This window comes from Sphaerodactylus townsendi, linkage group LG10, assembly GCF_021028975.2.
Source record: "Sphaerodactylus townsendi isolate TG3544 linkage group LG10, MPM_Stown_v2.3, whole genome shotgun sequence".
NCBI classification, from domain to species: domain Eukaryota; kingdom Metazoa; phylum Chordata; class Lepidosauria; order Squamata; family Sphaerodactylidae; genus Sphaerodactylus; species Sphaerodactylus townsendi.
In genome coordinates, this window is record NC_059434.1 from 2630825 (window position 1) to 2901587 (window position 270763).

At 46.2% G+C, this 270763-nt stretch overlaps 4 protein-coding genes across 22 annotated transcripts; 1 reads left to right on the forward strand and 3 right to left on the reverse strand.

The window, feature by feature from the left end:
- Positions 1 to 554: 554 nt before the first annotated feature.
- ADD1 (adducin 1) lies at positions 555 to 69374 on the reverse strand. Of its 10 annotated transcripts, XM_048509877.1 has the most exons (18): positions 69218 to 69374; positions 58044 to 58253; positions 56756 to 56918; positions 39464 to 39615; positions 35627 to 35707; positions 33900 to 34049; positions 32742 to 32885; positions 32236 to 32334; positions 31920 to 32096; positions 29709 to 30053; positions 19397 to 19498; positions 18110 to 18199; positions 17991 to 18008; positions 17045 to 17137; positions 11694 to 11850; positions 9459 to 9554; positions 7819 to 7852; positions 2563 to 2696 (listed from the first exon to the last, which is right to left on the reverse strand). In XM_048509877.1, coding segments are annotated over exons 2-18 (2094 nt in total). In that variant the 5' UTR covers positions 58236 to 58253; positions 69218 to 69374; the 3' UTR covers positions 2563 to 2695. The 10 variants fall into 10 exon arrangements, with proteins under 10 accessions (XP_048365831.1, XP_048365833.1, XP_048365830.1 ...); XM_048509874.1 differs by lacking the exon at positions 7819 to 7852 and having other exon boundaries at positions 555 to 2696; positions 29802 to 30053; XM_048509876.1 differs by lacking the exons at positions 7819 to 7852; positions 17991 to 18008 and having other exon boundaries at positions 555 to 2696; positions 29802 to 30053.
- Positions 69375 to 73602: 4228 nt separating this feature from the next.
- SH3BP2 (SH3 domain binding protein 2) lies at positions 73603 to 129403 on the reverse strand. 6 transcript variants are annotated; one of them, XM_048509433.1, is made up of 13 exons: positions 129220 to 129403; positions 103948 to 104087; positions 102806 to 102908; positions 99856 to 99973; positions 95844 to 95914; positions 93027 to 93115; positions 91110 to 91175; positions 89228 to 89825; positions 85404 to 85530; positions 84823 to 84878; positions 84111 to 84192; positions 77552 to 77611; positions 73603 to 74775 (listed from the first exon to the last, which is right to left on the reverse strand). In XM_048509433.1, exons 2-13 carry the CDS (start codon positions 104081 to 104083, stop codon positions 74638 to 74640), a joined length of 1644 nt encoding a protein of 547 aa, XP_048365390.1. In that variant the 5' UTR covers positions 104084 to 104087; positions 129220 to 129403; the 3' UTR covers positions 73603 to 74637. The 6 variants fall into 6 exon arrangements, with proteins under 6 accessions (XP_048365390.1, XP_048365388.1, XP_048365389.1 ...); XM_048509431.1 differs by having other exon boundaries at positions 73603 to 74778; XM_048509432.1 differs by lacking the exon at positions 129220 to 129403 and adding an exon at positions 104366 to 104737 and having other exon boundaries at positions 73603 to 74778.
- A 16094-nt stretch (positions 129404 to 145497) lies between these two features.
- PPP2R2C (protein phosphatase 2 regulatory subunit Bgamma) lies at positions 145498 to 217242 on the forward strand. Of its 4 annotated transcripts, none has more exons than XM_048510112.1 (10): positions 145607 to 145729; positions 163115 to 163221; positions 180010 to 180107; positions 182966 to 183131; positions 189364 to 189476; positions 193862 to 194039; positions 199937 to 200101; positions 205976 to 206145; positions 212764 to 212855; positions 214534 to 217242. In XM_048510112.1, the coding sequence occupies exons 2-10, from the start codon at positions 163143 to 163145 to the stop codon at positions 214823 to 214825; spliced, it is 1353 nt and encodes a 450-aa protein (XP_048366069.1). In that variant the 5' UTR covers positions 145607 to 145729; positions 163115 to 163142; the 3' UTR covers positions 214826 to 217242. The 4 variants fall into 4 exon arrangements, with proteins under 4 accessions (XP_048366070.1, XP_048366069.1, XP_048366071.1 ...); XM_048510114.1 differs by having other exon boundaries at positions 163115 to 163209; XM_048510115.1 differs by lacking the exon at positions 145607 to 145729 and adding an exon at positions 146760 to 146776 and having other exon boundaries at positions 163115 to 163209.
- Positions 217243 to 219886: 2644 nt separating this feature from the next.
- On the reverse strand, positions 219887 to 243791 carry WFS1 (wolframin ER transmembrane glycoprotein). Of its 2 annotated transcripts, none has more exons than XM_048510111.1 (8): positions 243348 to 243791; positions 242059 to 242148; positions 234217 to 234299; positions 231946 to 232090; positions 228466 to 228636; positions 227397 to 227477; positions 223470 to 223615; positions 219887 to 222369 (listed from the first exon to the last, which is right to left on the reverse strand). In XM_048510111.1, the coding sequence occupies exons 2-8, from the start codon at positions 242144 to 242146 to the stop codon at positions 220558 to 220560; spliced, it is 2526 nt and encodes an 841-aa protein (XP_048366068.1). In that variant the 5' UTR covers positions 242147 to 242148; positions 243348 to 243791; the 3' UTR covers positions 219887 to 220557. The 2 variants fall into 2 exon arrangements, with proteins under 2 accessions (XP_048366068.1, XP_048366067.1); XM_048510110.1 differs by lacking the exon at positions 243348 to 243791 and adding an exon at positions 242388 to 243306.
- Positions 243792 to 270763: the final 26972 nt, after the last annotated feature.

Below are 270763 nucleotides of genomic sequence, written 5' to 3' on the forward strand. Positions count from 1 at the left end.
CCAATGTCGCACCAGAAAGCTGTCCAAAGAGGTCTGTTTCTGACGCCTCTTTAAGATTTGTCTGAAATGGGGCAAGACATTGTCATTAAACAAGTTGCAGATATGGCCTGCAACAGCTTTGTCTGGGTGATTTTTCTCCACAAACCCCTGCACCTTACTGCAAATCGATGAAAACCGAGGCAGACTGATGAAAACTGAGACAAATTTTTCACTGAAAAAATTGATGAAAACCGAAATTGATGAAAACCGAGGTTCCACTGTATTTAAGACTGAGAAAGTTCCATCTTGTAAGGTCAAATTGGATCAACCTGTTAAGAGTTCTAGCAAGCTTGGGAGTCCTTTGAAAAATTCTAGAAAATGCTCATTGTTCAGCAGCTGTAAAAACTATATGGTTGTGTTAATCTGAATAGGTATAATTAAGTGCTGATAAATACGAATTGTTATGAACTGTATGAAATGGCCATCTTTACAATGATTCTCCCTAACTGAAAATTCCTCAGAAGCATTAAGGGATCAAGAGTACTTGAATAAAACATGCAGAAAAAGCACACAGATCCTTTGAATAGTTTTATTTGTGTGTACAACTGAATGATACAACAAAGGAAGAAAAAATACAGAACTCTTCCACTTCCCTCCCACCCACCCTGTGTGTACCACACACCAGACACAACTAGGCCTCAAATTGTAATACAAAGAATCAAGAACTACAAAATTAGAACTTCAAAATCATTGCATATGTGGTCAAAAAGATAAAAGTCCCTACGTTTTCTAACAGAAACGTGAAGCAGTGGCTTTTGTGATGCAATTTCAACCCAGGTCATGAGACACAGCGGAGCAAAATCAGGATCGGTGGCTGCTTAGTGTTCACAGGACATACAAAGTTAGAAAACAAGCTGAAAGCTGTTACTGCCATGCAGAGTCCACAGGAAACATTCCAGTTCCGGTCGCTACTCTCTTCCTGCAGTGATGCTGCCTGCCAATTTTCCTGCAGCGGTGGCATTATGACCATCGACCCTGACCTTCCTCTAAATCTTCGGAATCAGTCTTACCAAGGTAAATGTGCATTGTTCTATCCAATGGCTCCAAGATACCAATGTGGAGCTTAATTCAGGCGTTCTGTTTCTAATGAAGTCACTGAACTCATCCCCCCAGGTAAGGCATTCAAATACGCCAAGCTCTAATTTTTTTCATTACACAGCCTTTACACTGAGTTTTAATTCATTCGTTAAAGAAATCTCTTAGGTCCTGCTGACCTCAAGTCACATGTGAATGCTTCTGTTACAATCCGATGCAAATCAGATTTTAAGATCTGAAGGAATCCCAGTTATTAGAGTAAGATGTTCACTGTTTCTATAACATTCACTCCCGCAACCCTGCTTAAATAAGAGGCTGCAGGGAAGCAGAAGCGAACAGGGCGAGTTCTGTCAAGACCTGCCACTTGCTGCCAGCATACGGCAAACCTTGGCAGGGCTCTCCTGGCCTGGCTCTAATCACAACTGGACGTGGCTGCAGACACTCTAGAACCAGCAGCTGCTGCGGCAGCCATTAATCATGTCTGAGCTTATTAAAGCATGTGAGCAGGAGGCCACAACTTGGACCAAGGTCCACGTTGGCTACCAGGGTATTTTCTTACCCATCTCTCAAGACTAATCTTCGGATTTCTAGGAGGAGTTGGAATACTATTTGCTAGGGAAAAAGTCAGTGAAAAAGATCATCTTTCTGTGGAATAGATTACATGAAACTTCATTAAAAACAGGCAGAGGGCTCAGCAGGAAAGAAGAGCCGCCTCGTTCTTCTTAGAGAACACAAGCAGGTTTAGTGTCTCAGCTATGCTACCACTGAGGAAGGCGGCATTCTTTAACGCCTCAGGACAGCATTGATGCAGCGTAGAAGCAGATCTATTCAGTCCAATAATATAAATCCTCAAAAATATAAACACAGAATCACCCACTGGTCAGTGTTTCCGAAGCCACTGGAAACCAAAGGAGGCTCTGGAACAAGAATAATTTTTAGAGTGAGCAGATAGCAGCGCACTTTAAGCAGGACACTGTGGGAAGAGCTTCCTTCATATATAAAGCAACGTGGGTTTGAAAAGTTACACACAGTAGTTCAGTGTCTTCTTCTGCTGTTTACATACAGGAATAAACCAATTCAGCTGCTGCAACATACACGGGGTTAGCACCTTCTGCTTGTTAATTTTCCATTATAATCTGAAGCAATCAAGCTATAACTTGAGGGTGTTACTTGTTCAGCTTTTTACATAAGACAAAAAACACTCAGTACAATCTGATACATTCTAGTGGTTAATGAACTTAAAATTCTAACACATGACAGCATTTCTGGAGGTGTTTAGGAGTCAGTCTTCTTTTTGTTTTTCTTCAGGAAGGAAGGCGTACGGAACTTCTTCTTCTTCTTGGACGGAGACTTCCCAGGAGACTCATCACTGCCCACATCCACTGTTGCCCCTTCCTCAGCCTGCGGGGGCAACACATCTTCACCAGGCTGAACTTGGGGGTCTTGGTTTTCAGCAGGATGCTCAGCCTGGCCTGGGGCCAGATCTTTATCGTCTTTACCTTCCTCTTCTTTTCCAAAGGCCGGGAAGCTGAGGGCTTCAGAAGGCTCATCAGGGGTGAGGTCTGGGAGGCTTTGCTTTAAAGTTGCAGCGTCACTGTCATCTTTGTAAGCCTGACCAGGCTCTATTGGGACAATCAGAAGGAGAAGGTCTATGAGTGTGTGCTGCATTCAGAAACCTGCTTTGTGCAAAGAATTACATGCAGAGCCAGGCACCGGAGTCCCTACGGAAGTGGATGCTGGCCCACCTGGAACTCCTTTCCCTGATGTTGGCAGAGTCAAAACTCAATCATGCAGATCTAGGCCATAAATGGAGTGGCCAATGTTTGAAAAGTCTGTGGTTCCTGTGTAAAAAAAAATCCTGCTTTGCCAGGTCCCGATATTCTTTAGAGACTAGCCTGTCTACTACAAGCACTCAGGGATACATATAAAATTGTACTGCTCCTGGTCAGACATATGAAATGTTACCATATTCCAACCTGGTGGATTACTTTGGTTACATAAACTGAACACATGGGAAACCTCACTTGTTTCCCTTCACTTTGCCAAAGCCGCTCCAAGCTTTGGCTCTCAGAGTAAGCAGCACAGACCATTTAACACCTTGTAGAAGGTGCGATTTCACAGACGTTCCCAAGAGAATCCTGTCTGTCTGTAGCCCAGAAGACTGGCTTGTGCCAGAAGGACAGTGTGAAAACTGCACTGTTTTGTATATACCCAGCACTCTGCAGAGCGGCTGCAAGACCTTCTGTGGACGGCTCTCAAGGAAGAGGCCAAATGAACCTGCTTCTTGCTCATCCACAAGAGAAATGGAGCAACTGACACAATCCCTCCTTCGTGAACTACAAAACACAGACTTTAAGATTCCAAACTCACACAGGCCCCTCAGAGCTGGTTCAATGTGTTTAAAAAGGCAAGGCCTGCATCAGCTCCTTGCTTACGTTGTTATGGAAGGGGGCTTATGGATTCCTGGAGCTCACACGTCTAAATTTACAACAGATCACCGAAATGGAAAAGGTCAAAACCAATTATTCTTTTTTTTAATGCTTTTTTCATAATGCATGAACTGGATCTCAGGTTGATTTTTATTTAAACAGGAAAAAGATGTTTCACTTAGCTATCTCACATCTACAGACTTTCCTTCTCAAGATGGAAAGAGTATGAGAGCAGAAAATGACCTTAGAGGGAAAAGGAGGCACGGTTGAAAGAGAAAGGAGATTCGTCTGAAGGGAATCTCAGGCATAGGAAACAGGAGACAGGTTGAGCAAATCCAGCGTCATCCACTTTTTAACCTTCACATTTTGAACACAGGAGGATATAGAACAAAGCCCAGGCCCAGCCGTGGGCAGCCACCCAAGAGAGCAGCAGCAGCAGCAGCTGCAGCCATTCCCAAGGCTTGGTCATTTGGCTGTTCATAAAACGGTGGTTCTCCATGGCAGAGCAGTGCTTTATTAGCAGTACTATCCAGAAAATCTACATTTTGCATTCTTTAGGGTCATTATTTCAATGTCTAGTTCCTTTTTCTTTCTGGCATTTATATTTCACAACTGTGTCCATGGTGCATTTCTATTTGTAGCTTAGAATCTGAACAATTTGGGGTTTGTTAGCTCAGCAGTAACAACCACTCCAAACTCAGCAAATCAAAGGTGTTAGAAGTTTTAAACTAGGTTAAGGTGATTTAAAAGCGGGGCGGAAAGGAGAAAGCCATTTGGAAGGTTATAAGCTGCTTAACAGAGCTGTAGTATAATTAACTTGACTGAAATACGTCACAGCATAGAACTGTTCTTCGTACATCTAGCATGAGAGATAATTATATCATGCCAATGTGAAATTTTGTCCCAGGTTTATAATTAGAAGAATAAGTGTATTGTTTTATCAATAATACAAAATAACCCTGACTTTCAAGAGAGTGGGAAATACTACTGGCATTTGAGGTATTTTCACTCTGCTACTCAGTCATCCATGGGGGGAAAAGTTATACAAAGAGGCTGGAATTTTTAAAGTTTTCCTCAGATATTAAAACACATCAAATTATTACATTTCACTTGAAAGAATCTTCAAGTCATAAACTGAGAATGCTGCAAAATCTGAACTCTAACAGGTCTACAGGAGTCAGTCTTATAAATGCTATACAAAAATAACATTCTTGCTATAGAATCACCCCACTAAAAATCAATAATATTTGGTTCTATTCAGGCAGTTGCCCAACAGGACTGTCGTTTAATCAGTTCTGCTGAAAGCATTCCATAAGTTCAGTAGCAAGGGGGAAAGGGAGAGAGGCAGAAGTTTATCTGTCACTGATGTTTTACTAATGTATTTATTTTACTAAATTTTTATTTCTAAACCCCTCTGGGGCTCGTTGTTGTGATCGTTTATATAGTCACTCCACTGGGACTCCAGCTTGCACAAAGCCTCTTTTGGAACTTGCAACACCTCACCGTGCACAGACCTTTGGCAGCTGATTCCATCATCTACTCCAGAGAAGAGGATACCGAGAGCACATGCCAAGAGCATTACAGCCTTACTACTTCTCTCATTTCTTTCTTGAAGCATCACAGCAGGTCAAGCACACAACCTTTCTGATGGAAGTAACAGTGGAGGGTGAGTTGTTTGACTCTACAGCTGACCCACTTGAAGTCAATCACTACAGATAAGCACCTCCTCCTCCTCCTCCTCCTCCTCCTCCTCCTCCTTCTTCTTCTTCTTCTTCTTCATCATCAGAGTCTTCGGGCAGGCAACTGATGGAGTAATAGCAAACTGGCCTATATACTAGTAGGGCAAGTTTCATCTATAGAACACAGGGTTGAGCACAGATCTTGCGAAAACAATATCTGTTCCAGCCCAGACACATCTAGGGTATAGCAGTCCACAAAGATGTACAGCTCAAACAACGTTGCTGCTCTAAACTCTAGAAGAAGCTGTAGATGTAATGGCTACACTAACAGAGTATGCACACATGACAAGCAGTACATAATGACCAATGGGTCGCCTGGTCTAAAGAACCAATGGCTGAAGTAGAGATACCTGGTGAATGTTTTGGGTTCCACGTGAAGAGGCTGGGGTGTTTTTCAGAAAAAAGCTGCTCTGTCAATATAAAGGGCTAATGTCCTGCTTACATTTTAAGGATTCATCTGAGGATATGTTTTGGAAAAAGACAGGATAAACCAGGTTCTGGTTCAAGTCGTTTGTTTCAGTGCAAGCACAGGCGCACATAAACTTCCACTGACTGTTTCACAGAGGTTACAGCAAACAGAAAGTCCATCTTTAGGGAAAACAGGTGAAACTCTTGCTAGCAGAGTTCAAATGGGGTCTTTATGAACTGCGAAAGAACAGCCTGAAGGCTTTTAGAAAGAAAGGAGAGTTGGAGAATCGCCTGATGTCCTCTGACAAAAGTTATGCCCTTGGGTGTGTGTGAAACGGTCCCAAGGCTAATGAGGAGAAATGATGATGATGATGATGATGGTGATGGTGATGATGATGATGATGATGTCGAGCCACAGCTGACTAATGACAACCTCCAGGACAATGAGGTTTTCGAGACAAGAGGCCTCAAAGAGGCTGCACAGCAGCTCCAGTTTCCCTTGATGGTCTCCCATCCTAGAACTAACCATGGCCAACCCTACTTGGCTTCCAAGCTCTGACAAGAGAGGGCTCATCAGGCTGCTCCTGAGATCTAACAAAGATGAGAAGGACAGTTTCTTCACATTTAAAATGACCCCTGGCGCCAGAAGGCTCCTGAGAGAGCTATCCACCGGGGTGTTGGGTTCAATCTGTTGATGACTGTCTGGAGTATTCTTCTTCAGTACTATGATGGAAAATCCTTGACAGGGAAAAGATGGGAAGAAGATGCTTTGGCCCAGTGCAGGAGCTAAAGCATCTTCTTCTCACCTTCTCCCTGTGCAGGAGTCGAGGGTGCATGACAAGATTGAGAGGCATTTCAACCCAATAAGCCAGGAATACTTTTCTGGGAGATCAAGAATCCTAATTTGCTCTCCTAGAGAATCCAAGACATTTGATATGTCTACCGGTGTGGGCAAGCATTGTTAGGGGACAAACAAAAACTAGCTTCAACTAAGTTAACTTAAAGGGGCAGTCAGGGATTCTACCAGATGATTCTCTCTCTCTGCTCCTCAGGTGGCGGCCCAGCGCCATCCAGCCATCCAAGCAAGAGCTTGTGCGTTTTGCTGAGCATTTAGGGATCACCAACATTGTGTTTTTCACAACTGGCTCCCTATCTGTTAGGATGCACTGAGCGTGTCAGAGGACAAAAAGAAATCCTTAGAAGAGATTAGGAGGTTTTGTCCACCACAACGGAGGGAGAAGAGGTAAGCAGAATTCACAAAAAGAGGAAGGAAAGCTGGAAAACAACACAGAATGATGCAGCTGCTGGAGCAGTCCAAGAAAAATGGAGCTTGGCAGTTTGTTTCTCCAGGCATCTCCTTTGGAGAAGGCAGAGCTGATGGTCACGGCTGTTTCAAGCTTAGCTGTAGAAGGTTCCAAACAAGCATCTGCGAACATGTAGCAACCCACCGGTGTGGCTGCACAGAGACTGTTTCCCAACCCAAAATCCAGGCAACTGAGACACATCAGAGTATGTAAGAGAAAGGATGGTCAACAGGTCGATAGGCTTTGTCTTCCTGGAGTCTCTGGGCAACAAGCACTTTAGAAGACTGTTTGTTCCATACAAAGAGGCGGCGGAGGAGGGCTCAGGTTCCCTTCCCACAACAATCAGGAAGGACACTGAAAACACACAGGAAAAGCTGTGTGGTGCAGCCCCGCACATTTTAGATGTATATGAAAGGTAAAGAATGGGGCCATGGGGAGACCTCAACCACACAGTTCCCTAGGCAGACTGTTTAATTTAAATTAAGGATTAAAAACAACAACAACAACAGGGCATACTGTCATTATTAGAGAAATTAACACTTAGGGCTAATAATCAGGTTGAATGTCTCAAGAGGAAGGAATCTGCTAATTTGTATGGTTTTGTGATTTTTTCATTTAGAGGCATGTTCAAATTCAACAACCAGCACAAGCACAAACTCAACTCTAATTTGATCTGTTCTGGTACAGCAACTGACATAGTTAAGCATACTTTAAACTGTAAAGGCCTGACTGATTAAACCAAACATCGACCCAACACACGCACACGCACACATTACAAAAGATGCCAGAGAATGAAGCAAAGCACAGAAGAGTCAGAGAAGCAGGAAAAACAGGGGGGGGGGGGGGGGGGGGGGTGGTACTTACTATGGCAACAGGTACTCTTTAGCAAATCCACCTCCTGTTTGTAACGCAGCCACAAGAAGAAAAAAGCACAAGTAGAGAATCGATGCATCCATCACAGCCATTATGTTATATTAAAAGAATGGTCAGCACCATTCTTATCGATTACAGAATGAGGTGGAATGAACAGACAGCTTTGTAACAGACAAGTGATAATTCCCAGGGTAAAAGGAAGACACACAACACACCTTAGATTACACCGGTTTCTACATTCAATTTATGTTTACCCAAATCATTGAAATGCGGGTTAACAGAGGTCTCAAGCATCACTCTTGCAACCCAGAGACCTTAATGGAAACATATGTTTAACTCCGCATCTAAAAGAAACAGAACACGACCCCCAGAGGTGTAATCCAGTTACAATAATGCTTAAGAAATGTGCATCCACCAAGCAGAACCAACTTTTGCCAGCACACACTGGGCAGCCCTCCTCCATCTCCAGGGGAGCCAGCTCCACACCTGCACCCAGCTGCAAGTGAAGACCTGCCTGCCTCTGCTGGAGCGAGCGAATGCCTGGGCCCACGGGCACAGCAGCCACAAGGGGCGGCAGAATCCCAGCAATGGTTTTTGTTTCAACCTCAGTATGCTGAGTGTTCAGATGCACACCAAGCCAACTATATGGTTTTTACACAGTGGCTATTCTGTGTTTTAAAATAATGCCAGACTAGATCTTCCAAAATATCTCTTCATGGACGATGGACTGATGGATGATGAGTTTCAGTGAAGTGCAAAATGATGCACTTTAGGACAAAACTGCTAATTTTTGATCCATACTAAAAGGGCATGTATTGGCTGTCATTATCCAAAAAAAAGGAGAGCTCATGAAAAGGCTCAGTGAAAACTCACTACTGTACGCTGCAGCAATAAAAAGGGCCCAGCACACTGAGTATTATTGAACATTTGTTTAAATCAGTGAGCAAGTAGATTATGGCAACTCTACCACAGCTACATTTCAAACAACGCGTGTCATTGTGAACGCCTCCATCTCAAAAAATATGATACATTTGGGAGAGGCCCAAAAAGTGATCATGTGTTTACGGCACTTTCCCCTTGGCGTGGGGCTTACAAAAGGGACAACAGACATAAGTGCACAATGCTGGCCCTGGAATTGGGAGCGGGAGAAGATGCCTCCCTTCGACTGACTCTGCGGTCCATTCACAATCTGTCAGTTCCCTGGCACAAGAGGTGGCCCTGGTCACAAGCGTGTCTTTTTGAAAGATTAGACCAATTTAGACAAGAAAAGGTTGTCAGCAGCTGCTATCCTCTGGAACGTCAACTGAATAGAGCCTCCCTTGAGCAGGTGCTCTGGGCCTCCCTTCCCCAACCTGGCTTGCAAGCGCTCAGGGGCAGCTGGCAGGTTGAAGGTGGAGATGGAACACAGTGCGATGCAGACTTTGATCTGATCCAGCAAGACTGTTCTCACGTTCTTCATGCACATTTCTTTATTATTGTGAGCACAGCCACTAACACATTTAGCTACAGAGCTCCACACAGTAAAATACAAAAATAATTTTTCCCCATGAGTCCTAGCTGATGTTTCAACTGAAGCATGGAAAGAGAAGTGCTCTGACAGGAACAAATCTCTTCAGCTCAACGGGTCATACCTTCCTGGAGCTTGGCTGGAGTGCTGGGGGGGATACAAGCAGCAGTGTAGTCAACAGCATTCTTGTCTCTCTGCTGGCTGGCATCTTCTGAGTCTTCTGCAAAAGGTACCAATACGCAGAAGTTAAACAGACCTCTTCCCAATCAATGGTGCTTGGCAACAAGTTATCCCATAGGCATAAAATATCTTCCCTAAAAAAGAATTCCACCCAGAAGCCGGTTTCTAATATTAATAAAAATGTGAATGTCATGGAATTAAAATGGCAGTATCCTCCTTGGCAAATATGTCTCAACAGTACCCTTGATCAATGAGGAATTCAACTGATGATTCAACTTTGAATTTTATCTGAGGACAAAGGTGCTCTGGACACATCCATAGGAAGCAATTTCTGAAGACAGCTCATCCATTAGGAAAAGAAATTGAATGATTTCAAAATGCTTCCTGATTTGTCCAACTTTGGCTCTCATAATTACATAATAGGGGGAAACCATAAAATATAAACCACAACAATAATGCAATCTGCTCAGTGCATGTCCACTTAGCCAAGAACAAATTCAATTACAGGCAGGCTCATGGAAAAAATCCTACTTTTACAAATAGAAAACAAACTGCAAATTCAGAAACGAAACAATCCTTGACAGCTCAGGTATCCCAGGAGCAGCAACTGGCATCAGATACCTCCAGAGGAAATTGAGGGGGGGACACGGTTCTTCTTTTTATGCATCTGAAATACTCTCACATAGAGGTAGGCAGAGAGCTGTTCCTATTGGCAGCAAAGGATAACGCTCACAATGATGGGTTTTAAATTACAGGTGGAAAGATACCAGAAGGACATTAGGGGGAAAAATGATAGTAAGAGTAGTCCAGAAGTGGAATCAGCTGCTGAGGGAAGTGTTGACCTCCCCTTTACTCACAGTCTTCAAATAGTGGCCTGTCATGACTGCTTTAGGATGATTCTGCATTGAGCATGGGGCTCAACTATAAGGGCCTATATGGCCCCTTCCAACTCTATGATCCTGTAATTGGTGGGACAGTTAGGAGGGTCTCTCTCTGCAATTCTTGGGGAGCAAATATAAGAGAAGACTCCTTCAGACATCCCAGTCCCAAGCCACATAGGGCTTTGAAGGACAAAACCAACATCTTGAATTGGGCTCCAGTTGCTCAGTAGCCAGTCTAATTACTGCAGAGACAGATGCTTCCAGTAGCTAGTCCTAAACAGCAGTCTAATTGCAGAATTCTGCACGATTTGTTGCTTCTAAATACTCATCAAGGATAACCCCTAGTACAGCTCATGGCATTAGCCCAGTCTAGACGTACCTAAGACATAGATATCACTGTGGGTAGACTGGACTGACCCAGGAATGAGTGCAGCTGAGGCACCAGGGAAAGCTGGCCAAAGGCACGCCAAGCCACAGCAGCCCTTTGATCTTCTCAGGTGACTGCTGTGTCAAGCAGTACTCTCAAGCTGCGCCCTGACTTACAACAGGGAGTATAACCCCATCCAAGACAGGAGAGATCTCAAGTCTCTGCTTCGGTCTGTCTTTCTAGTCTACATTAAAGTGCCAGACTGAGATCAGGGAGAACCGGGTCTCCATCCTTACCCAGAGAACTTCTGTCTTGCCAGGATTAAGATTCAGCCTATTCACCTTCATCCAGATCATTAGTTTTGATTTCTTGCATTAGGAAGCCTCCTGGAATGTGCAGAGGAATGTGCAGTGTTTTCTCTTCCCAGCACCCTCCCTAGAGAGCCCTCAGAGCTGTGCTCTGTGTCCACACTTAAAACAATGCAGGGGAGGGGGGCTCTGGGCCCAGGCACAATATTGCTTTCATTTTGAGCTGCCACGGATGACACCCTGAGCCCACATGGGAAAGGGTGTCTTATAAGTAGAACAAATGAAATACATAAATGAAGGAGATAAGAGGAAAAATTATGTTTGATACACACTGCATCCAAACATTACCCATTACGTGTGTCTGTCCTTTGAGGTGGAGAACTGCAGCTCTCAGGAGCTGATCAGGAAAACTGCAGCCCAACGGAATGTTCTCGTTTGGGCCCTGCCACTTCAGCACTCTAGCGCACACTTTGCAAACTGAGCAAGCATCACCCCACAAGATTATGAAGGCCGAATGAGCATCAGCCCACAGGTACACAAGAGCCAATCAGGTATGCTAAGCTGTGCATCCCTACAATCTTTATTTCACATTTAGTCCAAATGGACATTTGGCGAATGCAAACCTTCCAACTGCCTCTGCTTTCTTTCCACTTCTTTGCGATATTCTTCCAGTTCCTTGTCTGTGAGCTTGTTGAAGGGGTTTGGTCCTGTTGTGCTCACAATGACTCTGGGCTGGTATTCCTTCTCAATTATTGCTTTGGATGCTGTCACCAGTTCTCCCTGGTAGAAAGTAAAGACAGGTCTTTCACCAATTAACCTAGAGAATACGGACAATGCCTCAGAGCTAAAACAACAGAAGAAAATGGTGTAAGTCCGACTGGAAACAAAATTCAGAAGATTTCCGTTCCGTTTAAAGAAGGCAAGATTTTTCCATTTTACCAACGAGAGGTAAACGATCCACACATATTCACAGCCAGGGTGCACGAACAAACCCCACTCGTGACACACTCAGCTGACTGCACAGAGTAAGTCTTACAGGAAGACTATCATCTATACATCCAGTTTCAGCCATGTTGGTCTGCGGCAGAAGAGCTCGATTTGAGTCCAGTAAACGCCTTAAAAGACCAACAAGACTTTCAGAGTGTGAGCTCTTGACTGTCCAGACCACCCTGGGAATCTCGTTGGTCTTCATGGGCTACGGGACTCAAATCGAGTTCTAGTGTTTCCCTCAAGCAATATCCACTCAGAAGCAACAGCATCAGGTCTGAGACTGGACATATACTGGAAGCTTAAAAGCATTCCCTAGGAAGCAAAAGGGACATAGTTCTCAAATCACCTAGCTGACTGAGCAAAATAACCTAGCAAAAAAGGTTAGGAGGTTAAGAGCTCGTGTATCTAATCTGGAGGAACCGGGTTTGATTCCCAGCTCTGCCGCTTGAGCTGTGGGGGCTTATCTGGGGAACTAGATTAGCCTGTACATGCCAGCTGGGTGACCTTGGGCTAGTCACAGCTTCTCAGAGCTCTCTCAGCCCCACCCACCTCGCAGGGTGTTTGTTGTGAGGGGGGAAGGGCAAGGAGATTGTCAGCCCCTTTGAGTCTCCCGCAGGAGAGAAAGGGGGGATATAAATCCAAACTCCTCTTCTTCTTCTAAAACCATCCAGAAAGGAAGCACTCTTCAGACAACACCTTCACATGGAAGAGGGAATATAATTTATTTATTTTATTTACTTCACTTGTACCCCACGACTCTCCCCAATGGGTATCCAAACCATTTTACACTGTTCTCCTCTCTTCCATTTTATCCTCAAAACCTGTGAGGTAGGCTAGTCTGAGATAACATGACTGGTACAAGGTCTTCATCAAGCGAGCTCTCATGCCAGCATTTGAATGTCGGTCCCCGAGCTCCTAGTCTGGCTGGTCTGGAAACCACACCAACTTCTCTGAGCACAGCACATCAGTGCCCCAGCACAGGACAAGCAAGAGGACATTCATCCCAGAAAAAGATCGGCAATAAGTCATTTTGTGTCTGCTCCTCAAAAAAAAATATATATATATATATAGATTTAATATAACCCCATATATTTATTTTTATTTATTTATTTATTTATATATTTATTTATTAATTATTTAATATACCACCCCATCTCTGGAGGGCTTTGGGCGGTGTACAACATAAAATCATATAAAATCATCATAGGCATCCATAGTTACAATAAAAACAGCAGTTATTATATCCAAAATGGCGTCCCACCTGAACCTAATCCTAGAAGGAGGAGGAGGGAGGGGGTAGTGGGTCCTGATGGTATTAGGGACCCATAAATTCCAGTAATGGGTCCCACTGATGTTAAGGACCCCTAACCTGGGGGGGGGGGGGCACACTCAGCGGCTGGTTTCTCCAAAAGCCCGGTGGAACAACTCAGTCTTACAGGCCCTGCGGAAATCACCAAGGTCCCGCAGGGCCCGGACAGCTGGTGGTAGAGTGTTCCACCAGGCAGGGGCCAGAGCCGTAAAGGCCCTGGCCCGAGTGGAGGCCAGGGCGTCATTGAGGGGCCAGGGATCTCCAGTAAATTGGCCTCTGCCGAGCGCAGAGGCTGAGTTGGGACATATGGGGTAATACGGTCCCGAAGGTACGAGGGTCCCAGGCCGCGTAAGGCCTTGAAGGTCAAAACCCACACCTTGAAGATGAGGAACATCCTGTTCCTACCTCCAGTCCAGAAAGAGTTTACCTTGGATGAGGATTGTCAAATCAATACAAATATCTTTATTAGGCATAGTATGCTACATAAAGTTACAACAAGAACAGCTATAACGTTTGCTATTAATTCCCTCTTAGCGACATGACCTGCAACAAGTAGTAAGCTGTTTTCCCTAAAATCAGAGGATCATTACTATTAAATAGTTTTACCATGCAAACTTTGGGAGATGCTTTACCTATGATTGATGATAACAGAGCTTTCCTCTGTGAATTACATTTCGGACAGTAACATACAATATGCTCCAATGTTTCCACTACAGTAGGACAATGTGGGCATACTCTGTCCGATAGGGGGAGTTTCTCAATCCGACCTTGTAAAAGGGCAGGGGAGAAGACATTGCATCTGGCGCTAGTTAGAACCCAGCGTTGTTTGGGATCTGAAATTTGTGGTAAGATAATTAGCCACCTTGCCCATGTTGGGACTGATCCCTAGGTGTAATGGGGAGCAGACTGTCAAATCCTTTTCATTCATCTCCAGTTTTTAACCAAGCAATTTCCCCTCAAATTGTAGGTTGCAAAGGTTGCACTCTTCGCTCTTCAAAGGTACGGAACAAGCTGTCACAGCTTCGACTGGGTCAATCCAATTTTTTTCATAAAATTATGGGATTACTGAACGGTCCCCTACACAGACCTATGTTTGGAACTTGGGCAGAATTCTTTGGAACTTAAAGCCTGGTTTAGAGCCTTTAGATTTTGGCTGCATCTTCATATCTACAATCTGATCATTCCCTTGTTTCCTTAATACTTTCAGACACGCAGGTTAATCCCTGGTTTTCTCTGATCGAAAGGAAAATTGTAACTATTGGATTGTCTCTTGAATCACTCTACTCTCTCTCTTGTTCAGAAGCGTACAAATTATTAAAACATTGGCTCTTAGATTGGGAATTTGCACAATTATATCTAGCAGCTAAACGAACTTGCTCTCCTACACAATTTCTAATTCCATTTGATCAGGGTCACATGGTTCATTACTTATATTTTCTAACTAACCCCTGCTCAAAAAGAGCTTTCACAATTGCTAGATTTAATGTCATTCCGTCTGCCCTACTAAATGGTTTGCCAAAATTAGATCTAAACATGTCAATTTACATCCTCTCTTCCAACCTGAGTTAACAGATTTGATCAGATTATTTTTCTTGCTGAACAGCTCCGATTCTGTTTTTTGTGAAGAGGTTGCAAGCTTTGTTATGGAAATAATTCAGAGTCAGTAATAATCTGTATTTATCTGATGTTATTTTTTTTACCTTTAAAACCCTATTGTTTGCTGTGGTGTTGTTGTTGTTATGTTTATGCCAATAAAGGCTTTGCTTGATTGCTTTGACTTGGGTTACGAAATGATATTATTTTGCCACTAGTAAATAAAGATGTGATCCTAATTTTATAAAACAATATTCTACAGCATAAGTCTCCGACCGTTTTGAACCTGCAGGCACCCTTGGAATCCTGACATAGTGCAGTGGGTGCAGCCACAAAACGACTGCTGTAGCATACAGTGAAGGTCTTTGTGCTGCGGTTGCAGAGGCTGCCAAAGCAACATTTTAAAAAATCTGCACAGCCAATCAAATCTCAAGAAGCCTGGCTGGGCAAAATCCCCATGTAGCCCCACTTTCTAAAAACACTTTGTGGGCACCAGGAAAGGTATCAGAGGTGACATGGAGTCTATGGACACCATGTTGGAGTTCCTTGTTATATAGCATGACCAGACAGTTCCACATTATAAATCAAAGGAAAGAAGTCACATGGCCCTTGGAAAAATGTACTTTTGTCATTTATTAATTCGCACACTTCTATATATTCGACCAGACTAAAAGAGAGTACTCTAAAAGGAGGTATTTCATTTCAAGATCAGGAAAACAAGACACAACTGCATCCCATTAGGTGCTTAATTGCTGGCAATCTGTAGACTTTACTGTGCAGCACCTCTCTCCCACTTGTGACAAATTTCTCACATGGACCTGAACACTAAAGTTTAGCCATTTAAGTTCTTCTGAACAACATTCAGTGCCCCTCAGATGGTTGGGAGGCCTGTAGAAGGACCTCTGATAAAGATCTTAAAGGCAGTTTCTGGCACCGGATGAATCCTGGACCCAGATTGCTAGACCTCTATAGGTCAACACCAGCACCGTGAACTGGACTAAACCAGATGGAAGTCAAGCTCACTCCCAGCTTATTAACTGGGCATAGAAGTACCAGTCTGGCAGAAACATTTTAGATCAGCTGTAGTTTCTGACCATTTTGCCAATGCAGTCCCATGGAAAGGATGGTATAATTATCCTAACTCAGGTGTCACAAGCGCATGAGTTACCAAAATGATTTTATTTTTTTCCAGAGAAAAGGTGCCATTTGGCAAACAACAACAACACTTGACTGGTGCACTTGGATACAAGAACCACGGGATTAGACATATTCTGAACTCTCAGAAGAACTCCAACAAGGATGTACACTGACTGTTCTGCTATATGTGCAGAGCAAATACTAGGGCAGCTAAGGTGGTTGGGATCCCAAATCGCAGTTGAAAGCCAGATGGTAAAGAATCCAGACAATCAATAATACCCAACAACATGTCTCCATGTAAAATCTCATCAGTGTACATTGCAAAAGAAGACTTTAGCAAGCCACCCATGAGCCTGTCTTCAGAGGAAGTGTCTTTGAAGTCGAGCCATATACATGCATCTTCACAGGAAAGCAGCTATCACCAGGCTTACATCATTTGCATAACACCATAGCTGGTTTAACCTGGAGATATGTTGGGAATTACCCTCATCACGTAACTGGGACTGCACTCAGGCTAGTAGAAAATGGATCTCAAACGACAGCTACCTAGCACAGACCACTACGGCCGGAGCAAGGGGGAACTGCGCCTGGGGCATGCGTGCACCCTGCGTCCCTGCCATGCCCCTGCACCGGCGCGCACCCGGTGAATCGCGCGGACCCCCGCTCCCTTGGTGCTACGTCACTGCAGACCACACATGGAACAAAACTGCCCATGCACACAATCCCTTGCCATCTTCCAAGAGCAAAAAAATTAGCAAGACCAACCCTAATTTGTCCAAAATTTATTTTTAAGTGTATTTTATAATTTCTGTCAAACATACATTCACATGCATATCCACCTGCCCCTCTTCACATTTACAGACAAACCCTGAAAGTCCCAAATCAGGATAAGAGGGAAAAGAGCAAACAACAGCATTTAGAGCAGTATGACAGGGCAGTAAGTACCTTTCTAACAGACAGAGATTTAGCGGGACTAAAGGCCTGCTCTGTGGGATCGAGCCCTTCAATTGTTTCCGTGCAGTCTGAGAGGGGAGCATCCTGAAACAGGAAATTGAGTGAACAGAGCAAACTAAGCTTGGGCTTTCGTTTACTGGCTAAAAGCAAAATGATAATGGGACAAAGAGCATGCAGAAACACCATTACCAGTGGATAGAGGAGCTGCAAAAACAAAGCAACATGCATACATTTGTTAACCCTAACCCAAGATGCCTTGGCCATGATAACTAGTCAAACTTCATAATGATTTTTTTTCAAATTATATCACACAAATTTGCTTAGAAGTGTTGGATTTATACCCCATGTTCTCTCCTGTAAGGAGACTCAAAGGGGCTTACAAACTCCTTACCCTTCCCCCCTCACAACAAACACCCTGTGAGGTAGGTGGGGCTGAGAGAGCTCCGAAAAGCTGTGACTAGCTCAAGGTCACCCAGCTGGCGTGTGTGGGAGTGTACAGGCTAATCTGAATTCCCCAGATAAACCCCACAGCTCAAGCGGCAGAGCGGGGAATCAAACCCGGTTCCTCCAGATTAGAGTACACCTGCTCTTAATTACTACACCACTGCTGCTCCTTAGCTACCATTTTGATGAAATATAACATTATAATCTATCAAACAGAATAAATTTGAGATAGAACTTTCAAATTAATGCTTTTCATGAATCTATAGTTTGCAATGAAGATTCCATCTGTGGATAAGACTACACAATTAATAATAATGGTTATGCACTCTATTTTTCAAATACAATCCGTGACATGAAGCCTGACTAGTTCAGAGTGGGGTTTTAGTAGCTTGTGCGTCTCATGCACAGCAAATGCAGCACACTCATGCATCTGCTTCAGTTCTGACCCTAAGCAAGGATGCCAAGATAGCAAAACATTACCTCTAACACTTACCTTACAAACAGTTACTCTCTGCCAATTAAAGAATAATTTCATAGCAATGCATTAGGCAACAGCAGGAAAATACCTCAAATTCACTCTAAGTTGGTATTTTAAGCAGCCCGTTTCCTCACCTGCACAAGGTTTCTGTCCACAACAACCCCAGAAAGAACTTGTGACTGTGGACCAGCAGTTTTAATATCCTGCAAGTTTTGCTCCCGGATCTGTAAAAGACAAGTGGCATGAAATTCATATAAACTGCGGAAAGGAACATGCTCATGCATCTAATCTATGTATGAGCCACAGAACATGATTCCGTCCATCGTATATTTGACTGAGTTGGTCCGGATACATAAAGAATCAGTTCCATCAGCTAACACTGTAATTTACTATTTTGCATCTTATTGAACTTGATTGTACTCCCATGCAAACAAGAGTCAGTCCTACACTAAACTCCAGGTTTTGGGATTGTAAAGTGGCAGTTTTCATCCTTGCAAATACATTCTGCTTGAACGTGTCATTTTATGGCATTTGCTTCTGCAGAGCAAAGGCAGGAAGGAATGGGACTCCCAGGATTTTGTTAAGCACAGGACAGATCCTCACCATACCTATAAATATGGAAGACATGCACTGAAATTATAACATGTCATTACAAATAGCATCTGGGAAAGGATTCCCATGTCTTCTCATGTACCCAGTTGGAGTCCTGCTTTTAAAAAAGTATTTCAGGAATTACTAGACACTCTGTTAGATGTTCCATTTATAGCTTAATTCAATCTACGCTTCCTCTGCTGATGCTTTTCATACCTCAAGAAAACGTTTCATAAAACTGCAGTTTCAAATGCTTCTCTCTTTGAGCACAGACAAGAATAACCGACAACTGTTATAACTAGAGCTGTAAGCAGAATACATTAAAAAACTCTCAGAAAAGTTTATGTAAATTTACAGAAATTCAAAGAGGAATGCAGTATCAGGGTCTTAAATTTCATAACTACAGGAAGGAAGAAATTATTTGTGGACAGTGCTAACTTTGAAAAGGCAGAGAAACTGAGGATATAAAGGCTGGGGAAAGGGGAGAGATGAAAAATGATGATCTGCTACATTTTTTAAAAGTTGCTACCTCAGCAGCATAACTAAAGTCTTTTTAGGCAGTGTCCAGATGTTCTGTGTGATTCTTGCCAACTAGAGAAAGAAGATATGTTCAAACTCCACAAAGATAAGAAGGTACCGATAACTATACGTTTTTAACTTTTCCCCTATCTTGTTCATTAAGACAATCACCACCCTCTTTATGATGCCTGAATGATACCAACCAAGAGAAATTAAACATCTATAAATGTAAAAACTACCCCCAGATCCCTCAACATGCACAAATTTGTATTTCAAAAACTATCAAATCATTTAGAGATGTAAATACAAACCTTGTTCCTCATTTCTTGAACCTCCTTTGGATTAGTGTTCAATGGAACAAATAAATTTGGGACAGCAGAGGTGGCAGCTCTATGTCCATCCTCTTTAGTCCACTGTAATATCAAGAAAATTACATAAATTAAAATGGCTAAAAGGCCAGAACACCCACAGACACAAGTTCACAGCACACTAAATCATGCATATATACAACTGAGAACTGAATCAATGACTACAGCCCAGCACTTGTGAAAGAACAGCCACTTCTCTATTGTGAAATGGCTGACAAACTGCATTTTCTATATTCAGAACCATAAAAGTGAGCGAGCAGAGAACTGGCACAAGCAGCCTAAATGATCAGCAGATGCCGATTTGCAATCTGAAAGTGTACAGATGCAAAAGTCAGCAAAACCCCCCAAATTCTAAAACTGCATCATTGATTCACTTCCCTGAAACTGAAACACGAACCAAAGCCAACAGAAAGCACAAGATGACAGAAATATGAGAAGCAGGGTGATATCAGCAGATATCAGATCGAGTGAATGATTTCATGTGGAAAGAGTGGGCATCACCAAAGTTTTGAATTTAAAACAAAATTCAGAATGTACTGTTTTCAGAACTGTTTCTGCACAGGCAAACAGATGGTTCAGCCTAAGGAAAGAGTTTGGTGATGTCAAAATATTTTATATAAAAGCTTACAGCTTAAAAGATTACAACAAAAAAAAAACCCCATACACAAAGCACTTCATGATTTGTTTGCAGGAGGTTGTTTTATATGGCCAGTACATTTTGTCTGTTGGAATGGGGGCTTTGCGCCACAAGCGTGAACATTTGCCTTTCACAAGAATTTATTAAAATGCTCAGCCTCATTCTTACATTCTAATTGTTACTGCACAGAAAATGCACTGAACACTGAAACAAATCTGTTTTACACAGATACTAACCCCCACCCTGAATAATTCTGAGACAAAAAGATAGCCAGAAATAGAACTTGTCAAAAGCAACACAATATTAAAATGTTTTGCAAGAATGAAGTAAAAAAAAGGAATGAACATGGAGCTATGGATACTCACTGATTTTTATCTTTCATATAAAAATAACTCCAGGTTTTGATTAAAGATACTTAACAACAACATTAAGAACCTCAACACAACTGAAACTTTTTAAAAATCTACAGGCATTAAAAATTAAGTATACAAACCAGGAATACTGCATGACTGCTACAGGTTGCTCTAGCAAAGTATTAAAAACACAACGATGTTTTTAAGTGCTACTTCCATTATATGATGATTCCAAACAGTCACTTCTGTCAATGTTCAAGCAATAAAACAAGCACCTGTACATATTTTCAGGGCAGGGTTACTGCCCAGAGCAGAGGAAGCAGCTTCAGGATTTGGCAGTTACCCTGCGAGGAATGCTACTTAATCTACAACAAAAAGGGGAAAAAATCTCTCCATAGAGAACAACTCCTTTCTGGGCCTTCTTCATGGACGGTCCAATGATTCAATATTTCCCAAGAGCTACTATACTCCCTCCTTAATAAATTCTGAAAGGGAAAAGATAGCAATAAAAATGTAGGGGAATATTTACAAATGTCATGCACAGGAGGACTGGAACGCGGGAAACAGCATGGCATTGCATACTTGAAACTGGTATTATTTAGAATAGTTACAGACAGATATCTGGAGAACATCCAATACTCTAGGAGCATTCTGTGGCAACAGTTGTTAGCTTTTTCCTTGTGGATTTGTGAATGCTGATTTATTTTGTGGTTTGCCAAGTTATATTTATAATGCTTAACCTTTAAATATTAGGAAAACACAATGGCCACTAGAAAGGCAAAGTAGGTACCATATGTGTTATTTATATAAAGGCCTAAATGATGTCTGTCAAGTCCCTCTTATGTGTTGAACCCAACTTTCATTAATGTTGAATGATTAGAGAAGCTTACAACTATGTATAAATGGTGATAAACTGATTACTAAAATGTATAAGGTTACTAAAGTGGGATACGGAGGAAGAGTGGGAAAAATGGGTTAATAATGTAAGGAGAAACATACAAATGGAACAATGGGAAAAATTATGGAAAAAAGATCTGAAATTTACAGCTTGTTATAATCTGAAAGAAAGCTACTATAAAATGATTTATAGATGGTATTTAACACCAAAAAAGTTCTCTAAAATGTACAAAGGGTTATCAAACAAATGCTGGGAATGTCAACAACAGGATGGTTTTTTTCATATGTGGTGGACATGTAAAGAGGCAAAACTGTTTTGGGATATGATTTTAATAGAAGTGCAAAAGATTATGAAAATAACAATTGAGAAAAAAACTAAGACATTCTTGTTGGGATTGATAGGGGAGGATATCCCAGATCAATATACAGCACTTTTTATGTACATGACAACTGCAGCAAAGATTCTGTATGCATAAAAATAGAGGGACAATAAATTCCAACAAAACAAGACTGGATTTTAAAAATAACAAAATATGCAGAAATGGCAAGGCTGATGGTGTTTATAATAGACAAGAATATGGACAAAATAAAGACTGGAAACCTTTTGGGGACTACCTGCTGAAACCATGTACAAATAGAGAAATAATGGTAGGATTTGAGTTTTAAATGGAAATAGCAGATGGACTAAAATAATTTTATAAGAAGGACTAAAAGCAGAGGAAATGCTGATACCAGCTATAAGCACAAAATTGGACTTGAGTTTGTATCCATAATGAGGTAGATGGAAGTCATCATATATGTATGTAGTGATGTCTGGAAATGTGTTTTTTAAGTTGTTGTTGTTATAGTGGGGGAGGGGAGATTGGACTTGGGTTTTTCTTTTCTTTTTTCCCTGTATGTGTTGTTTCTGTGTAAAATAAATAAAAAGCCTTTCAAGGGAAGCTCACAATGGCAGAACAGAACAGAAAGAAACCTACAATCAAAATGGTGTTATCAGTGCTATTTCATAAAAGATGGCTATTCCGTGCAATTTGTCATTGAGGCAGAGGCCCTGAACTCTGGGACGAAGCAGAAAAGGACCAGGCAGAAAGCAAAAGGTGAGCTGTGCTTTTTATTTATTTTTATTTTTTTTGAGGGGGGGGTATTCTTAAGGTCAAAATTTTAACAGTGTGTATTTTTGGAGGGCTTGTGTGTTTGCTTTTTGATGGCTTGGGAAGACTTTTGTCTGTATGAGGGTTTTTCTTTGTCCTGACTGTTTGCTTGCCTCAGAGATGGGGCTTCTGGTGAGTAACCAGCTCTATTTAACCACCATTCAGTTGTCCTCAGCACTCTCACTGAGGTAGCGGCGCATGCAGTTGTTGATTTTTTTTGTCAGTAAGCAGCAATCTTGGGGGACACAATAGAAGGTTAGTTAGGAGTCTGGACACGGGGTAGAAGCTCCAGACACTAGGTCTCATTCCCTGGAGCTCAGTGAACAAGTCCTGGGTTAAACAAGCAAGACTTTTTGAAGGAGACACTATTGAAGACTACTAAATATGGATAGTCAGGGAGTTGCTGCAGTCACCTGCAATAGCTGTGGAACATTTGTTTGTTTCCTTGCTGGGCGGTGTGAGTATTTATACCTGCAGCAAGTGTAAGCAAGTTGCTCTTTTGGTAGGGAAGGTTCAGCAGCTAGAAGCGCAAGTATCTACACTTCAGAACAATAAGAAAAATGAAGATTTCCAGGACAGAATGGAGCAGACGGTAATAGGTGTGGAACCCACAGGGGATCTCTCTGGGGAGGATAGCAGCTCTCAAACTGCAAAGGAGGAATGTGACTCAAAGTAGTACAGGGGCTAGGCAGCATTCTGTGTGTTTGAATCGACAAAATAGATTTGAAGTGAATAGTTGAGGTGAACAACTGGCTTTGCAGGTGGTGCCACAGGAACGTTTTGGTTTTAGGATCATGGTCTGCAGTTTCATGAAGAGGGACTCCTGGCTAGAGATGGGCTGCACCTCACACCTGCAAGTAGGAACATTTTTGCTAGGAGGCTCACAAACCTCATCAGAAGGGCTTTAAACTGAGGGTGTGGGGGGGGGGGCAGTGACATAGGTATAGATTTTTATGGGGGGGTGTTTGGGGGCGAGGCCATGCCCCCACCTGCCTCTGGGGGCATGGCCACGCCTCTCCAAGCCCCACGCCCAGCCTAAGTGCTTATAAAAGCAGCTCTCTGAGGCAAGGGATGGCAGACTCCTGTGACCCGCCCGCCCTGCCTCCCCCACCGGCTGGGCTCCCAGCTGGCAGCCGGCAGTCCCTTCTCTCTCCCCTCCAGGCAGAGGGGTAACTAGGGAAAATGGACCTCAGTGCAAAATGTGAGGTTTGCACACACACACCCCCCACCACCCATGGGCGACTGCTGTGATGCTGGAATCCACCCCCAAACAGCATCACTTTCAATGGTGTATATATTAGGGAGACCAGATTCTCCTTTTAAATCCACCTTAAAGGGAGAATCTGAGGTCCCCAGATTAAACAATATTGATAGTGATGCTGTTTTGGGGTGGATTATCCCCCTTCCTGAAACAATATCACTTTCAATGTTTAAACTGGGGACCTCAGATTCTCCCTTTAAATCCATGCCGAAGGGGGTGGATTTAAAAAGAGAATCTGGGAAAATGGGGGGGGGGGGTGCCTGCTGTCAGGGGTGCAATTGTTAAGCTAGCAGCACCAAACTTTCAGGGTATCTTTGGGAGACTCTCCTGATGATACCACCCAGGTTTGGTGAAGTTTGCTTCAGGGGGTCCAAAATTATGGACTCTCAAAGGTGTAGCCCCCATCACCTATTAGCTTCCATTGGAAACAATGGGGGATGGAGCCACCCGCTTTGGGAGTCCATAACTTTGTACCCCCTGGACCAACCTTCACTAAACCGGGGTTATATCAGCAGCACCCACTTTGGGGATCCATAACTTTGGACCCCCTGAATCAAACATCACCAAACCTGGCTGGTATCAGCAAGAGATTATCCTGATGATACCACCCAGGTTTACTAAAGTTTAGTTCAAGGGATCCAAAGTTATGGACCCTCAAAAGGTAGCCCCCTCTACTATTAGCTTCCATTGGAAACAATGGGGGATGGAGCCACCCGCTTTGGGAGTCCATAACTTTGTACCCCCTGGACCAACCTTCACCAAACCGGGGTTGTATCAGCAGCAGACTATCCTGATGATACCACATAGGTTTAGCGAAGTTTGATTCAGGGGGTCCAAAGATATGGACCCTCAAATGGGCAGACCCATCTAGTATTAGCTCCCATTGGAAACAATGGGGGATGGGGCACCCCTTTTGGGGGTCCATAACTTTGGACCCCCTGAACCAAACTTCACCAAACCTGGCTGGTATCATCAGGAGTGTCACCTGACGATAGCCTGAAATTTTGGTGCCGCTAGCCTAAAAACTGCGACCCCTGAAGGCCAAAAACCGAAAAAAACACTTTAAAAATACAAAAACCCACAAATGGGGGGACGGAGCTTCGGACATGCAAGGGGGGGGTCTGAACCCGAGAACCCCCCCTTACCTACATCCTTGGTGTGGGGTGGGGGACGACAGTATCAAGTGGGCAGGAGTTCATCAAGGGCTGGAGATTACAGTCCGAAGATTATGCAGAGAACTGAATTAATAGTTCATGAACCCACCAGTATGAGGGATAAAACCTTAAATAAGCAGCCTGGGGGGATGAGCCTTGGTCTTCGATGTCTCTACACTAATGCACAGAGCATGGGAAATAAACAAGAGAAACTTGGACTCTTAACACGGCTAAGCAAATACGATATAATAGGCATCACTGAAACCTGGTGGGGTGAGTCTCATGATTGGAATATAATAATTGAAAGACATAACCTATTTCAGAGAAATAGGTAAAATAGCAGCATTATACATCAGGGATTATTACAGATGTGAGCAGGTCCATGACTTATTTATTATTTATTTATTATTAAACTTTTAGACCACCCTCCCCCGGAGGGCTCAGGGCAGTGAATAACCAACAATCATATACAATTAAATCCTGGAAGCCATGTTGAGAGCATCTGGGTAAAAATTAAGGGAGAGAAAAACAGCAGCGATCTCATTGTGGGGGTCTATTACAGACCCACAAACTAGACTGAAGAGCTGGATGAAGCTTTCCTGGAACAGATGACCAAACTTTCAGAAAGGAAAGTAGTAGTAATGGGAGATTTCAATTATCCTGATATTTGTTGGGAGTCAAACTTTGCCAAGTGTCACAGGGATTGAGTCTAGGTGACAGACATGCATTCCTACCTCATTGTAACTGCGTTACGCTACAAATCAAATACTACTAAGATACATGTAACCAGCCTGCTATATGTTACCACTGCCATCTGGAGCATTCTTTCCTTGATCTTTATGGATTCACACCCTCTGTAGATAACCAGGCTTTCTCCTGATGCCCTGATTCCATGAGAAACAGAGTCACCCACTGATACCCCCCAAAAGGCAATGCTGGGACTTGCGTGACCCCTGTCTGTGGACAACAAGCCATGCAACTGGGGAGGACGATGCCCTGAGGAGAGGTTAACATCATCCACCTTGCCAGCAGGGCTTCTGTTGGTGTAACTGACAGGAGAGGTGCAAGACAGGGAATCGCCTTCACTCACTTTCCCCTCCTCAGGACAGCTGCCGTGGGGTGCACGTGTTTTATTCATCTGGGCCAACCCTCAACATCACCTTTTCAGGATCTGAAGGAAGGGGAAGCAGCTACCACTAGAATTCTGTGCCTTCATGCGCTCCCATTCATTATTATTATTAAAATGTTGTTGGGGGCGGGAAGCTAGTGGGATATCATTTTAGCTTTATTGATTTGACAAAGTATTTACGGTGGCATCTGCTTAGATGTTGGTGCCAACATGATGAGATATTGTCCCTGATGTAAGAATGTCTGAGAGTTGAAACACAGAGGGGTGTAATGTAAAATTCTATTTGTTTGGAATTGCAAATCAAGAATATAATTTCAAAGGTTAAAAATACCAAAACAAAACACCTGACACTAATGTAAAAAGAAAGTAACAGCTTTTGAAGATGTTACAATCCCTAAAGAAGCCCTATTCAGAATTCCAGTTTTGGGCTGAACCTCCGTAAAAGGCAGTAAAGTCTATGTGGTTTGAAATAAAGACCCAGCAGACTGAACTCAAATGTTTAAAACAAAACAAAATTAGCTGGCAGAAGTAGAAGATGACAATTTCTGTTCCTCACTTAATCCTCAAGTGCTACATAGATATATGAAACCCTGGGGAAAACATGTTCTTCTTTACCTGAGATTTTTTTTCCCACTTAAAAAACCCCCAAGACATTTTGGAGAGTGCTGGGGAAAAAACTTCTATAATTCTCCTTTTAAGTGAGGAAAAAATGGTCTTAGAAAGCATTTCACTCATTCTAAATGTATAGCATGAAACAGTCTGGTGGCTTTCTCGGTATCTCCATCAGAAAATCTACAATACAGGGGGGAACATTAAAAAAAAAGACTCCAAAATATTTTCACTTTTGGAATGAGTGAAATGTTTAAGGCAACATTTTTCACACTCAGATCTTGCGGCTTTCTCAATATTTCTATTGGAACGTTTTGAAAATTGTAGGAGACATTGAAAAAAATCATGATTATTTTTTTCATTTTGGAATGAAGGAAATAAAAGACGTTTGAAACGAAACCTTTTCTCAATATGTGTAGCATGAATATTTTTATGTAAGGCAATGCACACCATTAAAGAATGATAAATCCTATGTAGAGTGCAGGCATGATCAAGAACATTGTTGTTTAAATGTTTAAATGGCAACAATTAATATGCTCTAAAAGTTACTATTAGGTTATTAAAGAGTGCAGTGTTTTCAATGTTATCAAGTTTAACTTAATATGCAAATATGCTGGTAGTTGCACCCATTATGACACTTTCAAATAATACAGTTAAATTTGCTTACTACAGAGCTTTTCTACTTCCAGGTGTCAAATTTTCTCTGGTGACAAACATGGCATCTATGGCAGAAAGGGTGCCAGAGTTTACTATTTTTTCTCATGTATTATGTCTGCTTGCAATTTATCTTACAGGAAATGAAGACACTGATAATTTCAAATTCCATAAATGTGCCAAATAGTACAGTTTTACATGCCAAGTGATGTATCTTATGTTGTTAAATCAATAAAGTAGTATGATGGGAAAATAAATATTGCATATGTTTGAATTTTCCCTGGGGGGATGACAGAATAAAACACACACACACAAACACACGATTATGGAAATCATTTGTTACTTTTTGAAAAAGGAAAATTCAATGCATGATGTTGTCATGACCGTCTAACGTCTTAGCCATGGTCCTGCCATATTTCTTCCTACAGAGAGCTTAATGCTGAAGCAGCCTTGAGAAATTGTTTTTGCTTTCCATTTGTCCCTGTATCAGTCTGCCCTTAACTAGGTTACTGCAGCTGCGGGAGGAGTTGGGACAGAGTATTTTTATCCCAAGTTTTCACCCTCTGAGGAATGTGTGTCCGTGTGAATGTGTGAGTGTGTGACAGTACTTTCCCACCACAGGGAAAGTGGGGGTGGGCGTCGTAGGCCTGATATATCTACGCTGGGAGACACAATGCTTTGCCTGTTCTACTCAGTTCTGACAATATAAGTCAACAGTTTTTCTATGCTTGCAATCAATGGCCGATTACCCACCGCAGTCAGTTTCCCACCCTCACCTCACTCTGGCGCAAAAAGTCGTGCCAGAAGTACTCTCGTTTTCCCAGGGGAAAGTGAGAAGCATGCGCAAGAGGAAGTGTGTTGGAACAAGAAATCTTGCCCCAATGCACCTTCTCTTGCAGCATATCATAAAAATAAATAATAATTCTGCTTTAAAAGTACCGATTCACTTATTGGACAAGTCTCGGGTTGTGACAGATGCTCACATGCAAATGTAAGCTTTGATAACTGACTATGAAGTAATGTGAAGTTATTTACTAAAAGGTTAAACTTTCTTCATTTTATGTTTTAAAGTTCAGGTTATAATTGTGAATAAAACTAACAAAGTCTACTAAATTTACAGATGCAAAGTGGTCTCCAGTTCATGAAAACTGATGTCACAACCTGTTTATCAGTCTTTAATAAACCACAACAATTTGTTATTTTGGCAACTGTACGCTAACATGGCTATCCATCTCGAATTGTTAATAAAATATTTTTAAAATTATGTGTTTTAACCTCAATAATGCCAGAACACATTTTTCTCAGCCACTTTGTTTTTCACTGGTAAAGGTTAAGCATTTTAGATACCACCTGGTAATGCCAAACAGGGGTTCTGCCTCCCAAAACTCTTCAGAAAAAATAATTCCCAACTTGAACTAAAAACACCTTAACCTATTTTTAGAGAGACACATTTTCCAGATTTCTGACTATATGACAAGGGTTCCAGTAAAGCCTACAAGTTACCATATCATCAGAAATATATTAATCAATCATTACAAAGGCCTGTATTCATGCATAAACTATGGGTTTTAGAAACAATATATGCCATGACAACCAAGAGTTCCAAACAGCTACCACAATCCATGTGACAGCATTGAAAAACCTTGAATCAGCACTGACATTTTAATTTCGTAAAACAGCATTCTTATAACTAAAAAGTCTCCTAAATGATTGCCCGAGCTGCACTTTAGTCATGCCACACCCAGCTGATACTGTAGGAAAGATTGTCATTTTATGGCCATCTACTTACATGCAACAATTCATGCAGAAGAGGCTGTGAGCACTGGGAGGCTTTAGGGTGATACAGGAGGAGCAAGAGAGGTCAAGTTATTCAGAGGGAGGAAAGCTCAAGAGGAAATACAGCTTTTAGAAACTTGCGCCTGTTCTGGTGGTCCACAGAGCAGCAGACATACACATTGAGACCATCCTGTTCAAACCCACTGACTGCATTCAAAGCAAATGCTCCAGATTATGATCCAGCCTTCCAGACTAAATGCTACATGGAACAGTGTGCATTTTTTTCAGACATCGCATTGCTTTAGCTGAACATACTGCTTAGCAGTTATTTTTTCTAGAATGTATTTCCAGAAAATCTCTTGTCCAATATAAAGTTATTCAACTAGCCAAAGTATTAATTTGCTGATCAGCCTGCAAAATACAGCTCTGGCCCCTTCCACTGAAAAAGTGGGATTCAATTTAAAAACAAAGCATTTACTACTACTGCTTCAGCTCTTTAAACGGATGTCTCCACAAAGCCATATGAGAATGCGAAGGGAACAGCTCTATCCGACTTAAACCTCAAAGCCTCACAGTGCCTGCGCCCAAAGTTGCTCTACATCATCTAACTATGAACAGTAAGGTAGGCACAGACCAAGCAGTTGGTAATACAGCTTGGCACGCAGACACCGGACGAGAGAGACTGCAGCAAGGGTTTCACGTGATCGTGTGTAATGTTCGTCCACACCTTAGTCTTCGACTTGGGGCTGCCGCCATTCTGCCCTTCTTCAGAAGCATCATCTCCTCGGCCAGAATTCAGCCACCTTGTCTTCTCTCGCTGCTGCTTCTGAAAACTATGCCGCAGAGGGGAACAAGTACCCGAGTCCCCATCACTAGCAAAAGAGTACCCTGTGACACTAGCAGGAATCTCCACGTCACTGAATTTTTTAGACTTCTCTCTCAGAGCAGGGCATCGGTAGGGGTAGCCAGTTCTGTAACCCTGAAACACACAGCAAAATACTTCATCATGTTGTATATCAGAACTTAGTACTGCTTTAAAAAAAACAACCTTAGTAATCTTTAAGGAAAGATACCCAATTTCTGCCCTGAGTATTCATGCTCTTAACACCACCAGAGTTTTGTCTCCCCTTCTGCTCCTCGCCAAGACTAATAGGCCAGGGACCTAATGGCCCTCTAAAGCTATCAGGGCTGGCCTCCCTACAAGGGCTTAGGGGCATGGGGCCTGCAAACCCATGGCTCCGGAGCCTCATGCGGCTCTTTCAGCCTTATACTGCAGCTCTGCATGGCCTGGAGGTCGGAGGGTAGCATGGGCGTGTCCCTCCAGAGCAGTGCTGGAAGGAAAGGTGAGTGGAGGACCCGAACCGTAGGTGGCTCCGTGTGGAGCCGTCTCTCCGGCTCGGTAGATCTTCGGGCCATGGAAAACGGGTCCAAATGGCTCTTTGGGTGGTAAAGGTTGCCGACCCCTGGGCTAGGGCTTTTACAGCCCTGGCCCCTACCTGGTGGAACAGGCTTCCAAGGGAGATCAGGGCCCTGCAGGACCTGCAGAGTTTCTGCAGGGCCTGTAAGACGGACCTGTTCCGCCAGGCATTTGGCCAGCGTGGCTAAAAACATCGCTGCCATTTCATCTGGCCTCCCGTGGGCATAAAGGTAGGGAGGGGGGAGGATGACGCCATTTGATGAGATATGGTTCAGTTTTTATTCTTATTATTGAGAATAAGTTTTTATGGTATGTTTTTAAGTTGTATTATCATTGTTGTTCACCGCCCTGAGCCCCTAGGGGGAGGGCGGTTTAGAAATTAAATAAATAAATAATGGGACAGTGCTGATCATTAGAATCGAGGCTGCCTAAGAGCCCTTTGGGTATCTATTTTAGTCGCCATCCTTATGAATTGTTTCATTTTACATTTTGCAATTATTCACGTATTATTTTTGGAATGTTTTATGATTGATAAATTAGAAATTATGTATGTAAGCCACCTGGAGCCTGGCTTAGGCTAGGGAAGCTGGGGTATTAAACATAATTTAATAAACATAAATAATAAAATAAATGGAAAAATCAGCACATTATATACGTTTTTACATAAAACTATGAGCAAAACTTGCCTGCAAGAGTAAAATCTATAAACTGGACTACAGGGAGGCAGTTCAAGGTTTCAGGAGCTCAGCTTTGCCCCAACCTCCAGTCCACTGGCGGGCCTTATCTTGTGCTGCTGCTCAAGCCGCAGCAGGGAGGAGCAGGCAGTGACGGCTGTGGAGGAGCATGGCGCCGAGGACAGGAGCCAGCAGTTGGGGTGGAGGGCAATGTTGGGTGGAATGCAATGCAGCGGCAGCCCGACAATGCGGCAGGGAGTTCCTCTCTCAATGGGAAGGAGAGGAAGGTCAGGCAGGCCAGAGTCCATCCTGCTTCCACTGATCAGGCCTCTGCACCCTCACTGGGGAGAGGGCAGAGAGAATCGGCAAGGGACAGTAGTCAATACGGCTAAGCTTGACCCCTAGGCCACAACTGGTGGAGGGAGCTGGGAAGGTGGGTGGATAGCTGTATAGGAAAGGGGGAGGCTCAAGCTGAGGAGGAAGCCTGATTGCTGATTCCCAAACCTGTGGAACTATGCAAGTCATGAGGGAGAGGCAGCAGGTGAGCCCTTTTCCCTCACTGATGAGGCAGAGTCAAAGACCCTGGCACTGGTGAGTCCTGCCAAAAGGGCAGGCACAGGAAGGTTTCAAAAACTGACCTTTTCTTCCAAGGCCCAGTGTCCTTCAGAAAAGTTTAACTGGAAACAAAAACTTTAATTGGAACACAGCAGATGGTAATAAGCAACTCTTGATATTGTAGTGATTTCTTTCTTACCAAGTTGTCAAGCATTCGCATGAGAGCTTCAAATTCCTGTTCTCCTGTCTGCCATTTTGGATGAGATGCTGACCCTTCCCCTTCTGGAGACTCATGACACCGAGGCTTCACTTTATACTTTCCAGGGTCCAGAAGCACTAAATTGTCTGGGCCCCCTGCGCTGGCCAAAGTGCGTACCTGAAAGTAATCAAAACAAACCAAGTTTCTATAATAACATATTTATTATTACACTGTCCACTGCTATGACCTCTATTAACCAGGATTCCCCCCCCCCCCCCCCGCCAACTATAGTGACAGAAACAAACAGCAAGCTTACTTGGATCTCACAAGCAACTACCAGATTATGAATGTAGTAGAATGCCTCTTCAACACTTTCTCCAACAGATACCAAACCATGATTTCTGAGGATGAGAACCTTGAGGAAGAAAAACAAGTTTAGGAGAGTTGCAGGTAAAATGAGTTCTGCCACAAAAGCCTTTTTACTTGCCATTGTCAGGCAGTTTAGCAGCAGTGGCGTAGTGGGTAAGATCAGGTGCATTCTAATCTGGAGGAACCAGGTTTGATTCCCCGCTCTGCCGCTTAAGTTGTGGAGAATTCAGATCTGGGGAATTCAGATTAGCCTGTGCACTCCAATACACACCAGCTGGGTGACCTTGGGCTAGTCACAGCTTTTCGGAGCTCTCTCAGCCCCACCCACATCACAGGGTGTTTGTTGTGAGGGGGGAAGGGCAAGGAGATTGTAAGCCCCTTTGAGTCTCCTGCAGGAGAGAAAGGGGGGACATAAATCCAAACTACTACTCCTCCTCTTCTTCTTCTACTGACCTTGCTTTTGGGCCCCAGATTCTTCTGAATCAACACTTTCTCCTCATCATCCACAAGAATCCCATGGTAATCATGATAAGCAACTTCTCCAAGGGATAATGCCTCAGGCGAGAGAGGCAAGAGACCACATTTCATTGCAGACACCTGGAGATGATATAATAAGTTTTATTATATAGGAAGAAAAGGAAGAATCAGCAGCGCATGTTTACATTACTTTAATTACTAAGATGCAACAGCCATTTAAACTATCAAAGGTGTTGGTCAACAGAATTGTTACCTTCCCAAAAAGAATTGTTACCTCCCCAAAAAGAAGGGATGCAGCTCCAGTAATAAATTAGAAATGCAAACGTCTAACAGTGCAATCCTAAGCAGAGTTACTCCACTGAAATACATGGGCTTCGACTGGAGCAACTCTCTTTAGATCATTGGGGGGAGAATCTTATTTTTACTCTGGTTATGATACATCTGTATAACTGATCATCAACTTACAGAGTAAAGTAAACAACTAAGAAGTAACTGTTTGATCTAAAAAGCTCCTCTCCTCTCAATTAACAAAAAAACCCAAAACCAAACAAAAACATTGTGTTATTTCCCACCTGAAGTTATTTCCCCACTGCAGAGAGTTTAAAGTTGTGGCCGGGTCTGGTCGAAGCCCTTGGCGATATATGTGAAGAGGCCACCAGAGGGCTGAGGACCAAATGCAGAGGCGGCTCGTCTTTGCTCACTTTCCCAGCCATCAATCACTATGCAGAAAAGTGCTCTTTACACAGGCCCAGAAATGTTCCACTGTTGTGGAAGTGGCCCCCAGGGCTGATCAAACGTAGGCTGGGAAGCTGGCTTAGCAGGGCAATCCTGTGCAGGTACTCCAGTCTAGGTCCACTACAATCAACAGGGTTACACTGGAGTAACTGAGCATAGGACTGTAGCATAAAAATAGGAGCTTTAAACATGGCTGAAACAGACTAATTTTTTTCTCACCTAATTTTTTTGTCTGTAGAGTGGGCTAAGGAGTTTTATCCTCTTTTATTAATTTTGTCAATACCACTCCCCTCCTGTCCACTATTTGAACATACAATCTTCTCTTTTCTACTGGAAGCTACACCACTGTACATGCAACTACCTGACACTTCATAGCTAGAGTAAGAAGGGATTTCTTACCGCTGCCCCAGCTGGTGTGTGAATATGAACAACGCACTTAATGTCAGGACGAGCTGCATAAATGGCAGAGTGCAAGGTAAAGCCAGCTTGATTCACTCCCAAATTAGTACTTCCACGGTCAACCACATCACCTTGGATATTTATTTTAACCTGACAACATAAAACTGAATCAGTCCTCAAAGTGATTTCATCTCTCCTTAAGCCACATTGTCCTGCTGAAGCACAGACACAGATTCACTCATTCTAAAGGCTCCTGAATGAAATCATGAAATAAAATGCAAACTGAAACTAATCCCACTATCAGCAGAGGTCCATACATTCCCTTACCTGCTTGTCAACAGCAAACAAAAGACAAATGCCTTCAAGCCCCCCAAAAACCAAAGGGACTGGAATAAAGCCAAGTTTTCTTTCCTTACCCAAGTGCATGATTAGACTAAAGACCTCTGGGAACAAGGATCATCCCCTCCTGATCCCGTATCTTCTGACTCAACCTGTCAACCTGAATGTTCTGCTACCTTTTTAAAGGCTGAGAGCGAAGTTTTGCTCTGGTGTGTTGGACGTCCTCCTGGCTAATGCCTCTGAGGTGACCTTGCCCATTAGTTTTAGAATATGCACAAGGAAACTCTGACGGCAAAGGCAATCTCTGGGCTGAACTATCAACTGCCAGCCTGACAGCCCTTCGGACTGCGGTTCATTAGCCTTGAGCCACCAGCTCCCACCCAGACAGACTGGTCTGTGTTTGGCACAGGAAAGTCTATTCACATTAACTTGTTTAAAGGCATTCATCTTAAAACAAATGGGAATCTATTAAGCTGGCTGTGCTGAGGCTCACAGTGATGTCAGATGCTCTCTGTAAGCGCCTGCTGTTCTTGAGGCTCTCACAAATCCACAGGTCATTATGTTAAAAGAACGATTAATACTACCTTCAACCACTGTTTATGCAATGGAACATTTGAAGGATTTCTGAGTGTTAATGGTTAATATTAGCTGTATCAGGCAACTTCTTGAACACCTCTTATACACAATTGAAAAGTTTGTATATAGAAGAAGAAAGGGCTGTACATTTAACTAAACTGAGTCACTGGAGTGTTGTGTGGTTTCTGAGCTGTATGGCCATGTTCTAGTAGCATTTTCTCCTGATGTTTCGCCTGCATCTTCAGAGGATCAGTTCTCATGACGCCACTCCAAACAATTCTCCTGAAGTCCAGTGGCATGCCCATGGTCCGGGCTTATATATATGGAAGGACCATTGGTGTGAAATGACTTAAAACAGCCACATTTTAACTATATGTGGTCCAGAACAGGTAAAAAAGTTTCTGAGCCATTCAATCAGCAAGCTGCACCAAGCAAAGGTTCATACTACGTTGGAGAATTGCAGAAGGTGTTCCTGGAACTCTTCCACAGAGATCTGTTCTAGCTATATGAAATCTAATAGGCTTGTACTAAAATGAAATTGTCCTGTAAATAATATGCTTGTGCTAAAATGAAAAAATCTAAACAATTCTCAAGAGCAAAGACAAATCCTTAGTACAAGTTCATGGCCTTGTACTTAAGACACAGAGGGTAAATGCTAGAGCCCTAAGCCCGGTACAACTTAGTTGTGACTAACTACCACTGAAAAAACTTGTTCTACTGGCTTCTACACGGTCTCATCAAACATAATTTCAGTTAGATTACGATTCAGATATTCAACAATTGAAGTTTGACTGAAAGAATTTTTAACTTACCAGGCTAGATGCTGTAACCTCACTATAGAGAAGCCCAAATGGCACAATGAGAAAGTGTTCCTGCTCTGAATTTACTCTGACCTACAAATTAAAGGAATTAAAATTAATTCTGCACAGAGACTTCTTTGAAAACAATCTTGTTGTACCAGTATGCACAGGAGACAAAAACAGTCTCTGCTTGACTTCTAGAAGTTGTTGGGAAGCACATAATTCTGGGGGGTGGGGTGAGGGGTCATAACACAAGTCCACAAAAGACCCATGAAAAGTAAACATTAAGTACTGAAGTACTAATTTAAACCTGACGATCAGACTACTCTTTGGAACACCTTGAAACTCCACTGATGACATTGATATCCTAGCAAAAGATTTTAACCAGATTAGAGTTTTACCAAACAACAGAAAATTCATTGTTTGGCAAACTTAAAAGCACTTTTATCGTGCCCCCCCCCCCTTCCCCATCTGTCTGTAGTAAAGAGAAAAGACAACTGGGGCAGGGGTGTGTGTGTGAGACCTGATAAACTCCTTCACCCTTCCTTGCAGGAAACATGTGCCAGTCCTCTGAGCACTGTGGTTGCTCTTTTCTGCACCTGTTCCAGCACTACAATATTCTTTTAAAGGCCAGAACTGTATACAGCATCCAAATCAGACACACTATGGATCTGTTCACAGTATGACCAACCATGTTGTTTTCAGTTCCTTTCCTAATCCACCTTAGAGCAGAATTTGTCCTTTTTTATGGCTGCCACACACCTAGTCAACGTTTACCTTGAGTCATATACCAAGACCGCAAGATCTCTTTCCTGGCCAGTTACTGGTCAGTTCAACCCCGATCAATGTCTATTTTCAGTTGTTATTTTTTGATCCAGTGTTCGTCACTTCACACTTACATTAAACCTCATTTTTCATGTTGTCCTTCACTCACCTAAACTGGAAAGATCCCGTTGGGGCTTCTCACAATCCGCTCTGGTTCTTGCATCCTGAACAATCTGCTGTCAACTGCAAAACTGGCCACTTGGCTGCTCATCCTTGATTCCAGATAATTTTGTGAACAAATTAAACAGCACTGTTCCCAAAACAATTATGGTGAAACCCCACTGCTTACTGCCCTTTAGTGCAAGAACTCCCCTGCTCTCTATTTAACCCATTTCTCATCAATAAAAGGATGTGTCTTTTGGCCATTGTATTGACAAAAGCTTTTTTGAAATTTCACGTGCATAACGTCTACTAGATCACGATCTTCTCAAACAACTTCAAGATGCTTGTGAGACAGGAACCATACTGATTCTTCCTCAGTAGTGCTTTTTTCCCTATGTGCCTATTTATTCTGTCTTTAAGAACAATTTCCACAATGCCTGGAAAAGGCCCTGAGATGGATCCAGCCACCATCTCTACTGGCAAAAAGCTCTCTGACTATCAAGAAAGACTGTACTGGGGATCATAGGGACAAAAGCCACATCGGACAGGGGCTATAGGAAGAAGCAGAATGGACAAGATGTCAAACTTTAGACGAACTCCTGTGATCTCCTAAGTCTTTTCCTAGGAAGGCCTATTATAATATAGATGGGCTATTATGCTTAGGAGACAATATCCCATGAGTTCTTTTCTTATGAATACTTGGGGGTCTATTATTCAGACTCAGTGACTGGTTACTGTTTTGTGTGTCATCAGCCCTAGAATTTCATTCACCTGCACCGGGTTAACCTTAGTGTTTTCCTTTACAACATCACAGGGGAGGCTTGCATTTGGTTGACTGCTCCATGCCTTAAGCTGCAAATTCAGTTTCTCCACCATCTCTCTCTCTCTCTCACTTTCCTTTCAGCAAACTTTGTTATCCAAGGACCTTTTCCCTTCCCTGGCCAGTCTTCTATTCCTGATATATCTAAGGAAATTCTAAGTGTATTGTCGAAGGCTTTCACAGCCGGAATCACTAAGATGTTGCAGGTTTTCCAGGTTGTATGGCCATGTTCCAGTAGTATTTACTCTGAGGATCCACTGAAGATGCCAGCAACAGATGCAGGCGAAACGTCAGGAGAAAATACTACTGGAACATGGCCATACAACCCAGAAACCCACAACATCCTAGAAATTCTTATTGTCTGCCTGAACAGCTTTGCAATTTGCTTCTGATGTTTTTCTTTCTTTTATCTGCCTGCTTGCTGTCCATTTACATTTGTTCAGCCACAACCTGAACTACTTTTTGTTCACTACATTGGGACAAATGTTCGTTTTTAAACGTAGTCTTCTTGCCTGTTGACGCAGCCTTGACATAAATATACACTGATATTGCCATTGGGTGAGAGTAAAGCTCTCCTAATTTGCAGGATACATTCTATTTGAGTTTCCATTACTAAGCATTGAGTTACTTTTCAAGCATTCTACAGGAACCTGAGCCCTTTTATCCTCCCCATTTCAGCTTCCTTTGACTAATCCCATCATTTCTGAGACCTTTCCACTCTTGAAATCAAGCGTCATGCTGGACTTTTGAGCCAACCTTCCTTCAATTAAATATTAAACTTAAAAGGATCAAGCCCGAGGGTTGCCTCCCCTAAGTCAGGTTCACAACTAGCTGATTCAAGGCAGACAGCTTGTTCTGACAAAAGCGACATATCTCTGAGCGGCTTTATATCCACAGTGTGCATCTAAAAATATATTCTGTGACGGAGACAGATCTGTGTTTGCCAACATCTGTGTCATAAAATGTAGGCCACTCACAGAAGATGAAGAACATATACTTCACTATGAGCTGCCGCCGCCATTCAGTGGCAAGCCTGAACTTGCTGCCATGTTCTGTACAGACCCTCCTTTGATTCTGCCCGGTCTCTTCTATTAGTGCAAGAAAACAACGTCTATTGATAGTCAGTTAGGCAACCAAAGCAGCTGAGTCGCTCAGAGAAATTACATACAAGATGGACTCAGGAGCCCAGAAACCTCTTCACAGTTAAGCTTTGTTATAAATAAAGACAACTTCATTTTTATACTACAGCTGCAGCTTAATGTTTCCGTGGCATTTAAAAAGCTCATTGTAATGCTGGTCATTCTCTCAAGCACTACTACTGTCTTTGCCAATAAATTAGTCACAGTACAGAAAACTGGCACAGGCTGATAGCTAACAATCCATTCTCACTGTTTTAAGATCTATGGTACCCAGGGCATCCAATCAAAGTGCTGCACTTACATTTTTAAAATATACTAAAACCAGATGGTCCACTGCACTAAGAAAAAGAATAACTCATCACCTCCAACAATGTAACAAGTATTGCTGTCTCTTAATGTAAGAAACCAAGCCTTTCCAAAATTCTGTTCCACTGCACCTTGAAGAATTTTCTGAGGGAACAAGTCACAGCTTATTGGTTGGCCTTTAAAGTGAGTCCCTAAGAATCTGTTTGTATTCTGCAAGACTTACTCTCCATATTCTGCAAGACTTATTATCCAGATATTAGTGCAGAGGCTGAAACAACCTGATCTTATCACAGACACTCAAGGCCTATAATAAAATTAGCAACACATTAACAACAGAAAGTCTGGCACAAAGACTTTGCTTCCAGAAAGCATGCCCCCCACACACCCCACCCCGAAAAGCAAACAGGAAGGAAATATTTTTTTGCCTTTCCAGGCAGCAGTGAGAGTAATATATACAAAATACACGAAAAGATCTCCTTTTCCTTGTACATAAACCGATGTGCTAGGAATTATGCCACATCTGACTAAGATTTGGCAAGGCACCAGGGACCAGACAAGTCTGCTTCTGGGACTGGATTCCTCCCTATTAGCTAACCTTGCTCTAAGTAAAGGTTTTTTAAAAATAAAGAACTATAGATGTGAAGACTTCGTACTCACTGTTATGTGATTGTAAATAAGCTGTGACCACCCAAACAGGTCGGCCAGCCTGTAGAAAGCTGCCAGTTTACACCGAAGTAATTTCTCTCCCTTCTCATACGCAATAGAATCAGACCCCCTGAGATCATTCACTGGCGTCACCATGCCCAGGCCTGGAGGAAGGAGAAAAAGACACATCCCACTCATCAGTCAAATGTCTGCAACACCAAAGCCTCTGAAACACTCAAACCAGCAGGAGTCACAGTCTAGAATCTGAATACATTCCACTCAATAAGCAAGCAGCTTATTGAGAATTTATAAATGTAACATTGTACACTTATTGAGAATTTATAAATGTATGGATTCTCCACAGACAGCCTTGAGGTCACAGGCAGCTTAACACATCCAGAACTGTAGAACAGACTTGTTCTTTTATTTGCCCTTTGGAACATAACAGAGAAGCACAATCCTTTCTCTAAATTCCTCCAAAGTCACTTGAATCATTTAGAGGTAAATTTTTTATTTTACATTGTTTCAGTAATAAACCAACTAATTTTACGGTAAACTGCTATCAGATTTTTTTTTAATCTAGCCACATGGCCATTTAGATATTTTGATCAAATATAAAAACATCTTTATTAGCTTTTAAAGATTCATTTATAATTGCCCCACAGACCCAACTACCTAATCGTCCCGCTACTCGGGAACTACTATCCCTTCCATGGGTATCCCCCCTCCCTTCTGCCCAAAATGGGTTAGAAAGAACTGGCTGCATTCCTGTTGGGAGAAGGGTCACCTAAGATAAATTCTGGCACAGATTCGACTGGTGAGAAAGGTCTGCAGCCTGGTTCCATGCCCATCTTGGGCCTTGAGGCAGCCCTTGTGTTTTCCCATGTGAGGAGAAAGAGGGAGGGTCAAGGAGAAGGGAAACCATAGGTTTATGCCACTGGCGCCCTCTTGAGGATGTCAGTCCTGTGCCTGCTAGGAACAATTTGCTCTCCATAGCCATGCAGTTACTGGCAGGTGATGAGAGCCACTGAGGTTCTGCAGAGTCCATAGACTCTCTCCCTTGGGCACTTCGGGGAGAAAGGCTGGGTTGATCTGCAGTAGATGCTGTTGGAGATTGGCTGTTATTTGCGCCCTCCTTTGTTGTGGGGATATTCATGCCAAAATGAATCCTCTTCCTCCCCATCTGGGCCAGCAGTTCGTGACACTTCCTCCCAGATCAGATCCAGAGTCTATGTTTTGAGTGCAGCACTCTGGCTCTCTGATGCTTCATGTGCTTTTGCAGGTCTCACTGGACCATGAGGAAACAGTCCCTGCCTCCCAATTTGGGGAGCAAGAGGGTCTCCCCATCTGCCATGGAAGTGACGCAGTCCATGGCTTCTTCAACATGTGTTGTACTTGCACTTCCTCAGCTACACTGTTCCTTGGAAGAGAAGGGAAGCATGATGGAAGATAGAATTGGAGAAAGAATGATGTAGAACAGGGGTCTGCAACCTGCGGCTGTCCAGATGTTCATGGACTACAATTCCCACCAGCCCCTGCCACCATGGCCAATCTGGAGAGCCGCAGGTTGCAGACCCCTGATGTAGAAGAATAAAGGAATAAACTAGGAGAGGCTAGCACAGGCACTCCCAGAAAAAACCTGGGCTCCTTGGCAAGACAGGGAATGAACAGCACTGGGGACTAGAAGTTTGAAACCAAGACCTGCCTTCTTAACTGACTGGTGGGAATCACCCACACAAAGATGCCTTTCCTCAGACTGGGAATGAGAGACTGACTCCCCAGATAAGAAACCAATAAGAACACTTTCCAATTAGAATTACACACAGATCTTGTCAATGTCTTTCCAAAACATTATTTTTATGAATGATGTTGCTGGTTCAGTGGATTGAGGAAGAATATGGCTTAATTCTGCAAGTGGTGGTTCCTATTTGGTTCCTCTTCTGTTTACCCTATACAGCTGTGCTTGTCAGACACAAAGGCAAATCTTTTGCTGGCACACACTGATCTATTCTTTCAGCCTGATGTGCACTGGAGTCAGGGTTGAACAACAACGCTTTAAGTGCTGAAGCATGCGGAGCAAGATATGAGAAAGGGCAGCATTTAACTCTTTCTTTTTTTTACAACAGACAACTCTCATACCCAATGGGAGATCTTCCCCATTTATGTTTAATTATTTATGAAAGCTTATAAGCCACCTAACCATCAGATCCCCATGGTAGGCTATGACTATTTAAGAAAACCAACCAACCCCCCCCCAACGAATAACACAGAAACAAATGCAATAGCAGCAGCCTCAGCTGAGAACCCAGGATACGTTCCTCTTCTCATTTGCTCAGCAGATACTAACTATACCTTTTTCAACATAAAGATGACAGTGCGTTGAGCACAGGAAGTGACAGGAGGCTGCTTCTGCCAAATAAATTAGTGCCAAATCTAACTAACCATTAAAGAATAATTTCTATGTGCAGCTTTGCTTAAAAATATCCTTTGGCACTATTGGTAGTGTAACATCTAACATCTTTCTCTGAAATTATATTAAAGCAAAGCAAAGCAAGGAAGCAAGGAAGCAAGGAAGCAAGGAAGCAAGCAAGCAAGCAAGCAAGCAAGCAAGCAAGCAAGCAAGGAAGCAAGGAAGCAAGCAAGGAAGCAAGGAAGCAAGGAAGCAAGCAAGGAAGCAAGGAAGCAAGCAAGCAAGCAAGCAAGCAAGCAAGCAAGCAAGCAAGGAAGGAAGCAAGGAAGGAAGGAAGGAAGGAAGGAAGGAAGGAAGGAAGGAAGGAAGGAAGGAAGGAAGGAAGGAAGGAAGGAGCATTTTTATCGCCTTAAATAAGCACTGGAGAAACTTGCCTCTTTTCACACGGAGACATTCCCCTCCACAGAGAAAATGGCGAATGGAGCAGCAGCAGGAGAAAAATTGGAGAAAATGGCCGATGGGGCAGGAGCGGGCATTTCAAATCCAGCCCCACAATTATTGTCTGACAAAGAACTTTATGAATAATGTTGTTTCTTTTAATTAATGAATTAACATTTTGTTAATTAACCTGTTACTGTTTTGAACAGAAATGTGTTATTTCTAAAATTTATTTATGTATCACTTTCTCCCCTATGGAGACCCAAAGTGGATCACATCATTCTCCTCTCCTCCATTTTAAACTGTGAATTAGGCTAGGGTGAGAGAATGCAACATTGCCTGTGAACACACTGTGACCACTGAGTCTTTCTACATTCACCTGCTTCAAACAACAACATATCAACATTGCAGCCTCTTGGAAAGTTGGTCTATCTCCCATTAAAAAGGATTGGGTAGATGTGCCCTCTGCGAAACTTTGCAAATGTCTCCTTAAAAAAAGAAGACAAATATGCAGGACTGCAAAGAGTGACAATCTTAATTCATCTGGTTCTCTTTTTTTACATTACAAAGGCAACCAGAAGAGCTGAAAGAAGAGGAAACTCCTGCAAACATAAGGGAAATGGCGACGGTAGCAGCTCAAAGCCTCTTTAAGCTTGCAGAAAATGGTGGGTGCTACATTATAGAGCTCTAAGGTGGGTATGGGGGAAGAAACTGAACCAAGTAGGCACTAGGACCACAAAAGAGCAGTCGACTAAGAAGAAGCTCCAGGAAGAAGTCAAGAACTGATCTACAATCAAGCTGTCATCTTTATCCTGAAAAGGGTATAGGAAAGTATCCACAGAGGCAGCACCACCCTATTTTGAGTACATGGGTGGTCAAGGACTGAAATGCTTCTCCCCTAAGGACACTATATGACTAACTCAGGTTGCACAGATGTTAATCCCAAGAATTAGAACAGAAGAGAGAAAAGCCATACAATCATAACAAATGTATTAATGAAGGTGGGGTGGGGCATGGAGGATATTTCCCAAATGGATCTAGATTCCCTTCACCTTCCATCAAAGAGTACCCTTCACATTAAGTGGTAATGGTCTATTCTCTGATGGTAGCCGTGGGAATCCATAGAGATGTTGACCAGAGATGTAAAATTTCTGCAAATTTTGAAGCCAAGGGTGTCATTTTTGTTTCCTGGGGGACTGTTTAACCCTATGCTAACAAAGAAAGGAATACTACAAGGATTCCTTTTAGCCCCTTTTCTTTTAAATATTTATATTAATTCCTTTATAACGTGTTTACAAAGTGAAGATGAGAGCCAGCATGGTGTAGTGGTTAAGAGCAGGTGGATTCTAATCTGGAGAACCAGGTTTGATTCCCCACTCCTCCACCTGAGTGGCAGAGGCTTATCTGGTGAACCAGATGTGTTTCTGCACTCCTACATTCCTGCTGGGTGACCTTGGCATCAACAAGTTTGTGCACAGTGGAAATGTTTGTGCACAGTGGAAGTGGTGGAATCTCTGTAACACATCTACGCTGAGATTAGAAGGTTTACGATTGATCCTTGGATACACCACTTCAGCTACTTAAAATACTTTTGCCAATGAATGTTTAATTAAAAAATTAATGTTGGAAGACCCACCATTTCTTATGTTGTGGCAAAATTCTATTTTATAGCATCAAAGAAAAGGAGTGCTTTGTTGAACAAGGGTCATGATAATAGCTACCGTATATACTCGTGTATAAGTTGACCTGCATTTAAGTCGAGGCACCTAATTTTACCACAAAAAACTGGGAAAACGTATTGACTCGTGTATAAGTCGAGGGTGGAAAATGCAGCAGCTACTGGTAAATTTCAAAAATAAAAATAGATACCAATAAAATTACATTAATTGAGAGATCTGTAGGTTAAATGTTTTTGAATATTTATTTCAAAAACAGTAAACTAGCTCTGTAAGCTCTGATTCTCCCTTTAAATCCACTCAGAAGGGGGGTTGATTTAAAGGGAGGACCTGGGGGAAATTTGAGGGTGCCTGTCAGGGGAGGAATGTTTATGTTAGCAGTGCCAACATTTCAGAGTATCTTTAAGAGACCCTCCTGATGATACCACCCAGGTTTGGTGAAGTTTGGTTCAGGGGGTCCAAAGTTATGGACCCTCAAAAGGGTCCCCATCTAATATTAGCTTCCATTGGAAACAATGGGGGATGGGAGCACCCACTTTGGGGATCCATAACTTTGGACCTCCTGAATCAAACATCACCAAACCTGGCTGGTATCAGCAAGAGATTATCCTGATGATACCACCCATGTTTACTAAAGTTTAGTTCAAGGGGTCCAAAGTTATGGACCCTCAAAAGGTAGCCCCATCTACTATTAGCTTCCATTGGAAACAATGGGGGATGGGGCACCCCCTTTGGGAGTCCATAACTTTGGACCCTCTGAACCAAGCTTCACCAAACCTGGCTGGTATGATCAGGAGTGTCACCAGACAATAGCCTGAAATTTTGGTGCTGCTAGCCTAAAAACTGCGCTCCCTGGCAGCCAATAAAGTAAAAAATCCTAAAATATTTTTTAAAATACACCTCAAAATGTGCTGAAAAAGTCAAAAGAACACAAGAACATAAGAAAGAGCCTGCTGGATCAGACCAGAGTCCATCTAGTCCAGCTCTCTGCTACTCGCAGTGGTCCACCAGGTGCCTTTAGGAGCTCACATGCAGGAGGTGAAAGCAATGGCCTTCTGCTGCTGCTGTTCCTGAGCACCTGGTCTGCTAAGGCATTTGCAACCTCAGATCAAGAAGGATCAAGATTGATAGCCAGAGATCGACTTCTCCTCCATAAATCTGTCCAAGCCCCTTTTAAAGCTATCCAGGTTAGTGGCCATCACCACCTCCTGTGGCAGCATATTCCAAACACCAATCACGCGTTGCGTGAAGAAGTGTTTCCTTTTATTAGTCCTAATTCTTCCCCCCAGCATTTTCAATGTATGCCCCCTGGTTCTAGTATTGTGAGAAAGAGAAAAATTTCTCTCTGTCAACATTTTCTATCCCATGCATAATGTTATAGACTTCAATCATATCCCCCCTCAGACGTCTCCTCTCCAAACTAAAGAGTCCCAAACGCTACAGTCGACTTATATGCGATTATATACAGTATGTATTTGATGGTGTATGAGGTTATGTAACATAACGGTATTTTCTTATTTTAAATATTGGGATGATGCTGCATGTATATTCCTTTTTATACTGTGTACACCTATGTTTGCATGGATTATTTTTTTATGCTGGCGAAAGGCCGTAACAAATGAAAGTAAAGTTTCCCCGGGGGTGGGGGGTGGGGAGATGAGGGTATGGATCTTGTGGAAGATGAGATATGCACTTTCCTGCCAAACCTAAACTTCCTTTACTTCTTTACCAACATAAAATGCATCGTTTATAATTTAGTTAGCATATAAAATAGTACTATTTGGTATATTTTTACTCTCAGTTTCAATCAGTTGTGATGTGTGAGTCTTCCTGTACTGTCCACAGCCCTTGAGCCACACAGTCTTTGAAATGGGCCCCCAACTGTGATCTGTTGAGGTCTGTGGTGAGAAGAGAAAGGACAGCTGTCTCGGGCAAAACACTCTCCAACAAACCAGGATGCTGACACCACCAGCAGATGGCACCGTTGAAGACAGCAACAACCATCTATCTGGTCCTGTAGGAGAGAAGACCCCAGCGGCCTCACTCAAGAGTCTGTCCCCATAAGAAGAGATAATGACAACTGGGCCATAGCCACGAGAACCACTGAGAACTTGGAGCAAAGTTCCACCAATGCAAGGAAAAGCAGAATATAAGCAATTAAAATTTGTGGGTTTCTGGAACTTGGCAATCCTCTTTGCTGGGTGTGAAGTTCTGTCAAACGGAGAGCTAAATGTAAGGAATTCCATAGAAGCAGAAGCCGCTAGTTCTTTTGGTGATAAAAGACCGCTTATTCCAGACATCTTAGAAAGCTTCCACACGAGAGTGGCAGGAATGACTCTTCCCTACCAGAAGCACAGATTATAACTCTATTCACCCATCCCCTTCCTAAGCTTCCGAGAACGAGACCATCTCCCGCCAAGAGAGATAAGGTCTCCTCACGATGAAGCTGGCCCATCAGCCTCGGCTGTGAATGCACTCGTTACTTTTCCATCAACACTATTGAAACCCTTACACTTGCCTCCCTTAAATAGCTATCCTCCCCAGGCTTCTATGGGGAAAGCGCTGTGGAAAGCAGAAATAGCGGGGTGGGGCCTAGCCATTTTCGAATAAACCCATTGATTGCTCCAGAGGAATATCCCACCCAAGAGACTAAATATTGCGTTGCTTACATTAAAGCGAGAGTCCAGGATACCAATTCGTAGAAGTTTGTGGGCCATCAATAATAATGGCCTCCGCTGGTTTTCATAATCGAAGCGGAGCCTCCTGAGCAAGTTTTTCGAAATGGAAGACAGGATGAATGAATACCAAGAAGAAGTAACCAATCGGCAGCGACATCATTAATCACTTCTAGTAATCTGAAAAGGTCCCACTAATCTTTTGCCAAGTTTGGGAAAATTTATGCACGCCTGAGATTTTTAGTAGACAACACACCTGCTTCTACATGAGGGAAATCCGAAATGTTTATCCGCCAGAGCTTTGGGAATCCTCTTAGCCTGTTGTATGGTCTGACCGGCTTCCACCCTCGCTAGGATGAAATCCATTGTTGAAAACTCTGAGGGTCCAAAGCTGTCGCAGTAGTTGTGGCAACGGGCGGAAGCGAGTTCTACCAGACAATTTCAAAGGGGTTTCTTTGTAATTGCTATGAACCGCGATTGTTATAGGCTTATTCGCAAAACGGAATGAGCCGCACCAATTGTCCTGCGGTTGGTGTAACAACGCAATACTGCCCCAGGGTTCTGTTCGCTCTTCCGTCTCACCGGCTACTTTGAACGCAGGGCGGCGACGTTACGCCCTAACAACCCCAAAAACGCTCTTCCAGAACTTTTGAAATGAATTAGTCAAAGGGTCGGAGCACTTCACCTTAACGGGCGAATGGACGCGTAAACATGTTGATAAACAGCCGCCAACTTAGGAGCGGAGGGGATGGAAGCACATGGAATGTCGGGCTTGTTTGGAAAATAAGTCCACCACCACCAATAAAACCGGTGCTGCCAGCGACTGTTAAGCAAATCTGTAATAAATCCATGGAGATGACTTCCCAAGGGCGGAGGTCACCGGAGAGGTTTCTAACAGCCCATGGGTTTTTTCCTGAATGGTTTTGGCTTCTGCTGAAACCGAAGCAACCTTTACCATACTTCATCGTCCTTTACATTGCCACCAGAACTGACGGGCGGGCTAAAATGCAGAGTTTTCAGAAAGCCAAAATGTCCAGCCGAAGCTGGCATCGTGGCAGGTTTATAAGAACCTGCTTTGGCGCGGGAGGGGAGGCACGCACTAACATTCCCTCCGCCAAACTCCATTCTCCAATTGGGAGTCACCTTCCCTCCGCTGGAGGTTCTCGCAGCCCCCGCCTCCTCGAATTCCCGCAGGAAAGAGAGACGACGAATGGGCGGTGAGAGGAGTGGACGTTGAGATCGGTGACAGCCAGCCGCCCCAACTGGAGGGGAGAGAACAGCGCGGAATGCCCGTAAGGCAGCTCCAAATCCTCGGTAGGGCGAGCCGCCAGCCAGTTTAGCTTGGTTTTCCGGGAAAAATGGACTTCGTAAAAGAGAAACGAAAGAAATCGCCCAACGGAGTTGTTTTTATGACATCTTGAGGGGGGTGGAAAGAGCGCCAGGTTTCTTGGTGATCCCATCAAAATCTGAAAGGGGTAAGTTAGCCCTCCAGCCAGGTGCGCCAAGTGGAGAGTGCTACTTTGATGGCCGCAGTCTCTTTATCCCCACAGTCCAGTTGAGTTCAGCACCAGAGAATTTTTTAGATAAATAAGCACACGGAACCAGCCTCTACCATCTTTATTTTTTCTGCAACAGGGCTGCCCTCTAAAGTGCTTTATTGTCCGGTGCATCCACGCGGAACCAATAAACGGAAGATCTGGGTCTGATGTTTTATAGGTTCGGGTGGTAAAGCAGACTTAAGAGTTGAAAGGCTGTTTGACACCTCGTAGACCAGCAAATCGCTTTGGCGACAGTGGATCTTTTCCCCTTAGTGCGAAGAGAGGTCTGTGAGGGAGGGTCACTAGCCAATTGGGGTATAAAGTCAGCCTATAGAAATTAGCAAACCAAGAAAAGATTGGAGTTCTTTGCGTTGATGGGGCAGGCCATTGAAGGACCGGCCAATTTTAGCAGGATCCATTTTCAAGCCCTCGGCGCAGATCCGTAACCCAAATAGCCGGAGGTCTGGTGAAAACAGCATTTGAGAGTTTGGCAAAGAGTTGTCGAGCAAGCTGCTTCTAACACTCCAACTACCGTTTCATGTTCTTCTATGGTTTGTGAACAACTAAAACGCCATCTAAGTATACCACAACTCCCTTTGGTATACAAATCATGGAGAACTTCTTCGCTGATAAGGGCTATAAAATTCTCGGGATTCTAATTTAACCCAATGGCATTATCAAGTATTCAAACTGTCCAAATTTTGTGTTAAACGCATCGTTCATACCTTCGTAGCAATTCTGACCCTGTAGTAAGCCTCAAGTCCAATTAGTAAAATGCCCTTGCTCCAGTGCATCTGGGTAAAAGGTCTTTGATCAAAGGCAAAGGATATTTATTGGACAGGAGACTGCATTGAGACTCGAGTAATCTGTGCAAAGCCGTGAAGACCTTTTCATCTTTTTTCTTCACAAACAAAACGGAGAAAGCGTGTGTTTAGACTGTCGTGATGAACCCGCTGAAATGGTTCTTATCCAAGAAGGCACGGTTCCTTCTCCTCATTGGGACTCATACCAGATTCACCTGGGCAGTTGTTCTGGTTGTATAACGACGGCAGTCAGTAAGCCGGCGGGTGGGTATAACTGTCTATTCTTGCTCCTGAAAACTCTTGGCTAGATCATGGTAATACCGTGGATGCCAATAGAATCGGAGCAATCGCTGATGAAGCCAGGGAGGGGGGTGTCAGGAGAAGTTGGGTTTTCCCCAATTCATGTGTTCACCGCGAGGGAGTGGTCAGGTGAATTCTAAGATCCGTTTCTTTCCAAATGAACTTTGGTTCATGTATCAATAACCACGGCATGCCCAAAACTATGGAGGTTTATTACCGGCCAAATAAAACCACTTCCTACTGGTCGGCGTAACGGAGGAGAACCGTTGTGTTTTGAACTGGGCCAATCTTTTCACTCCCGCAGGGGCTGCCGCCCATTTGGGTGAATGGTGAAGCGGCTTAGCCAGGGGAATTTGGTCCAGACTCCAGCCTTCTGCCACCCACGAGATTAAGCAATGGAGCAGCCAGAATCACAAGGGCCGTAGGCTATAATGCGAAAGTGTAAGCCGAAGCGGGCTGGCCAGAAACGCTTTGACAGTAATGGAGCCGCCGCCTTCACTCACCGCCAGAGTCGGGCCCATGTTCATGGGGCTGAAGAAGGCAAAACAGCTGCTTCCTCCTGGGTCGCTTCTTCGGCGACCGCTTAGACGAGCCCGTCGGAGCGCCCCGACGTTGGTGGTTGGCAGATGGAGTGCGCCAGAAGCTGAGCCGTGTTGGTTTTGCTTCTGGGACAGTTACGCTAGGGATGACCTGGCCCTCCGCATTATCAATCCTGCCACGCTCAGAGGGTTTCGTGAAGTGCTGGCTTGGTTTGCGGGCGAGTGGCAGGTTTAATGGGCTGCCTCCGCACGAAGCCGTGATTCCAAACGATTTTCGCCACCTGGGATCCCAACTGGATCCAATCTGCAATAGCACGCAGGTACCTCAATTAAAACACCGCTTTCACGCAGCCTCTGTCAGCCCGGCAGCATCCGGAAAGAAGTATTCGTGATTTCATGCGCCGAGGCCACCAGGAGGAAGTGTCGAGCCGCCGCATCGCAATTCACGGGCAAATTCTGCAAACGGGCGGTTCGTCTGTTGGATAGTTTTGAGGTGATATTTCATTCTCGGGCGCTTCTGATCTTGGAAGCCGCTTCTGGCTTGGAGGAATGCGGCAATCGCGGCGAAAGAGTCTTCTATCTTGCAAAATCCAAAAGAAACACGCCGAACCAGTCGGCTGCCGCTCCATCCAGGACTGGAGCCGATGTCCCGTGATTTTTTCGCCAGACCGGGTATAAATCAATGCTAGTCTTCCAAGTGGGCATTGAGTTGCAAAATGCAGCAGGGAAGTTTGGAAGCGTCCCATCAAAACGGCCGGGTATCGGGGCCTAAAGTAACCTCGCTGCCTACGCTCTGGCGCTTGCTAGCGGGCGGGTTGCGCTGGTTGAGCAGGTTGCGCCGCTGTAACGGGGGCCGAATCGGGCGCTGGCGGTACGCTTGGCGCTTAAAGTGGCAGGACTAGATACTTGGCCCCCCATACCGGTATCATCAGTAACAGCATAGACCTAAACTGGGGCTTCCTGGTCTGCTGCCTCCTTAGCTCCCTCTAACGCAGCCAGCTCCTCCTTATGGTCAATGCATCCTGGTAAGCAAGATGCAGCAGCTTTTCTCGCTCCAATTTGCCGCCCGTCCTTTCGCTTAAAAGCTGCAGTAAGCTTCCACGGCGTAAGGCGCGAAGGCCTGAACGCTGCTGCCGCTTGTAAATCCAATCTGGAGTGTTCCAGGACCTTTATCATGGACTTCGACAGATTCTGGCGATATTGCCATTGAGCCGTTATCTGGCACGGTCCAACCGAGTTGGACTTTCTTTTATGCTGCTGGTCCCGTCCTCTGCAGGTTTCGCCTCTTGTTGCAACTGTGCCTCGCTCCTCCTCCTAAGTAGCTGGCGCTCACGGTTCCATGCTACGGCATCTCGCAGTCGCTTCCACTTCTCATCCCAGTCCTCTCGATGGGAGAGGGAACAGATCCAGCTGGGAATGCAGGCTTCTCTTCGACTCTTCGCCTGGAAGCGAGACATCGGAGACACCGAGCTTCACCGGGTGGCTCCTCGGGCACCTTGCGCGGTCGCTGTCTGGATCAGGGTCCATTGAAGACGGTACGGATACCCTCCCCAATCCTGTTTAGTCCCAGTGTCCTTCCTCGGATCGGCCCCCCAGTGCTGTGCCACGGTGGTTCTTTGGGAGCATCACCAAAATACGGTGTCCAGGAATCGCTCAAATGGATTCCTGCCGTCGACATTTTGTGCTGCGGTCAGCCTTCGCTTCCTCCATGACAGGTTGCATCTGAGGTTTGTAATCCTTCAATGAAAACGGTAGAGATCCATCCACAGGCCGATCCATAGATTACCCCAAACGACCTATGTAAGTCCCATGGTCGTTGCCACGCCCCTCGCTCCAACGGAGTAAAGGAAGACTCGCGGAGCGATACGAGGACGGAAAGAGCCACCAGCGCAGGCCTCGCTTCTCCACGTTCCTCCAGATTCAGAAGGGAAAGGTCGGAGCTCCCTGGGGCTACCGCACTTTCCGCAACAACTAACCTCCAGTCGAGACACTCCGGGAGGACCACTGGCACTAGTAAGATAGATGGATTAAGATTCCTGCCACAATGTAAGGAATTCCATAGAAGCAGAAATAAAAGGCTCTTTGGTGATAAAAGACCGTTTTATTCAGACATCTTAGAAAGTCATAATACCTAGTGGCAGGGAATGACACTTCCCGCCAGAAGCACAGATTATAACTCTATTCATCCCATCCCCCTTCCTGCTTCCCATAGAACGTGGAGACCCCATCTCCGCCAAGATACAATCCCGATGAAGCTGGCCCATCGCCCGGGCTGTGGAATGCACTCAAGGTTACTTTTCCATCAACACCATTGAAACCCTTACACTAAATCAGATGCCAAGGTATATGAGATTGTGGGACAGAATTGTGAAGTGTCCAGATTTGCCAGGAAACGCCAACTGGTGAGACTTCTGATCATATCTCTAGTATGGCTCTCTCCACCCTTGAACAACCATTGGTACTTATCTGTGAAGGGTCCTTCTCCTTTGAGCCGAAGAGGACATCAGCAACCAATCAGGGAAGCAAGAGCAAATTAAATCTTGGATCTCCTAGGACTGCTGGGACATGCCCATTTCTCTTCCAGTTCTGGGACTCCGCCAAGCAGTTCACATTTCATCCTAGAGTCACCTCAGATATCTCCCCTGAAAACATTTCAGTCAAGGTAGGAGCAAGGAGGACGAACAACTTGGAAAGGCACCGGGTAACCCCCGAAAGGAACACCAACCGAAAGAACACATAACTAGGAAGCTCAAAACAACACAACGTACAAACCTAAACAGTTGCCTGGTATGCACGAGAGGAAAAATAATGGTTAGGAGGGCAGATGTCCTCTTCCGCTCAAAGGAGAAGGACCCTTCACAAGTAAGCACCAATTGTCATTCTCCATTTGAGCTCGAGGACACCTGGGTGATCTCCCCTAGCAGTTTTCTATCAGTGGGAGTCTCTTTCCTCATTGAGAATCTGATATAGCACCTTGCAACTGAATCTGGCATCCACTGAACTGAAGGCATTCAACTTGTAGTGGCTTATAAATGTCGAGATGGATGACCACATTGCCGCTCAGCATATCTCCTCTACTGACAAAATGTTATTAAAGGTTGCATTGGTGGAGGCGTTCCACACCGAGTGGGGCTAGCACCTCTATGCTTTGCTTCAGGAATACATTCCCTAAGGCACGTGCTAATGGATTGGGCCGACAATTTGGTGCCTCTGTTGTGGTTGGCTAAGGAGATGAATAGCACCTCTGATCTCCTGAAGCCCTGGGTTCTGATGAGGAAGGCCTTTGAAGTTGTGCTGGACGTCAAGCTTGTGCCAATATACTTTCTTGGGATGCCGCAAGTTCGGACAAAAGGAGGTCAAGAAGATTCTTGTTGCCTGTGCAAGGCCAAATTCACTTTGGGGATCAATGGAGGGTCGGTTCGGAAAACCACCTTGCCTTTGTGGAACACATGTAGCGACAGCTTAACCGACAGGGCTGCCAGCTCAGACACTTGCCTGGCTGAAGAGTCCACCACACAAAAAAAAAACGGTGTTCATCCTGAGATGTGTGAGACATATCCATAATTGACTCAAACGGAGGACTGGTTAGGGCATGCAGCACTGTATGTAGCTTCCAAGTTGGAAAGTGGTACCTGGTGGGCAATGACTTGAATGATGCTCCTCTGAGGAATTGTCTGATGTGGAGGTGATGAGAGGGATTTGTTCTATGTAGACTTGGAACTACAGAGGACAAGGCCGCCACCTGTCTGCGGAGAGTAGAAGAACAGAGAAGTGCATCCAGGACATCCTGTTGGAATCCTAAGACGCCCTTCACCTCGGGCGCCAGGGGATCCACGTTCTTCCTCCAACACCAGTGAACGAATGCCTTCCAGGTTTAGAGTGGGGGACTCTAAATTGGAGAACTGGATTTGATTTCCCCCTCCTCCACATGAATGGCGGACTCTTTATCTGTTGAACTAGATTTGTTTCCCTGCTCCCACACGTGAAGCTTGCTGGGTGACCCGATGCTAGTCACAATTCTCACAGAACTCTCTCAGCCCCACCTGCCTCACAAGGTGTCTGTTGTGGGAAAATGAACGGAAGGAGTTTGTGAGCCACTTTGAGACTCCTAACAGGAGAGAAAGGCAGGGTATAAATCCAAACTCTTCTTCCCATGTATTGTCGAAGGCTTTCACGGCCGGAATCACTTGGGTGCTGTGTAGCTTCAGATTGTATAGCGGTTGCATTTAGCAGCATTTTTCCTGATACTGCATCTGTGGCTGGCATCTTCAGAGGATCCTCTGAAGATGCCAGCCACAGATGCAGGCGAAACGTCAGGAGAGAATGCTGCTAGAACACGGCCATACAGCCCGGAAACCACACAGCACCCATCTTCTTCCCATGTTCCTCAATAGATGGAGTAAATGTTTCTGAGAACACAAGAAAACAGGTGATGCAGATTATCTTAGATAATCTTAGCTCACCATAACTCTGTAGGGAGAAGGTTGAGGCTTGGGTTCCATGCTGGACAGCCGGAATCCTGGTAATTAAGGGCACTGCATATGGGCTGGAGAAAAGCTGGTGAGAGGACCGTGTTCAGGAGAAGTAGCCTCAGGATCATCAGAAGAACAAATCATCTCACCAGGCCATGCTAAAAAAGTGACAGGGTGTGAAGAGTCTGGCTCTGGGAAAGACAGTTGAGCTATGGAATGTGTGCCCCATTCCTGCTTTGGGCCTTACTGGTGTGGAGTTGCAGCCTAATCACTATGAAACTTTGGAAGAAAAGTTGGAGACCTCTTATATCTGCCTTTTTCCCAGTTCCAGTCTAAATTAAAAGGATTTTAAAAAACATTCACCAAAGACTGGTCACAAAGAGAAAGCCTGAACTACTGAAGGAGAATAGGATAAGACTCAAGCCAGCTGAAAAGGGTCGGGGGGGGGGGGGGGGGGGAAACAGGCAAGCTGCTCTTCCCTGCCCATTCCATTTTTACTGTGAAAGCGGGGAGGGATAGAGACTTTGATCCTGCACAGATGCTACCTACACTGGGATGTAGACAGCTCAGCATGCTGTTAAGGAGAAAGGAAATGATACACATTGCTGCTCTCCTTGCAGTGTGGTGACTTGCACTTGCCCAATGAGCAGTGTCTTCAGTAGGCAAGTCCTGCCATCTAGGCTCTTGCAAGGCAGCCTCCACCCACAGCTTTATGCAGGAACCTTCTGTCTTTCTGGAGGCCACTGGGCTGGAGTTTCTTCAGAATAACAAGGCACTGATGCTTTTAGCAACTGAGTCCCGAAAACCTGCTCTTTTGTGCAATGGAATAGCCAAGCCTTACAGGCCATCATGGAAGTTTTACTTCCAAAGACTGGGTTTAGATCCAGACTGTTTTCAACTTCCAGTTCCTACTACAGACCCCCCAGCTTGCTCCCCATGCCATTCCTGAAGGTTTCCTGTCCTGTTTTTGGGAGCGTAATAGGCTGCAGGAGGGGAGAGAGGGAAGGCCTGTTCCACTGTGGCTCCCAAAGCCCATTTATAAAGAATCTCCAGTTTCTTGTTTCTTTTTTACAGAGTGGTCAGATGTCAGAACTCCCCGGCATAGACAACGAAGCACTGGAAAGTTCAAAGGTTTTAGTGCAGATGACAGGTAGAAGGCAAAAGCCTGTTCTGAGCTAATCCCTCAGAACAGTTGATAATATGCAACAGAGTTTCCACACCCACACACACCCACAAAGTGTGAAATAGTTCTTCCAACCCTCAAGGTTACAGTTCTTCCAACCCTCAAGGTTACAGATAAGACACCTGCGGGAGAGAAACATAGCAAAACAGCAGACAGAGCTTGGCACAGCGTAGCATCCCAGTGACCACCCATCCCCCATGACACACATCCTGACATCAGAGACCAAATAAAGGAAGGGAAGGAACAGAAGAAGACAGAAGAGAAAAAGATAAAAGAAATTTAAGAGACTGAAGAGGAAAGGAATCTGTGGAGCAGAGAGGACCAGAACAGTGATGCTTGCTGAAGGCTTTTCTAATTGGCATGAGCAAGGGAAAGGAACAACCCATTCCAGATTCCCTGTTTCACCAGAGGAAAAGGTCACAGGAAAAATTATGTTTTGTATTTTCTTATTTGAGCAGAGAAAGCTTATGACAGGAAATCAGCAGCGTGTCAAACCCTGAACCTGCGATCAGGTTCCGTAACTTGTTAAGAATCAGACTCCGTAACTTGTTAAGAAGACTTTATTGGTAGATACATGGGTGAGAGGGAAAAGGCTGGTTCTGCCTGACCCTTCAAACAACCCCAGTATATCAAACTCTGTTCCTCCTCCCCGCTCCCTAGCTCCTAATACTATCCTGCACTACAGAAGGCAAGAAGAGCTGGAATGTACGATGAACCCAAGGTCAGAAGTTGAGATAAAGTCTTTTAGATGTGAGAGTCTCTTCTCAGGAAAATGAAAGTACTTTAGCCAATTCTGTGGAGTTCACCTCCCCCCTGATGCTCCTCTACTGGTTGTCAGGCTCCAACCTGACATAGCGCTTCCTCAAAACCTATGCATAGCCACACTAATATATACAGAGAAGAAACGGTCAACTAAAGTGATTCTTGTTTTCAGGGGGGTTTCCCCCCCCAGGAGGTTAATGTGTCCACAGTTCAGGCAGAAAAACTAAGTCCAGATATTTCCTGAGTTTGACAGAGAATAGTTTCAGAAACAACATTTTTCATGGATAAAACTGAGGAATACGAGATGCATTAGAACCATCAATCTTGTTATTAATGTTGTTATCCAACATTATAATTTAGTAAATGTTGTAAAGATCTTAGTTAAAACAAGTTTTGAAAAGGTCTTGCTAGAACTATAACTTCACTTGCTGTTGACCAAATTATGGGACAGAGCTCCCTCCAAATATGCCAGCTGGAATTCATTCCTAAAAGAGGAGCTGTTACTTACTCATATTTAAGGCAGCCATTCCCCCTTGCGGTGCTGCTGGATAGACATTTGGCACGTTTGTTGTCATGAAGTCTGCAATCTGTTGCAAAGCCAATAATCCTGTTGGGTTCTTTCCTTTTTTGAACTGCTCCTGGATCATAGATTCCAATTCTTCACAAAATGCCTATCAGAATATTACAGTGAAATAAAACTTAGTGTCCCTTCGCCACCCTCAGAATCAGGCTGCGATCATTGTCAAGCCAGAGATGCCATCCTTTAGACGCACTGTTCAAATTAGCAACTTGACAGGGAGAAGACGGGCAGAAAAGTTCACTTCTCATTGATTTACATATGCAACTCATTGATTTGCATAAGTAATAATTGTCTGTTAGGCAATTATTTTGTAGGGACAAGAGTATATGAGTAAGACAGAAAAGGAAAGTAAACTCGGGAGTAGAAACAGTGTGATACCACTGAGGATTTCTTTTTTTACTTTATTTCAGATTTATACCCACCCTATCCCAGCAGCAAACATTATACAACAGCATACAAAACCAATAAAACCATCTGTTACAATACATTTTGGTATAAAAAATGATCTTCCTTCACAGATCATGTATATAAGCAAAATCAGGAATGGAAATTAGCCAGCATAAAACATGTTTTTCTATCTGACCAAGCATTTGTGTGACAAGAACCTGCCACTAATTCTGGTTTTCTATCACATAAAAGAAACTGTGCATTTGGCAAAGTCCACAGTTTAACCTGTAATTTCTTACATGACAATTATCTCTGCGTGGTAAAACAGCCTTGCATTACAATGCATCTGAAAATGAGACATCAGGAGGGCATCTGAACCAAATGATCTGGAAATTTTCCAAATCTTTTTTCATCATCAAAAAAAGACTTTCAGAGAACTACTCTCATGGTCAGGGTTATGGTTGGGATCCAGAAGACGGTGAAGGAGGCTTCTACAATAAATACGCATGGGGATACTAAACCACCAACACCAACCTGCTCCTGAAACTCAGAGGAACAGCTAAAGCATCAACCAATGGAGTACAAGGAGAGGCAATGGAAAAAATCAAATGTGGACTTGCTACTGAAGTGCTCATGCACTCCTTAATACTTTTGATCCTGCCATCCATTTTAAGGCATTGCCTGAATACTGGACATCGCAATAAGACGCAGTTACATGGATACAGGCTTATTGCCACCTTTGGAGAACGTGTAGGTCTTTCTCATAAAACACTTTGTTACTATGTAGTTTTTAATTCAGGCAACTCCACTGGCAAAATCGGACTCTTACTGGGCTCTGAAGAATCATGGAGACTCTCTTCTTCTGCTCCATCATATTGAAATCCTGGCGAAGGTCAGGAGCCATGTTCCTCTCACGCAAGTACTCTGGATTATTTTCATCAACTCGGTCAAAATACCTCTCTTTATGAGGAGCTGTGGGAGGCGGTGAAGTTACCACCTCTGCACCAGATTCACCATTCATAGCACTATTTCAGTGATCCTGTGGAAATAAGAAAACTAATAATGAGTATATTACTGATTTATGTGACAAACATAACTTTACTATACCGATCTCACTTTTCAAAGTAACATGGGTACTGTGAATTATTTGTATCAGCAACATTTTTATTTGATATAGCTGGACCACTCTCTCCACTTGAACCAGATTGGAGAAAATTAACTACTTTTATAAAACCAAGCAAAATGGCTCTCAAGTGCCATTCTCTACTGTCTCTGTAAACAATGTCCTTTTATTTAAACAATGTCCCATCTTTCTGCTGGAACTGACTTCAACATGCTGACAGTATACCTTTCCTTCCCACCTTTACAGCACTGTCCTCCACTACACAATGCATTGCTCAGGAGCGGAGCACTTTCTACTCATGAGAGACCAGCATCTCTTTTGCCTCTATCTTGAGATGCGCTAAGCTCTTCAAGCAATCTTCAGGCACAGTCACAGCACATCACAGACAATTATTTGAGCTTGCTGGTATCTTTTAAGTCCCACTCCTGAAAAAAGGCAGCAATTATAGGTAGACTTTTGAAGGCGCTGAAACTTTAGGTTGCTTTTTTTCAAGTCCTAGGAAAACCCAAGGATAGAGATTTCTTTCATTTACAATTCACATACTGTTCAATTGCTGGTTCAATTCTGTTAGAATACTTTTGGCAATATTTGACTTCACTCTTCTTCTTTTTTTCAGATGTACCCTGAACTTCTAAAGGGAAAGCTGCCACAAAAGCCCAGGGGCATTTAAAAAAGCATCAATCTATGACTAAGCTGTTCACACAAGAGGATGTGTCCCAATTAAATGAATGGAGCTGGCACCAGCTGAGTGGTTTGAAGGGATGAGAGCAGACAGCCCCATCCTCAGAGCCAATGTACTGGCAGGAAGCCAAGTAATATTATACAAAACAATAACTTCAATACTTCCTATGCAGCCCTACCAAGCTTCCTGCCTCCAAAGAAAACAAGGAAGAAAATAATATTTCTTACTATCCTTTGTTTTAGAGGACAGCAGTAGATGTTGGTCTGTAGTAAAAGAGCCCAGTAGCTCCTTGGAGACCAACAAAATTGCGTGGGAGGATCTGCCATAATCTTTCATCAGGTAGGGCATGTACAGTGCAATCCACAAGGAGGGGGTGTTAAAGAGGGAGGAATACGCCAGTAATACACTAGCAGAGGGGGTGCCATGCAACTCTGTGGTGCTCAAAACTGGAAGATGCTGCTGCACTGGCATTTCTCTGAAATTCCTGAGGGTGGAGCCAACAAAAGTCCAAAGGATTTTTAATCCAGAAACCCCACCAACAGCAGCCACAGACCTAAACCACCAAAAAGTGTGGTGTAACCCATTGGTCTGTAGGGTTTTTTGGGCAGTCGGGGATTGCTTTTTCCAGCTTCCTGCATTGCCTGAAACCCTTTTGGAAATGGAACATCTGGACATGGCAGCACAATCGCTGGCCACTGCAAATCTGTATCCACCCCCTTGTGGACTGCACTGCCCAACTCTTAGAGCTTATACCCAAAAAATCTTGTTGGTCTCCAAAGGACTACTGGATTCAAATCCAGCTGTTTTACTGTACTCAGTTTCCAGTTGACATTATAGCTGTTTGCCTCTATTCCCATTATTCTTTACCATTATTTTCCAAGTTTACTATGCATCACAACAAGTCATATCTTGCTCAAAGACCTCCAAGCATTAAATCATTTTCCTCCTTCACCCTGATCAACATGAATTAACAAATATAGCAGCATTTTTCAATTCCCAAAAGGCCAGCGGTAACCATCCAAGTGCTACAGAGCTGGCCAAAGGTCACAGAACATGTAAACCACTTTGCTAGAACGAGGGAGCAGGTGGAAGGCGGGAGTGAGTGAGGGGAGGGAAGTGACTGAGTGAGTGAGGGGTAGCATGCAAGGGAGGGGAGGAAGGGGGCCCGGCATCTGGACATGGCCCACCCACCCTAGCGGGGGGGGAGCGGTGGCATGCAAGAAAAGGGGAGTGAGGGGTGGCATGCAAGGGAGGGGAGGGCCCCAGGCATCTGGACATGGCCACCCACCCTAGTGGAGGGAGGGGAGGCATGCAAGGGAAGGGGAGGAAAAGAAGGGTGGCATGCAAGGGAGGGGAGGAAGGGGGTCCAGCATCTACACATGGCCTGCCCACCCTTGCGGAGGGAGGGGAGACATGCAGGGAAGGGGAGGGAGGGCCCCGGCATCTGGACATGGCCCACCCATCCTAGGGGAGGGGAGTGGCATGCAAGGGAGGGGAGGGGGATACTCTGCAACCAATCAGTTCTAGGACCAATCAGTTGCTCGACAATCTTGAGATTTAGCAACTTTAAATATTCAGCAACTCCTTGGCTATCTATATTAGAGAGTTTATATAATGGAAAATACGTGAGAAGAGGAAACTGATGCAGGTGTGAGAGTTAGTTCAGTGGCTAATGTTCAGAGGGTGCCAAAGTAAGAACCTGCAGACACAGCCCTTCTGATGTTCCAAGGCATGGAACACCCCCAAGCCTCACACTTTTCCATCTTGTACTTTTGGATTGAGTGAAATGTTCTGTAAGACAGGAGAAAATATTTAATAGGGCCTTTTTTCCAGTGCTCCCCCAAATTTCCCATTGGAAAAGCTGAAAAAGTCCTTTTGAGAACAAAAACCTTGCCTTAAGTAGTATTTTACGCATTCTAAAAGACAAAATATTTCATAAAACATTTTTCCTCCCACTGGGAATAAAATAAGTTCTTGGAGGGACCTCCACATCTGTAATAAACACACAATTTCATCACATCTGTGTTGTTAATTCATCCCATGGCTGGGAATGGTGTGTGCACTCTGACTGTGTCCTTCTCTGCTCTGCTCCATTAACACCCAGGACCATCTTCCCTCTTGTTGTCAAACTTATCTGTCCTATGTAGCTTTGACAACACAAAGTGTAAGTGGGTGTGCCTCACAAACACTTAGAACACATTACCACCCCCATTAGTCTTTAAGATTCAACAGACTCTATTATTACCTCTACAGAGAGCTGTCATTCTGGGCAATTTTTTTTTTAGTGGGAAGGAGCAGGACTTTCCTAATGTAATTGACAGAGTCCTCAAGGCAGGACAGCAGATTTCCCAGTGCTGTCTGAACCCAGCAGTCACCCTCTGTAGAGGCATCTTACTCTTGGGGGGCAATGTTGGTACTGATACTAGGCTATGAGGTTAGCGAAGCCTGGTGCATTGTAAAGGGAGAAAACAAGCTCCTCCTTCTTTAGTTGAAAGTGCCTAATTATGATCTGTTACAGATGTGCTGTTAATGGAGGCGGGGAGATATGTGGGAACAGTTTGTGCTCTGTTCAGTGGTTAATAGCTAAAGTAAATTTGCTGTAGTTTACCTGGATGGAAGTCAAGCTCACACTGACCAATCCCTAATGTATGTGAAACGTCCATGGGCTGTTTTATACTCTTTCAAAGGTATGGGGAAAGCATCTATGCTCAAAGTATGCTGAGAACTACTCTTACATACTAGGGTAAACACTTACCATGAAGATAATATCTGAAACCTCACCGCAGGATGTTATCTAAAAACTTACTAGATTGGGTGTCACTTTCAGGACTCACAGGAGCAAGAAGAAACAGACAAAAGAATTACTCGGTATGATAACAATCGCAGACTGCTAATGAAAAGAACTAGGCAAAACAGGAAGACCAATAAATGATATTGGAAAGAAAGCAGAGACCACACCCTGACTAGATTACAATGGCACATGTAAGCCCTTTTGTTGTTCTTGGTATGTGGTAGTTTTTATGGGTTTTAGTTATCCTTTTATTTATCCTTTTCAAGCCAGGTACGCATCAAGGTAAACTGAACCTCTGTTGTGGGGCTCTGAGCTGTGTTGGCAGGTGGTGGGGGAAATGACAGTGATGACTTAAAGCACAAAGACAAGCATTCTTTACCTAGAAAATTAATCCAACACTGTAAATTGTTTTAACTAAAAACTTTATTGTCTATATTTTGAGTGAGGAAAACTTTGTCTCAAAGTATTTGATTCCAAAAGAACACATTTCACAAGAGTTCTTTTTTGTGCTCCCTGCAGTTTCCAATTTCTATGTCTATACTAAAGATCCCCTGATCTGGTTGGCCCTGGCCAGCCTGATCTCATCAGATCCAATCTCAGAAGCTAAGGGTTGGTGTCATGATCGGCCCAGTTCTGACTTGATCCTGCCATGTCTCCTGGGCAAAAAATGGGATCCTCTCTCCTTTCCCCCTCCCTCCTGCCTGCTTATTGCTTCAGTTTCGTTTTCCAGGCAAAGCCTTATCTGCTCATCAGGCACCTGCTAGCTCTTGCTCTTCACAGCGCTGGGGAGTGTGGGTTGTTTTGACCTAAGTGAAGCCTGTGCTGCCTCTGGACTGTGGGACTGGAGGGGTACCAACTCCCTTGGGAACTGGTGTTAAGGGGGTGGTGTTACGTGATGTGTAGGGGCATGATGAGGAGTATAATAAATGTGTTTTGGCACTTAATATTTAGTTCTGGCAATAGAAGTCTAAATGTTTTTTTCCTGATGCTGTTTCATGGTAGAGAAATCATCTGAATACGCAGTCTCACTATTGAACAGTCTAGGGACATGAGAGTTGGGCCCAGTTAGTGTACGGGTGGGAGGCTACCAAGGAATTCCAGAGTTGTTATGCAGAGGCAAGCAATAGTGTTTATTTTAAGCATTTCTTTTTTCTATCTTTCAGATGGCAAAAACGAAGGGGCCTGTCCCAAGCAGGTACAGAGTGAGACAGTCTGAACTTCACTCTCGGAAGCATCGGGTTTGGTTGTTCAAAACTTAGCTTTTGTTCCAGAAATGTGTCATACAGCAGAAGTTCTGAATTATGCATTTTGTTAAAGGTCTGATAACAGCAGTAAATTTGAATTTTTCGCTATCTTCAATATTGACAGGAACTTTGTTTTTCCTTTTATTAGGGATCGCATCAAGCCTGGCCTTAATATTAACCACTTTTTATGAGCAACTGAACAGAAACAAGTTCTTGTTCTTAAACCTATTAAAAACAAAGGTGACCACATATGTTTTCACATATATTTCCCCTAGCCAATGAAAGCTGCAGCAAACACTACATGAACTTTGAGCTTCATTCAGTCTGCTGGTAGCATTTTGCTATTCTCTGATTTTTCTACCTGCTGCAATGATCAATCATCATCTTCGCCACACCATATTTAATGATTTTTTTCTGATCCAGCTGCATTTTGTTAAGCTGCATGTTTCATGCGTGTAAACAGTTACATCACACTGTTCTGTAATTTATTGTTTTCTCTTCCTTTTGTCCAGCTCAGTGTTCCCTTCCTAGCCTGAACATATAGGCCTATTTTTTTTCTCTTGGCCTTGATTCAGGGTGTGGCTTTTAGCTGTAAGCTACAATGACTATTTGAAAAGAAAAAGCAGAATGTTACAACAACCAAAGGCACTGTTCCCCATGTACAGAAATTAGATCTAAAATGTTGGCTGAATCGCTTGACATTTCTGGCAGGTTTCTTGGTCTCTGCTGCTTTTGTCCCTTCTTTCAGGCATGCGTTGTTTCTCCACAGCTCTCAGTAAGAACCAATATTCATCACATGACCTCCTGCTACCTAACATGCAGAATGAACCAGGTCACTTTCAGCCTATGGGGTGATTCAACACAGAAGCACAGGGTTACCCCATCTCTCACAATGCATCTTCATCCAAAGTTAAAACCAGCCACATCTGCTGCCAAATGGGTAACCATCCTTGGCTATCATGTCCAACCTGTCCAAGCTCTTCCATGTTTTAACACAGAGACCTTTCCAAACAACCGAACCACAGCCACAGCAACAATCATGTGAGCAGGAGTTCTTATGGCATAGTCCACAAGGTGCAGAAAGGGCCAGAAGTGCTATGGAAGTGATACCACTGGCGCATGTCATCTGCAGCGACACGAGTGGCATTAATGCTGTGGGGGAGTGCAGGAGTACCACAGGGGGCGCCACCACAGCCGTAGCGGGGACGCAAACCAATGCAAGAGCCTGCACTGGTGCCAAAGAGGGTGCACCCACGGGCAGGGGCGACGTTAGTGAAAGCTCTGGCAAAGCCCAGAGGCCTCTATAATAAGAATTCACAGTGCCCCCCAACAGAGCAGCTGCGCCCCTAAGGTGCCAAAGTGCTCAGAATACCAACCAGCCCCCTGGTAACGGCAAGCTCTCAGGCACTGGACAAGCCCCCTCCCCAGAAACCAATGAAAGAATCCCAGGGCATTTAAAAAACCCAGCCAAAACCTGCCAAACCCCATAAGGTAAGATGTGTTGCACAGGATGCTGTCGGTCAGCTCCCTGCTGTGGGGACTTAAGAGTGAGAGGGTGGCACTCAGGATGGTGGCAAGAGCAGAACTCAGCACAAAAACCAACCCAGCAGAGCAAAATCCACACTCTCTGTGGCTGCGCTCTCCCACTGAGGCTTCATTTCAGGAATAGCAGCTCCACAGTCAGGACCCGATTGGGTGGCTGCACCATCACAGGTAAGCTGGGCAATGCACATCTGATACCAACTTCCTGGTTCCACCTCCCCTTTTGCAGAGTTGGCAGCCCTAGTGGGTAAGGTGGCACTTAGCGCCCATCAGAGCCAGGTGGAACTAACAGCTGTGGCACCTACCAGTTGCACATAAGACACTGATCTCTTCAACAGCATAATCATTTTACTTGCAAGCAAATAATGGGTACTATTATGCTTTTAAACATGTTTTATGTCTGCAGCGTAAACAGGAATCTTATGTTAAGTATACCATGTATCTTACCGGTAGATAATATTTATCTTAAACACATTTTCATCCCTCCCAAAATAATTTATTGGATTTTTGTTCAGTACTTCTGAAGACTTCTAGTTTTGCCACTGGGAAATCTGAAAAAAAGTTCACAATCTTCCCAATTCCCCCCAACACACACACACCTCTAATTTTTCTATTCACAAGCATAGAATGTTTGAGCCCACAGGCTGTCGCAACTGATATACTCCAGTCACTGTTGAGGTTGGCTTTTTAAAAACTTCTTCTCGGCAGCCTTCCAACACAGGTTGAGGCAGCAATGGCCAGCTATCAGAATACCAAGCCAATCATCTGCTGAGCCTACAAGAGCAGCAACTACTGTGACCAGTGAGCAACAGGGTTACCAACTAGATACAATGCCATTGCAAGCAGCATAACAGTGACCTGACAAGCACAACCGTCTCACTCAGGGGCATGCCATAACAGGGGCTGTTCCACCTGCAGTCGGTGCAGCTTTCAAAGGCTGGAGCCTTTCCAGACTGAGAGCAGGAAGCCCCATTCATCGGATTTGCATTCAGAACTCCATATCTGAAGCTGTCGGATAAATGTTTTGTTTTACAACTGTGTATTCTAATGTGGTCTGATCCCCTTGTTCATTACTAACTCCACTTGTCTTCGGAATAGGACGTTTGTTTGGAAGGGGCTGAGAGCTCTTCCAAAGGCTGCGCTAGCCAAGTTCTAGTGAGGGGGTCACAAGCCTCCTGATTATGGCTGGGGAAGAGAGAAGGAGAAGTGGGGCTGCCGAGATGTTCAGCAGCAGCAATAAACCTCATCAGTGCAACAGCAGGAATGCCAATGAGTGAAGTACTAAGCACAGACTGGCTGCCCTGGATATCACCATCCAACAATTTTGTCAGATTTCTGTAAGTACTATCAGTACTATGTTCAGTTCTGGTTGCCACATCTCAAAAAGGATATCGAAGAGATAGAAAAAGTGCAGAGAAGGGCAACGAGGATGATTGAGGGATCGGAGCACCTTCCTTATGAGGAGAGGCTGCAGTGTTTGGGACTCTAGTTTGGAGAGGAGACATCTGAGGGGGGATATGATTGAAGTCTATAAAATTATGCATTTCAAGTTATATGTTTGGAATAAATGAAATCTTTTTCATAACAAGGGTTTTCTCACTCAAAAAAAAAATCCCATAGGAGCCCTTTCCAACACTTCTCAATATTTCCCAGTTTTTCCACCAAAAAAACCCAGAATCAAATCATGGGGAGAAAATGTGGGTTTTCCCCCCCAGATTTTTCTCATTTTCTTCCAGGATTCATTATTTTACCCAGGAAATCAGGCATACTAATCCTCTCTCCACAGCTTTTACCACGTCAGAATACAATGTTGGTTTTATCACCAGTGCCACCAGAAGATTTCACGTGCCTGATGATCTGTCCCACATACAGGAATATTTAAAGATCACCAAGATAATAGATGTGAAGCCCTTTAACACTGTCATAACATTGTATATATGCTTATGATAGACCCATAGCAAGGTAACATTTTGCCACCCCAAACCAAAAAGACTCATGTAATTCATGTCAATTAAAAAACCCAGAGAAATCATAGTATTAAAAGACTACAAGGCACTTGTTTATTCCTATACCGAAAATTAAAGACATGACAGTTTCACAGCCTACTTCAGCTTCTGCTCTAAACCTATTCTACAATACAATACTTCATATTTTGCTTGTTTACCTAAACAATCCCTTACTGGTCTGGTCTTAAAAAGGCTGGCACCCTTTCCATGACCAAGTTGTCTATCATGATGGAATGGACAAGTCAAATGGAAATGTAGTGCTACATTTGTGTCATAAATGTAACTTGAACTGGCTTTGCAATTGATTAATTTCTCTTAACAGTTCAGTTCACCTGCATCTGTTATGGTATTATAATACCCTAAAGAGTTAATTGGCTGTTTTTGCTTTTGGTTAAACATTGTTTTATTTGATTGTGGTGGGTTTTCCAGTGAGAAGGGAATGTTTTAGTGGGGTATAAATTGTCATGTCCCTGGTGGGGAAGCAATCAGTAAGTGTTTGGGTGAAACTTGCTATGCAAAGGTGTGGTTGATAGTATAGTATTGCAGGTGGGTTTTTTCAGTCCATTGATACACCTCTGAAGATGCCAGCCACAGATACAGGCAAAATGTTAGGAACAAGATCCACCAGACTACGGCCACACAGCCCAGAAAACCCACCACAACCAGTTGAATCCAGTTGTGAAAGCCTTCAGAAATACATTATTTTATTTATTTAGATAATTTAAACACTACCTCTTTTATTTGAGTGTACAGTACAATTCAGTACAATTTAGCCAGAGCATAAAATGTTTAGCAATCTTAACTGATCCTCATAAAAATAGCCCTGATGCTACAAGCAAACAAAATATAATTTAAAGTAATCAACCTACGCAGTTAAGAACTCAAGTAAAAAGATGCTTCAGCCTGGCACCTAAAAGACAACAGGTTAACAACCAGGCAAGCCTTAAGGAACAGGGCATTCCACAGGTAATTTTATTGCATAATTAAAAAACCCAACCACACCAGCAACTACAGAAATGAGAAAGCAGCAAACCATTAGAAGACCCAATCCGTGCTCAACTTGTCAAGGTTTGACAAAGGGGAAGGAAGGCAGTTCAGTGGAGTTCCAAAGCCCACAAGCTAAAACATCCCTCTCCTATCCATCACATTTCAGATGACCAAAGGGACATCCCTCACAACAGGAGCCCACTGAATGATGGATAAGGTAGGCACCTTCCTTTGAGATAACAACCAGGCCTTCACTCCTGCAAAAAATTATAAAGTCTACTAATATAGGCCACTCTCTCTCAAACCCCAATCGGAAAACAAGCAAAAAGGCAGGCTAAAGTCTCCACTCCGCCAAGGAAGCTTGCAGGGTTACCTTCAACCAGTCACAACCTAGCCAAACGACCTCACTGTGTTGTTGGGAAGATAAAATGGGGAAAAACTGAAGTTGATTTGGGCCCCACTGGGAGAAAGGCAGGGAATAAATAAAGCAAAAAAACCCTATGCCAACTGTAGCTGCCAAAGTGAGGAAAACACATTACAGCAACCAAAGTGAAAATTAACCAAGCCCTGGGGGACAGTTGACAGATCCGACTTTTCCAGGAGATGCACACCCAACTAATCTGGCACCATCACTTACATGAGTGAACTCCTAAATGCCTGAAGACTTCTTTTTAATCTGAATTTTTTTGTCTAATTCTAGAACATTTCAGCATTCATAGTTCAAAACGATTATCTGGAAGACAGCCTCACAGTCCACTAATAAGATGAGAAAGGAAAGATACTGTAACATCCTGAACAATTACAACCAACTGTGTCCCTCTGTTTTCAGCAAAACTTAATTTGAAGACCAAAATCTTAGTTATAACTTGAATTCTAACTAAAATGCAACTGAAGATCCCCATATCAGGTGATACAAAAAAAAACAACCCACACAAGACTTCAGGGTGATACAGCGGAGCATCTTTACTATGCATATTTACTATGCCCATTCACAAGGCAAGCCTTCAGTGCAGCCCTGGAGAGCCAACAACCCCAACACCAGGACTCCTTCTGGTCCCCCCCCCGCCACACACACCATCCCTTAAACTTCATGCACCCTGCCCAGAACAAGGAAAACACACGAGCCCCTTGCTGAGAACACACCGGGGGGGGGGGGCGGAGGGGGGGGGTCTTCGCCTGGGACCCGCCAGGATTTCTGATCCCCCCACCGGCACTATGGTGAGCCCAGAGTTTTTGCACAATGAGGAAAAGTCACCCCCTGTGGGAGGGGGGCAGTGGGAATCCTGGGAGGGGCAGAGCTGGGGGGGGGTGCTCTCCAGGGGCTTCAGCAGGCCGTGCTGGAGGGGGGAGAGGAAGGGTAGCTTCCCCCGGAGCGGCGGCCCTCCTCCCCCACTTCCCACCCCTCAGCCGCCTCAGGATGCCCCCTCCAGCTGGGCAAAGGGGAGCTGGGCGGCCTCCCTTCCCAGCGACACCCCCGCCCCGCTCGAGGACGGCCGGTCGGGAAGTGCTGCGCGGGGGGGGGGGGGAGTAGCTTCCCGCCCTCCCGAGCTGAGGGAAGGGGCCCCACCGGGAGTCCCACAGCCCCCCCGCCCTTTGCTGGCCCCTGGGGCCGGTGGGGGCCGCCTCACCGGCAGGGACGACGAAAACGAGGCGGCCGCTGTGGACGCCTCCGTGGCCGAATCAGTGGGCCCCTCCCGCCTGCTCCTCTCCCTCACTCCGCGGCGGCAGGGTGCGGCTTCGGGCTGTCCGCAGGCCAAAGAGCGGCGTCCCCATTGGACAGCGCCCGCGCCGCTACTAAGCCGGCCGCTCATTGGCTGTGCGGGCGAAGTGTGGGCGGGGAAACGCGCCATCGCGGCCCCGCCTACCGCGGGAGCCCCTGAGGGAAGGCTCTGCTGGGTTGGGGTTGCGAGCGGGCCGCTTCTCCCGTCCGTCCGTCCGGGGCTTCAGGCTGCCGCCCCAAAGGCGGGATAAAGAGTTTGCGGGACGGTCCAGAAATCCAGACGGGCCAGCCTTCGCTTTCCCGGGCACGAGGACCAGCGGGGCTCATTTCGTGACAGGACGAGGAGGAGGAGCAACACACGCGCCCCTCTTTCCCGCCCCCGAAGGGCCTCGGGATTCCTTGGGGATTGTTTCATTAATTGAGCGCCCTTTCCTCACAAACGCCTCACAATCCTTGCTAATCTCGTGGGAACGAGTGAGACCTAAGACGAGGGTCTGGTCTATCAAGGGAATGTTTACTGGAATTACGCCGCTAATACTTTCATTTGACAGTCCCAGTGCTCTGGGAGCTAACACCCAACTACTTGACAGTCAGGCGGCTTTTCTTGTTCTTTTCTAGGATGGGGTCAGTTTCCTCACTAGAAGAAGAAGAGCTGGATTTATACCCCCCCCCCCTTTCTCTCCTGCAGGAGACTCAAAGGGGCTGACAACCTCCTTGCCCTTCCCCCCTCACAACAAACACCCTGTGAGGTAGGTGGGGCTGAGAGAGCTCCAAGAAGCTGTGACTAGCCCAAGGTCACCCAGCTGGCGTGTGTGGGAGTGCACAGGCTAATCTGAATTCCCCAGATAAGCCTCTACAGCTCAGGCGGCAGAGCTGGGAATCAAAGCCGGTTCCTCCAGGTTAGAATGCACCTGCTGTTAGCCACTACTACTCCTAAAGAGAGTCCTAGCCTCAAAAGGAAGATCTTCTAGCCCTGGCCCTAGAGTCAGGGATAATGAGGAAGCCCTGAACCAAGCATGTCTCTTCAAACCTGTCAGCAGTAGGCCTTGCTGTATTTAAATGCTGCTTGCACAGTCTGGAACTTGCTCAGTCTGGAGCAAATAAGATCTGTCCTGGAATCTTTTTATCTTCTGGTAAGGATGGGTGGTGAAACAAGACTTCAGATCCCTTCTGCTTAATTTTATACACATTTCCACTTCTTGTGGATGCTTGACTAGAGGATGGTCTAACCTCCACCCCCTTGGTTCTTTGGATGCCCTTAATGAATGGCTATTGGGCCCATAGCAGCACTGTACAGGACACTCATGAACAGATCTGAGCATCCCAGATCTGACTGAATATAGTCAATGTCCAAGCCTTTTGCCGTTCAAATTAATTTCACTGAATAGGGCTTGAGGTTCTCTGCTGGAAAAACTGGAGATGGATCTCTCACATCTTCAGGAAACAGCATGGAAGTGTCCTCAGATTCTGCACTGGATCTGGAAGAGTAACTGTCAACAGAATCTTGACAGACATGCAGTGAAACAACAGAGTCATCGTGCTATGACATCAAAGACTGCTGGTTGTTGATCTTGGATAATACGAAGAGATGTGATATGGAGGAGGTGTGTCCCAGTGGGTGCGCAGAGGCATAAACATCCCCAAACAGCATGAATGGGAAGACTGGCAGAAACCTTGTGGTTGACAAGACAGATGAGCTACTGATGTTGACTGTCTTCCTCCATCTAAGGGAGGCAAAGATACTTCTAAAACATCATATTCCAAAAAGGGAGATGAATATCTGCTGAACATTAGGAAAGATGTCCTCAGAAGAAGGGGGAGTTGTGGACTGGCAGAGTCTGTGACAGGCGATAATGATTGACAGGGGAGTGGGAACCTCAACAAGAGATTCCTGAACTCCAATCACAATTCTGCTAGGGACTTGCAACGAGGAAGAGACTGCAACAGATGACATTGAGGTGACAGATGACTCAGAACCAGAGGATCTCAGCATCAAGACAACAATGGAGATGGATGCTGAGACTTCAAACTGATGAACCGAAATGACGAACTGGAAGCTAAGCAGGGTCAGTACTTGGAAGTGAGGCTACTGAGGAGGGCTCTACAGACAAAGTCAATGGCAAACCACGCTACTTCTCACTTGCCTTGAAAGACCATTGAAGTCAGCTGCAACTTAATGGCACTTTACCAAACACACTATTACCCCAATCCCTGAATGTGATTGTCCTTTCGTTTAGATTTGTACTCAGCTGGCCATACAACACACAACCCAGGGTTGTGCATGCTATGGTGACAATAATGCCTTAGCATAGCAAGAAGTGCAGATTCCAAGGAAGCCCAGTAATCACCATTACAGTAAGCAATATCTTGGCCAGCTGAGGATGACAAGATATTCTGCAGGAGAAGACTTCCCATTGGTCAAAAAGTAATGCAACTGCTAGGAATGCTAGGTTTTCAGGACACTTTGTATGAACTTCCATACCCTGCTGGAAGTGTGTGTATATGTAATCTTCCAGCTGAATGCAGCACGTCGTATATTGTATAAAGCAGGTTCTCATTTACAAAAGCTGGTTGGCTTTTCATGTACCGTGGGATTCATTCAGAATTAAAAATACCTCTGTTTCTAGCTCAAAGCTCAGTTTTTCTTTTGAAGCTCCCTTCTCTGAATCAAATAGTTTAAATAGAATTGCATATGATTAAGAAGCAATCACTAGTGTAGGGGTGAGCCCGCGAACCCGGCAGAACCGTAGAAGGAGCGCCAGGCATGCCGGTGCCGGCTACGGCCTTCCGGACGCACACGCTCCCCCAACCCCCGTTCCCCCATGAGTCACGGGTCATGAACTGCCCTGGCCCTTGGTCACCCAGGTGTGTCTCATACAAAGGGGACAAAGAAATCCTGCCCTCAAGGTGAGGAATTAGGCCCAGACCACGGATGCTTCCCTCCCGCGCCGCGTAGCAGCCAGGTAGGATCATGCATCGCATGATAGTCTCCAGCTCTCCCGACCTCCTGTTCTCCTGCCTGCCCGACCCCTTTACACGCCCCCGGTGAAACCCCAATAAAAGGTGTGAGGGCGAGTGCACGGCAGAGTTGCCAGGATCACGGGATCCCACACTTCCTGCTTACTGGCTCTGCAGGGTAGATCTCCGCAGGTGATCTCTTCCCTGGGACCTCGTGGGTACGACTACAAGCAGTATTTTCCTCGGTACACCAGGCCTTGGAAAATTACAGAATTAATACACAAGCAGTGCAATCCTTCGCAGCATTACTGAAATCTCTGTCCACTGAAATAAACAGTCTGAGACTGCAGGATTATACTGCAGGTCTTGTTTCACTAAGATAATTTCAAATGGTGGAACTCTCTCCCAAGGGAGATTTGTCTTTCTTCCCCATCACTGTCTTACACCAGCAGGTGAATGCTGTTTTTCTTTGTGTGTTCCCTTGACCTCTTTTTCCTACCTATATGAGGAAGTGAGCTGTGACTCACAAAAGCTCATATTGGAATAAATGTTATTAGTCTTACAGATATCACTGGATCTTTTATTTTGCCATGATGACAAACTCACATGTGCAGCCCTTCTCAACTCTTCTTTCTGCCCTCATGCCTGGGTCTGTATTTAAAACACTTGGTTTTAGTTGGTTCTTATTATGCATTTTATAATAATCCACTTTTAATTATTAACCAACTGGTTGGGCAGAAAGGATATAAATTTTGCCTTACAAATGTACCTAAGATGATTTCAAGTAATCATCTTTGCATTTAAGCATCAGACACTGAATTCAAGACCATTTAAACATTATCATTAGCTTTAGAAACAGCCATTTATAACCTCACAGGCAGTTCCTCTCCCCTTCAGTGCTCTAGTGCTGCATGTGGGCTGAAGTTTCACTAATCCCATCCCTAAGAGAGCTTTAAAGGGAAAGGAAAAAGGAAGGAAAGAGAAAAGTTTGCTAGGACACACCTTTCCCTTTAGGAGTGACAGAAAGGTCCTGCAACAGCTTGCACTTGGTAGCTTCATGGTTTTATAGCCTACTTTCCCCAGCAATGCTACTCCACAGTGGTCAATTGGAATACTGCAGGATGTCTCATGACTAGAGCTTTGGAAAGCATGAAGGTGACTGTATATGTCATTCAATAAACTAAATATATCCATAAAAAGATTATTTCTTAGGTGTATCATGATGTGCACTGTAATGTCCCATGTAACCATCACTACTTCAGAGGTGAAACTGAAGGTAAATGGTGAGATTTTCCCAACACTTCCCCACTGATTTCAGAGATGAAAAAGGTTCGCTATCTTTTAAAATCTGTAAAAATCAAGTTACATTTATTGGTAGAAGTTAACCATAAGTGTGTTTCTCTAACAAAAGAATATACGTCCATAGAATTGCAAAGAAAAATAGTAGTCCACATTGTACACAGTGCTAACATAGCTTTGCTCAGCTAGATTGCATTTCAAGATATCATCTTAAAAATACAAAATTTTCTTCAGCATTTTAAATGCAGATAGTTTGCAGAGGTATGTTTCATTGTCTCTAGACAGAATACAGTTTGATTAAAGTGTGTGTGCATGTGTAAAATAACTGTTTGGATCTTGGTCCAGGTAAAATACAGAATATACAACAAGTTTTAGTACAGGTCCTGAATTTTAAAACCTCTTCAAATGAAGTTATAAACCAAATAATGGAAAACATGAATGGATATAACACACCCTATTAGCTCATCTTAGAAAAGCACTGTAAAGGAAACATCAGAACCGGGTTGAAAATGTACTGATTGCAGCATGTTTTGGTAGCAAAAATTGGAAATAGCAAAAGTATCCAACATTACAAGGAGATCTAGCTTTTTTTTTCCAGTTTGTTTCTTCTTTTGTAATTCTGAACATAATAATAAAGAGCATTATCAACCACTTCAATACCAATTTGAGTCCTGCTGCAATACCTTGTCAAGCAATTGTGGCAAACAAGTCAGCAAAACATGTCTGGCTTTTGGGGGTTTTCCTCTGCTATTCAGCCTCATGACCACATACTGAGAGAAGGAAAATCAGTAGTTCTGCTGAACAGGCAAGTCTGCAAAAATTCCATTGCACCAACCTGTCTTAGCTTTCTTCTAGCAATGCAATCTTTTAATTATGTTATCCAGCAACCCAATCCAATCTGAAAATGGGTAGCAGGCAGTTCCTTCAATAAAACCATATAGTCTGTAAGAGAACCATAATCAGAAATTGTCCAGTACTGAAATCCATGACCAGTTTATGAGGCAGGAAAGCACTTCTCTTCTCTTCCGATCCCATATTCCTCTTCATTACAGTGTAGATGATGAAGGTGCATCACCTTGATCCAGAACAGCCATAAGGAAACTGGAGCCTCAGACTGTTGTGGCCAGGCAAGGTGTGGCAGAGGTAGTGTTCAACTAGACTTCCAAGACTTGGGAACTGCACATCTGACTCCAGGTAAAACTTTGAGTCCTGCTGCAAAATTGAAATGGATATCTGAGATTCCACCAGCTCAGGAACATGCCATGACACTGAAATGAGAAACACTGAGGCCAATCCCACCATCTCAGATTGGATAGACTGCTTCTGTAGAGCTAACTGGTTCTAACGATACATTAATATACCTAAGTTGATGTTACAGTCAAGATGCCACACTGCCCCTTTCAAATGTCCAGATTTAGACATTCAAACCAAGTTCTAGCTCACAGATGGGGAGGGGGGGAGGAGTAAAAAGGTAGGCTGCAACTCTTTCTGACATTTGATAAATGTTTTTTTAGAGGTAATAATAATTGGTAATGTTTGAAACAGGAAAATCATTTTTGGTAATATCGACACCTTTATTCTGGCAATTCTTCCTAATAAAGACAGTTGAATATTTCCATTTCTTTAAAGATCTTTGATTACTTTCCATATTTTTGATCATTATTTTCAAATAAAGAATAATTCCACTCCCCAATTTTGTTTAATTTTCACTCACAATTTAGATTCTAAATCTTCTAATTGTAGTCCAGACATGTATTAGTTTTTTGTTTATTTGTTTTAGAAGCTGACATTTTCCAAATTTGTATCATCTATTCAACAAGGAGAGAACTGAGTTTGGGGGATCTTCTACACATATTACTAAATCATCTGCAAAGGCATGAATGTTATATTTTTCTGATTTTACTCTCAGTCCACTACTTTCACTGTCAAATTTCATCTTCCTTATTCTCAGTACTCAATAGAAACAACAGTGGACAGGGGTAGAAATAAAAAGTAAAATTTCAAAATCTGCATGATACTAAAGAAAAAGGAAATTTAGGAACTCCAAATTTACTGTTGTTATTATGAAGCAGCAGCCTTTGTGTGATTGAGAGAATGGCTATCATTGAAAGACAAATATTACATTTAGAGTGTCATGACCTGTTTTAGATGGCATGCATATATAAGGTTAAGGACAATAGGGAATTTTGTAATCATTATATAAGAGAAGCTCTTTGTAAATTTTGGATGAAATATATAAAAAATATTTTTAAGAACATTCCAAAATGGTTCTTCCCCCATGAGGTTTTATTTAGTAAACAATCTATTGGCCATAAATATATATATAATTTATGGTAAGATTCTGGATTATAACTCCCAGCAAGTAAAATTAAAAAGAGGGGAAGAAATAACAGTGAGAACAGATGTATGTAGTTGATATATTTATATACAATTAACAAAAAGTTTGAAGGTGGATTTGAAGAATTATCAATTTGAATTGCAGGACTTTTGGGAGAAAAAAACTGCCAGAAAGAAGACTATTTGATTAAATTTATGTATAAATGGCTGGTAGAGTTTGAAACACATCCAGAAACAGTTAAAGAGGTGATGATTTATTGGGATAAAATGTTGGCCACACTATTAAGTCATAGGAACATAAGAACAAGCCAGCTGGATCAGACCAGAGTCCATCTAGTCCAGCACTCTGCTAGTTGCAGTGGCCCACCAGATGCGTTTGGGAGCTCACATGCAGGATGGGAAAGCAATGGCCTTCTGCTGCTGCTGCTCCTGAGCACCCGGTCTGCTAAGGCATTTGCAACCTAAGATCAAGAAGGATCAAGATTGGTAGCCATAGATCGACTTCTCCTCCATAAATCTGTCCAAGCCCTTTTTAAAGCTATCCAGGTTAGTGGCCATCACCACCTCCTGTGGCAGCATGTTCCAAACACCAATCACACATTGCGTGAAGAAGTGTTTCTTTTTATTAGTCCTAATTCTTCCCCCCAGCATTTTCAATGAATGCACCCTGGTTCTAATATTGTGAGAAAGAGAGAAAAATGGGAATAAATGTGGGCTACAGAAGTCAGATTTTCTATAACACAAGTTATTCAATAACACAATTCTCCACAGAGAATTTATGCAGAATGTACCTAATCCCTAAGAGATTATCACTTATGTATAAATCGGTCTCCCAAAAATGTTGAAAATGTAGTGGTATGGTGGGTTCTTTTTTCTAACTCCGTGGACATGTAATCAAGCAAAGAAATTTTGGGTAAATATTCATATGTTGATTAAGACTATAATTAGAGATTGGCTTTACACCAGAGATATATTTATTAAATTTAGTAAGAACAGGAAAACAGAAATATGATAAATTACTACTACATATAGTTACGGCTGCTAGGTTGCCTAAATCTGAAAAGACTGGAGAATCCTCATCAGAGGATTGGTTAGTTAAACTACTTGACTTAGGTAATGGGTAAACTATAATGGGTAAACTATAATCCTTGCTGAGAAACCAGAATTGGGATTTATATACAGAGACTTGGAAAACATTAATAATCTTCCTAAAAACAAGATTCCCGTGTGTATCAACTTCAGGTTTTGAATTGTAGGCGCTATGTGGGGAAAAAAACCAGTGAGAAATTATGTTTTGTATAGTTTGAATAGATAAGTTAAATAATCCTGCACTGAAAGTATATTTTTGTTTTTCTTTTTCTCTGTATTTAATGAGATTTGGGGGGAATGTTCAATGTATGAAGAGAATTAGAAAGGGATTTCATTTTCTCTCTGGTAATTTCTCAGTGGCTCTAGAATATTTACTGAACGAGCTATTTTTGGACAATGGTTAGGAGATCATGTTATTTAAGAACAAAAATGTACAATTGTGGATTCTAAATTGTTGGCGTATACTAGTATATTTAAAATGCAAACAAAAAAAGGCTGTATATCATATCATGCAACCAGTGCATACCGCTGTGTCTTTACATACTGCTCTTCTACTAACCTGTTGAAATATTCTATAGTTTCTCACTTTCTCAATGGAGTCATCCCACACAACTAACACCTTGAAAAGGGAAGAAAAGCACAATAATGTTACCCACAATGTCCCAACCATCTCCAAGCAGCACCTTGCAAACAGAATGAAAACTTTGGAGTGCCATTTAGATGAAAATGAGGATGCTTATCAATGCTTATCAATAAGCCAAATTCTGCCAAAGTAGTCCAGACCAACCCAATGAGGAAGCACAGGCAGCACGGCTCAAGTTCTGGGGGCTTTCCAACTCCACCATCAACACTGGTCTGTAACCTAAGATGGGCTTTTGTTGAACCCCTCCCCCTTTATTTGTTGAACTTGCTTCTCATGGGGTGTTAATATTACTCTTGTAGCAACAGGCCTTCAGTATTTTAAAGCCACTGCTTTTTGCTTCACTAACAGCTTTGAATTGGGATTCAGTAATATTTAACTACAAAAAACTGGAAGCCAGCTCAGCAGCCAGCTCAGCTGGAATCGTGTTGTGTGAACCCCAAATCTACTGTGCTTTCAAGTCCACTAATAATTAAGAGGACTCTGATACCAGAAAGAGGCCAAGTGGGGAGAATCTAATATTTATATAATGGTTCTGTGTGAAATGGACAAAGAATAAGGAGAGAAGAGAAAATGATGTGATTTCGCTTCTAGGATGGTGTGGCAAGGCGCAGTATCTCATGCCCCACTGTGTGTAGGAAGCCTGGAAGAGGGCAGAGGAAACAGGTTTAACTTTGCCTTTCCTGATTCACCATGCAGGGCCAAGGCCACCCAGCCCAGGTTACACAGCAGACTATCAAGAAGCCGCCACCCCCGCTCCCCCGCCAGCTGGCAGAACTTCTTTTCCAACCTCCAGGTTTCTCTCAAAATTCGGACTCAACCTATAAATACACCAACCCTGTAAACTGGGCTTTGTATCAATGCAAGTTGCGCGATACTGGGTTCTTACAAGATGGTAATCACTAGAGAGCCCAAACTGTTTCTTAAGATTTATTTTTCTTAGAGTAGAGTGCAACACAAGAACAGGAAGTACAGTCAATAAATCAAAACAAATCCAATTAGACCCTACTTGGGTGCTAACTGCACACTCTCCTCAGGCAAGCAATACATAAAATTTCCATGTAACTGGCTATCAACGTCAATCAGTTCTCTGGTCAAGACTTCTGGCTGTGCCTACAGGCCACCCTGGTCTGTACCATCCTGGCCTCCCATCTCCAAAAACCCAGAAGTTCACCCATTACTTTCTTATTAGAGCCCAAGCCAATCACAACCCTCCTTCACAGGTGTTTGGACTAAAGACTCAGTTCTAGGATACATGACTCAGCACTCCTAACAGCTGCCAAACAATTAACTCATTTTACTGACTGAATTACCTACAGCAGACTCTTGCCCTCTTGTTTCCAACGATTACCTCTCAACCCAAGGGTTGCACTTTCCAAGGAGGCCGATCATGAGAACCCTTGCTCCTCTGGCAGTGCCCCCCCCCCACCCAGTGGCATTGCATTAAGTGACTGCCTCCACACCTGGCCCTGCCCCATGGACCTTGTTCTTGCCTGGAGCCAGCCTGGTGTAAGGATCTCAGTCGTTCTTGTTTCCCTTACAGCCAAACCTGGCCTTGACGGAGATTCTTTTGGCCGGGTGTCCGGCCAGGACCTGTACCAACCTTGTGAGAATGCTTATCTCGCTTTCGCATAGTAGAATTCCGTTCTCATGAGAACGGAGCCGGGGGGATGGGCTAGTCAGCATTATAACCTGTTGTTTGAGCGGGATTGCTCATTCCTGCCATGTCGTGTGTGTGTGCTTTCCAGGATGTCTGAATAAACGGACTTATAATCAAAAGCCTTTTTATTTCTGCTCTTTGGAATTCCTTACACCTGGGCCATGATATATAAAACAATGACTCTGCTTTAACTCTGCTGATAGGTTATGTGCCCAGATTCCAGGTCTACTTGGGAGTAAGAGAGTAAACATAGTCCAAATTGTGAGCTGTGGTGAAGCAGTTTGGAACAAAGCTGAAGATGGCGTTTGCAGGAGCAAGTATGCTCTTCGAGCAACTCAATGCAAGCAACTACATGTCCTTGCAAGATGCAGAAGTACTTAATAAGAGAAGACTTATGGACTGTGGTGGAGACAACTCAATCAGCTGGTGATGCAGCTGGTAAGTAAGCAGATGAGAAAGCCCGAGCCTCAATAATCCTAGCTGTGGAGAATTCTCAGCTTCTGTATGTTAGAGATTCTGGTAGTGCAAAGGAGTCCTGGGAAGCACTCAAGAAAATTTATCAAAAGGAAAGTCAAGCCACAGAAAGAAAACCAGAGAGAGCCAATCCTGGTACAGACATCACTCTGATGTGAAACCTCCTGCAATTCCAGAGACAACGCATGTCAAAGCCTATGTGGTAAGAAGGTGTTTCTCCTATGGATCCATAAATCACCTAGCCCGGAATTGTCCAGATGCCAGAAGTAAGAAGGTGATACAAAGCCAGAAGGGGAAGAAGGAGAGATCTACAAACTATAAGAAACATGACCAGTATGAATCTGCTATGCTGGTGACCAAGGCTTCTGAATAGCAAAAGAGTTCCTGGTTGATGGACAGTGACTGTACTGCACACTGTGTCAACAAAAAAAGTCTACTTCATGATGAGACTGAAGCTACTGTTTCCCATGTGAGTCTTGCTGATGGTACAACTTCTGAGGTAACATTGCAAGGAAATTTGAAAACTGGGTTGCCATGATAGAAAGAAAATTTCCCTATAAGGTGGCAAGTCTACAGGCTGACTGTGGAGGGGAATCCATGAGTAACAAATTTCAGTCTTGATTAGAAACCAAAGGGATTGTGCACAGACTGACCAATCCTTATACCCTGTAGGAGAATGGAATCTCTGAGAGAAGGTTAGGGATTCTAAAAATAATGAGGGATTGTATGCTCCAGGATTCTAAACTTCCATTTCATTACTGGGGGGTACTGTCTGTACTGCAACACACGTGATAAATTGCTTATGGAGCTCAAGCATAAACAACGCTCCACATTTCATACTGTTTGGGAAGAAACCATCCCTAAAATGTTTAAGAAGGTTTGGAAGCTTTCCCAGTGCACAAAGGCTGATGGGAAAACAGAAATGGAAGAAACTAAGATTTGTGGGCTATACTCAAAATTGTAAAGCTTACAGATTTACTTTGGGTTATGGAAAAGTTGTGATCTCAAGAAGTGCGGCATTCAGGGTGGGAACATGTCCATGCCAACTCAGATGTATTCCTTAACTGAGCAGCCAGAAGGTGCTGAAGTTAGTGATCAGAACACACCAACTTTCTCAGATCAAGGTCACTCTAATATTCCCAAAGATATGAAGGAGAGTGAGGGAGAGAGCAGTTCAGATTCTGAAAAAGAGGAAGTGAAACAGTATAGTATGGATTTTCCCAGAAGGTCAAACAGGGAGAACAAAGGTATACCACCACAAAGGTATGGGTCTACACAAGTGGTCAGAATATGTCAGACCTGGATACAACCACAAAGTTTCCAGGAGATGCTAGAGAGAAATCCTGTTGAACAAGAGCATTGGAATACAGCCATGGATGCAGAGTTTGAATCTCTGGTGCAGCAAAAGGTTTTTGAGGTGGTAGATCAGCCAGACAATCAAAAAGTGATTGGGCCTTGGTGGGTATATAGAAAGAAACCTCTACCAGATGGAAAGTTCAAATACAAAGATTGATAGCACAAGGCTTTGGACAACAATATCTGGAAAACTTTGATCAAGCAGTATATTCTCAGTATATCCTCAGTATATGCTCAGTATATTCACCTATAGCTAAAGCTGAGTTCATGAGACTAATCATGACATTAGCTGTACAAAAAGGATGGAACATGTGCCTATTAACATGCTCCTTTATATGAAACCTGCACCAGGCTATGTTGTAGAAACAGGAAAGGTTTATAAGCTGAACAAGTCTTTGTATGGTCTTACACAAGCAGCTCGCAACTGGAATAATTGTTTACATGATGGTCTATGTAAATTAGGATGCAAAAGAAGTACTGCAGATTCTTGTGTATACACCAAAGGAACAGAAAAAGAGAAGATGATCATCATTATCTATGTAGATGACATGTATGTGGCAGCTCTAACAGATAAACAAATCACTAAGTTAAACATTTCAGGTGAAAGATTTGGGTTACATAAAAACATATCTAGGAATAGGGAATAGAGATACATAGAACAGCAGAAGGAAACCTTTTGCTAAGCCAGAAAGAGAAAATAAAAGAACTAATTCACAGAACAAGTTTAGAGAATGCCAAAATTGCTAAAACTCCTATGGCTACAGAGTTTACTAAAAATGACAACAATTCTGATGAAAAATTATTTGAAAAGGCGAACATATATCTCTCCATCATTGGAAGCTTATTACATATAGCCAATTGGACAAGAGCTGATATATGCTGTAAGCTATTTAAGCAGAAAAGTGTCTAAATCTACGCAACATGCTTGGCAAGATGTAAAAAGAATCATTAGATATCTCAAAGGTACACAGCAACATTGTCCAGTAATTGCACCTGACAAAACAAATGTGCTGACAGCCTTCGACAATACAGCAGATAGTTCATTTGCCAATGACACTGATAGAAAATCCTGTACCAGGTATATTGTGAAGTACACTAATACACTGATTATATGGAGATCAAGAAAGCAAATATCTATCGCTTTATCAAATTCCGAAGCAGAATATAGTGCTCTAAGTGAAACTTGTACAGAATTACAATGGGTAAAGCAATTGTTAAAAGATCTGAATGTGAAATGTATTGAACCTATAGTTGTTCAGGATGATTCACAAACTTGTATCAGTCTTGCAGAGACTGAACATTTGAAAACCAGAACCAAATACATTGGTGTGAGATACCAGAATGTGAAACAAATGGTACACAACAAAACTATTACTTTGTGGAAAGTGGAAATAATCAAGCTGACATGTTCACGAAAGCTGTACCTGAATTGAAATTTGAACGAATGTTACCATTGTTGGGAATTGTAAATATAACTGAGTGAATTGTATGTGTGTATCTGCTACCTAGAATATGAGAAGGGGTGTCATGATATATAAAACAATGGTTCAGAATGGTTCATCTTCTAGTCAGCAGAAAGCTTACTCAGCAACAAGAGCCGTAGCCAGCCACTCTGGGCGCAACCAGCAACAGTTAACCTTTAACATGATGCATGAATTCAACTGTGACTCTGGTCCAATGAAAGGCTGTTTCCGGGAAAAGTATTCTGCTTGAATGTTATAAGAAGCTAACCATTGTGTATGCTGTATTCCACTTTATTCAGAAGTATTCCTGTTTATTCAGACTCAGTCTAGTGTTACAGTCTTACTGAAGTGTTCTGTATAGCCTTGTAGTAGTATTTAGTGTAGTCTTGTGTAATCTTGCAACTGCTAAGTAAAGCCTTCCTGATTGGAAATAACATCTTGTGTGGACAGTTTTCTTTTCCTAAGTGCTAGGAGGCTGCAGTGAGCGCAGGAAGACTACTTGACCTTCTTGTCTACCCTTAGCTCCGCTTAAATCTGCTGATACACATCCCTAAGGGCAGGCCCAGCCAGCTGCTCCGGACAGAGTACAGATCAGGCCACGCTCTTCCGACCAGGATCTCCCTTCCCTGCCAGCCATCCTTTATCCCAGCCCTGCCCAACAGTCCCTCCCTTGTGTCATGATCCTGCCATGTCTCCCGAGCAGAACTCTTCCTCTCCTCCCTCCCTCCTGTCTGCTGCTGCTTTAGTTTTGTTTCCCAGGCAAAGCCTAATCTGCTTGTTAGACACCTGATAGCTGTTGCCTCCACAGCCCTCGGGAGTGTGGGTTGTTTTGACCTAGCTGAAGGCCACACTGTCTCTGGACCGTGGGACTGGTGGAGGCCCAACCTCCCTTGCGAACTGGTGTTTAGGAGTGGTGTTGTGTGATGTGGTGGGGCATGATGTGGGTATAATGGAAGCTGGTTTGGTGCTTTGGTTCTGGCACAGAAGTCTACATGCTTTTTCCTGATACTGTTTCATAATAAAGAAATCATCCAAATTCACAGTCTCATTATTGAGCACAACACCTTGGCTGGTCGAGATCAGGCTGGGCACATCAGTGTCCCCTCGACCCATATCCTACCCAGGCATGTCTCTTCTCTCTGCCACAAATGGATTTACAAGCTGCAAGCCTCTGGGCACCTTGCCCAAAGGGAACCGCTTCAGTTAGTGCAACCAAGGGAATGGTTTGCTCTGCAGAAATTCCCTGTCATAGCTGTATAGAACAAAGGAATCCAAATGTGGCATGGATGATTGGTTGGTTGTTGACCAATGAATCGACCAATGAATAAACTGGGGATCTGAAATATACCAATCAGGGGCTAGAAGGGTCTTGAATCTCTGGAATGATGCTGATGACACAAGGACCAATACAGAGGCACCTCCCAAGCTCTCAAAATTCCCCATGTGAACTGTGCTGTATGACATTCTCCTTTCAGAGAGAACACACACATGGTATTTCATATTCAAGATAATCCTTTTCTATTACCTTTCCAGTTTTCGTTGATGAGTTCCTAATGCAGAATAATCCCGTTTTTGGATGTCCTGTCAGATTTTCAGATTTGAACATCCTAAAATAGTGTGTAAATACGAATGGTCACTTTTTGAGAAACGCAGAAGCCAGCTTGGAACAAAACCACCAGGACTAAACTGATAACTGACTTCCCAGCAACAAACACTAACATCTTAAGTGTGTCAAACTGCCCAACACAAGGGGTGATGCTTCATTCTGTGTAAAGCAGGCCCACAGAGAAAGACATCATCAAAGGTTGCCACCTAACCTACCTGCCCACCCTTTGGCACCCTTTCATCACAAAACAAATATGGGCAAAAAGCTGATAATGTAAGGAAAAGGATATTCACATTAGCTTCGTCAAGGAGCTAGACAACACAAGGGACAAAGTGAATTGAAATGCATAGGGATTGGAATATAAAATTGTTTCTTATTGAAATATAAACATCTTTTTTAACTATTATCCTCCAATAAATGTTCTCTTTCTTGCACCACCAGTTCTTTGCCCATAGTTGTTTGGTTATTGAGTGGCCCTTGTTTCCTTTTTACCCTGTCATTACAGCAAGACAACTGCTATTCAGTGAATGCAAAGTGCCCAGACTTCAGGCTTCAGTCCCTCCTATAGCCTTCGCTCACTTCCCATCCATGTTTCTAATTCCCCAGGAGCCACTGATATCCTAAGCTTTACCTTTCAACTTCAAGGGACTCAGATGTATTGACAAATACTGAATTAGGGAGTTCAACCTGCAAGACAAAAACGCTCAGTTGAGAAGTCACAGAAACAACAACATAGTGATCGCTCCATGCATAGTGAGAATAGTTTCGTGGTCATATATATAGAAAGTGTGACCTCACCCAGCTTCAATTATCAAGGCCCAATGTTTAAAAGCCTTCCAATTCACCTAAAGTCTTCAACTCTAAACAATGTGGGGTTTTTTAAAATAAACAAATGACAATTCTTGCAGTATTGATATTTGCACATGTGTTCCCAGTTTGCACTTTTTACAATGTCAGCACCTGAAAGCTACTTCCTATATTGTAAAACTCTTGCCAGATATCCCTGCAGAAAAACAGCCTGACTTGTGAATTTTGTGCAAATCCCTGACCAAACTGCCTTCTATATATTAATTCTGTTATTACAATATACTTGTAATTAATATATATTTTGTAATTAATATACAGCAGCCACAAGTTTACCCACATGTCCTATGGATTAGGTAAGGTTGGGTCCATGACTTTCTATGAAAGTCTGAGAATGCGCAGCCTTACTTTTTCATAGTCATCGTCGGAGTCTGTCCCAGGCACGGCTGGTTGTGAAGGCATTGCTGTCTTCTCAGAGGCACCTCGGAAGCTCTGCCCATCTGGGGATGACCTCCTAGCAGAGACAGAACCTATGCTGGAATCAGGAAGAACACAGTGCTTTACATTAATGGAAACAGGCTCATGCATTAACAACTTAATTTCATATTTATATTCTAACACCTGCTGCATGCTATGAGGCTTCATCAACGTAGCTTATACAACCTTTGAGACTGTATTGTTTTAAATATCTTTTGTTTATACATTTTATGTATTTTTTGTGTTCCTTTCATTTTTATTACATTTTTATTATTAAAGGCTTGTTGTTACTGTTACTGACATTCTGTCAAAAAGGCAGTGATTTTCAGATTTTACAATCAGAGAATATTTTACAACTGAACAAATCTATAAGGTGTCTCCTAGGCACCCACACACCCTGTGCACGCTGCAGAAGAGCCTAGAACACATTCTGGACTCTCTCTATGCAGGGCACTGGGCAGACCTTACCAATTCGCTATCAACTGAGAGTGCAACCGTCAACAGCTAAACATGGCATTCAAAGATGAGCTGCTTTGTGTAGCAATATCCACGACTGTCCCAACAAGAAAGTCCTGAGAAACATCCTGGAACCCCCAGAATTCCATGGAATGAAGTTGGGGAAAAACTGAACTAAGCAATGTGGGCTTCTATTCCCATGCTTCTATTTAGATAAATACTGCAAGAAGTTTGAGACATAAAAAATAGTCATAATGAAGAGACACAGTGATGTAGGTATAGATTTTTTTAATGGGGTGGTTTTGGGGGGCGGGGCCACAACCCCACCCGCCCCGCCCCAAGCCTAAGTGCTTATAAAAGCAGCTCTCCGAGGCCAGGGACAGCAGACTCCCCTGCCCTGCCCCCCCAGTTGGGCTCCTAGCTGGCAGCTGGCAGTTCCTTCTGCCCTCCCCTCCGGGCAGAGGCATAGCTAGGGAAAATGGAACCCAGTGCAAAATCTGAGTTTTGTGCCCCCCCCCATGGGCAGCCACTGTGATGCTGGAATCCACCCCCAAACAGCATCATTTTCAATGGTGTTTAAACTAGAGAGCCCAGATTCTCCTTTTAAATCCACCTTAAAGGGAGTATCTGGAGTCCGCAGATAAAACAATATTGAAAGTGATGCTGTTTTGGGGTGGATTCTCCCCTACCCTGAAACAGCATCACTTTAAATGTTTAAACTGGGGACCTCAGATTCTCCATTTAAATCCATGCCGAAGGGGATGGATTCAAAAGGAGAATCTGGGGAAATTTGGGGGGTGCCTGCTGTCAGGGGTGCAATTGTTAAGCTAGCAGCACCAAACTTTCAGAATATCTTTAGGAGACTCTCCTGATTATACCACCCAGGTTTGGTGAAGTTTGGTTCAGGTGGTCCAAAGTTATGGACCCTCAAAGGTGTAGCCCCCATCTTCTATTAGGTATCATTGGAAACAATGGGGGATGGGGCACCCCCTTTAGGAGTTCATAACTTTAGACCCCCTGAACCAAACCTCACCAAACCTGGGTGGTATCATCAGGAGAGTCTCCCAAAAAATCCCTGAAATGTTGGTGTGCTAGCCTAAAAATGGCACCCCCTTCAGGCCAAAAACTGAAAAAAAAACACTAAAAATACAAAAAAACCACAAACGGGGGGTGGAGCTTCGGACATGTAATAGGGGGGTTGAACCCCTGGAGCTCCTCCTTTACCTACGTCCTTGAAGAGACACTACAAAAATGTACCCACATACATGTGATTTTGCTCTCATATGCCTTGCTTAGATGATTAGAACCCATGTTTTCTCCAGTTTGAGGTTTTCTTGTGATGTTTTCAAAGTGCAACATTTAAGATCTAGCCCAGATTGGGAGTGGGGGTTTCCTCAGCTGGCTCGAAGGCTGGTAAGTCCTCTCAAGGCAGTCATCCTACCCTATTGCAGGCTTGCCAGTCCAGGGCGTGCGCGTGTGCGCACGCACATACACACCCGCCCCATTCTGGGACCACTTGAGGCAGCCCACCCCACCTCACCCCAAGGCCCAGCCTGGCCAAGTCACTTTCATGACATATCTGATCCTTGAAACAAATGAATTCAACACCCCGGGTTACAAGGCCCAGCGAGGATGAGGAACTCCCAGGTTTGAATCCTAAGCCTACTGTGAGAGGATCACTATCTGTTCACTCCCCGTTAGCCTAACCTACCTGACAAGGTGGTGGTTGTGAGGATAAAAAGAAGAAGGGAGAGTAGTGCTGTTGGGCTTCCATTAAGGAGAAAAGAAGGACATAACCACATAAATATATACTTCAGGCATCCAATGAAGTGAGCTACACCACTCAAAAACTTGTGGCAAAATAATATTTGCTAGTTGTTGTTATTATTATTATTATTTATTAATTTTATATACCGCCCTCCCCCGAAGGGCTCTGGTGAATTCCTGTTTTATTTCACTGCTACACATAAATATGAGATTAAGTCGCAGTGTTCATGAACTCCCTTTTAATAACCTTTTAACTTTTAAACTGTAACTTAAAAATATTTTTATTCAATTTCAATTTATTAAAATACAGACACTTGTTTATAATTTGAAAAAAGAAGCAATACATAGTTTCTCCATCTAATTGAGGGAAAGGGTTAGACTTTAACTTTTTAAACACATGAATATGGCTGCCCATCTGTCATCAGAGTAGAGGAAGGTAGCAAGTCCACATTGGAATAATAGTCTGATTTTTTTAATGGCTCAATTTACAAAGAAGAAAGGAACAGAGAGGATATCTGGATATCAGTGAGGCAAGAAGAATGTTGCTTTGCCTTTGTTAGTTAGATGCTGGATGGCTCCTAAGAAATGCTGGCTGTGATTTTTCACCATATGTTTTCTCTCAAAGGAGCACAAAGGAACTTTAGGAAAAATATATTTATCCTTTGAGTTTTTAATTTCATAATCCTAGAGCAGCAGGGTTTTAAAGCCTGGGACAGCTGGAGTCTGAGATTAGAAAAAATGACTTTAGATTAATATACGCACTGGTACCGGTAGTACCTTTTCTGAGCAACATTTGATTCCAGTTCCAGGGCAAAGATGTACAGACATATGTGCAAGAAGATAAGCTAATTTCTACCCCATGATCAGTCTGTGACTCAGTTCAGACTCCACAGGAAATCATCTCTTATTTCAACTCTAGTTAGTTGGTAAAACCAGAACTGAGTTGATGCCTGATCTCAGGCTCTTTCTCCAGCCACATGTTATCTACAGCTGGACAACATGCAAGTTAAGTACCCAAACTGACACTGGAAGTGGATGGCAGCAAAAACTGTTAAACCTTAAAAATAAAGTTATGCTGAAACGTAGAACGATTCTCAGTGTTTTTTACACTTGAGAATCATTTTACTTTTGAGTATAACTTTATTTTTAAGGTTTAAGAGCTTTTGCTATGAAGCACTTCCAGTGTAAATTTGGGTACTTATCTGCTGTTCTACACTGACCCCCATTCATTATGGAGGGCAACATGAAAGCACATTTCTGAGGAGCAAACTAGGATTAAGTCAGAATATCACATAGATACATAGATACAAAACCATAATTAAGACTCATTGTAGTCAGAAAACCAACTTCAAACCATAGTTTGGCTAGCTAACACTACCTAACCACAGTTAGTGGAGTGGCATGCATTTGGAAATCTCACAAAACATAGCTGGCATCATTAAACAATAGTTTTGAGTGATTCCTAAACTGAGCCTGAATTTGAACCTGAGTTCAAACTTGAGTCATGACATTCCCCCTGCTTTCCAACTTACTGTGGAGGGGGAGGCTTCTTCTGCTTGGATAAAGGCACAGTAGATGCTTGATGCTCAGTAGATGCTAGAGGTTCAGCCAGCATTTTGGGTGTCAATAGTTCAGGCTTGCCACATTCCCTTGGAGGTTTGGCATTTGCTGGCATCAGAGGGCAGCGTTTCAATCTGGGCTTGCTGCTTGGAAGTGGAGGTGGACCCTTTGAAGACACCTTTAACTCTGTTAGCTTCTCACTCTCTTCTGACGTAGCTGAGGTGTGGTTGAGGGGCAAACGTACAGGTGACTGACAGCCAGGCTCTATGAGGCAAGGGAGCTTTCTGGCTAGAGGAACGGGAGGTGTTATCAGTGCTGGGCTACTTGCTTGATGATGCGCTAGCTTGGGTCTCACGTGACATGTAGCTTGGCGCTGAAAAGGAAGGTCCTCTCTCATACACAAGCGAGCTTCGGGCTTAAAATCAGGTAAGTTTTTCTTGGGGGGTGGCAGAGGAAGCACAGGCACGCCACTCTTGCTAGAGACTGAACGAACACAGTTCGCTGAATAGGAAGGTTTTCCCACCTGTGGGACTGGAGGAGGTGGGTATGCTGGTGGAAAGACTGCGTGATCTACATTTTTTTTAAAAAGGCAAAAAAAGTAAGCATTATATGGAAATCTGAGCAGCCATAGAATTGAGCAAAAATAGAATTGAGCAAGTGAGCGCATGTTATCAATAACAGGAATCAGACAGTGGCAAAATATAACACACACACATGGCTGGTACACAGTGAGTTTTAGCAACACAGCAGTTTTAGCAACACAGTTTTGCTTCACATATAACCCCAGTGGTATATAAATGGGTTCCTTGTGGAGTGAAGCTGTGCCCCTGGCTTCCCCACAAAGAGGACAGATGCCTGTTCTGGACACGGGGCTGGGTGCCAAGCGACCTTCCTGCTGCTGCTGCTGCACTTGGCCTTTGCCAGAGGAAATTCAAGAGGTTCGATGGTGCTTGCAAAAGATCAGGGCCAAAGGCTGTCCAGTATGTCTGGAAAGGTTCTTTGGGATACATCCAGAGGGGGTTTTGGCAGTGGTGGGGGGAGTCCAGTAAGTGACAGCTCTACAGTTAGCAGGACTAGGGCAGAAACGTTTGTGGGCAAATTGCTTCTCCCTGCTAAAACACACCATCATTTCTCACTTTATCATCTGAAGTTGCTTCCAAGATCGGATGACCTGCAATTTTAAGTTTCCTGTCCACATCAAAGCATTCCTAACCCGACTGAAAACTCAACTGCATAACCAAAAACAAAAAGGTGAAATTTACAAAGGAGGCACAAAAATCTCCTTATTCTGCACAGACACCCATAGAAATTCATTTCTGGAAGCCAGCCAAAATTTGGGAGAGGGATTCTGAAGCAGGATGGGGCTGAGGCACGCTGGGCTTGATGGAGAAGTCAGAGCGAGCTGCTGGGAGAAGGGGCAGCAGCTACAGACACGACGATGCAAGAATTCTTGGTTCAAGGTTATAGTATTGCAAACAAGGATGCTTTAACGGGGCAGCGGGCCACCTTGCCTTTCACTCAGGACATCTACCTATTACCTATTACCGTGGTGGCGAACCTTTGGCACTCCAGATGTTATGGACTACAATTCCCATCAGCCCCTGCCAGCATCGCCAATTGGCCATGCTGGCAGGGGCGGATGGGAATTGTAGTCCATAACATCTGGAGTGCCAAAGGTTCGCCACCACTTAATTTTATTACAGACGCATTTTCAATTATTCTATTAACTCGCTTCTCCCCTGACCTTTACACCAATGCAGGACTCTGATTACTGGACCACATTCAAGTATCCTGTACAAGTGAAGGCTAGCAGCAGGATACAGGGAAGTGTCAGAATTTGCCAGTTCAACATACCTTCACATTTTACACCATCAGCATTATCCGGCTGTAAGTATTCTTCGTCTTCATCCTGGTCATAATCTGAAAACAGGTTTCAAGCATTAAAACAGTATAGCTCGAATGGTTGGACCGTGGTCTGTACCACAACAGCTTTTACAGCAGGTTCACAACACGATCAGCTCAGCCAGAAGTGAGTCTGGCTGGGATAAAAGTGACATCCCAATAGCCCCCACACCCTTGTTGGGTGGGGAGTCAGGAGTTCTCAGCTCCCAGGAAAGACAGCTAATTCTAGGAGAAGGTAGAAAAGGTCAGGGAGGATTCCACTACCCACAGGGACCCCAAAACAGCATAAGCCTGCCCCAGCAGCAGCAACCGAAAACAGAAATACAAACATACTGGAGGGATTATCCAAAAAATAACAAAAAAAGGATGAAAGAAAGGTCATACAGCCAATGCTCCATCAGCTGAATTGGCTCCAGGTGGAGTACTGGATCAGGTTCAAGGTGCTGGCATTAACCTTTAAAGCCCTAAATGGCCTGGGTCCATCATATCTGCAGGACCGCCTCTGCCAATCTACCCGTCAGAGAGGATTATGCTCAACTAATAACGTACTAGAGATCCCTGGCCTAAAAGTTGTCTGGTTGTTCCACCAGGTTAAGGACAGCAATAATATCCATCTAGCTAATATATTTTTTTAATGTTTTATGTTCTTATTGACTTTGTATTTGTTATTAACCTCAAGTTAAAACAGGAAGGGTGCCATTCTGTAGGAATTGTTATTTTAAAATTTTATATCTAAGTGTGTTTTTTAAATTGTACAGATGGTTGTTGTGGTGCTACCTGCTGGTGGGAAACCCTGGCCAGCCCCTCCTGGGGCTGGAGTCCCCAGTTCCGAGTTATTCCCTGAGGCCTCAGAAGTGAGGGAGGAAGACTCACTGGTTGCCTCCCCCTCATGGTCAGAACAGTTCCCCAGCTCTACAGGAACTCCCAACCAACAGCTTCCTCCTTGGCCTCTGCTCCTCCCTACTCTTACAGAGGGCTCCCACCCTTGAGTGCCAATTTGCCCAATCAGGGCCCCTGGGTTGGGGCCAAGCCCGCCCTTCCTTGTCTTGCAGCTATTTCCCCAGCTCATGCACACTTCCGCCAGCTCTGCACACTTCCCTGCAGCAACGTCTCCCCTGTCAGTAGACCTGGCCACCACTGATGCAGAGAAGCAGGGAAAGGTGGTGCGGAGATGCTCTTGGGAGCCATGGGGCCCTGCCTTGGCACTGGCTCTGGGAGGCTGTCTCTGGGAGCTGAAGGCACTCAGCACCAGCCCCTGGAGATGCAGGAGTTTCCAAGATGTCTACGGGAACCACATGAAGAGCCATCCCAGAGGGTGGGTCTGGTCCCTGTCTTGGGACAGTTGTACACGACTCTGGGCCCTGCTCATCTGGGAAGAGCGGTTTATAAATAAATAAAAATTAAATTAAATTGTTGTACACACAGTGGTTCATGGAAATCAGTACTGATCAGTATGGTTACAAAAATGGCTCAGGAGAAAATATTTGTAAACAATATTTTACAGTTACAGACATTTTTTGCTTATGCATTATATTTTATCCTTATCCATTTTTGTAGTCATGTGTTAATGTTCATGTTAAATGGGTGACAGATGGCATTCTGTTTCTGAATATCTCTCACTTAGTTTTTACTGTGATATTTAACCCAGTGCGGATGGTTCCACAAGAGAAAGGGATACCAGTAGAAGCATGCACACTGGAATTCCCAAGCAGAAGATGTACAAGAAAACTGTGCTTTCAGGTCACCTGAGTCTGAAAAACCACACAAATGTGAACCCTCAACATAACTCCCCAAATCCAAAAATTATAATAATACCCCTAACAGTGCATCGCCTAAACTGGATCATACATTTCAAAATTCTGTTCTCACCTGAATTTTCTATTGAATGCTGAGAATAGTTGATATTAATTGGGCGTTCTATTGAACCATAGAAACTGTCAACATCTGAACCAGAATCACTGAAAATAGAAGGGGAAATGTAGAGTTACGCCACATGAACATTGACCTTATGCAAATGATAAAACCAGAGCACACCAAGCTGCCGAAATAGGAAACGATTTATTTGCTGTAATACCAGTTGATACAATTTATAGAAACGAGGTTGCTCTGTGGTTACTGATGAACTTCAGCAACACTTTGAAAGTTGTTCAAGGGCAAGGAAGGAAATGCAAAGTAGCAAATGATGCTTTAAAGGCCACTGCACTGTATAACCACACTGAAGGCACTCTAAGTTGGAGAGCTGACCATTGTACAACCACAACTTTAGGCGATGATAACCAAGCATTTGCAAACAAAAACGACACCCAGCTCTACAATGTTGTTAGCATCAAAATAAAATCTACATAACTCTGGAGCTACTGGTGATTTACACAAAATCCAAAACAAGTTCCAACATTCCAAACATAAAAAATAGCTCTTTAATTATGACTAGATAACCAGTGGTGGAATTCAGCAGGTTCGCACCACTTCGGTAGAACCAGTTGTTAAAATGGTGCTTGTAAGAACATAAGAAAGAGCCTGCTGGATCAGACCAGAGTCCATCTAGTCCAGCACTCTGCTACTCACAGTGGCCCACCAGATGCCTTTGGGAGCTCACATGCAGGAGGTGAAAGCAATGGCCTTCTGCTGCTGCTGCTCCTGAGCACCTGGTCTGTTAAGGCATTTGCAACCTCAGATCAAGTAGAATCAAGATTGGTAGCCATAGATCGACTTCTCCTCCATAAATCTGTCCAAGCCCCTTTAAAAACTATCCAGGTTAGTGGCCATCACCACCTCCTGTAGCAGCATATTCCAAACACCAATCACACGTTGCGTGAAGAAGTGTTTCCTTTTATTAGTCCTAATTCTTCCCCCCCAGCATTTTCAATGAATGCCCCCTGGTTTTAGTATTGTGAGAAAGAGAGAAAAATTTCTCCCTGTCAACATTTTCTATCCCATGCATAATTTTATAGACTTCAGTCATATCCCCCCTCAGACGTCTCCTCTCCAAACTAAAGAGTCCAAAATGGTGCAGCCTCTCCTTATAAGGAACATGCTCCAATCCCTCAATCATCCTCGTTGCCCTTCTCTGCACTTTTTCTATCTCTTCAATATCCTTTTTGAGATGTGGCGACCAGAACTGAACACAGTACTCCAAGTGTCGTCGCACCACTGCTTTATATAAGGGCATTACAATCTTTGCAGTTTTATTATCAATTCCTTTCCTAATCATCCCCAGCATAGAGTTTGCCTTTTTCACAGCTGCCATGCATTGAGTTGACATTCCCATGGAACTATCAACTAAGACGCCCAAATCCCTTTCCTGGTCTGTGACTGATATAACTCACCCCTGTAGTGTGTAAGTGAAGTTTGGATTTTTTGCCCCTATGTGCATCACTTTACATTTTTCTACATTAAACTGCATTTGCCATTTCTTCGCCCACTCACCTAATTTATCAAGGTCCACTTGAAGCTCTTCACAATCCTTTGCGGTTCTCACCGCCCTACATAATTTGGTACCATCCCAAACTTGGCCACCACGCTACCCACTCCTACTTCCAGGTCATTTATGAATAGGTTAAAGAGTACTGGTCCCAAAACGGATCCTTGGGGGACACCACTCCCTACATCTCTCCACTGTAAGAACTTCCCATTTACACCCAGCCTTTGCTTCCTGTTTCTCAACCAGTTTTTAATCCATAGGAGGACTTCCCCTCTTATTCCTTCATTGCTGAGTTTTCTCAATAGTCTCTGGTGAGGAACTTTGTCAAAAACCTTTTGGAAATCCAAGCAAACAATGTCCACTGGTTCCCCCTTATCCACATGCCTGTTTACACCCTCAAAGAACTCTAGTAAGTTTGTAAGGCAGAACTTGCCTCTGCAAAAGCCATGCTGACTCTTCCTCAGCAGGTCTTGCTTTTCTACATGTTTAATAATTTTATCTTTAACAATAGATTCTACTAATTTACCAGGAACAGATGTCAAACTGACTGGTAATTTCCTGGGTCCCCCCTAGACCCTTTCTTAAAGACTGGTGTGACATTGGCCATCTTCCAGTCTTCAGGGATGGAGGCTGATTTCAGGGATAAGTTGCATATTAAAGTGAGAAGATCAGCAATTTCATGCTTGAGCTCTTTAAGAACTCTTGGATGAATGCAATCTGGGCCAGGGGATTTGGTAGCATTTAGTTTATCAATGGCTGCCAGAACTTCTTCCTTGTCTACCACTATCTTCACTAGTTCCTCGGATTCGCCTCCTAAGAAGCTTGGTTCAGGTGCAGGAATTTTCCTCACCTCCTCTTGGGTGAAGACAGATGCAAAGAATTCATTCAGCTTCTCTGCAATCTCCCTGTCATCCTGTAAACAACCAGTTGTTAAATTATTTGAATCCCACCACCGGAATCGGTTGCTAAATTATTTGAATCCAACCATGGCACATAACCATAACCATTCTTGATGGCCAGTGACACAAATCTTAAAATTATGACTGTGTTAGGACTACAAAGAACTGCTGAAGCTATAAAGGAGATTTGTAAGGTTTTTTAAGTAGTGTTGCATAGTCTTCACTGATTATTATTGCTATTCCTGGTATTTAAAGACAAATACTTCTTCAAGTTTTACAAGTTTCAAATAGCAAAAAGTACTTTATAAAAAACTCCTTCATACAAGACACACGAATGAATGAGCAGGACAATGCTGAAGGCCCAACCTTAAGTCAGTGACTAATTCCTTCTTCTCATGGTAGCGATCTATTTCTCTCCTAAGTGAGGCCATCCAATCCTAGAAGACAACAATCACACTTTATTCCAAAGGAGGGTTTTTTTGTAACCAATTTTGAAATACTGGGGTGCTGTGTGGTTTCCGGGCTGAATGCATCAGATGCAGGCAAAACATCAGGAGAGAATGCTGCTAGAACATGGCCATACAGCCCGGAAACCACACAATATTCCAGCGATTCCGGCCGTGAAAACCTTTGACAATACAATTTTGAAATAGAATTGCAGGTGCTGCAGAATTACATAAACACACACACACCGCTGTCAGCTGTTAACAGTGTGATAATTTCATACAGTTTTACTAGAACTAGCACGGTACGGCAGTGTGAGAGGTAGAATGTGGGAGCCCCCAGTGGCCACACAGGAAACAGGGTGATCTTGGCCTAGTGGCACAAGCAGTTTTATCAGTGAGAACCAATCTTTCAGGGGAGAGCAGAACGTAAGTTTGAGACTTGATTGGGGACGGAGGCTTCAGCTACTCTCAGTCTCTGGAGCTCAGTGAACAGGGGCTTGGCTAAATGGGCAGGTCTTACACTCATCTCTGGGCAGTCTCTGAGAGGAAGCTGAAGGGAGAAGAAGAGAGCAAAAGGTTAACTCTTTTTGGAGTATTGTCCTTAAATCTTTAAATATAAATCTTTAACTCTGTGTGTGTGTGTGTGTTTGTTTGTTTTTGAAGGGCTTGTGTGTGTTTTTTGAGGGTTTTTATTGTATGTGGGGGGCTTCTTTGTTTTTGGCTGTGTGCTTCCCTCAGGCTTGTGAGAGGTGGGGTTTCTGGTGAGGCACCAGCTATAGTTAACTGCCATTCAGATCTTTTGAGAAATCTCCAAGAGGCAGTGGCATACACTATAATCTCTGAAAGGCAGCAGGACAGAGAGCAAAAAGTGAGTTCTGGTTTGTTTGTTTGTTTGTTTGTTTGTTTGTTTGTTTGTTTTGGGGGAGTTGTCCTTAAATTATAACTGATCTTTCAGGAGAAAGTTGAAGGTGAATTGGAGACTTGATTGGGAGCAGAGGCTTCAGCCACTAGGTCTCAGTCCCTGGAGATCAGTGAAGAGGAGCTTGACTAACAAGCAAGGTTAACACTCATTCTGTAGAGGAGTTTAGGACTTTTTAAAAGGGATACCTATTTAGGACTACTATTTCACACTTCTAAATATGGATGTTCAGGGAGTTGCTGCAGTCTCCAATTTGTTTTTTTGCCAAAGGATGTGGGCAGCTATACCTGCAGCAAGTGAAAGTTGGTTGCTCTGTTGGAAGAGAAGGTCCAGCAGCTTGAGGCGCAAGTATCTACTCTTCAGCACATTAAGAAGAATGAGGGCTTCTTGGACAGAGTGGAGCAGATGGTACTGGGTGGAGAACACAATGGGGAGTTCTTTGAGGAAGAGAGCAGCTCTCGAATGCAGGTAGGCATTTGGAGGAATGTTACCCATTGAAGAAGAGGGACCAGGGAGCATTCTGTAAATCTGAAGCTACAGAATCGATTTGAAGTTCTCTCCCTTATCAGTGATTGCAAGGAATAGATGAATGTTCAACAGTATCAGTCCTTGGAGAATGTGCTAGTGACAGAAGGTTCAGACCATGGAATGGTCCCTGCAAAACCCCAGAGAAGACAAGTGGTGGTGGTGGTGGTAGGGGACTCCCTGCTTAGGGGAACAAAGTAGTAATTTGCAGCCTGACAAGACATCTCAAGAAGTGTCCGGTCTCTCTGGGGCAAAAACCCTGGATGTCACAGAGGGGCTGACAGACTCGTCAAACCCACTAACCATCACCCCTTCCTTTTGATCCACGTGGGAACAAATGACACTGCAAGACGTAGCTTTTAAGACATCACAAGAATGTGAGGCTCTGGGAAGGAAGCTGAAGGATCTGGATGCCCAGGGGGTCATTTCATCTCTACTTCCAGTTGAAGGACACAGCCAGGAAGCCAAAGAAGAACAGTGGAGGTGAACAACTGGCTTCTCAGGTGGTGCCGCCAGGAAAGTTTTGGCTTCCTGGACCACGGAATGAGGTTTCATGAAGAGGAACTCCTGGGAAGGGATGGGCTGCACCTCACAGCTGTAGGTAGGAACATTCTTGCTAGGAGGCTCGCAAACCTGATCAGGAAGGCTTTAAACAGAGTTATGTGGGGAAGGGAGACATTATTCAAGAGGGCAGGAGTTAATCAAGTGCTAGAGATAAAATTATGAAGGTTATGGAGAGAACAGAGCAAATAGTTCAAGAGCCCAACAGTGGGAGGGGAAAGATTAAATAAGCAGCCAGGGAGAATGAACTATGGTCTTAGATGTCTCTACGCTAATGCCACGAAGCATGGGAAATAAACAAGACAAATTCGAACTCCTAACATGGCATAGTAAATATGATATAATATGCAACACTGAAACCTGGTGGGATGAGTTTGATTATTGGAATGTTATAATTGAGGGGTATAACCTATTTCAGAGACATAGATCAACTAGGACAGGGGAAGGAATACCATTATATGTCAGGGATGACTACACCTGTGAGCAGATCCATTACTTGAATCCTGGAAGCCATGTTGAGAGCATCTGGGTAAAAATTAGTGGGGAGAGAAACAACAGCAATCTTGTTGTGGGGGGTCTATTGAGTTGGATGATGCCTTTCTGGAACAGACTAATGAGTTGGATGATGCCTTTCTGGAACAGATGACCAAACTTTCAGAAAGGAGAGAAGTAGTAGTAATGGGAGATTTCAATTATCCAGAAAAGATTCTAGAGCAGATCATTAAACAAAAGGGAATATTGTGATTCCTAAAAGTCAACTTGGATTTCTCAAAACAAGTCATGCCAGACAAACCTTATTTCTTGTTTTTGATAGTGTGACAAGTTTGGTAGACGAAGGGAATGCTGTGGATGTAGCATATCTTGACTTCAGTAAGGTCTTTGACAAAGTCCCCCATGACATTCTTGCAAGCAAGTAGGTAAAATGTGGGCTAAACAATGCTACTGTCAGAGAGATTTGTAATTGTTGACTGAACAACCCAAAGGTTTGAAAAGAAGTGACTAGTGGGGTGCCACATGGTTCTGTCCTGGGCCCAGTGTTATTCATTATTTTTATCAACGATTTGCATGATGGAACAGAGGACATGATAATCAAATTTGCAGATACCACATTAGGAGGGGTAGGTAATACCCCAGAGGACAGAATCAAAATGACCTGGACAGATTAGAGAGCTGGGCCAAAATTAACAAAATGAATCTCAGCAGAGATAAATTTAAAATACTACACTTAGGCAGAAAAAAAATTAAATGCATAGTTATAAGGAGGGTGACACCTGGTTTGACAACAGTGCGTGTAAAAGGATCTGGGAGTGTTAGTAGACCTCAAACATGAGTCAGCAGTGTGAAACAGTAGCCAAGGAAGCCGATGCCAATCTGGCCTGCATCAATGGGAGTAGAGTGTCTAGATCAAAGGGATGTAATATTACCTCTCTATTCTGCATTGGTCAGACCTCACTTGGAATATTGTCTCCAGTTCTGGGCACCGCAATTTAAGAAGGATATTGACAAGCTGGAAAGGGTCCAGAGGAGGGTGATCAAAATGGTTCAAGATCTGGATTCCAGGTCCAATGAGGAGCAGCTTAGGGAGTTAGGAATGAATTCAAACTACAAGCAAAGCAGTTCCACCTAAACATCAGGAAAAACTTCCTGGAAGTAAGGGCTGTTCAACAGTGGAATGCGCTACCTCGGAGGATGGTTGAGTCTCCTTCTTTGGAGGTTTTTAAACAGAGGCCATCTGTCAGGAGTGCTTTAATTATGTGTTCCTGCATGGCAGGGGGCTGGACTGGATGGCCCTGGTGGTCTCTTCCAACTCTGTGATTCTAAGTTCAAGATGAGGAATTTTCAGCAGCAGCCTGGACTGTACTTTGAGAAGCTACAACTATTTCATTTAACATGCCAGATTATATTTTAGGAACCATAAATATGTCACCTTCCTTTCATCTTCAGAGGCAGCAGAAAAAATCCAGGTCCTGTGCTTCTTGCTAATGTGGACCAACTTGAAAGGAAATACATTGTTTGATGTTGTTTCCTCTGCTGCCCGCATAACCCTGTACAACAGTGAAAGTAATAGTTTTTTAAAACCTCAAATTATGTTATTTGTCCACATGGCACAAAGTTCAGTCAAAATTACTAGTTGCCCTTTCAATAAAATCTATGAGGCAGAATCTGTAATGCTTTGTCCTGGAATCTTTACCAAGAGGAAGTGAAAGTTCTCTCAGTTCTCCAAGATAAGTTGCATATCACCTGCAAGATCTGTGGGATTTGGGCAGAAGCGGCCCAAAATGGTGTAAACCCTTTAACATCGTTTTAAACCATTTTACACCGTTTTCACGCCACTGTTTTTGGCCCATGCGGAATCTGCCTCTGTCAGAGTAGATGGTGCTGAGCTAGATAGCCACATAACATCAAATCCTCTCTACTCTGTGGGGCTGGCATCTTGAGAAACCTGCTGGATCCTTGCTTATTAAGCACGTGCGCTAACCATTTAGGACCCAAATCTTCCTTATTTCAGTCTCATTCCACTGAGTGCTGCATGGACATAAAATGGAACACAATAAACAACATTTTTTGAAGGGGGGCAAAAGTATCAAAGGATGCCCCCCGTACATTTTATATAAGCATATAATCAACATAATATAATCCACAATTCTTTTAAATGGCAGAATAAATTATGTTGACCTCCATGAACATTTTGTATTGTTTTATCTATCTATAATGTCTGAATATTCCCTCATCTCCTCTGCACACAGAAAAACCCAATCCAAGGATAATGTTTTTCAGCCCAGCCTTTCCCTGGACATTTCTTTAAATACAGCACGCATAATTTTGACATGGGAAATACCAAAACCCACCTCACGCTCCTTCGCAGCCCAAAAAAGCTTTAGTTGGTCATAATGCTGCTAGAAACAAAAATGACTAAATTGAGGCAATTGTAAGTTAATCACTAGAAAAGACAACAATGCTAGGAAGAATGGAAGACAGTAGGAAAAAAAGCAAGACCCACCATGAGACGGATTGACTCAAGAAAGGAAGCCACGCCCCTCAGTTTGCAAGACCTGAGGAAGGCAGTGAACAAGAGGAAGTTTTGGAGGTCACTGATTCATATGTCAGAAGCAACATGATGGCATATAATGTATGTGAACAGGTCCTCTGCCCCCCCTCCCCCCACTTTCCCAAAGGTAAAATCGGGCTCTTTGGGGAAGGTCAAGCCTATCAGATGAGTGGGCAGGTTGACCTGTGACTTTTTGCAAAGCCAAGTATAACACAGATCTCAGTTTTAAAGCGGGGGGTGGGGGGGGAGGAGGGAGAAGAGCCCATTCAATTCCAGGCTATTCAAGGCCTTGCAGCACCGTGACAGAACACAAGGTGAGGGGGGAGGTGTCAGACCCCGGGTCAGAAAATAATAGAAACTGTAGATTTGTTCTAAAGTCTTTATTTTGAAGCAAAAGGTAAACATCAGCAAAGACGATTCTGGGGATCCCGTGCAAACTACTAGCCTATATTCCGCCCGAGCTCCCCGCCCCCTTATCACCAAACGGTTCACTTTATTCCCACTACAAAGCACTACAGGGCTGGGAACATTTCACACATGAAGCCCGCAGCCAAAGGAGAGAGTGATAACCAGACACCTGCAGAAAAGAAAGCTACACAGTTCCCTTCGCAAATGCCCGCCACCCCCAACAGTCAGGCACAGGCCTGACAGGGGGGCAGCAAAAAGGGGTCCATCCCACATTCTAAATCATTAACATTCATCAGCCTCCAAAACTCTTCTCCCCTGTGAGTATTCAGAATGTGCCCTAAGCCCCCCCCCCCCCCGCCCCCCGGAATCTTGGGTGCACCCAAAGCCTACTAGAGCCACCGTCAATGTGCTGTTCTTGAAAGGGGGGAGGAGGGAAGACAAAGAATTAGAAGGTCCAGCAGGGAGAAGAGCAGACTTGCTAGCAGCAGCCGCCTAGTCAGGACACGTCTGCTGCTGAATGAGCCATCTCTGCTGGGCAGCTGAGCCACCCCTGCAACCTAGCAGAAGCCGAATGGGGGAATAGGGCACACTTCCTGCAGTGTAAGTCACCTCTTCTGTGCCACTGAGCCTCCCCCACATCCTAGCAGCAGCCAAACTGGAAGAATGGGACACGCAGCATGCACTTTGCAGAACGAGCCATCTGTGGTGGGCAACTGGGCCTTCTCTACCTCCTGCAACCACTCAATCTCTGCCCATCACTCAGACCAACTGTCCCCCCCCCACACACTCCCGCCTGCCTAGATCTAGAGCTGCATCAATTTTATTGTGTCTTTTTATTTATCATGATGCAGAAAGCATTCAGATACTGCTAAAGGCAGCAGAAGACGCAGCGTGGCCAATTATCCACTGGCGCTGGGGCGTGCAGTGGGACCGGAAGTGCTTCAGGGCAAGAAATCTTGTCCCGAAGCGCTTCCTCTTGCACTGTGCATGCCCTTCCTGAAGGGTATTCTCAAGAAACTGAAAAGAACTTGAGAAAGCACAGAATTATAGAAGATACATAAAACTTATACCTGCTTGGACTTAGATTAACATGTGCAATTCCTAATAAAAAGACATAACATTCTATTATTATTAGTGGCAAATGCATGGTTGCCAGATACCCACCTGGCTCCGACCATCAGGATATGTGTCTTTATACATGTAGATTAATTCTTAGTTACCCACAAGGTGTTCTGCAATTTACTTAAGTGTCAAATCTGGCCATTTTGCCTTGGCAAAAGAAAAATTATATGATGTCACCACATGGGTCAGGGGCTTCTATAACCAGACTGACACTGATATATTTAAAAGAAGCAGATTGAAATCACCCCACAATATATTAATATATATACAGCATAATGTAGCATAACGCACAACTCACCTATTGTAGCCCTTCAGTGAGAAGGCACCCTGGGGGGATGCAGATGTGCTACTCTTAAAGTAGTAAATACAGCCCTTGTGGACAATCACAAACCTCAGTGGCCCTGGAACAAGCCCAAAGGGAGGGGAAGAGGGGGGGTGGAAAGGCCAGAAGGGATCAGTTAACATAAGTAGGCACTGGATAGTTCTCTCAGTTTCAGTGGCTGATAGAAAGAAGTCTAGACTGGCAGCATTCCCAGATGTTCCCCTTATAATAATAAGAGATACCAGCCCTTTCCCTTCCAGAGAGCCAGCATGGAGTAGTGATTAAGAGTGGTGGACTCTAATCTGGGGAACCAGGTTTCTTTCCCTGCTCTTCCACATGAAGCCTGCTGGGTGACCTTGGGTCAATCACAGTTCTCTCAAGAACTCTCTCAGCCCCACCTGCCTCACAAGGTGTCTGTTGTGGGGAGAGGCAGTGAAGGAGTTTGTAAACCACCTTGAGACTCCTTCCAGGAGAGAAAGATGGAAACTCTTCTTCTTTCAATCCTGCATCTGGACCAGTTTCTACTGGCGCAGGGCAGCTGCAACTCTGGTTCCCTGACAGTGGTTTGTGAATTAGAAGCCAACCTCAGCAATGCAGGGCCCCTCCCTTCCTTTCGTATCTTGTTGGCCTTAGCCAGGGCTCACTGCTGCATTCTGAACCACCCTTAAGCATGGCTCCTGTGTAGAAGGTGGAATTTGAGACCAGGGCTGGTAAACCTTGCTGATGAGATAATTCAATTAGCAGGGATTGGGGGAGGGGGGGTGCAGAAGAGGTATGGGAGGGATTACAGTTTGCAGCGAGCCAGTGTTACAAGTGACCAGGTGAAGTGGATGACAACACCACCACGTTTTGCACACCAGCAAGGGATGACCGTTTTCCTGGGTAAAATGAAGCCTATCCAAGAACCAGAAATTTCCACACAGCTACAACAGAAGCCATCTTTGCTACACTAAAAACAAGTGTTTGATCGTGCAGAAAAAGAGTGAAAAAAACGACTTGCCAGTCAAATCCTGGTTTCCTCTGACCAAATGGCAGGTGAAGCAGCAGTGCCAGCATGAACAGACACTCAATGGAAGCCCCCTTGGTGGGGCTGAAGGACCCCTCCCTTCCCCACTCACACTTTAAAAGCTGGAACTGCGTGCCTCCTTTTTTGTGCAGGTATCCAGACTTGGTCACTCCTCCAGGCATCGTCATCAGGTTCTGTGCCCCGATTGCCTTCATTGGGACAGGCCAAGACAGCTCTTCCGATGTCATGCCTCTGAAATGGAAACCCACACGTTTCACACCAGAAAGTATTCTGCCAGCATTAATCAGCACCAAGGACGAAGAAGGGGGTGCCTGAACCTCACAGCCCTCATTCCTCGAGATAGACCGGAGGTCAGAAGGCGGGCGAGCAAAACTGCTTCTCACCGGCCGCCTCTCATGCGGCCCCTGTCCACCGTCATACCTACCAGATCAAAAGAGCTTTAAGACCACGAGAGACCCAGAGGACTGAGGAGAAACAGCCCACCACAGGAAAAAATATTCATACCATACCTCAAGGGAATCACAGATGCTACGCTCAGCAAAGGACAAGAGAGACCCCCTCACTTCTGCAGGAGTCTGTCAGACCTCGGGTCTGGAAACAACGGAAACTGTAGATTTGTTCTAAAGTCTTTATTTCAGAGTGTAGGTAACATTGTCAAATTCTGGACAAAAAAGGTCACTATGTCAGACTACACAGGGAAGCCATTGAAATCCATAAATACCAAGAAAACTTCAACAAGGAAGAGATTCTAATTAACCAAAACTTGGCTACCAGTAATTAAAAACACCAGAATAAAAGGCCAAGGGCATGTTAGGTTCATAGACAATGGACTCCACGCAGACACAGGGCTTGCATTCACTAAGACCGTTGCTGCTGCAGGGAATGCAAATGTGAATCACTCCCTGGACTGAAAACCCCTCCCTCAACACAATACTATCAACCACACCTTTGCATAGCACGTTCCACCCAAACACTTATTGATTGGTTCCCTACCCTGGGACATGGACAATATATACCCCGCTAAAAACATTCCTTTCTTACTGACACAGTGTGTAACAGACTTCCCTCTGTGATACACCTCTGAAGATGTCAGCCACAGATGCAGGCGAAACGTTAGGAACAAGATCCACCAGACCACGGCCACATAACCCGGAAAGCCCACCACAACCAACTCCCTGGGAGTCTGTGGGTCAGCTGCTCCCTCTCAGCCACACACAGCCTAAAAGGTGGCCATGAGGGCAAACCAGATGCTGCCCTGGGGTCTTCAAAGGCAGGGCAAGATAGGAAAATGTGTGAGCCAGGCTCAATGGGCTTCCATGTAGTGTGGCAATGAACCCTCCTCTCCTGTAGTGCTTTCGCTCTGCCGAGCGGGTTGGTGGTTCCTGCAAGGGAAACGTCCTTGTGGCTGGCCAGCTGCAGGCAAGGACGTCTCAACTTGGCTGGTTATGGTGAATTTTTCCCACACTGCATCAAAATGGTTTGAGGAAATAACTTGCAAGTCTTCACAGCAAAGGGGTTAACAGCTTGGCGTAAAAATATATGTCAAAAATTCCAGGAAGTTTGTGGTCTATTTAAATTAAAATGGCCAAGCAGAAAGTTCCAGTTTATTTCTGTATTGTGGAAAGACGGATGACTTATGAGAGTGGAAGAAAAGAGGAACTCAAAGGCAGCCCCCCCCCCCCCCCGCCCCCGTGTCCAGAGAGCTCTCAGGGCTCGTCTGATTCCAAATGACTGTGAATAAGTTTCAAAGCAGGTGGTGCAGAACAGCAGCGAAAGGGAAGGGCTGCAGCATCAAAGCTCCCCTTAGCCACAGGCCTTGGGGAGGCCCGGGCTGGCCAGTAGCTCTCTCAGAGATACCAGCCCACCTCACAGAGTTGTTGTAAGAATTATTGCAAAATACCAGGAGCACGTTGAGACTGAAAAGCCAAACCCAAGCAATAAAGCATTTATCTAAAGCACCGTTGTGATTTCAGTAGTTTGCACAACCATCCTTTTAAAACCAAAAGAATCGATGGGGAAGGCCAATTTCCATTGGGGAAGTAGAGCCGAGAGAGTTCCTACCAGCACCCTTTCCCAGAGGTAAATTGTCCCTGGAGAGAGAGAGGTTTAGCACCCTCATGCTGAGGTTTTTAAGAACATAAGAACAAGCCAGCTGGATCCGACCAGAGTCGATCTAGTCCAGCACTGTGCTACTCAGGTGCCTTTGGGAGCTCACATGTTTAAAACACATGTTAAAAACATGTTAGTTAAAAACTGCAGATTTAAAAAAATCCATACACTAAGCCTGGTGTAATTTGCATTTTTAAACTTCAAAAAGCTCTGTAGATCCTCTGTAGATTCATATCGACAGAGCTAAAAGTGTATCAGATGATGAAACATACCTAATGATAGCTGCCAGTACTTAGCAATGTATTAATGCTGCTCAGCACGAAGGGGGAAAATTCTGCAGTTCTTATTGCTCTTTCACCACCCACACTCGACAAAAGATTCCTCTCTTTGATCTGCAAGCTCTCGTTCTGCCAAACTTGGCTAACAAAAGAGACCATTAATTTCCCAGCAGACAAGTAAAACCCTGCTGGAAAGCCTCCGTGAAGGTCACTAATCATGGCACATGATTTCTTCGATCATTGCAACAGTGCTGGACTTCAAGTGAATCGTGGTGCTGGGTGCCTGAAAATAATTGTTAGTCTACCAGCTGGGAGTCTTGGGTTTGAATCTACACTCTGCTGAGTGCCTTCGGGCCAGATGAACCGTCTCTCAGCCTATCTCACAGGGTTGTTGTGAGGACACCCACCCACCCACAGATTTCAAAGTCTTCTTCTCCCATCTCTGGGAAGAACTGGCAGCAGCCATTAGAATTCAGAAGTTGAATGCTGTCCTTGGGCATGTCAGGACCATGCCTGTCAGTATCTTGATGTCTTGCTGTGTGTGATTTGCAATTGTTTCCCTGTTTCCCTCTTCCTTTCCTAGCAATCTCCAGGCGCCAGCCCATATTCAAAGAAAGGTTCCCAGGTTCTCTGTAGCTTTGCAGTAGATAGTGGACATTTGGTGTGGGGGGTTTAAAGGATATAAGTCCTGCTTTACATTGTTACTCTTTGTATCACCAGGAATAAACTGCTTTTGGACTTTCCTACGGTCTCTGTTATTTCCACGTTCGAGAGTCTGGCAGGGCATTCATGCTGCACTTTAACCAACCGGCCACCTATCCAGTCATCTAATTTCAATTCCAGATTGTTTATACTTCAGTCCAACCACAAATATTGTTGATAAAACCACAAGTATTGTTGAGTAACAGCCCTGCACTACAAAATAAGTTTTGGATCAACCCAGATCATCCATTCCCAGAATCTGAAAACTGTGTCTTGTGAGAGTGATATACACAGATGCCTGGTCCCCAGCCTGGTTTTGGTACAAAATACTCCAAGGGGAGGGGGCGGGAATCACATTCATTTGCTTTGATAAGATCCAAAGAATCTTATCAACTGAAGTTGCTGCACAACAAAATAAACCACAATTGGCAGACTTATGATACCTAATTAACCATTGGCAATGGAATTTAGTTCTAGAGGGCACGCTCACATGGTACTCCTTGAGGGAAGGGGAGCAAGGAAGGAGCATGTTGGGCTTTTGTAGGAAGAGTGTTTCAAAGTCTGGGGGCCACCACTGAGAAGGCTCGTGTAAGGTTGGTGGTTAGTGTGTGTGTTTCTACTCCGCCAACCTGACCTTGGCACATTCCTTGCTCTGGGCTCTGTGCTCAGGATGCTTAACCTTGCTATGCTTATCGTGTGTGATTTCAGCTTGAGTCTTTGAAAACCTGCTTTTGCTCTGTTGTGGGAACTGTGCTTGGGAGTTTCCTGGGTGTTCGGGGAGGGGGGCCATCGTGTCCATAAAAGCGACACGTTGGGTCTGTGAAGTCAGAATCCGCATTCCGTGTGTGTGACCGTTGAAGTTTATGGAATAAATGAACTGAACTCAGTTGCTTTGTTTCAAGTTCTTTGAGGTTCCTTACATTATGCGGATTCTCTTAAAACATCTATCTTCAGACTGATCCTGGTCAAGTACCATCCTCCGTCTGTTTTTATACTCCCAGGTGTCTACCATCATGCAGGGACTGGGAAACCCGAGAGTTCATTAAGCAGTTGGAGGGCGACAAATTGACAGTGGTAGCCCCAGCCCCATAGAGGGTTCCCTGTCTTCCTTCCCATCTGGACGGTCAGTCTCTGGAGAGCCAGCGGAACCAGTCTCCCTGGTGACCCTCTCCAAGCCTCGGCTCAGCGGGCGTGTCCTTCCTCCAACTGCAAGAGCAAGTGGAAGAAAGACTCCCCTGATGGCCCAGCCCGCCGCGGTTTTCGGCCGGGCGCCTAGAAGGCTGCGATCAGGACTTCTACGATCCCGGTGGCGGGGTGTCAATGGATCGTGCCCCTTTGGAGCGACATTTCACCACCCGACCCAATGTGGATTACAAACCGGTGATGCGTAGAGTGGAGGAGGAAATTGGGGTTTCCACCATCCATGGAGATACTCAGGAATCCCTGGCAAGATTCCTGGATCAATACCTCGAGGATCCCCCTTCCGAGGAGCATTGGCAGAGTACCGGCGCGCGCCCTAAGACCTCACGCCTACCGCCAACTGAGGAAGAAGTGGTGGAGATACCTAAAAGCTCCAGGGTCAGGCTCACCTTCGCGGAGGACACCCGTAGCCGCGAACCCCCGGACTTAGCGGAACTCGAGGGGACGGCTGCCCGACCGCTCGAGGATGCTGGACTCCCTCAGAAGAGGTTTGAATTTGGGGGAACCTCTACCGCGGCGTTGGCTGCTATGAAACATACCCCCGCAGCAGAGCCGGATCTTTGGGAACAGCTCGAGGCCCTCGAGAGGTCCAAACGTGATTGGGAACAAGAACGGGAGGCCCTCGAAAGGGAAAGGGAGGCCCTCGAACGAGAACGGGAGCAAGAACGCGAAGCTTTCGAGAATGAGCGTTTGGCTTTTGAACTGGAACGCGAACAACACCATCGGACCATGGCAGCGGAATTATCACATGAAAGGGGTGTTCTGAGGGACCAATTTATTAAAGACCTCACCTCCCATGGTCAGGTCCTGGAACACTCCAGACTTGAGCTCCAGCGTCAACGTGAATGCCTTAAAGCTTTGGAACATCATGGAGAAGCTGAAGCGGCGATGCAGCGCAGAGACCGCGAAAGACTACAACGGGACCGAGAGGCTCTCGCACGTCGAGAAAGAGAACTGGCTGCAAGAGAGGCGTTGCTACAGAGGGATCTCGGAGCAACTCAGCCGACCCTGCCCAACACCGGCGGTGCGATGCGCCTACCCAGCGGCCCCAATCATCCCGTCCAGCAACCAGCGACTCCATTGCCCCAGCGTAGAGTGCTACTGCCCGTTCAGCCTCCTCCCGTGCAACTACCACCTCCGGTGGCCCCACCTCCGCCCGGTCCGGTCCCGGCTCAACCGGGGCCGCCAATGGCTGGTAGAGGCTACCCTCGCCCTCCCATTCCTACACGTTTCGACGGTACGGCTGCGCGTCTGCCATATTTCATCCTACAACTAGACGCACACATGCTCGAATTTAACGATCTCTATAGATCCGAAGCGGAGAAAGTGCGAGACATCGGATCTGTATTGGATGGGGAGGCTGCCGAATGGTTTGTGCAACTACACGAACCAGAAGGGGCACCTGAACTCCAAACCGTAGCGGCCTTACTCCAAGGACTACGACTGCGCTTTCAAGATCCAGAAGAAGTTAACAAAGCCACTCAGACGATTAAAACACATAAGCAGGGTAATAAAACTTTCGCGGAATTTGCCCGAGAATTTCGTTTAGCAGCAAGCAAACTCCCGGACTGGCCCGAACGCATGAAGTGTGAATATTTCCATGATGCAGTCGACTCAGAAATTTGCACCTGGGCCTGTATGGTGCGTGAACCACAAACCATTGCTGAATGGATTACAGTCGGAAACCTGATTGCAGCCCGGCTCACCCGTTCTAAGTCGGGGAAGAGCGCACCCAGCAAGCCCCCTGCCAAACCAACAGCGGCAGCCGCCGCCCCGCCGTAAAAGGCGAGCACAGGGACACAACCAGCCGAGTCAACCTCTGAGCGTCGCCGCCGTCTCGGGCTGTGCTTATACTGTGGAGGTCCGGGCCACATGGCGGCCAATTGCCCGAAAAAACAAAAAACACCTACCCCTGCTCCTCGCAAGTCGACGGCACGTACCCCACGCAAGCCGGGTCCCCGGGGACCCCAAGGAGCTGCCCAAACTACCTACGAGGACGATCCCGGGGAAGCCGATGACTTCGAATCGGAAGGAGTGAGTCTCTCGTCCAGCCCTGTGGAAGAGATTCCTGCACCAGATGTGGTGAGTGAAGGGGGAGCCCCTATAACTATTATGACTACCCTGACCAATACGTCCAAACATACCCATATTCTAGCACGAGCACTCGTAGACTCAGGTTGCTCCCACTGCCTTATGAGGCCACAAGTGGCTGAGCAATTAGGACTCGAACGTATAGCCTTAGCGAAACCCATCCCCTTCACCCAGATGGACGGCAGCCCGTTAGGCACCGATGGCCCGGCCCGGTTCAAGACCCAACCTGTGCTCCTACGTTGTGAGGAACACTGGGAGAGACGTAGCTTCATCCTGGCTCCGGTCGCCAAACACCCCATAGTGTTGGGGATGCCCTGGTTGCTTTCCCACGAACTCACCATCTTCTGGGGGCAACGCATCGTCCGGTTCACCGATCCGCCTTGTGGGGGGCACATGCACGAAGGGGAACCCCCAGCGGAGTAAGAAGAACTCCCCGATAAGCTCCAACCAATAGCCCTCGCCGTCACCACAAACCCGGAGCTGGCCGGAGTTCCCAAACAGTACTGGGATTTAGCAAAAGTCTTTGAGGAACAGGAATGTGATCAACTTCCCCCCATAGGGACACAGACTGTAAAATCCTTTTGGTACCAGGGGCGCAACTTCCTAAGGGTAGAATATATCGGATGAGCCCAACCGAGGAGAAGGAGCTTCGTGCCTTTCTCGATAAAAACCTGGCTCGTGGTTTTATTCGCCGGGCCACCAAGAGCACCCATGCTGCCCCCGTTTTATTTGTGAAAAAGAAGGATGGGACCCTGCGTCTTTGCACAGCAGATTACGAGGGGGGGTTGAGCAGCCTGTCTGGATTGTCAAACAAATACCCCTTTGCCCTAATCAAAGACCTCCCTCGATGGCTTTGGGGAAGGGCTGATATCTTCACGAAGCTGGATTTGAGAGAAGCTTACTACCGAGTGCGTATTGCTGACGGATATGAACATTTAACAGCGTTTAATACTAAATTTGGTCAATATGAATATTGCGTAATGCCCTTTGGGTTATCCGGAGCCCCGGGGGCTTTTATGTCACTCATTAATGACGTTCTTCAAGAGTTTCTATTCAAAGGGGTGGTAGTTTATTTAGAAGACGTCCTTATTTATTCCCAAACAGTGGAAGAGCATGAACGTCTGGTCAGAGCAGTGTTGCAACGTCTGCTTGAGAATTCTCTATTTGCCAAACTGTCCAAATGTGTCTTCCATCAGACATCCATAGACTATTTGGGCTATCGGATCTCTCCAGAGGGCTTAGAAATGGATCCGGCTAAAGTAGCTGCAGTGGTTAATTGGCCGGTCCCCACCACCCGCAAGGAACTCCAGTCATTTTTAGGGTTTGCCAATTTCTATCATGATTTCATTCCCCAGTTTGCCAAGGTTGCTCTCCCACTTACAGATTTGCTGCGAACCAGGGGGAAAGGACCTCAGGCTTCTAAGCCAGGGGCTTTCATCTCCTGGTCCCCAGCTTGCCAGGAATCATTTCAAGCCCTAAAAACTGCCTTCACCACTGAACCCATTTTACATCACCCGGATCCCAATATGCCTTTAAATGGATTTCACATCGGCCAGCTAGGACAAAGCTTTGGGAGGCGGCTCTACGCCGCATGAAAAAAATAAAACAGATAGTAACTTGTGCCGTGTGCTTATTTATCGAAAAAACTGTCAGGTCCTGAACTTAATTGGACAGGTGGTGATAAAGAAACGGCTGCCATCAAGGAAGCCCTTACTACATGGCGACATTGGCTGGAAGGTGCCGCTCGTCCCTTCCAAGTGTGGTCAGACCATAAGAATCTGGCAGCTTTGTCTACTCCACTCAAAATGTCTGCCAAACAACTGAGATGGGCTGATTTCTTCTCCAGGTTTGACTTTACGGTCCATTTCTTCCCCGGTAACAGTAACAAACTGGCTGATGCTTTGTCCCGCCTACCCAAAGGGGCGGATACCTCTTTACGCGCCATACCTCGCACTGTCTTGACACCCTCTCAATTGGGCTTGGCGGTAACCCGATCCCAGACAGCTGCGTCCCCAGCGCCCCCCCAACGAAGATACCAGACGTTGTGTCTCCGTTCCTACGTCACTTAGAGGAGGCCGGTCAACAGGAGGTACCGAAGGAGGAGTCTGATCCCCTCCTACAACTGCAAGGGGGGGGGTCTGGAAAAGAGGTGAATGTTGGTACGTCCCACCGGCCCTACGTAAGCAGGTTCTCATGGCAGGCCACGATGCTCGCCAAGAAGGACATTTCGGATTTTTAAAAACACTTCACTTACTCCGGAGGCAATTTTGGTGGCGCACCATGTGCAAGGACATTGAAGCGTACATAAAGGGGTGCCCAACGTGTGCGGAGGCTAAAGCCATCCCTGGTAAACCCCACGGACTGCTACACCCCATCCCCCCGGCCGCCAGACCCTGGCAGGTAATATCTATGGATTTCATCACGGATCTCCCCAACAGCCACGGGAATACAGTTTTATGGGGGGGGGGGGGTGGACCTTTTTTCCAAGCAGGCACAACAGAGACTGTTGAGAAAACTCAGCAATGAAGGAATAAGAGGGGAAGTCCTCCTATGGATTAAAAACTGGTTGAGAAACAGGAAACAAAGAGTGGGTGTAAATGGGAAGTTCTCACAATGGAGAGATGTCGGGAGTGGTGTCCCCCAAGGATCCGTTTTGGGACCAGTGCTCTTTAACCTATTCATAAATGACCTGGAAGTAGGGGTGGGTAGCGTGGTGGCCAAGTTTGCAGATGATACCAAATTATGTAGGGTGGTGAGAACCACAAAGGATTCGAAAGAGCTCCAAAGGCCGGACCTTGATAAATTAGGTGAGTGGAGCTGAAATGGCAAATTGCAGTTCAATGTAGCAAAATGTAAGAGAATTGATGCACATAGGGGCAAAAAAATCCAAACTTCACATGCGCTACGAGGGGTCAGTGCTATCAGTTACACAGACCAGGAAAGGGATTTAGAAGCGTCTTAGTTGAAGTAGTTCCATGGGAATGTCAACTCAATGCATGTAACAGCTGTGAAAAGGCAAACTCTATGCTGGGGATCATTACAAAGAGGAATTGATAATAAAACTGCAAAGATTGTCATGCCCTTACTTATATAAAGCAGTGGTGTAAGACCGCGCTTAAGATTACTAATGTGTCCAGTTCTGGTCGCCGCATCATCAAAAAGAATATTGAGGAGATAGAAAGAAGTGCAGAGAGAAGGGGCAACAAGGATGAAGTTGAGGGACTGGAGCACCTTCCCTATGAGGAGGAGGCTGCAGCGTTTGGGACCTCTTTAGTTTGGAGAGGAGGCTGAGGGGGGGATATGATTGAAGTCTACAAAATTATGCATGGGGTAGAAAATGTTGACAGAGAGACATTTTTCTCTCTTTCTCACAATACTAGAACCAGGGACATTCATTGTTGAAAATGTCTGGGGAAGAATTAGGACTAATAAAAGGAAACACTTCTTCACGCAACGTGTGATTGGTGTTTGGAATATGCTGCCACAGGAGGTGGTGATGGCCACTAACCTTTATAGCTTTAAAAGGGGCTTGGACAGATTTATGGAGGAGAAGTCGATTTATGGCTACCAATCTTGATCCTCTTTGATCTGAGATTGCAAATGCCTTAACAGACCAGGTGATCGGGAGCAACAGCCGCAGAAGGCCATTGCGTTCACATCCTACATGTGAGCTCCCAAAGGTACCTGGTGGGCCACTGCGAGTAGCAGAGAGCTGGACTAGATGGACTTTGGTCTGATCCAGCTGGCTTGTTCTTATGTTCTTATGTTCTTATGTTCTTATTCCATGTTCCACCATCCCCTCAGCGCCCAAATTGGCCAAATTGTTTATCCAACATATCTACCGTTTGCACTCGTCGCCGGAGAGAGTGATCTCCAACCAGGGCCCGCAATTCATCTCGAAGTTTTGGAAAGCGTTCCTGGAACTGTTGGGAACCATCTCGGCGGTCGCTGCTCCGTACCACGTGCAAAGCGACGGCCAGACCGAACGGACCAACAGAACGCTAGAGCAGTACCTACGTTGCTACACCAACTACCACCAAGATAACTGGGTGGACCTACTTCCCTTTGCTGAGTATGCTTATAACAACGCGATTCATAGCAGCACCAACAAAACACCGTTCGAAGTGGTGTCAGGCCGGTCGTTTCCCCCGTCACCCCAGCTCCCCGATGAGACTCTCCAGCCCCCGGAATTTAATGATTGGATTCGTTCCCTGGCCGAAGGATGGAAAGACGTCTCTTCCTCCCTTCTTCAAGCGCAAGAAGCGCAGAAAAACCAAGCGGACAAGCGGAGAATAGATTTTCCCCTGCAAGTGGGGGCTTGGGTCTACTTGTCCACCAAAAACCTTAGAGATGTGCACAAATATTCCAAGCTAGGCAAAAAGTTCATAGTGCCGTTTAGGATCACCCAAGTGATCAATGGTGTGACTGCTCGTTTAGAATTGCCTAATTCACTGAGTAACATTCACCCTGTATTTCATTCCAGCTTACTCAAGCGGGCTCCCGGTTCAGATGCCTGGCACGACCCAATGGAGGCTCCCCCGCCGGAGATCGTTGATGGCCACAAACATTATGAAATTGATGCTATTCTGGACTCCCGATATCTTCGCAAACGCTTGCAATATTTGGTGTCTTGGGTGGGCTATCCATCTGGCCATAATCAATGGGTGTATGTCGAAAATATTGATGCCGCCCCCCCCCCTTAATTTCTGCTTTCCATAAAGCGTTCCCTCTCAAGCCGGGTGGGGAGGGAGCTTTCGTAGGGGAGGCAGAGTGTAAGGTTGGTGGTTAGTGTGTGTGTTTCTACTCCGCCAACCTGACCTTGGCACATTCCTTGCTCTGGGCTCTGCGCCCAGGATGCTTAACCTTGCTATGCTTATCGTGTGTGATTTCAGCTTGAGTCTTTGAAAACCTGCTTTTGCTCTGTTGTGGGAACTGTGCTTGGGAGTTTCTTGGGAGTTCGGGGAGGGGGGCCATCGTGTCCATAAAAGCGACACGTTGGGTCTGTGAAGTCAGAATCCACATTCCGTGTGTGTGACCGTTGAAGTTTATGGAATAAATGAACTGAACTCAGTTGCTTTGTTTCAAGTTCTTTGAGGTTCCTTACAGCTCTCTCCTGGGCCCCTAACCAAAAGAGTGATGGGATGGAGACAGACAGCCCTCCCTAAATGGTCTTAGTAAATGGGCAGATTTCTATGGGAGTAGGTGGTTCATTAGGTAACCTGTCCCAATAGAATGAAAGGCATCTGGGATCAAGATCCAATGCCCACAGTGATTTCCAGTAAAGGGGTTTCGGTCTTGCCTTTAAAGCAGCAGGCTGTCTCCCCACCCCCACCCACAAATTAATTTCTACTCCAAGCCAAGCTACTGATTCACAGATCTTTTGTACTAAGAGAAATTGGTTGAATTCATTGCCCCAAATGTTTTGTTGGATTGGTGCAGAACATACAGTGAGAAAGAAACAGAAGTTTCCAGTCAGATGAAGGCTATTCTTCATTCCTGATCAAAAATGAAACTATCATGAAAGAGGAACCATTGTTCCAGAGAGGCATGTGGCTGAGCAGTGTTTTCACTGTGTAGCCATGGAATAAGTCTGAAGTATGGAAAATAAAATCTAAGCTTTACATCACCAGCATAATCCCAGCCTTGAGAGATTCTCTTCCGTCCCAAACTTTTGCCTACTCTTGTATTCGGCAGAACACCCAGAAATCCTCACCCTGCTAGTTCTGCTCCTCTCTCCTGAGCCCTCCGGGGGAGGGTGGTATACAAATCTAATAAACCATAAAAGGCCTCAACCATGGAATTCAAAGAAAGCTCAGCCTTCTTGGAGGCAGAGCTAGAAGATGGGGTGGGGGTGGGCAGGGGGCACAAGGCTGGCCCAGCTCAGTCCAGCAGCAGCATCATAGTCCTATGCGTCTGAACCCCTGGCAGGCTCAGCTATATGTGGCCAATGCACTGCATTCCACGTGGTGGTGGTGGTGGTATGTGTGTGGCGGGGGTGTGTGTAAGGTTGTGGATCCTGGATCGCTACTTTGATGACCCAGCTGTCACTGGTTGTTGGCAAAGTACGGGGGCCCGACCCAAAACCACTCAGTGGGAGCTCCCTCTCAGGGACGACTCGGATTCTTCCTCCCGGGGTGCCCAAGCCCGCTTGCCCACAGCAGAAGGGGATGACGACTGCTTGGTGAACCTGGATGCCTCTCACCCTGACTTCATCCCTGCGGAGACCGGTGGTGAGGATGTTCCAGTCGAGCCCCCCGATCCTCCGGGAGCCAGCTCATCTCACCACGGAGATGCAGAGGATCCAGGCTGGTTGGGACCTGTTGAGGATCTTAACGCATACACCCTTCACGCCCAACATGAGGCCCTGGAAAGAGCCAGGCGTGAATGGCAGGAGGCCTGGGAAGCCTTGACTGATGATCGTGTGCATCAGCGGTTCCAATTGCGTCAAGAATTCGATCGAGAAAGAGAAGCCCTCTACCTCCAACTCTAAAAGGATTGGGAGAAGCAAGAGCGTGATTTGTTGCAGGCGGCAGAACAATCCAAGCAGGAACTCCTCCGGGAAGTGCAACAATTATGGGCCCTCCATCTGCAGCACACTGAAAGCTCCGCTGCACAAAATGCTGAACGCGTTCAGATTCAACGAGAACGTGAAGCTTTGGAAAAACAACGAGCTGCCCTCCTTCGTAAGGAACAAGAGATTATTGACATGGAGACACGAGAGTAGGTGGCGGCTGCAGATCTTCAACAGGAACTCACCATCCAGGCGGCCTTGAGGTCAGACCATCGGTCGCTACCTGTCACACAACCACCCGTACGACAGTCCGGGGAAGAACGTCGCAGCACAACACAGCCTAGATGCCCACCTCAACCTCCACTGATACCTCCAGCCATAGTAGCGCCTCCGGTTCCTGCAGGACCCCGCATTCCAGCTCGTTTTGATGGAACGGCGTCCAAACTACCCTACTTCATTTTGCAACTTGATGCTCACATGCAAGAATATGATGATATGTATCGTTCGGAATGGAAAAAGGTGCAGGATATTGGCTCGGTCCTTGACGGGGAGGCAGCTGAATGGTTTGTGGAACTGTTTGAATTTGATGCCGACGAGTTGAATTCAGTGGCTGAATTACTCCAAGGGCTTCGCCTTCGGTTCGAGAATAAAGATGTGGTGGACAAGGCGAGGAAAATTTTGAAAACTATCAAGCAGGGTGGTAAACCCTTCGCTGAGTTTGCTCGTCAATTTCAGGCCACTGCCAGCAAAATCCCTGACTGGCCCAACCGCATGAAATGTGAGTATTTTTATGAAGCTGTCGATCCCGAAATTCGTTGATGGGCTGTCATGCACAATGAACCTCGGACCGTAGCAGAATGGATCAAGGTTGGGAGCATCATAGCTGGCCGGCTTAATTGTTCCAAGGAGACAACTACCAAAACCCAACCAACCAACCAAGCTGGGACGACAGCAAAAAAACCCACTGGAAATGTTACTGCCTCGGAAACCACCTCCAAGAGACGCCGTCAGCTGGGACTCTGTCTCTACTGCGGCGATCCAGGACACATGGCCGCCAACTGCCCAAAGAAGGCTAAACCCAGCACGGGGCCTCCATCAAAAAAAGGTGGCTGTCAAACCATTATGCCGTTCAGTCACCCCAAAGTCATCCCAAGGGGTCTCCAAAGCTTTAGCTGCGGAAGAGTTGGATGTTCCAGAAGAGGAGGATGAGGAGTCAGCTGAAGTCGGTCTTTCCAGGGCAATCCCTGAAAGCTCCGAGCTCCCAAAGGATGCGGTGAGTGAGGGTGGTGCCCCTATTACTTTAATGACTACTCTTACCAATCCAGCCAAAAACACTCGAATTCTTGAACGAGCCCTCATAGACTCTGGTTGTTCCCACTGCCTTATGCGCCCACAAATAGCAGAGGAATTGGGATTGGAGCGTATCCCCTTGGTTTAACCCATTCCATTCACCCAAATGAACGGTAGCCCGCTGGGGGGGGGGGGAGGAAGGGCCGGCTCAATTTAAGATTGAACCTGTACTGTTATGTTGTGCCGAACACTGGGAGCGTCGCAGTTTCATTTTGGCTCCGGTGGCTAGGCACCCCATTGTTTTGGGAATCCTACGATCCCACCATATGATGGGCTCCCCGCATAGTCCGTTTTACCAATCCTCCTTGTGGAGATCACATGCAGGAAGGGGACCCACCCGATATGGCCGTTGCTGCTTCAGTTTCGGAGGTCGCTCCCCTGCCGAAACTGCCCGGAGTGCCTAAACAATATTGGGATCTTTCCAAGGTGTTCGAGGAGGGGGAGTGTAATCAATTGCCACCTCATCAGGATATGGACTGAAAATTGAACTGATTCCGGATGCCAAACTCCCTAAGGGAAGGATTTACAGGATGAGCCCAACAGAGGAGACTGAGTTGCGGGCATTTCTGGATAAAAATTTGGCAAGAGGCTTCATCCAAAAGCGACCAAAAGTACTTATGCTGCACCAGTGCTGTTTATTTTTAAAAAATGCTGTGGTGGGGGGGGGGGGGATTAGAACTAATAAAAGGAAACATTTCTTCACGCAACGTGTGATTGGTGTTTGGAATATGCTGCCACAGGAGGTGGTGATGGCCACTAACCTGGATAGCTTTAAAAAGGGCTTGGACAGATTTATGGAGGAGAAGTCGATCTATGGCTACCAATCTTGATCCTCCTTGATCTGAGATTGCAAATGCCTTAGCAGACCAGGTGCTCAGGAGCAGCAGCAGCAGAAGGCCATTGCTTTCACATCCTGCATGTGAGCTCCCAAAGGTATGTGGTGGGCCACTGCGAGTAGCAGAGTGCTGGACTAGATGGACTCTGGTCTGATCCAGCAGGCTAGTTCTTATGTTCTTAAGGGCAGTGTAGCTTATAATTGGTTATAACTGTACACTAACCATGGCCATGAACAATAAGCACAGCTCTCAGAAATATGTATATGTCACACTACATTCTAGAGGTGTTGTACACGCTTCACTATTCATACCTGTTTTTCCTGTCCCAAAACTAAATTCCCAAAACTAATCCCACAAACTGGATCCCATGGAGAATTTTTGCAAATGGAAGGGGGACATTTTCTACCGATTCCCATAGCTGACCTCACCCCACACCCCAGGAGCAGATGGAGGGGGAAGGTGAGGAACTTCTGCTCCACTGACAAAAACTTTTTGTCAGCAGAAACACTCCAGGAAACAAGCCATTCATTTCTACTTAATTTGCTTATCTGTTCAGATCACAGAATTCAGCATCCCTTACAGAACTGATGTTTAAGGCAGCAAATGCACAGGCTAAGTGCCATCTGACTCATGGTGACTTTATGAACCAATGACCTCCAAAACATGACTACAGCTTTCAATGACATGGCCACAGTAAACTGGGAAAGACCATCTTCTGGGCAGGTATTGACTAGGAAAATGGAAAATATTCAACAGCTAAGGCAAAGAGGGTTGCCTTATTTAAGTACCTTCCCTTAAATTTGATGATTGTCAAATTCCTTCCATCTAGGTACAAATCAGGGTCAAACTCATCTCCCCAGGACAAAGAGGGTCGCAAGTCAGACATTTTCTCTCCAGGACAAAGACGGTTGCAGGCCAGGAGTAGAAAGTTCTATTTGGTGCCCTCAGGATGCAGATTTCTAACTTTATGGCAGCAATGAGCAGATATCAGATTTGTATAATTCATTCTAGTATCTATTTATTTGGTTGTATTACTAGAACCTGGTAATTTACATGCAAATCTGTTAGAAATGGTGATAAAATATTCACTCTCAACTACAAAGAAAATAATACTAAATGGAAATAATTGATCTGTAATCCCTACCAGCTTAAGCAAAAAGCCTATGCAAACAGAGTCCTGGCCAACATAAACAACGACAGAAACCACAACAATAAATACATATTTTTAGAGGGTTACAGGCCAGGACCAACTCATTGAAAATTCCAGCAATCCAATACAGGCTCCGGAGCATGAGAACAAATTCTCCATCTTGGTGCTGCACAGCCGTTCAACAGAGTTCAGACACTGCTTACATCAAGAGAGCCACCCTAAATATCAAGTCGTATTTCATCAGAGTAAAAGTATGAACACCACTACTTTTTATTGTTTAAAATATTTATATCCCTCATTTTCCATGTCATTCAAGGGAACTTACAATATTTAAAGCAACAAAATCATGTCACATACAGGACAACCAGCGTCACAAAAGCTAATCAGAGGAGAACAAGCTAAAAGCAGCATCAACATTAAAATTTAGACACTGAACACAGACCCCAAAAGCAGTAACTGAAAAAGTGTTCAAACAGGTGAAAACATGCAGCTTAAGTAATCAAACATGGACCGAATAGATGAGCCAGTGTGGTGTGGTGGTTAGGAACTAGACTAGGATCAAAAAGGCCCAAGTTCAGCCTCTCATTTGCCAAGAAACTTAGAGCGTTACTTCGACCCAATTATTTCCTCCAAGCATAACCTGCCTGACAGGATTGTCCTAAGGATAAGACGGGGGGGGGGGGGGGGGGGGGGGGCACTGTTGCTATCCTGATCTCGTTGGAGGAAGGGCAGGATAAAAGGGCACTAAACAAACAACAATAAAGCAAAAGCTGAACAAGTCAATATGGATAAAAGCTGTGTATCACACTAATCTACACACAGACTTACACAACATTGTACCAGACAAAATCAGATTTCAGAACTATAAAAATGCTTCTTGTAGCAATAAAAGCCATTCACTACACCTTGTTGTGAGTTTTTTGGATGACCTAAAAACTGAATTTTTCCCCACTTACAGTTTTCCCTTAGGCTAAGACTGTCCTGAGTAAATTCATAGCAGACACAGCAATTCTCAAACTAAGTCCAAGAATCCCAGTCATTTCCCCATTACAGGTCACCCAAAGCCAAGTGATCCCAACTAGAAATTGTTTTGGAGGATATTTTACCTGTTTATTTAAACCACAGCACTGCAGAGAGAAAGGTGGGAAATCTTCTCTAACCCAGCAGAGGCAAAAAGAAGTTTTGCACGAATCTGTGAACCTCACCTCCTCCCTGATGAAACCAATCATCTAGACTGGGCTCTGCAGGCTAATGGCTACTCCACAACAGAAATCAGAAGAGCTTTAAGACCAAGAGAAACCCAGAGGACTGAGGAGAAACAGCCCACCACAGAAAAATTTTTCTACCATACATCAAGGGAATCACTGATCAAACAGGGAAACTGATGAAGAAACATAACCTACAAACCATCTTCAAACCTACCAGGAAAATACAGCAGATGCTACGCTCAGAGAGACCCCCTCACTTCTGCAGGAGTCTATCACATACCCTGCATAGGAACCACAAAATGAAGCATTCAAACTCATATTAAGGAGCACAAAAGACACTGTCGGCTTAACCATCCTGAAAAATCTTCAGTTGCAGAACATGTCTTAAACAAAACTGGACATAACATTTTATTTGAAAACACTGAAATTCTGGACAATTCAGAAGGTGACTATGTCAGACTGCACAGGGAGGCCATTGAAAATCACAAACACCAAGACAATTTCAACAGGAAAGAAGAGACTTTGAAAATTAGCAAAGCTTGGCTACCAGTTCTTAAAAACACCAAAAGCAAACCCCAAGGGCATGCTAAGTTCATGAACAATGGACTCCACCCAAACACAGGATTTGCATTCACCATACTACTGCTGCTGCAGGGCATGAAAATGTGAATCACTCCCTGGACTGATAAGCCCCACCCGCAATACAATACTATCAACCACATCTTTGCATAGCAAGTTGCACCCAAACATTTATTGATTGGTTCCCCACCCTGGGACATGGACAATATATACCCCAAACATTCCCTTCTCTCTGGACACAGTGTGTAACAGACTTCCCTCTGTAATTCACCTCTGAAGATGCCAGCCACAGATGTAGGTGAAACATTAGGAACAAGATCCACCAGACCACGGCCACACAGCCCGGAAAACCCACCAGAACCAGTTGAATCCAGACGAGGAAGCCTTCGACAATATAAAAATACTGTGCATGCATATTGTCCCTCTGTCCCAAATGCCATATCTACTTTGAGTTTAATAATCCTTCTTTTACTGTGTGATGTAATAGAATATTCTTGACAGGAAGATTCTTGACAGTAAAAGATACATTGAACTCAAAGTAATAATCAATATCTAAGGCTTAAAATTTTCTTTATTTACTAATATATGCCTACCATTTTCCTAAACATTCCAGAAGAAATACAACCACAAGACTCTTGGAAAAAAATGTTTGCTCAGAACTCCCCACATAGCAGCATGTTTTTCTTCCTGGGGAACAGGACAGAAAGCGTGACAGAGCAATTCCAATTCTCCAACTGCCCTTTCCGTCTGATGTCAGTCCGAACTGCACGACAGAGATGGTGCCGGCGGCCCTAGCTCAGTGATGGCGAACCTTTTCGAGACCGAGTGCCCAAACTGCAACCCAAACCCCACTTATTTATCGCAAAGTGCCAACCCGGCAATTTAACCTGAATGCTGAGGTTTTAGTTTAGAAAAAGCCAATTGGCTCCCTCTTCCTCCGCCCCACCAGCTTGAGCAGGGGCCAGCCTGCTCTAGCCTCCAGCAAGTCCCGTGTGCACCGCTCTGTGCCTCTCTAGCATCTCTGCCTCCTCTGCGCCCCCACCCCCCAGGCAACAGCCACCCAGAGCACAGGCACCAGGCCCGCCAGCCGAGTCCTCCCTGCTCACCGTAGTACACGCACATTGTGCTCAGTGGCCAAGGCCAGCCTAGATGTGTGTGGGAGGGTGTGATTTTCTGCCCCCCACATGATGAACTCTATGTGTGCGTGCCCACAGAGAGGACTCTGAGTGCCACCTCTGGCACCCGTGCTGTAGGTTCGCCATCACTGCCCTAGCTGATGATTTCCATCTGAATGCAGACAACTGATACATCCAGTGGTGGGATTCAAATTATTTAAAAAACGGTTCCAGTAGTGGGATTCAAATAATTTAACAACTGGTTGTTTACAAGCAAAATGTTAACAACTGGTTCTGCCAAAGTGGTGCAAACCTGCTGAATCCCACCACTGCATACATCCCTCGGTGACTCTTTCTAGATTTATTTATTTATTTATATTATTTATTTATTATTTGAATTTTTTAATCAGCTGACTTTGATACTGTGAACCTTTCCATCTTGTTCCGATATTTGGAGGCAGGAGCAAGAATTAAGTAATACATTTTGGATTGATTTAAATCATTCCTTATGGGCGGAGGTACTGTTGGAGACCAGTTGTGATCAACACTTTGTGGGATTTCACAATGCCAATCTTATTCCCCAGAGCAACCCAATCTCCATTTAAAGGCCTGAGGGAAAATTATTCATTGTTATGGAGCAGGAACTCATCAATATACAGATAACACTCTACCTGAAGACCTGGAAAGTAGGGACTTAACTTTAATGCCTGACAAATGTGACTATATAAACTTTATTTTTTTAATGGAGGATTAAAGGACCACTTTAGTCTTCTAGTCCTTGCTGAGGAAAGTGCTCAGACTCCAGGTGCCACGCAGCATTCACGTGGCCTATTTTGAGGGGAGTTTAGGCTTAACCACACAGTACACTTGATGAAAACAGCTCAGAAACAGGCTCATTTCAATAGTATGAGAGGCTTGGACGTTGCTTTGGTTGCCTTTTCTCCAGCCCTCTCCATATTACGGTGTTACTGGAGCACTGCAGCCAGAGAAAGTGTAACAAGTTGTAAAGCAGGTTTCTTGTTGAACCAATTTTGACTCATGACTTAAAGCAAAAAGGTTCTTCATTTTTAAGTGTTTTGACAGGAACAGCATCCAAGCTTATATAACACAGAGCAGAGCAGCCTCTCCCTCTTCAATTATTTTGACAAGAACAGTATCAAAAGCCTTAACAGTTCCTTAAGAGGGACAGGCTGGTCAAAAACAAAAACCACAAAGTACTGAGGTGTGAATTATCACAATCCCAGGGTAACACTATCACCAGTCCCCTAAACTAAGCTGTTAGCCAGAGACCAAGGGACTCCGTTACTAGTCCTATCCCAGTGTCTAAGATCAACAAGTCAGCCCTGCAAGGTAGGATCTTGTAAGCTGAATTCCAGAAAACAGTTGCTCTGGAATCTGTAGCCAATAAGAGCTAAAGAACTGGATTGAGATTGAGAGGTCCAAAACCCGATGAACAACACAAGGTATAATTAATAAGATTTAGTAGAAGAATGCACAAGTGGGGACCTGCAAGAAACTTGCAGAAGCAGCCATCCCCTTTGGGCCCCCACTTGCTCCCTCCCCTCCCCCACCCCTGTTCTCTGCAGGCTCCCCCCCTCCCCCCACCCCCCACTCTCAGTAGTATGCCCAGAGCAGCCCAGGAGGGCCCTGCTCTCAGTGGCTGGCCTAGAACATTTCAGGCAAGTGCACTAAGGCTTTCCCCCCCCCACACACACACACACCCCCTCAGCAGCTCACCCAGACTACTCTGAGCAGGTGTGTGAGACACGGAGGCCTCTGCTGGTCTCTTGTTTATTTATGGGGGGGGAGTAAACACCCTCATTTTCTTCTTTCTCTTTTTTCAGCCTTCATATTTTATGGCAAACTTGAGGAGTACCCCAAGTTTGAAGAAACATCTGTTTGGGGGTCACTCTATCCCCCTAGCTGTAGATTTAAGTATTTGCAGATAAGGGCACAGTTGGGAATTAAATATATAAATAAGCAATTTAAAAAGTGAGAATAAAATAACAAAGCTGAATATATTTATAAGGATTTATATACATTTATAAGGATTGGTTCTTTAGATCCATTGCCACCTGGCAAGATTGAGTCCAACAGACTTCCAAAGTCCAAACAGGTATTCCAGCCAGCACGGCCTACCCGGAATCAAGGAATACTTCAAGAACAGATGTAATCCAGACAAGGGGCAAACTAGAATGAAGGATCTTCTTTATGCGCAACGACCCACATTGCCATGATTCTAGTGGACCAATCAAATGTACAGCGACTGATGTAACTTGATCAAGTAGGCAAGTTGATAACCAGATGACCCAACCAATCAGGTGAACTACCATAATGATATCATACGTTCTGTAGCTGTATAGGGTCTAACCAAGCAAGCACCATCTCCCACCCTTGGTTTCTTGCTTCAAGGGGATGGAATGTGTAGGCCAGCCTCCCTCCCAGAATCTTTGGTGCTGAAACTGCTAGGCCAGATGATCTGTCCAGAACCTGTGCCAGCCTCCCGTCTTCCTTATTTCATTCTTTGAAGCTTCAGGTGGTTTGACCTCGGGGTTCTCAGGGACAGAAGAGTCCATGATTTTCAGGAGGCCAAAGCCTGAACCAATGTTTCTGAACAGGCGAAAGGATGCTAGGCAAGTCAGTCTCTTGGCAAACAGCACTGCACCTACCTTCAAAATATACAAACCTCCTAATGGGCTCCTTGCCTAACTAGCAGACCTCCTAACCATTCTCCCACCGAAATTCAACAACGTCCAACCCTATCAGTTAGCCAGCCACGGAACGGCCAAATGCCTTCCTTTGTTTTTTCTTTCCAACATGACAACTCAGTGTTTGAAAGCGATTCACTGAGGCCCCTCAAGGACGGAACCTGAAACCATCCAGCACACACCTGGCTCTTTATCTTTTTATTCCAATCACCTGGTGATGCTGAAGAGGTTCTAAACAAGCCCCTGTCTAATGTGATTAAACAGTCAAAAGTGAATGAGCTGAAGGAGAATCCTGAAAATACAGAGGTAAGGCGGGCTGAGAAAACTGAAGTCTTGAAGGACATCCCTCTTTTGATAGAGTCCAGGTGACAGCCATGCAAACACTTCGGAGCTAGTGTTTATACTGGATCCATCTTTACTGCTGCAAAAGCAAGTTAATGCAGGTCAAAAGTATTCTTTCAGCTTCATTAAGCTTAGAAGGTTGCTCCCTATTGATTCAGCTACTCTGGCCTCATGGTTCCATGCTGTGATTTCCTTGAAGCGGCACTACTATAATGTATTCTATATGACTCTGCCATTAAAGACAACTCAGAAAAAACCAGTTAGTACAGAAAACCTCTGCTCCTGCTAGCTGCCAGGTGGAACACACTCATCACACCCATTCTTCAGATGCTTGGTTAGTTACCGGTGCAACAGTTTTGCTCAGGTGAGATGCCACCTTGCAAACGGCCCAGGTCAGCAGCTGCCCGTTCATGCACATGCGCAGTGGCAGCTTCCACCCTGTGAACGAAACCGCCTGCTGGAGGAGATCAGTAAGGCCCCCACACTTCCCATCACTGCACCGAATGTGCAAAATAAAAGTATCCAGGAGGAATTAGAACTGCAGGATAGTAGAACAGCTCAGGAGGATAAGTTGCTTGTATTTATCTCCTTCCTTTTCACTTTTCACCTTTGTCCCCCATCCCTCATTATGGAATGTCAAGCCAAGGACAATTTTGATGCCTTAAGCAGTCTTTTGTTAACATTATTTTCAATTTTGTAATCATAGCCGACTGCACTGATTATTAAATGCCATTTCTGCCTGACCAAATTGCTTTTCATGTTTTGTAATCTCCCTTGAGTCTCAGGGAGGAAAGACAGGCTGATAATAATTGGCTACCGGTTCAAACGTCTGACGATAAACCCTTAGAATACATACCTGGCCTGTGCCCTGCCCAATCACTCCCAAACTAAGCCACTGCTGCCCCCATCCCCTCTGCCCCAAACAGCACACCAGACGCTGGGTCAATTCTCAGAAAGCCACCGCTGCCCCAGAGCCCTCCACAAACCTTCCCCCAAAGCACCCTCCCTGCTGCCCAGTTGATAGCGCTGCCCCCCACCCCATAGAACCCCTTCCCCCTGACCTCCCATTACAACACACAGCCCAGTTGCCCACTCCCCTCCCAAACAATCCCATTTCCCCCACACACACCAACGTGCAAGCTGCCCTCCCTCTGGCTCAGAATCTCTTCCCACCCCCCCAAACCCCCCCACCAACCTGCAACACCAGCATCTGAAGGTGAGTCCGGCGGGGTCTGCGGCAGAGGCCGGTGTGAGGAGGAAGGCGGCAGGGAATCCCTGACTGGCCCTCCCTCCACTTTGCTAGAGCCCGTTTCACTGCACAGTGAAATGGGCTTCACTGCTAGTAATAATAATAACAATTTACTCATCTTCATCTCCTCACATGAAGAGTAGAAAAACTTGTCCTGATGCTTCCACACTAGACTCTGCCCGGCTGTTTCCCATTCAGAATCAGCTGCAAGTGGAATTGAAACCGATTCCGTACAGCGCGACAGTCGGCCAGGCCTGTTCCAAAAAGTAATGGCAGAACTTCTCAGCAAGCAGAAGTCTTGCTTCTCCTGGCAATTTCCCTCTAGTTCCTTCGTCTAACAGCGTCATCCTCACTTTATGTCTGCTCTGAAGTCAGCCATGGCATTTATGAGTAAACTGATAGTGATCAAGTGGGGGAGGGGCACTACCTATTTCCTCTCACTTTGTAAGCACAGCAACGATTCACGGTAATTTTTATTATTGTCATGTCATGTTACTTTTATGGCAATTACAGCTGTTCTTTTCATGAGAGAGGCTTTGTCAGGAAAGTGAAAAGATGTATGATCCACCCACCCTCAGGAAAACAAGAACTGACCATTAACAACTGACAAACGAGTGCCCTGGCCCATCAAGAGGAGGACAGAACGAGCAGGGGCCACGCATGACATGGCCCTGCGCTTGGCATGCAGAAGGACCCAGTTTGTCCAGTTCAAAAGACCAGGTCAGAAGGGCTGTTTGGAAGTCCTCCGCCTGAGACCCTGGAGAAGTGTTTCCCAACCTTTTCGAGGTCAGGGTACCCTTGACCTCACTCTTCATGTCTCACGGTACCCCTGCCGCCACCTTCCACCTTCCCCTCCCATTGCACCTGCTTGCCACATCCCCACCTTCCCCTCCCAGGGTGAAGGGAAGCACTGGGGGTGGTGGCAGCATCTGACCTTGTGGCAGGCCCTGCCCCATGGGCAGCTCCATGTCCTTGCTGGCACCGGTGGGAGACACCACAAAAATGAGGGGGGGGCAGTAGTGTTGCCGCGGTACCCCTGGGACATGCTCACGGGGTACCACGGTACCCTGGTTGAGAATGGCTGCCCTGGAGAGCAGCTGCCAGTCTGAGCAGGCAATACAGACCTCAATGGTCGGATTCAGCACAAAGGAGCTTCATGTGTGTTGAAGTAGGTGGACAAAATTCCCCGTAAGATGAGAAATCTTCTTAAAATCTGCCTTTCCCCCCTCTTGTTTAAAAGTTCGGTAATGTCTGCGGAACTCCAAAACTTGCCCATTGCTAATAATAAAAGGCTTGCACAGGTGGTTTTGGGGGCTGACTGGATCAAATTGTAGGGACTGTCTCTTAGGGTTTCACTTCCAGACCATCACAGCAGGAGGCAGTTTCGTTTTTTGCAGTCTGCAGTCCAGAGGTTCCCCAAGGAAGTGGGGGGGGGGGGGTGCCGCCAAATGTGCTCCTGCTCTGGATAAAAGCGCCTGACTGCAGGAAACCCCCCCCCCCCGGTCATCCCTGCCTGTGAAGTGGGAACAAGCTGGGGCTGCTCCTCCTCTACCCAGCCCGGCGAGGCGGGCGGGCGGGCGGGGAGAGGGGCGGGGAGCGGCCCGTCCACGCTGGCAGCAGCAAGAACGGCCGGGAGCGGCTCCCGAGGCGGAGCACCGGAACCGGAGGGGGGGGCGGCCTGGCTCCCCGGCAGGTGTCTGATGGGCGCCCGCCCGCCCGCCTGCCTCCCTCCCTGCCCTCCGGGACCCGCGGGCGGGCATGCAGCGGCGCCCTCTGCCCCGCCCCGCGCAGCCGCATGGCACCCCCGGCGGCGCCCCGCGGGGCAGGCGGGAGGGGGGAGCCCGCCCTGGCCAGAGCCTCTCCGGCGGGAAGCGGCCCCGCAGCCCCCCAGCGCCCAGGAAGCGCCCCCCACCCACCCACCCACCGGCGCCTTACCTGGCTGCGCGCCTCCGCCGCCCACCCCGCCGGGCGCAGCACTCCCGGGAAGGCGCCTCCCTTGAGCTCGCTCGCTGCCCGCCCGCCCGCCCGCCCGCCTCCTCCTCCGCCTCCGCCTCCGCCTCCTCCCCGGCTCGACTGCGGCGGGTGGCGGGCCAGGAGGGCGGAAGGAGCGGCGCTGGGCGGCCTCGGCGCTCCGCCTCCTCCCGCCTGCGGTGCCCCGCCGTGCCAGGTAGTAGTAACAACGCGGCAGCGGCAGGACGCAAGAAGAGACCGCGCCTCCGTGGCTTTTTAAAATATTTACCAACTATACAGTTTATAACTGTAAATGGAGGGAGATAAAATCAGGAATCCCGTCTACACTGCGGGAGGTCTGGCCGCCCCTTGGTCCCTGCTCTGCTGCCGGCTGGGGCTGGGGCTGGGGCGCTCCGTCTGCTCAAACAAAGAGGCAGCGTCAACTTTACAACTTCGGGTGCAGGTGCTCACTGACATGCCAGCAGTGGCTGTTGCCTGACCAATAGCTGATCAATACAGAAGGTCATAAACAGCGACTACAGCAACTGGTTTGCATACAAACTGAGTTGTGGCAGACACTGGCCCAAATCCCAACAAACGCCTTCTCAAGTGTCAATTCGTCACAAAACATTGCCGGTGACGCAATTTATCTCGAAGATTCTCAAACTTCAACTTGGTTAGTGGCCGTCCCTCTTGGAGATTCAGGTACGCAGGGTCCATTGGTTTGCTCACTCCTTTGGCATCCATCATATTCACAGACACTATAAAGTCCACAATTTGGGGGCTTCTAGTTGAGGAGAAAACCTCCATCTTGGGTTCTCTCTGCTTGCATTCCCCATAATATTGCTGTGCTTCTCCCAGCTCCAGTCTGCAGATTTGTATGCCAAACCAAACATAGATCCACTGTACCTCTTGGGCTTCACTCCCTCTGACTTCCTCACCGTAGATGAGGCCTCTCCTTCATGTGACCTGTTCTGATGCCCCTTCTGACTGGGTATCCCTCGGCTGGGCTCTGGGTACAGCGGATGGCTCACTGGCCAATTCTGAGAAGATGGTTTCTGTAGCCTCTTGACTGGGTTCTGCAAAACCTAAGCGTTACCGGTCACGAGACTTTTAGGAATTATTACTCTCATCCACATAACAGCATTCAGGATTTCTGCATTACAAGCTTCTGGGTTCAATACGTGGTACCCTTTTGAATGTGGGTTACAGCCAACCAACGTTCCAAGCTTTGCTCTTGGATCTAGCTTTCCTCTTTTGTCTTTGGGAACATATGTGTCAGCTTTTGCTCCAAAACACACGAACTGCGATTATACAAGAATGTGGCCGTGTTTATTGCTGCTCCCCAACAGGGGTCTCTCCCAACATGCCTCCCACTGAGCCCGTAGCCTGCTTAGGACCCTGCCAAAGGGACACGCGTGGCAGGCTGGGGAGGCCAGCCCGGGCAGACAGAGAGCAGGCTGGCCATTCCAGAAGATCTCCGGGGCGCCCCTGGAAGCTATCAACCCCAGAGGAGACTCTCAGAAAGGGCAGGTGCTGCAGCCCCCCCCCCCCCCCCCGCCGTTTTGAAAGACACCTGCGAGAGGTCCCAGGATCAAGTCAGAGATGGGGGCTTTCCAGTGGGAGCTAAGCAGTTCACAGGTAATTTACGCTGCCCCCACCCCCAGAGCATCCCCAGCGCCCACCTAGTCCGCAGGCAACACCAGACCAGCCCTAGTTGTGAACTGCCCAGATGCTGCCAGGTGCATGAGAAGACCTGGACTGCAGCATCCGATCTGACTTCTCTTTAGTTTTCTGCTGCCAGCCTGAGCCTGGTTAACTATATCGACCATTCCATCTGATCTCCCGTGGGCACAAGGACGGGGAGGGGAAAGGTACACACCATCTGTATTTTTAGTTCTGGTTTTTTATTGATTATATTGAACTGATTTTTACTGTTTTTAAGACTGTTGTTCACTGCTCTGAGCCCTAGGGGGAGGGCCATTAAAAAGTCCAATAAATAAACAAACTGTGGTGTAGGTAGTGGTTAAGAGCAGGTGCACTCTAATCTGGAGGAACTGGGTTTATTTTTATTTATTTATTTATTTATGGGATTTTTATACCGCCCAACCCCCGAAGGGCTCTGATTCTCTGCTCTGCTGCTTGAGCTGTGGAGGCTTATCTGGGGAATTCAGATTAGCCTGTGCACTCCCACACTCGCCAGCTGGGTGACCTTGGGCTAGTCACAGTTCTTCTGAGCTCTCAGCCCCACCCACCTCACAGGGTTTTGTTGGGGGGCAAGGGAAAGGAGATTGTAAGCTCCTTTCAGTCCCCTTACAGGAGAGAAAGGGGGATATAAATCCAACATCTAGCTGGCCTCTCTCCCCTCCTCTTACCCCCTATTACTTCTTCTTCCCGCTTCAGGTTTCTGCCTTTGCAAACTCTCGCTTGGAGTGTAGTCTCACAGGAGTTCGCCAGGATTCAATCATCGTTTCCTGAGTGTCTTGTATTGTCCTTTTAATCATTGTCTGTTGTTTCCCAAATGCTTGCATTGTCTCCCCAGTACCTCCCCCTTTGTTGTACTCCCAAAATGTTATAGAAACCCTGTATATTCCCTCGCTCAGCGTGGTTGCATTAGCGAGAGTCTGTATTGGAGATTCCTTTATCTTATAGTAAAGCCATTTTAATTGATAAAAATATCCGATTGTTGAGCCGGTTTATTTCCTATTAGAGAATATTTTTAGTTTTGTTGCCCAGTTTTGCTCCAGCTCTCGATAGCGCAGGGAAATGACCGGGACTCAGACACAGCTAGTATAGTAAAATAGCAAAATTCTTTATTGAGATGCCAACCCGGCTAAGTGTCAGCACCTTCGTTCCACAGCAACTGCAACTCCCTAGCAGCTTTATAAGACATTTTAAACACTTTCTCTCGCCGGGAAATCCGGAAGACTACAGAACAATCCACCACTATTCATTAACAAAAACAGAGGAACCAATCAAGAGAAAAGGGGCAGTCCTTTCTTGAATTTCGCGGTAGATTCAGGTCGAGGTGATGACGTAGGAGTCGTTAAGTCCAAGGCAGGAAAAGCACAAAGGATCCACTGGGTTATAGGATCATGAAACAAAACTTTTAGGGTGCAGCACCCTTATCTACCAGGTGATGAGATCAGGGCAGAGTAATGTCCGTCTTGAGGCTTCCTTTTGTTACCGCTGGCTCTGGAATGCAGCTTAGACCAACACCCAGCCGACTCCTTAACAAAGACCCTCTTTGGACTTGCAGATCGAATCTGTTGCCAGCACCCAGAGGTCCCCAGCCGTTGGAAGACGTGGAGGGACCACCATTGGAAAGTTTGAACTTTTCTTTGTTGCAGCAATGTGGGGTGGGAGCCCCAGGGCATTGCTAAAGGAAACAACCATCTGATAAAGGACTCAACTGGGTGCGGCATGTGTGTGTGTGTGTGTGTGTGTGTGTGTGTGTGTGTGTGTGTGTGTGTGTGTGCCTCCAGCTGGGGGTGGGGGCTGGCCCTGGGAGGAACACTTCAGCTGTGGTGATTTTGTTACCGCTGCTTGCCAGGTAACAATAAGTGATTTCAGCTCAGCAACTTAATGAAGCGCAGGAAGCAGGCGTTCTTCAAAGCAAAAGGATTTTATTGCAAGTGGTGGTCACAGCTCCGTCAGGAAAGAATCACGCCTTGCAACGCAGTGCAAGGACTTATTCCCAAACTTCAAAGCGGGCAAAGGGGCAGGAAAGGGGAGGTGAGGGGGCAAGTCCCTCACCCAAAACACCAATCGCAATACAAAACAGTTCAAAAGCAAGATACAGTTACACTTTTCTGAATGGGATTACCAAATCCCACTGTCAGCCGTCTTCCCGCGAGATCTCACAATGGTGTTGAAGGAGAGCAGATAACAGTCCATTCACAAAATCCAGATGGGCTCGCTACCACACCTCCCTAATCCTCTCTATCAGATGGCTGTTATCCCCCCCCCCCCCCAGGCTCCCACCTCGAGTTGCTGCAACAAAGGAAAGTTCAAACTGTCCAATGGTGGTCCCTGCATGTCTTCCAACGGCTGGGGGACCTTTGGGTGCTGGCAACAGATTCGATTTGTAAATCCAAAGAGGGTCTTTGTCCTTATCAAAGAGTCGGCTGGGTGTTGGTCTAAGCTGCATTCCAGAGCCAGCGTTCTTGTCCCTTAATATCAAACCTTTTCTGGCCACTGCTTTGGCCATCAGGCACAAATTTCAAAAATAACATCTCTAAACTTTAAACGTTAGGGAAACCTTAAAGGGATAAACACATATACTTATAGGCAAAAGTTTCCTAAACCTAACAAGAACAAAACCTTAAACTTAACTGAAGGACCTATTCAAACTAAAATCCTAAACAGTAAGAAAATCATAAACTCAACTCTAAAGGGGCTTTTATTACATCCTAGAATGGCATAAACAAGAGGGAAACCATATATTGTTGGCACAAGCATACATAAGCGTTCTCTGTGAGCCTTATGGAGGCTTCTGAACCACACAAGTCTCCGCGTCCGGGCATGGAGCCAGTGTAGCCAGGCAGCCTGACTCAGGAAAATATTTTGTTATTTTCCTGTGGCGGTAACAATTTCTGCAGCCACTTCCCCCTTGCTTTGTCCTGGGATGTCAGACTGCAGGCTGGAGTGTGGCCTGAGGCACTTCCTGGTCTGCTCACTTTGACATCTTCCAGTTCTTCAGCTCCCACCTCACCCCGTTTTTTGGTCTATCAGAAATCTTTGCTGTCAGAGTGAATTGTTTTATCTTATTTTGTAATCGGCCTTGAGGCTCAGGGAGAAAGAGGGACGAGACGTAAGGAAATCAGTGAGTAAATAAGTAAACATCTGGCAGCAATCAGAGGGACCCGGCAACAGGAAAGGGCCCCTTCCCTCCCTTCAGCCTGAGACCTGGGAGAGGAGACCGGATGGGCCTGAAGCGATTTGTGGGAGGGGTGTCAGAGGAAGGCTGCAGCTTCTGCTCAGTGTCCCAAGGGGAAAGCCCCGCTGCTTTTGGCTGAGCTGTAGGCTCTGGGGTTCCCTGAGGACCAAGAGCCATCCGTTCCTCATGGATTTTTGTGGCCAACCCTTGAAGCCAAGTGAGTGGCTGAGGGGGTGAAGATATGGAAAGATTCATATGGTCATTTTATGGAAAGGTTTAGTTAAAGCGTGATCAGCAGTGGCGTAGGAGGTTAAGAGCACGTGCATCTAATCTGGAGGAACCGGGTTCAATTCCCCGCTCTGCCACCTGAGCTGTGGAGGCTTAACTGGGGAATTCAGATTAGCCTGTGCACTCCCACACACGCCAGCTGGGTGACCTTGGGCTAGTCACAGCTTCTCGGAGCTCTCTCAGCCCCACCTACCTCACAGGGTGTTTGTTGTGAGGGGGGGAGAGCAAGGAGGTTGTAAGCCCCTTTGAGTCTCCTGCAGGAGAGAAAGGGGGGATATAAATCCAAACTCCTCCTCCTCCTCCTCCTCCTCCTCTTCTTCTTCTTCTTCTTCTTCTTCTTCTTCTTCTTCTTCTTCTTCTTCTTCTTCTTCTTCTTCTTCTTCTTCTTAGTACCAAATAGAGGCTAGATAGAACTTTTCTTTCCTTGGATGGTTGGTGTACTGAGTCAACCAATCTGAATGACAATCTCCTGAGTTACTGGTTTGAAGGCTGGGGTCGCACTCCCATTTTTCAGGCCATGTGGTCTAGGAAGATCATTGTACATCTTTGCTTGACAATAGGAATAGTGTGGCTTCCTCTGTCAGCTACCCTCCATGCCCAGAACTGCTCTCTAGGACACCTGCCTGAGGCTACCTGGCTTCCTTCCTTCCGATCATTCCCCAAAGCCCACTAGTCATGTGACCAGCATGGGGAGGGGGGAGCCTGGGATGGCTGCCTGAGGGCACTGGGAGCCCCAGGGCTGCCCCTCCCCCAACCCATTATAGGGTGCTGGCAAGAGCAGCCCTTCAGTGCCTGACCTGTTTGTTTACCCCATTCTTTGGCTGATTGGATTCATGGGTTCTTTTTGTGACATCCAGTCTGACCAAAAGGTCTACTGAACTCAAAAGCTTTGCATCGTCTTGGCTGATGCTCACCCCTTTCCTTAGGACCAGCCCAGATGATGCAAAGCTTTTGAGTTTCTCCTTTCTGGGTTTGGCTTTGGGCCCATAAGACCAGAGTCAGTTGTGCTGCCCTCTCCTGATGATGTTAGGCAGTGCAACTCCCTGTGACAGGTCCTGCACTCCCAGGTGGTTAGAATGGCAAACCACAAGTGCGTCTGGCCAATTATGTGCCTGAAAAAGAGAGACCAGAAACAAAAGCCAGGTACTTTTTATTTATTTACCTTACTCGTCATTCACTTTTCTCACTGAGATGTAGTGTAAGTCGCTGCAGTCAAGAGGATGGGAAATACAATCAGGAATGTCATAGAATGTGGATACAGAACTAGCTTATGAGTATGTGTGTATGTGAGTATTATGTGAGTATGTGTGTCCTCTAAATCACTAACAGCCTTGCTCAGGTTTTGCAAACTAAGAGTCATGACTTCCTTTAGAGTCAGTCCATCTCATGTTAGGTTTTTCCTTTTTTACTGCTCTCCTCGACTTTTTCTAGCTTTTCCAGTGATTCTTGGTCTTCTCATAGTGCGACCAAAGTACGACAGCCTAAGTTTAGTAATTTTAACTTCTAGGGAAATTTCAGGCTTAATTTGATCTGGAACCCTCTGATTTGCCTTTTTGGCCGTTCACAATATCTGTAAAACTCTCCTCTACCACATCTCAAAGGAATCTACTTCCTGTCAGCTTTCGTTATTGTTCAACTTTCACTCTTTACGTAATCATGGGGAATACTACAGCATTAATTATTTTGATTTTGGGCAGCTGTGACACATCTTTACCTTTAAGAATCTATTTTATCTCTTTCATGGCTGGCCTTCCCCATCTCAGTCTCCTGATTCCATGGCTGCAGCCTCTCTGCCAACAAAAGCCCTTTCCGCACAGCAAATCTAAAGTGGGCTGCTGGTGGAATAAATTAACCCACCCTCGCATGGAGGTGCAGGGTTTTTTTTATTGTATAAAAGAAGAATTACAACAACATAAAACAGGTACATGCAACCATCAATGTTGTAAACAGTAAGGTTTCTTAATTTTAAATACATTTTATTAAAATACTTCCTTGATCCACCTCAGGAGCTTTCACTAACTTATTGTTTGTGAATCATCTCTTAGTGAAAATTTTGATTTATAATATTAATAATTAGGTTTCTTCCTAAGTGTCTTGTACAATTATACATAATAGAATTGATATATTATTAGGCTCCCTAGTTTAAACACCATTGAAAATGATGCTTTTGGGGGGTGGATTCCAGCATCACTTGTTTAAACTAGGGAGCCCAGATTCTCCTTTTAAATCCACCTTAAAGGGAGAATCTGGGGTCCCCAGTTTAAATAACATTGAAAGTGATGCTGTTTCCCCCGATTGGGGGGACTGGATACAACACCATAAAATGTGTTCATAGCAGCAATAAAACATTTTGAAAGCATTTTGAAAATGTTTTTTAAAAAATTGTTTTTGCTGCTGTGTTCAGATTTGTGAGTTGGGGGATGTTCTGTTGGAATAAGCGACTTCTGCATGCCTGGACACTGGGGGGTGCTGTGTATCTCACTCTAACTGTGTTTCTGCCTCTCTTGTTTGCCCTCCTTGTCTGGGCCAGGAGACTGCCCACTAACTTCCTTTCTTCCCCATGCTGGTCTCACTCCTGACCTACCCTTCGTCCTAAGCACATGAACAATGGCTACCTGCCTTAGTGGGGCTTTCCCACTGAAGCAGTCTTTCACCTGCACACACGTGATGGTGCGTTAGAGCACCCACTTGTCATAGGGAAAGTAATACTTAGATTAACAATTCATTACATGTTTCTGATATCATGGCACAGAATTCAGCCTCAGCAGTAGACAGACTGACTGAGGTCTGCCTATGGGAGTTCCATGCTACTGGAACGTTGGCATAAGTCATCACAAAACCAGTGCATGATTTATGATTCTCCCCTTCAGCAAATGAGCTGTCAGTTACAGCACACAGCTTGTTGCTTTGTTTATCTGCTTTGATCAGCAACCCACGATCAGCAGTACCATTGAGGTAACGTATTACGCGAGTCAAACCTATCCAGTCATGTTGCGTTGGCTTTGCAGCATGACTGCTTAAGATGCTTACAGCAAATGCCAAATCTGGGCACGTCCAGTTTGAGATGTGAATCAAACTTCCTAAGAGTGATCTGTAGAGCTCTGGATTGTCACACAGTTCTGTACTAGACGCTTTACAGAATTCTACAGTCATAGGAGTTACAGCAGTTTTCCTACGTTCTAATTCAGCCTTTTTGACTATTGCTTCAGTCTTTTTCTGCTGACTCTTAAAGAAGCTTTGTTGATTCACTTTTCTGATGTCAATGCCCAGGTAGAGGGTTATTTCACCTAGGTCTTTTACTACAAAGGTTTCACTTAGCTGTTTAAATATTTTATCAGCTTGTTCTGTTTTTGTACACACACAGATGTCATCAACATACATCAGTATGATCTCTCTGTCTTTACGTAATAATAATGCTCTGTTATCTGCTCTGTTATGCTCTGTTAGCTGCTCAAAAGGCAAGCCAGCAAAAGACGCAGCCATGGTGCAGCCGTAAACTGTTTAGCACACAGCAACACAAACAGTCACTCACGAGTAAAGGCAGAATCTTGGCCCATAACCTGTTGACGCAGCGGATTTACTCGGAGTAGACTACCTTGCAGGACGCAATGTAGACAAGAACTGACAGACACACAGTCACCAGTGCAGTTCTATTTATTGCTATCTACTGACAAAGTGCTTCACCAGAGCACAGGTGTATTCAGGCACACATCACTCTGCTGTCTGTGCTAACTATATACAAAAGTGGTACCAATCAGGTGCCCTCACCTTATCAGGTTTTGCACACGGTACAAGCTGTGCACTCAGTCCTAATCTGCACACGGCACCTGCTAGAAGGAGGGTCCAGCTGTCATTTAGATTTTGCTCGTCTAAACACATGTTCTGACAAGTCATCTGCAGCCCGGCCCCCCGAGGGGTCCGGCCCACTGCGGGCAGTAGCAGGGGTGGCAGAGGAAGGGGCCCCAATCCCCCAGGAGTATCAGGACTTGTCCAGGGTCTTCGAAGAGGGCAAGTGTGATAAGCTGCCCCCCCACCAGCACACCAACTGCAAAACTGAGCTGCATCCAGGAGTGCAGTTCCCAAAGAGCCCTAATGAAGAGCCCTATCCCATGAGCCCTAACGAAGCCCAGGCCTTGCGGGAGTTTTTGGACAAGAATCTTCATCGGGGTTTTATTCAACCCTGCACCAATGAGTTCGTGGCCCCAGTGCTGTTTGATTGAAAAGAAGGACGGCTCTCTTAGGCTATGTGCCGACAATAGGGGGCTCAATGCGGTCTCAGCTTGCAATAAGTACCCCCTCCTCCTGATTAAGGATGTGTTAGCGTGCTGGGAGGGGGACGGATTTTTACCAAGTTGGACTTGCGTGAGGCATACTACCGAGTGCACATTGCCAAGGGCTTTGAGGACATGACAGCTTTCAACACCCAGCTAGGTCAGTTTTCCCACTGCGTGATGCCATTCAGCCTCCAGGGGGTGCCAGGTGTGTTCATGAGCCTGATAAATGAGGTGCTGCAGGACTTTTTATTCAAAGGAGTCATGGTTTATTTGGATGACGTGTTGATTCACTCTGACTGTCTGCAGGATCATGTGAAGTTGGTGCGAGCCGTGTTGACAAAGTTACTTGCCAATGACTTGTTTGTTAAGCTCTCTAAATGCGAATTCCACAAGATGTAAGGAATTCCATAGAAGCAGAAATAAAAGGCTTTTTGGGTGTAAAAGTCCGTTTATTAAGACATCTTAGAAAGCTCACGTACACGTAGTGGCAGGAATGACACTTCCCGCCAGAAGCACAGGTTATAACACCATTCACCCCATCCCCCCTCCTGCTTCCCATGGGAACGGAGTCTTCATCTCCCGCGCAAAGATAAAGTCTCCGCCGATGAAGCTGGCTCATCGCCCGGGCTGTGGAATGCACTCAAGGTTACTACACCATCAACACTATTGAATCCTTTACACAAGAGTAAGATGGATTTTCTGGGCTTTTGCATATCCAAGGGCTTGGAGATGAATCCAACAAAAGTGCAGGATGTGTTACAGTGGAGAAAGCCCCACACACGCAGGCAGCTGCAGTCATTTTTGGGATTCGTGAACTTCTACCGTGACTTCATCCCCGATTTTGCTCGGTTGGCTTTGCCCCTGACAAACTTGTTGCGGACTAAGAATAGGGGCCCGAATGCGAGCAAGTCTTTGGCTTGGGGGGCTGACTGTAGCGATACCTTCGCTGCCTTGAAACGGGCTTTTGCCTTGGAGCCTGTCCTACGACATGCGGACCCCTCTGCCCCTTTCGTGGTCCACGTGGATGCTTCGGACAAAGCAATGGGTGCGGCCCATCTGCACAGGGGGGCGGGTGGGAAGTTGCATCCCTGCGCTTTCCTCTCCCGCAAATTCTCAGGTCCTGAACTCAATTGGACTGTAGGGGACAAGGAGATGGGGGCCATTAAGCTGGCTCTGAGTACCTGGCGGCACTGGTTGGAGCGGGCGCAGTTTCCATTTGAAGTTTGGACTGATCCCAAAAACTTGGCTGCTCTGAAGGTGCCAGGGAAGCTGTCTGCTGAGCAGCTGCGGTGGGCTGATTTTTTCTTGTGCTTTGACTTCACGTTGCATTTTTCCCCTGGGAAAACTAATGTGCTCGCAGATGCCCTGTCTCTCTTGCCTGGGGGCAGCGCCTCAGGCGCCTCTGCGCACGGTCTTTTCCTCTGCCCAGTTGGGGCTGGCGGTCACCCTGCGCAGTCAGGCCCTTGCCCCGCCGGCCCCTCCCCTTGTCCCGCCGGGCTTGGAGGAGGTGCTGAGGGAAGCTGGAGCTGGGTCGGTGCCCCTGGAGGAGAGCGGCGACCTTCTGGTGCTGAGGGAGGGGTTCTGGCAGAAGGGAGGTAAGTTGTACGTACTGCCCACAGCCCAGCAGGTGGCGCTGCAGCTTTGCCACAATGCCAAGTCGTTTGGACATTTTGGGTTTGTAAAATCTTATCATCTGGTGAGGAGGCAGTTTTGGTGGCGCGCGCTCCGGGGGGAATGTGGGGGTTATGTGAAAGGGTGCCAAGTCTGTGCTGCGGCCAAGCGAGCGCAAGGGAAGCCCAGGAGAGCCTTGGCATGTCATCTCCATGGACTTTATCATGGATTTGCCCGCCAGACGGACCTTTTTTCCTAACAGGCCCATTTAATGCCGTGCTCGTCCTGCCTTCCTCCAGCTGCTTGGCCCAACTATTTGTGCAGCACATTTACCAGTCACATTCCTTACCTGACAAGATCATATCGGATAGGGGTAACCAGTTTGTGTCAAGGTGCCAGTTCTTAAAACTACTTGGCACTGACCAAGCACTTTCTTCAGCCTATCACGCGGCGACTGATGGTCAGGCAGAGGGACCAATCAGATGCTAGAACAGTATTTACATTGCTATATTAACTACCACCAGGACAGTTGGGCTGACTTGCTGCCTTTTGCTGAATATGCTTGTAATAACGCAGTACACAGCAGTATGGGCAAGCCCCCTTTCGAGGTGGTGTTGGTGCAGCTGGCTAAACCTTTTCCTTTTCTTTCAGAAGCTTGAATAGAGCCAGTAGAGCTCCAGGATTAGGTGCAGTCTATCCGGGATGCTTGGGACCCCATGCAGAAAGCCTTGGTTAAGGCAAAGCAGGATTACAAATTGCAGGCAGAGAAAAGACAGCGGCCCCCGCTCGTTGGCTGTGGGGGACTGGGTTTATTTGGCTACTAGGAACTTGCAGGGAGTGCAGGCCTGCAGGAAGCGGCGGGGGGGGGGGGGAATATCTGGGGCCATTCCCTAGGGTTAAGAACATAAGAACATAAGAATTAGCCTGCTGGATCAGACCAGAGTCCATCTAGTACAGCACTCTGCTACTTGCAGTGGCCCACCAGGTGCCTTTGGGAGCTCACATGCAGGATGTGAAAGCAAGGGCCTTTTACGGCTGTTGCTCCTGATCACCTGGTCTGCTAAGGCATTTGCAATCTCAGATCAAAGAGGATCAAGATTGGTAGCCATAGATTGATTTCTTCTCCATAAATCTGTCCAAGCCCCTTTTAAAGCTATCCAGGTTAGTGGCCATCACCACCTCCTGTGGCAACATATTCCAAACACCAATCACACGTTGTGTGAAGAAGTGTTTCCTTTTATTAGTCCTAATTAGTCCCCAGCATTTTCAATGAATGCCCCCTGGTTCTAGTATTGTGAGAAAGAGAGAAACATTTCTCTCTGTCAACATTTTCTACCCCATGCATAATTTTGTAGACTTCAATCATATCCCCCCTCAGACGTCTCCTCTCCAAACTAAAGAGTCCCAAACGCTGCAGCCTCTCCTCATAAGGAAGGTGCTCCAGTCCCTCAATCATCCCCGTTGCCCTTCTGTGCACTTTTTCTATCTCTTCGATATCATTTTTGAGGGTTAAGGTAATCAACAACATGACTGCTGAACTGGAATTGCCAAAAAATCTGAGGGGTGTTCATCCTGTTTTTCATTGCAGCCTCCTCAAGAAAGCACCACCTCCAGACCGACGGCCCCCTCGCATTGAAGCACCATTGCCGGAGCCTGTGAAGGGGGAATTACATCCGGAAGTGAAGGCGATCTTGGACTCCTGATTGTATCGCAAATGTTTGCGGTATCTTGTTGCCTGGGCACATTTTCTGATCGGCCAGAATGAATGGGTGGGGGCCGCTCATGTTCGAGTCTCCTGCCTGGTGAGGGCATGCCATCGTGCCCAACTGGACCACCCCCACTCGTGAGGAGGGTCTTTGGGGAGGAGGAATGTCAGAATGTTCCGAAGTCTGACGCGGTGAGGGGGAAGGGATGCTCAGTAAGGGATGCTTTCTGGCCAGTTGGTCGGGGTTGGTGTAGCTCAATTTCCCTATCTGTGTGAAATGCTTTCTGTCCTTTGAACGTTCACTTTGATCTTGTGGGAACAGGATTCGCACCTTGGATAGGGGCAGGGGGAACAAGGGAACTTAAGCCCAAGCTCAATCACTATTTTTGGACCTTTAGTATTCCCAATAAAGGCTATAGTTGATATCTACAGATTCTTTATTTTGGACCAAAGTTTGACACATTGTCAGCATGGATGTGGTATAGGAAGTCGGAACAAATGATTAGGCACTTTTCAGTTTAGAAAAGAAGACCTGGGGAACATGATAGAGGTTTGAGAAATGCTCCACAGGGAGCAGGTAGTAGACATTATCAGCAGAGTAGAGCGGAGCTACCCATAGTAGACAAGTAGGTCTAGTAGTCCAACTGCATACACTCATCAGTCTCCCACCTTCTTGGAATAAGACATTTCACATGAGTTGTTCTTTCCACAGGAAGGCTTTACTTGGTAGTTGCAGCATAACACTATACAATACACTATACAAAGTTCTTAAGCTACACAGGACTAAGCACTAAGATAAGCAAGAAGCCTAAAGATACATACAGAGTTCCATACCCTGCCTTTATAATGTTCAAGCTAGCACTTTGCCCAGCAACAGTCTTCCATAGGAACAGAGTCACAGTCTTTTGCACCAATCACGCTAAAGGTCGACTATCACAAGTTACTCCAGACTTTCTGGCTCTGGCTCTGTTGCTGACCCAGCTATCTGCCACCTAGGAGATTAACTCTCTTTTTTTCACATAACATAACAGACATAATATATTTCTTGCTCTCCCCTTAATTCCAGCGGGCACCAAGGCAGTTGATGGACAATATGTTCAGGACGTACAAAAAGAAATCCTTCCTTAAAAATTGAGTGATTAAATCATGGAATTCTCTGCCACAAGGTGTCACAGTTGCCACAAGTACACATGGCTTTAAGAGAGGGATGGGGAGATTTAGGAGGGGGAGATCCATGGATGGCTATTAGGTATCACAAGCCCAGTAAAGGATTGTAGGCGAGCAAAGCCATTGTAGGATTGGGAAAGTCCTGGAGAATTGGGAGTGGAGTCTGAGGAGGGCAGGGTTGGGGAGGGACTTCAATGGGATGTGATGTCATAGGCTCCGCCTCCCAAAGCAGCCATTTTATCCAAGGGAACTGATCTCTGTCACATGGAAATCAGTTGTAACTCCAGGAGATCTCCAGTGACGATCTCAAGGTTCGCCACCTGAAGTCAACATATACAGAGTCAGCCAACCTCTAAATGCCAGAGCTGGGAGGCAACAGCCTCGTCCTCTGAACCTTGTTTGCTGACAGGGAAATGGACTTTATTTGAAACTGGTCACCGGACAAGATGGGCCACTGGTCTGAGCCAGCAGGATTAAGAAACCACTGCTGCCAGCTGATCTCTGGCTCAGGAAACGTTGTTCTAATGAATCTAATCCACTCACAAACACATGTATGGGGGAGGGCTGTGTGTGGCACTGCTGACCGGGGTGGTTCCAGATCACAGCCAGGGGCCCCTCGTGGCCTCCCCTCTGCCTGGGTGCCCTTCTCCCGCTCCCAAGCCCTCCCACAGTCCAGGCTCAGTTGCCGGCCCCTCCTGCCAGTGCCCCCAGGAGGGCCACCATTGTGCAGCACCCACACGCCCTTCCTCAACGACTCTGGCCAGCTGAGAGCACAGGCACAGCCAGGTGGGAGGTGGGAGGGGCCCCATCAGAAGTCCTGGGCCCCGGCAGCTGCCCTACTCAGGTAATGCAGAGGCCAGGCTGGCTATTGATCCGCTTGAAGAGGGGCTAGAGTTGCATCTTCCTTTTTCTCCTGTTGACCACTGATGTATCCACAGACCTCATCTTACATTCAGCCGTTGTTGCGGGGGGGGGGGGGCACATGGAGTGGGAGGCCTGGGTTGGGCCCCCTCCGCCTTGGGCAGCAGACTGCCCTGCTTCCCCCAGGCCGCCTCCTCATCCACCCTGAATAACCCCCGGGCAAGCGGAACTCGCTCGACTGCCGCCACTAGCGTGAATGTTCATTTCATCTGAGGAGGCCCGGCACTCCTCTGGCTCATGAACGCAGCAACTGTCAGGCCGCCATCCTCTTCATGCCCACCGGGCCCTTTTGCAGTCCGTAGGATGGGCGGGCCTCAGTTTGGGCCTCCCCTGCAGCAGACGCTGTGCTCAGCCCTGCAGACCTCATGGATGGTTGAGTCAGGTGGGTGTTGGGCAAAGTACAGCATCCTGGAGAGCAGAATTAGCAACACCACTGGCAAGTTCTCAGGTAAAAGTATAAACATGTGCAGTGCGGCACCCCGTGAACATGGTTTCCCGCTGGCACTCCTTTCTTCTTCTGACTCCACTGGAGACCTCCGCTCCCTCTTCACTGCTCTGTTGGGAAAAGGCCAAAGGCTAACAACCAATGAGATCCTCTCCAACCAAGAAACTCTTGGGCTGGGCGTTCATACTAGGAGGGCTTCCTCCGCTTGTTCTTTCCGTGGCCAGCCCTGCACCTGAGACACACCCCAGGCCACCATGTCAAGAGGGGTGGGGGTGCGGGGGGGGGGGAGGAACACAAGAGAATGCCGTTTGCAAAAACTGGGATACATCTCGCTGACCTTGTCCAAAAATGAGATGACCTCCGGCAGTTGATTTTCGCCCGCGCAGGGCAGGGCTCCTTTGCTGCGCAGCCCATTCCGGCTGCGGCCACATGATAGACTCTGCAATCTGTTCTGCTGGGTGCGGAAGGAGCCGCTCTGGTTGCGAGAGGTGCCCGAGGGCGGGCGGGCAGGCAGGACATCTGCCGCGTGGCCGCTTCCCTCCCAGCCCCGCCAGCTTCCAGGCGGGAGACAGCGAGCGAGCTGCCCGCCCGCGAGGGTGCCCCTGCCGCCTGCAGCAGCGGGGCTTTCCGCGTGCCGCCTTCCGTGCCAATCCGGCCTGGTCGGAGAGCGAGCTGGGAGGGGCTTGCGTGGCTGCCGCACAGGCGGGCGGGCGGGCGGGCGGCGCGCTTCTCCCGGCAGCCGCGTTTGCTGCAGTCTGCGGCTCGCCAGACGCCCCGCTGCAAGCCTTGCGCCGGGAGGGAGGCGAGCCTGCGCGGCGGCTGCTGCGGCTGCTGCGGCTGCTGCTGCTGGGGATCCGGGCGGGCCTCTCGCCTTCCCGCAGCCCGGGGAGCGGCCCTCCTCGCCCGCAGCGCTGCGGTGCCCGCCGGCGCCTCTGCCAGTGCCGCCGCCGCCGCCGCCGCCGCCACCATGCTGCCCGCCGCCCGCCGCCCGGTGCCCGGCGGCCCAGTCTGCTAGGCGGGTGCGGGTGCGGGTGCGAGGGCGGGTGCGGCGGCATGGCCGGTGCTCTTGGCGCGACCTCTGCTGATTCTCGGGCGGCGCGGCGGGCGGGCATGCGGCTGACCCGCCCCGCTGTCAATGGGCGAAGACGCGGACCCGCGCAACATTAACCACGGCTTCCTGCGAGACCATAATTATGTGACTGAAGGTAAAGGCCGCCGCCGCCGCCGCCGCCGCACTGGTTGCACTGGTTGCACTGGTTGCACTGGGGCGCGGAGGAGGACGCGCCGAGCCCTGCCGGCCAGATGCGCGGGGGCCACTTGCAGAAGCTGGCAGCGCCGGCGGGCGGGCGGGGCCGGGCAGCTGGACCTGCCTGGCCAGGAGCTAACCTGGGGGGGCGGGGGGGGGAAGAGGACGGCTCGGCCGAGCTCCTGCCCATCATGTAAATATGTCTGCTCTTCACTTTGCACCAGATCTAAAGGAAGAGGCTGGCCTGCGGGCGCCTGAGTGGGGAAAGGCTGTCCTTGCGCTCAGCCATGCGTAGTTGAGGCTTATGGTGAACAGGGCGATTTCTCCACTGAGCATGACCTGTGACCATCGCATGTGACTGAAAAGATTGGCTCCGAATCAGCCCTCGGGAGCAGCTTCATTAGCATGACGGGATCCATGTTGTTGAGACCTTCCCAAGCGTGTGGTTTGTGTGTTGCGCTAGATAATCTTCTGTGGTTGCAGCTCCTGGAGGCGTGTGTGCTCGGGCCCCTTGGCCGCCATTCAGTCAGGCCACCTCCAGAAATGTTGTCAACTGGCACATGCTCAGAATCTGCCTGTAGCAGGTTGGGGCAGGACTGTGAGGAACAAAGATCAGATTTGGGGAGGACTTGCCCCTGACTCTGATTTTAAGAAGCAGTTCAGACTAATCGGGAGAGTCAGCCTGCGGTGTTTCCTTGGAGGCTACTTCTGTTTTCACCTACTCTTCTGCTGGATGTTTATGTCAGTGTGTGATGTGTCCTGCACTGAAATCCATTTTTGTTTGCAGTGCATTTGTGCATGGAAACGTTTATCCAGCGGCAGATATCAACAGAGGTTCTGTTTTTTTTTAAAGTTGCGAACGGTGACAGAGCTGCAGCGTTCTGTGCTCGGCATGCAGGTTTGCACGTGAAGTGGGTGGAATGCCAACTGAGCCATGCCAGCATGTGGGGTAGCGTTTGGTACCTGGAATTGTTGTCACGTGGAAGGGGGCGATACTTTGGCCAAGGTAATTTTACATGTTGAAAATGTAGCTCAGCCCCCAGTAAACGGATCTTGTGGATGCTTTCCATTTGCTGGGCACACCGCTCGCTCGCTGACTCATGGTTTGGTGGCGTTTATTTGCATCCTCCTCTAGAGGGGGATGGGAGAAAGCCATGTCACCCCCTCAGAGCCCCCTTTTCTCCAAACACCACCCCGCCCATCTGGACTAACCTGTTTGTAGGTTTCTTGTTCTTTAGTTTGCATGTCTTTTAAAAAAAATTATAAAAGGACTTAATAAGCCCGGGCCCTAATAAGGCCGGGGCCTGTTTTCTGTGGGGAAGGAGTCAGATAAAGACTGGGGGACGCTTGCCTGCTTGTTCTTTCTTCCCATTATGAAGTAATTGAAATATAAATTCTGTCTATAGTTGAAGACGTTTCCACTGGGTTTGAATGCAGATCAGTTGACTTAATTGGACTCTGAGGACTGGTCTTGACTTAGGAGTGCCTTGGGACTGATTCCTGCTGAAGCATAAACAGGGAAAACGTTGCATCAGAATGTAGCATTTACGTGGGGTGTTTCTCTTTTCAGAAGAGGTTTTGGCCAGCTTTTCTTGTGTCTTAGAGGCTGCCCTGCTTGCTTATTGTGCATGTTCTACCTTGAAATGTCCACCAGTCTTTGTGCCTGTTCTGTTCTGCCCCTTTTTTGTTCCCTGCGTCTCATCTCTACCCTGCACTGCTTTATCCCAGGCGACCCCCTGCTGACCCCCTATGCCTACTGGCCCACCAGCAGCTTCCTCTGATTGCTGCTTCATTGCTGTATCTGTGCTCGAACTGCAACCCATGCGGTTGTTGTGCCTCCACAATAATTCAGACTCGAGGGTTAGCGAAACCTGGCCTTATTGAGAAATGGGCTGTTGCTGGCAAAACAAAAAGCTGAGTTAAAAAATATAAGTCTGAGCCGAACCCCCCCTCCTTTTCCAGGCAAAAGTGATATTTCCGCTGGACACCGCCCCCCCCCCCCCCCCCCAGGTCAGAGGATGAGATCGCAACATTCCCAGGTGCTGAAATCATAACACAACAGTAAAGCATTTTCTGGGAGCACGGAGAGACTGCGGGGCAGCCCTTGGCAGCAGCGACCAATCCCGAGGCCGGTTGCCAAGGAAGCGAGGGGTGACCGACGAGAAAGTCCCTTTTCAAGTCCAAGAGGGTCAGGGGAAGGAAGCTGTAACTGGTGCACAGACCAGAGTCCCACTTAAACAGTCTGGCCCAGCATATCTGAGGGGACTCCATCTCCTCTCTAGGGCGTGGGGGCGGCCTCCCCCCCCCCCCACTGGAGTCCTGCCCTTCAGCTGCAGAGGTCCTCCTTGGGCCAGCTCTGCCCAAGAGACGCTTCGTAATGAGTATTTTTATGTAATCCAAATTCCAGTTAATGTGATTTGCATAGCCATATTTATTTATTTATTGGATTATCAGACTGGTCCCCTCCTCCCCTGTTTGCACGGGCTCAGAGCTGTTTACATTTTCATTCCTCTGTACTAAATTAAAATATCACACAACAGCAGACTGCAGCAACAACAGTCAATCATAGCACCATTAAATAATGTGAAATATAAAATCCAGCAAGGATGGGAAGAAAGAGGGAGGGCGGGAGGCCAGCCACGGAGGGATAAATACCACCACTGCCCTCAACCACGCGACTGGCAGGACAGGCCCTGAAGAAGTGGGCAAGACTCATTTCACCCGCCTGCAGAGCGCCCGTTTGTGAACTTGTCTTTGAGATTCCTTTAGAATTCCACACAGCCCAGTGTTTCTCTCTTCTGACTTTCTGACTGGCTGTAGCCCTCCACAGCGCCAGGCGGAAAGGCCTTTTCCCAGCAGTCGAAGCCTTGCAGTTTGTAGGTGCAGAAAAGCTCTGCCAGAATAGAAAGCTGGCAGCCACATCGAGGACAGGCCTGCATCCTGCCGGGCTCTTCTGCTCTGGGCTCACATGTTATGGGAACTGGGAAATGTCTTTGCCTCTGTGCTAACTGAATGGGTGCCGGGGGGTGGGGGGTGGGGCACAAGGCAGATGCCACAGTTGGGCAATGGGAAACAAGGAAGAAAACCTGCAAAAGGTAGGCCCAGCAACTGGAGTGACTGATTGTATTGACAAGTGCAGACACTTTCCCTTACCCTGACTCCCCATGTTTCTGCCTGGATGAGAGATGCCTTCTACCTTTAATAGAAGCTTCGTGGGATGTTATCTGCCAGGTGATGTTAGATGTCCAAGCTGCCTGGCTGCTTCCAGTCCAGCTACTTTCCAGCACTCGGGTGCCTCTCCTAAAGTGAAGGGCAGACCAGTCCCTCTCCCCTTCCGCCAGCTGAAGACTTTGTCCTCCAAAGACAGGACAAGGAGCAGAGATCTATTTCCATTCTTTCTTGTTCACTTAACTTCTGCTGATCATTTTAGCAAGCAGCCAGCTTATTCGAGAGACACCCAGCAGCTGTAGCATCCCTGCTCTCCCAGAAGGAGGTCTGGTCCCCAGACGTGTTCCAGAGAGCCTTCAACTGATCCTGGGAGAGACTGTGAATACCAATTATAAATATGCGAGGTGATGCGTGATTTGTTATTTACAAAGGGTAGGGAAAACTGTTTCCTCTGCATGAACAATTACCAGTTCATATTTCTTAAACTGGAGTCTGGGAACTCCTGGGAGGGTCTGTGAGGATACCTCAGGGGGTCCGTGAGTTCTTTGCAGGAGCACGCTCCTCTCACACCCCTCTGGGTACCATAGATATGGAGCCCTCCTGGTCTCTAGGCAAGAGGGGCAAGGTGTCCCCACTTCAGGGAAGGAGCTGGCTTCCCCTTCTTTTGCAAGGAAGGAGTTCGTCAAGTCTAGTTGGAAAACATTCTGGTTGCCAGCTGCCAACATGGTCCCTTCCCACCCCAATTCAGTCAGGCTGTATGGAGAAATTATTAACCAATAAGGGAATTCCTTGCTCTGGTGCAAAGTCCCTTCCAGTCAGGCTAGGAGGCATTTTCAGTTGCAATCAGCTGCTGTCTGTGGTCTGACCTTGTAGGTCACAAATGGACAGTGCAGGTGTTTCTGTTCGTCTTGCCAATAAAGGCCTCAACATACAACCCTGAGCATCAAAGCGGACGGATGATGCTTGCCCCAGGCTCTCTGGAAAGAGGCTGCCTCCCATGTCGTGTGTGCCCACAAGAGACTGCAAAGGGCTGGGGAGTCTGTGAAGATTTCTAAATTGCTGAAGTTTTAACATTGCGGGAACAGACAAAACTATCCCCATTTAGACCACTAATTAGGGTTGTCAGGTGAGACTTGGGGATCCCCTGGAAGTGCCGCTCGCCTGCAGGCTACAGAGGTCAGTTTCCCTGGAGTAGATGGCCGCTTTGGAGGGAGAGCCCAGCTGAGGCCCCTGACCTCCTCAGGCTCCAGCCCCAAATCTCCAGGAGTTCCCCAGTTGGATTTGGCAAACTGTTGGGTATTTAGCAGAGTGAGCAGAGCGCAGAGGAGTGAGGCAGCTGAGACACGTGTGAGTTTAGCTCCTAAGAAAATGTGACTTTGAAAAACAGGGAAAGGATTACAAGGACAGAAAAAAACACCAGCCTGGCTCATGGCTCTTCTTTCTTGCTCTCTCCAACTCTGGTTCCAGCCTCTGCAGCACTCTCGCTGACATTCTCTGCAACTGGTTCTGGTGGGTTTTCTGGGCTGCGTGGCCGTGGTCTGGTGGATTTTGTTCCTAACGTTTCGCCTGCATCTGTGGCTGGCATCTTCAGAGCCTTCAACAATACATTCTCTGCAACCTTTCCCCCCCCCCCCCCGGCTCCCCCCCCATTTTGTGGGGAAGAAACTAAACCACTTGTTATACTTTGCATAACCCTTTCAAGACAGAAGGGTGTCACTTGTGAAAACCCAAACACAACCTTATTCTCCCATCCCCCAAAGGGGACCTGGCAACCCTACCATTCATCAGAAAAGAAGTGTTTACCCCAGACTACACAAAGCCATGGTTTCTTTCAAAATCACACCAGGCTTTCCTGTAGTCTCCTGTTCCTCAGACTCTCCTGCCTTGCCTGCTTCGTGGGAGGCCAGACCTGGAAACCTCTTCAGTTCTGCAAAGAGTTTTCTTGCTGCTCCCAGAACTGGTCCGCAGTTCATGCTGATCTGAGTGTGAATCTAAACCTGCAGAGCTTTGCAAAGAATGAGTATTTTTTCTGTGGGTCCGTCATAGCTAAGTTGCCAATAATTTCCCCATTCTTTTTCTCACTCTAGTGACTGAGGTTGATCTCAAAGCCAGGCACATACTTTGCCTAGACTTCTTTTATTTATGTGTTGCCCTATACATTTATACTCCTCCTTTTCTTTGGCTCAATGTGACTTACAAAACAAATACAAAAAATACAAATTAAAATCAAGAGAATACCCGAACACTCAAAAAAGTGTTGTTTGTACTCCTCATCATTCTGTTGCAGGGGTGTACTGATGAAGCAAGGTATGCCTTTCCTCCCAGGCAGCAGCTTGCAGAAATTAATTTAGTTTTAAATTTTGTCTAATATCACATCTGCCAGTTCTTCAGCTTTGTTGTTGGCCTTTCATTACAATTCGAGCCTCACCCAGAGGCCTAGGACTTTGTAATGCATCAGCATAATATTTGTGCGGATCCCAGCAGTGCTGCCTTCTGAATCTAAAAGATGTTAATTTTGTCGATTTGAAGATGTTTCAAGTACTGCTCCAGTGTTTTCAAAATGGCGCCCAGGGTGCTGATTACCACTGGGATGACCCCAGCTGGTTTGTGCCATAGACGCTGAAACTCAATTTTCAAATCGTGGTATTTAGTGACCTTCTCATGTTCTTTTGCAATGACCCTGCTGTCACCGGGTTCCGCTATGTCCATGATGGTCACTTTCTTGTCCTCGATCACAGTGATGTCTGGTATATTGTGTGCCAACACTTTGTCCTTTTGGATTCGAAAGTCCCACAGGATCTTGACCTTCTCATTTTCCATCACTTTCTCTGGACAATGTTCCTATCAGTTTTTAGCTGTTTGTATGTTGTAATTCTTGCATAAATTCAGTGGATCATCTTGGCCACTGACTTGTGCCTCTGTTTGTACTCTTATCTGGGCAATCTTTTAGCATCTGAGTACATGATCTACAGTTTCGTCAACTTCTTTGCACAAACTGCACTTTGCATCATCCGAGGATGTTTTGATTCTGGCCTTGATCATATTTGTCCTAATCGCCTGCTCTTGAGCAGCTAAAATCAGGGATTTGGTTTCCCTTTTCAGAGTTCCAGTTACTAACCACAGCCAAATCTTTTCAATGTCCATCTTGTCCTTGATCTCCAGAAACTGGCCATGCAACAGTGGCGTATTACCTAGGGGACATGGGGTACCCTATGTCCCTGGGTGCACCCCAGTGGAGGGCGCAAAAATTTCAGGTTCGTTTGTGGTTTTTTTGGTATTTTTAAGAAATTTTTTTAGTTTTTGGCCAGCAGGGGGCACAGTTTTTAGGTACTAGCAGCACCACAATTTCAGGGATTTTTCAGGAGACCCTCCTGATGATACCACCCAAGTTAGGTAAGGTTTGGTTCCGGGGGTCCAAAGTTATGGACTCCCAAAAGGGGTGCCCCCTATTGTTTCCAATGGGAGCTAATAGGAGATTAGGGCTACACTTTTGAGGGTGTGTCCGGGCGCGGCCCTGTCCCCAGCGCCCGGACTCAGCACAGCAGGCAGGGCAAGGGCTGGCAAAGGGAGAGACAGCAGGATAACAGCAGACAGAGTAAAAGCCAGCAGAGTGAGTGTTGGCCGGGAGGGGCCTCTCACAGCTGAACCGGCTGTGAGAGAGAGTGATGAGCTGCAGCTGGGCCAAGAGGAGGAGTAGATAAAAGGAGAAGGGAAATGGGCCTCTGGAGCTGCCGCTGCAGCAGGGACTGGGGAGGGCATTGGCAGGGGAAGGGAGTGGTAGAGAGCCAAGGAGCTTAGAAGGGGTGGCTGCCCAGCGCTGTGGGGAAACAGGCTGGTGAGACCCGGGCTTCACACCGGCTGCACCCACCCCACCCCTGTGAAGCATAACAGGGTGGGGCAAGGAAGCTTGAGGGGAAGGGGAGAAGCAATCAGAGGGCTCTCTTCTGTGAGGCAACAGAGAGAGGGAGAGGGAGAGGGGTCAGGCAAGCCGGTGGCTCTGGCAAACAGCGCCAGGACCCAGCAGGGACCAGGGAATGCAGGAGGAGGAGGAATTACAAGGCGTGGCCTAACACAAGGCGCCCTGTGGGCAAGACTGTTCCTTGGCCCTCAGGGCCAGGCTAAGATAACATCGTCTGGGGAGTCCAACCCCCAGGTCAGGGAAGGTGGGTCAGTACAGCCACTTGCGGGGCCGGGGCAACTAGGGGAAACGCCACAGGGTCCATACCACCAAACCTGGGTGGTATCATCAGGAGAGTCTCCTAAAGATACCCTGAAACTTTGGTGCTGCTAGCTTAACAATTGCATCCCTGACAGCAGACACCCCCCAAATTTCCCCAGATTCTCCTTTTAAATCCACCCGCTTTGGCATGGACTTAAAGGGAGAATGTGGGGTTCTCAGTTTAAACACTGAAAGTGATGCTGTTTCAGGGTGGGAAAGAATCCACTCCAAAACAGCATCCCTTTCAATGTTGTTTTAACTGGGGACCCTAGATTTTCCTTTTAAGGTGGATTTAAAAGAAGAATCTGGGCTCCCTAGTTTAAACACCATTGAAAGTGATGCTGTTAGGGGGTGGATTCCACTGGAGGTGTTTTGTGAGAGATGATGCTGAAATTTGTTTGGTAAATGTTTTGCTGGGGTGATTTGTGAGAGATTTACATTCTTAATTCCCACTTGCACTGGCTTGGAGCTGTTTCTCAGGCTAACAACCTACCTCATCGGGTTGGTGTGAGGGCAAAATTAGGAAAGAGAGTTGGTGGGGAGAGAGACATGTATGTTTTGCTGGGGGTGGGAGGTGTTTTGTGAGCTGCTGCAAAAAATCATTGTTTGGTCGTGGTGAGGGAGGGTGGCTGCCCATACAGGGTGTGTGTGTGCCAAACTCAGGTTTTGTCCCCGGGCTCCAGTTTGCCTAGATACACCTCTGCAGATTAGAGTCAAGCGACAGCAAACTGAATGATTTAATCCTAGGTGATCAGGCTTTTGGGTCCCAAGCTCCCCACAGGAGGCAACAATAAGCTGTCAACAGGATTAGGCATTTAGTAGTTGAAACTGTAAAAGGGATTAGGCAATTAATAACAGAAGCTGTAAAAGCACTTGGGGGAGAAGTAATTGACCAGGACTCTGACACAGATGTCAATTCCACACAGCAAATGCATAATGTATAAAAAAATGTATATATTAAAAAAGCCCATTTCAGGACATTTGGCATTCTTCAGGGGTAAAGCGGTCTAACAACAACAACAACAACAACAATAAATTAGATGGCAATAAATCAACTCGTGCTGCTTGGAGGTTGACGTTGGCAGCAGCAGTTGGCCCCTTCTCCCGCTCCAACTGTGGAAGGGTTGCGATGGAGACCTGAGCGATGTGATTCCGAGCCAGGAGCTGCTGAGAGAACTCCCAGGTTTGCAAGTCAAAGAGGCGGTTGGTGGCAGAAACCCTCGAACTTGCAATTCAAGGTGGGGGTCGGTGGCAGGGCCTCCCAGAAAACACCGGAGAACACTTGAGAATTCCCATGAGAATCCCTGCTCAGGAAACATCTGAGAGTTCCTCTGTTTAAAGAACCGTTTGGGTGCCTTACGCCCAGAAAACATTTGAGAGTGGAGCGTTCTCCATCAAAAACATGGCGGCGTTGGCTCCTTGCAAGGACTAGAACATGGCAGGGGCAATGGTGGCCTCCTGCAGGAGTATTGGAACTGTTGACTATGGCGGCTGCTGGTCGTTGCTCTTTAAGCAATTGAGTTGATTATTGGGTTTTCGTGGGAGGTCATAGAGTTAGGTTAGTTGGTTGGTCTCCTTGTAGGGGCAATAAGAATTAGACTGCTCATGGTTTTCTGGTAGTTTGGATAGGGTTTTGTAGTGCTAGGCCATCTCGGTTATGAAACCTAGGGAGGTCGCCATCTTTTGTTGTCTTGGCTATCAGGTTAATTAATTTTGAGGTTAGTTGTAATTGTTAGGTTTTCATGTACTATGGATTGATATTTTTGGTAGTTAGAATGTTGTGTTATTATTATGCTGTAAAATGTAAGATGCTATTATACGGTTGCAAATTGTTACGATGTTGTTATGCTGATATGTGTTAGTTGTTAACCTGAGATGTTGGACCAGTACTAGGATTTGTTGTAACTGATGTTGCTTTACACCTATTACTCAGAGGCTGTATACTTAAGATGTTGTAAAGTGACTTTGCCCCTTGTTCTTCTGGCAATTGGTCTCTGAACCAAAATCTGTCCAGACTTATTTTGATCAGTTAGAATTCTAGTTCCCAGGTCGCATTGCAGGAGTTGGGCAGGGGGACTTTTAGCAAAATGCCTTCTGTTGGCCCCTTACAAAGTGGTCCCTCATCAGACCTTCCATTTGCAGAGTAGTTTCCACTCTTGCTCTTCTCCCCAGTGACTTCTGCTCCGCTCTCCCCACTGGCAAGGGCTGTTGCTTCTGTCTGGAGGTGGGTGGTGGTGGCTAAAGGCCAGGTGATGGTAAAAGAGGCTTCTCAGAGGTTAATGATAGGCTTTCTCGGGGCAAAGCGGGCTGGACCCTTCCTGGGTGATGGGCCTTAAGCTGCTGCCTGCTTATCCCTGCAGCTGTCCTTCCACATCACTTCCATTTGGCGTCTGTAGTGGCTGCTTTTTCTTGTAATTCCAAGAAATGGATGGTTGTGACTCCTCAGTTGTCAAGGATCAGAGTGGGGCGGGGCTAATTTAAATAGGAAGTAAGAAAAAGAGGCACCACAGAGGAATGGCGCTGCAAATTGTGAGGGTGGCTAGTCAGCATAAGTACTGGGTATCTTCCATTACAACTAGATAAGGGGTATATAAGAATATAGGAATATAAATGACCAATTAACATATTGGCACAACTTTATACGATTATTGGCATAATAGTTTTCTTGTTGGCAGTTCCACTGAGTATATTGGCTTCTGTATGTGTGAGTCTATTTTTCTAAGTGTAAAGCGTAAAGAAAGATTACTTCCACAGCTGGGTTTTTATTTGTTTGTTTTGTACAGCTTATGGGTGAATTCTGAGTAAGGAAGGGTGACATGTGTATTCCTCATCTGGGCAGCCCCATCCAATCGGCTGGGCGTCTGGCCATGGCGCCACAGCTGCACTGGCCTGCTGCCCCCAAGGAGGTGGCATGGGGAGGCTGAAAATGCAAAATGGGGAAAAGCTTCCTGCCTCCATTGGGCTTAATGGACATAACGGTTGGCATAAGTCTGAAGCCCCAGCTGCCGGTGCAAGAAGGGCAGCGGCCAGGAGGAGGTTGACTGACGTCGGCTCCTCCCCCGGCCATACACCCTGCACCACTCCAGCTATGACGGAGATGGCGGTGGGGCAGGGATGCTGGTGTGTTGTCTAGCGCCATGTCCTAGCACTGCGGAGGACTGCAGAGGCCTCTGGCGCGGCCCGCCTCCCCCAGTGGCGGATTCAACATTGGCCTTTGAATGTGACTGTTAGAGTCCTAATATGTTTCCAGAATTGACCTTCTGTGGTACTCCAGTGGCCCTGTTCAAATGGGAAAATAAATGGATGCTCAAAGCATGAAGCTGATTCTGTTTCTGACCTGATCCATGTTGATCAGGCTGTCTGTATGGAATCTGAACCTATCCAAGCTATATGCATAGAACTGGGCGGTGAGCCAGCCCATCTACACAGCCAATATCCACGCAAGGATAGCGAATGCCTTAACTGCAGAAGACAGATTACTGCATCACAACAGAGTCAGTTCACACAGATATGTACCTTGATATCTCAGTTGCTCATTATAGCTGAGAACGAAAGATGTGCATTAACTTCACTGAAAGGAGCTGTGTTTGAGATAATAGGAAAGTTGTTTGTGGGGTTACAGCTGTGATATTTGCTTTGCATGTTCACTGAGGAGTGTGTGAAACACTCCAGTTTCACTGAATTTTGCACATAACAGAATAAGATTGTAACTACTAATCACCTGCATTATTTCTAGACTAGCATATCTTGGTGTAAACATGATGTTGTGTAAGAGTGGGAATTCTCAGATTTAAATTTCTGACTTAAACCCTTCTGTTCATGCTTCCAAAAGTAGCAGCTATTAGAGATGTTGCGCAGGGCTTTGCAAAAACAAGCTGATCTTCAGCAAATGGAATATGGTGAGATGAAATAGAGGCTGGACGGGAAATCTCCCTAATGCACGCAGGGCTGCTGAGAGTGGGTGTTGCAGCCAATGGAGACCATTCTGCTCAAGTTATTTGTAGCGATTGAAACATTTAAAAACAATTTCTGTTTAGAGTCAACCACTCTTCTTTTACTCCAACAAGTCAACCACTCAACAAAAATTAAAGTGGGGTGCTGTGTGGTTTCCGGGCTGTATGGCCGTGTTCTAGCAGCATTCTCTCCTACAGCCCGGAAACCACACAGCACCCCAGTGATTACGGCCATGAAAGCCTTCGACAATAGAAAAATTAAGGTGCTTGTTGATGAAAAGAAAAAAGAATATGGGAAAACTAAAATATAAATTCTTTTTAGAAACTGTGTGTATTTTTGCTATTACTTTAAAGTATAATTGTATGATCTTAGAATGACCATTTGAATTGTTCATTGTGAAATGGTTATATCTGAAGGCTTTGTAAGAGGATTTAGAACACTTTTTAAATAAGAAGTGGCACTACTATATGGGTTCTGGATTTACTCAGCTATTTAGAGGCCCGTCAGTTGATTCTGAAATATTAATTCTCTAATATTAACCCTTCCACCAAAGGGCTAGATTAAGAAAGCTTTTGGTCATGCAGCTGGTCATCTTATGGCTGTGGTGGCAAATGTGTGGCACACATGCCAGAGGTGGCACTCAGAGCCCTCTTTGTGGGCACGTGCACTGTCGCCCCAGTTTGGGCACTCATCGCCCCAGTTTGGGCACCCCTCCACCCAGTGGGGGCATGGCGAGGGCGTTCCGGGGGTGTGGCAGGGGTGTTTTGTGGCGTTCCAGAGGCATTCCAGGGCAGGGAGGGGGCACAAGGCCCTGGATGCAGTTTCCCCTTGCTCCGTCCCTCCATCTCTAAAAGGTTCGCCATCACTGTTTATGGGCTGATAACTGTTTATAGAACAGGAATTGAGCAGGAAATGTAACCACACAGTTCTTGCACTAAAGGAAGAGGGTGGTGGGATCCCATGATCTAGAGTCAGGTGTGAACAATGAAGAGGCCTATTTGTAGTCAATGCCAGTGCTAGGAGACAGCATTATGGGAAGGTCCTTACCCTCAAAGCCCTGTTTGTTGATGGCCCAGGATAACCACTTGGTGTATGAAATAGGTTGCTTGACTCGGTCGTTTTGCCCTCTGAGCTGATCCAGCAGGGTGGTTCTTAAGATCTCTATCTAAAATTGTATATCTAGAAATTCTTGTAACAAAAAGAGAAATCTCCTTTATTACTGTTCCGCTTCTTCACATAATACCAAACTATATGTTTTTGTATTTTTATTTATTCTTTTGTGTTGTTTTGCAGCCACATGGAAATATTATGTATAATACTGGTTTTCCTCTTAAAGGGGATATTGGAAAATGTATATGGAGAATGTATATACGGAACTGAAACCAATCAGCAGAAAGTTAAAAACAAAAAGAACAAAATTAGCTTATGGAATTCAGTCACTCTGGATGTAGTGGGAATTGTCACTTTAAGCCCAAAATTACGTGAGATCTTGGAATATGCTCCTAGGTGGTTTGCCTTTAAAAATGGGGGTACAGGGCACAGATTCAGAGCAGGACTGAGTTACAGTCTCTTCACCTTGCCATCTTCCCAACCTGGATCATAGAGGAGCCTGTATGACTCCGCTTGCTTTCCTCATTGGGGCAAGAGGTTAATAACACTGCAAGAGATTTTGGATAAATCTGGCAGTTCATTGTTGTGGCTTCTGTGCAGTCCCACGTAGGAAACTGTGTGCGTGCAAGCCAAACGCAGAAAAAAATTCCAGGGCTTTCTAGGAAACTAGGATTTCTTGCCAAACGGGACCAGGCACCAACTTCCTCACTTCTTTTTTTTGCTGCTGCAAAGAAAGGCTCTCCTTTGCTGTTCTGTGTTTTTTCCTCACCTCATTCTTGAGGCTGAGGAGATTTGTTCCTCTTAAAGGTTTCTTGCCCTCAATAGCCATTTTAGTGAGAAATAAAGTGCATTTGAAGAAGAAAAAACAATTGGGCTTTCCTCTTGGTCATTATGACTCAAAAGGGGTTCTGGCTCAGGATTGTTCTGACTGTGGCTTTAAAATGGCACTGATAAATGTCCATTCTGCGTGCCTACGTGATTGGGTAGAGCTGGATTCTTTTTCAGAGGCTTTGGCTTGCGTGCCTCATTTTGTAGGGGAGAAGCTTAGCAGAGTTTGCCTTCCTGAAGGAATCCCTCCCCCTTCCGGACTGCCCAGGGAGTAGAGAAGCCTCGAGGGGTGGTTTGTCAGAGCCTCATATTTCACAAGGGCTCTTTTCCCCAAGGCTTCGGCACTTACTCCTCCTGACCTGCAGCCTGATGGAACCTTTGCCCCCCTTCCTCTTTGGCTGTCCTTTGCTCTGAGCTGAGATCCTTGGATGCACACAGTTCTCAATGGCTCTTTGTGAAAGGCATGACTCTCTGAAGCGGGGCTACCTCGGGTTCCAGGACAGAACTGATCCCCTGTTGATCCCAGCTCCAAGTCCTTTTGCTAATGCCTTGTTCTAATGCAGTGACACAGCCCCGTGTTTCCATCACCTTGCTGCAGCATCTCAGTGGTGATGCTTAACCCCAAGGGGCTCTCAGCACAGGTGCTTGGTATTGGCCGTCTTCATAAGGAATTCAGAACCAGTCAGCGAGTGTGGAGGCACTCTTCAGCAGCACACCTCTCCCCTTGGTCCCACGATGGCCTTTGGGACGGTCAGTGACGGTTTGGGGCTCCTCAGCTGCTTGTGGTTGTCAACAGAGATGATAAACCTGCACCTAATTAGCCTGTGCACTCCCACACACGCCAGCTGGGTGACCTTGGGCTAGTCACAGTTCTTCTGAGCTCTCTCAGCCCCACCCACCTCACAGGGTGTTTGTTGTGGGGGGAGGGAAAGGAGTTTGTCAGCCCCTTTAAATCTCCTTACAGGACAGAAAGGGGGGATATAAATCCTCCTCCTCCTCCTCCTTCTTCCTCTTCCTCTTCCTAGCTCCAAGCCAGTTTCATGTTTGCCCACATTCCCTTCTTCCTAACAGGGGGATGGTGCTGACTCTCCTCGGGGTTCTCAGTCTCACTGCCTGCTTCTGGGGGAGAATTCTGGTTTCAGCTGGGTTCAGACTGTCTCTGGAGTCATTCCTATGTGACACCACATTAACGAAAGCCAGTGTGTTGGGCTAAGATCTGGGAGAACTGGATTCCTCTGCTGTTGGGGCTGCAAGCTGCTACTGGCAGAACACCAGCCTTTCTTTTCATTTGGAATGATACCTTGGATGTTTTACAAAATGCATAGCAATTACGGTAGCCCATGGGAGGCTTCTACATTGCTTTTCCTACTCAGTGGGTGGTTGCTTGTTGATCCTTTCCAGAGCAAGCCCCCTTTTATCCTGCTAATTGAAGTAGTTTTTCTCTTTGCCTTTCTCGGGCTTAGCTTTTTTTGGCTTCCCCAGCTGCAGTTTCCTGCATTTTTATATACGTGTATATGACACCGAGACTGAATATGTTTTTGTGTACATTTCATCCTTCGGGGGATGTCCAGATTATTTTTTCCTTCCCACGGCATAGCTGATGTGCTGAATTCTGGTGGTCTCTGCTTTTTTCTCAGAGCGCTCCTTTTGAAAGTGTGACTCTGAAAGTCAGTGCCGTCTGAGAGGCCTCCCGTATAGTTCTTTGAGCCTGTGTTTTCCAGTGGCTCATGGTCTTCTTCAAGATTCGTTTGCCAGACTGCTTCATTCACCTTGAGCAGTATACTACCGTACTTACCTTTGTCCTTTATTTCACTGCAAACGTGCCAAATTGTCATGGAATGCATCACAGTGTAGTTTTCCACAACCAACAGATGACAACTCTGAGAAACTTTGATAGGAGGTCTGGGCTATTTGGCCTCGTTTCCCATGCCCTGTCCTTTTTTGTACCTTTGCTGCAAAGTAATTTGTTTTATGTTCCCCCCTCCCCATTTTGCTGTACAGGTTGCTTTGTGAGCCACAAAAAGTTAATTTGTGATGCATGATGTCCACGTTTTCTTTGGCCACACTGAGCCTACTTCACTGCTGCCATTAATCTGGTGTGGATCTACTTGTTCTCACTCCCACTGAAAATTTTGGTAGTTTGGTAGTTTGAGACCTTTCCCTCACTGTAGCAGTAGGCTCTTATTTTTCTGAACGGTGGTCGCCACACTTTCACTTGCCCCTGTTGTGGAAAGGAGTCTCTGTAGTTTGGGCCCTGCTTCTCATACTGTTGTTTATGTTTTGGCCACTGGTTGGGACTCAAACGCTCTAAATGTTCTTCCACCTTACTGAATTTTCAAAGATATTTCAAGCAAGGATATTATGGAGCCTCACCTATGCCCCCGCCCCCGCCATTCATGAAGTTTCACACTGTTAGGATGCCCATTGCCCTGAGCAGGATTCCCTGCCAGGTTTTGTCTGTCAGTCCTCATGCCTCACAACACTATCCTGACAATATTGTTTCTGATGCTAAACATTTGTACACTCCTTACATTACATTACTTGAATATTGACTTCTCTTGGCTTTTTGTCTGCTGGGCCTGTATTGGTCTCAGGCTTCAAGAAAGACTGGTCAGCATCCTCACACAATCTATCCTTGGGGGTTGGCAGAGGCTGTCATACTCTGTCTTGAATGCATGACTAGTCAATGCCATTTTATGTATCACATTTCTTTCCACCAGAGCACTCTTTCCCTTGCAGCCTTCCTGCTTATATGTCGAGTTGTAGAGAGCTCCCTGCTCCTTCATAAGCATCTCCAGGTAAATGTCAATATGAGTCACTAAGCAACATTTGGAAGGTGGTTCTCCAGGCATCCTGCTTTGGCACCTGCCTTCTTCACTAAGTGACCTTGCTAGTCTCCCAATATGGGACTGCACAGAAGCCATGAAAATGAAAACAAGGTTGCACATACCTATAACTTGTTGTTCATCGAGTGGTCTTCTGTGCAGGCACACATCTCTCCCTTCTGCCTCACTGTGAACTTTGTGGAACCTTAGCTTTTATGGAGTCTCTGGCAGCAGCACTGAGAGAACTGAGGGGGATTTGGGGGTGAAGCCTGGGGAGGGAGGGACCTCAAGATGGCAGAATGCCATAAGATCCATCCTCCAAAGCCGTCATTTTCTCCAGGAAAGCTGAGACCTAATTATATGATGGTTTTCTTGGGGAAATGCCAGAGGGAGGAGGGGTGCTCTTTGTCTACTACAGGGGTCTTCAAACTATGGCCCTCCAGATGTTCATAGACTACAATTCCCATGAGCCCTACCACTTGGCCATGTTGGCAGGGGCTGATGGGAATTGTAGTCCATGAGCATCTGGGGGGCCATAGTTTGAAGACTCCTGGTCTACTAGAAAGCTCTCGAAATCTTTTCTGCAGCTGGCCTGTGTATGCACAGTCCCAATGTGTGCCTGCACAGAAGACCATTTGGTGATTAACAGTTGCAGGTAAGTGCAACCCTGTTTGCCATCAGATAAGTTGTTATTGTTTTATTTAATTTCTGTCCTGCTTCTTGGATCCCTCCTACAAGGGAGGCTGAAGGTCGCAAAAGTAGGATCTGCTGATATGTCAAGCGTGTTTTCTAAAAATGTCAGTTTGATCTGAGATGTTCCGGGAAATTTGAAGGCACAAATTATATTCAGAGCTGGATATTTTAAAGAAAACCCCTGATATGTACCTTGTCAAAGGCTTTTTGTTAAGCATTCATGCCATGAGAAAAGAGCAGCTAATCAACACAGAGTGCCGTTTTTCTTATTGGAAAGTGTTCCTTTAGACATCACACATTTCACAAAATACATATTGTAAAATCTCCATCCATCTAGTAAAACGTAGTTTAAGATATTATATCTTAGATATTCTTGACTGAATCTTATTCCAGAAGGAACAGCATACAAGGGTTATGGCTTCCTTGTTACTGTTTCTGATGGGGAGGGGGTCAGTGAGGTTTGGGCAGGGGGGGGGGCTCTGTATGTGTAACCTGACAGGTGCTGACCTGGCAGCACTGGCAATTGAAGTCCTCTATTTCTCCGCAGGACTGGCATAGCATGGGCGGCGGCAGCCATGCAAGCTTCCCCACACTGCCATGCCCTTGTGTCTCCACCCTCTTCTGAAGAGAGCACTTCCGGAGGTGAGTGGGAAGGTCAGTCTCTATGTCTGTCCAGTCATTGGCCTGGGTGCCCAATGCACATTGTGTCCTGTGGACAGCAGTCCACTGTGGAGTTGGTTCAGACTGCCTTGTGTATTGTGTGAGTCTTACTATAGTTTTGCCCAAAGGCAGGTTTAACCGTTTGTTGTTAGGTAACCACCGATGAGCAAGAAAAGAGATGAGTGGCAGCTAAAGGGTGAGTTGGGCTGTAGTTGCTTTTTCTCCCTTCTTGGGGTATATTTACAGGCCTGAGGTTTTGGCTGCAATCCCAGAGAAGAAGCCCTATTATATAAAATGGGACTTACTTCTAAGTAAACCTGCTTAAATTGCCCCCAAAGTCTTCTGTTCTTCATGCAGAATGCTCTTTCCTTCTATGTTGTAAATTTTAAAATAGCAAATTTGCTTGCTGTTTTGATCATTCTCTAAAACAGAATTTCAAAAAATTCAGGAGGGCCAACAGACTGCCTCTTGCAGGAACCAGAGTGAGTACAGGAAACCTGAATCTCTAAAAGCTGGACACTTATTTTATACAGTGGGGGCTGGGCTGTATAGGATAACACCAGTACATGCACTATTCAAGTATATATGCAAGGGTTAATTAAGCACACTGATGCTGAACATAGTATGTTACTTTACAAAGTCTATGAAATTGTCAGATGTGTAACAGTGGATGGTTCGGTCCATGCTGGAATCATTGAATGCCTCACGCTTCTTTCCCCATGCCCCCAAATCTCATTTGAAGCACAGAGTTGCACAGATCCCCCTGAAACATGTATGTGTGTGTGAGGGGGCGGGGGGGGGGGGGCAGGGAGGTGCATCTCTCCAGAAAGGTATGTGTGACTTTCAAGCAAGATGGGGAAGTGTGTATGTTTGTGTGTGAATCATACATGCTATCACTTTTCCTCATATGAGAAGCCACACAGTATTGACATGTAACAGAAATATTTTATTCAAAGAAACTGAATTAGAAATGATGCATGTAGAAAAATTACTGGCCTCCTTACAGGAGAGAAAGGGGGGTAACTCCTCCTCCTCCTCCTCCTCCATGCAGTCCCAGATAATTCATTTGTGGCAGCAGTAATACCATCTAAACATTGTTCAGGTTCATACACCTCCATTCAAGATAAATGGCTTAGGCTGAAGATATACTCTTTTGGAGCCTGGACTTTAAGGATGGTCAACTTTAATGCACTAGTGGCCGATGCCAGATTTTTTTGCGGGGGGAGGGGGGACTGTGTGTCACAATGCTGGCAGGGGCTGATGGGATTTGTAGTCTATGAACATCTGGAGAGCCGCAGGTTTCAGACTCCTGATTTAGATCTACTTTCCTATGATAAAAAGGTCCTGCATGCCAAAGGGATTAAACTGGGCAAACAGTAATTAAATGCTGCAAACCATGTGGCGGAATGTGCCAATCGAACTATGGTCTCAGCTATCCTCTTCAGGCAGACTTCATGACTGTGTCTCACTGTGTGTATGTGTGTGTGTATGTATGTGTGTATGTGTGTATGTATGTATGTATGTATGTATGTATGTATGTATGTATGTATGTATGTATGTATGTATGTAATTATTATTATCATGGTCAATAACCAGCATAGTTAAAATACAGACAAGTAACAATAATTCCAATCAACAATTATTTCTGTTCACATGTTCTGTTCACAAAAAACTAAAAATCCCAAGTAAAAATTGAGAGTTTAATACAATTAATCATCATCAACAACAACAACAACCTGTTATTGGCACTGAGCATAAAAGTTACAGAGTATTGCACTTTGAGTCACATATCCTCATAGCAACTGAGTGAAACTTGACGACCTCCACTGTTGTGTGGGAGTGTTGATTGCCTAAAAGGAAGTGTACTATTTCCTTGTTAGTAAACAAGGTACTCCCCCCCCTTTTAACAGCAGTCTGATAAATATTCCCTGCTGGGGTGCACAGAACTCACAGCAGAGCACACGTGTGCTGTGGTTTCAGGTTGTCTCTGGGGCAAAGTCTTTCACTAGGAGATATGTGTAAATACGAACCCTGGAGGGTGGCAGTGGAGAGAGTATTAAACTGGCATAAAGGATATCCAAGATATTTAAATGGTTTCACTTGTTCTATGCTGTTCCCATTGATTTTCCATTGTGAAGGTTTCCAGATTTTGGAGAAAACTAATGTCTTGGATTTACCCAGAAGGTTGATGTCAAGGGTATTTTCTTTGCAGTAATAGGAAAAAGCATGAAGCAGGCAGCTGAGACCTTTTTCAGTGTGGGGAGGCAGCACAGCACCATCAGTATAGAGGAGCAGAGGAACAGACTGATGAGATCCTACTTTAGGAAAATGGCCACTGACTTGTGGGAGACTTGTAGCAAAATAATTTAGAAACAGATTGAAAAGGTGGGGAGCCAATACGCAGCCCTGTTTAACTTCTTTGTTGGATGTTGTGTCGGGTGTTAATTGGCCTACCGTAAGTTGTTACAGTCAGTACGACAACTGGTGGTTGTACCGGTATATAGTTTATGGACAAGTAAGTGTAAATGTGGATCCATTCCCATGATGGCTAGTTTGTGCCACAGGCGCTCCCTAGAAACTGAGTCAAAACACTCCTCAGGCCAAGAAAGGCTACACAATGTTTATTCCTCCCTTGACTGCTATATTTTTCATACAAATGAAGCACAAGTAGACTTTGCTGTTCCACAGAATTTTGCAACCTCTGTGGATCATGATCTTCGAGTTTTTATCCTGCTAAAAAAATTATATCAGATTTTTTTTCTCAGACTCCTTTCTCTTGGGAATTTTCTAGTGAAAATGGAGGCTAGAGGAGACAGAGAGTCATGAACTTTCCTATAAAAAGGATAGCAAAAAAGAACACAACCAATTGTTTCAATTTCTTGACTGCCAAAAAGGCAATTCTGTTTCATATATGGAGTATCTCCCTTCTAGCAGCTCAGAGGGCAGAACATTAGATCGTGCCTGTGCAAAAGTTGTCCTTCTTTTGGGGATTAGCCCTCCAAATGAGACTCGGGCTAAAGCAGAGGATCTGATGATTGAGGGCAAAGAATTATTTGGTTTGAATGCTGAACAGGATACCTAATGACCCGCCAGGCCTGGCACCTGGTCCCTTTCCTGTCCTGTGCTGACCTGGCCACTGTGATCCATGCCACAGTCACCTCTAGGTTGGACTTCTGTAACTTGTTCTGCACAGGGCTGCTCTTCAGGTTGCTCAAGAAACTGCAACTGCTCCAGAATGTGGCGACGTGGGTCCTTAGGTGCTCCAGCAGCTACACTGTCTCCAGAGTACTGTATCAAATTCAAGGTTGTGGTACTTACCTCACTGGCGTAATGCCCATTGGGCAAGGTGGGCAGCTTGTGGGGGGCATCAAAATGCAGGGTTCGTTTTTGGGTATTTTAGTGGTTTTCCATTTTTGGCCTGCAGGGGGCGCAGCTTTTAGGCTAGCGGCACCAAAATTTCAGCGTATCATCAGGAGACTGTCCTTATGCTACCCACCAGGTTTGGTGAGGTTTGGTCCAGGGAGTCCAAAGTTATGGACTCCCAAAGGGGGTGCCCCTATCCCCCATTGTTTCCAATGGGAGCTAATAGATGGGGGCTACAGTTTTGAGGGTCCATAACTTTGGCCCCCCTGAACCAAACTGCACCAAATTTGGGGGGTATCATTAGGGCAGTTTCCTGATGAGACCCTGAAAGTTTTGAGACTGTGCCTTCAGAAATGTGCCCCCCACAGCCTGCAATCCCCATTGACAGCAATGCAGAAAACTCAATGCAGAACAAAGATTCTTGGGCAAATTTCTAGGATGTTCCTGCAGGGGGTGCATTTTTGGATTTATCAGCACCAAAATTTCAGGGTATCATCTGGAGATGATGGCACCCCCCAAGTTTGGTGCAGTTTGGTTCAGGGGGGCCAAAGTTGTGGACCCTCAAAACTGTAGCCCCCATCTCCTATTAGCTCCCATTGGAAACAATGGGGGATGGGACACCCCCTTTGGGAGTCCATAACTTTGGACTCCTTGAACCAAACCTCACCAAACTTGGGGAGTAGCATAAGGACAGTCTCCTGATGATACGCTGAAATTTTGGTGCTGATATGTCTAAAAATGCACCCCCTGCACGCACCAATGTCCTGGTGCAAAAAAACTGGTCATGGTGGAGTGGCCGCCCATGGGGGGGGGGCATCCAACTCACGTTTTTCCCAGGGCTACAGTTTGCCCAGGGCTGCCTCATTACACCCCTGACTTACCTTCATAGCCCCAAATGGTCTGAGACCTTTGTGTCCACAGGACTGACTCTCCTGATAGTCCCCCACAGAGAGCTCTACATTTCTCAGGAATTGCTGATCCCAGAACCGCCTGGCTGTCCTCAACCAGAGCCAGGGGCTATTGTGGGGGCTCCCTGTGACTCACACTACGTGAGTGGATATTGGTCTCCATTGGCATCTAGGTGGCATATTCATCTATTAGAACTAACAGCTATCAGATATAGGGTTTGGGGTTTTTTTGCAGCCCTGATCCAAGAGAAGTGGGTACTGCTAGCCACAGACAATAGTACCACAACATTTTGTTAACATTCAGAGAGAATATCCCTATAACCGATACACACTGCATCTAATCTGGACTCCTTTGAGAATGCCTTCCAGATGTTGTGGAGGGTGTTGTTTGACACTTTTCTCCCTATCCCTGCCTTGGACAGAGTAACTGCCAACTCTTCAGCTGCTGTTCTAGGAAAAATATCCATAGAAAACATCTGTAGAGTGGCTTCTTGGTCCTTACCTTCCACCTTCATGAAACTCCAGGACATGGACTCCAGAAGAGAAATAACTGTGGAAAAAACAGTATTGCAGATATTATTTTGCTGGTTAACCCACATCCATGGCATTGGTAAGTGAGCTTGCTGTTCTTCCACGTGGGAAGCCATAAAGATAGAAACAGGATTGTACTTACTTGTAGCTGTTGTTCATTGAGTGACCTCATGTGCCGGCACAAATCCCTCCCTCCTTTCCCTGCTGAGGGCTCCTCAGTTTTTGAAGGCCTGGTCTTCTCTGTGGCAGCAAAGGGAGGACTGAGGGAGGGGTGCTCCCCCCTTGCCCTGCCAGTTTGGGCGGGAAATGCTGGTGCACACGGGAGGAGAGGGTGAGCCCCCCAGGTACCCTGGAAAGCACTAGATACCTTTCGGATTTTCATTTCCATGGGTGGCCTCCACATGCCCCATCCCACGTGTGCCATCACAGAAGGCCACTTGATAAATCACAGTTACAAGCCTCTTTTACTCGGATAAAAGGTAAGAATGTTCCAGCACAACTAACACAAAGCCAGGCTGAAACCTTGCAGAACTGCTGTTTCTACCCTGCTGGACCAGGGCTGGATTCCATGTAACTCTGTAGAAAAATTCCCTTCATCCTGGAATTCATCCCGGTAATTCAACCATTGGGACCACAGTCTGTGCATGGATGGGAACCCGTAGCGGGCAGAAGTGAGGGTTCCAGCAAAATGAGCCATAAAGCCCCAAGCTGAGAGTACTTACAAAATCTTATGGCTCTGACTCTAGTACCGTGGTGGCGAACCTTTGGCACTCCAGATGTTATGGACTACAATTCCCATCAGCCCCTGCCAGCATGGCCAATTGGCCATGCTGGCAGGGGCTGATGGGAATTGTAGTCCATAACATCTGGAGTGCCAAAGGTTCGCCACCACGGCTCTAGTAGAAGAAAAGAGTTACTGTCTCACACCTTGCTAAAATGTTGCACCGTAGGGGACACAGGTACCGACAGCCAAATGGCTAGATGGTTTTTTCTTCCTCTTAAGGCAGGAAGATCAGAACAACCTCAAAGAGCGGGATGGACTCCCCATGTTTAAGCCTGGGTCTCTCTTCTTCATTTGTGGTTATGGTGAACATAAACATAACAGAAAACTGTCATAATAGGAGTGCTATAGAGAAGGAATACCTCCAATTGGAAAGAGCCAGCATGGTGTAGTGGTTAAGAGCAGGGGACTCTAATTTGGAGAAGTGGGTTTTATTCCCTGCTCCTCCACATGAAGCCTGCTGGGTGTCCTTGGCTAGTCGCAGTTCTCTCAGAACTCTCTCAGCCTCAACTGCCTCACAGGGTGGCTGTCATGTGGAGAGGAAGGAAAGGAGTTTTAAGCCATTCTGAGACTCCTTTTAGGAGAGAATTGCAGCGTATGAGTCCAAAGTTGTTGACTTCTTTTTCTTTTATTGAATCAAGTCATTGCTCTATCTTGGCAGTATTTACTCAGACAAGCTGGGGCTCTCCAGAGTCTCAGGGGGCAGCCTTTCACATCAGCATAGTGTAGTGGTTAAGAGCAGTGGAATCTAATTTGGAGAGGTGGGTTTGATTCCCTGCTCCTCCACATGAAGCCTGCTAGGTCACAGTTGGGCCAGTCACAGTTCTCTCAGAACTCTCTCAGTCCATGCAGAAGCAGCCAAAGGCAAACCACCTCTCTTGCCTTGAAAACCATACAGGGTCACCATAGTCATCTGTGAATTGTGTGGAATTAAATACATCCCTGCTGTGTTTAGTTTTTATAAGCTGTCTGGAGATCTCAGGGAGGAGAAAGGCATGATAGAATTATGTTAAATAGACAATAGTAATTTGCAGCACAGAGGAGACATTTATATCTTTAGTAACAATTACCCAGTTAGCTACCTGTTTTTTAGTTAAGGTAAGCCACAAATGTAGTGGAAACCTGCAGAAACAATAAGATTTTTCTTAAAGCAGAACTTCAAATTTGTTCATGGTGAGAAGATCTCTGTCAGATTTCATGGGAAAAAACTGAGTTTCTATAAAATGAGTAAAATTAAGGAGGCAGTTCTGTTCATCCCCATCTGGGACTGTAGAAAAGCTTAACACAGAGTGTTGGACAACTTGTGCTGTGTGTGGTGTCTATCTCATTGGAGAGCTGCATGATTGGGGTTTCCCTGATTTCTTACCAGCTCAGGATCTCAACCAGCAGTTGTAGTCCATGCAGTATTGTGTGTGTGTGTGGGGGGGGGGGGGGACGGGACGGATTGCCCTTCTGCCCTAAATCTTCTCTGGTTGATGCTCATGCCAAGCTCTCCAAGTAGCAGCAGAATGCCCACATTTTCTTAGAGCTTTGGAGGATTTTCTGATTTTCTACTTTCATCTCTGCTTTTATATCATAAGCAGCTCCTTGTGGGAGGTGAGAAGGACTGTTTCTTTCGCTTGGCCGTCCAGCAGATATTTTGAAGCCTCCTGTCTTTTTCTCAAACCTCCTATATCTTGTGCTTCCAACCTTTCTTTGCGGAGTTATTTTTTGCAGCTGCGTGAAAATGTTCCCTGGAATACATTTGTCGCATTATAATAAGTCCACTCTTGCTCATGTATTATACACTGAGGTGCTCTATTTCGTTTGTTTTTCCCCCCACATTAATCTTTAGAAACTGATTTCATAACCCAGGTGATGTTGCTCTAGAATTCTGGACTGATTTATCTCTCCCCTCATTTCTTTCCAGTCCACTAGCTTTGTTCTTGCAGAAATACTGTAGTCAAAACTTTGCTCATTACTTAAGTCTGATCCCAGTGAAAATCATTTTTAGGTAACTGGCTCAAGGCTGACTCAGCCTCCATCCTTCCGAGATCAGTAAAATGAGTACCCAGCTTGCTGGGGGGAAAGCATAGACGACTGGGGAAGGGAATGGCAAACCACTCTGTAAACATAGTCTGCCTGGTAAATGTGTGACCTGATGTCACCCTATGACCCAGTGCTTGCACACCTTTACCTTTTATTATTATTATTATTATTATTTATTAGGTTTATAAACCGCCCTCCCCCGAAGGGCTCAGGGCGGTGAACAGCTTGCTTCTTGGTCTTGCTTGCTAATTTAATTGATTAATTTGGGGGGGCCAGTGGGAAAAAGAAGTGAAATGCTATCAAGTTTGTCTTTAGACATTCACAAAATTAATTTCCCGCTTTTTCGCTCTGTTAACTATAATGTAAGAACTTGGTTGGATTTCTGCAGTGTAGCAAGGCCATTTACATGGCTATAGTGTTCCATCTTCCATTTTTACTTTACTTTAAAACAATACTATGCTACATATTGCCTAGCAGAGTACATCCATTGCAGTCCTATGAAATACATACAGAAGTCAGAATATACTTTTTACAAATGCAGTTTTCCAGATCTAATTGCGGAAAAACTGGGTTCTTTCAGATAAAGGTAGTAAAAGGTCACAGCCTCCTTGGGAAGGGCAGTGAGGTTTCCTTCCAATCAGAAGTTGACTTAATTCCAAGTCAACTTGTTTCAGATTGAAGTCATTAGAATGGCTTCATCTCTTACAATAAGGAGCAAAAAATGGACTTGTCAGTGCCTGCGCTCTTCTGCTTTCTGGTGCAAACAGTGCATGCTTGAAGAGGAGGAGGTTAAGAGGGAATACATCAACTGTGTGTGAAATTCTATTTCTGCAGCTACTTAAAATATAACCTGCCTTATTCCTTTCATGTGTGACCTATGCAAGTACTTTTCATATGTGTGAGATCCTGATGCCCATCCAATTCACCCTAGTTAAAAAAAAAAGGGGGGGGGATGCATGTTAAACAGATAAAATGAAGAGTTTTGTGGGGATGGTTTTCCTCTTTGGTTGCTGCCTCCGCCTCCCTGTGTTTACCCGCTCCCCAGTTTAACATCAGGAGGAGGGCTGCTTAGGAACATGGACTCCACAGTGAGACTCACAGATAGGAATCCAGTCATTCTCTCTCTTAAACAATTCAAACCTTTATTCTACTAGGAACATTGCTAGTAATTTTAGTGCAGATTCTAATAATGAAATTACAGTGCAGAAATTATTGTGCAGATACTAATAACGAAAACGAGAACAGAGTAAGGTTTCTGAACAATGGTGATTTCCTCACTGGCGATTAATCCTGGGTTAGTCACTCGAAATATCCAGGTTCCCTTGAGATCTCCTCACAGCCAAACCATGGAACACAGATCAGTCCTGTTTCTGGCACTCCCCCCCACCCCACCTCCATCACGGGATTTTCCTGGACCTGCTTGTATATGCACCTTTTTGGAAAAAAACACTCCAATGGGAGCTAATAGGAGATGGGGGCTACACATTTGAGGGGCCATAACTTTGCCCCCCATGAACCAAACTTCACCAAACCTGGGTGGTATAATCAGGAGGGGCTCATAAAGATAATTTTGGTGCTGCTAGCTTAACAATTGCACCCCTGACAGCAGGCACCCCCCCCCCAAGGGGCAGGCCTAGATGTCTTCACTAGAAACATGCTGCAGTGAGGATGTTGGAACCTGGATGAAAAGGTGCCGATTCTTTTGAAACTTGGTTGTATCGAGATTAAATGTTGAGTGGGAATTCGGCCTAAGTTGAAAACTATACTAACGTGGCACCTGCTCTCCCCCAACCCTCCCTGCCCATCTGGGAGGGAAGATGCAAATAGTGTAGGTAAAAAAAAGGACGCACTGTCTCTCCCTCTCACCAACACACATGAACAAAGGACGCACTGTCTCTCCCTCTCACCAACACACATGAACAAAGAGCAGCTCCTTTACGATTATCCTGGCCAATCTGGGTTCTGGATTTTAATGGCAGAAGCCCACCGGTAGCCAGGCACAACTAGGTTGGTCAGCTCCGGTTGAGAAATACCTGAAGATGTTTGGGGAGGGGAGAGATTTCAGTGGGGTGTAATGCCATAGAATCTACCTTCCAAAGTGACCATTTTCTCTAGACAAACTGATCTTCATTGCCTGGAGATCAGTTGTAATCCCAGGAGATCTCCAGCCATCTTTTGGAGGTTAGCAACTGTGGTTTCAATTTACAACAGAGAGATTCTTTATTTTCCCTTCAGGATGCACAAACATCTTGCCCTAGGAAAAAACAAGGTTTTCCAGCCTTGCCTCGTCTCCATTAATGTTTTCCAGCCTTGCCTCGTCTCCATTAATCTACTGGTGGTCCCTGGCCCCTTGATGATACGGCTGGCCTCCATGCGGGCCAGGGCCTTTACAGCCCTGGCCCCAGCCTGGCTCAGGGCAGCTCTTCCACCAGCTGTGTGCAAGACCCCTCGCGGGACCTTATGGAATTCACTTGAGGCCTGTAAAGGCGGAGCTGTTCCGCCCGGGCTTTTGGGAAGGTACCAAGCCGTTGATAGTGCCCTATGGCCATACATCTGGGCCTTATCATCCTGGGATTGCTGTCCTTCCCTCCGGCAAGAGGGTTTGAAATTGAGACTGCGGACGCCATTCTATGAATTAGTTTAACTATTATAGTTAGTTTCCTATTTTACTGCTGCTTTTAAAGGTTTTAGTTGTTTTTAGCTGTACACGGTGGTTACTGTGTTGTACACCGCCCAGAGCCCCTAGGGGATGGGGCGGTCTAGAAATCTGAAAAATAAAATAAATAAATAAAATAAATGTCAGCCCTCCTGGGCAATCATCCCTGAGACACACCAGGACCCCTGTCATGCACCCAATCTATGGTGCACTCAAGATGGATACAGATTAGGCTTCTGCACATGCTCAACTGGCCTCCAACAAGTCAAATTGTGAGACATTTTAACCTAGTGCAGTACAAATAATTACATATAAGCAATTGAATAAGTCTGGGAAGTCTGCATTTGAATGAAACTTTTGCCATTCCCCCGGACTGTTCAATAATGAGACTTTGTGTTCAAATGATTTCCTTTGTTGAAAATAGCATCAGGATTAGGCATTCAGATTTCAATTGACAGAACTAAAGATTAGGTGCCAAAACAACTTCCAGTATATTTTCACTCCGTTCCACCCCCTCTTTATGGAGCTTAACACCACCTTCCAGTACCAGTTCCCAAAGGGAGGGGAACAACACCCCTCCGTTCACACAGGAAGGCGAAGGCATGGCCTTCACCAAAGCAAAGCAGCCCACACTCCCCAAGGCTTTGAAGTGCAGAAGGCAGCAGGTGTCAAATGTAGCCTGTGCCTAGAAGTGAAACTAAAGAGCAAGCAAGAGGATCCCATATCCTAACCAGGAGACCTGACAGGATCGGCCTGGAACAAGGCAGATTATGACAACACTCCTATGCAGAGATGCCAGCTTCACATTTCAGCAGCCCTCTCTGATTTCCTTAGAATTGCTTTTCTCAGTGTAGGAGATGCTTTATTATTTCAGTTTCCTGTATCCTTATCTAAACCTAGTAATACAAGTTATATAAGCAGTGAGACGTGTAAAGCGAAGGTGATTCTTCTCCACATTACTGAGCACATGGACAGGACCTTGGGACACAATCACGCATTCCCTATCCAAACAGACTGTGGTGTGTTCAGATAAGGATCTTCAGTCCCTCCTTGTTCTCCTGACCTTCCAATGTGCCAGGGGTACACTGTCTGGCCCAACGGAGAACCTGCAAGGGAAACATGACTATCACAGAGGGTGTGGGGGCTCCTGAGCCAAACCCAAGTAGTTCACAATGTGTGAAAAAAACAATAATTGGCTACTGGCTATTGAGAAGTGTTTGTCACGTGGCAAGTCCAGATTTGGTGCCATGTTGTGTCTTCAGACCCTCTGTCTGCCCATCCTTTGCTTTGTGAAGGCGTTCTGGGGTTGGGTAGATTTAACAGGGTATTGACTTCCATGTGGCCAGTCCTGGAAGGACCACATGGCTGGCAAGTGGGGATTTACCAGAAAGAGCTCTGGTTTCACTGGGGATGTTCCAAGTGTGAGTGTGCCTAGATAGGTGAAAAGGGTTAATTGAATCAACAGTGGAGTTTGTAGAACAAAGAATGCCTCATTAAGCCCTGTGTGAATTAACATGTACAGTCTGTTGACAATACCCTTGGTGCCGTTCATTCAAACAGTGTAATCATTACATGCTGCCCCGTGCACTTCGTGTATCCTGAAGAGTGGTTCCACATATGGTGTCTTCACTGAAAAGCAAATTCAGGGAGGTGGAGAGTTGCTCAGTGATGGGTATCTAAGCATGCTGACAATATGTTTTAAGAACTTGGAAGCGCAGGCTGAAGGATTTCAAAGGGAGGGGCCTCTTAATTAGTAATTCAGTATTGAGATGGCTTCAGAATCAGTAGCATTAAGAGGTTAGAAGATCTAGATTGCTCACATGATGAAGAGAACAACGTTCAAATAACAGGGGATAAAACAGCTAATTTAAGGACTCTGTTGCTGGAACTGCAGAGGTTCTTTGAAAGGTTACTAACTGCACCAGCTGGAGATGGTATACAAATAGCCTAAATCTCTGTAACTGCATTCTCAAATGGCAGTGAATTCTTTAATGTCAGCAATTCAGAGTTTAGACTGCAGGCCCTCTTTTCAGTGCTCAGCACCTGGGTGTGGGGACCCTTTTTCTTTACTGAAGGGAGATTCCTTTGGAAGTGTATGAGGAACATGTGTGGGTAATCAATTAGACTTTCCTGGTTTCTGTTCTGCGGTGGTTAAGGATGTGAGCTATTCTGAAACAGTACATTGGTCAGGAAATTGAATGTTATTGAGTTTTGACAGGGCCAGCACACAGTCCTGTTCACGGCACATGCCCAGTTTTGCAATGGAGATTCCCCCCGTCTCTTAAGCCTCCTCACAACTCCTGGCTGCAGATGTGCTGAATGTCCTGCCAGCTGCAGAGCTCAGGGGGCACCTTTCCCAAACTCCCCATATGGATCACAGCTGTGCATCTGGAGTAATAGAGACCATAGTGATTGATGGACGCCGCTCAGAGACTCCTGGGTGACACCCGTCCTGAGCAACTGTCAGCTGCCTGTCAAATCCTATGTGACCAACCCCCCCTCCCCCCAGTCTCTTTTTCAGCAACACTGGTCTGGAAATATCACATTTGCTGCCACCTTTCTGGCCCCTGTAGCTTCTTTGTGCCAGCACAGAGATTGGTTTTAATCTGCCATGTTGTTACTTTAATGTTTACTGTTTTATATTATTCTTGTATTTGTTTTTATCATTTGTCAAGACCTTTGGTCAGAGGAATGTAGGAACAAAAGAAAAGACAACACTGTGCTCCCCATCCTCACCCCCCCCTTCCATGTGGCTCTTACACCAGCATGGCTGTGCATCGATATATCTGCCGGCAGGGGTGGGGCCCCCTGTTGCGCTGTCCCCCTTGGATGGGAGGCAGTCCTCGCAACCATTGAGGGCAGAAACTATAGGTAACTGTCACACACTGTCTGTGTGTTATTGTGGGGGGGGGGAGCATTTGCTGTAGTCAAAGGCTGCTTATCTTTGTGGGGTGAATTGTCACACCATCTCCAGTTAGAGGAGTGTAATGCCCAGTCTAGTATGTGTATCCCTAGATGGAGCACCTGTGTGGGTTTTGAACGGAGCAGTGTTTCTTCCCAGTCTTCGCTGTTTGTGCGGAGCTCTCCTTTGCTGTGCAGAGTCCTGGGTCCCCTTGTGTGTATTGTGTGTGTCTGCACCCAAAGCACGGGATGCAGCCTCATACCTTTTCATCTGTTTTTTGCTCAGGGGTCCCTTATGCTTAAGCCTGCGCCTCTCCTTACTCCATGGGCTGTTGGAGGCAGGAAGAAGGTTAAAGGGACTGAGGGGGCTCTTCCAGCATGCCCCGAGGCCTGGCTGCTTCTGGCTGCTGCATCAGGATGGTATCAGTAGGGTGCTGTGCTGGGGTGGGGGTGGGGTGGGGGTGGGGTCTTAGTTTATGTCCTAAGCAGTTGTCTTGACTGATGCAAAGACAGCACTGTTCATAACCCATTCCATCAGAAAATGGGAAATGGAAAGGTTTCCAATCAGTTAGTCACATCGACCTGAAAAGTGTTGATTGATAAAACATTTCAGTGGTACATTTAAAAAGGGCTCGTTGTCCACCCGTAGAAGATCAAAAGGGCTTGGTGAAGAGGGGCTTGTCTATTTGCTGCTACTGCTGCTGTCTAGGTGAGAAGCAGAAGGCACGCGTGGTTGTACGGGAAATGGTTGTGTCCTATTTTTCTGCCTGTTTTTCACCACTCATTTCACCTGTGTCACGATGGCATTAATTTAGATGTTCAGATTTAGCTTTTCATGGGGTGCCACGTAACATCTGTGCTGCCTGTTTCTTCCCCCTTGAGTTCTGCTGGGCATCCCCGTCACTGCTCCTCATGCTAATTCAATTATTCACAAGGATGGATCCTTTGGGGTTGTGCTCCTGAGCATCGCAGCTATGAAGAGTTATGAATGTGACAGCATTGCTCCTGTGTAACGAAGAGCACACGGGCCCTGCACAGAGAGTTATGTTCAGAATCCTTTGCTGTCTTCTTGCCTCTGATGGCACATGGAGGGTTCTCCATCAAGCAGATTAGAAATGCTAATCGCTCCCTGGCTGGATACCATGAGGTGGTTAAGTCAAACATCCAACTAGAAGACTGTGACATCTAGCAGGGGGGAAAAATTGGAGACATAATTATTATAACATGCCTTACTGGAGACCTCAAGAACAGTTCTTTGACCAACAGAAGGGGTTCACTGTTGTAATTTTTTACTTTTAAAAAAATAAGATAAAATTAATGCTACATTCTGCGCCACACGCCAGAGGGCCCCTGTCTCTGTGGCTTCAGGTGGCACCTGAAGTTGTTTGCAGGGAGAGGAAGAGTCGGGTTTGCTGACTTCCCGGCCCTGTGACTGACGTCCCTCAGGGGCTTAACTCTCCAGGTTCTCTCTTGATCACAAAGCTGGCCTGTCTTGAACGCTCCCTCCCTATGGAGGACTGCCCTTCATTTTCTTGTTGTGTCTAGTCAGAACAGTAGGTTCACTAATAATATAGAATGCATGCCTCAGCCACCAGGATGATTAAAGGTGTAGGGCCATGTTTATGTCCAATTGACCATGCTGGCAGGGGCTGATGGGAATTGTAGTCCATAACATCTGGAGTGCCAAAGGTTTGCCACCACTGGTGTAGGGTGTCAGGACCATGCCTGTCAATGCTTTGATGTCTTGCTGTGTGTGAATTGCAAATGTTTCCCTGTTTCCCTCTTCCCTTCCTGGCAATCTCCTGGCATCAGCCCACCTTCAAAAGAGGTGTGAAAGGTTCCCAAGTCCTTTGAAGCTCTGTAGTGTAATTGTAGGAGAAACTGTAGTCGACATTTGGTGTGGGACAACACGGGTGTGTGTGTGTGTGGACTTAAAGGATATAAATCCTGGATCTGAGCTCTCTAGCTCAGATCCTGCTTTACATTGTTACTCTTTGTATTACCTGGAATAAACTGCTTTTGGACTTTCCTACGGTCTTTGTTATTTCCATGTTCGAGAGTCTGACATAGGGTGGGGGTTAAGGTGCCCCTCAGGGAGACTTGAACCAGTTGGATTTAACCCTTTCTTCACAAGCTAAAAACTTTCATGTGGCCTTTAAATCCAACCATTTCAGCTTTGTTTAACCATCATGGTAGAGCTGAGAGGACAGAATTGCCTCCACAGGCCTTGATTTATTTTGCATTATATTAAATATAAAATAACAATTAACTTTCCTCAAGTCGGAGTTTATCTCACTTGACTCTGACCTTGTCCAGACGCCCTGTCATCAGAGATGTTGGGGGCTGGAGTGCTTTTAAAGGTTGAATGGCTCCAGTGCCAGCCTGCCACTCACCCAGTATGTTCACAAATGCATCTAGATGCTAACTTCTTGCATTTTGTTCAAAGTCTTAATTGTGTACCAGTGCAGCTGTAATGCATCACCTTGTTTCTACCAACCACACTACTGGCACTCAAAGAATCAGATTTGAAGTTAGTTTTAATGTGACCACTAATACCTCTCCCTTGCATTTGCCAAACAAATATTTGAATGGAATTTGATCAGATTTAAACCTGTAGAGATTTGACTTATTTCCCCTCTTGGTTTCTTCTTATGTAAATCACACTTTGTTTGTATATCTTCCTAAATGAAGCTGCTATCCAAGAAGTTCAGATCCCTTAGAGGAACAATATGCTAATTAGCAACAATTCTAATTGATTCAGTCCCTGTTCTTATTACTTTGTACTGTAAATGGCCTCCCAGCAGAGTATAATGATCATACAGATGTTTGAAAGTGCTTTCCTGCTGAGTATAATAATTGAAATCTATAATGTCTCGTCAAATAGTTCACTGTTTCCAATTAGTATAAAGCAGTTCCTCTTAGGCCCAGTATAGATTTAGAGTATTTAAATCACATGTACACATGGGGCCAGATCCAGTGGCAGAAAAGGAGAAGCAGACGAGAGGAGATTCCCTCCCTTGCATGCCACCCCTCACTCCCTCCCCTCCCTTGCATGCCACCCCTCGCTGCCTCCCCTCGCCCTCCCTCCGCTAGGGTGGGTGCTCCATGTCCAGATGTCGGGCCCCCTCCTCCTGATCCCCTTTCATACTGCAGACTCTTCCCAATCCCAGGGCTATCTTGGGGATCCACTGACCCCTAAGGCCAAACTTGGGGGCATAAGCAGCTGCTATGACATGCAAGAGGTTGGGAAATTCACTTCTGGAAATGTTGCTCTGCTCATGCTAAACAGAATCTAGGATGCAGGCTGTGCCTACGTGGGTTGTTTGCCCTTGGGTAGATGGTGCTGGGAAGTATTCCCCCCCTCCCTCCCTTCTACCTCACAGCATTGTGGCACATTTGTTCCCCTCCTGGTATTTCCCCAGCAAACCTCTTGCCAGGAAAATACTGTTTCCATTTATGAGGTACTTAGAATCTCCAAGTTCTTCTATGATTCCATGTCAGGGTTGGGGAAGAAAGCGGCTCCCTTGTTTGGCTCTTAGTAAACATTTTGTTCTCACTGTTCTCACTGTTCTGTATGGCCTGTTGTACATAACCTTTGTGTTTTCCCCCTGCAGCTGACATTATTTCAACTGCTGAGTTCAACCACACAGGGGACTTACTGGCAACAGGGGACAAAGGCGGTCGAGTTGTTATATTCCAAAGGGAGCCAGAGGTAGGTTGGGTGTTTTACTGTCCTAGTTATTATCAGGGTAAGACTCTTCTTTCAGCATTTAACAGTGAACAGTGTTGGCAGTTAACAATCCATGTGCACCTGTGCAATCTCCTATATGACAATCATTAAGTGCTGTACCTTATGATTCTTGACAAATGTATTTTTCTTTTATGTACACTGAGAGCATATGCACCGGAGACAAATTCCTTGTGTGTCCAATCACACTTGGCCAATAAAGATTCTATTCTATTCTATTCTATGAACTGATATCTGCATCACAGACTGAATAATGAATTCAAACCCCATACTTGGACAGAGGATTTGATTATCAAGCTTGAAAAAGCACACCTTGGCCTGCAACATTCCCTCCCCAACCAGAGCAAATTCTGATGGCCTTCAGGCCCTGAGGAGGAATCCCTGCGGGGCTAAAATGCTGACACATTCTCTTTGGGAGACACTTGTTGTCGCCAACAAAATGCATATTCTGCTTTTCTCCTTTGGTTCCATTGAGCCAGCTTTCAGGGCTGGATTCAACTGGTTGTGGTGGGTCTTCCGAACTGTGTGGCTGTGGTCTGGTGGATCTTGTTCCTAATGTTTTGCCTGCATCTGGCTGGCATCTTCAGAGGTGTATCACAGAGGGAAGTCCATTACACACTATCTGCCTCCTCAATAGGGTTACCAATCTAGATATTTCCCACATTTACAATTGATTTCCAGCCTACAAGATCAGTTCCTGTGGAGAAAATGGCTGTTTTGGAGTGTAAACTCTATGGCATTATACTTTGCTGAGGTTCCACTCCAAATCCCACCCTTCTGAGACTCTACTGTCAAATCTCCAGGCATTTCCCAACCCAGATCTGACAACCCTACTCCTCAGTGGCAACAAAGCAAGTCTTTTGAAGCTCCATAACTTTGGTGCTGCCACTGAAAAGCCCATGTTACCTGTGGTTACCCACCATATCTGTGCTGGTGGGGCCACACAGAAGAAGGCTCTGAAGGTGATCTCTGTGTGTGAAGAGGCTGATTTGAAAGGAGATGGAGGTCACCTGGTCCTAGCCCCATAGGGTTTAGGGAACAGATATTTGTTGGGTGGGAAGACGGTTTCTTACATGCCCCACTTGCCAAACGTCTTAGCAGCATCTGGCTGCCGGCTGTTGGAAACAGGATGTTTGACTAGATGAATCTTAGGTTTGATCTAGCAAGACGCTGCTTTGGCTGTGACGCAGTTTTTGCACTCTGGTGCCTCACAGCCCAGTGAGTTTCATCTTAAGGAGCTGATTAAGAAAACTTGTCCTAGATTCTACCTTGGTTGTGCATGAATGTGGATTTAATAATTCCTCAGGTTGATTTTTATATCATTTTTAATGACAAAAAATCCTTTGAGACTATATCCCCTGCCACAGTCTTTTAAGTTTAGCCTGACAGAGAGACAGGGAGAAGCCCCCGGCCCCAAAAGGCCTCACACCTGAGAGAGATTCAAATATAGCTGTGCCATGTTAATTAGGTCTCCAGAGATCAGTTCCCGTGGAGGAAATGGCAGCTTCACAAGGTGCCCTGAGGCCTCTTAAGCTGCACCCCCAAATCTCCAGGCATTTCCAGCCTGGAGCTGGCAACCATGTATAACACACTGCGTATCCCTGGGAAATGAGCAAGGAGCTCTTGAGGTGGGTGGCTGAAACCATCCCGCTTGGAGAAAAGGTGACATAAGAACAAGTCAGCTGGATCAGACCAGAGTCCATCTAGTCCAGCACTCTGCTACTCGCAGTGGCCCACCAGGTGCCTTTCGGAGCTCACATGCAGGAGGTGAAAGCAATGGCCTTCTGCTGCCGCTGCTGCTCCCGAGCACCTGGTCTGCTAAGGCATTTGCAATCTGAGATCAAGGAGGATCAAGATTAGTAGCCAGAGATCAACTTCTCCTCCAAGCTCACCTGCAGGCCAACATCAAGCCAGACAGCACCAAACAGGAAGACAGAAATCAACTAGACCGAAACCTCACATGCTGCAGAGCACCCACCCGCCCACCCATCTGGGTAGATAGGAAGGAGATGCAGCACAGTGCATTAGACAGGGGCCAATTGGCCCCTGAGGCCACCAGCATGAGTCCTGATGGGTGGTGTTATGGGGGGGGGGGACTCCAGCCCCAAGAGAGGGACAGGCATCAGCTAGAGCAGTGATGGCGAACCTTTTCGACACTGAGTGCCCAAATTGCAACCCAAAACCCACTTATTTATCGCCAAGTGCCAATGTGGCAATTTAACCTGAATAACCCCCTCGAGCCGGGGCCAGCCTGCTGTAGCCTCCAGCAAGTCCCACATGCACCGCTCTGCGCCTCTCGATCATCTCTGCTGCCTCTGCCCCCCCCCCCCCGCGGGGAGCAGCCATCTGGAGCACAGGCACCAGCCCCGCCAGCCGAGTCCTCCCTGCTCACTGAGGTGCATGCCCATCAAGTCCAGCGGCCCAGACAAGCCTAGATGTGTGTGTGTGGGGGGGGGGGAGGCGATTTCCCCCCACATGATGAACTCTATGTGTGCATGCCCACAGAGAGGGCTCTGAGTGCCATAGCTTCGCCACCACTGAGCTAGAGGCACAGGGAAGGAGGGCTCACTGTGGTGAGGGATGTGCCCAGCCTGGTCCCTTGGGATTGACAAGTTCAGTGGATTGGGATCCCATCCCCTCTCCAGCGTTCAATATTGCCACTGCCTGTTTGTGGCTGGCCAGATGGCTCCCCGTGTTGCTTCCAGCTGACTGTGGGAGTAGAGGGTGGCAGAACTGAATCTTCTGAAGGAAATTAAGAGAGAGGCCCTGGAGGTCGTGGTGGGGGTGAAAGGCTGATGGTTGACATTTTGTTTTCCTTGCAGAGCAAAAGTGAACCTTACGGCCAAGGCGAGTACAACGTTTACAGCACTTTCCAGAGTCACGAGCCAGAGTTTGACTATCTGAAGAGTCTGGAAATCGAGGAAAAAATCAACAAGATCAAGTGGCTGCCGAAGCAGAATGCGGCCCACGCTTTACTCTCCACAAACGGTGAGCAGGCCGGGCGAGCACACAGATCCCCAGCACTTGGGGACGCCAGATCCAGGGTGGGGAGAGTCATAGAGGTTTGGGGGGGGGGGACACTCCAGGGGCAGCGTTGGGGAAGACGAAGGACCTCAGTGGGCAGAATGGCAAGTCAGGTCACTGTAATGCGCTCTATGTGATTCTGCTCTTGAAAACAGTTCAGAAGCTTCTGTTGGTCCAAAATGCAGAGGTCAGGTGACTGTCAGGGGTGGCTACAGGGCTTGTATCGCCCCTGCACTGAAAGCTCTATTCTGTTTACCCATCTGTTTTAAGGGCACAATTGCTTGTTCTTACTTTTAGGGCCCTAAATGGCTTGGGGCCAGGGCCCTGAAGAATGACCTCCCTCATGCTATTCAGCTTGCCATTTAAGATCTATCTCTCAAGCGCTTCTCTGTGTCTTCACCTTCAGAGGTGAGGCAGGGAGTTTCCTCCCATCGCTTTGGAACGCTTTCTTCCTTGTGGATTACCTGGCATCTACTTTACTTTTAAATGCCAAGACATCTTTTTTACCCCAACTTTTACTTAGGGGGTTTATTGGTTTTTGGGAGGTTTGCTTTGGTTTTATGCTTGGTTTTTGCTGCTTATATTTTAATATTGTGATTTTTAAGTGTCAGCTGCTTTAAGCAGGACTTTAAAGAGGTGACAAATAAATATTCTAAAGAAATAGAGTCCATCCTCCAGAGCGGCCATTTTTGTCCTGGGGAACTGATCTCCGTCATCCGGAAATCCGAGGTAATTTTGGAAAATCTTCAGACCACACCTGGAGGTCGCCAAACTTACCATCATTCCGTAGACCTTCTTTCCCCCCGTTGAAAAGTGTACTAGGAGTAACCCTCCTCCCCTTTCCCCTTTGCATCAGCACTCTAGTATTATTGCACAGTTACATTTTTAAGCAGCAATTAAAAAATGTCTCAGCCTCCATTTCCACTATTGAGAACTACCAACCCAAAATAACTGCTAGAGCAGACACCATTACCGGAAGGAAGAGAAACACACACACTGCCCCTCGTCCCCCCAGCACATTTTTTGGCTGTAAATTTGATTTGCAGTAAGGCATGATCATTACTGCAGCAGCCCCCAGATACATGCAGCGATTACTCCTAGTACACTTTTCAGTCATCCCCAGCTTCAAAATAGCTCTCTGCCCTGATGTTACATTGGTAGGTCAGTATGAAATTGACCAAGCTGATCCAATCAACCATGCTAGTTGGTATCTCTGCCGGAATGTTAACTTTGAACAGGGGTTGGCAATCTTTAACACCCAAAGAGCCATGGGGGCGTGGCCCCGCCTCCTCAAGCCTTGCCCCCAGCCTCCCCAAGCCCCGCCTTCAGCCTGCAAGCCAGCCGTTCAAGCTGACGGACAGAGTAAGTTGCAGGGGCGGCTGCACTTACGGAGGACGCCCCCAGCCGGGCAGGTGACAGCAGGCACCAGACAAAGGAAGGAGGGGAAAGGATGCTGGAGGAAGGAAGGAGGGGGCGGGGAAGCAGGCGCGCTTGCCACGTCTCAAGTGCAACTTGCCATTGTTGGTGTCGCCGCTGCCGTCTATCCCGTTGGCAACGCCAACGACAGCAAGTTGCACTTGGGATGCAGCGAGCGCGCCTTCCTTCCTTCCTTCCTTCCTTCCTTCCTTCCTTCCTTCCTTCCTTCCTGCCTTCCTGCCTGCCTGCCTGCCTGCCTGCCTGCCTGCCTGCCTGCCTGCCTGCCTGCCTGCCTGCCTGCCTGCCTGCCTGCCTGCCTGCCTGCCTGCCTGCCTGCCTGCCTGCCTGCCTGCCTGCCTGCCTGCCTGCCTGCCTGCCTGCCTGCCTGCCTGCCTGCCTGCCTGCCTGCCTGCCTGCCTGCCTCCAGCGTCCTTTCCCCTCCTTCCCAGGTGCCAGATGAGGGAGCCGTAGTACAAGGACGAAAGAGCTGCATGCGGCTCCGGAGCCGCAGGTTGCCGACCCCTGACATTGAAAGTTCTATGTAAAATTGACAAAGTTGATCAAATTGGCCATGCTAGTTTGTATCTCTGCCTCAGTGTTACATCACTAGTTTGATATGAAAGAGATTTTTTAAAAAATCCTTTTGAAAATGGAGGAGGAGGGGGAGGAAAAATGACTGAGCAGCTACACAGGTTAAGGGACAGGTACTTGCACAAAATGGATGCCAAAAAGAAAAAAAAACTTCTGGAGCAGGTGCCATTACCTGAAGGAACAGAAACATGTATACCCACTGTTCCTCAGCATACTTTTCCCCAGACTTGCTTACCTCTGTAATTTTTGTAAAGAATACAGTCCAAGTGCATTATAACATCATCTAAAAAGAATGGCGTGATTTTTTTTACCCTGCAAATGTCCCACTGTTCTCACTTGGATGGCCAGACTGGCCGATCTAATCAGGTCTTGGAAGCTATGTAGGGTTTGCCCTGGTTAATACTTGGGTGGGACATTACCAAGGAACTCCACAGTCACAATATAGAGGTAGAGAATGGCAAATCAGCTCTGTTTGTCTCTTGACTCTGGGGGTGCCGTAAGTTGATTGTGACTTGATTGCACCTTCCAAAACTATTACTAAAGGTCCTACCTGCTCTTAACCACTACACCATGCTGGCTCTTTCCAATTGGAGGTATTCCTTCTCTATAGCACTCCTATTATGACAGTTTTCTGTTATGTTTATGTTCACCATAACCACAACTGAAGAAGAGAGACCCAGGCTTAAACATGGGGAGTCCATCCCGCTCTTTGAGGTTGTTCTGATCTTTCTGCCTTAAGAGGAAGAAAAAACCATCTAGCCATTTGGCTGTCGGTACCTGTGTCCCCTACGGGGCAACGTTTTAGCAAGGTGTGGGACAGTAACTCTTTTCTTCTACTAGAGCCGTGGTGGCGAACCTTTGGCACTCAATAATGTGCAAGTCTCTGCATTCACAACCGCTATGCAAGTAACACGGAGGATCTTCACCATTTGGAAGAAGCATTTATGGGCTCATCTGCCAGTGGCTGAAATATAAAAAAACAATATGCACCTGTGGAAAATCTAAATGAAAATGTCCATCAACCACTATGTAATGTACTGTAACTTGCCCAATAAATCATATTGCTTTTGACAAAAACTGCTTTTGATTTGTTCATGAGATTTGTAGTATTATTATTGTTGAAATTTATTTCAACAAATTCGCAAGGTCTGGTTGAGACAGTAATTAAGCACCCCTATGCTAAGTTGAAGCAATATGATTTATTGGGTAAGTTACAGTACATTACATAGTGGCTGACTGGTACTCACCTGGACATTTTCATATAGATTTTCCACAGGTGCATATTGGTTTTTTATTCATTTTTGTGCATGTCTTATTGTATACTTTATCTATTGGGAGTTGTTGAAATATGCCATGTAAATTTTATAGAGCAAGGCTGATTCTCGGGCTGTTGCCCTTGTGGCTCTTGAGGCAACTCACTCAGTGAGGAGGGAGGAGGGGATCCTTGGGGGTTCAGAGTGTGTCAAGTCATCAGTGATGTGGCAGAGACTGGCATCCTGTCTTGGGCCTGACCCACCTGGTGGCACTGCGGGCCCAGGAGGGGATGCATCATGCCTTGGTTGGGAAGGGTCAGAAGGCCTTGGACTACAAGGATGCTCTTGGAAACAAATTTCAAGGAAATGTTTTATTTATTGATTTATTTTTATACTTTTGACTTATTGGCCGCCCTCCCCCGAAGGGCTCAGGGCGGCTTACAACATGGTAAGACAATGGTCCATATATTACATAAAATCACTATTATTTAAAATCAGACACAGAAATTATCTAAAAAACCAGATCCATAACAGTTTAGATGGTGATAAAATCCCACCCCCACCCCAAGCCCACCGGAGGCTGGGATGATGTCACCACACTCAGCCCAGCTGGCCAAACGCCTGGCGGAACTGGTCCATTTTGCAGGCCCTGCGGAAACTCACTAAGTCCCGCAGTGTCCTGGTCTCTCTAGGGAGCCTGTTCCACCAGAGAGGGGCCAGGACCGTAAAGGCCCTGGTTCTAGTGGAGGCCAGCCGGATGTGTTTTGGACCAGGGATCACTAATAGGCACTCCTCCGAAGATCGGAGGGTCCTAGCGGGGCAATATAGGGAGATGCGGTCCCTCAAGAATACAGGCCCAAGGCCGTGTTTTTTTTTTGGGGGGGGGGGGTGTTTGCTTGTTGCTACTGAACTGTGTTTGAAGGACTGCAGAATAAATAGGTGGAAGGACTCTGGATCTGATACAGAGGAGATGCATTTATCTAGAGAGGGAAAGTTTTTAACAGCGTTTAGTTCTTTCTGTTAATGGGAAGAAACAATCATAGAAATCATCAGGAAAGAAAAATGTGGTAGTGTTTCTTTTAGTCCCATGTAGCCCAATACTTACCCAAATTGCTATGAGTTTACAAAAACTATAGCAGCCCTAATCCAGCTAAAATTAGCCACGGTCCCATTGAAACCCATGAAATACATTTGTTGCCTCTTGCTTGAGTCTTCCTTGCTCTCAGTGGGACTTTGGGGCTTTTTCTACAGAAGTTTTAAGAGCCTTGTATAAGTAAGAATGTTTTCCTCATAATTGTTCTTTCGCAGACCTTGGGGAAGAGGCAGTGTGGTGTAGTGGTTAGGCTAGGACTAGGATTGGGGAGGCTCAGGTTCAATTACCCACCTGTAGTGGAAGCTTGCTTGGGCCAGTCGCACTCTGCCAGACCTAGCCTCCCTCGCAGTGTTGTTGTGAGGATAAAATGAAGGAGAGGAGAATGATGCAAGTCAGCTGCTCTGGGTCCCCAGTTGAGATGAAAGGTGGGATATGAATGCAATCCATCAATCAAACAGAAAAAAGAAGATGTGAGGAAGCTCAGAGAAAAGCTGCTGCAGGTCAGCCCCTAAACAGTGAGAAAGCCTCAATCTGAATAGAACTGTCCAAAGCTCATCTGCTCAGACTCCAGTCTGCTGAATGGGGCTTGCAGGTGGCCGTGCTTTTGACTACTAAGTTTAGCTGAATTATGTCCCTTTTCTATTCATTACTTAAATGGATCACTTTGAGGGAAAGCTCACAGTGACCGATTCCCCACGGTCAATTAATCGCGTAATACTCACGCGAAATATCAAGGATTCAGGAAGAACTCCCCACTGCCTGATCATCAAACAAGGATTCATCCCGGTTCTGGCGCTCGTTCTCCCCCTTATCCTGCGTCTTTGCCGAACCTGCTTGAAAGTACTACTTTTTTAAAAAACACGTCTTCGATTCAGTTTGGAGGGGAGGATCGGGGGTCTAATCTTGGTTCAAATTTCCTGCCGTGGAGCGTGACGTAAATACCTTACAACCAATCAGTGTGCGTGGTGCTGTTCTTGTGAGAGCACGAGAGAACGATAACCAACCAGAAACTTGGGCGGGGGAGACGTGATGGTGTGATGACGTTCTGACATCATAATGTCAGCACATTTTTGCGGGAGAACAATAAAAGGTCCCGCCCCAACACAGCACGACAGCAATCAGAAGAGACCCATCAAGCCGATCGCATAGTAGTGGGGATTGTTACATTTCTTGAATCCGAGATAGGCCTAGATGTCTTCACTGGAAACATGCTGCGGTGGGGAGGTTGAAACCTAGATGAAAAGGTGCAGTTTATTTTCAAATTTGGTTTGATCTAGATTGAATTTCCCGGTGGGGATTCAGCCAGTGAGGCTAAATAGCTTTAGGAACATCAGAAGAATGTCATACCTGTACATTCAGGAGAAACCATAGAAAGGAGAGCAGGGGTGTAGCTGGGCAGGAGTGTGCCCAGGGCGCACTCCGTGTTTTTCACACATACACCCCCCCGTTGCCCCGGCCCCACCGCTCGCGGCCCCCCCCCACTTACCTTTTCCAGCTGGCAGAAAATGGGCCAGGCTGGTGGGGCGGGACCTGACAGGGCAGGGGCAACTTTCATGTTCCCCAGGCAGGCGCACAGTGCAGCTTGTAGCTACGCCACTGCAGGAGAGTTTCCTTCAGGATACTCCCCCTTGATTCCAGATCCATCTCTTGCAACATCCCGCTTTGCTGAGAGTCCAGGTGCTGCTGGAAGCTGCTGACTCACTTGCTGATCGAAGCAAACACATTCAAGTGGCCTTGGTTGGTTGCTTTCTGGGGCAGAAATGGATGCTTCTGGCACACCAGTTACGATAGTTTTAATAGCAGTGCTATTTCTAATAACAGTCCTGGTCTCTTTTGTTTGAAGATAAAACTATTAAATTGTGGAAAATTACCGAACGAGATAAGAGACCAGAGGGATACAACTTAAAAGATGAAGAGGGGAAGCTGAAAGACCTTTCTACAGTGACCTCACTTCAGGTGAGTAGTTAGAGTCACTTCCTTTCTTAAGATGCCACTGCATTATGGTTCATGAAAGTGCCAGCTGCCTGGCTTCCAACCAGCACTTTTATGCTCAAGCATAACAGCATGTGTTATATTTGCACTGGTGAATTTGCTGAATCTCCTGCCCCTGCGACCAGGCTGTGAAGTTGGTGAAGTTGACAGAGAATTATTGGGCCAGGTTTACCCCACAAACTCTGTGGCTAAATGAGGTCTTGGTCCTTGTCTCTCTACGGCACGACTCTGATACATTTTGTGTATTTGTTCTGAAGGTATCCTGATCTCAGTCACAATTTTTATAAAGCACATGTAGGCATGGCCTTTCTAATAACCTCTGCTAACAGTATTAGTGGAAATTAAGTTTTTAATAATTTTAAGTAATAACAAAAACTGCTGTACCAATGTACAACCATGTTCATGGTAGCTGGGAGCCACAGGGACTACATTTCCCATCATTCCTGTTAGGCATGCTCATGGAGGATATGACGAAACAAAACGCAAAACGTAGCACACTAGAGCTGCATAATTGGCTTATAAATACATTTGTATTTTTCTAAACCATAAATACATTTACATTCCAATACAATCTATATCCTTATACTACTCAGTGTGAATAAATATGTGTTAAAACAGCTCATGCATCTTTGAGGATATAGGCATAGTCTTTCCTGTCATCTATGCTTTCCTGCTTCTCCTACACAGGTAAGTCATGAACATCCAATGCAAATAAAAGTGTAATCGCTGTGGTATCAGTTGAACTATAGTGTCTTTTAGTCTGTTAACATGTTCTTTCCACCCACGCTGCGATTCTGCAATGTTGCGTGAGCGGCTGGTGGAAAGCTTCCGGACTATGAACGCACAAACCCCACAATTAGCTCCACCTGTTTGGTGTTCTTCTCTGGCAAGTTGTCAGCCTCACCAATTAAAGGAATAATAGCCACATGTTCAGGAAATGTGTCATTTACAGAAGCAACACGCATTTCGTTTGCCTTTTCGGTGCCCTTCATCAGTGTATCATTTCTCCCATCATTTCAATGGCTCATTGGGGTTACGGCATCCTCTTTCTACAGTTCCCCACAAGCGTGTTGCTCCACCAAACACGACTAAAAGACTAAAAGACACTATAATTCAACTGATACCGCAGCGATTACACTTTTATTTGCATTGGATGTTAATGACTTACCTGTAGGAGAAGCAGGAACACATAGATAACAGGAAAGACTATGCCTATATCCTCAAAGATGCATGAACTGTTTTAACAAATATTTATTCACACTGTGTAGTATAAGGATATTACTGTATATGCACCTGATGATGGGTAGATTGAATTGTGATTTATATGTATTTATGGTTTAGAAAAGTACAAATATATTTATAAGCCAATTATGCAGCTCTAGTGTGCTACGTTTTGCTTTTTAGTTTGTCATATACCTATATTGATTGATGCTCTTGGCGGAACCACAGACATTCTCCCTTGATTCTTACCACCATCCTTGTCTAGATAAGTAACTGAAAAAAGGGGTGGTTTGGAGGGTTTGCTTTGAGACATCTACAACAGGCCTCATTAGCAGCATGGATTATTTTGCCAAACCTCTGGAGGGCATCCCACAACACAATCTGGGTTTTTTGAATTATTTCCAGTGTGGGATGGGGATATCTGCCTATCACCTGTTCATATATCATTGTCATTCCTCTTGTATCAGTATGTTTACTATCCAAAAATATAGTTACAGCTATAGCTAAAAATGTACTGGTTTTAGTCATTATGTCCATCAGGGCCCCACCACACGGATATCTTTCCTGGGACCTGCCAAGTGTTTTTAGGAGGTGGGCATGGCCAGATGGAGTTTGTGCCCAGCAGGGCTTCTGATAGGCCACTGGAGATCCAATGGGCTTTGCAGAAACTGCCTAGGATGGTCTGGGAAGACAATATATTCTTGTTTCTTTGTTCAGAACTGTGTCTGTTGTCTCTCCATCCATGAGGGTGTGTGTGTGTGTTGTGTCTTCAAGATAAAGAAGGGCAGGGAATAGGGATGTTAATTAGTTAGGAAGAGAGGAGGCAGGAATGGAGTTGATCAGCAGAAAGAAGAGTAAAGGGTGAGAGAGGCTGGATATGAAAAGGGAAAGATGGTGGAAACAAGCAGTGGGAGGAGAAGAAGAAAGGTTCATGTATTATATTGTTGAAGGCTTTTACAGCCAGAATCAACTGACTGTTGTGGGTTTTCCGGGCTTTGTGGCCGTGGTCTGGTACTTTTGCTCCTAATGTCTCAATTGCAGATGCATTTTCTTTTCATAAGAATGGAAAATAGCTTGGGATGTTACTGGATTCAAAATGGTAGCTCAAAATAGCTCCCTCTTTACTAAAAGTTTGTGACCCTTTTTGACAGTCATGGAGAAAAGACCCTCACGGTCAGGAGGAGATTCTAATATAACAAACGATGAAGTTACTGGTTTGAGGAAATGTTTGCTTCGGCTACCAGGCTGGACTCTGTTGTAAGAGCCGCTCTTGACTCTGAAAAAGATGTCCGGGATAACCCTGAGGACAGCGTGAGGGTCAGGGATCGTACAGAGCAAAGCCTTGATTTGGGGCATAAGACAGATTTGCTTGGGGAAACTGTCAGTCTCATCAGGAGAGGCATGTTCATCATCCGTTGGTTTAATTCAAGACAAAGTCTGAGCATGTGGCTGAGCATGGCCCTGGGATTAAAGGGAGCTCCAGGGAAATTTTGAGGGGGGGGGGGGCTGGGGACTGACAGTAATTTTTTTCTTTCAAAGGGCATACAAACTGTGACTTTTTAAAATGTCTACGGCTTCTGTCATTATGTTTTGAAAGAAATACTACCGTCTGTGTGCACTGGCATCTTCAAATCATAAAACGCTCTTCCTTTTGTACGTGGGGATCCAGTTCCAAGTACAAAATTTCTTGCATGTAATTCCCTTGTCAGGTTGAAAGTCAGCATTACGCCTGCTGTGTGGGTGGAGTCGTGTATCACCCGCGTCAGCATGTCTATTGGTGGGGATATTGTCAGGAGGCCAGTTATTATGGGGATTTTGCTATTGCTGCTTTCTGTATGCTGGGGGTGGAGGAATGGGTTAATTGCATTTCTAACTGACTTTCAACTGTCTTCTGAGTGATGTTATTTGGTACCAGGTGCAGCTCAAGGTCAGTGCCTGGCCATCTCTACTGTTATCTCTTTCACAGTTCCTTTTGGGCGCGCTTCCCCAGGATGGGGGGTGCAAGCTACTTTAACTACTGGGTTTTGCGCGGGCAAATCTCAGTTCTGGCATGACCAGAGAAGATCCTCAATATTCAGTAAACAACTGTTCTTATACATGAGTTTGTTTCAGTTTTTGGGATTCTGACAGATGTACATAGCGCAGCTGACTTGCTACATGTGTATGATCAAATTTGTGATTTATTGAATTGAATTGAAACCTTTAATGGCATTTAGATTTATTGTTAAGATCTTCTTTGCTTATTTATATATTTACTTTATTTACAGTCTGCCTTTCTCACAGAGAATCAAGGTGAATCACAGAGCGAGCCAATACAGACAGCCAAATGGGACACTCAGTAAACAGTGCATAAGGATTGTAGAAGGCTAAAACCAACCAGAAAGAACTGAAACACACCTTAAGTATTAACATGACACATCACACAGTGTGACATAATAGGATTCTCCAGAATAATTCAGTTTTGTATAGTTTGTGGAAAGCCATGAGAGTGGGCGTCTTCCTCACCTCCTCTGGTTGGTAGTTCCATAAGTTGGGGCTACAACAGAGAAGCCGTGTCTGGGCAGCTGTTAATTTTGCCTGTTTGCCAGTTGGTACCTAACAGAAGGTCCTGTTCAGATGATCAGAACCGCAGGGAGAGAGGCAGTCCCGCAGATAAGCGGGATCAAGGGCCCAAAGGACTTTTTAAATGATGGCCAAAACCTTAAACTGAGGCTGGTAATAGATGGGCAGCCAATGAGGTGTCTGCAGAAAGGGAGTAATATGCAAACTCCATCTAGCTCCTGATAATAGCCAAGCTGCAGCATTCTGCACAAGCCAGAGTTTCGAAATTGATTTAGAGGGGAGACCAATGTAGAGTTCTTTACAGTAGTCTAGTTTTGATGTCACTGTAGTGTAGATCCAAGTGGCCGGATCAAGGTCAGGGGCCATCTTATGAGCTAGGCTGAGTTGGTAGAAAGTGTTTTTTGCAGCTGTATTTTATCTTGATTAGACAGTTGGTTTGATGAGACATCAAAGAGTGTCAGATGTAAATAAGATTCCCTTTAGTTCAAAATTATACGAAAAATCTCTGTTAGAAACCCCTTGTGGCAAACATGTCTGTGTACCTGAGCTGGCGTTCGTTTTCACAGGTGCCCGTCTTGAAGCCCATGGATCTGATGGTCGAAGTCAGCCCCAGGAGGATTTTTGCAAATGGGCACACCTATCATGTCAACTCGATTTCTGTCAACAGTGACTGTGAGACGTACATGTCAGCTGACGATCTCCGGATTAACCTCTGGCACTTGGCGATTACAGACCGGAGCTTCAGTATCCTTTGTCATGATTATTCCCACCCATCAGCTTCTCCGGTTTGAATTGTATTTTGAGAGTGATTTTGCCACGTGGAACATTTGGAAAACAGAAACTCTAGATGTAGTTTGCCAGATTATGAGCCTGCCATCACAAGGGAATATTTGCGTCTCTGTCAGCTGGACACTGCCCACTGGAAATGTGTTCCTAGCTCCTTTCTTGTGCAGTTTGAAATATTGCTAAACATATTCCCTTCACTTCCAGAATTTCCTACCAATCACAGCCTTGCTCAGGTCTTGCAAACTGAGAACTGCAGCTTCCTTAATCGAGTGGCCCTTTACATAGAACAATAAGATGGGTCCCAACCCTGAGGACTTTATAGGCTAAAAATCTGAAATAAAGGAGACAGTGAAAAGGCAGAGGCAGGGATAAAGAAGAAGGGCAGATGGGGGGCGGGTGAGATTCATGTACTTTGATATTTTGCAAAGGAAGACTAAGTGATTGAGACAAAAGGCTCGTGGGAAAGGTGAGTGTGAAGGAGACATTTGGAGGACCTGAGAGGCGGCTTGTTTTATTACATACGATAATGCTAATACAGCATTTGCCTCATTGGAACCACATCTAGGGATGTTCAGAGTCGTATTTGAACCAGGTGCTAAAAAAAAATACAGCCTCAGCTGTGGGTGCTAATTAGGGCAGATGGAGATATCTAGGTAGAGTGATGGACCTGTGAAGAAGCAACAGTCACCTATTTTGGGACAAACAGAATTGGTTCCAAGAGCAACCAGGCTTTCCTCTTTCCATTTGAAAATGGGTGCTGTGCAGAAGACCGGCTGGCTGGTGGGACACTCATGGAGCCCCTCCCTTGCCCATACCATCAAGTGTTAGATGAAGCATTTTTAAAAGTGCCAGTTAAATGCTGGAAATGGGTAAATAGTCTGAGCACTAGGGGGGAAAGATTTTATAAAAAGTCAAACAGGATGGGTGAGGGGGCAAAAGTCCCCAGTGGAAGAAGACTGAGACGCCTGTGCCTGAAGACGAATCAGGAAAGGAAAAGATGAGAAGAAGACGTTGGCAGAAGGTCTGTCTGCCTTCAGCTTTGTCATTCTGGCCTTCCTGGTGCTTGCAACGACTTCACTCATAGGCAGAACCATTGCAGACCAGAAAGACCTTTCAGATTGCTTCTGGCACACTACTTTGTCACGACATGTTCACACATACAGCTGTGAGTCAGCAAGTGAATGTGCATCTACCTTATTATGTGTTTGGGCATAAGGCCACTGTTCAACATGTGTGTGTGTGTATTGAATGCAAAACAAATAATTGGAGCAGTCCTTTTTCGCTTTGAGTATCCAGAGTTCCATTGGGGGTGGGGGGGGAGGGATTGCATGTTTGAATGATCATGCATGATTCATAGGGTTGCCAGCTCATCACTGACAACCTGCTGGGAACATTTTATTGGTGGAGCCCTGGGTAACTCTATTGCCAATATACTTTTCAGGAGAAAAGGCAGAAGTGACATCACTGTCTAATGTGATGCTCTAGGGCCGTGGTGGCGAACCTTTGGCACTCCAGATGTTATGGACTACAATTCCCATCAGCCCCTGACAGCATGGCCAATTGGCCATGCTGGCAGGGGCTGATGGGAATTGTAGTCCATAACATCTGGAGTGCCAAAGGTTCGCCACCACTGCTCTAGGGATTCCACAAATCTCTATGATAGACCATAGTGAAATTCTCACAAGTGTCACAGTACAGTATTATTATTTATTATTATTATTATTATTTGATGTAACTTCTGTGGTGTCACCTGGAAATTAAACCTGAATATTTTTTTTCTCCTGCCATTGAATTGATTGGCGAGCATTATGGCTCTCCTTTGAACAGGGTTTATTAAACAATACTGGTAGTGTGCCAAGTGACCCTGTTCTAATGGGACTGAAAAATACAGGGGGGAGCACGTTTTCTTGGCTGCAGTGACTAGGATAGAGAACTCTCTTTCCAATAGTTGGCCTTTTAATTTTGTATAAGGTTCTGAGTAGGACAAAGGGCAGAGTGAATCCACTGGCAATCCAATAGAAGCCAATTTAATTTAACTCCAACCCTGGAATGAACGTGCCTGTTCACTGCGACTCAAAACTACCCTGCTTTTTAAATGAACTATTCTTTTAAAAAGCAGGGTAGTTTTGAGTCACAGTGAACAGGCATGTTCATTCCAGTTTTTATTGTAAGATCCATTATTTAAAACCCTTCCTTACAAAAAAGCTAATGTTTTTGTACTTTTAAAGTTATTGTTGATACCATATTGTTCATGTTAACCCTCTTTTCCACTTACAGAGCTAGTTTACTGTTTTTCTTTGAAATAAATATTCAAAAACATTTAACCTACTGAAGCCTCAATTAATGTAATTTTATTGGTATCTATTTTTATTTTTGAAATTTACCAGTAGCTGCTGCATTTCCCTCGACTTATACGCAAGTCAATAAGTTTTCCCAGTTTTTTAAATGGTAAAATTAGGTGCCTCGACTTATATGCGGGTCGACTTATACACGAGTATATACGGTATATAATTAGTCTTTATTAACTGCCTTGAAAGTTATTTGTTCTGAAAGGCAGGTTATACATAATTTAATGTCACCAACATTTGCACCATTTCCAGTCTAGATCATCGTAACTCACTCTATACTCAGCTGCCCTTGAGACTGACCAGGAAACTGCAACCGGTTCAAAATGCAGCTGCACGGGTCCTTGCGGTTCTCCACCAGCTGCATTGGCTTCCAGCAGAATACTGAGTCAGGTTCATGGTTTTGGTGCTAACCTTTAAAGCCCTGAGCGGTCATTGTATCTGCGAGGCCACCTTTCCAAATGCACCCCCAGGAGAGCGCTTCGCTCCATGAAGAACAACTTAATAGTAATCCCTGGCCCCAAAGACATCTGGCTGTCCTTGACCAGAGCTGGAACCTTCTCGACTCTGGTCCCGGCATGGTGGAACCCCCTGTCGAATGAGACCTGGGCTCTGTGGAACCTGTCCCAATTCTTTAAGGTTTGTAAAACAGAGCGATTCCTCCAGGCTGGTGGTTGAGGACAGCAGTGGTATTCCAACAGACCTGACCTCCCCCCTACCCCTAGCACCACGGAGTGTGCTTTTCTAAGGCATTTGTGTGGATTTTACTGTCAATGTTTTTGTGAGCTGCCTCTGAGCCTATCTGGTGAAGGGCAGCCTATAAGTCCTCAAATTATAAATAAATAAAAATAACAACCCTGATTTTGGGCAGTTCATTTTGGTTTAAATTCAGTAGATATTGCTATAGCAGTATTACAAAATCATGGTGAATTTTTCTCTTCAGGGGAAATGGGTGACACATTTGGTTTAAGAAACTGTGTAGAATCTCTATCGTGAAATTCAACTTGCTGCCTGAAGCAAGTAATTTTTTTCTTTTTAGTCAAGCAACACATCACTAATGTTTCTGCTGCTACTTTGAACTTTGTGTGTGTGTTGATGTTGTGGGTGCTCCACCTTATCCATGAGCTCTGCTTGCATCAAAGGTACATCACAACTGTGGGAGGCAGATCAGGTTGCATTTTTAGCTTCATTTACCAGATGATTTTAAATCATCTTTCGGTGTTTACAGTGGTTGATTCCCCACTCACGATTAGATTCGTGCTCGTCACTCCAAATATCCAGGCTTCCTGCAGAACTCCCCACTACACCAGCGCCGAAGGCGCATTCACCCCGTTTCTGTCGGCCCCCTCCCCCCCAGCACATATTATTTTAGATCCCGGAAGGAAGTAGACCTTTTCGAAAAATGTATGGTCAATCTGAAGCAGTGGGAAAGTGGTGTGTGTGTGTGTGTGAATATGGATTCGAACTACTTGCCCTTGCGAGTGATGTGGAGCCTCCCATCCAATCAAGGCGCAGTGGGCTTATTATTGTTGTTGTTGTTGTTGTTGTTATTTATTTATTTATTTATTTATTTATTTATTTATTTCACATAGCTAAAATACACGTGGATACATGGCGACCGGGGGCTGTTTAGAATGATTTTATGATTTTCTGCAACACAAAGGAACGCTACCCCTCGTATCCACGTGGATATGAAAGCAGCACAGAAATGGGGCATTGCATGCAGTTCTTCTGCACATGCTCACGCAGACGTGGATCTGAAGTGCAAAAAATAAAAAAATCCCGCCCTAGCACAACGCAGCAGCCAATCAGGAAGCCCCTGAGCGGATCGTGCGGCAGATCCACAAACAATGGGGGATTCAGCCTGGCTGCTGTGTCGCTTGGAGCAGTGGTCGTTTGGCTGCACTGGGGACCATGAAACCGCACAGAAAAGGTCCCAAATCAAACCAAACCGGTTTGTATCCACTTTCATTTTTCCAGTGGGAAATCGACCAGTGTCTCTGTCAAGGCTCACTCCTCAGTGTTGCCACGTCTCCCAGAATATGTTGGCACCTTTTACACCCTGCTTGGTGCGCAGAGCTGACTGCTCTTCTGCTCACCTGGGGAATGTGGTCATCTCATCTTCTGACCTTGGAGACTCCTGTGTCCAGCAGCAGTTCGGCTTTTGGCTGGAGGAGCAAAGGATGGGGTGGGTTTCAGCTCAGCTTTATATTTACTACAATGCTAACTGAATATCAGTTCTGGCAATAGCCAGTTGTGAGATCCGTTGCGATTTCTCTATCAGTAAATTCAGATTTCACTAAACCTCAAGTCTGTTTTGTTTGGAGGAAGTGTGGGCACAGCAGTCTCTCAGCATCTGGTTGGGAGAAATATAGAAAGGAAATTACTTGAAGGGCATCTTCTAGCTTTGTTGTAAATGGCTTAATGGATTTGGCTGTACAGCGGAGAAAGTGAACCCGCATCCTTAATTATAGATGATATGAGAAATAACTGATATTCTTAATGTTTGCTCTAAAGTAGCTGAGCAGTATTGCCTGCAGCCTAAGCTTTTAGATAAGTGATGTTTCAAATGGAGAATGAGAACTAGCAACTGCTGGACATCTTCTGATAAGGCTTGCTTTCCATTAGCTGCCATCTCTGGACTGTCTAACAAACATTAATGTCCTCCTCGTGTTTTGATTGTTCTCCTGACCTTTGTGGAAGAGAACTCTGGGATCCCCATCTTTTCGTGGTAGTTGTGCACTACCGTCTGTCGTGGCATTGCTATGGCAACACCTTCTCTCTTTCTGGCCCTTATCTTCCCTGAACTAAGATCAATACCGTCCCTGCGACTCTGGAGTGAGCAGTCAATTTGTAATGTCAGACAAGCTGGTTTTAATTAGTAGACCCCTGGTCCTTTCACATAATCTGATGCATTCTAGCAATTGGAGCTGAGAATTATTGGACTTTATTTTGTATACATTACTCTGATAAAAGATTGGGGGCGGGGGAGACAGGAGCACACAAAATAATCAGCTCCCCTTCCTCAGATATGCCCTAAGGACACAGTTTGTTAATGCCAGTTTTCAGTACCCACATTCTGAAATCACAGAATGCCCACTTCAGATATGCTTGAGGTGGGTCATGCCATTTAAAAAAAAAAAGGGGGGGGGGATCACAATGAAAAAAAAAACCATTTTCTAATTGATGCACATTCATAATTTGTCAGGTCTTCTTTCCTGCTTGTTTTAGTTTGCTTTTGTTTACAAACCGAAGTGAGAGCGTTTGCTTGTTTGCATGAAACGTGGTGGGCGGATCAGTGTTTTGGACATATGGAGTGCCAATAAAGGGGCCTGCTATAAAATGGGCTCGGCTGCATTTCCTGTTCATCCATGAGACTCTGTTATCCAAATAATGTTGACAATGGAAAATCATTATACAAAAAGAAACCGGAAAATATATTTTGAAAGAAAGTAAAATGACCATCTTCTTATGAGCAGCATCTGGTTCTTTAACTATTCTCCTGCTCAGACATTGTAGACATCAAGCCGGCCAACATGGAAGATCTGACTGAAGTCATCACAGCCTCTGAATTCCATCCCCTCCACTGCAATCTCTTTGTCTACAGCAGCAGCAAAGGCTCTCTCAGGCTCTGCGACATGCGGGCTTCAGCTCTCTGCGACAAACATTCCAAACGTAAGTTGCTGTCCTGAGTGTTGCCAAATGTGCACTCTAGGCAGAGACGTGCCATTGGCACAGTGCTAGCAGCTGCAAGTGTGAGGAAGTTGGTGGTTTTCCAGAAGGCTTTCTGCTGAGTTGCAGCTTAAAACCAAAACAAAAAAATGTGGTATGTCTGTAGTTCCACAGGAGAAAATGCTGGTGACCACAGGACAACCAGGGAAAGAAACAGCTTTTGATTTAGACCAGTGCGTGGTTCCCACAGATCTCAGTCTGATCTGCCTTGTTGGTATGGTCAGATCTGCTTCCAGTAGCAAAAACATTTGGCTCAAGATGGTGAGCGGGACTAAGTGTGGGGCAGGCCGTAAGGGCACTGTTGGGCACTGTTGATACTGCACTTGTTAGTAGGGTTGTTAGTAGACAGCAGCCATCCCCATCCTGCCACCGTTTTGGTGCTGTTGGGAAGCTGCCACCGTTTTGGTGCTGTTGCCACCGTTTTGGTGCTGTTGGGAAGCTGACTTTTTCCTTCCGTCCGTCCGTCCGTCTGTCCGTCCTTCCTTCCTTCCGTCCTTCCGTCCTTCCGTCCTTCCGTCCTTCCGTCCGTCCTTCCTTCCTTCCTTCCTTCCTTCCTTCCTTCCTTCCGTCCTTCCGTCCTTCCGTCCTTCCGTCCTTCCGTCCTTCCGTCCTTCCGTCCTTCCGTCCTTCCGTCCTTCCGTCCGTCCGTCCGTCCTTCCTTCCTTCCTTCCTTCCTTCCTTCCTTCCTTCCTTCCTTCCTTCCTTCCTTCCTTCCTTCCTTCCTTCCTTCCTTCCTTCCTTCCTTCCTTCCTTCCTTCCTTCCTTCCTTCCCCACAGCATTATTGTGCAAGATTTCCTTGGCTTTTCGCCAATCTTCCACAAACCTCCTTTGCTCTGAAGGTTTGGGAAAGATTGTAGTAAAACCCAAGTGCCTGCTGTTAGAGTGGCGAAATTTAGATTGTCCTGTCTGTATGCCAGCCATTCCCATTGGCTCTGTATTTTCTTTTCCCATTGCTGAGGATGGGGGGGGAGCTTTATATATATATATATATATTAATGGCACTAGGATATTATTATATTGGTATGCCCTTGTAATAAAATATGTAAGAGATTGCCTGACTTCTCAGCTATTGTTTAAAAAAGTGAGCCTCTGGCCCTTTCTTTTGCAAGAGCCCCCTCTCCCTTTAAAAATATTTAAACCTGGGGACACCTGTAGGCAGTGGTGGGATTCAGCAGGTTCGCACCAGTTCGGCAGAACCGGTTGTTAAAATGATGCTTGTAAACAATCGGCTGTTAAATTATTTGAATCCCACCACTGCCTGTTGGACAAACCAAGACCTAGGTGGACTCAAGGAGAAATCCAAGAGTTGATCAGCTCTCTTCCCTGTCTCTTCCATGTTTGGCAGCAGCCCCAGCTGCTTTCCATCTGAAGTCAATCAAACTTGTGTGTAAGAGTAAAAGAGTATTTTAAAACATTGGCCAACCCCTATTATTACAACCATATATCAATATAACAATATTCTAGTGCCCTAGTGGCCTACAAGGGGGTGGGGGGGCACCCAGGGAAACTGCATGTAAATCTGCCCTGTGCAGCCTCGTTGATGCCGCGGTGTATCACCAGCCACCACAACTGTAGGGAAACCACACAAGCCCTTGCTGTGCTTTCAACAGAGGAGAAGCTGTGCCAAACATTTATGTTGCATTTCTCTCTAGGTGTGCTTGTGAGTTCTGCACTGGGAATTCAGTTGGTAGGGATGTAGGGCTCAGTCCAGATGTGGGGTCCAATCCATGCATGAGGAGAAAGGGGGTCAGCCTCCTCCCTAATTCTGTTTTCACAAGGGGTGTGTGTGTGTTTGCTTGTCTTCTTGGGGCTCCATCTGTACCGATATGGCAAACTATGTGCCCCAGGGCCAATTCATGTGAGGAAAAGTGTGCACGGTGGAAGCCTTCATTGTACACATCCTGAATTGATTTGGAAATGTCTGGGAACTGAGTTCCTCACACAGGATTCCAGGCAGTCAGCTGACTGCACAAGCTGCCCTGCAAAGACCTCTGGGAACACAATGTGTCGTTAAGCTTGTCAGATGCAGTTTTCCAGACAAGGGTGAGAAAAGTTGCCCTTGCTAGACTTTCAGTTAACAGGAGGATTGGGTTCCTCTTTCTGCTCATCATTCTACTTGGGAGTGGCTATACTTCTGAAGGCCATCATGGTGGCTAGCAAAAATAATTCTTTGCAAGGCAGGAAGCAGCAGTCAGAGGCTGGAGTAAAGGGGTCTTTGGGTGGGCAGTGAACTACAGACCTGACAGGAGGTAGGGTGCCAGGAGTGATTCCCCTCCCTGCCCCCCCCCCACCCCCCACCCAGAGGAAGTAGAAATAATTTTGAAGTCAGCTCCCCCCCCCTCCGCCCACACACACATCTTTGGACTAATTTGGTTTTGCTGCAAATTGATGTAATTTTTGTGTAACAGTTCATTAAAGGAGCAAACTATGAATATTCAAGTTCTAAGGTCCGTTTATTCCCGTTGCACCTAGTCACTTGAAAGCAGGAAGTTAATATTAGAAAATTATAATAAATTATAGTTCATCATAGATACAGTATGAGTGTACAGCTATTCAATGCACAATTAATGAAGATTTGGGGATTTTTGCCACAAAGGCAGATGTATATTTACGGGTAATTACAAGTATTACAAGTATCATCTTTTATATCTAGGCAGAAGCTACTCTGAATAACTGATTGTGCAAAGAACTTGCTCAGGTATATACTAAATTCCAGGAGATGGGCTGTTAGACATGAACCTGAGAAGCATCTTTGCTGCATATGCTATTTTTACAAATAATATTATTTCATAATTATTTGGCTAAAACAAATAAACATTTTTATTGATATATGTGAATGCTGTGCTCTCCTCTTATATACACAATACTGTCAGGGGAATTTGGGGATCTGTTTTATATTTATGCTTCTTGTTAACATCCTAATGTTACTGAAAGAGGAAAAGACTAAAGTTCCCTGATGTAACCTTGCTGTAGGAAGCCAGACTCCCCTCCTCCCCCCCTGGCATGCTTCTCCCTAACAGGACGAGGTCCCCGTGGTGAGCTTTGGAGGATGTCCTGCCTGGAAACGCTGGACAAATTCTGTCAAGCTGCAGCGGAGCTGGAAGAGCCCGTTTGCAACGTTAGGGGAGCCCGTCTGTGTGGTTGTGCTGAAAAAGCCCCCCTCGACTTATATGCGAGTGAACGGGTGGCGAGCAGGTGGGGGGAACGGGTGGTGAGTGAAAAAAGGCTGGGAGCTGAGGGTGTTTTTCTGCACCTGCTCCCTGCTATGTGGACACAAAGACAGCTCCCAGGTAAGCCGTGGGCTGTTGCTTCGCTGCACTACAGGTGGCCAGGGGCTTCATTCACAGTGAATATTCAGTGAATAGGTGTGAGTATTAAATATTAAATTTATATGTTACAGAATTTTTGTTCAGCTCCATAAATGCTAGGGAGCCATACTCCATTGGCTGAGGAACTTTCACTCATTGGAGCCCATGGTGGCAGCAATCCCCCACACACTCAGGGTGCCCTGGGGTGCAGCCACTGCCAGCACCTTTCTCAGCCCCCACCCAGTGTTTTTGGAAAGCAGGTGGGACTTCTGTCCAGCTGAGCTTGCAGACCTGCAAAAAAGACTTGCTTTGGGCAGCGGCTACCATCACCACGCAAGCATCTTCACAGTGTCATGATAAGCTATCCGTGTTGAAGGAGAACCTGTAGGGACTTTTTAAAAGGGGGATCTTGTTGAGCATCTTCCCTATGAAACTCTGAAGAGATCCTGTCTGTGAGAGTTATATATTCCACTTCAGAACTTTTAAAGTTATTGTTGATACCGTACTCTTTTTCTTTGAAATAAATATTTAAAAACATTTTTATTGCTTCAGATTACTCTATGAGTGGAGTTGGATATCAAGACAGCATTCACCTGTTGGATTTCTGACTTTATTTCATAAGTTTTAAATATGTTTCTATGTGTTTATTTATTTGGTTAGCTGATTAGTCAAGTAGTATAGCCATTGGCTATAACATCCCAAAATACATACAGTTAAAACATTCGGATTAAAATAGTAAACTTATCTTTAGGTTAAAATATAAATGATTTGTATTCACTATATCCGAATTAAAATGCCCCATCAAATACTTTCCATGTCGGGAGTTTTTACAGGTTCTTCGTACTAAACTAAGTTGACCACAAGCTCATTGAATCATCAGTTCAAACAGTGCTTTAATTTATTTATTTATTTATTTGTTCCACTTTTATACCGCCCTCCCCCGGAGGGCTCAGGGCGGTTTACAACATAAATACAAACAAGTGGATAAATAAGATAAAAATACTAAAAGTTAATATCAGTTAAAATGCAGCACCACGGCTTTATATAAGGGCATGACAATCTTTGCAGTTTTATTATCAATTCCTTTCCTGATTATCCCCAGCATAGAGTTTGCCTTTTTCATAGCTGCCATACATTGAGTTGACATTCCCATGGAACTATCAACTAAGACGCCCAAATCCCTTTCCTGGTCTGTGACTGATAGCACTGACCCCTGTAGCGTGTATGTGAAGTTTGGATTTTTTGCCCCTATGTGCATCACTTTGCATTTTGCTACATTGAACTGCATTTGCCATTTCTTAGCCCACTCACCTAATTTATCAAGGTCCGCTTGGAGCTCCTCGCAATCCTTTGTGGTTCTCACCACCCTACATAATTTGGTATCATCTGCAAACTTGGCCACCACTGCCTTGGACTATCTTTTCAAGTTATTGTTGAAATGCTCACCACAACTTGAAAAGATAGTTCAAGGCAGGACTGGGCCTGCTCAAAGCAGGGGGATAGGGCCTCATCCCTGATCTCCAGGCAGACCAGTTTTTGAGGGATAGCTAGAATAATCAACTATTTATGGGGTGGGAAATGCAAGATATCAACCCTTAAAGTGACTTAGAAATCCCAGATTCCTGTTCAGTTCTGACTGACAGACAGTATTAATTTTTTGACAGATGTTAAATCAGCAGTTTCTCACTGAAGTTCTTCCAGAAGAGAATAGTGAAAGAGTGCCCTGTAAGATTGAAATGTTCACCCACTGGGTTCTGAATATTATGCCTTTGTGTCTTTTGCATGACTGGTCTATTTGTCCAGTATAGAGATCAGAAGGGCATTGTTGACGCATGATGGCATATTTCACATTGGAACATGAGCAAGAAGATAAACCAGGGCTGGAATAGTTGATATTGTTAGGCATAGTATTGATGGAGTCAGATAGGGCATCAAGGTATGTTACAGTGTCTGGTACCTGAATTTATCTCTCAGTTAGATGAAACATCACTGTTGGTGAGGAGTTGTTTTAGGCCAGGAGGAAAGCCTTGTGAGTATATGAGAGAGATCATTATCATAAATCTTCAGTCTATCCTAGATAATGTGTTGAACTGATTTGAGCTGGGAGCTTAGGAGACGCTCAGTGGCGCTGTCTGTGTTATCTCCTGATAGCATGCTGTTTCTGGGTGCCATTTTGGTTTTGTTGACCTGTTTCCGTAGTTAGTGGTTCTTGTAAGACTTGCCATCTCACCCTTTAGATAATAGATTCACCCTTGGAATTGCGGAATCTGTTATGGCCGTTGGGCTCCCATCTGGTAGCACAGGATTGCTCTTTGTCCCTTCTTGGGCTTTCCCCATGTGACTGATTTCTTTGCAGAATTGTGGGGCCAGCATGTCCTTCATCAGGGCTGAGATAGTTTGTGTCTGCTGCTTTGAACAGTTTGAAAAGGCCAGGGGGGAGATGAAAGACAACCGTGAGCATCTCTGCATAGATTCTCTTCACTGTTTTCCTCTTCCTGTCCTCCCCAGTTTATGAAGAACCAGAAGACCCCTGCAGCCGATCCTTTTTCTCCGAAATTATTTCTTCTGTGTCAGATGTCAAATTCAGCCACAGTGGCCGGTATATGTTAGCAAGAGATTACCTCACTGTCAAAGTTTGGGATCTGAATATGGAAACAAGGCCTATAGAAACATATCAGGTGTGTGGTGCTTGCTTTTTTAAAACTGGAATGTTCCATGACTGTTGTAGTTGCACAAATATTTTAAACACAACACAAAAAAATGTTTTCTGTTAATGTGGTTAGTGTGAATCCATTTAAACATTTTACAAACTGTGTTTGGGGTATAAAACAACTACTGTCCTTGGTTTAACTCAAAATTTGGTGCTCAAAGCGGTTGTTTGTCCATGGATGATTTAAGGTATTTGATCCCCTCCCACACCTGATTCCAGCTGCTGATGGTGGGGGCCCAAGGGGGCTACTAGTAACCTCCAATGACTCTGAGGGATGCACGGTCATAAACCAGGCTCTTGTGGCACATCATTGCCCTTAAACCCCCAAGATGTTGCTTGGATGGTTTGGCTTCAGAACTGGTCCCAGCTCTGTGTGGTGGTTTACAGGTAAGATCAGACATCGTACAGAAGAGAGGTTGCGTGACCCTCCTTTTCTCCACACAACAGCAGAAAGTAGCACTTCAGTAGGATCTCAGCTTCCAGAAGATGTGCCCAAGATTTCTCCACTCTGAGCTCCTGGTGAGATCAGAGACTCTGGAAAGAAAAGGGAACTACTTAGGCAGTGGGAGGCCTTGAGCGTCACTCCAGAAGGAAAATGCCGTCTCTTGGAACAGGAAAGGATACACATGGATTTTTGAACTTTTTTTTTTACTGGTCTGCATGACCTCTGAGAAGGCAAGAGCCCTGGTGGCTCCGTGGTCAGAGGCAGCTATTCTGGAGAGAGCCAGTGCAGACAAAGATGGGGCAGCTGCATCCTGGTGGGGTATTATCTGCCCTCTCAGCAACAAGGGATTTCACACTACGGCAAATTACTCTTACTGAGTAGGGTTGCCAACTCTGGGTTGGAAAATTCCTGGAGATTTTGGGGAAACCTGTCTCCTGGCAAACCCCTGTTGGAGGGAGCTGCCGAGATGTCCCCCCACGGGCCACCACTAAAGGAACTGATGCAGAGTTGGCAGTGCTGGGTGTGGACATGTTGAGGATGTTCCCCATGCAGACCCCTGGACCTCCCCACATGACACCAACTGAGCTGCCAATGACAGGTCCCTCAGAGCACTGACATGTCTGCCCTGCTGACTTGCCTTGAGCGTTATGGTGGAAGCGCCATGTGGTTGATGGGGAGAGACGTGAACGGGAAGGTGGCTGGCCTCCTCCCCCGGTCACCAGGCTCTCCACCAGGCAGACTGCTGGCTGGCAAAGTTCTGGCTGGCTATTATGCAGATTAAGTGGGTTGAGGCTGGACAGGTGCTCGCCAGCCCAGGTGTAGGGTGGTCCCACCCCCCACCCCCAGGCCACTTCCTGGCTCCTGCTCCCTCCCAGCCTTGGAGCTCCCTGGATCTCACATGCTGTGGGGTCTACCACACTTCTCTGGTCCTGCACACTCCCCTTTGCCCCTCCCCACCCATTTCCCCTGAGGCCTCTCTCCACCTTGACCCCTTTCATGGCCTTCAGAGAGGCCTGGCAACTGACTCATGAATGGCTGGTTCCCGCACTGCGATCCCTCCAAAGAGAGGGAGACCATGTTCTGGCAGCAAAGGTAGCTTTTATTGAAGGGGAAGCAAAGGTACCTGGATGGGCAACTCGGCCCTTGAGACCTTACTGTTGTGCTGCCCTAGTCCTCATCGAGGGCAATGAAGATCCACTGCGACCTGTGGAGAACTGCAAGCCAGACGAAGGCTTTGTGGGGGCCGTGGCTTTCCGTTGGCAACCCTGTATCATTATCTGGCCAGTCCCGGCTCGATCCTGTCACGTCTCCCAGCCGGGAGGCAGGATCCTCTCTCTGGGGCTGCTTCCTCCTTAGCTTCACTTCTAGGCACGGACTAATCTGCTCATTCGGCACCTTCTGTACTGGGGAGTCTGAGTTGTTTGCTTTGGTGAAGGCCGTGCCCTCGCCTTCCCGTGAGAATGGAGGGGTGCTTTCTGGTGCCGTAGGGTGGTGTCAAGTGACGTAGAAGGGGGTGGAATGGAGGGGGGTATAATGGAAGCTGTTTTGGTGCTTAATTATTTATTTTGTCAATAGAAGTCTGAATGCTCAATCCTTGTGCTGCTTTCAATAAAGGAAATAATTTGAGCATGAAGTCTTGCGCCCCCCCCCCCCACGCTGCTTGGCACAGTCTCTGTGTCTGTCCCAGTCGTGAGCCCCCAAGTGCAGGGTCACTGGCATTGGCACCAGTAGCCCTGGTCCCCGGCCACTGTCCGCCCCCTCCCCACGATTGATGATCTGGGTAAAATGCATCCAAGCTCCCAAGAGAGCATTCTGCCCCAGCAGTGACAAGTCATGCCACCTCTCCTGGACCTGTCCAAATGCTGGGGGAGACTGTTAGTGCCCGGTCTCTCTTGGTCAGGTAAGAGCCCCCCAACCCTCCCTTCTTCGCAATGGCTCAGCAACACCCCCCTCCCCACGGTGCTGCCTCCATATGCCGGGGTGGGGAGGAAAGTCCGGCACGTTCGGTGTCCGTGGTGGCAGCTGGCACTGCTGTTGCGTTCCTGGGGAGCCTTGTGTCGTGCCTACGCTGTTCCGCAACGAGGCAGACTCGAGGGCTGGCGAAGTATGATTTTATTGAGAACTTGTGGTAGATGCACAACTGGCTATTGCCAGAACAGATATTCCATAAGCATAGGAATTAATATAAGGCCCACCCATTGCAGCCAAAAGCTAAAGTGGTGCTGAACACAACAGTCTCCAAGGTCCGAGAGTGAGACGACCACACACTCCCAGGTGCAGAGGCAAAAGGGGGGGAAACAGCAGAGCATGCCAAACAGGATTTACAAGGTGCCAACATTTTCCGGGAGACACGGCAAGACTGCAGGCCGTGGTTCTACGTGATGCCGCCCCACTGCTCTCCTGGCCTGTCAGGATATTTACAATGAAAGGCCTTCATGAAAGCAGAAGCAGTTTGGATCAGAGGCATTGCTAGGGGAAATGGAGCCCGGTGCAAAATCTGAGTTTTGCGTCCGTCCCCGTCCCCCTATGGGCAGCCACTGTGATGCTGGAATCCACCCCCAAACAGCATCACTTTCAATGGTGTTTAAACTAGGGAGCCCAGATTCTCCTTTTAAATCCACCTTAAAGGGAGAATCTGGGGTACCCAAACAACATTGAAAGTGATGCTGTTTTGGAGTGGATTCTCCCCCACCCTGAACAGCATCACTTTCAATGTTTAAACTGGGGACCTCAGCTTCTCCATTTAAATCCATGCTGAAGGGGGTGAATTTGAAAGGAGAATCTGGGGAAATTTGGAGGGTGCCTGCTGTCAGGGCGCGTGTTAGTTGTTAAAGCGTTTTCGCTTTCTTTCAGCAGCACCAAAATTTTGTATCTTTAGAGACTCCTCCTGGATCATAACACATTTCTCCAGGTTTCCAGGAAGTTTGGTTCAGGGGGGTCCAAAGTTATGGACCCTCAAAGATGTAGCCCCCATCTCCTATTCACTCCCATTGGAAACAATGGGGGATGGGGGCACCCCCTTTGGGAGTCCATAACTTTGGACTCCCTGAACCAAAACTCACCTAACTTGGGTGGTATCATCAGGAGAATCTCCCAAAAAATCTCTGAAATTCTGGCGCTGCCAGCCTAAAAACTGTGCCCCCTGCAGGCCAAAAACGGAAAAACAAAAAGAATACCCCAAAACACACAAACGAACCTGCAATTTTTGTGCCCCCACAAGGGGGTGCCCGGTGCAACGCGCACACCCCAGTCCTCTGGTAGCTTCGCCTCTGGTTTGGATTGTGCAGTTAGTAATTTCTAGGCTTGCTTGGGCAGCAGGTGCTGCCATGGGGAGAGGACTTTAATAATTGTACATGTTTAATGTCCCTTTTCAAGACAATGTAGAGAAAGAGAGGGGCGTGGGGGAGAGATTGTGTGCCTGAACTACCCATATTCTGCCCAGGCACAGCTCCTGCCATTCCACACGGCTTGTAAAGAGACATCAAGGAAAGTGGATACCAAATGAATGCTCCCTACATCTGATTGCCCCTTCCCAAAGCTGAGCTCTTACGCCCAGCTAACCACCAGATAACAGGCCAGAGGAGGAGGTCAGCAGCACCTGGAACTAGCCTTGCTTTGGGGTGCCATCCCTGGCTGCCAATCCAGACAACTCTCTCTGTTCTGTTTAGAACCGTCAGTGGGATCCAGCTTCCATAGAACCCTTGTGGGAATGATGCGTGGGGGTGCAGAAGGTGTGACAATACTGTGGGTGCTGCCATCTTATGAGACCCATTTTACAGGAGGAAAGAAGTCAGTTGCTCCAGCACGATACATTAGAAACCAGGGAGGTTGCATTTCCCCCTTTCCCCAGTCTTCCCTCCCAGTAATGATGCCGCTGCATCGCTGCATCGTAAAGGGCCCTGGGGGGAGGGGGGGCTTCTCCTTGCATATCTTCTGAAGCAGATTTATTGTGAACCAGCAGCAGATTATCAGACTTTCCTCCTCATCCTGCTTCACTGTTGGAAGAAACCTTCTTCAGTCTCTCTTCAGAGAAGTGCTTCAGTGGGGCCAATTAAAAATTAGATGTTTCTGTGCTGGGATTCGGGATAAGAATAAAATGCAAAGTGGGTATAAACGCTTAAAATTTCTATGTAGATCAGCTATCTTTTGTTAACCCATGAAAGGCCTCTTGTTTCTCTACATGACATTGCTTTTAAAAAGATCTTTGTAAATGACAAAGAAAAAAGTTTGTGGCTATGCAGTGAAGACATTAATTTGCCTGGACATGTGTCTGGACATTAGTCATATTATTGTTTCTACTGCTCCATCTCTGTAGAATAAATGAAACAAAGATGCTGGGGAAAGAGGAGGGAATAATTGTTTGCTGGAATTGTTTTAGAACTGGAAAATAAGAATACCGGTGTATGTGTGTGTGATCTTGAATGCAAAGTCTAGAACTAGGGTCAGATTGGCCAAATTATAGCACACAATTGTATGTGAAATTTTGCCCTACCTTAACTATAGAAATACAGATTTCAAAATGGTAGAGAATAGCCACAACATGGCGCTACTGTTGTTTGCCAAGTTTTGTTTCTTAATGTATTTGCCATCAGCTTACACTGAACTTTACAGAGCATCGTGTGCAGAAAGAGGCACTTGGCACCAGGGACACAGTCTGCAGTGGTGGCGAACCTTTGGCACTCCAGATGTTATGGACTACAATTCCCATCAGCCCCTGCCAGCATGGCCAATTGTCCATGCTGGCAGTGGCTGTTGGGAATTGTAGTCCATAACATCTGGAGTGCCAAAGGTTCGCCACCACGGCTCTAGGGACACAAACCATTTTGGTGGCTGAGCTTCTAGTGCAGGGGTAGGGAACCTGCGGCTCTCCAGATGTTCAGGAACTACAATTCCCATCAGCCTCTGTCAGCATGGCCAATTGGCCATGCTGGTAGGGGCTGATGGGAATTGTAGTTCCTGAACATCTGGAGAGCCGCAGGTTCCCTACCCCTGTTCTAGTGCCATCCTGAGCAGAGGTCTGTGCTTCTAAGCCCATTGACTTCTAAGGGTATAACTAGGCTTGAGATTGGCACTGTTAAGGCCCTGAATTATTCTTCCATTGGAATCAATGGAGCTTTCAAGCCTGGCTTGGTCATGTCCACATTTTCTATAGTGAGGCAAAATATCAAAAGGCATGGGAGTAGGCATAGGTGGCAAGGGAGAAAGTTCCGGAAGGGAGCGGATGAGCCCCATCAGAGCGATGTCAGAAGGCTTCATGTAAACAGCCCTGCTTTGAAGCAAAACCTGGTAGAGTCTCTGCAAATTGGAGACATCATAGTTAACAAAAATAAATTGTGTTCTGGAAGAGTTTGTGGCCCAGGCTTAAGTGGTGATATTGAGCAAGAACTGGAAACTCTCCAGTGTCAGTTAAGCCATAAAGCACATTGCCTGACTTGGTTCACCTAGGCCGGCTCCTTTAATTTCAGAAGCTGAGCAGGGTCAGGGGGGGCCAGCATTTGGATGGGAAACCACCTAGGACTGTGGTGGCGAACCTTGGGCACTCCAGATGTTATGGACTACAATTCCCATCAGCCCCTTCCAGCATGGCCAACTGACCTAGGAAGTCCAGGGTCAGAGCGCAGAGGCAGGCAATGGCAGACCATCTCTGAACATTTCTTGTCTTGAAAACTCTCTTGGGTCACCAGAAGTCTGCTGGGACTTGATGGCACTCCCCCGCCCCCCATAAAGCACATGGGAATTGGCCGCATCTAAATAATGTTCCTGCAGGAAAACAACCCAGCGTTCCCTTGAATGGAGCCTGGATGTGGCTTTCTGTCTTCAACACTCAACAGTGTGTAGTAGCACAAAATGGGCCAAGGCACGTGTGTTGTGCTGTTGGTTGCTGGGGTTCAGAATGCAGGTGAGTCTCTCCCATCTGCCAGTGGAGCTGTGGCACGCAGGCAGGCGCGCTTCCACCTGTGACAAGACCGGTCAAGAAGGTGACTTCCAGGAATATGTTCTGTTTGGCTTATTTTGTTCAATTTTTTTACAGCTTGAAGAAATTGATGTCAGCCGTCGTACCATACTCTCAGTGGTTAATGGGATCAGGGTGAGGGGTGGTGTAAACTTGGGATAATAACGTTGCCCTTTGCTCTTCAACAGGTCCACGACTACCTTCGAAGCAAGCTGTGTTCCCTTTACGAAAACGACTGCATCTTTGACAAATTTGAATGTGCCTGGAATGGGTCTGACAGGTGACTTGCCCCCTTCTGATTGTCACTCTTAACTTGGCCTCTTTGATCAGCAATAAATCATGTCCAAGTGACAATCGTCACTACGAGCAATTAAAGGATGTTTTGCAGAATTATTCTTGGGCATTGATGTTCGCTACTTTGCCCCTCTGCCACGTAGAGCTCAGTAACTTGAGCAGAGAACACTGGAGGGATGGGAGAGAAGGGCAGTTTTTCTCTTTCAATGGGAATAAGCAAAAAGTCATTTTAGCCTCCTAAGCTCTTTTAGGCCGCCTCATATTGGTGCCTTTCAGTTTTCCACAAATTGCTTACGGGACACTGCCTGGTGATGGCCACTAACCTGGATAGCTTTAAAAGGGGCTTGGACAGATTTATGGAGGAGAAGTCGATCTCTGGCTACCAATCTTGATCCTCCTTGATCTCAGATTGCAAATGCCTTAGCAGACCAGGTGCTCGGGAGCAACAGCAGCAGAAGGCCCTTGCTTTCACATCCTGCTTGGGAGCTCCCACTGACCCCTGGTGGGCCACTGCGAGTAGCAGAGAGCTGGACTAGGTGGACTCTGGTCTGATCCAGCAGGCTCCTTCTTATGTTCTAACTGCAAGAAACCCTATTTTGCTTCTGGGAGTGAAAGAGAAAGCAGTTTATGGGAAACCACTGTCAAGTTGGGCTAGATCACAGAAATCTGATAGCCAAAAGAGTCTCAGAAGCATGTCAGAATCTGTCCATTTCAGCTTGGCATAAGATCACAAGCATTCTGAGACAACCTAAAAGTGACGTTTTCTAGCCAGTCTCTCACCAATTTATCTTGACAATATTAAGTGCTGAAGTTGGAAACATCAGGTTGAAAACTGTTGATGGATCAGCCTGGTGAGCAGCAGACGCCTGAGTTGGTGTTGCCAGAGCGGGCTCTGTTGACTGTCTGACTGGGGCAGAAATCCAGTGTTAAAAGCCGCCCCGTGCTTGGTTCCACCCTGTATGGTTCCTCTCTTGCAGGGATTGTGCTCTTCAGACTTAATTAGGATTCCCTGATGGATGGGGGCGATCTGCTATTGAAAGATGACATCATTTTCCTTTTTCCATTTTATCCTTATAACAACCGTGTGAGGTGGTACCTGCAAACGTCTGTGCCGTGAGTGAGGATCCGGCTGTGGACGTCCCAGATCCTGGTCTGTCACTCTTGCTCTCAAGACAGAGCTGTGAGAGTGCTACATCTGTAGGATCATGAGGCAGGCGTGGCTAATTGGTAGAGCTTTAAATGCTGGATCCCCCATGAGTCCACCTGTCATAGGCCCTTTCCCCACTTACCTTAAGCCCCGCGCTACTCTCCTCAAGTACTTCGGGGTCCAGCTGCACTCCCCACTTCAGGGGCGGTGAGAATGCAGCCGCCCCGACGCTGCCTCTCTCCCGCCCCCTCAGTGCACGTAATTCCTGGCGCCTTTTGAAATGGGGCCTTTTGATGACCCCGTGCGGGTTCGTGGGGAAGCCGGGGCACGCACCAGGAATTGCGCGCACTGGGAATTGCGCGCAGCAACCCTCAGACAAAGGTAAGTGGGGAAAGGGCCCCAGTCCCACCAGAAAATGTAAGATAACAGCTCCTTCAGGGTGACTTTAGAGACTCTCCTGGCAGATTATGCCCTCCATCTGCTCTTTAACCCTTCTTCTGTTCTCCTTCCTCCATAGCGTTATTATGACAGGGGCCTACAACAACTTCTTTCGAATGTTTGACCGGAACACCAAGCGTGATGTTACTTTGGAGGCCTCACGCGAAAGTAGCAAGCCTAGAGCCGTTCTGAAGCCACGCCGGGTATGCATGGGAGGCAAACGACGGAAAGACGACATCAGCGTTGACAGTTTGGACTTTACCAAGAAGATCCTGCACACGGCATGGCACCCGACCGAGAATATCATTGCTATTGCAGCTACAAACAATCTGTACATATTTCAAGATAAAATGAACTCTGACATGCACTAGGATGCCTCAGCCTTGGAACAGTTGAAGGGCGTGGCCACCCTTGGGACCCTTTCTTTGGAAGTAAATGCCATCGAATTCACTGGGATTTATTCTCAAATAAATCAAGGGAATGGACTCCCCCCTTTAATGGCCGCTCTTGCCTGTATAATGAGCGAGCAAATGTTTTAATTTACTGCAGTTACGATTGCAAAGGGCATCACTGCAAATATGTCCAAATAAATTCTTTGTTAAGGAGAGGTTGCTTCTGTTTCACTCATCCTGGGTTATTTTGATTTACCTCGTTTCTGAAAAACCATTTGCACCTGCAGTAGAGATTGGGGAAAGAGTGTAACCTTATATGTCAGAGAGCAAATCCAAACAAGGGATCTGGTTTACTCAGGAAGCATCTGTGGTCAGAAGACTCCAGTTGTAGTTGTGACTACTGTTAGGTGAGGGGTTCGATTCTAGCGGCTTCTCCCCTGCCACCGTTTGCCCAGTCGTCCGCCTTCCAATGCTGCAAGAATTATTTTGGGGCACCAGAACAGATGATGCAGCTGCAGCTTCCCTGTTGGTGCTGCAGGAAGAGTCCCCTTGGGTGGCAAAGCGGCCAGAGGACTGGAGTGGCTGTGGCTGGTACAAGATGGTGGAGGCTTCTGAACATATAGACCTGCCTTCTGCTGACTTATTGTACTACCTCTGAATAGTAGCTGTTTTCCAGAGTCGTAGGCAGAGTCTTCTGCAGCATCTGAGATCCTTTTGTTTGAAATGCCAGGGAGTAAACCTTTTGCGTGTGCAGCAGGGGCTCTACCCGACCACAGCCCTGGCCACCTCCTGGAGGCTTCTGGGCCTCATGTTTGAGTCAGGCCTGAATTGCGTCTCCAGCCTAAGTGACAGGGAGCCAGAATGCTGGCCTCAGCAGCCGTCCAGTCAGACTAGAGTGAAATTTCCCCCTTCTAATTGGGTGAGGATCCAGGCCTGCAAAGCCCGGCAAGCTTTTTTTTAACAGGTTGTTTTTAACATTTCTCCCCCTGCTTCTGCTTGCTACCCTAATTGGACAAGTTCATATTACAATACTAGGCTATAGCGAGAGCACAGAACTACCCCTGCCCACCTGGGGCACAAGGAGGATGCTATTGCTTCCAACTGCAGTAGCAAACAGCACACCTGCAAGCAGAAACAGGGCTGGGGGGTGGTAAAAATTTGCTAGGGGTGAATTTTTCAATGGTTCTCACCTTTGCCGGGGTGGCCCAAGCTAGCCCAGTCTCGTCAGATCTTGGCAGTTAACCAGGGTTAACCCTGGTCAGTACGTAGACGGGAGGCCATCAAAGTCCAGTGTTTTTACATGGAGACGGGCAATGGCTTCACACCTCTGAATATCTCTTGGCTTTGAAAATCCAGCGAGGTCAACATGAACCGGCAGAGTCTTGATGCCACGCCCTGCCACCTCCGGCCTTTTCTCCCCAGTGGAGACCCAACACAGCTCCTCTCATCCTCCAGTTTATCCTCACACCAACCTTGTACAGCGGATGAGGCTAGATTTTGTGACAGGTCCAGATGAATTCCACCAGCTTCCATGGCAGAGTGGGGATTACAATGTGGGTCTCCTAAATCTAACTGCTACGCCATACTGCCCAAACTGTACCCTACATTGAAGAGAGTCATGGAGAGGTCCCAACACTTTCCTTAATATTAAAATCCAGCTACAGGTAAGAAAGGGGGAAGATTTGGTGGCAGGTGTTTAATCCTGTTCCCCCAACCCTGCCACAAAGAACAGGAAGACCAGACACAAGGCGCAGTAAAGAACTCTGCCTGCTTTGGAACCTCTTGGGGAGGCTGGGGGAGGGAGGGGGAGGGAGGGAGGGAAAACTGGTTTACTTGCAGATTCCAAGACATGATTTAATAGGCCTTGAAAACTCCTAAAACAAGGGACACCTGACATTTTTAGGACTAATACTGTATATTGTGTGTGGAATCACAATCCATGTGCATCAGTTTTCAGTTATCCATGTTAAGTTTATGAAATGTGTGCATTAATTTTAAATGAGAACAAGGAGTGTTTATTTGTAAAGTCATCTTACATTCTGGGAGACATGGACAGTATTTCTGTACATAGTAGAATAACTAAACACTTTTTTCTTGTAAAAAGGTTTAAAAATATGGTAAAATTGAATAGAAATTGTGTTAAAGCTGAACTATGTAACATTTCTTTAAAGCTTTTGGCTTTATCCATTAAAACTTAGCAATTCAAACAAGGCAAACTGCGCACTCAGACTTCAAACACTCAAAGAACCCTTGGATCAGATTTTGTTCAGGCAGAACTGTGTCAGTAGCCAACGAAGGAAGGATTCTTCAGGCTCCCGTCTCATTCAGTTTCAGTTCCACTAGTTTATTCCTCAATTACTAAACACCAAATAAGTAGAGGTCCTACATAAAATTTTGAGAGAGATGTGAAATGGCTTTCTAGACCCCATTTTTATAATGCTGCTTGTTTAAAAAAAATCACCGAATGTGGCAGACCAGCGCCCTAGCTGGCGCTCTGGGATCCCTGGCTACTATTGCATTTTTTTTAAAAAAATTGTGAATGTAAAAACAAAACTGTGAAACCGTGAAAGGGATCTTCTTCATCTCTTTGGCATTGTGTTTCCAGTGGCGTGGACGATGGCATTGCTTGTGAATGGCTGTAGTCATGTTCACAGCTGCATTCTTGTGTTGCACAAATTAGGTGACAGTTATTGAAGATATATTTATACATATATACATATGTTGATACTGACTTTTCAATAAACACTTTCTTACAAAAAAGCACAAGCCATGTGTAGTTTTTCATCACTTGCTCACTGAAACCAAAGAATTGCAGCTTGGAATTTGCTGCGCTGCTGCAGAATCGGAAATCTTCCGATTTACAAACTAATTTCCTTTATGGATCACTTTGATCTGTTTATTACAAAGGATGCTGACAAGCAGAATCCGAGGATCCACGAAGGCCACCATTTGTGAATTAGACCCTTGTCTGTCCTAGATACTAGTCTGTAACAATCACATCCATCACAATGTAATGTCCATTATTAATCAATAATTGACCCAGGGTATCTTCCCTTGTGCCTAAAACAGGAAGTCTGTTGCTTTAAAAACCGGTGTTGGAGAAAAAACACATGGGAATCTGCAGGGACTCGTGGGAGGCATACGGAGTTCAGTTCAAACTTCTAGCTTTCACCAACAAAAGCCTGAAATTCTTTGGACCTGCCACAGAAAGGCAGGTCTGCCTGTCCTTCTGTGTTCTTTTGCGACCGCTCAGCCCACTTGAATAGTGCCTTCCAGAGCTACCAGCCTGCAAACAGGTAAAATCAAGTAAATGCCCATTCAAGCGCATTCTTTGCAGGGGCACCTACAGAATAGGTGTGTCTGCCCGAGGCTATTAGGAAGCCCCTCTGAATATTTCTATCATTTTACAAAATGTGCAAAACAGAATTGTTCAGGAGGGCATTCTTGCAGAGGGAACAAAGCTGCAGAGAAATGGATCAGTTCAGGAGCTGCCTTGCATTACCTAGATTAGAAAAAATAATTTGTCTAAATTTATGGATAGCTAGAAACCCTTGATGGACTTTTTATTAAAAATGGAAAAAAGTGAACTGATGATTTGTGGATTTGAGGACTAGGAGACTAAGAAAATGGTCATAACAGAAAAGAGAGGCTCTTATTTAATTAGTAATAATTAAGAACTAATTGAATTGTATTCCTGTATCTGCAACTAGTGACCAAGTGGTAAACTTTTTAATTGTGTTTCTATTTGGCACAGAAGAAATCGGAAGCCAGCCCATGTAATTGACAGCAGAGTTCTTTCTTGTTTGTGTGCATCATTAGATTAGTTATTGGTTATCTTTCAACACTTTAACCATTATTTTTACAGACAGAAAAATCTGAAAAGTTTTTAAAACCATTTAAGCCATCCCAGAGAAGCGAGATGTCTAGCGAAAGAACGGAACTCCAATGAAAGCTGCCAGCCAAGATCCCAGCAAGCATCCTGCAGATTTAAAAAATCCCCCCCCCCAAGGGGGAGGGGTGGACCAGCAGCAGGAGGAGGACAAGAAGAGAGAGCAGCATTTGCAGCTGCCAGTCAACAGGCCAGGCAGGGCAGAGGGGGGCATTTCCCAGCCTTTCAGCCTCAGAGCCCCCTGCAGCTGCTGCCTGAGGGTGGGGCGGGCGTTCCCATCCATCTCCACTCCTATGATGGGTGTCTGGTGGCAAGAGAAGAAGAGCTGGTTTTCATGCCCCCCCCCCCTCTCACAAGAAGGAGTTTCAAAGGCTCCCTGTGAAGGAGTGGGGAATCAAACCCAGTTCTCCAAATCAGAGTCCGCTGCTCTCAACCACTACACCCTGCTGGATCTCCAAAGAGGTTATGAAGCTGTTTCAAGCCTCCGCTATTCCCTTCGCTGCCCAGCTCTACTGGCCCCTGGAAAGCAGAGAAAGGGGCCACTGAGGGAAGAAGGCGGTTAAGGGCGCGATTGGGGGTGGGGCACATGGGATTCCCTCCCTGCGGCAAATATTACGGATCTCCATTTCATACCAAAAGAGTCCTCCTCCAAGAGTCCACAGCTTCATTCACACAGCTGACACAGAATCTAACCCAGCTAGAACAGTTTTGTTAGTGCCTTGACCTGGACAGCTGAGGCCAGCCTGATCTCATCAGATCTCAGAATCTAAACTCAATGGGCCTTGATCAGAAATTGGATGGGAGACCATCAAGGACTACCAGGAAAGGACAAACCACCACTCAATGTCTCTTGCCTTGAAATTCCCTTCAGGGGTCACCATAAGTCAGCTATGACTTGACAGCAAAAAATAAACAAAAAACCCCCAAACAAAGAAAAAACAGTGAGCAACGGCTAGCCCAGGCCCCCCAGACCCCAGAAGCTCAGCAGGGTCACCCTGGGCCAGCACTTGGTGAAGTCCAAGGTCACAATGCGGACAGGCAAATTACCTCTGCATGGTTCCTTCCTTCAAACCTGCAAGGTCATCCTAAAGTGACTATGAACTAAGGGCAAAAAATATAAGCATATGAAAGAGTTCAAACAAGACGTAAAATCTTTTCACTGCATATTTTAACATTTTAATTTCACGCTTGTATTGATAAGCACAGACCAATAGTGAGAGATTTGTTTTCAATGCTCAGTCAAAATCCCTATGCGTTGCCTCCCCTTAGCGGTGCCATTCAAGCTCTTGACCCATTCTCACAACAGCCATTTCTTTTTGCACGTTCTCCTCCTCCAACACGTAGTCCAATTCTGGTCAGTTGTGATGGTTCGGGTCCCAACATAACCATAGTCAACCAATGACCGTTCTCCTCCTCCAACACGTAGTCCAATTCTGGTCAGTTCTGATGGTGCGGGTCCCAACATAACCATAGTCAACCAATGACACTGTTGATATTTCCTAGTAACCACAGCAGAAATTGAGACTAGGCTGTGCCGTCACCCACAAAGTCAACTTTGAGCTACACAGGCAGCAATATGCAGGAGGGGAGAGACGCCTCACCTGCGGAATAAAGTGCTTTTAAAATCCACCAGAGAAATAGACCCTTGTGGGAAACACCGTTCTCAAGCTTTTAATATGCAGATACTGTCAGTGGCACACGAATTTTATAAACAGCCAAGTGAGTGTGGGACATAATCCTACTAGCATTCATTTTCAACCTTGTTATAGGAGCTTTTAAGTCAACTCTTTGGTCTTGGCAATGCAAATGGCGCCATTCAAGCTCAATACGCCACTGACAAAAACGGGTAAAAGAAAAAATCAAAGGCAAACTTGAGTGCTTTCTGAACTGTGCTTCTCCAGTCGTGCTCCACTTTGACATGCCTGGCGGCAGGCAGCAGTTCAGCCATGCAGTTCAAGCAGGAGATCGCTTTCAGCTCGAAGACCGGCCACTTGCTGCCGAGGCGGCCTTCCAGGATAGTGCTGAACTCAACGACACTCCCTTGCCTCAAGTTCAGCAGCACCTTCCTGAACTCACTGCTGGCCTTCAGCACAATGTCTTTGGTGGCGTCCTCCTCTTCTCTCGCCTTGTTCCCATCCATGCTGTTGAGAGGCATGCCCACGGAGATCTCAAATTTGTAGCGGTCAAACCGCTTCATGTGGCAGTCATGTTTGGTCAGATATTTCAGACGACACAGCTCCTCCTCTTCGAGGGTGATGTTTTCAGGGGCACACGCCGGGTACGTTTCACCGTACAAGCATCTCAGCCAATCTCCAATAAAAAAGGGAAGCATGTTGATTGCAGATTCTGCACTATTGTCAATGTCGGTGATTCTGACATATTTGAACCTTCCAGTCCAGGTCACCCGATGGCCCTCTAGATGACTGCATAACATCTGGGTTCGGGCCATGTTGGTTTCCTTCCAAGCCCGCGGACCACACAAAAACCCATACTGATTCCATGTCAAGGTAGAGTTATATACTTTCATTCCCTCTGAGCGGTAGACGTAAAACCAACAGAATAACACTATGGCAGTTATCCAGACAAGAATGAGTTTCACAATTGAACTCTTTGTTAAGGACTTGACCATTCCAACCATGGAGAAGCTGCTCTTTGTCCACCACCGGAATAGCAAAGGAACCACACACACCACCAGAGTTACCACAATCTTCACTAGTTCCAGTGTTATGAACCACTTTATGAAATGGATGAGACACATCAGTGCAATGCCAATCAATAGAATAGGAAGGGCAAACAGGAACAAAAAGTAACCAACGGAAGCACGAATCAGGCCGATGCCAGTCGAGTGCCGCAAAATAACCACTGAGAGTTCACACCACATGAAACACACCAAGTAAGGAACCAGGTAGTAATATGTGCCCTTGAAGTTCCTCATCTTTGCCATTCTAAAGAACAGATAAAACAAATACAGAAACAAAAGGCAAGGGAAGCTCATGTTGAACACCAAAACAGGGCCAAGAGGGATACTGTAAAAGGTTTTTCCCAGCAGTCTAAGCGGCCCCAAGTTTACAGGCACCACCTGCAGCAAGGAGAGGGCGCCTGCAGCCACCTCCGTCAGCAGTGCTCTCCGTGTGTAAGATTCCGCACTCGTGGCTAAACTTAAGTAGCTCGTCACCATGAAGAAAATGGAGACAGTTGCCAGCTCGGAGCAGGGGATCCAGGCCTTGCTTGCTATGGGAAAGGAAAAAATAACGAAAAAGACAGACAGGAGGAAGTAAAGGTACGGCTCCAAGTGGTTCCATCCAAAGTTCACTTCTGCTTCCTCAACGTCTAGATTTGGCTCAAAACGAAGCAGCAAGTCCGTGAGGGCTCGGAAGTTCTCCCAAGCTTTACTGTCCTGAAAGACCTTCAGGGTGCAGATCACCATGGAAACGAAGGAGAGATAGAAGATGACTAATGGAATAAAAAAGGCAAAAAAGTCAATTGTCAGGTTGCTGATGATGAAGAAGAACATGAGCGCATTGATTTGGTGTGTGGGAACAATAGTGGACAGCCAGTGCATTCCGGCTTTAGAAGCAATGTCTATGAGGTACTCCTTGATTTCCATAATGGCATGAAGGGGATACTTGATAATCTGAAAGGGAATGAATGCAACAGGGTCAGAAACTTGTGTGTGCCTCCTGGACAGAACGTGGAAGTAAACTGAACCAAAACTTGCTCTAGAGGAGAATGCTAAGCTGCTGTTTCTTTTAATTAACTGACTAATGGTGACAGCAGATGTCCCAACCGTCAAGTCCCCCTTTTCACACCAAAACTTTAACATAGTTTCTTTCAGGTCAAACAGGACTTCAGAATACACTGACTGGTCTCAGGTCATTTCTGATATTCCACACTTACCTGAAGAAAGAGCTGCTAACAAAACTCAGCTTCAAGTGTCTATCAAGAATCTGGACCCAGACAACTAACCTCTGAATAAGCAATGCACCGTCTAGGGCTGGTATGTACACTCAACTAGCTGATGTTCCATTCGGTGCCCCTCTAGTACCCAAGTGTTGGAAGCTCCACAGCAAAACTTCATTGGCACCACGACTTCACTATTGCTTTAAGAGCAAAGACTCTTACAGACCAGCTGTCAGGTGTACCCACCAAACAAATGGGAGCATCAATCCAATGAATTAATGTACAAACAAACGGGGCAATTTCTTAGGTATGCAGCCATGAATGGAATAAAGAAACATGCTTCTGGGGGGGGGGGGGGGGGAGAACAGGGATCCTGAACAGGCAGATGTCCCCACGTCCCCTGGCGTGAGGTTTGTCAATCCAGGATAATCCTGATATTTACCTTTTTTTTGTTCCTAAGCATGTGACCACAAATTTAGTGTGTCAGTTAGAGGTCAAGCTGCAGGAAGCCCAGCACAATGACCGCCTTCTACCGTAGCATCTGGACTATGCTTATTTTTTAATATGGAGGAAGAAATGAGAAGTATGATCTTCAAAAGGTCAATGGCACAAATCTGCCAGGGCAAGTTGAAACGAAATTGGTCTTACACTGACGGGAAAAAAACGCTGAACCCCAGAGACCAAAGAGGCATAAACAGGCAGGCAGGACCCCCTCAGATCTATGACTAGGCAATGGTTTGAACAGGAATGATTCCTCAGGTCCTGCTTTGAGAAAAACATCCCTTCCAAGAGGGTACCTGAACAGTGGGCAGGAGGCAGCCCTCCGACACTCACCCTGAGCTGGAGTGGAAGCTCCTCTGGACTCTTGCCTGCCAGCTCATCGTCATCCTCATCTTGCTCAAGGAGTTTGGTTGGGATGATGCCTTTGGCGTACTTCTTGGTTAGTTCAACAAAATCATCCAGGGCAATGTAACTCTTTGCTGGAGGTGGTCAAAACAAGCAGGAGGTCAGCAAAGGCAAGGAACTAGTGAGGCTGGTGCTTCCCAAGTAATAAAAAAAATGAGTAAAAATGGATTACTGAATGGTCTCAAGATCTTTGCTACAGTTTGGGGAAAACTGCGGGAGCAATGAACTTCAGTAACTCTCTCCTCATTCTTACACACACACACCACCCCCACCCCCACCCCCACCCCCACCCTGGAGGAGAGCTCCTCTGGGATCCTTCATGGCAGCCCCACAAAATCCTAAGCCCTATAATCAAACAGAAAACAGGGGACTGCCCCAGATGCCCCACCTACTCAACAGCTAAGAGAATATGAGGAGCCCCGAAGGTATATGAAGATTAAACATGGTTAAAGTGTGGCTAAATCAGATCTAGTGAGACCCCAGGTTGTCACTGAAGTCTTGGATGGAGCTGATGGAGGAATGTGCCTACGTGGGCAATTCCGGCTACTCAGAGGTTCTGCCAGCAGTAGAAAATACGTGTGCACCTCTAGTCAGATTTGCAGAAACTGCACTCATCCCTTGTTTGCAAAGCAAAGAGGGAGAAAGAAAGGGATTGTGCTCCTCTTCCTCCCACACCACACGCCCCCTAAACACATTAAGCTGAATGGGACTGTGCACCTGCTGTTAGCTGCAGTGTGCAGGGAAACTCCGAACACAGACAAGGCAAAACTGGCCAGATCTACCCTGGGTCTGTACCTAGCATGTACTTTTGGCACCTGCTTGTCTGATTTACATGGATACTTTTCAGCTGGCGGATCCTGAGCACAAAATCCTTGGAGAGACCTACTGACTGCATTCTTCAACCTGGCAGAGTGCCGGGGGGGGGGGGGGGGGCTTGCTGAACGAGTCAGAGGAATGGCAAATGCTTCTCCAAGGGCGGGTTGAACCACCCGGGCCCAAGGAAGCAGTGATTAGACCTGCTTTGAAAAAAGCCCCTTCCGGAGTGTTGGAAATTGTTGACCAATCTTCTATCCTCCATTTTTGGGCAAGGTGCTAGAAGCAGCGGCTACTTTTCAGGTTTTATGGGCCCATTTCAAACGGGCTTCAGGCCAGGATTTGGAACAGAGGCCGCTTTGTTGGGTTTGGCCGATGCCCTCGACGAAGAGGGGCGGGGCGGGGGGGGGGGATGTGATTGTCGGGCCTGGGCCTGGCAGCGGGGGGGTGGGGGGCACTTGCAAGGGGGCCGGTGCTTCTGGAATCTCTGCAGGCGCCCAGCGCTCGCCCTCTCCTTTGCCGGCGGCCTCGGGAGCCCGCAAGGGCCCATCTGACCATGTGGGAAGTGTGAACTGTTCCCAAGCCTGTAATGCTTTGTCATGGGAATCGAGAGAGCCGCTTGGCTACGGGGGCGGGGAACCTGGGGGAATACAGGCAGTAGTTTTGAGCGGGAATCTTCAGATTCGTCTTTGCTTATGTCTACCTTTCGAATCAAAATAAAGACTTTAGAGCAAATCTATAGTTTCTATGATTTTCAGACCCAGGGTGCTAGAACGGCTGGATTTCTCAGCGCCCTTCTGAGCCCGCTCTCAGCAGTTGGACCAGGAGGCACTGGGCTACAGTGGTCTGAGTCCTATCTGGGCGACTGTTGAGGGGTTCCCGCTTTGCACTGCAGGCAATAGGCTGGGAGGTGCTGCAGAGTTCCATCTTAACCCCCTTGCTATTTAATATCTCCATAAAGCCACTGGGGGTGGGGGTCATCTGGAAGTGAAGAAGAAGAAGAAGAAGAAGAAGAAGAAGAAGAAGAAGAAGAAGAAGAAGAAGAAGAAGAAGAAGAAGAAGAAGAAGAAGAAGAAGAAGAAGGAGGAGGAGAAGAAGAAGAAGAAGAAGAAGAAGAAGAAGAAGAAGAAGGAGAAGGAGAAGGAGAAGAAGGAGAAGAAGAAGAAGAAGAAGAAGAAGAAGAAGAAGAAGAAGAAGAAGAAGAAGAAGAAGAAGAAGAAGAAGAAGAAGAAGAAGAAGAAGAAGAACAGCAGCAGCAGCAGCAGCAGCAGCAGCAAAAGCAGCAGCAGCAGCATGGCTTTAAATCCCCCCTTTCTCTTCTGTAAGGAGACTCAAGGTGGCTTACAAGCTCCTCTCCCCACAACAGTAGGTGGGGCTGAGAGAGTTCCGAAGAACTGTGACTAGCCCAAGGTCACCCAGCAGGAATGTAGGAGTGCGGAAACACATCTGGCTCACCAGATAAGCCTCTGCCACTCAAGTGGAGGAGTGCGGAATCAAACCTGGCTCTCCAGATTAGAATCCAGATTAGGGCTATAATGTCACCAATATGCAGGTGGTTCCTAGGTCTACCTTTCTCTTCCACCTAATTCCAAGGATGCTGTTGGTGTTCTGAACTGGAGCCTGGAGTCAGTAATTGGATGGATGAGAGTGAACAAGGCAAAGCTCAGCCCTGAGAAGACAGGGGTGCTCCGGGTTAGTAGGAAGGCAGACCAGAAACTTGTGATCTCTCCTGTTTCGGATGGGGTTGCAATCTCCTTGAAAGCCAAGTGCATAGCTTGGGGGTGCTGCTGGACACAGTGGTCACCTTGAGAAAACCAGGTGGCTGCTACAGCTCAGAGTGCTTCTGCCCAGCTTTTGCTGGTGTGTCAGCAAGATCCAGCCACAGTCAGCAAGATCCAGCCACAGTAATCATGACTCAGTTACATCTAGATTGGACTATTGCAATATGCACTACTCTACCCCAGAAGGGTGTTCAGAAGCTGCAGATAGTGTGGCATGCGGTGGCGAGACTGCTGCTTGGGGCTAACTGCTTGGGAGCATAGGACCCCAACACTAGAGCACTTACACTGGCCCCTGATCCGCTTTGGAACCCAATTCAAGGTGTAGGTTTTGTCCTTCAAAGCCCTTCATGCAGTGGGACTGTCTCCTCCCACACATTCCAGTGAGGGAGCTGAGATCAGAGGGTGAGGCCAATCTGGCGGACACAGAAGAGGAGGCCTTTTTGGTGGCATCCTCACGATTATGGAACGACCTCCCACAGGAGGAATGTCGGGCCCCTTCTGCTCAATGGAAAGGGGAAGCTTGTGTGCGTTCTGCTATTCAGATTTCCAGTCCCTGCAATCTGTCAGGGTAACACATCCTTCTGCCTCTCCTGGGCACTTTCTCTTAAGAAAAAAATATTTCTATGTCCATTTTGGCCTGAACTAAAAGGCTTGTTTTCCTCCGCCATCATTTCACATTCGCTTTCTGTAGCAGAGTGATCGTCTTGCCTGCTGCTATGCAGGGTGGCCATCGAAAGAAGGGTCAGGCAGGGGGGGATGCAACAGTCAGAACGGCAGCCAGGACTTGGGGATCCTCACTCAGCCACAAAGCCCACTGTGTGCCCTCGGGCCAGCCACTCTCCCCTCAATCTAACTTATCTCATAGGGTTGTTGTGAAGATAAACAAACATCTTCAGCCTGGGGAGAGGAAACAGATCTTCTGCTCCTGTCCCTTACTGTGGCCATCTGAAGCTGCTAAGCAGATGAGCAGAGTGCTACTGGCAGAACACTGATCCTAAACACAAAATTTTGGATTTTGTGATCTCTTCCTGCATAACAGGGTCTTTGTATCAGGCCTTAAGGAAAGTAAGACCGGGAGCAATCCAAAACTGGCCTACTCAGAAGTCAGCCCCATTTAATTCAATGGCTTACACTCAGGAAGGCCACCTAAGGCTCACCACATTAAAAACTTCCATGTGAGCTAAAATATCTCAGCTAGTCTTTCTTGCTGGCCAGCAATTTTGAAAGCCTCCGTACTGAGATCTAGGAAAGGCACCCTTACATTCGCTGCTCACCAGCCGCTCCAGCATTCTTCTTTGCTTCTGGACAGACTTTGGGACCGGGCCTGGCCGCTTCTCACCACCTGCCCTCAAAAATACAAATGTGATCAGAAAATGGGGAAGCAAAAGTGGAGAGGAAGTCATTTAGAAGATGTAAAGCATCACCTGCTCTTCCAGAGGTGCTAGGAATCAAAAGAACTAGTTCAGGAGGGATCCAAAACAGAACTGTCAACTAATACAACAGCTTTATCAATTGGTGAAATAAAAATCATTAGAACATCAGAAAGAGCCTACTGGATCAGACCAGAGTTCATCTAATCCAGCACTCTGCTACTCGCAGTGGCCCACCAGATACCTTTGGGAGCTCACATGCAGGATGTGAAAGCAATGGCCTTCTGCTGCTGCTGCTCCCAAGCACCTGGTCTGCTAAGGCATTTGCAATCTCAGATCAAGGAGGATCAAGATTAGTAGCCATAAATCGACTTCTCCTCCATAAATCTGTCCAAGCCCCTTTTAATGCTATCCAGGTTAGTGGCCATCACCACCTCCTGTGGCAGCATATTCCAAACACCAATCACACGCTGAATGCCAGGTGAAGTAAGTGTTTCCTTTATTAGTCCTAATTCTTCCCCCCAGCATTTTCAATGAATGCCCCCTAGTTTTAGTATTGTGAGAAAGAGAGAAAAATTTCTCTCTGTCCACATTTTCTACCCCAGGCATAGTTTTATAGACTTCAATCATATCCTCCCTCAGACGTCTCCTCTCCAAACTAAAGAGTCCCAACCGCTGCAGCCTCTCCTCATAAGGAAGGTACTCCAGTCCCTCAATCATCCTCGTTGCCCTTCTCTGCACTTTTTCTATCTCTTCAATATCCTTTTTGAGATGTGGCTTAACTCAGAACCTGAACACAGTACCTTTAAGTGCGTCAGCACTCACAGCTTCTTTATATAAGGGCATGACAATCTTTGCAGTTTTATTCTCAATTCCTTTCCTAATGATCCCCCCAGCACAGACTTTGCCTTTTTCACAGCTTATAACTTCTATCATCATTCAGTGAATCAGGATACAAACCTTCGCCATCTACTTGGTCAACATTTTCTAACAGTTCTGAAACAGCCAAGTGCTTCTTCTTCTCTGGATTTAGCTTCCAGTACATGACCGAGCCAGCTTTCCTCACAACTCTTTCCAAATCAGTCTCAGACGACAGTCTCTTCACTTCTTGCTCATTCTCCGAAGTGATGCCTTAAGATAAGGAAAAGAACCAGGTACGATTGTCACAGTGGGGAGTGTGTATGAAGCAGTGAGTGTTGCTCATCGCTTATTTTGAAAGAACAAAATGTGCTGATAAAAATGTTTCCAGCAACCATGTTCTTCCTTGTGTAGTCTCTACACTCACATTTTATTAAGCTATAGCAAGCAGGACTTTGTAGCGACTCTGCTATTTACAGAAGGAATCATTTTTGAGAACGAACAGACAATCTTGGACATAAAGACTCCCTTTGACAAAATTCTACAAAAGAGCATAGAAGTGGGTCTTGCAAAAACAAAATATGCAGAAAACAAGAGGAACGTTGTCCTCAAAGGCAACTAATTTTACTGCACAGGAAATCCACAGACCTTGTGCAGAAAACTTAAACAAGCAATTCCACTATGATCCCAGGGCTGAACTTTTGGGGCATCTCTGGCCACCAATGACATCCACATACAAGTTTCCTGAGCCACTTAAAAAAACATTTGTGGGGTTGACCACTCTCTCATTACCTTACTCATCTGATACCTGTAGATGTCCAACCCCACCCCACCCCCCATATTTGGGGACACCAGCAAGGCAAGTTTGTGGCTCTGATGACCCAGTCATATATGGAACAATCCTAAGAGAGCCTACTCAGAAGTCCCATGGTCTTCAGTAGGTCAGTGATCTATTTCCCAGAAGTGGCCACAACCCCACGGCAGTGGCGTAGGAGGTTAAGAGCTGATGTATCTAATCTGGAGGAACCGGGTTTGATTCCCCGCTCTGCCGCTTGAGCTGTGGAGGCTTATCTGGGGAATTCAGATTAGCCTGTACACTCCCACACACGCCAGCTGGGTGACCTTGGGCTAGTCACAGCTCTTCTGAGCTCTCTCAGCCCCATCCACCTCACAGAGTATTTGTTGTGAGGGGGGTAAGTCAAGGAGATTGTAAGCCCCTTTGAGTCTCCTGCAGGAGAGAAAGGGGGGATATAAATCCAAACTCTTCTTCTTCTTCTTCTTCTTCTTCTTCTTCTTCTTCTTCTTCTTCTTCTTCTTCTTCTTCTTCTTCTTCTTCTTCTTCCTCTTCTTCCATCACATGCAGCTTCCTGTATGACCAGTCACACTGGGTTTCTCAGTGACAGATTGCCCACTGCAGCGTGTTCCCCACCCTCACCCCACTGGCGTGAAAAGTCACGTCAGAAGTGCTCTCACTTTTCCTGAGGAAAGCAAGAAGCCGGCTTGGGACAAAAGGAAGCAGTCCAGACAAGAAATCTTGCCCCGATGTGCCTTCTTTAACAAGGCTCTGCAAAGGGGAAGTGCATCGGAACAAGATTTCTTCCTCCGGCATATGCTTCCGGTCCCACCATACACCAGAGGGTAATTGGCCAGCAGGAATTTAACAAGAAACGTTCAAGCAAGATCAGACCAGTTTCGTACTTAAAAGATATATGAAAGATAATGTTCGTTTTGTAATTGATGTTTTGGAATTTGTTAACATTAAGAAAAAAATGGCATTTATTTTTCTACACAGAAAAAACCTTTGATAATATTTCATGGATGTTTATGTTAAAAACATTTGAGTACTCAAAATGTGGACCAAAATTCTTTAATTGGATATATAGAATATATACCAAACAAAAAGAAAGAATATTAATTAATGGCACTCTAACAGAAGAATTACAAAATGAGGAAAGTGACAAGGCTGTCCACTATCTCTATTATTATTATTTTTTTGTTATTGGAACTGCTAGCGACAAAGATTAGACAAGATCAAAGAATCAGAGGTTTGAAAATAGATGGAGAAGAATTTAAGATGAAAAGCTGTGCAGATGATGTGGTACTAAGCAATACTCAGCTTTCCACAAAATATTTGATGGACCAAACAGAATTATTTGGACATTTTGCAGGATACAAAGTCAATTGATGGAAAATACAATGAAGTTTTTAACTAAACAAGAAGTAACAGACATTTGATATGATTCCTGGAAGTGATGTTTCATAAGACAAAATATTTAGAGGTCAACCTAAATGGACAAAATGATACTTTATATTAATACAATTATTCCAGACTGGATTATTGTAACTCACTCTACGCTGGCCTTCCTTTTGCTGTAACCCGGAAATTAAAGCTCGTTCAGCACACGGCAGCTAGGCTCCTCTCTGGAGCGTCAAGTGGAGACCGAATTACACTGGTCTTGTATCAACACCATTGGTTGCTGATCGAGTACCGGATCATGTTGAAAGTGTTGGTGTTAACCTTTAAGTCTGTGAGCGGTCTTGGACCTGCATACCTACGGACTGTCTCTCCCCGTATTGCCCCTCTGCTTGTTGGAGGGAAACCTGCTGGAGATCCCTGGCCCCAAGGATCCCTGTCTGGTTGACTTCCACGAGGGCCAGGGCCTTCTCAGCCCTGGCCCCTACCTGGTGGAATAAGCTTCCTAGTGAGATCAGGGCCCTGTGGGACTTGAATGAGTTCTGCAGGGCCTGCAAGACTTCCAGGCCAGTAGGCACGGCCATTATCACCACTGGCCTCCCATGGGTGCAGGAGGGGGGTGGGGCTTTTTTGCCATCTGTAGCTGCTTTTGCTGTTATAGTTGCTGTTATTGTTACTGATTTACTATGTTTGACGGTATTATATTGTCTGCCCCCCGAGCCCTGCTGGGAAGGGCAGGATATAAATACAAATATAAATTTTAAAAAATAAAATACAAGAAGACTTACAAAGATGGTCAAAAATGAGGCTATCCTCCCGGTCTTAACTTGATTCCTTCACGGAAACAGGCACCCATGTGAAGGGAGAAACCAGGATAAAACAGAACTGGATTCTAAAATACTGAATGTAACCCAGTATTATTATGTTGTGCAGAATCGACCTTTGTGACACTCACTGTAACTTCGCATTTACCTGGGCAGGGAAAGATCACCATGGCTTTGGTATCTGCTCAGACCTTTGACTCACATTCCTGTCAGAGAGATCCATCTCTCCATCCTCAAAAACTCACTCCTGGCTAACTTAACCTCCCCAGAACAGCTCTTAACTCTTCTCCAATACTCAGTTCCTACGGGCTAAATGTACCAGGGGTACATTTCTGTGGTCTGCCTGTCATAGGAAAGTATTGTTAGGACTTATGGTACCATTTTCCTTTCTTTGGTAGTTGATGGCTGTGCATATTCCCTCAGTAAGTTTCTCTCCCACAGATCCAATTTCTACGGGGAGTCAGCAACACTTGGCCTTCCAACGTGCTTGCCCCCCTCCCCAAAGGCAACTCGATGCCAAGGTCTGGTAAACAGATATGGCTAAAGACCAGAAGGGAGTTGTACCTCTTCGCTCTGCTAAGCACTGCTTCAGCAGTTTGCCGGCTCCCCTTCGCCCCTGTTTAGCAGCAAGGATCAGCCACTCGACTGCTTTGCAGCTGTTCAGCTCCTCATCTCGGTCTTCTGCTAGGTTCAGGTAGTGCTTCCCCACCTACAAAACAGAGCAAGGTTCATTTAAACAGCTCACACCTTTGCTCCCACTGAGCTAAAGTAGCTGCCTTGAATGCCGATGTGAATGTCTGTGGAGAAACAAGAAAAGAATGGGGGCCAAGAACAAGAGGGGCCGACATCCCCAAGGGAGAGAAGAAGCTCCTCAAGACAGACGGAGACCACCGGCTCATCCATCCAGCTCAGCACTGTGTACTCTGACCAGCCAGAGTGTCTTGCGGGGAAGAAGCATTCCTAACATCCGCTACCCGAGTTCCTGAGGACAGCACTGGTGGCCTTCCACAACCAAAGCCCTACTGGCCCCTCCACAGCTGACCAGCATCCCCAGTGGTTGCAACACAATCTCTCCCCCTGAGTATAGGGAGGACCTGAACCAACATCTTCATTTAAACAGGAAGTTCATAAATTTAGTCCATTTTTTACCATAATGAGCAATTATTTGGTACAGCAAAAAAAGATCAGTAGAGGACAACACTACATGTTGAAATTGGTTTCACACACGCTTAACAGTCACAGTTTCCCCCAGAGAATCCTAGGGCTGTAGGTGGTACAAATTCTTATCAGAGATCCCTCCCCCTCCCCTAAAGATCAAAGGATGCCCCAGGGAGAGTTCCTGACTGGTAAACCAGTGTAATGCTCTCAGCAGTGACTAGAGTTGACTCTCCCTATTACCATTATTTGTTTCTTTCACCAAGGAGAAAGTACCACGCCAGGGCAGACTGAAGCAAGCTATTTCATAAGGATAATGTTTGTGTGGAAAAACAGCTGCCCCAAGAGGATCTATTTTTATAATGCTCCATTTCATGAAGCAAACTGCAAGTGTGGTAAAACCAAGACAAAAACCTCAAACCCAAACCAATTAAAATAGCCAGCAATAATAAGCTTCCAAAATCCAAGCAGATGGCCTCAAAGCTGCAGTACTGAAATAAAAACCTTATTCTTGTCAGCCAAATACCATTCTCAAAAAACCTCAAACTTGCATTACATCTAGAACTGCAGAAGGAATATGGCTCTTCTACTATCCCCTGGAAAATGGTTCCAAAACATTAAAAGGGCTACTGGAAAAGCCTGCCAATGGGCAGTCATCACTTGTATCTTGGCAGAAGTGACCCACGTACCCTGGGGGGAAGGGGGGGAGAGGGGAAGGAAAGGGGCTCATCATCTGGACTAAATATATGAACTTGCCCTTTCCCTCTTCCTCCCCTCCCCCCCAGCGTGGGTGGGACTCGACCAGATGATGGCCCCCTTCCCCTCTCCCCCCTCCGCTGACTTTCAGCAGTGGCGGAGCAGCAGTGGTGTAGGAGGTTAAGAGCTCGTGTATCTAATCTGGAGGAACTGGGTTTGATTCCCAGCTCTGCCGCCTGAGCTGTGGAGGCTTATCTGGGGAATTCAGATTAGCCTGTGCACTCCCACACACGCCAACTGGGCGACCTTGGGCTAGTCACAGCTTCTCGGAGCTCTCTCAGTCCCATCCACCTCACAGGGTGTTTGTTGTGAGGGGGGAAGGGCAAGGAGATTGTAAGCCCCTTTGAGTCTCCTGCAGGAGAGAAAGGGGGGATATAAATCCAAACTCCTCCTCCTCCTCCCCCCCTCCCCCTCCTCCTCCTCGGATATGAGAGGATTTGGCAGATGACAGGAAAAGGGGAACATGTCCCAGTTGACAAGACAATGCAACTGACACTCCTTTGCCCTGACCCAGTAATGCACATTTGGAGGTAGAATGTGGATATGGCATCCATGGAGTGGGCACCCACGGGCACATTCTGACCCAGCTTAGTCATTTGCAACTCTGCAGGGCAAGAGATGGAGCTGGGCCATGACTGGCATTTGCCAGAGCAGAAAGACATCTTCCTTGCCAGGGCACCCAGGAGATGCTTTGCTCTTCCCCTTCTAAGCAGCAGACGAGTGGAGGAACATCTCTGAACAGATGTGGAGGAAAAACCCCAGCCGAACACAGACAAGGATCGCTGAGTGCCTGGGTGTGGCAACTTTGCCATGGAAACAACCCAGCCCAGCACTCTTTTTAAAGCAACAGAAATCAAGTAATTCTTCAGAACTATAATAAGTGAACCCTTTCTGAGATGAGGTGTCAATGCATGAGCCAGTTACCTCTGCCTGTGCTTTGGACTCTCCTGCTTTGGCTCTTTCCACCAGTTCCTCAAAGAGATCCTCTGATTCCCCATTCATGGTTTCTAGAAAAAGAAAAAAACAGTTAAGAGGGATTTGTGGTTTACATGCGTTTGGTACATGAGGAGCTTTGTGGTGCATCCAGTTGTGTGGATCAGGCCTCTGAGAGGATGGCTTTCCTGAATGCAAGTCAATTCCCTTAACAGCACTGCCAACAAACTATTCTGGAGCTCCCTGTCCTGTTTTAGTCAAAGAAGCTCATCACAACTTTGATGTTTCACAGATGCCCATGTCACATGCACTATGCTGGCACACTGGTCTACTGGTACCAGTTGAAAGGGGCCTTGTTCAACTGTGTAAAAAGAGCGTCTAAAGATATTCCATAAAAAACACCTTAGGGTAGTGCACCAATTCTTTTTGGTATTTTTTTGGATCCAAATTTATTAGACATGAAAATTTTAAGAAAGTCTGGGGAAAAAACTGCACCCCATACCAATATGGAGTTATCATCGTCCCCCACCCTGCCAGCTTTTTTCAAATACCTGAAACTTTTGGGGTCTATATAACATTGTGGGAAACCTTGCAGGGCTCTTGGGGAGACAGTTTTTTTGAGACAGAACCACCAACTTTGAAGCATAGCTACAGGTGACTTGCCTTACAAAAACCACCAAGTTTCATGAAGATGAAATTTCATGAGTTCCCAAAGAGGGAGTCCCCAACTTTGGGGCCCCATAACATTTATACCCCCTGACCCAGTCTTCACCAAACTCAGGGTTTCTTGAAAGGAGACGCACCAGCAACTGTGCTGCAAATTTGGAGCCTCTATCTTAAAAAAATAGCAACCCACCCCCACCCCCCCGAACCCTGGAAAGTTTCCCCACTACCTTAAAGGGAATAGCTCCATGTTAACCTATGGCAAATCACATCAGGAGTGGGGGGGGGGGGGTTGTTTTTCTAAACAGAGGCACAATTTCAGTGGAGCTGCAAGTGGTACCAGTATCTCCTTTCAAGAACTCCCCTGTTAGTGAAGAGGTCCAATGTTATGGGTCCCCAAATGAAGGAAAACTGAACATTTGGTGCCACTGTCTTACCTCTCCCACCCACCCACCCCGCCCTGGAACTATAATGTACCTGAAATAGTGTTTTTCCCAGTTCAGCATATTTGAATGCACACCCCTAACTGACATACTAAGCATTATTAGCTCCACTGGCTGCATCTCCTTTCTTTCTCCCTACAAGAGTGGAGAATTTCTATGCCTCATACATGTTTACATCAAAGACTCCAGTTTCACCACCAAATGAGCTCTGACAAAACAAATACATAATTTAAAAGCTCACCCCCTTAGCTCTTGTGACGAGACACACAGCACAGCAGTGTTCACTCAGAACCTCTGAAAACAATGCATGTTTTCACTTCTTCACAGAGATTGTGGAACAGCAGTGCCTCCAAAAACCCTTGTGACTGCTTCCTCCACACCCATTTTTGAGTATGTTAATCAGATCTTCTTGAGATGTACAGTGGAATCTCGGTTTTCGTTGGTAATCCATCCGAAAAGAATCGATGAAAACCGAAACTGATGAAAACCAAGGCAAACTTTTCCATAGGAATCAATGTAAATCCAATTAATCCGTTCTAGGCACTCCAAAAAACATACCAAAAACACATTTTTTGTGAATAAACATAGTATTTAATGCTGAAAACAGTAACAAACAATAACACTAGGACAAGCTTCAGAGCCAGTGGACCAATGTTGCACCAGAAAGCTGTCCAAAGAGGTCTGTTTCTGACGCCTCTTTAAGATTTGTCTGAAATGGGGCAAGACATTGTCATTAAACAAGTTGCAGACACGGCCTGCAACAGCTTTGTCTGGGTGATTTTTCTCCACAAACCCCTGCACCTGACTACAAATGGGTGAAAACCGAGACAAATTTTTCACTGAAAAAATCGATGAAAACCGAAGGCAATGAAAACCGAGGTTCCGCTGTACTTACTCTCATCCACTGCCTAACCATCTTCGATTCTTCATGGTTTTGAAGTATTCATCACTGCTCCAAAATTCTGGTGGAAGTGGTCATGACTGCCAGCTTTAATTACCTTTGTGTGTGTGAGGCTAGTGAAAGAATCGGGACCACAAGGCCAACCCCCTGCCATGCAGGAAGACACAATCAAAGCACCCCTGACAGACGGCCATCCAACCTCTGTTTAAAACCTCCAAAGGAGACTCCTCCACACTCCGAGGCTGTGTATTACACTATCGAACAGCCCTTACCATCAGGGAGTTCTTCCTAATGTTTAGGTGGAATCTCTTCTCCTGTACTTTGAATCCGTTACTCCAGTCCTAGTCTCTGGAGCAGCAGAAAACAAGCTTCCTCCATTTTCAACATGATGTCCCTTCAAATATTTAAACACCGCTATTTTGGGGGGTCTGTAACAGGCTCCCACAATGAGATCATTGTTTCTCTCCCCCTTAATGTTTACCCAGATGCTCTCAACCTGGCTTTCAGAATTGAAGTCAGGGACCTGCTCACAGGTGTAATCATCCCTGACATATAATGTTACTCTTCCCTGTTTTCCTAGTTGGTCTATTTTTCTGAAATAGGTCATACCTCTCAATTATAACATTTCAGTCAACAGACTCATCCCACCAGTTTCAGTGATGCCTGTCTTATCAACTTCAACAGACCTTTATTAGGCATATCAGTAAACATAAAACAAAATACAGGACAGTGTGGGTGTTAAAACAGGACAAAGCACGTAAGGTTGGTACCGAAGAGGTGGTCAAACTTCCATTAAGTCTTTGACTTGAGAACTTCTAATAAAAATTCAGTGGTTTTTCTCGTTATCCCGTCTTTTCTATCATTCAGCAGGTGAATAGTCTTTGTATGCTCCGAGCAACTTTTTTTATTCCCTAGAGCCAGGACAAGTAGGGAGAGTTTTGGTAACGCATACCTCGGACAAGAAAATATAATATGCGCGAGGGTCTCAACAGTATCCTGACAATCTGCACATGTTCTCTCTTGAAGTGGAATATTCAACTGTTGGCCCTCAAGAACAGCAGAGGGGAATGCATTACATCTAGCTCGAGTGATGATCCATCTCTGCCTGGGCTCTGGCAGTTGGGATAGATATTTAGCTACCTGTCTTATCTTTATATAACTGGCTAAAGGTTTGAATCCTCAACGACAAACTTTTAGCCAATCGCCATGCAAAACACATACCCTCGCAAGCCCAGTATGCTCTGCATGGCCATTGGCTTGTGCCCCACCCGACGCCTCCCAAAACTACCCACCCCACAGCCACCTGCAAGGTTCCCCCACCTCAACTCTTCCACTACACTCCTCCCCCACAAGCCACCTCAGAGGTACCAAGCAGTGGAACAGTGGTGGTGGACCTATTGGTACCTCACTCATCTTGCCCCAACTTACCCACAAGACCAGTCCACTGCCTAGGCTGGTGTCCACCTGGCCTACTACCATGCTTCCCACCCACGACCACCCTCCCAACACCCACACAAGCCATCTCGGTCCGCCCCAGGACTGAACAGTAGCAGCAAACCCGTCCATGCCTCGCCCACCTTCCCGACTCACCCACAAGCCTGGCCTGGCCCCGAGGTCTGTCTGGCTGCTAGGCCCACTTCCAGGCTCCCCACCCGTGACAACCCTCCCACCTCCCAACACCCACACAAGCCACCCTGGCTCACCCGACGCCAGCAATGCAGAGCAACAGCAGAGTTTATACAATTATACAACTGGAGATTTATAAGAGCCCATTTCTCTTGACTCCCCCTACCTCTCCTGCCTGCTGTCTTGCCCACCCTCAGTTCTTCTTCAACTTGCCTCTTGATCCCCTGGCATTTACAGCATGTATGACTTTATCAGAATAAAATTAAGAAGTTCTATATATGAAAAGCTCCATTTTGAACCACTGTTGTCAAATCCTGTCAAAGCTGTCAGCTCAATCACTCCCTAATTTATTTTATGAGGGACTGGCAAGGGTAATTTACATGCTTCGCTCAAAGAAAGATCTGAAACGCAAGTCTTCTCCATTAACTGCTAAATACCTTTCTTCTTGACACTGAATCTCCTCCCACACTCAAATAAATTGTGCATATGTACAATTGCAGACAGCCTTTACTAAAGACTTTATAGTCATGGTGAACAGCGTGCGGCAGGAGATCCTCATGTCATCTGGAAGCCATCACGTTGCTCCCAATTTCTCCCACAATGTGCTGGGTGGGAGAATCAGCACTAATATTGTGTCCTGTGTAATGCCCAAAATGCCATCAGGGATGGAGCAGAGCATTCCTGAAATGCATCAAAGGGAAGGTATATTTCCCTCCCTCCCACGCTGAAGGCATTATGCAAAAGTATGGAGAGGAAGCCTGTGATCCTTATGAGGGGGAGGTCAGGATGTGGAGGCTAAGGAGGGTGCCCCGTGTGCTGTGGCCAAATGGGCTCCAGGGGAACCCCAGACACGTCTTAAACCTGTAGATGTAAGGTTGTTTCGGTTTGCTAACAGCCTGAAGTCAACCTTGAGTCTACATTCCTTCATCTGGGCGTTGTGCCCAGACCAGCTCGTATCTCCTTCTTAACCTTGCTGCGTGCTTGCCATCTTTGGCTTCTATACTGTGTGAATCTCTGTCTTGGTGGGAATAGTGGGATAGGAAAGCAGGGTTGTTTTGGGCCGGGATTTCCCCGGGAAAACGTTTGCCTGTAAAAACAGCAGCTGGGGAGAGTCTGCTCAGATTCCGCATTGTCTGTAGAAGATCATGATTGCCAGTCAATAAAGAGCTTTTAAGTTATTGTTGGCCTGGACTTTTCTGGTTTCTTACAGTAGAGACTCCTCAGAAATCCTGGTCAGTGACTGCCATGGATTTCATCATCGACCTGCCCTCCCCAGCCAAGGGAAAATTTGGTGGTGGAGGACACGTGTGATTTGGTGGTGGAGGACACGTTTTCAGAACATGCCCACTTAGTGCCCTCAAAGCAACTCCCTACAGCACAGAAGTTGGCTAAATTGTGAATCGTATCTACAGACTACATTCAACTCTAAGCAAACTCATTTCTGACAGAGGAGCCCAAATAGTGTCCACATTTTGGTGATGCTTTTTGAAACTGTTAGGTGTTGAGCAGGGATTAAGCTCTGCCTACCATCCACAGACTGATGGCCAGGTGGGAAGGGCAAACAAGGTGTTGCAACAGTACCTGAGATGCTATAGCAATTATCATCAGGGCAACTGGACTGACCTTCTGCCGTTTGCATAACATGCCTACAATATTCTGTGCATCAGAGTACTGGACAGCCCCTTCCCAAGTGGTCTGTGGTCAGGAGGGGAAACTGTTTCCATTGCTGAGGGGGAGGAAGAAGGGCCAGCAAGGGACCTGCAAGACTGGCTGGGGCACATTCAAAAGTCTTGGCCCCATATCTACAAGGTTTTGGTTCAGGCCAAAGAGACTTATATGTCCCAAGTTGACAAGAATGCAGGATGCCTGCTTTCAGGCAGGAAACTTGGTTTATATTTCCACCAAGAATCTGTACGATACACAGGCTAGCAGCAAGCTGGGCCACTGCTATTTAGGGCCCTTTGAGGTAGTGCTTGTTATAAACAAAGTGGCGGAGGAAATTGAGTTGCCTAAAACTTACAGCTCTGTACACCTTATGTTTCTTTCCAACCTCCTGAAAAGGGGACCTCCGGTGGATCAGCAGGAGCAACATGAAATGACCCTCATCTTGGACTCTAGAATGCGCCAAGGCTGCTCACTGTATCTAGTTGATTGGAATCATTTCCCTGAGGGGGAGAATGCCTCCGATGTTCAGGCTTCTCGTTTAATGCATCAGTTTCACCGTGTATACCCTGAAAGCCTGGAGGCCCCGGGGAGACAGCTTAGGGGGGGCAGAAGGTCATGACCTGGCCTTGTTCCAGCCAGATCCTGTCATTTCTCCCGATTGGGATGTGGGAACCTTCTCATGGGGATGCTTCTCTTCACTGGCTTGTTGCTTTTGCTTTCCGGCACAGACTAATGAGTTTGGTAAGCAGCTGCTTGCTTTGCACTTCCAAGCATTGGGAAGTATGGATTGCAGAGGGGTACCTCTGCCTTCCCCTGAAACGATGGGGCACCTGCTCCCCCCTTGGGAACTGGTGTCTGACAATGTGCAACTCCTTCGCATTGGGACAGGGGGTTGGGGGACCAGTGTAGTCTGCACCCAAACCTGAACCTGAGCACTGTGTACTGAGAGCTTCGGCTTAGAAGCAGATGGAAAATCTACATAGTCATGGGCCATAACATCCACCCGGCTTTTAGGCAAAAGGCTTTTTCCCCCTTGAACCACAACTTTTCACTGAGGTGCTTAAAAGATTCCAGTCTTCAGTATCCAAGCCATTTCACAGCATCCTGTACCAGCAGAGCCAGCAAGTGCATGCTCCTTCCGAAAATATGCCTGAAAATAACATGCATGTCTATCAAACTAAAGGCTGCTTGCTGGAAGAAGAGGAGGGAGAGATACTAAAAATAGCAAAGAACATATTTTCAGATGCTCTGTTAGGCTTTCAAGGCATTTGTCAATTGTGACATTAACTCTCCTGTTTCCAGAAAAGGAAATAGTGTCAGCAGACAGGCCTATTCGCATCTCTGCAGTTCCAAAATGCTTTCTGCTTTTCTCTCTGCTACAAAACAGAAGTAGTATTTAGCAAGAGAGAGGTTACATTTTAAGAAGACATCTTAGTTCTAAACATTTTACATGTTTGTGGAAAGGGTGTACAATAGGGCTTCCAATACAAATCATCTACGAAACAGGCAGGCAAGTTTCTTGTCCTCACAGATCCACCTTTCAGCGGCCGGAGTTTCCAAGGCAGGTCTATGTGGATTCCAGCAACTTATTATGGCTGAGCTCATCTGTTAGCCGATTTAAGGTGGGAAGATTCTGCAGCTTGTTGCCCCAAGTGAGACACCTGTGGGGGTCAGGAGTCTTAAAATGCCAATCTAGAGATCCTGAGGAGTTCTGCATGCACAGCAGCTTCTCTCCTCTGCGACAAAATTCAGAAATGGAGTTCTAATTAAAGATATCCACTAGAAACAAGAGCCCTGGGCACCCTGATGAAACCCCACCCCCTCACCACACTGGGCAGGGGAAACACAGCTTTCACAAATACATTTTCATAGCAAGGTCAAAAGCTAGCCTAAGCAATATGCCTGTTTCCAAAATAATGCCCCTACCCCCCAGGACTTTTGTGATGGCTGACCCGTATTTCAAATGCTCATCAATAAAATACACCAAAGCAACCAGAAAGAACAAATCACATCAGTTCTGCCAAATCTGTTTCTTGGCCACCTTCTGGGGCTAAACAGCCCTTCTGCATAAGGAAATCTCACCCAACTTGCGAAGCATCAGAAGACAGGTTTCCTGGGCAAGGAATTCCACAAGGAGGGAATTGCTATTGAAAAGGCCTTAACGTTCAAAGATGGAGTCTCTCCTGAAAGCCCCCCCCCCCCCCCCCCCCGGGGAAGTCTGGGCTGCACAGTTAAATCCTCCCACTGATTCCAAAAGGAAAAAAAGTCTGGGCTGCACAGATAAATCCTCCCACTGATTCCAAAAGGAAAAAAAAATAGCACATTAGGCTACACGGGACAATTAACATCAATTGTGGGTATAATTGCAGCCTGTGGACAATCCTAGCCCCCCACCTTCTTCTGTAAAGGGCACACTGCAATGAAGAAAGCTCTGCACTAAATTCACAGTTCACTTGCCTGAGATGACTGGCACCTGGGATGGAAAAAGGAGCAGAGGCAACATAATCTCTGGAAAGGGGTTTCAGGTTTCCTCACCTTGGCTTTCCATAGTAGAAGCATTTAGCTGAGACCTTCCGAGAGGAGCGTACTTGGGGCTTGGAGCAGGATCATGCACTGAGTCCATTTCTGTGGCAGATTAAAAAGAAAATAAAGCAGACATGCTGGGGTTAACCTGCACAGCCCAAGGAACCAACGTCTAGGACATGTAAACAAAAGAAGAGTTGGAAGGCTGGGAGCTGCTGGAGGGTTATCACAAGGTCTCCCTCTTCACTTCTGAGAAAAAGCAAAGAGCACCAAGAAATATTTTTCACCACAGTGCACTGAGGAAGAGGCACAGGAGGGAGAGAAAGCTGCTGATTCATCACCTAAAGTTTGTTTGGCAAATGCCTCCTTGTTCAGCATTTTGGATGGCCCCTCCTTGAAACTGCAGGCACGGTGTAAGCAGCATTGACACCCGTTAAAAGAACACGCTCACGTTTATAAGCATAACACCGCAAGATTTATGCTGTGCTTATTTGAAGGGGAGGTTTCATCGGGTTTCACGCAAACGGCACCATCTGTATAAAAGATTCATTTCAGGAAGACTGCCCAAAGACCACTGGCTGACAAGCTGCATTTCTGCTTGCAGGAGAAGAGTGCCTCCTCTGCTTCCAAGACTTCCAGGCGGGGACCCACACATCTCTAGGCGAGGACGCAGAGGGGTTCCTTCCTAGGACCAATCAACCGGGGGGGGGGGGGTCCGCTGCTCTTGGGCAGCCCCAGGTAGGGAGGGGCTCTTCTACGGACATGACCGTCTTGCCCCCAAAGGGTCCGAATGATGGATGGCCATTGGTCAGATTTCAGGGGACCCAGCAGGCCGGGGGGGGGGGGGAAGGGAAGGCGTAACCCCAACTGTCCCTGCGAGGAAGCCTCTGGGTGGGGGTGGGAGGGCAGAGCTTTCGCCCGGGAGGGGGATCCAGGCAGCCCCTGGGTGCAAAGCCCTCCTCCGCAGCCCCCAGAGGCACGAAGCCAGGCCAGCAGCAGGAGATGCGGGGGGGGGGGCTCTCTCCTCCTCGTCTCCCCCCCCTCCCCCCCACTCCGCCGCCGCCCCTCCTTGCAACAACTCCCAGCAGCGTCACGCGGGGACTCCCGACCGGGCCCATGACGCCCCCCCTCCCCCACGCGCGCAGAAAGGGGCTCCGTTTCGGGGGGGGCGCCCGTCTCCCCGAGGCCCCTCCCTTGCCCAGCCGCTTCCCGGCCCGGGGGACACCGTGAGCCCGGCCGCGTCCCGCCCCCCACCCCCCACCCCCAACCGGGCCCCGCGGGTCAACGGCCCCGCCGCTCACCTCCCCGCCTCTGCGCGGCCGGAGCAGGCCCGGAAGCGCCAGACCCCCCCCCCCCCCGCCCGCTCCGCTCCGGCCAGGCTCCTCCCGCGGCGCGCCCAGGCAGGCAGGCAGGCAGGCAGGCAGGCAGGAGGAGCGCTGGAGCCCGGCCGGGCGGCGATGGGCTCGGTTGGCTGGCAGGGAGGGAGGGAGGGAGGGCGCCGCCCCTCGGGCAAGGCTGGGAGGGCCTGGCGGGGCCGGGTCGGGGCAGGCCGCGCCACCAGCACGGAGCGGGAGCCGCCGGGCCTGGCCGAGGGGCTGGGGAGCGAGGCGGGCCGGCTGCTGCTGCTGCTGCTGCTGCTTCACGGCGGCCTCTGAGGCGGCCTCCGGGCCTTCCTTGGCGCCCCTCCTCGTCCTCCTCTCGGCCGGCGGAGGCTCCCGGCGGGCTTTGCTTTAAATGAACGGCTGGGTGGTCCCACTCCAGAAGAAGGCTTGGATTCGTGCCCACCCCTTCCTCTCATGTGAGACTGACTCGCCTTGCCCTCCCCCCCCCCCCACAACACACACCCTGTGAGGGGGGGGGGATAATCACCTGTGAGGTGGGTGGGGCTGAGAGAGCTCTGAGAAGCTGTGACTAGCCCAGGGTCACCCAGCTGGCCTGTGTGGGAGTGCACAGGCTCATCTGAATTCCCCAGATAAGACTCCACAGATCAAGTGGCAGAGCTGGGAATCAAACCCGGTTCCTCCAGATTAGAATGCACCTGCTCTTAACCACTATGCCACACTGAAAGTGATGCTGTTTCACGGTGGGGGATAATCCACCCCAAAATAGCATCACTTTCAGTGTTGTTTAACTGGGGACCCCAGATTCTCCCTTTAAGGTGGATTTAAAAGGAGAATTTGGGCTCTCTAGTTTAAACACCATTGAAAGTGATGCTGTTTGGGGGTGGATTCCAGCATCACAGCAGCTGCCCGGGGGGGGGGGGGGGACTCAGATTTTGCACCAGGCTCCATTTTCCCTCTATGCCTCTGCCCAGAAGGGAAGGCAGAAGGAACTGCCAGCTGGGAGCCCAACTGGTGGAGGACAGGGGAGTCTGCCGTCCCTGGCCTCAGAGAGCTGCTTTTATAAGCACTAGGCTGGGGGCGGGGCTTGGGGAGGTGTGACCATGCCCTAGGGACCGCGTGGAGGTGCCAGGCCCCCATCCCCAACCCATAAAAAAAAAAATCTATACCTCTAAGTGTCCCCCAAGCGGGAGATCAAACCATGTTCCTTCCCAGACAGAGGGGATGCACCTGCTCTTAAGCACTTTGCCACTGCTGCTCCGTAGAGTTCATTTAGAAGTAGGACAGCGTAAGGGTTTCACTATCGTTTGTAAGTGTAATGGCTTCAGATGGGCACAGTCCTCCTTTCTCTAAAGTTCCTTCAATGGAGCTAGTCACAGAGACTTCTTGTCCTCACTTGGCCCTTAGGCAAATAACTTCCACAAAGGCAAGGACCTGTGATAATTCAGCTTGTGTTGAATGTGAAGGAGGGAAGGAGTAATTTAAGGTGGGGAGGCTGAACCTGTCCCCTGCTTGGTACTTTAAATAATATTTGTAAAGCACCTTTAAAACTAGACATGTGCAATGACGGGACTGCAAAGGAGAACCCCACCAACAGGTGCAGTTTCTCAAGGAAGACATCTGCCCTCCCCAATGCCCTTCTGGCAACAATGAGGAACCGCCGGGCCTGGGTATTACACCCTCCCCCCCCCCCACATTAAGCTAAATGATGTAGTAGTGCACTGCCGACCCAGCAGCGCCGTGGTAGAACGTTGGGACGCCAACGGACCCGCGGCCTTGCCGGTCGCATCGCACCCCCACTCCTCATCCCCCCATGAGTCACGGGTCATGAACTGTCTGGCTCAATCACCGGGCGCAGTGACAATGGTCTTGCCCCCAGGTGAGGATTAATGAGGCTCAGACGCCAGTACGCCCTCTCCTCCTCGCGATGAAGCGCTGTAGGACATTGAGATCCATACATCCACATGATGATCTCCCGACCTCCCCGCCTCCCCGCTTCTCCCGGAACTCCCCCCGGTCCCTCCCTCCTACACTCTGCATAGAGTAACAATAAAAGGTGCCAGGGAACTCCGGCCCAGACGGGAGACTCGGCTAGGAACATCGGACCTCCGGGTCTCCCGCTGCCATGGCGATCTCCACCAAGATGTTATCTCCGCTCTCTCTACGCTTCTTTCACGCTGACCGACCAGCGTGCTGGTCGAGCTACAAGCTGGTGCCTTCAAACCCGAATCCTCGAACCTCCACCCCTGCTCACCGGTCGCCTAGGAAGGGCCATGACATCGAAGTCCGCTGGATCGGCGCATCCAGGGGACCAATCCGTTTAGCTGTATCGCCTTCGTCCTTCTGGATCGGCGCGATCCAGAGACACGCGTCCTAGGACACTCTCTCGTCCCACGGAACACCGGTGAGTATGGGAGCTTGCAAAGAAGCAGGGCTTATGACAAGCACGCTTGACGAATCCTGAAAGCGTTAGCGAGAATGGCGGCAGGGTCCCTCAGAAGAGAAGGGAGCTGCGCCGCGAAATTGGTTGAGTGAGATTGAAGCTCCCAGTGGTCCATGGTACCCAGAGAGGTGGGGGACATTGAATCTTTAAGGACTGGTAGAAAACATCGGGCGCACTTCTTTCAAGCGACAGAGCCTCGCGGCGCCCGATGTCGCTAAGCTACTGACGTGGAGACAATGTTTTGTCGCCATCAGCTCTGCAGAGACCCACGGCTCCACTTGCTGTAGGTCAGCTCTCCTTTTCGACATCTTTCGCACCTTCAATTTCAACCCCCGAATTTTCTCTATCCACTCAAATTGGACGCCTCGTCCTCCTTTCTGCCCCCCCTCGCCTTTCACACCCAATTCAAACTTCTCCCTCCGCCCAGCCGCCTCCTCCCCTTTGGTGAGCTCCGCCTTTCATTTTCTCCTCCGAAGCTACTGCACCTCCGCCAGCGCCGAATCGTAATGGCGCTGGTTTCAAAACTAAATCAGCAGAACGATAGCCACTTCGACATCTCGCAGAAGAAAGAAACCTCGGACGGAAGATCTATATGCTCGGTGATTCTTGCATTGTGCCCCGGCCCACTTCAAGCAGAGATACTCGAGGGGAGGGTGGCGTCATTCGCCGGGTTGTCGTAGTACCGCCAGCGTTAAACTATAACAGTATCCTCACTGAGTCTCGTTGTGCTAAGCAATGCGGGATCGTAGGAGTCACTAGTCCCCTATGCTTAGAGAGGTGCATGCTGGAGGCCATACGCAGAAGGGAACCACCTAATGGCGGTTTCCAGAGACGCACTGGAAGACCACCCTTTCGTGAGATGCTCCCTGGAGCCCTGCACAATTTGTGGTAGGTCTGGGAAAGCGAAGTTCCGCCAGCAGTGGGCCTTTCAACAGAGCAGCCACCTTCTGGCTACACAGCCGCTCGAAGCTTTAGCGGTTTTGATGCCTTCGCCAACCCCAACGCATCAGATTGGTCTGCCTGAGGCCAGGGCCCTTATACGGTCGCCTCTGGAGTGCGCCTTTATAAGGCATTTTGTTAAGGTCCCCAACGCCGCCAGCCAACCCAGAAGTTTCTCCTCCATCCGGCCAAAACCCCAAGAGCCCTATGCCGAAGTTTGTAGAACAGGCTCCAGGAAGCGCTCCAAGAGGCGGAGTAGTAGATAGCGAGGAGGCCCAAAACGGAAGCTCCTCATGCGCCTCGCAAAGCAGAACGCCTCACGGAGGCTGCCGCAGGGCTTATCACGGGCCTGGGCAAAAATCCTGAACTGGCCGACATGCTAAAGGCTTGCAGGACATCGGATCCTCCGCCCACCAAGCTAGCTCTCCTGCGCCAAGAAAAGCTACTCTCACATCAAGCGGCCGAGGCAGGCAGTCTCAGGATGACTGCTTGGCTTAACTGCGGCCCAGATCCGGGACATCTTCCGAAGGGCGAGTGCTTAGGGCAGCCCGGCGTGGGGGCCTAAGCCCGATGGGAGGAGGGTCCTCCCCCAGGAGGAGAAGGCCACCCTAAAACCCGGTGCCCGCTGCCAGAAAAGGCTTCCACTCGGAGAAGAACGACTGCCCGTCAGAGAAACTCCCCTCACCGGCGCGTCTCCCCCGCAGCCCAGGACCAAGGAGGAGAGTACCAGAGCAGACCCAAAACACCAAAGGCCCCCTGCCCAAACCACCTCCCCCCCCTCGCTGCAGGGTGGCATCTACCGGCTCCACATGCACCTTCCAGCCCATCTCCTTTAGTTCCCCCACGCAGGTTCTACCGTCGCCCCAACCCAGGTGTACATGATTCGAAGCCTATCCCTACCGGGACTATTGGGCTGGAAGTGCTGCCAAAGGCCTCTGCCGCTGAACAGGGACTGTTCATGCGTCCCCGGAGTGATCGAGCTCCACGCCACTGGGCAAGGACCCACATCCATCTCCAGGTCTGGACAAACATCCCATTGCCAGGAGTTGCCTGCCGGAGCCGGTAGCTGCAGCTCAGCTGATCCTCTTGCCCCATGCGCTGCCCGCTTACCTTCGCACCCAATAAAGGCAATACGAGTTCCCCAGCAGCCACAATATGGCGGCGAGCGCTCTACACCACCGTCGCAGCGTGTGGAGACGCCTATCGGGAGCTCCCGCGCCCATACCTGGAGCTCGCCGCATATGAAGGATGTAAGTTCCAAGGCCTGGTGGACACCGGCGCTGATGTTACCGGCTATCAGGGCAGCCGAAGTACGGTTTACCAGTGGTCGACCGGGGCTTGCCCGCGACATCTACAGGGGGGTGGGGGGGAGACCAAACCGCCAAAGGTCGCGGAGCATCCGCCATCGCTCACGGTCAACAGCCCAGGGCTCGACCGGCATGCTCACGAAGTTCCGCCTATATCGAGCTTTGTAGACATCCACGCCAATCTCTCGGGGAAGGGACCTCATGAGTCAGGGTCAAAACGCACTCTGGTCTGGGATGGGTAAAGGCCATCACCGGATCACTGATCCCAACTGTGACCTCAGAAGTTCATCTCCTCTTCATCTCCGTAAGGGAACTGTTTCCCTCTCCCCTCCCTTTCTCTTTCTATTTTTCAAACCAGTAGAGGCTGGAGGGCACAATTTGGCTGACTGGCCCTCCCTGGATTAAAAAATTCTGGGCCCGTCCTGATAGCCACCGCTAGTGCACTGTCAGGACAGGCCCCAGTTTAAAAAGCGCGGCTGCCGCCATTATGCCGCTAATACCCAAACTCCGTTTGGAGTTATAGCTCCGCCCAGCGCCTGGCAACTTTATCAGTACCATGTTAAAGGCCAGGCGCTCAGGTCAAACTCGCCTCTCCTTAAGGAGAGGCGGCAATCTCGGCGGGCGCGCAATTCCCAAGATAATTCGATCACAAAATTTTAGGCTTTCCATCCAGCTTGCCTGCATTAGCCACCAAGGTCCACGGTAAAGTACAACTCCCTTTGTAAAGAAGCCCCCCTTCTTTTCCTTTTGTGTGCAATGCGTAGGAATTTTGCCTCCTAATTGCCTGGATTGCTTATCATTCCCCGGATGCACCCATCCCCCCAAAAAGTGCGCTTCCAAAGCCCCCTTTTGGCGTGTTGCTGATTAAGCATGCATACTCCACAATCCCCAGGACCTCGGGGCCTTGTTCCTCCCCTCGGTAGGTGTCAGCTCGGACCCTCGCCTCTTTGTCGCGACCTTTTGATGACGCTTCTGAAGTTGGCGTCCCACCAGGGTCGCCAGCCACTCTCCTGCCCTCCTCCTGTCAAACAACACTAAAGAAGAAGAGGAGAGTAGGCGGCTCCCCAGGAGGAATTGGTGGCATTAGAAAGCAACCTTTCACAGGCTGCAAAACAAGCCTTCTTCCTTCACTTATATTAAAATTCCTAAACACTAAACTCTCGATCCCGAATCTCCTCGCCATATCCGGCTTAGAACTGAGCCTCTCAGGCGGGACCGACTCTCGCAGGTAACTCTGGGAAAGAAAGGGGGGGGTGTGTTTCAGTCCCTCTTCCTGCTACAGGTTCCTGTGGGACTCCGATCCGGCCACTGACAGGCCAACCCATGGAATGGCGCCAGGAGGAAACCAACCCCATCCCGGAGATGGAACGCATCTCGTCTAGAGGATCCCGCCCAGCGCATCCTCAACAGGGAACGCCGTCGCCAATGCCCAAAGACCCGGAATGACCTGGGGAGACGTCAAGGCGACCACCAGCCAAGCCCTCCTCCCAGAGCTGCTGCGCCGCAAGCATCCACCCTCTCGAGATCACCCTCGAGAACCTTCTGTGCCCGCTTTCTTTGCCATCATCATCACCGGCCATAACTCAAGCGACACACACCTGCCATCCTTTGCCTGCTCTACTGCCTCCTGCCACCCGATGGCGACATCGGCCACCCCTCTGACGAAGCTTCCCACCCAGACCAGCATCTGGGAGCAGTTTGCCTGCCGCTGCACCAACGTCTCATCCCAGCTTCCATGCCTGGGCCAGTACCTAGGAGTCGGGAGCCTGCTAAGCTCCTGCCTGCTCCCCCCCGTTCCCGTCTGCAAAGCGCCAGGAGACTTCCTCCTAGCGGGAGTCTGGGCTAAGGCCCTTCATGAATGCCTTCATCCATCAGGTACTCTAGGCAGAGCCGCACTAGGGACCTGTCGCCCAAACTCCTCCCGCCGGGCGCTCTCTCTCTTGTCACCAAGACTGTCGGCTAACCACGGAATCTAACACTCTGCGCCGCGCATCACCGGGCGCAGCCAAGCTGGGAACCGACCCGGGCCCATTCATCCAGCTCGGCCAATTGGAACTGTACACACACGGAGGACACTTCCCCATGTTCGAAACATCCTGCTCTCCCAGGGGGCTGGTTCTGGACCTGCGCGGGAGAGAACGTTTAATTATATTCCCGCCCGGACTCTCTGCCGGAACTCTTTTGCTGCCTCAGTCGCCCTTCACCATCATCCTACTCCCCAGGCTCCACCCCGGGAGCCCGGCCGGGCCAGCCGGGCCGCCGCTCCGCTTCTGCTTCGGACCCCTCCCCTGCCGGATGCCATCCAGTGCGCCTTCTCTCCGAAGCCCGGAGTTCGTCTCCCTCGCTAGCTTCCCTAGTGGGAGTCCCCGGACTACGCCTTCCTACAATGCTGAGACTATTGGCCCGGGCTGGCACAGCTGTGCCCTTCAGAGTCTCATCCAACTCCACTTCCTCCCACCGCTTCTGGATGCCCTGGCTCCTCCGAGCAGCAGAGTGAACTTCGTCAAAGCTTAACCCTAGACAATCGTGTCACGCTATTGATTACTTGTTGCTGTTACATCACCAAGGTTGTGGGAGAATGTACATAATATGTGTTGTTTTAATCTTTCTGATAATCTCCCAGTTGATTCACATGAAAGTGCGTGAGCTGCAAGAAGTTGTATCTAATCTGAGAGTATGATGTTTTGCCCCATTGGTGGTCAACCCTCTGGAGCTGGCTGCCGGGGATGGTTGAAGTCTGCTACTGTACAGCTCTGCCATTGGTTTAATTGTGGCTGCCTTGTTATACGGATCTTGTTTTGCGTTCAATGCGTGGTCTAATATTGCCTGTAACATGTGTAAGAAGCCTCCCCTCGAATTTCCCCTACCCCGCGACTCAAGTTCTAATGTTACACACAAGCAGCTTTGGTCGAAGCATTGACTAAACGGGCGGAGGGAGACAAGCGATCCCTAGAAGTAAATCGCCTCTTTAGCATTTCGCCTCTTGCTACAAAATGTAAAAGTGAGGAGATGTAGTAGTGCACTGCTTCGACCCAATTCCCGCAGCTGCCCGTGGTAAAGAACGTTACTGGAACGCTTAACGGACCAGCGAAGCCTTGCCGGTGACGCCATCGCACCCACTCCCTCCTCATCCCCCCCACATGAGTCCACGGGTCATGAACTGTCTTGTTCTATCACCGGGCGAAGGGACAATGGGTCTGCGCCCAGGTGAGGAGATTAGGCTCAGACGCCGATGCACGCTCCTCTCCGCCAAGATCGTAGCCAGATGAGATCATACATCACATGATGATCTCCCGACCTCCCGCCTCCCGTTCTCCCGGAACTCCCCCCGGTCCTCCCTCCTACACGCCCCCGATAGAGTAACAATAAAAGGTGCCAGGAACCGGCAGACGGGAGACTCGCTAGGAACACGGACCTCCAGTCTCCCGCTGCTGGCGATCTCCACCAGATGTTATCTCCGCGTCTCGCCATGGATTCTTTACGCTTGACCGCTGTGGGGTTTGACTACAAAATGAAGCTAAATGGACTTAGCATATCACAATAAAAATTACACTGAAGAAGGCTCGCAGCAACTGCTGTCTACTTTCAGGTGAAGTATTTGTTACAAGCATAGTATGTGTCCAAATCATAAACAATACAACAGTATCACAAAGTGTCTGAAATACAAACTCAAATAATGCTGATAAAAAGATAACAAAGCAAAGATCCTGTATAGTATGATGAAAGTTCGCTAAGCTGACCAGAACCTGCATGTGTGCCAGTCTTGTACAAGCTTCAAGGCTGGAGGAACATAAATTCCATGCATCTCTGTGCTTCCAAAATATACTATAGTTTGTATGAATGACAATTATTTGAAACCATCAGGGACTGCAGCCCGCTTTGAAAATTGGCTGCTGCAAAGTGCCCTTCAGACCAGACCATGGACACGTGTACTGGAAACCACGTCCTTCTCTCTTTCTGGCACCTGGAAACAACCTGAAGCACCCGTTGCAACTGTGCATTAGAGCAGTCCCTGCATATTGTTTTGACTTTCCCAACTGTGTTGACTTTCTCTGAACCTGCGAAGAAGCCCCGCCCGGTTATACTGTGTAGTCTTACAGTCTGATTGTGATGAACCAGAAAAATCCTGCTGAAGGGAAAACCACCAAACTGTGATCCCAGGAGCTGAGAAGGGAGCAGAACATGTTACTTGGCAGTCTGGCTGATGAGAAGCCACAGGCTGTAGATCTTTGCTATGGATAAGCCCACTCTGCACGGGCCAAAAACAGCTCCCCGGAACAGTAAAAACACCATTCCAGGGGCACCGTTCGCACAGCTGCCACCTCTGCACCGTGCTTTTCCCACAAAACCAGCGAGGAAATGCTGTTTTCCTGCCTCGCTCAGTGAGCAAGGCTTTTGGGAAACAGTTTGGAGGCACTGCTTTTAGGCGCCTCCTGCTTTCCCCACGCTTACCTTCTCTCCCTGTGGAGCTCCACAAAACGGAGGTGCCTAAAAGCGGCACACCTCAACATACGAACAGCCCCAGGGCCACGCTGGCATCATTATATGCCTTTGTGCAGCCGGGGACCCATGTGGAACGGACCACTGAGAACAGTGCAGTTAAAGACCACCCAGATGGGCAGGATGCAGTTGAGAATGACCTCACACATCCTTGTGCTTCATGATCAGGGGACGCACAAGAGTTTTTTGTGAGGAGGCCAGTCATGCCTGTTAATAACTGGACAACAGATCTGAACAACTGGAGAAGCCGGGTAGCTTTCCTCTTCTCCTGAGGGTCAGGAGGGCTGCCTCTGATCAGTGAGGAAGTGAATAATACATAAAGCAGGTTTTCCTTATTTCATTTCTCTACCTTTCTTTCAAATTCTTCAGCCTCCTCTGTCACCCCCATGTTAGCTCCTCAGTTTTCAACAGTAACTTCTTTTCAGCCTTGGTCTCTCTTCAAGGAGAAATTTCGTTCTTCATTTCTATGCTACTGCCATTCCTGTATCCAGAGCCATCAAGCATCTGGACAGGGAAACTTGGAGGTCTTTGCTTAGCTTAGCTTGTAGCTAGATGAGCTGGAGGGGCACAAGCCAGTGAGTCAAAGCGAGTCAGATTGTCATACACACTGATCAAGTGAGTGACACCACCAAATGAGATTTTATGGTCCATAGTTTTAAGTTGTGTGCTCCGGCCGTTACACTTATGCAACCTGTTTTTCAGACATGTCGTGAAGATGGCTTTTGAAGCTGTCTTTTAGAGTTTGTATTAACTTCTGAAAATTGGATTGTTATTTATGTGCACAAAAAGATGCAGGAAAATACAAGTGACCCTTCTGACCAGTGTAGGTTTCAGATTTGCATTATAAACCGGATTGCAACAGGAACCAGCAATCTTTCATGGTTTCTAATATACATCTAAGTGTGCAGGGTGCCCTCTAGTAGAAATTAACAAAACACTTCAGCTGAGAAAGCTTATTCAGTGATGGTTACCTGCAATTTATACATTGACCTCACTCTTGGCTCAGAGGCACAGATTTTGCATTCCTTCCAAAGGTTTGACTAGGATGTTGGAGTGTACATGCTCATCCCAATATAGCATCACCTTCCACTTACTTATAAATCTCCAGTTTAGCATTTTCTGAAGTTTATTAAATCACACCCTTGCAAACATGCCAAGTGTTTTCCAAAACAAAATCTCAGTCTTTAGACCCTCTCAGCTCCTATATGGCTGAACTGTTGTCCTCTTAGTGAGCAAAGCCTATATCTGAGTTCACGTCTACCCTACTTTTTTTCGACATAGCCAGCAGCTGGGAGCTTGTGACTTTTCTCAGCACTTTCTGTGATCTGAATGGCCCACAGAGGTGGGGTGAGGGGGAACTGCGCCCAGGGCGCCCATGCTCCCTGTGTCCCTGCCACAGTGCCATCCACCTCACCCCTCCACAGCCCGGCCATGCCCCCTCCGCTGCTCCACCCGGGGCATCGTGCCCCACCCAGCCCCGTTGGCACTATGCCACCGCGGCCCACTGGACTTCTGCATGCAAAATGTACACTGGGCCTGTTCAATCTTCCTGTTCTACAGTTAGAAGATCTGACCTTTCAGAAGCAAATGTTTTGCATTTGGTTGCTGCATCCCTTCAGTCTCTGTATTATTGTCTTTGGTCTCTGCTTCCCTCTGTCTCAGGTTTATGACCACAACAGTCTTTTGAGTCCTGCAAACCTAGCCTGGGGCTGTTTACCTGAAGGACTATCTCTCCTGGGCTTGAGTGAAACAATAAATCAGCACTGCGAGTGGATGCGGGAAAACCAAATGTTTTGTGTCAATTTGGCCTTGGGCTTTGCACTTGCATGTTCCTGTCTTTGGCCTTGTGTTTGCGTGTTCCTGTCGCCCTGTGGAGGTGTCAATACTAGGAAGACACAGACTGCAAGGTACTAGGCCCCTTTCCTGTTCTGCATCTTGCAAAGTTGTTGGTTGCATTCAATCTTCCATTCTTCCATCCTATTACTGATACTGTCTCAGCCAGATGAGGCACTCGCAAAACCCCTCCGCCACCACCTTCAGATTTCTATCCCCAGAGGATTTCCTGTATCTAAAAACTCCCTTGGGGGTCTCACAGGAGAATGAAGCACATTGTTGGCTACCACCTATAACAGCTTCCATGTTAAAACTGCCTTGATATCAATGGGCCTTGCTGGCCTGACTGCCCCCACCCTCAGCATCTCCTGGCCCGTTGTCAGTTGCAACTTTGCCACAACCATGAGGGGGTATATGACTGGCCCAAAATCACCCAGCATGCTTCCATGGCAGTGTGAGGATTTGAACCCAGGTCTCACTGATCTTAAACTGGCACTCTAATAATTTTTCCACTTGTTTTATTTTAACTGCATAAGTATGTATATTCTGCTCAGTAAGTCTCTGTTTTTCTACTATATTCAGATGGATCTTAGTATTTCTTCCAAATGCTCTCTAGTACCAGGCCAGTTTGTCAGGGATGTCTAAAGCTGGTCGTGCTTCTCTCTACGCAGGAATCAAAACTTGCCAGCAGTGAAGACCACTGGAGGTTAGATTTCTTCCCCTGCTTCACCATTTTTATGTGACTGGGGGGGGGGGGGTCAGTTTGGGAGGTAGGCTCATTCACATGGAAAATGGGTTTACCATAGTCACATTAACATTGCACAAATAATGATTAGGGTGTTAGTTTGAATAATATGTTCATTTAACTAGGAATAGGTGCTCTTTTACACAGATATAATATCACTTTATTGGCAAACCCTAGAATCACTTTCACTTTGGATTGATGTGGAGTATTATCTCACTCCTAAAGGAAACATTCCAGTTAAAATAGTCATTATGGAAACTGAGTCTGTCTGTCTGTCTGTCTGTTCCAGAGCAATGCACTAATCACTAACTCATAGGGCTGTGTTGAGATTATTATTCTTTCTTACAACCAATCTCTCTCTGACTGAAGAGAGGTAAAAATTGTACTTATTCCAGGTATCAAGTGAAAACTGTGTGTCCTAGTCAAAGATCACTGATGTTATCTACCGGTATATATATAAATGCGAAAGACCATTCACTGACTCATCAACAGAACTCAAAAACCACCGAAGCCACACACATGAAATTTGGCATAACCTTACATATTCCAGGTGCTCACTAAGAAAGGATTTTCCAAAATATTCACTTTCACTCGATTTATTACCTATTTACTGTTTTAACTGCTCATCTCTGGCCATCTGCGCGAACATTCTAAGCGCAAATCAACTGCTCAGTCCACAGACATGCTGCACGAACATTCTAAGGGTGACAGTTAAACACCACCAGCTTCATGTCCTTCTCCAACTGCACTCTACCACCACCCTCCACAACGCACGTGAACCTATTTGAAAACAAACCCATCAGACCACAGACAGGCTGTGAGGAAATATGCTGCATGTCACCCCAAAGTTCACAACCAGGCTGCAAAAAAGTATGTTGAATGTCACCCCAAAGTTAACAGACAGGCTGTGAAAAAGTACTCCTCCACCCACCCTCACGTTAACAACACGGCTACAGCCAAATACTATCAAAATAGATTACAAACCACACTATCACCTTGGACTACCTTCAAACATTTTGGTCGGTTTTGCATATGGACATCAGATTGCTTGCTGTGGAGACAAGTTTATTGCTCTTGGCCTCCGATCACCTTGTGCTTTGTGTCATGCTCTGAAGTGGTGGGATGAGTCCCTAGGAATGTGCTGCAGTGGCGGTACAGTCCAGCTCCCTGCCCTTCCAACCCTACCCCTGAACCTCTTCACACAGCCTTTCTCACTCATCAGCATCCAAAGGCAGGGCAACACTTCCTTTCTGAATCCTGAAAATACAATGGCGGCTTCCAAATGTCGTCTTTTGGAGCCCACCAGGTGAAAGAGAGCAATAACACATTGCATTAGAAAAAGACAACTACAGGAAGCTGCTGCAACATATGCGAAAACAAACCCATCAGTCTACAGACAGGCTGTGAGGCTGCATGTCACCCCAAAGTTCACAAACAGGCTGTAAAGAAGTATGCTGAATGTCACCCCAAAATTAATAGAGAGCCTGTGATGAAGTATGGGTAGCGAAGCACGGGTGCCCTGCTAGTCTTTTAATATTTTTATTTAAGAGTAGTCTGTTCACTCTTGAAATGATTAAATACAAAAAAATCACAAAGATTTTTTAAATTTGCCTGTGCCAATTAAATTAGATATAAAATACATATAATCACCCATCCTATCTTAACATTTAAAAGATAAAATACAATTTAAAAGATAAGATACAATTTCCAAAGTGCTTGCCAGGAAGATTAGGTAGTCTCACCCAGGCCAGCTGTGAGATTCAGGATGTTTTGAGAAAGGCTACCGTATGCAGGCCCAATAACATGAACCTCACAAGGCTGAATTACAACCATTTAATGTGTTTTTTGTGGGTTTTCCAGGCTGTGTGGCCGCAATCTGGTAGATCTTGTTCCTAACATTATGAACAAGATCTACCAGGCCACAGCCACACAGCCTGGAAAACTCACAGCAACCAGTTGAATCCGGCCATGAAAGCCTTGGACAATACATTTAATATGTCTTCTCTCAAGGGGTGATGTAGCAATCTCTGAACTTAAGAGTGACTTTTGCATAACAACCATTATTTCAAGCTCGTGTCAGTTCTCACGTTCTGTTGTGGGGATGGAGCCACAGCATTTATTCATAGTGGTCTTTCTCAAGAGTAGAACAGAACAAGCCATGTTGACACAGCAACGGACAGACATTTGTGTGCAGGAATTGTCAGGCCTGCTTTGTTCATTTAATAGTCAAAGTCCGTGGCAGGATCTCATGTCTCATTGTTCTGGACTGGCCCAAAGCACAGTTGCCGCTTAAAGACTCCTAGCTAAAGAACATAATGTGAGACCCTCATTGACGCCACCCGTCCTTCATTAACACATACTATCCTTGTCACATATGGAAGATGCTTCCCTCTTCCTTCGCCCATGTTAATCGGAAGTAAATAAAGAACAGCCCTTGAAATACAGAGCAGGTAGCAAGCTAAATCAATAGCAGCAAAGAGGTGATGGAGCTTAGATGGCACTCTGGTTCAAGGCTCAGGACGGGCTGTTCACAGCAGCACCTGAAGGTACTGAAGAAGCAACCTTTAGGTCTGGAGGCAGAGGCGTAGCTGGGCCAAACTGTGCCCGGTGCGCAGTCTATATTTTACACACACACCCATGCCCCCCCCCACGGTGGCGCCCCCCCCTCCTTCCCACACTTACCTTAGTTCCTTTCCTTTTCCTAGAACTTTTTCAGGCTGAAAAAAAGGCCTGTTCACAGTTCAGGCTTCAAAACGGCCTGATGGGACCTATACTTCCCTGGAGACCTTGTTGTTACCCACTGCCAGGAGTAACTAGAAAGTGATCTCAGAGTGATTTCAGCTTTGGCGGCAGTGAGAAAATGCAGAGGCAGGCTGCCTTCAGAGCAGAGGTTCTTTATTGTGATTTCAAGCTCTTTCACTCTACAGAGTGGAACGTAGCCCTTTTAATACAGTTTTTCACCCAATCAGAGGGGAAAGGGGGCAGTCCCCATTCCCATAGTACAAACAACCTTCCACAAAATACAGAAACAACCTAAAACAAAGGGGATTAAAATAGTCCTTTGCTTTTGCTGATGGGATTAAGTCCCAGAAGAAAAGGCTGCACCTTGTCCTGCCTGAGGCTTGCACCTTCAGATTCTGTCAAAGGAAGATTCAAATAAGCCAATGAATCTTGAGATCCTAGAAGTGGAAAATTCCTCTTCAGTGAAAGTTCGAATGATCCAATAGGAAAAGTAGGATGCTGTCTCCAAACCCATGGCACCCCCAAATCACATCACTTGAGTCCAAAAGGTCTTTTGTTGAGGTTGATGAACTTATCTGATTGTAAGAGGGAGTTGTCTTACTTTGCATTTTACTTCCTTGTGACCTTAATATTAGCTAAATTGATTTAGATGGCATGATGGGAAATGTCAGCTCAGATTGAGAGAAAAGTACCCACATGAAGCCAATATAAATTATATCTACAACCTATGAGGCTGATGAAGCCATCGAAAAACGCGGATTAGGCGCAATGCGTTTTCCTCCTTGTGTTTAAAAGTGTTTAAAAGAATTTGGACTTCTGTCTGTGCACAATTTTGGACTTATCATTGAATACATACAGAATGCTTACCTGAGTGGATTCACATAAAATGTTGATGAACCAAGATGGACTGAATATATTTATGTACATACATGTTTTCGCATTGATTGAATACTTACCTTAAGGATGCTGAATTGATGGGAGAGTATGAACTAAATACTTACCTGAATTAATACGGATGACCCTGAATTTATTTGTTATAATTGTTAAAAATAAGTTGAACTTACCTGTTGGATGTAGTCGACAAGAAATGATTGTATTTACGACTAATGAAATATAAAAAATATGAACAATGATATAAACTCATGTATATAGATATACGTATTTGAAATATTAGTTATAGCCAGAGTGCAACAGTAGTGGTAGTTCTATTATAGTCAGGATTCAACAGTACCTGTTTTATAATAAATTCTGGGAGTCCACCGGTAACATTGTGAGCCCCAAGATCTCCTGGGAACTGTAGTTCCTCAGGCCGTTTTTAGCCTGTACTGTGAACAGGCCTTTTTTTTCAGCCGGAAAAAGTTCTAGGAAAAGGAAAGGAACTAAGGTAAATGTGGGAAGGGGGTGGGGGGGCACCGCCCCGGGGGGAGGGGTCTGGGGGCAATTTTCCATGCACAGCGCACCCCCCATCCCCTTGTAACTCCGCCACTGGTGTGGGGAGAGACTTGATGGGGTCAACGGATGCCAGAAGGGGGTAGAGGCAGTGGTGAGATTCAGCAGATTCACACCACTTTGGCAGACCCAGTTGTTAAAATGGTGCTTGTAAACAACCAGTTGTTAAACTATTTGAATCCCACCACTGGGTAGAGGCCTTCAGTTTGGAGTGGGTTGGGGGAAATTGGTCTTGCCCTTTCTGACTGAGGGGAAAAAGTAAACAGTGGATGGTGTGTTTGGGTGGGGGGTGGGTGGGGTAAGAGTGGGCTGAAGTCCCACAGCCCCTTAAAAACTAGCCATCTTTATTTCAATATGAACTTTTATGGGTCACAGCTCACTTCTTCAGATCTTTGAATGCCAAACTGGGAATACGTCTTAAAGAAAAGATTTAAAAAATGGGGGGGGGGGATTGAGACAGAGGGGTTGGGTGTGGATTCTCTCACAAATCAGTCAAGTGCAAATTCTCTGTATGGGAAAGGAACGAGGGAGGAGATAGAAAAGTTAGGTGTGAATCCTTTCATCAAGCTCCAGAATATGAAATCTTTATATACCTGAACAGAACAAGCAGTTACACAGAATGGATGAAGAGAGATGTCAGAGGTTTGAACAGATCAACTTCCCACAAGGAACAACCTCTAAGACTGGAAATCCAAGCAATGGTTGTGATGGATACACATGAGCCCTACGATAGCTGTACACTGGGATAAGCAAATGGTCATAGAATCATAGAGTTGGAAGAGACCACAAGAGCCACCAAGTCCAACCCATCAGGACATCTCAGAGTGCGAACTTTCTCTCCTTAGGGTGAACAAATGGAGATCTGCGACCTCTTTGTTCAGCCAGGCATATCTTTAGGCCACTGGGAAAGGACAGTCTTTCCCACCCCTTTGAGGAAGAACTTTCTGAAGATATATTTGTTTGACTTTGGAGCAAGTGGGAGATCCTTTGTCAGAGGTTTTTAAGTATCGATTGGATACTTGGATGTTGATTTTGTCCTGATACAACTGATACACTTTCTCATATTCTGCTTCATTGTCCAAAGTACAACAACATCAGAACAGATTTGAGAACTGTGTTACCAACAGGATTTATGCTCCTTTCTGATAAAACAAAAATGGCTAAGCTTCTAAATAGCTCTAGTGTTGAAATCTCTGAAGCTGTTGCTATGTTTTTGCTCTGTGTACTGCAAGTTGAGCAATAATGATCTTTTTATTGTATTTGAAATTCTTGGCACTGGTTTTATGCCTAATAAAGGTTTTGGATTTGGATTTGGATACTAATTTGTCAGGGATGGTTCCTGCGTTGGCAGGGGGCTGGACTAGATGACCCTTCCAATTCTTGGGATTAAATGCATCCCCAGGAAACAATCCCCTGCTCTATCTTTTTCACAAAAGAGACTAAAGTCAGGAGAACAGCAGGGAACAAGGAGGGAAGCCTGTTCTTGAAGGCCCCTGCTTGAAAGCGGCAGCCCCTACAAAGGTATATGTTTGAGTGCCACAGAAAGGAGTAAATATCCGGGATTTCTGGTTCACACGGCATAAAGCCTCTGCCTTTAAACCCTTGTAATCCCCAGCCTTTCTTTGTTAAGGCGGATTACTTCAGCACATTGATCAGCCATTCAAGGCAGGTGCAGGAGAACTGGGGATCCGCTGGACCAGGTGTCACCTGTGGGTTTCATGAGGACAGGCACTGCATAGCCCTGGGTGGTGGGTGATGTAGGGGTCAGATAGGAAGCAGCTTTGTGTAAGAGGTAAGGGACAGTCATACAGAGTGACTTCATCTAAGCCCGTTCATTTCAAAGGAGTGGAGTAACTGCCCAAGTTGATACGGGAAGATTCAGCAGCAGACTAAAAGGCAGCCAGCAGTCTTGGGGGGAGTCTCTGCTCTGAGAGGCCCTTCCGGGGACTAATTTTCCCACAACTGTTCTGATCACTGGCTGGTTGGCCACCTCTTCTTTTCTGGCCCAGGGCGCTTGATTGCGTGCGTGCTCAGTTTCAGACATTCCTATATTACAAATATAACAGGGATCCATTTCAACTTGCCTGGTGCAGGTTTGGAGGCCGAAGGTCCCTCAAATACTCTCACAGACAACTTATGCTAGGAGAGGGACAGGACAGTGACCCCCATGACCTCCTTGCAGCTCTTGGCGGCTTCCGGAGCCAGAAGAAGGCCTCCTGGGTTGCCATCTGGGATAGCAAGAAGTATTGGTGGAACACTCTCCCTCCAGCTCTCCGGGCCCTGCGGGACCTTGGGGATTTCCGCAGGGCCTGTAAGACTGAGTTGTTCCACCGGGCCTTTGGAGAGACCAGCCACTGAGGGTGCCCCTGCCCCCTCCTCTTTACCCCCATGGGCCCTAATACCATCAGGACCCATTATTTCGCTTTAGGAGGGTTTCGTAAGGGCGTGGGTGATGTTTCAAGATATGACTGTTGTTTTAATAATATGTATGTTTTTAGCTGATGTTTTATCTGTACACCGCCCTGAGCCCTTCGGTGATAGGGCGGTATACTAAATTAATTAAAATATTTAATTAATTAATTAATTAATATACTTAATCAATATACCTAATTAATTAATTAATATACCTAATTAATTAATTAATTAATAATAGTAATAGTAATTATTATTATTATTATTTATTTATTTATTTATTTATTTATTTATTTATTTATTTATTTATTTATTTATTTATTTATTTATTTAAACTTTTATACCGCCCCATCCTCAAGGGGCTCTGGGCGGTGTACAACATAAAACATAGATATAAATAAATGATTAAAAACCTTTAAAACAGCGATAACAATGACAATGATAATAATAGTAATAATAGAGGCATCCGGTCAACCCCACTTTTAAAATTCTCCCCAGGAAAGAGGGGGAGGAGGGCGGCGAGTCACATTGGATAGTAGACCCAGATGAAAGGGCCAGCTGGGCCATATAATAATAATAATAATAATAATAATAATAATAATAATAATAATAATAATAATAATAATAATAATGGCCTGTGGCCATTTTTCGTACACCTGCCACATTGACCACAAGGCAACAAGAACTTAAAGAGAAAATTTTGACCTATGCTGCATCAAAGGAAGAAAGGCAAAGACTGCCAACATTGAAAACAGTACCAAGAAAACATCTGGCACCTCTAATGGAAGATGTGAATGCTGCACTCGCAACTATCCAGATAACATCAATGGAAGAAACTAATCAGCTTGCATACAGTACAGCAGTGATTGTAACTGTACAAGAATTAGAAGGATACAAAAACTGAAGCCCGCAAGAAAAATGACTGGAAAACCAAAGATGGAAAATCAGGTTTGGAGTTAAAAAATCAAAGAACCCAATACCATCCAGATGCAAGCAATCTGAAGAACATGAAGGAACAAAAAACTGAAAAAATGTCAAAATAAAAAAGAACCTAACCTGATTAAAAATACTACTGAACACAAGAAAAAATTGAAGAAGCACTTGAAATTGTGAAAAACAACAAATGCACAGCAACAGCCAGAAAAGAATTAGAACTGATATATGAAGCTAGAGTCATCAGGTACAAACAAAATCAACTTTTTCAATCTGATCAAAGGCGTGTTCTTACCAGAGTCTGAATCAGCTAGGCAAGCTGTGCAGAATGAAAAACCAGAAAAACAGCTACAAATACATTCTGGAAAGATTTGTGGGAAACAGAAAAAAGGCTACAACAAACAATGCTGGTGTGGATAAAAAGACTTTGAAAAGAAATTTTCAAAGAACAAAGATGAGAACCTTGGAAATAACAACAGAAATGATCAGTAAAAGAGTGAAGAAAGTCAAAATTGGACATCACCTGGCAATGATCAGTTGCATGGATTCACTGGCTCAGTATCTGAGACCAGCCTGCACTCTAAAATGGCCAAAACAATTCAATGAAATGCTGCAAACTGGAAACATCATTGAATGGATAAAAGTAACAGGAAAACATATTTGATACAGAAAGATTCAGCAAAAGGGACAATACCAGGAAACTACAGGCCAATAACGTGTTTGCCTACAATGTTCAAACTGCTGACAGGCATAATTGCTGATCAAATCCAAGATTACTTGGAGGCAAATAACATCTTACTGGGTAGAACAAAAAGTGTAATAAAAGAAGAAGTAGGGGCACCAAAGATCCAGCTTCTGATTGATAAAAATGATACTGAGAGGAAACTGCAAAAGCACTTGCGAAAACAAACCTGTATACAATGGGGATTGATTACAAACAAGCATTCGACTCACTGGCACACAGTTGGATCATCCAATGTCTGGATGTCATTGGGGTTTGTGAAAATATTAGCAAGTTTACTCAAAACGCAATGAAAGACTGGAAAACTGGAGTTGTTAACTGTGGGCAACCAGAAGCTACGGAGACTGTCAACATCAAGAGAGGAATTTTCCAGGGTGACTCACTGTCACCATTGTTGTTCATCATTGCAATGATCCCACTGTCAACAATTCTACAAAAAACAAACCTGGGCTATCAAACTGCAAGAAATTCACCAAAAATCTCCCACTTGGCTGTACATGGATGATCCCTAAAGCTTTATGGAAAATCAGAAACTGAAATTCAGTCACTGACCAACACAGCTCGTAGAATCCTTCAGCAATGACATTAGTAGGGAGTTCGGCTGGGACAAATGCGACACAGTGGCAGTGAAGAAAGGGAAAATTACTGACAGTAAGGGCATAGAGATGCCTAATGGAAAAACCATAAAGTGCAATCAGCACCTGAATCCTATAAATACCTGGGAATACTACAGCTGGACAACATCAAGCTATGGACATGTGAAAAAATGTGGCTCAGCAGAGAATATGGTCCAAGGGTCAGAAAAATTTTGAAGAGCAAATTAAAGCGTATGCAGAATAATGATCAAGGCTATCAACACCTGGGCTATAATTCACCGTCATCAGATACACTGCTGGAATTGTGGAACTGGACCTTGCAAGCAGAGCTTCGGATGATCTGGACAGAAAACAAGAAAACTGACTGACAATCCACTACTCATTACACCCGCACAGATGATAAGTTTGACCAGACTCTTTACCTACCCAGAAAATCAGGAGGTAGAGGGCTTCTGCAAGTGAAACAAACGGTGGAAGAAGAGAAACATGCAACTGTGAGATTATGTGAAAAAAAACAGTGAAGAACCAACATTGATGGAAGCTCAACAGCAGAAAAGCTGCTCAAAGTGCAAAAGACAAAGAGTGAATACCGTAAAAATACACTGCAAAGCAGAAGAGAAAACTGAAGCAAAAGAAACCTCATGGATGGACAGTTCCTAGAAAAAATTGAGGACAAAATTGACAAAGGAAAAACCTGGTTGTAAATTACAGAATGGAACTTTTGAAAAGGGGCCCCTGAAGGCTTGATTCTTGCAGTGAGAACAAGCAATTCGAACAAATGCAAGTAGCCAGAATAGAAAAGTCAGCTACAGATCCCAAGTGCAGACTCTGCAAGGAAGCCAGACGAAACAATAGATCACATACTTAGCTGCTGCAAGAAGATCGCGCAGACGGACTACAAGCAGAGGGCATAATACTGTTCACTCAGATGATTGCTGGAACTTGTGCCACAACTACCATCTGCCTGTGACAAAGAACTGGTGGAATCACAAAACCTGAAAAGGTCACTGAAAATGAACAAAATAAAAAACTACTCCTGGGACTTCCGAATTCAGACTGACAAAGTTTTGGAGCACAATACTCCTGACCTCACGATTGTGGAAAAAAAGAAAGTGTGGATAGTTGATGTTGCAATTCCTGGTGACAGCAGGATTGATGAGAAGCAACTGGAAAAACTTACACGATACGAGGATTTAAGGATTGAACTACAAAGACTCTGGCACAAACCAGTAAAGGTGGTCCCAGTGGTGATCGGCACACTGGGTGCAGTGCCTAAAGATCTTGAACGGCACTTAAAAACAATTGGCGCTGACAAAATCACCATATGTCAGCTGCAAAAGGCCACCCTACTCGGCTCTGCACGCATTATTCGTCGATACATCACACAGTCCTAGATGCTTGGGAAGTGTCCGACGTGTGATGTAATACAAAATCCAGCATATTGATCTTGCTTGCTGTGTGTAACTGTTTTGTATAATAATAAATAATAATAATATTGCACAATGATAGTCCAGTTCCTAGAGTCTCTTGTGGTATTTAGCACTTGCTCAAATGGTTGGGGGAGACAAGTATGTAGTATTGATACAAAATACATTATTTGTAACTTAGCATATACAATTATACCATTCAGCATATCTTTAAAATTTAAAATAAAAAAACCTTGTCATAATGAGAGAGACAGAGAATGCTGAAAATGCTGACTCTTATTCTACCTTATTACAGGTATCTTTTCATCATCGGAGAAGCAGGAAAAAAAATAAAATTTCAAAATAGAAAACACAAAGTGTGTTACTTGTGATTGTATAAGACTGTCTCTGCAGCATATTTGGAAATCAAGTTAAATGTGAGAACATTGTGAAAACTTTGGACATTGGCGCTCACTCCACAGCTCCCAGGGAACCACATTTGCCACTAACCTCAACCAAACAGCCACATTTGCTTCCATCCCTGGCAAGAGGCCTGTACCTCAGGGAGGCTCACGGCTTGCCCATTTCTGTGGTGGTACCTGCTTCAAGGTGGAAACCAGGCATAAGGCTCACTTTCTGGAAACATGGGGCAGGTGCCACATTGACAAATTGTGTTCAAAAGAACCACTGAGCATCATGCATAATGTGCACTATGGCGTATTAACTGTGGACAACTTTAGATAGCTTTAACCAATAAATATATGCTTGAAACAATAAATATACGTTGAGCTTTCCTAGGCCTTCACACCTGGCAGGGAATTAGTAGGTAGCATGTTTGTGATGAAAACACTTCCCCCTCAAGTAGGTTTGCAGCTTGAGGATGTTATTGGGGCTCCTGCATCTGCTGGGTGCCAGAGTTGTGTCCTCAGCTCAGGGCGTCCTTCATCACCTTGGTTTGTCAGTTGGGCAACTACAAAGGGCTACCTTTGAAGAATGTTTAGCGACTTCATTTATTGAGAATATATTTTCTCTCCTTTTCACTCCATCTGAGCTATCACACAAGCTTGACAACGACTTTAGTATTCCCAATAAGGCAAAAACTGGAAGACAGACGTCAGAAAATGTAGTAGGGGAAGGGAAACTCCACTGGCTGCACCCAAGAAATAAATTATAGCAATGCTATGCTTTGAGCAAATGCCAGATAATAGCGCAGGTATCTGGCTTCAAATATTTAGGGGTGATGTTTCATGGATAGCCCATACTGACTGCACCAAGTATAACCTCAAAAAAGCTGCCCTTCACAAAGTTATTTCAAAATAATTTCACATATATACTCGAGTATAAGTCAACCCGAATATAAGTTGAGGCACCTAATTTTACCACAAAAAACTGGGCAACATTGACTTGAGTATAAGTCTAGGGTGGGAAATGCAGCAGCTACTGGTAAATTTCAAAAATAAAATATTTCAAAAATAAAATAGATACCAATAAAATTAATGAACGTATCTCACTGGTTGAAAGAAAAGTTGACTAAAAGCAATCTTCATGATCAGAGGACAAACAGGATGAAGGCAAGAAGGGAGACTGCCTGGCTGCTTCATGCCAAAGACTGTGAGTGCCCACAAGGCCTCCCTCAAAAATGGCTCACTAGAATTTTAAAAATGTCATTAAGCAAGGCAGTTTTTAAAGGAAGCAGATATTGTTTGCTAGCACCACCTTGTGAACAGTGTATGCCTTTGCAGTGTATGCCTTGCAGTGTATGCCTTTATTCTTGCATGTTCAGGTAAGACTTAGCCATTAGGAAGATCTATAGTGTCTCTTGGGCCCTTTCTGCACGGGCCTTCGGGCGCTTCCCCACTGGCAGGAATTCTGCCGGTGGAGGGGATGGGGGCCGTTTGCACGAGAGCGTGTGAGCGGCCCCCGCAGAGGCCGGCGCAGGAGAGGCGGCTCCGCACGGAGCCGCCTCTTCCCTGTCCCTCTCCCACTCACCTCGTCGCCTTCGTCGCCCTGCTGGCCTCCTAAGACCCGCCCACGCTGCCCTCCGACCTCCAGGGGTCGGAGGACAGCGAGGGAGGGTCTTAGGAGGCCAGCAGGGCGACGACGGCGACGAGGTGAGTGGGAGAGGGACGGGGAAAACAGCGCATTCCCGGCGGTGCCGTTCGCACCGCGCCGCCGGGAATGCGCTGTTGTTCCAAAAACCTCCCTCCAGGAGGGAGGTTTTTGGAGGCGGCCTGACGCCGCCCTGGGGGAGGGGGAGGGGAGCCAGGTCAGCGCTGCTGCGTTTTGGCAGTGCCGCCTGTGCGAACGGCTCCCTGGGGACGGCGTTTTTGCCGTCCCCAGGGCGCCATTTATGGCCCGTGCGGAAAGGGCCTTTGTCTCCTACCATGCTTGCTAAATAGCACAGAGGGTATTTCTGTCCTTAGAACTGTAAGACCCTCTCTTTTCAGCTTTAATTTGTACTGCTTTACAGAGAGAAATTTGCACAAAACTCAGCTTGACCTGATTTACTAGTAAAAAATCTTGACTTGCATTTTGCAGTCTTTAAACGCTACAAGTGCAATGGAATCTCTCTCCAAGAGGATGCCATGCTTGTCAGAACACAAATTTCAAGGGCACAGAATAATACCTAACACAGCATTCAGTGGGGCAACTCTAATTGCAAAGACTATGGCTTTATCAATGCTGGAGGATTTACAAGCCTAGCTTTACATAAAAACACAAAAGGGAATGGTGAATTTAGTACTCAAAGTTGGATGCAGGCAAAATGCTTCTGCCCCAGCTGGTGTGATCTCTTTTCTCAGTGTGCCACAGCTCTGGCGGCCATCTTGGAATTACCATATATACTCGAGTATAAGCCAGGGGGGGCTCTTTCAGCATTAAAAATGTGCTGAAAAAGTCGACTTATACTCAAGTATATACGGTAGGTCAAAACATGGAATGAAGTAAACAAAAAAGATTTGTCAAGATGGAACAAACTTCAGCTATTGTTGCTGGAGAAAATTTCTGTGATTAAGATGAATGTTTTATCCAAAATGTTATTTTTATTTCAAACCATGCCTGTGTTAGCAACTGATATTCCATTTATACATTAGCAGGATTTATCAAATTTTTTTGACAAGGGCGGAAAACACTCTGATTAAATATACATCTTACAAGATGGAAAGGAAAGAGGAGGCTAACAGCCCAATCCCGGGGGGATGGGCTGAAACCACTGATGGAAGCAGTTTGGGGCTGTGCCAGTGGAGTTGCCCTCTCAGGGCACTTATCCCAAAGGAGGAGCAAACGTACTGGAGGGCGACCACAGTGACTCCTGACAGTGGGCAGGCACAATGCAGAGTGCTGGGCTGGTGCTCTTGCACCCTACCGCTGGTTTAGTGGGGGTGTGCCAGGGGTGGGGCTGGTGGTCAGGCATCCCAGCAGGTGTCCTGGCAGGGAAACACTAACCTTCGCCTGCTGGGATGCCGGGAATGGGAGTTTGGGCTTATGCCACCCTTTTGGGTGGCATAAACCCATAGAGCCCAGCGGAGGGCTGCAGGGCAGCGGGGTGGTGGTGGTTATTTTTTAGCCTCCCCACACTGTCGAGAAGTCCTCCTCCAGGTGGGGCAGCATGAAGCATGCTGGGGCCCACTGCTGTGGACTCTGGTGTGGACTGCCCGGTTTGCCTGAGCTGAAATTATATTTCGCTTCCTGTTGTTTGGTTTGGTTGAAAAAATGGGTTCTATTGAAATAATAGAAGATTGCTGGAAGTAGAGAGACATGAAATGAGATTCAGATGCCATGTCTATGTATGGCATAACAAAAGTCAATAAGAATTTTAAAAATCATAATATTAAATGTGCCATTCGGAGAATATGGCACAAATATAAACCGAGGTATGTCAGAAGACACTGTTATGGGTCTAATCACAAGACCTATACAGATGAGAAATAATGATATTTGAAAATAGGTGGTTAGCATATCGTGATATGTTAGATTTTTCTCTCAACGAATGTAACATGATATCAAGAGAATATTTAGTTGCAGAAGGACATACCTGTCATTGGTTTTTCTATGCAGTATTCAAAAGATTCAGATAAAAGATCACATGGTTTCAACTATTCGAAGACTAAATTATGTATGAATGACAAGCATGTTATTGCCAAAATGTATAAGCTTCTGTTAAAATTTGAAACAGAGGAAGAATCAGTGAAATACTTTGGGTATAATATACAAATGGATCATGGAGAATATGTGGCTAAACGGTCTTAAAATTAAGTTACTGATAAGTTCCAGTTTCAAAGAGAATTTCTATAAAATGATGTCTCATTGGTATCTGTCACTGGAACAATTAGCAAAAATGTCTAAAATGTTCTGAGCAAGTATTGGAAATGTGAACATCATTCAATAATCCAGAAATTTGTAAAGACTATACAAATGAAGCCAGATGCTTTCCTTTTTGGTCTAATGGACACACACATGGCATTTGTTTTTATGTATGACATCAGTAGCAACAAGAATAGTATATGTGCAAAAATGGAAAACTGGTTTGTGAAGATATTGGAATTGACTTAGATGGCCAAGCTTACTTCTTTGATTACAGAAAAGGACTAAGTTTATTGATAACTGGAAACCCCCTGACAGACTTTTTGCTCAAAATGGAAAAAAATGAAACTATTATTTGTGGATTTGAGGAGTAGAAGAATAAGAAAATGCATATAATAGAGAAGTGTGAATTCTTTCTAATTAATAATAATGAAATAAAGTTTTTGTTGAATTGTAATTTCACAATTGTAATTAGGGAGTAAGTGGTAATTCTTCAACTGTGTTTATATTTGGTGCAGAGGAATTTGGGAGGCTTCCCATTCCTTTATATAGTACAGCTTTTGTGTATATTGTCAGCGGCTGTTTTTGGTTGTCTTAAAAAAATCTAATAAAATTATACAGGAGGAGGACAGAACTGTGTCTTCTGAAGTCACACACCCTATTTGTTGGGTATATACACATATATATTAGCAGAGTAGAACAGAAAATACAGCGTCTCAGTTGCTTTTTATATATGAGTTTACTAACTATAAAGGGAGGTCTACATGGAGATAAAATAAGAAATCCTTTCTTTCCTTTTACACATCTACATTACTAGAAGTTTGGTTACATTTTGGTACCTATTCTGCTGTCTTGTAGTGCTGGTGTCGTGTCTGCTCAAACAAAGAAGCAGAATTAGCTTTACAACTTCAGATGTAGGTGCTCACTAACATGTAAGCAACGGCTGTCTGACTGACCAATTGCTAATCAATAGATCAGGTCATAAACAGCGACTTCAGCAACTTGTTCACATACAAACAGTTAACTCT

What these genes read in the sequence shown, in the direction of transcription:
- ADD1 (XM_048509873.1), bottom strand. Translation starts at nt 58,235, where the DNA reads ATGAATGGTGAATCTGGTGCAGAGGTGGTAACTTCACCGCCTCCCACA. An exon ending in GCTGTATTACCAACTGCTTG is followed by an intron (nt 19,499 to 29,708) that starts GTCTGTGCCTAC and finishes TTGATATTACAG; the next exon opens with TGGACTAAAGAGGATGGACA. An exon ending in TGGACAGAAACCTTGTGCAG is followed by an intron (nt 17,138 to 18,109) that starts GTGAGGAAACGG and finishes TTCCTGTTTCAG; the next exon opens with GATGCTCCCCTCTCAGACTG.
- SH3BP2 (XM_048509431.1), bottom strand. Translation starts at nt 104,083, where the DNA reads ATGACATCGGAAGAGCTGTCTTGGCCTGTCCCAATGAAGGCAATCGGG. An exon ending in GCAGTTCCAGCTTTTAAAGT is followed by an intron (nt 102,909 to 103,947) that starts GTGAGTGGGGAA and finishes GGCTTGTTCCAG; the next exon opens with GGCCACTGAGGTTTGTGATT. An exon ending in AAGAAGCCTCCCCCTCCACA is followed by an intron (nt 85,531 to 89,227) that starts GTAAGTTGGAAA and finishes TCCTGATTCCAG; the next exon opens with CATAGGTTCTGTCTCTGCTA.
- PPP2R2C (XM_048510112.1), top strand. Translation starts at nt 163,143, where the DNA reads ATGCAAGCTTCCCCACACTGCCATGCCCTTGTGTCTCCACCCTCTTCT. An exon ending in CGCTTTACTCTCCACAAACG is followed by an intron (nt 183,132 to 189,363) that starts GTGAGCAGGCCG and finishes TTTTGTTTGAAG; the next exon opens with ATAAAACTATTAAATTGTGG. An exon ending in CTGCGACAAACATTCCAAAC is followed by an intron (nt 200,102 to 205,975) that starts GTAAGTTGCTGT and finishes TGTCCTCCCCAG; the next exon opens with TTTATGAAGAACCAGAAGAC.
- WFS1 (XM_048510110.1), bottom strand. Translation starts at nt 242,424, where the DNA reads ATGCTGAACAAGGAGGCATTTGCCAAACAAACTTTAG. An exon ending in AGTCCAAAGCACAGGCAGAG is followed by an intron (nt 232,091 to 234,216) that starts GTAACTGGCTCA and finishes TCTGTTTTGTAG; the next exon opens with GTGGGGAAGCACTACCTGAA. An exon ending in GCGGCTGGTGAGCAGCGAAT is followed by an intron (nt 223,616 to 227,396) that starts GTAAGGGTGCCT and finishes GACCACCTCCAG; the next exon opens with CAAAGAGTTACATTGCCCTG.